Here is a 266,126-nt window from a genome sequence, read left to right on the forward strand (position 1 = left end):
TGCTTCTCTCACTTCGCATTTCACAGTCCGCTCCCGTCCCCAGGGGCTCTCCCTCGCGATGTGTTGGTTTTGAGGCCTGGATGCCTGCCTTTCCCGGGAACAGATAGCGTGCGTGGGCTCCCTTTTTTGGTGCCGCATGCTGTCCATGCCATGCTGTCGGCTGCGTTGGTAGTCAGATGCAATGCCACTCAACCTGGCTTGTCTGGATTGTTTGACATTGAGCTAGCCAGGCCAATGGCGGCGTAGAATTCCCATTTCAGACGGGCGTCTCACACGAGACAACCACGACTCGTGGTTGCCCGTATCTCTAGCTTCACCGAGACCAACGAGAACACAGATGCAACAGCCAATGAAACCTCACATTTCTCGAGAATCGTGATCTTGAATCCTCCGGGGTTAGGGCTCTGAGAAGGCCATGGACACACTCCTCGGCCCTCGTCGTCGCCGGCTCATCTGCTCCCGTCTGCGAAAGTTTGATAACACTATCAAGTGGGGTTTGGCAAAAGTCAAAGTGGACAACATCAGCTTTTTTTTTCACGCCAAATACGCATCTGGGCTCTTGTCCCGGGTCGTGTCCTTTGTTGACCGTCAAGGTTCCTCCTCCTCTACCTCCACCGGAGTTTTTTTGTCCCCGCCCTGCCCGCCACCGACGACCGGCAAAGCCCGTTGGAGACCTTTCAACAGCTGCAACGGTTTCGTCCTTCCTCCCGCCTCTTTTTCCCACTCGTCTGATTGGATGACTTTCCGGTGGGTCATGCGGCGAGACCCCTGCAATGGTTTGCCGCTCGGCCCCGGACCCCCGTTTGTGGCCTCTGGTGGCACGGCAACCACAGATGGATGCCCGTTGAGGTTCACCTCGACCTCACCATGAAGACATCACCATGGTTGATGAGACACCGTGATTGGCGTCAGACGGGGCGATGTGTGGTCAGCTATGAGGTCAGGAAATCTAGATGCTACGATATGGTACACTAGAAGACATTTTTCGGCGTTTGTTCTTCGCGGCAACTGGATCGCTGAGCCCAATGAAAAAAAAAAAATACTTCCCAATTCGGACTCATTTACGGAAGCTTCTCGCCGAGCACTTTCTTGCCTTGTTGCCTTCGTGCCTTTCGTCTGGGTATAGCTTCAGATGACTCGAGCTGCTTTGGCCCAGAATCTCGGTGGCAAATTGCAAACCGCGGTAGTTTCATCTTGGAATCTTGGGATGAACTGTGAGATGTGTGGATGTGTTCTAGAGAGTTCTCGATCGTCCGAGGCATCGTGTCGTCCACAAACTTGGAAATCGCCAGTTACGACTGAAGCTCGAGTAAGGTTCGATCCAGGACCAAGCCCACAAACGCCGACCCTGACGAGGACAAGTATCTTCAACGGGATAGCACAGCAACTAGTACCGTGACTAGAGATGTTGTGCGAACCTTTATTCAGTTGAGTAGTTTCATGTTAACAGAATATGGTCTTGATCCTTTTCTGCCAAAGGCCTATGGTTAGACTTTTGTTCGTATTATGAGCCCAAGACGTTGAGAAAAAGTGTCAGTCAAGCGATATTCGATAAGTATATCTTGGTTTCAGTACCGGAAACCAGCACCCAAGCTCTTGGACAGTCTTCTTATAATAGTCTAAGAAAAGCAACATGTTTGGGCTTTCTAGACCTCAGTAACGCCAATGAATATATTTCCAATGCCTCGTATCAATCTCTCCAACTTCAAGAAGACGGAGTGTTTTGTCCCAACGGATTTATCATCGCTATGACCCACTATCTTCGCCGAGATATATCTGCTCGCATTTTGATCATCACAAGCTTTTGCGACGTTGTGGTACATGATCATTTGGTCTTGGAATTGGGAACCAGTCTGCTTGGTCTCTTGGGTAGAAAGCCGGCAACCACCAGTTCGTTAACTCGTGTAAACCGTGCTCAACGAGGACGAAAGTAGTTGCAAAGGGGTCTGGAGACACCCACATTCCAGAAAATGCGTCCACTGCAGCTTGCCCACTCCTGCGGTAACCATACGTCATACCCACTTGGGGTGCGTTTCCGTGATCCGATCGATGATCGATCGACCTGTCCTGGGAAGTTGCTTGGGGGACCGGCACTGATATCATGTTGACTGGCCGACAAAAACTGGCGGAAAGATGGTCATTCAATACTTTCATATTCATTCTATCCTGTCGCCTGGCTAAGTGATAATCATCATCATTCCGTTCCGTGTGTCCAACCATTGATCTTTTCTTTTCTCGACCGCGTACTTGGAGGTATCTCGTCGTATACCAAAGACCCATATCCATCCCAGACACCCATCCGCATACCGTGTACGGGGCAGTCATGATAGACTAATGACCCCTCTAAGGACTGCTATCCCATCCCAAATCGTATGCTATTACTCCCCATCTGACTCACACCAGCCCTAACACTAGCTCCTTTACTGGATGAGCTGCGAAATCTCCTCGTCGTTGAACCCAAACAGGTAAAGCAAATCAAGCAAGCTATCACCATTCAGCCTCGCGCTCGCCTCCATCTGTACCCTCGGCTTTGCGTTCCACGCGACACCCAGACCGGCCGCATCCATCATGAGCAGATCGTTCGCGCCGTCTCCCACCGCCACCACCTGATCCAGCGGGATGCCCTCCTTGCCCGCAATCTCGATCAGCAGCTCACGCTTGCGCTCCGCGCCGACAATGCGGCCCTTAACCTCACCAGTCAGGCGACCAGTCGCCTCGTCAATGACCACCTCGTTCGCATGCGCATAGTCAAGGCCGAGTTCGCCAGCCAACCAGCTCGTCAGGGGCAGGAAGCCGCCAGAGAGGACGGCGGTCTTGACACCCAGGCGCTTGAGGGCGCGCAGCAGGGGGCGCACGCCGTTGGTGACGTCCAGAACAGGACGGAGGTCGTTGAAGAGGGTGCCAGGGAGGCCGGTGAGCAGCTTCACGCGCTCGCGGAAGGCGGAATCAAACTCAAGCTCGCCCAACATGGCGCGGTGGGTGATATCGGCAACGCGGGCGGCGAGGTCGGGCGGGTCCTTGATGGTAGCAGCGAGGAGGTCGATGACCTCCTGTGTGATGAGAGTGCTGTCCATATCGAAGACGACCAGGCGAGGATACCTGCGGAAAAGAGTGTCGGCGCGCAGGGCGACATCGACGTTCCACTCACGCTCGAACCGGTAAATGAGCTCGTGCTTGCGCAAATCCGCAAGAGGGAGGTAGTCGGGCGAAGGGCCGGGAGAGAGGGTCAGCTCGACGACAAGCGGGTGGTGGTCGGGCGTCTGATCGAGCTTCAAGCAGCGATGGGCCGAGTTCAGGTCGGAGGCGCCGGGAGGTAGCGGGAAGCTAGACATAAGGTGGAGGAAAGAGGTGATGCACATGGGCGAGATGTAGGAGCCGTAGAGGTGGTCGAGCGGGTCTGGTTCGGCGGTGGGCGGCTCGAGGGGGAAGGTGTCGAGGCTGCTGCTCGGGGCCATGTTGGCGGGGATCTCAGAGTCGGTGGCGCGACCCTTGGGAGACTGGCTCCCGGCCGGAGAGGACGCCTGCTGGGGCGAAGGAATGGCATTGGAGATGCGCGGCGCCGTGGACTTGTAGTAGAGAGTTGCGACGAGTTTGTCGTTTCTGGTACCGGGAGCCGGGGTACAGTTGGGGTGGGAGAGTTCGTGGCTCAGCCCACTCTCGACAATGGTCGGCGGGTGTTCAGGAGAAGGAATGCCGTTGAAGCGGGCGACGCCCTTGGGAGGGACAATGGGTGATGGCGAGGTCGCGATCGATGTCGCGTTCATGTCCTCGACAACCGTGTCGATGCCATAGTGCCCCTCAGGCTTATTGGGGGCACGGTACTGCTGGTGCTCCTGGAGGTACGAGCTGCTCCTCATGTTAGAGGACAGCGACGGCCGTTGGACCCGGGCGGTGTTGCTTTTGTCGGACATGGTTGCGATCTGGATGCGACTCGAGCGGACTGTGACTAACACTTGCGCAGGTGTTTTCGAGGTTCCTAGTAGAACGCGACAAGCGGTTAACTGCCTGATCGTGACCGTGAATAGTGACACCCAAGGGGACCGCGTTGTAATATGGACGCTTGAGGTTGTCGGGAAAAGAGATAGAGAGACACGAGGGCTGGCCGTTGTTGATGCGACCGAGCGGTAGGCTGAAAGTGTGACTGGACGGATGCTATCAGCGATCAGTCAATAGTTTCGCTCTCCGGCGTCAGGACGGGCACACGGGGACTCCAACCGAAGTGGAAGCGGCATGCACGACCCCACCAAAAGCCTGGTTTGGCACCCGTGCTGCCCCGCCCGGGACCTTAACAATGGAGCGGCTTACCGGGATCGGGGCACGAGACACGGCACGCCATGCCTTCCCCCGTTCTGGTGGCATATGATTTGCGCCTGGGCGGAAGGGATCAACAGGAGAGCGCCGTTGGCGACGAGGTTGTGCCCAAGGCAAAGTTGGCACAGGGTTTCAGAATCGCATGACAGGCCACCTATTTGCGCCCATTTGGGAACAAACGGCTCTCGGCATGTCCATGTCTATCACCATTTTAGGATTTATCTTGGCTTGTTGGAAAATGGGCTTTTGGAGATGGGTGGATAGTAAAATGAATTTCAGCATCTCCGGACGCCGATGAGAAAAACCTCACAATCCTCATATAAGAAGTGGAAGGAGCGCTTGCTGTTGGGGTTTTGTAGCGGATATGGGCCTCGCGGCACTCGGTAAGGGAACTCGACTCTCAATATCGGCAAGCGATTGAATCCTGATACTTGCAGCACAGAGACAGTTGCATTGCGTCTGTCCTTGAGAAGCCTTTTCAGGTTTACATTGCTTCCTGCTGTTAAGGTTGTTCCATGGCAGTGGCACAAAAGACAAGGGAAAAAGGCAGGTTCGCCTTGAGGGAAACGGCCTTTCACAGACTCTGCTATATTCAAGCCCTCAAATTTCATGATGCGCAGAGGGCCCAAGAGAAGCGCGATACCTGCGGTCGGTGGAAGCAAAAAAGTAATCGCAAACGTTCCATTCCGATGGCGTGGATTGATATCGCGCCTTGTGGGGGCCAAGCAAAAGGAAAAGTGACATCACTCGCGACTTTTGGCTGCTTCGACGTCGAAGACTCGGCTGCAAACGTCCGAGGGTTATGATTGGATGGCACCTGTTTCTAAGCAGAAGCAGCTTACAAACAAGTTCCTGGAAAAGAAAACTCAATATCAAAACCGCATGCTGTACACTGCATGAGGTGAGATGGCAGCGGCTTACAGATCGCGCTAGAACTTTGCCATGTTCTAAGCTTGGAAACACGATCACAAGCCGCACGAAGCAGAATGCGATTTTTGATACGTGATGACGACAATGATCTCGACTTGGGGTCTCTGACGACAGCGTGCCTTTCGGGACGCCAGGGGCACGGGGGGTTTTGAGCGACCAAAAGCCTTCCTCTGGTTGGAGCCTCGCTGTGCTCGCCACAGAGAAATAGAGAAATCGACACCCCCGGGGTCGCAAGTCAACTCACCTGCAACGGGCGTGCGGCACTGCGGGCGGACGTCTTTCCAATGTCAGAGGCCAGGGGATCCACAGGGCGTGCACGTGCCCAGCTGGACTGGGATATGCGGGATTTTTACCCAGATGCCAGAGCTTCAAGTCTGCAGAGCCAGTCTTATACACATACACATAATCAAGCCACGTTGAACCCTATATTGATTATTACTTATAATATCATAATTAAGAGTCTTATTAATTCAACTGTTGAAGTTATTGCTAGTAACGATAACCGATTAAACGATTACTAATAATATCTATGACTAAAATTAATAGCGTTACTTTTAATGGCCCTAAGGATTGGCCGGCCTAGGAAGATGCCTTTATTTTTATAGCTTAGGACCTTGGTCTTTAGAAGTATATCGATTCTGATAATTGTATACACTGGCAAATTAAGCCTATTGAGCCTAATATTGCTAGTTATTAAGGGGAGGTTCCCGCTAGAAAAATTAGGAAAGTTAAGAAGGATAAGGAGGTTGCCTTATTTATTGCCGCTAAGTTTTACGGCTTTTATTATAAATGTAATTAATATAATTATATAATTGAGAAATCGGATTAGCGTATAGAGGTTAAGACCTTCTTTAATTTAGGTATTAAGAAGACTACGCTAAATTGTTGGATGTTTGAAACCATTAGAGATAATTACTGGGAGATTAATTTTACTAAACGTATTAGTTTATATGAATAATATAATAATTTCAATGAATCTACCGCTTTTAACGACTGTAAAGTAAAGAAGTTCGTCCGGGTTAGATTTATTAATATTCTTAAACCCCTTAGTAGAGTTAATTGTAATTAGTATAGTTAGACCTTTTATTAGGAAGCGGCTATAGCCCTCTATATTATGAAAAGAATTATTAGAGTAAATAAATTAAACCTATAGTTCCTAGAATTCTATATAGTTATAAAGTCGAGTCTTTATATTGCTTGGGTAGATAATTTCTAGTTTTAATATAATAAGGTGTGAGATGCAGAAAGGTTACGTAAGTCTGACTCGTAGATGTGAAAGATGATTATGATTCTGATGATCGAGGAAGAAAAACTAGTTACATAGGAGCGGACTCTCCGAGTCCGACTTATAGGTTTAAATCTACCTAATTTAAGCTTACCTTAAATTAGGGTCGAAGATTAAGTAAATTAAATTTAACCAGCAAATCTACTCGTAAATAATAAATCTTCTCCCAAATCGGTTGCCCAATTAAGTTAAACTTATCCTCTTATAATACCCCTTCGATACTTAAGTCCGTCGTTTCGACGGAACATTACTATACAAACTAATTTATATATACCCGACTAATTATCGTCGGAAAAAACTCCCACGAAATTATTACGTAAAACATCCTTATAATCTTAACTAAGCAACGCCCAATCCCTAATATAAACCTCGCATCCTTTAAATATACTTCCTCTAGCGGTAATGAAAATCCTTCCGCTTTTTAAATTTACATTTATAATCGTAGTAAACTTACTCTATCCGTTATCAATTTAGATTAGTCTATTTTAATACGCGAAGGTAAAGGTTACCTAATTCGCTATAAATTCTTCAATAAGAAGGAATTCGGCGTCGCTTCTAACCTATTTAACTATTGCGCTTTAAAATACCTTCTCTTAAATATAGTCGTAAAAACCGGGAAAATCGGTATAAACTACCTTTAGTAACTATTAGAATCTAGCGTCTAAAATCTTCTACTTCGCTATTTTTATTTTATATATTTCTAATTCGGTCTTTACATTTATATATCTATTTTCTAAAATATTAATATAGTTTTTAAGCGAATTATCTACTGTTATAAATTCTTAAAAGCTAACCTAACGTTAGTTAAAGTAAAATTTAGGATTTTATTCGAAGAAGATTCGAAAATCGAAAGCGTTTTAATAGGTTAATTGAATTTAGCCTTAATCGGGCTATTAAAGGCCGAGGTAAATAGCCTATTAAGGATAGCGAAAATAAATTAGAAAATAATTATACGTAAAATATTATTCGGGACTAAGGAAATATACCCCGATATTTCTTTTTCGCTAGAAGAATGTATATTAGGGGTAATTAAATCTATATAGAGGGTAAGAATTTAAATAATATTGTTAGACTTCTTATTAGAATTAATATTCGTACGGTCCGTCCTAAAAAGAAGACTGGTAAAAGTAAGCCGGGTAGCCGGAATCTAAATAATATTATCTAATTTCCTACCGGAATTAGTATTCGTAAGGTTTATTTTAAAAAGAAAACCAGTAGAAGCAGGCCGGTTGGTTAGAATCTAAATAATTTTAAATTTCTTTCAAAACCTAATAATTACAACGGCCTTTATATCCGAAGAATCCTCGCGGATTTAAATCGAAATATACGAATTTAATTTATTATTAAAAGTAATAGGCTTCTTACTTATAATAGGGATATTAAAGATTTTCGCGCGCTTAGACTAAATATCGGCCTTATTAAAAGCTTTACGCTTAGCTGCGGATACGGACTTAATTTCGAATTCGTCAGCCTTTACGTCTTTAATTTTAAATAGGATGTAGGGAGGCGGGTTATCCTCAAAGTACTACTATCTACTCTTAATTAACGCTTCGATAGTAGCGTTATATTTATTAATAATAGATTAAAAATTATTATTGTTCTCTAATATATATTTATAAATTAAAGCGAAAATTTTATTATTAACGTTTTTATTAATAATAGTAGTTTAAGTAACCTTATTATAGGTTTTAGCGGCGATGTCAAGGATATAAGCGTTAATAATCTTAACCTTTATTTTTTAGATGGGTTAGATTCTAATATCCTATTTAACAAAGCTAGTTTTTAAAGACAGGTTATAAATTTATTTAATATAATAGTCCAATATCAGAGTAAAGTTTTTATCTTTTATATTAACTATCTATTTCTTATAACTTCCTCTATCTTTTACGATCTAATACGTAATTTAAGCAATTTATATGTAGTAGGTATCTAATTTTTTCAGGAATATATTGAATTTAATTATTAAAATATGTATTTTAATAATAGTTTAGCCTTTTTATAAATTAAAATTTACTTTATATATTTATTTTACGAAACGTTCTGCCTTTTTAAAGTAATTACTTTAAATAGAATAGCCGCCATTATATTTTTCTCGGTTAGGTTTAAATAACGGAAATACGTATTCTTAATCTTAAATTCAGCGTAATTAAAAGTACGCGAATCTTCGTAAATATCGCTAGGAATTTACTTACTATAGTTTATAAAAGGCTAAGTACTGGCATTATTATTTTAGGCCCTAACGACGTTTTTCTCGAAGTCGGTAAAGGTTATAACTATATTACGAAATTACCTTCTAGTATTTTTTCCGCTTCCTATAGTTATAGTCGAAAAATAGGTAGTTAGTCTTAAATAGTAAATTGGTCTTAATACGAATATAACTATTTTAGGTATTTTAAGAAGTATAAATAGAAATTTTATAATGGGAATAAGTTTATATACAAACAAATTCTTAATTATTAGTATAATTACTTAAGGTTGCCTAGTAACAGTCGTCTTTTTAAAGTAAACCGTTATAGTATTAGTTAATATAGACTACTTTAATTTCGCGGCCGGTAAAGTAATAATAATATTTAACTTAAGGATATAAATAACTAGCGTACCTTCCGGTTTTTCATAACCTTCTAACTCATTAAATCATTATAATTCTTTATTTTTAATTAAGAATTTTACTTTATATTCCCTAATTAAACTTTAGGTATAATCTATTAATCCTAATTTACTTCCGCATTTTAGAGCCTATATATTCTATTCATAATCATAGCCTTTCTATTTAACTTTATAAAATAAAATCGGTTTACTTTAAATCTAAATTATTTTATATTTTAATAATCTTTCGATTTTATATAATTTATATTATTTATTGTCCCCTTTAATAAAACTCCGACCCGGCTTATTATTTATTTACTTTTTAAAAGGGTTATCCTTTGGAATATCCCCTTAAATAAGTTACGGAAATAATTTTATAAATTTTCTAATTAGTTAATATATTTAATTCGTATATTAAACTTCCGATTTTGTAAACTACTATAAATAAACCAATTCGCTATTACTTAAATTTCCGTAATAATTCCCCAAGCGGATTATAGCCTTTATATAAGTTAATTATAATTTTATTACCTATTCGAAAATTTAAAGGCTGGTACTTTTAATTGTAATAGAATTTATATTTTATTACTACCTAATCTATTGCTTCTGTAGCTTTTTTATAATAAAGTTTTCGAAGGGAATTTAAATTTATATTTAAATAGTTTATAAATTTAATGAGGTCGAGAGCGGTATTTAATTTAAATCCTAAAACCAATTCGTTAAGTACTATACCTAACGGTATAAATAATAAATTATTTATATTATATTATACTACCGGGAATATATCCGGCTATAGGATATTAAAGTTTTCTACTGTATAGTAACGAATCGCGAACTCGACCTCCTTATTTCATCGTTCGTTTTTTCTATTAATTTAGGAATACTATATGATAGTATAAGCTAATTTAGCGTTCAATTTAATAAAAATTACCTTCTAGAGAATTAAAAGAAACTTATAATCTCTATTATTAATAATAATATAGAACAAACCCAATCGTAAAGTAGTAGTATAATTATAAACCTTTCGGCCCAATTGACCATAATATAAATAATCTTTCTTAATATAAGAATAACCTTCTTATTAAAAACATATATAATTATTATTAAGGCGTTATAGTCTATTCCTCTTTATAAGGTAGACCAATAGGGTTACTTAAATAGACCCGTAATAAAATCTATTTAAATAGTATAGTAAAGGATAGGTTTTAAGATAATTGGCTATATTTAATTAGGCGTAGTTTTGCGGTCGGTCTTAAGAAGGTTATACTTAGGGCAATAAAAGACGTAACTTCGTAACCGTCGAATTAATTTTAAAAAGGTTAAGCCCTCTAATTCTTTAACTATTCTCGCTAGCCCGAAATAATACCTTTTATTTTACGTTATATATAATATAGTTTTTATATAGTTCTCGGAGATATATAAGCGAATTATTCCGTTTCGGGCGTAATAATATAGAAAATTCGTCGTATAATTAATAAAAGAACTACTTATTTTAAAGAAGGTCGAACTTTTTATTTTATTTAATATACTTCTTTAATTTCTTTAAAACCTTAATATAATACTAATTTTTCTTGTAGCCGTCGATAAACTTCTATTTAATAATTAAATCTATACGGATTTGGACTAAATATACTATATCCTTCTAAATATTATTAAATTCGTTAGTTTAAGGGTCCGGCTTAGCAGCTAGTAATAGTAATTGTAAGAGGGCGTTTAGGATAATATTAATCCTGCCGAAAATATATTTAATATTTAGATCGAATTGGGATACGTAAATAAAAGCGGTAATTAATTTTAAATTAAATTTAGTTAAATCTACCGTACGTAGTATAGTTTAGCGACTTATACTCGTAATCGCTTTATAATTTATAAGGATAATAATAAGCTTTTTATAAGATTAAATAATATATTTAATTATCCAGTATACTTATACGAAATACGTTACTTTTAATTCGGTTAGCTAATAAGCTTTTTTGATATTCAATATATATTTACTATAGAATATTATTAATTAGATTTTATTTATAAGGAAAGACTTCCTATTTTAATTATCTCCTTCTATATAAATGATAATTAAATTGAAACCGAATTCCTTTAATACGTCGATTTTATAAAAGGTTAACCAGTTTAAATAATGATAGAAAAGAACCGATTTTTTATAAAACTAGTCTTAGAGGATTTTAAAAGCCTACTTTTCCAATTCGGTAGGGATAAAGATTATAGTATGTATAAATCTTTAACGAATTAATTAATTTTTGCTTTCTAATATCCTCTTTTCTTTTTTTATTTGGGTAAATAAAACCGTTTTCTTATCTTCTAGGGGTCTAACTTTTTATATAAATTATAGAACGAATTTCTTTAAAAGGTTTCCGATATTAATATATTTTTTAAAACTAGCGAGTCTTTTAATATCTTTAAGTTCCTCAAATCTTCTATACGTTCTTGGGTTATTGTGAAATTAAACCCGGTTATTTAATAATTAAGAAATCGGATAGATAGGTAAGCGACGAAGGATTTCTTAGCTGCTATATTGAAATTAATATCTTTAAAAAACTCTAAAATTAAACGGAAGTATTTAAAGTATTCCTCTTTTATATTACTAAAAACGATTATATTTCCAATATAAACAATAGTAAAATATTTTTATAGATAGAATCGCCTATCTATAAAACGTTATATATAAGGCAATAATTTTTTATAACCTATTAGGGCAATATTCGATCGCTCTAATCCTTTTGGACTTATAAATATTATTTTATCCTAATAATACGGGTCAACGGGTACTTAATAGAAAAAAGTTAATCTATCGAAATACTTTATATATTTCTTACTCCGTATTTTCGTAATAATCGAATCTTAGGTTAGGAGAGGGTAAGAATCGCCTATAATAACTTTATTAATTGGACGTTAGTCTATGACTACTTAGATTTTCTGATTTCTGTTTATAGTCCGCTAAATTATAAAATAAAAATAGCCGAAGGGAATTAAACGTTTCATCTATTCTAATTTTCTATTTTTATATATTTTATTGAACGTTTTATTTAAGACTTCTATATTTTTAAAGCTAAATTAATATATTCTTAAGGTAATCTTTTCTTTTTATTACCCTTCTATAAAATTAATTTAGAATATTTCGTCTTCGTTAATTTTTATTATACTCGTTCCGTTATAAATATTATATTTATTTAATAATATTTTAATTTCCTATACGAAGTCTAGTTCTAAGTTATAAATTTCAATTCTATATATAAATTCGATCTCTGGGACCTCATCGGGCTTATTAATACCTAGTAAAGATCCCTTCTTTATTATATTTTTAAAAATCTTTAAAATTTCCTCTTTAGTAAGTGGACCTTCTAGTACTACTTCCTTTACCACTTCCCTAACAACTATATCGATCTTTAGGTTAGGGGTGAATATGATTCTCTCGAATTTATTTATATAATCGAACTCCTCGCTTACATTTTTATTAGCAATAATTAATATAATTTAGGCTTGTAAGAAAGAGACTAACTTATAATTATTGATTTTAATATCTTTAATTATCCCATGTCGCTAATTTTAATAAATATATATAAGCTTCGAATTTAGGTTTATAATTACTACTATCTAGGCCGTGCCTTAATTTAGGAAATAACTTTTAATAAATTTATATTCGGATTCGAAAATAAAGTTTTTCGGCACCCTAGTATCCGAAATTAAATTTATATATTAATAAATTACCGGCACTCGGACTTCGCTATAGGCGGGGAAAATTAAATTATACGAAGCGGTAATTTTATATTTGACCAGTCTTATTTTATTAATGATTTTAATTGAAAAATCCCTATATAAAATAATCTATATTATATCCGTTTCGGAGTCGATTTTGATACCGTACGGTACTATCTATAATGTACCAAGTAATAAATTCGTAGCGATTTTAGGAAAAACCTATATAATAATTCTAAACTTAACTATCTTTAATTTACCTTTCTTAATAAATAAATATCGAAAGTAATTCACCTAATTAAATTAACCGTTTCTCTAACGATTTTAAAAATCTTCTTTCTAAAAATATTATAAATTATTAACTCGCTTTAAATAATTTATTTCTCATTAATTAAAATATTCAAATAGCCGGTATTAATATAAATCGATTATTCAACGCTAGTTTTTAATAATCGGATATTTATTATTAAATATATATATTAATAACCTTCCGGTAAATTTATTACTAGTTTGGCCTTTATTATAGGATCGGCCTTATTTTTAGAAGACGTAACTATATAGGCTAATATTATTAGTATTTTAGAAACGTTCGTAATTAAAATAATTTTAAACCCGTCTCCTAACTTTATAAGGGGAATTCCTAATTTCTAACTTTTAAGTTTGAATAAAGTATATGACTTGTCGGGGAGGAGGTAAATGAAAAATTTATTACGCAAGGGGAAAATTACTTTATACTTCTAATATTTAAATCGGTTACAATTGCTAGGAAATACGTAATAAATAGACTTAGTAATATGCTTTTCGGTACTTCCTATATATATAGTACTATTAGTAATATTAATAATTAAATAAATTTCTTTTTCTCCCTTACTCGAATAATAATCAACCTCTTCGTATCTTTCCGTACAAAGTCTAATTATATTATTATTTAATTAATCATTATAAATAATTATCTCTTTCTTATCCGTAGTAGTATAAAAACTGCTACGTTTATTAGGGTTCTATTTTACCTATTTTCTATAATAGTATTTAAAAGGTACTATCCTTTTAATAAATAATTTAAAAAACGAGTAATAATTACAACCTTTACCCTTTATAGCCTATTTATCATTAAAGTCTATTTTCTTTCCTTTATAATTAAAACGACGGGAATTTAAGGCAAACGAAATATTCCTACGAAATAAGTAATTAGGCTTTCTTCCTTAGAAAATTATTTTAGAAGCAGATAAAATAGGAGGCGTTTTAGAAATAATAAATACCTCTTTAACTATTTTCAATTGGGGAAGGGCTAATAAAATTTTGAAAATAAGATACGGCTTAAGAGTAAGGAATGCTTTATTATTAAATTCTACCCTCAAATACTTAGCAGTCTACTCTTAATTATAGTTTCCGAATTTATCGATAATATAATTATAGTAAATAAACGCTTTTTATTCTATATATTTAAAAAGTTTATTAATAATTAACTTTATAATTAATTTAAAAATAACTTAGCAAAATTTTAAGTAAAGAATATTCCAAATACGGGTGTTAATAGTATACGGATCTCTTTTACTAAATTCGCAAATATAATAGACGATTTAAAAGGTTGTATCTTAAAGATTATTTCCTTTACAGCAATCCTTATATAAGTAATAGATTGAATTTAGTTTAGCAAAAATTTAAAATTTACTAGGGCGGAATTTATTTTAAATAAACCTTTCCTACATATCTAAATTTAATCTAATATTAGCGTGCTAAATTATAGTAAATTAAATAATCTACCAAATTTTTACTATATTATAAAAGAATTTGTACAGGTTTAATCTAAAATATTCTTGTTTCGCAATTATAGTAATATTACATCGTACAAACTCAAAGAATAAAGGGATTAATTTAAAATAAGTATCTCCTTTAAATGAGTAGTAATCTCTTTCTTAGTATTTAGATTCCGGGGTATCTAAGTAAAAATAGCCAATATTCGTAGCTTTTTAACTACGTAAACTACTATTAGGGCCGTCCAAATTAAAAATCTTATAGAAATTAATTGCTAAATCTATAGCGAACTTATTAAATATATCTTTATTACCACTTTAAGTAACTTTAACTATAGTTTAAAAAACCTTTAAAACTACCTATACGTTATCTCTTCTAAATAAATTGCTTAGTAGAGATACCGGCGGGTTTATTAAGGGAAGCGGGTTTAATTACTCTTTTTGTTCGTTAATTATAATTATAATAGGCTTATTAGTAAATACCTTTATAAAGTATAATAAAATTTTCAAGGCCCTTATTAAAACGTTTATAATTAGGTTCGGTATTATAAATAGTATTTATATTAATATTAGGGTTATCTCTATGGTTTCGATTTTTTCTTCGATTCTTTCGTTAAAAGGAGGTAAGTTTAATATATTTATTTTAATTTCAGAAACTTAAGGTTCTAATATTATCGGTATAGGAGTAACCAGCAATTTAAAAAACGGCTATTTTTAATTTAAGGTTAAACCGGGGTAAAATTAGGGAAATTTACGAAATTTAGGAATTAACTTCTTCCTAGGCAACAATTTAATACCTAATTAAAATTTAAGTAGGGAGCTAACGAATTTAATTCAACGCTTTATCGGAGTCGGTTCTACTTTAATAATTCTTATAAATAGGGTTAAATTTAACGTTCTTATCCTATTTACGAAATTAGAAGATTAGAAAAATTAGATTTTCGTATTTCCAAAAATCGGAAAGAAAGTACATTTATAATTTTAGAATCTACTATTAATTAACGAATCTAATACCTAATATCGCCAATTTACACTTTTATTACGAGAATTTAGTATAAATTCCACTATCGGTAATTAATAATATAAAAATTCGGCTATTAATACTAAAATATTATTACAATTACTCTAATTCGAAAAGCCTATACCCTAAATACTTTTATCCGCGAAGCTTTCTTTCCTAAATAATTTTTATTAATTTTAGCTAGAATCTTAAAAACTTCACCTCGGAATATTTCCTTCTTTTAACAAAATCGGATTTATAATATTCCCTTTTCACTAAAGCCCGGGGAAATTTAGAAATTACTTTATTTCGGGGATTTCGGTCTAAGTTTAAAAAAGTTCAATTTTAAATTATATTAATAATTATAAATTAATAAGCTAAGTTTTAAAACCGACCTAATCTCTATAAAATAATTGTAAATTATCGCTAATACCCCATATTTCTTTAAATAGTAAAATTATAAGTATATCGTTTCTTTTACGTAAATTAAATTTATTAAAAGGAGGTATATTTAATATATTCGTATTATTAGCTCGAGTTTAAAATGTTATATTTAAATTAAACTTTTACCTTTCCCGTTCCTTATCCGAAAATATTTAGAAAAGAATAAAAATCGGTTCTAACTCGGTTAAAAATAGCCTTAACGTAAATAACATTCTAATAAATAATTAAAGGAGTAATTAAATAGAATTCTTAAAACTTTATTATTAATATTAAGTATATAATTTCGAAAGACTAGGCAACAGCGGATTTAAAATACCTTCTAACCCGCGAAAGCCAGGTTTAGGGCTGAACTTAGCGGCGGTATAACTATAATTATACCTCTCCTATCCGGATAGAGCTTTAAACTTAAATTTAATAGCAATAATAAACGAATTACGCCTCTTCAATTTAGGTCGGACTTTAAACACTAAAGGTTTAGTGATAATACTATCGAACTATTATTCGAACCTCTTTTCCTTTTAAACGGTTTTAGTTAAGGAGTTAGAATTGGCTTTATAAATCCTCGAATCCGAATAAGGAGCAGCCTTATTAAATTTGCATTTAGAAAATTCGGTTTAAGAGATAGCTTTATTACTTATTAATAAGTAATCGGAAATATTAATTTCGAAATCTATATTGATCGGTTCGGGCAATAAAGAAACGGGGTTATCTATATTAATATTATGTAATTTATTATTAAAATTATTTTATATATATTAGATTTAGTATCTTTATTCGGTAGATTTAGAATTGGGTAAATCGAGAAGGGTTTAGCTGGGGTAGAAACCGGACTTTTATTCGCCTAATTCATTATTATCGATTTATCCTTATCCGCCGGACTTATAACCGGAATATTCGGACTCGGGTTAGTTTAAAATAAACTCGCTTTTATCTTTATTATTATTAAATAAATCGTTTTAATTTTCTGTTTAATCGAAAGCTTTGTTAAATAGAAGGTTTAATTCGACCGAATTAACGCCATACTTAAGGATATATTTAATAGCTAATTTAAAAATATCTTTAGGAATATATTTATCTAAAAGCTAATTAGGAGGGTAAATAGAAAGGGGGGTATTCTTAAACCGCCTAATCGTACGAATATTCATTAATACTTTTAATTATCTATTAAAGATAGGAGGGAGGGATTCGATTAGAAAATTAAAATACTACTTATTTTAATCCGATATAGTTTAATACTATTTAATATTCGGATTTACATTAATAAAGTCGAAGATATAGCGGAAGTCCTTCTAGACAACGTAATTAATCAAATCTAATATATTAAAAGTAGGGTTAATTAACAATACGAAGGTAATAATTAGGTAAAGTAAATACGGGGCCGGGCCGTTAAAAACGGGTCGGTGGTCCGTAAGTTTAAACAAAGAATAAAATTAGTAATAGGTTCAGAATTATTATTAATATACTATATATAAAATATAGAAATGTTACGTAAGTTTAATTCGCAGATGTGAAAGATAATTATAATTCTAATAATCGAGGAAGAAAAATTAGCTATATAGGAGCGGACTCTCCAAATCCGACTTATAGGTCTAAATCTGCCTAACTTAAGCTTACCTCAAGTCAGGGTCGAAGACTAAGCAAATCAAACTTAGCCACAAGTCTACTCGTAAGTGACAAGTCTTCCCCCAAGTTGGTTGCCCGACTGGGTTGGACTTATCCTCTTATATAAGAAGATCGAAAGAAACTTTAATTTGAAAATCTCTTTCCGCGCTATGGATAATGACTTTTATAAAGTAATAATAGTAAGTACTACTTAGGGAAAGGGTTGCGCCCCCCTATTTAAGGATATTACGTTTATAATTATATTAAGCAGTAAATTTGCTAAGAAGGATGCTTTTAACGACGAATAAAATCCTAGCCCGGAGGTAAAGGGACGGGGAGAGGTTATAAGTAAAAATAGTAAGTTTAGGAAAAATATTAATAAGAATAAGTGTACCTCCTCTTTGTTTTTGCTAATGAATAAACAATTACGACGATCCTTATATAAATTCTATAAGTAGCTAGGTTATAATTTAGATAAGTATTATTATATTAGGTTATAGTTAATTTATAAAGGTTAAGTTAAAAGTTCTATTATTAAAAAGCGTACGTTCGCTAATTTAAAGAAGGATAAAATATTTAAAGAAGCCGTTAACCATTTGTAAATATAGTGGGACGATAAAGATTAAAATAATTAATTCTATAGACGCTAGGTAGGTAAAAGTAGTTTTTTAGTGCTTGTAATAAAACGCGGCGCTGTATATCTATTAAGAGACTGTATAATTTTCGATTTAAGCACGATAATATATATTTTTAATAAAGTTAATTAGTTTAAAGACCTTACCTTATTAAATATTAGTAATTATGTATAGGTTAGAAATAAGTGGATTCTTATCGAGGGGTATAATACTATTATAATTATAATTTAGGACGATATTAAAAATAGAGAATTCTAATTCCCTAACGTCGCCCTACTATTAAGTATAATTTATAACCTCGTTTCCTTAAAATAATTCGAAGATAAATAAATCTATTAGAACTATAAAAATAATTGCCTACGCTCCCGCTTTATAAATTCCCTCATTTATTATATTTATTTTAAATATAAATATTTTATTTTAGAATATATCCCTCTATAGAATAGTATTAACAAATCCTTTTTCTATTATATAATATATAAACTATATTAAGCGGAAGTCTTAAAAGGGTAAACCCTTTCGTTGGCATTTTCGATTTGGCTACCCGGGACCCGAGATTTTAATTAAGCTAACGGAATAAGAATATAGCGTACAATTTAAGGGATTAGATATAGTATATTGCAAATTATATATTAAGGTTAAGTTGAACCACTAGGTGCGTAGAGAAGTTCGTAATTATTTGGAGGGCCCTAGGTTATAATTAGCCCTCGATTTCTTCTTTTATAAGGAAGTGAAGGTAGGAGGCTAAAAATATTCGAATTTAATAGTAGTTGTAAATTAGTACTTTAAATTCGTTTAGGTATATTATTTAAGTAATAGAAAATTCGAATTTATTATTACATATTTACAATCCTTTTATATAGGGCTATAAATTTAATATTAAATTATATTTCGGGTAATGAAATATAGTAACAAGATAATTAGTAATAAAAAAATTACTATTTAGTTTATTACTAAGGGAATTAAGATTAAGCCCTTAGCATTTTATATATAAATTTAAAACGGCGGCATAGAGCGTTTAAGGAGTATAATTAAAATTAAGGATATAGTAATATAATTAGGTATTAACTTTTCTTACGAATTGTAGATAGAGATTATTAAAATAATTGTATACTTGTATAACCTAATCCCTAAAGCGGATTATTAGAAATCTCTTTAAAACCGATTCGAAATGTATTATTAATTTAGAAATAGTATTATTCCTCTATTAGACCCCTTCCTTACTATTATATACTTTAAAATATATAGTTATAAAACTTTTATTCTTATAATAAAAATTATACAAGAATAGAATAAATTAATAAAATTTAAAGACTATACTTGGGTTAGCTATTTAATTGGATATTAATTAACGAATATTTATGGGATTTAGAATCTTTATATTAATTTTATTATTATTATATAAAGTATTATATTTAATAAAGATGAGTTCTTCTTTAATAGTAATATTAAAAAAATCTATAATGTCCTTAATATTTCCTTTAAAGAATTGGCTATATAATTAGGATATTTTTATTAAATAGATATTATATAAGTAAACGTCCTATAGGTCGAGGTTATATTTATTATAAATGATGGAGTTCCTGGCCCCGTTGTCTAAGGTTTTCTTACCGAGACCGAGAATATATTAGGGGGAAGAGGAAGAATTAGGGTTTTTAGAAATATAAATATAATTTGGATCTTTAGAGGTCTTATAGGTATTGGGGATACTATTAAGTTTAGAAATACTATAAGGGTCTTTAGAGCCTTTATTATTACTACTTTATATAATTGCCGTCGGATTTTTAAAATATAATCTTAAATTCGAAGGATAAAGAAGAGGGCTATTTCCTTACGCCTCCTAATAATTTAACCGTATTTTTGGTAACTCACTTCTTTCGTTCTAATAATGAATTATAGCTAATTATAGATTAATACTTTTATTAGGCCGCGTCGTTTTTATTTATAAAGGGCAATCGATTTGTAGGCCTTTAGGGAGATAAGGTCGTAAATTAAGCCTTCCTAGAATAAATAAAAAAGAAGGGTATTAATATTAATCCCAACTATAATTCTAAATTAAAAATAATAAGGGATATTATTAACCGCTATAGAATAAAGGGTACGTTAAGACCTTTCATCGAATTAACTTTCTAGCTCTTCTAGAATATTATAGTAATTTTAATTTTTATCCCTTTAGAGAGTTTTTTAAAGCTATAGAAGAGGAATATTTAGATAAGTATAAGGATAAGAAGTTTTAGAAGTAGGTTAATATTAAGGAAGTAGGAAATAATGAGATATTCGGTTCGATGTGGGTATATATTTATAAGTTCGATTAAGACAGCCGGTTCCTTAAGTATAAGGTACTTTTAATTATATATAAAGACTAGTAATCTAAAGATGGCGTACGTAAAACGTACGTAGCGATTTGGGTAATTAGGTCGTTCTATATTCTAATAGCTATAGCCGCTTACTTTAACCTCAATTTAATTTAGTATAATATAAAGAATACTTTTATTAATACTATATTTAATAAAGTAGTATTTATAAAGGCCCTCCCTAAATATATTAGGAAAGGTTAAGTGTTCTAATTATTGCGTACGCTATATAGTTTATAGAGATTTCCCCTCCTCTAGTAATAGGAATTTACTAAGATCCTCGTAGCTATAAGTATAAATCCTCTCCCTATAGAGCTTAATATTTTAATTAAAGATAATATATTCCTCTTCTTCTACGTTAATAATATTATTATTATTTATAAATATAGGAATAAGGAGATCGCTATAGTTAATAAAGTAGGAGCTGCTATAGAGAGAAAGTATTAATTAATAGGTAGAGAACTATTGAAATAGTTCTTGGGTATTAAAATTATTCGAGACTAAGAAAAGAGATTAATTTGGCTATTATAGCGTAATTATATTTAGAAGATTGCGGAGAAGGTTAAATATATTAAGAAATTATAATCTATATTTATAATTAAAAAGGAATTCTTATTTTATTAAGATAGTATAGCCCTATACGAAATTTATATGTTTTACGTTAAAATTGGTTCGATTTTCCATATCGCTATTATATTATAATTTAATATAGTTTTCCCAGTCTCTAAATTTATTCGATTTAATTCAAATCCTAATTTAGTATATTATACGGCTATAGATTAAATATTACTCCACTTTCTTACAACTTAAAATTACGTCCTTTAATTAAGTAGTAAAGACCGTTAGGACTTTTATATTATAATTAATTTCTTATTTATAGATAACTCTTTTAATTAAAAGAATTTATAAGCGTTTATACTTAAATTCCTAGGCGTTATAATCAATTAGTAAGTTAATAAGTAAAATATAGTTACAATTTTATTTATAGAGGCCGAATTATTATCCTTTAATTAGGGAGCTAAGGAGGCTATTTACATTCGCTATTTCTTTAATAAGTTTACTTTGGGGTTCGAAGATTAAGAGGCTACGCTTATAGATTATAATAATAAATAAATAATACAATTTACTATAAAGAAGGGAATTTGGCTTGTAATTAAATTTAAGTACGTTAATATATATAAATATTGGTTAAAGTAGGCGTAGGAGAGGAAATTCGTAAACGTAATCTACGTATTTACTAAGGAATAGATTATAAATAGTTTTATTAAGAGCTTCCTTCCCGTAGTATATTTAAGGTCTATAGAATAGTTGGAATTCGTAGAATTATAACGGTTATAAATTTAATTACGAGAATTTAATAGCGGAGATATCATTGCAAGCCGCCCGAAGGGTATAGAGGATTTTATAAAGGAGGATTCAGGTAACGAATCGGTAAGTATGATAATAAGTGTAATAGGGTAGGACTTTTACGAGTAACGGTTTGAAAGCTACTGTGACGAGGAAGTAATTTAGGAATAATATTATTTCTAGCTAGTTTTGGAAGGATTTTAGGGCATTTTAAGGCATATCTGAGTAGATCTGGCGTGGTTTATGTATTAGATCTAAGGGGTTATGTTAGAGGCTAGGGAATCTATAGGGCGTGCACGTGCCCAGCTGGACTGGGATATGCGGGATTTTTACCCAGATGCTAGAGTTTTAAGTCTGCAGAGCCAGTCTTACACACATACACACAATCAAGCCACGTTGAAACCCATATCGATTATTATCCATAATATCACATCCAACGGGTTCGATGTGAGGAAGACGCTACGGCATATAGACCCCCACAAAAACCAGGCCCATTGACCAATGGCAAGTCGTCCAGATGTCGTGATCAGCCTCCTTTTCAACACCACCATCCCAAAGAAACCGACGCACTGCGAACGACGCTGCGATTGCGTCTTCGGCCCCGGTCTGACACCGTTCTTCGGCCATCATGGGTCCAGTCAATGTACCCTAGAGAGGGTGTACGGCCAATGCTGGCCCGTTCTCTGCAGTCGTAGGTGTGGATGGTGTGCTCAATGCCCAGCGTCAGAGTCTAACAAATGGGTTGACTTGCGGAATTACTAATGATTCTAGCTTCGTCCTGCTTCCCTCTGTGCCCCGGACTCGCAAGAGTTGTAATCGGAACCGCGGAGAGCCCCAGATCCTCTTCTTTTATAAGCGGCCGTTTATAAGAAACCACAAATCCCAGCCCCGGTCCCACGCTTGTCTGCCTAGCCCAGTTTATCCCGGATTCTCTTATAAGCCACTCTGCTCCCATTCTTCGAAGCGTAGTTTGCCTGGTCTTGTTTCCATATCCAGTGAATCTTAGCTCCGTGGTCCATCATCCATCAAGGTTGTCGCCGGTCGTTATCCAAAAGTGGTCGTCTTACATATACATCACCACCACTCACTCACCCCAACAGACACATCACCAAGCCTCATCCATCCATCCACCTTCAACATGGCTTCCGAGAACAAGTCCCAGACTTCCACCAGGGCCTCGTCCCCCAAGCTTGACGGCAAGTTTGACGACAACGCCTCCGTCGACTCCGGCTTCGCTTCGGCCAACTCTTCCACCGCCAACCTTCCCTTGATTTCTCTCACCAAGCCTCATCTCGACCACTTGAACAAGCAACTCGAGAACATGGAGGCCCTCGACATCCTCCGCTTCTGCAAGACTCTCTTCCCCAACCTCTTCCAGACCACCGCCTTTGGTCTGACCGGCCTCGTCACGCTCGACATGCTCTCCAAGCTAGCCAAGGAGTCGCCCGACGCGGCCCCCGTCGACCTGATCTTCCTCGACACGCTCTACCACTTCAAGGAGACGTACGCGCTCGTCGACCGCGTGCAGGAGCGCTACCCCAACATCCGGCTGCACGTCTTCAAGCCGGCCGACGTCTCCTCCGTCGACGAGTTCGAGGCCCTCTACGGCGAGAAGCTGTACGAGACCTCCGAAGAACTATACGACTGGATCGCGAAAGTCGAGCCTCAAAACCGGGCCTACCAGGACCTCAAGGTGGCCGCCGTCTTCACGGGCCGCCGCCGCTCTCAGGGAGGCGCACGCGGCTCCATCCCCGTCATCGAGCTGGACGAGGAGCGCGGCATCGTCAAGATCAACCCGCTGGTCAACTGGAGCTTCCAGCAGGTCAAGGCCTACGTTGATGAGCGCCAGGTTCCCTACAACGAGCTGCTCGATAAGGGGTACAAGTCCATTGGCGACTGGCACTCGACTAGCCCCGTCGCTGCAGGCGAGGACGAGCGTGCCGGACGTTGGAAGGGCAAGAACAAGACTGAGTGCGGAATCCATAACAAGCAGAGCAGGTACGCACAGTTTTTGGCGGAGAACGCGAGGAAGCAGGCACAGGCTGCTGCTGCTGCTCCGGCTGAGACGGTTCAGGCTTGAGAGAGAGAGGTAGAAAGAAAAGAGGGGTAGCTGAACGGGAGGACGGGTTTCGTACCCTCTCTGCTTGGCATGGGAGACATTTGGGCCGCGATTGGCATCTTTCTTTTCGGGGCACTGTTTTCGTGGATGCGTTGATGGATGATCACTCCATTGTGGATGGGAATCATCGAAAGTATATCTGTTAGCATCGTGGCGTTTCAAAATGGGCATTCGGGCAGGCGTTTGGGTAGGGGGACAACATATATATCAGCGACTCCTGAGGAGTCCGTCGCATTGAGTTGCATTAGATACGATCTGGGTCTTGGAATTTAAAAGATAAATACCAGCATCGTTATGAACACATCTTTGTCCATGTTTGTGAAGTTGATCAATGTCTGAAGGTGTCCCTGTGTCATGTTTGATGCCTTGAACAATCGGCCATTTGATGTTGTGTCGGTCAGGTGCGCGAGAGCGCCACTGCGTTTTCTGATTCGCAGGTTGAACCCGTTCGCGAATGTTTGAGAAGCCGGTCGGATCATCACAGCGACGACCGCCGGTGACACTGCTAGCCTTGGCGGTGAACAACCACTTTAGCAGGCTTTCAACGTGATTTTGAATTGACAAAGTAAAAGGAAGATGAAAATCGGTTACTTACGGAATGCAAGTCTGATAGCTATGAGCATATGTGCCAAAGACGCCCAAGAGAGCGACATCCTCAACCTCAAGTCAAGGGCACATGCACATTCTCTCAATGTAGTCTAAAGTTATTCCATAGCCAAGTCGAGCCAACGGCCACCTTGATTTGCTTTGAAGCTCCCGATGCTCCTATTCCCATTCCTCCTCAAGATAAGTTTCATCAATAATAACAAATCTTTTACACAATTCCCGGGAGGGTGACTCCTTTAAAACAACCTATAACCCCCTTTAGGTCACCCCCGCCCGGAGCTCAGCTCGTCAGCTAATTCCGCCCAAAACCGGTCAACGTCAAAATCCTCGTCTACTCCAAGGCCCCCCTACTCCTGGTTCGACGGTTCAACGACCTGCTGTGCTGATTCCGATTCCGATTCCTTTGTACCACTGTCACCATCAGCACCGAGTGCAGTGGAAACAAAACCTTCTTCCTTCTGTCCCTCTTCTTGCTGTTTCGCCCCTTCCTGGCTTTCCGCTGGGATGCCCACGGCGGCCTCTTTCGGCTTTTCTTCGTCTCCGGCAGTAGTAGCAGGAGGAGGAGGAGCAGCAGCATCGGCAGTGGCATCGACAGTAGCCTCAGCAACGACGTCGCCTGACTTGGCCGTGTTACCTCCCTTTTCTACCGCAGCTCCCTGTGTCTCCGGCTCTGACAATGGCTTCTCTTCGCTAGCGTTGGTGTCTTTCTTGTTATCCACCCCGCCGTTGCTCTCCCGTTCGGTAGCGGCACCGCCACCGGCACCGCTTGCGGCGCTATCAGCGCGACTCACTTCCTCCTGACGGTCTAGTTCCCTCTCGAGACTACCGAGCAAGTTAAGCCCGTCGTCTTCATCCTCTGTTGTAGCGGTGGGGAGCAGCGCCGGGGAGTCTGGCGGTTGGAGCAAGGGCTCTGCTATCGTGGGTGGAGCATTGTCTGAAAGTTGCTCCTGGAGTACATCTACCTCTTCCACCGTGGTGTCTGCGGGAAGGGACGAGGATTCTATCAGCGCTGATGCTGTTTCTGTGGCCGTGATCGTCGTTTCTGACGTTATTTCTGCCGTGGTAGATGTGGTGGACGTGAAAACTGACGGTTGGGCATCTGGTCGCAACCCTGGCAAGCCTAGTGCAGCCCCAAGATCCTCAACTTTAGCCTCGACAGATGGAGTATATTCTGCAGGCTGTTGTTGCTGCTCGGAGTTGGTGTCGATATCCATTGCGGTGATTCCATTTGCAGCATCCCCTGCATCAGCCACGGACTGCTCAGTCGTTACCACCGTTTCGGAGAGCAAGGCAGCACTGGCAGAGTTGCCTTGTACATCAACCTCCTCCGCTGCAGAGGTAACTTCGGTCTTGACGATGTCTACACCTGTAGACGGGAAGAAAGATCCATCAACCCATGGCACATCTGACCTAGACTCTGGCGGTTCGGTGGGCGATCGGATCATTACGTTCTTCAGCGGACTCCCTTCAAGTCTCGTTGAAGCGAGTGACCCGAGTGTTGGCGGGGCGAGGCTGCTACCAAGGCGCGACCTGGCAGCAGTATCTTCCTCATTAGAGGCACCTCTTTCTTCTGGCTCTTCGATTGAGCTGGGCCGAATAACTTCCGACGCTCCTGTGTCAGTCATCTCCTGATCTTGATCCTGACTGATGCTGGTATCAACACCAGGAGTCTCGCCTTCGGCCATGCTTTCGTCGGCATCACCTTCAGCTTCCTCTTCCCCTTCATCGCCGTCATCGCCGTCGTCATCATCGGAAGGAATCTGTGATGAATCGGCCATCTCGCTGTCCTGGTTCGCACTGTCACCGGTTTCTTCTTGTTTGATACCCTATACCGCATTGTTAGCTTTGCTAGCGCGAGTGTGGTATTCATCAGACAAAGACTTACGTTCACTGGAGTACCCTCGATCTTGACCTCTGCATTACCCGCCTCTGCAGTGGTCGGCTCTGGCCGCGTTGTTGTTGGGAGTGGCAACTTGCCCTTCTTGCGACCTCGGCCGGGGCCCTTCGCCTTCCGCTTTGGTGGAGGAGGCCTTCTCCTGACAGGTGGGGGCGGTGCAGCCTGCGCCGCAACTTCGGCCGCGGCGGCTGGTGCCGGCACCACCGTTGTTGATATGATCTCGCCATCAACGTGTTGTCCCTCGGCCAAGGTGATAGTCTGCTCGTAGGGGTTGCCGGCCGCGTCAATACGACGGACAGTTGCTCTGGTAACCGTCGGTCCCTGAGCTATCTGCACCAGCGTTGACTTTGGCGGTAATGTGATCGTGTTCTTATGGCGCTTGGCTAGATGTGATTCGGCAGGTCCTTCGATGTTGCGTGGTGTTTGCTTCCACGTCCTCACTGTGAACCCTTCAGCAGCCGCGTCGCTCTCCTTCTTGTCGCCCTTGATGTTATCAATATCGGCGTTTTCATCGTCGTCATCGGTCGGGGCAGGTCGCTTATAAAGTCGGCCAGAGCGAGCGGCGCGCAGGAGCTCCTGGCTGTGGGTTGGGAGCAGCTTGGTTTCCTTGGGCATGCCAAAGGGCAGCTCGACGTCCCAAATGTCGTTCTTCTGCGTCGCCTCTGCAGGCTGGGGAGGTGTGACATTAACCCATTCCTGTCTCCATTGGCGTACAGGTAGACCCTCGAAGTCGTCGTGTTCCGGGAAACCGCTGCGAGCACCGCGCCGAGTCTGGGCTGCTGATCGATGGTACTAGTGTTGCGCAAACACGACCGCATAGTTAGAAGTAGTTCGATTGTGACAGCAAGCAGGAACTTGGGACGGGACGAAGGCGAGCAAACTCACGGTGGGCGCCATTGCAGATGCGAGAAGGTCTGTCTACTCAGATACTGAACTCCAGCTGTTTTTTTCTCATGCCCAAGCAAATAAGGACAAAACGCCAAACAAGTCTAACTCCGTTGTGCCGATATCCAAAACCCCAGTAACTCTATCCAAGAGGGAGGTACGTAGATGTATAATAGTAATCGCAAAACACAACGGTCGAGTATGTCGAAAGCAAACACTGAATAGAGGTGGAGGCCGCGTCGGTGGGTGATTGGAAGTCGGTGGTGCAGGGACTAAGTGCTGCTTGTTCTGCCTCTATGCTGTGTCGGAACCTGAATAGAAGGCTGGATGACGATGAACAATTAAGATGGATCGGATGAAAGCGCCTAGATGCTGGACTACGTATCGGTCTGGCGCAACTATAGTTATGTAATTGAGGAAGAGGGGAATGATGGGAAGCCCCAATGTAGCTTCCAAAAGAAATCCTATGCTGCCAGCTAAGAATGTTGTTGATGGGAAGAGGGGAGAAGTCGACAGGTGATGTTGCGCGTCGCATTCAAGTCGCGGCTGGCGGCCAAACTGACACTCTGCGACAGCCTTCAATTGACTCCGGCACTGCGACCTACGGCTTGTGGTCACTGGTCGCGCGCACTGGGCAGCAGCACTGACCATGCCAAGATGGCAATGCTCGATAAAGCAATTCACCTTCTTAAGGAGCCCTCACTGCCAAGCAGATCTCGGATATGCAAGGAACGAGTCGATCCAGTTGCGACAAGGATTCGCAGGTTCTGATGGTGATCCGTAAAGCCGGTTATCATGGCACGACATAACCAAGACAAAATCTACACCCAAGGAAAACCGCCCATAATTGTCCCGAACCGCTGGAAGTTGATCTTGTACCGATTGTATTATCATCCGCCCAACGAGGGGGCCCCGTGGCCACCACCTTTGGGCTCATGTGCCTGCTAAATCAAGCCTCTATCCCGTCATCTTTCCTGCGGGCTCGAACAGGTGTCCTGTTCCCCAATCCTTCACTCATAGTATACACATGGCCTTTTCTTCTTCTCGTGAAATTTGTACAATGCTACAACTAAACAGGGCTTTTCGTTTACAGCCATTTAGTCCCAGCTGAGGTTCAGCTCGTTAGCAAGACAGCTCTTCTCGAATCTGCTTCTCAGGATTATAACTTACCCGGTATCCTTCTGCCTGAGCTTGCCTCCTTCTTTGTCCTTGCCCTGCGAGCTGTCAGATTACCTCTGATATCCTCCACGAATCCGTTCAGGAAGACTTACCGAGAGCCCACCCTCGACGACCAAGCGATCTTGCTGGTAAAACTGGCTAATAACTGTTTGGCGCTAGTCCAATGTCAACTTTTCTGTATACTCCATGCCGCGTCTTGGGTCAAGGGCCTAGCATACCTTGAGCATCTGGAGGTTCTGCAACCCCTTCTGCACAAGCTCCTGCACTTGCCTAGGATCCTCCACGTTCTTGTTTTCCCTGAAAGCGTCTCTTGTGCGGCGCTTGGCGTACTCTCTGAAATTGTAAGAAGAGAACTGGTTTCCCTGGCGCAAAAGCTGACGGTACTGTTGGTTCAAGGAAAGCATGTTAGCGTTCATGTTCTTCTAGCCCAAGTACCGCTTGCGATCCAGGAAAGGGGTGCGTAGAAAGGCACGCTGCGTACCAGCGACAGAACTTTGCCGGCCGACTCGCCGGTCCTTGCGACGGTAGACATATTGATTGACTTCCTTTGCCGTTCCCTGTCTTTGCCTATGTGCTGTTTGCTTCGTATGATTTGGCGCACTCGTTCCTCGTGGAGAAAATCGTGAGTGCGGTAGGAATGGTGCTGCAGAAGTCAAGGCGCCGGCGAATATGGCTCGTCGATCGGTCGTGATGATGGTTTGCCCGTTGCCGTCGGCCGTCAGCTGCGATGGATATGACGGAATCAGATATGTCGGCGAAAGCTCGGACGTCCGCATTTCACAGGTGGTTTGCGACCTTAGCGCGGAGGCGCGGGTGCTGAGTGGCTCGGATATAAAAATAAATTATGCGTGGCATGACCGAGATCTACGGTTACTCAGCATCTCGATAACTGCATTGTCCGTGGCATATGATGGCTTACAACTTCCTCTTTCTTCTCCCAAGTCCATCAACTTCTCGTCCACCACTCCTTCCGCTTCCGGACCTTTGTCTATTTACTGCCACTTCCGATTCCTGGATCTGAATCCCGCCACAGCTCTCATAATGACTGTTCGGCGCCGAGTCTTGCGCCACTGCATATTCATATTGTCTTTTCCAGGCTCAAATGTCTCGCACTCGATCAAATAGCCACACAAAAGCATACTGAACACGCCGAGTACAATGCTCCTTTTTAGGAGGCATTTCCTGGATCAAAGCATCCCGACTAGACTCAGATCCAAGTGTTTCCGGCGTATCACGAAAAATCTTACAGCTTCGTCACGGGCTCTCATAACCGAGCAGCCCGGCAACCAGTATCGGACTGGCCATCTTCGGTTATCCTTACGACAGGATCGGAAAGGATATGGACGTTTCGTTCTCCCATTGAGACGAAATTCTGAGGATTTGGCCAATGATCGGAGGCTCTATATGAGGAGAGCCGTATGGTACACTGACATCCGAAAGCATATCCGGGTCGCTTGCCCGAGCCTATTACCTTCTGGAGGTGCCCTGCCCCCCGCGAGGAATGACCGGTCAGATTCACCATGATACGAAACTTGAGGAGACACCGGAAGGATCCCAAGATCTTGGTTGAAGGGTGTTCGGGTCAGTTTCCGAACGTCATCACGTCACGTCTTGACTCTTGAGAGCTTCACTGCTTTTGACACCCAATCCAACTTGGCAGTTCAAGCAAAATCGACCATCAAACAGCTGGCAAGGAGGCACGACTTTCCCGGCTTATCGCGCGTCAAATCTGATGCCTTCATGAGGCTGGAGTCCTTGGGAATCACAAGGCCAACCAAATGTCGGACACGTTGGGCTCTGCTTCACCCAGATGGGACGCCTGATGGCAGACAACTGCCAAGAAAAGGCCTGCATAGGACCTCGCGATGGCCGGGGCGACAACAAGTTTCCAACTCTGGAGGTTCATGATCTTCATGGTTTCCTGGAGAAGTGGCTTGATAAGGCTGGGCCGCTGCGCCGAAGGAATATCGAGATCCGGAAATGGAAGGGTTGACATGACTGATGGTGCAACCCCGGATTCCATCTTAGATCTCGCTTTGGCTGAGCCTGCCACCGAGATCCAAAGGTCATGTTCTGGTCTCCGCGTTAGCCAGAATATTTCCAACCAGGATGTCTCAAACAGTCGGAGTGAGCCCACACACATACTCAACAGCTTGTCGCGGTTGTACTCGTACACCCTCTCGCAGCATGACAGCTCTGAATACCACCCATGTTACCTGGTTACGAGCCAGAAACAGCGGGAGCGACTGTGTACTGTGAGCAAGTAGGGGTTGCAGCCGGACAAAAATACCTCGCTTTGACAGCGATAACGGCCCTTTCCGATCTGACTGAAGTCACCGAACCCAAGCCGTTGAGAGTTGGCTCCGAGAAATGGCTGAGCAAAAAGAGTTATGATGTGCTCAGTCATGCAAGGAGTGAGCTGCTCACAGCCTTTCGGCCCTTATTTCGCTCGCTTCATAATTCGACGGACACAAAAGGGAATTTGTCATCTTCATGTCAAGCCCGGGGCTGTATATATGATCGTGATCCTTGGCAGGAGTATGCCAGGTGGATGACATCGGAACTTCTACCTCCGTGACCCTAACAGGCAGCGTGGGAGGCTCAGAGTGTCGTTCTAGAACCGGTCTGTTCCGAGATTGTTTATCTTGCGGTCAAGTTCCAAATAGCTTGGCTTTGTTCCGCCGTTCCATTTTGACGGCAGAGCTCCTTCCCCCCTCCCCCCACGTTTTTATGATGACAAGGAGCATAGGTATTTGATTTGGAGGGGCCATGTTCCCCACAATGGGCCGTTATTGACTTCGTCTGTGCTAGAGAGGCTTCAAGCGAGCGGGATATACGACTTTATGGGCAGATATCACCAACTCGAGCACGGAAGTGTCAAGGCCTTGGCTATTGGTTCCTACCCGCAAGGCCGGGAGACTCTTGGGGGAGACTCTTGGCTACCGTTCACTGGCATTCTTCTTCATATGCAAGGACATGACGTCGAGCATCGCACATGGTCCCTTCTCGGGGATGTCGTCCCAATACATTCTCTCCCTAGCCGCCCGAGCCCGCCTAAGGATCTTTCAAGGGCGTGGACGACTGCCGGCCCTTTGCATAGGAGCATAGCTAATCGGCGTCTCTTCTGACGTCGTGAGACCACGCACCTCGGGTTCCTACACTAGTTCGGGAGGACGCCGTCCACTCTGTGTGTAGTTGCGGTGTTTCCGTACGCCTGTGAATCATCGTAATGCATATGCATGGAGATGAAGACGTGGTACGTACAGGATCGAACAGCCAAGCTCCCAGGCCGTGCGCTGATGGGCCCAAGAACTTGATAGATGGGAATGGCACGATCTCCGAAACGTGGACCCCCAAGGGCAAATGGGGAAGGGAATATCAAGCGAAGAGATGGGACATAAGAGAAAGTAGAGGAAGCGGAAATACGGCCCGTTTAGCAAGTGGCCTATCATCAAGCAGCAATGTTTGTTGTTTCAGAAGCTGAGCCCTGGGTTCAGGCGGTTGGGCGGCTGTCGTGAAGCCAAGACCAAAAACGTGCTACCAAACAAAGACGCCGATCCAATCAGAGGGGCGGCGGTTCTGAGGGAACCTCAATTGCCCATGGAGCTTCCCTTTTGAGTTGTCCAACTAACACCACCCCGCAGCATCTTGCGTTTGTTGTATACCAATCCTTTTGGCCTCTTTCCCCCGTCATCGTTTTTACCCCTGAGATTAGGGAGAGCATGGCAGCCAGACGTACGGTCTCTCCAATTGTCCCTTGGGACTGGTCTAACTGGCTAGGCCCGTGGGCTGAGCACCGCTGGACCCTACATCCTTGCCTTGCTGATCCACGATAGGATCTCCCTCATTCCAAGTGCTCCGATTTATCCGATAGTTCTCCTTGGAATGGGGCGAAGCGAACCGAATGTCACAATCTGTTGCAAGGGCCCCGTGCTTTCGGAGGGTTGGAATCCACATCCCGCCACAAGTCCGGTTGGATTTCCGGACGAGAGAAATTGGGAGAAGTGAAGTGTCAAGGTGTGTGAGATCAGACTCCCACGTTGCCCAGGCTGGGGCTCTCTTGTCGGCCCAGGACAGTCCGATTCTGGTTGCTCGTCGTACGGGATTCTTTCCGTACATGCGTGTTCGGCCGCCGAGTTGTGCTCATTGCATCCGCCACTGCTCCAGGGGGGGGGGGAGAGACTTTGTTCGGGTCTTGCTCCGCTTGGGCTTAGGCAGAGGGAGCCGAGTGCCGTTGAGTAAAATTTGTTGGATGGAACAGCGTCATGCCCTTTTGCTTTCTGCAGACACCAAGCCGGCGTTGCTCTTTTAATCTTTTTTTCTGTGGTCTGGTCGCTACTATTTGACCTGTCGCGAAGGTCCATCTCTAATTTCTTTTATTTTTATTTTGGGTACGCGTCATCCCTCGCCTGGTTGTGGAGTTTTTGTGGTTCGTCACTTAAACCGTCGTTCATCCAATTCCCGAAAGGGCTAGAAAGGGCAATCTCAAGGGACGAGAGAATCAGCGACCGACAAACCACCACGCCAGCGGCTCTATTGATCACAGACCTGAATAACGATCGCTTGGTAACAATCAGTGAGTAAGTCAACACTGCCTGTCAATTCGCCATTACGCTCTTTACTTACTCCTCTCTTGCGCAAAGCCGACTACCTTACGTACCTGAATAACGCCCCTACACACAGCAGGGCGGCTGTCATTTTAACATCCTTTCGCTCTTACCCCTTACTCTCATTCACTTTGACGTGGGTCATTTCGAATTCCAAATCGTTTGTCAGATTTGGAATCTACGCAACGGCAGTAAACAGACTGTGCAGTTCACTTCGCCTTTTGTTCTTTCGTTACCGCCGTCACGGGCGCGCGGGGAACTGTTCCCCGGAAACAAGGTCTTTGGTGGACGGAGAGTTGAACAGTATCGAACGATAAACGATTCAACGGTTACCCTTCCCGTCGCTTTCTACTCACCCCAGCGACAACACCAGCCGACACCAAATCAGACGTTGCCAGTTGCGCAAAAGAGACGGCAAGGCACCTTTTTCGAACAGGATCTTCCCAGATTAAATAAGAGGGCCCCTCTGTCGAGCATTTGCCAGCAAGTTTGCAGTGTTTGCCCTGATCGCTCATTCAACTAAGGCTCGCCGGCGCAGCCCATCATCAATCAACAGATGAAAATCGACAATTGCCGACCTACAATACAAAGTTGTTTATCTAGGCGGCACGGGACCTGATCATAGGTCGCACGGGTATTATCAGGCAAAGAAGATCCAAGGTCATTCATTATCCTCATTATCCTTCAGAGGCCCAGCGCATCGGTGCACAAACGACAAACTGCACCTCTACCCCGACGAATCGCGCCCACGATATCGTCGTCAGAGTCGACATTACCTGCCTGTCCATCCTCCCTCGACCACACTTTCTGCTACTCAGCACAACATCCGCCGGCCCGGAGCCACAAGTGGCAAGTTGGTGTTGAGCAAGAGAGGCTCGCCTTGTTTGGAAAAATCCAGCGTTGGTCCAACCAACAAAAGTTTCGCCGAAAGAAAGAGTGTGGTGTTCAAGGTGCGTGCGGCTATTCAGGGCGCCTCCAATTATCAGTCTGACACCTGCAAGCCTAAGAAGAGTGACGTCCTGGCTTTGTTTCACGGCACCGGCATTTACAATCGAATAGTCAGGGACCAAGACACACAAAGGGTTTGTTTGCTTCATCCCCCTGAACCCAGCCCAACGGGCGGCTTGGGCGCTTCACCTGGCCATCCTCGAGGTTCCTGTCTCGTGAGATCGTCCCATCTCGGTTCTGCCCGAGCATGATACGATTATACACTGGTTGGCAACTCATTCGATAATATTCACGACTCTGGGTCACCGCACACTCTTTTTTGAGCGAACCGACACATTTAGAAGGAAGACTACGAGCACAGGCTCCTCCTAGCTTCCTACCCGCATTCTTTACCCTCGTTTGAGGACCTCACCTACCACCGGACCACGTCGAAATTTCAAGTATTACAGCAACGAAAATGGATATCCTCCAGCGGCGCAGGCACGCTGCCCTCTTCAACAACCCGGGCGATCACTTAACACCAGCAATGCAAATACGAAACGAAGATATGTCAGCAACATCTACATTACCCGCAGGGGCGAATCCTACCATCGCCCCCTTCAGCACTGGACTCAACGGGGTCAATCAACATATGAACCTCTTGTTTAGGGACACGCTCTGGTATAGTATGGGGGCGGTCGCCATCGTGGTACTGGGAGTCAGGATAATAGAGCTATCATGGGCGAAGCTACGGTTACTCTCAGCCATGTCTATACCAGGCGATAGGCAACACTTTTGGAAAGTGAAGCAATGGAGCTGGATGCCGGGTGTCAAGAGGAATCTCATCTACGCCCCATTATGGAATAAACGCCACAACCGAGAAATCCGACTCTCGAGCGCCATGAACATGGGTACTCTACCCTCGAGGCTTCACAGCGTCCTTCTCCTCCTTTATCTTGTCAGCAACTTAGCGTACATGTTCGCCCTCAACTGGGGCAACGAGAACAAGTACTCCTTCTTGGCCGAACTTCGCGGACGGTCGGGCACCCTTGCTATGGTCAACATGGTCCCGCTCATCATCCTCGCCGGCCGCAACAACCCGCTTATCGGCCTCCTACAAGTCAGCTTCGACACTTACAACCTCCTTCACCGATGGATGGGCCGTGTCGTGGTCCTTGAGGTGCTCCTTCACATGATCGCGTGGGCCGTCGTCCAAGTAGCCGACAATGGCTGGGCGGGCGTCAAAGAGAAGACGTTCAATGACCGCTTCATCGGCTCCGGAATGGCCGGTACAGCCACATTGGTCGCCATTCTGATCCTGTCTCTGTCTCCTATACGTCACGCCTTTTACGAGACCTTCCTCAACACGCACATCATCCTCGCCTTTGTCTCCTTCGCCGCGACGTGGGTCCACTGCGTCACCGCGACCGTCCCGGGCGGACTCCCCCAGCTCCCCTGGATCATCGGCATCTTCTGCGTCTGGATCGCCGAGCGGCTGGCGCGCATGTTCCGCCTCGCCTACTGCAACTGGTCACGCGCGCGCGGAACCACCACCGCCTTCGTCGAGCCCATGCCCGGCGAGACCTGCCGCGTGACCCTCAGCCTCCCGCGCTACGTCGACGTCCAACCGGGCACCCACGCCTACCTCCGCTTCAGCGGCGTCCGCTCGTGGGAGAACCACCCGTTCTCCATCGCCTGGGTCGAGCACACCACCGAGGACGAGCTGCTGCCCATCACCGAAAAGGACATCGGCGCGGCCTCAAGTTCCTCCTCCCGCCTCAGCGTCAAGAAACCCGTCGCCACCTCCATTTCCTTCGTCATCGGCGCCCAGTCGGGCTTCACCCGCCAGCTGTACAACCGCGCTGTAGCCGGCACCGCCGACCGACGACGACCCGGTATCACGATCCGCGCCGCGTTCGAGGGCCCTTATGCGGGCCACCACTCGCTCGACAGCTACGGCACGGCCGTCCTCTTCTGCGGCGCCACGGGCATCACGCACCAGCTCTCGTACCTGCGCCACCTGGTCGAGGGCTACGCCGACGGCACCGTGGCCACGCGGCGCGTGGTGCTGATCTGGGTCGTGCGCGACTTCGAGTCGCTCGAGTGGATCAGGCCGTGGATGGACGCCGTGTTGAAGCTGCCGAGGAGAAAAGAGATCTTGCACATCAAGCTTTTCGTGACGAGGCCCAAGAACCCGAGGGAGATGGCGAGCGCGTCAAGATCAGTGCAGATGTTCCCCGGACGGCCGAACATACCGATGTTGTTGGCTAAGGAGGTGCATGAGCAGGAGGGGGCCATGTGCGTGACGGTGTGCGGACCGGGAGGGTTGGCGGATGATGTGAGGCATGCGGTGAGGAGTTGTCAGAGAGAGAGGGGGACGGTGATTGATTTTGTGGAGGAGAGTTTTACTTGGTAATTTCCTTTTCCGTTTGTCACTTTTGGATCTAGGGAGAGGGTTTTTTCTATTTTGTTTAGGGGGCATTTCTCTTTCTCTCATCTCATTTCCTTAGCTAGCTGCTTGCAAGCTACCTGACCACGTACTGACCTAGCATGGCGATATACATCATCTCCGCAGAAAGAAGCGAATTTTTTTGGCTTTTTACAACTGGTGTAAAATAAGGCAAAAAGGAATAGCTTCTTTGTAAATATCGATCTGCGCCTGCTGTACATACCTACATAGCATCTCTCATGATAACCACTACTGCCTACTCATCTCTGTAGTGAAACTATATGTCATCCTCCGTGTCTTTGTATCATCCGTTGAGGATGCTGATATGACATGCTACTTACTTCCGCCCAGAAGGTAACTTGATGTTGGTGGAATGTACTCGCCGATATTGAGTCTTCAGACAGCAAAACCAGGCACACGAAGTCCCGTATCTGTGCTTCTAAACTTTACAAAATCAGACCTTAGCATCAAGTACAAGCACTTGGTGTAGTCACATTCCAGAAGAACGTAGCAGGCGTGAAGATTCATGCGGATGAGGCAACACTACTCTGGTGAGGAACTCCCGTGTGATCAACAACCGATCCCCAGGTACTGGACATCAGTTCGTACATTCATAGCTGCTGGCAATGAATATGCCATGGCGTAGTACATACTCGTCAGGGCTTAAATCCCCGGTCCTCCTTCCCTTTGGTGCAAAGGGAGGGGAAGGATGAATTTCTAGCCCTGACGGTTTCATCTTCTTTTTGGTCAGTTGAGTCAGCGATCCAAGAGATGAGGAAGACTTGGTGAGAATTTGGGAATAGGGTATTCTTAACATGGCTTGTTGTGCATGAAAGGGCGCGAGACACCTTGCTGGCGCCGCATAACACTGGATTGGCATGACGCATGGCTTCTGGCGGCGTCACAGCGGATGTGCACTAACTTCCACGCTAGGGAGTAACCCCGCGGGGACAGTTCGATGTTTCTTTCCATGATCTTTTCTTCGCTGCTGAATCCGTGTTTTAGGAAGAAAAAGGACGACTGTGAAGGCCTGTCGAAGATCGGCCGGCTTCCAACGGGTTTGGAATAAACATTCCAGACAATCGCATGATTCCCCTGGCAACGAGCAGTCCGATGATCGGTGATGATACATTTGGCGGAGAAGGGAGTGGGGCTCCTGGAATGTTTCCCCTGTTATTATTGCGGCCTGTCCCTTGTCTGGCCATTGCGCAAGCCGTCCAGCCCGGGATCCCCGTCGTTGATTCGGGTCGGGATGTCGTATGCAGTGGTATGCCAGCGCCGGACCCCCGAATCGGAGGACTGGTCGTCCACTTGAAACATCTCGAAGTAAACACAGCTTCCTCGGGCCCGGGAGGCCGGACGAGCAACTGGCGTGTACAGTGGAGAGACGGCTTTAGAGCGGCTTTGGCTGTCCAATTGATGTGTTGTCCCTGGAAAAGTTTGCTAGAGATTCGTAGCCAACGAGCCAATCCAGGATGGCCAATTCGTGTAAGACGGGACTTGGCGGCAGAGGGAAGAGGCTCACAGAGAGGATCGACGACGAGTCGAGGACTCACTCTGTTAGGACTCAGAGGAGGGGTGATTATTAACATCAGCTAGGTCTAGGCCGTCTTTATGTCGAACGTCTGTGCCCAGCTTGACGACAGCAGACATGAAGACACCGACCCAACCGAAGACGTTGTGTGAAACCAGAATCAGTGGCGATGAACATACACTACATAGCATACCCGGCGGAATACTGTACTGCAAGGAAGAGTCAGCTTGGACATTTGCCTGACATTCAAGAAGTCCGTCCGGGAGAGTGGGGCAACCGTCTCGTGGTTGTGGGAGTTGAAGCTTGGCCCCGGGAAGATCTCCCCAGCAAGGCCCATCACGCCCCGTTACCGGAAACGCGCCGGTTGCTCTTCCAAGACGGGAACCAGGTGGAATGACTCAGAAAACTTTCACAAGTGCTGGCGCCGAGTTAGGTTGTTTGTTATAATACTGGACCACGTATCATCTTTCGTCAGCCAGATTCTGGGGGAGTATCTTCGTTCTTGAACTTTGCAATTGGGGACTTGCCATTGGGATCTTACATACCTTCACCCCACTTTCCGTCCTTCTTTCTACCGAAGCACGTCAGTCACGACATCATTCTTTGATCTTTCCCATCTTCTGTCCAAACCGCATTGCCTAGCCACCCACCTCGCACCGTATTCAAGATGCCCATGTAAGCACAACATACAACGTCGAGTCCAGCTCGGTGACCCAAGTGTCACGGCGCACACAGATTCTAACAGACATCGTGTCTCAGGCTCAAGGACCCCTCGACCAAATACAAGCCGTTCCCTCCCCTGAACCTTCCGGACCGGCAATGGCCCAACAAGACTATCGTCAAGGCCCCGCGCTGGCTGGCCACTGACCTTCGCGATGGTAACCAGAGTTTGGTTGACCCCATGGTACGCCTGCCGCCTCTCCTGCCTACTTGCGACCTGTCTCTTGTCACCAAGATTGGCTAACCCTCCCCTCAGAACGGCGACCAGAAGTGGAGGTACTTCCAGATGCTCACCGAGCTGGGCTACAAGGAGATCGAGGTTTCCTTCCCTTCCGCCTCGCAAACCGATTACGACTTTACCAGACGCCTCATCGAAACTCCCGGTGCCGTTCCCGACGATGTTTGGCTGCAAGTTCTGTCGCCCTGCAGAGAAGATCTCATCCGGCGCACAGTACAGTCCCTCAAGGGCGCCAAGAAGGCCATCATCCACATCTACTTGGCTACCAGCGAATGCTTCAGGCGAATTGTTTTCGGTTTTACAGAGGACGAGAGCGTCGAGCTGGCCAGCAAGTGCGCAGCCCTGGTCAAGTCCCTGACCAAGGACGACCCCGAGATGGCCGGTACAGAGTGGGCATTCGAGTTCAGCCCCGAGACCTTCTCCGATACCAGCCCCGAGTTCGCAGTACGCATTTGCGAAGCGGTAAAGGCCGCCTGGGAACCCACGGTGGAGAACCCCATCATCTTCAACCTCCCCGCAACAGTGGAGATGGCCACTCCCAACATCTATGCCGACCAGGTGGAGTACTTCTGCCGCAACATTACCGAGCGCGAAAAGGTGTGCATCTCGCTCCACCCCCACAACGACCGCGGATGTGCGGTTGCCGCTGCCGAGCTGGCCCAGATGGCCGGAGCCGACAGAGTGGAAGGTTGTTTGTTTGGAAACGGAGAGCGTACCGGCAATGTCGACTTGGTTACCCTGGCTCTCAACCTCTACACCCAGGGTGTCTCGCCCAACATTGACTTCTCCGACCTTGGCAAGGTGATCAAGACTGTGGAGGAGTGCAACAAGATTGAGGTGCACCCTCGTGCGCCTTACGGCGGTTCTCTCGTCGTGTGCGCTTTCAGCGGTTCCCACCAGGACGCCATCAAGAAGGGCTTCTCCCTGCGCGAAAAGGAGGGCAAGGAGTACACCGACTACTGGCAGGTACCCTACCTTCCCCTGGATCCCAAGGATATTGGACGTGATTACCAGGCTGTTATCCGCGTCAACTCCCAGAGTGGTAAGGGCGGCACTGCCTGGATTATCCAGCAGAACCTCTACCTTGACTTGCCCCGTGGCCTGCAGGTTGCCTTTAGCAAGGTCGTTCAGAGAATTGCCGACGAGAAGGGCCGTGAGCTCCTCCCCACTGAAATCACCGATCTGTTCAAGAAGACCTACTACCTAGATGAGAACCCGCGCTTCAACATTGTCGACTATTCGATCAACCCCGACCGATCCAGCTCGCCGGCGCCGCCCGCTCTGGGCAAGACCCAGGACACCAAGAACCTTGGACGCGTGTTCGAGGGCGTCATTTCTATCGAGGGCCACGAATACAACCTCAGAGGACGCGGCAACGGACCTATTTCATCCTTGGCCAACGCCCTCAAGAGTGTTGGCGTGGATTTGGATGTCCAGGACTACAAGGAGCACGCCGTCGGCCGTGGTCGTGATGTCAAGGCTGCTACCTACATAGAGTGTACGGCAGCCGGACAAACCGAGAAGGTCTGGGGCGTCGGCATCCACGCCGATGTTGTACAGAGCTCTCTGATTGCTCTTCTCAGCGCGGCTAGCAACGTAAGTTCACCTATCATCAACTCCTTGATGCTTGGTTTCGAGAACAATTACTGACTCCCCTTTTGATACAGTTCGTTGGAAGCCGCGTTGGTAGCCCGATCATTCCCAAGCCTGTTGCTGACAAGGAGGTCAGCGGTGACGTGAACCTCAACGTTCCCAACGGTGTCAATGGCAAGAGCATCATTCAGGCGCTCGAGTCCCAAGCGGACGAGATGTGAGTTTGTTGGCTTTACAAGTAATGAAATGTAATGAAGCATTTGCATAAGGGTTGGTGAACGGTGGTTCTGGATGGGCTGGGAAAAAGTTACTCTTTCTTGGCGGTAACCAAGATCCTCAACAAGGGGGTTTTGTTTACTGCTACCATCGACATTTGAAAAAGGGGTTTGTTTTCGCATTTGTTTACAGATACCTAGTTGGAACGCGTTGATTTTCTTTGGGACGATCTCACGGGTTCACGTTTTAATAAGCCTAAAAAAGGGGCTAGGGGTATTGCTTACACCCAAAAAGAAAACATCTGAGTGGTTACCGTAACCGGGACTACAAGAGATGTCAAATCAACAGATTGCGAACATACACCCGGGAATACAGGACAACTGCTACAGTAACTGAGAGTGCAGCAGGGCAGCATGCCATGTTGACCTGATCTGTCTGGCCCCAAGAATGAAAGATATCAAAATCACATGCTTTGTGCTGTTCTGTTAAGTACTCACCTCATGCATTCTTTGCTTGCTGCGGCCATGTTCCCAAATTTCCCGACAATGTTGCCTCTTCTCACTTTGTTGCACGGCCTTCAGTTTCAAGTGAAACACCGGGGAAGTAGGGGGTGTGCTACTGAGTAAGGATAGCCTACCTATTGAAAAGAAAGCATCCAGAACAACATTATGGCAGGGAGGCAAAGTAAACGGTGTCATGGCTTGCTTGTCATGTCTGCTTTGTACTCTGCAATATGGTATCGGCTCTGAAGCGGTCAAACAACGTTATATCTCAAGGTAAGCATTGAGAGACTCTCTCGTGAGTCTAGAGTAGGTATTCAGAGGGCCGCTGGCTAGGCCTTATAAGTGCCGGCATCGATCTTGGCAGGATGACGCAGTCAAGAACACGTACAGGACTTACACGAGACGACACATCAATCTAGAGTAAGAGGGATGCTAAAATAGAGTTCAACCCGGACTCTATGGTACCTTTACCTGATGAATATGAACCATTAGAGTCTTGACCGCTATCGACTGCTAAGGCAACGAGCGTTCTTTGTCTAACAACTAGTTGACAGCATTCATACTCCGTCTTTGAGAATTTGAGAAGGGATGGGGGACTTGTGGAATTCAGGGACCCCCTCAAGGTTATCGCAGGAGGGGAGTCACTGCCAGCCCCAGGCACCCATTGGAAGCCCCACCCCTTGTTGCAGGCAGGGCAGGGCAGGCAGGGACGGGACCTAGGCGCTAGGGAAGCAAGAAGAAAGACCAATCTGGCTGGGCGGGGAGGGGGTGTGCGCCATAGGTTCTCTTTGAGACTAGTACTGTGTCTGTTGTTATTGGTACTGTAATTATTTGGTGTAAAGGCCCTAGAAAATGTACGGTGCACACTTGGAAGCGGATAGAAACGTCACTCCTCTTACCCCCTCCCCACCTTCCGCGACCCCTTCAGCCCTCCACTTGCACCTACCCCCGTTAACGTCCAGCAGCCCTGCGGTTGCCGGGCAGTGCTAGTGAACCACTGAGCCTTGCCCTGGGAGCCTGGCCACCTCATTGTGTTTTTGGTAGACATGGATACATGGCCGCATGTGCCATCTTTTGCTTCACATGAAAGAACAGATGTCCTTTATCTTGACTCTTTGTAAACCGTCTTCTTGAAGCGTTTGTGAAGTTCTGGCATTTCATTATCCAGTCTTTCACAAGTTAGGTGTTTTCCGAGACGTCTAATTCGTCCTTCTTTGCCGAGAAACACGGAGCGAGCCGTTGGTGCAGGTGTTCGACTTGAGGGCCCGGCCAGCAAGAGTTAGCGAAAAATCGCAGGAGCAGGAGACGAAGGTACCTACAGGTAACACCAAACACAGCACTACCGGGCACGCTACAGGTTCCCGTCCCTCCCCTAACAACAGCCCGAGTGGCGCCCCCAGCCGGACAGGCCCGGGCAACAGCGGGCATCGAAAAGCACAGTGGCAACCCACCTTCACCAGGCGAAGCACCAGCACTTGCGATTGTTGACAAAATTTTCGAGCAAAACAAGACCCGCAGTTTGGCGTCAAGCACTGCACAGTGTCTGGATTCTCCTCTCTCCTTCCATTTGCAGGTGAAGGCTCGGAACAGCAACAAACCCCTCGCATCCATCCATCCATCCCTCTCTGTCCATCGCAGACGGACCGCATCGATACATCCATCCACCAACCGCCATCACCTGGCATCCAGATCCCACCCACGGCTCTGCACCTGCGCCTCGCCTCCGCGGTTCGATCTGATCTCACCGAAAGCAAATCGAGTCTTGCCCCGATTAAGATTCAAGGTTGCCGTGGACCGTGAACCTTGGACTCCCGCTCCCCGCTTGTTCCACGCAGCAAAACTTTAGTTGCATCAAGCCCAGGCCGACTTTCTCTCCCTGTCGGAAACCCCCCCTCTTCTCCCACTACCACCGCCAACCCGCCTCGTTTGCTGGAGAGACCCGTTCTTCCTCCGAACAAGGCATCCAAACCGCAACCATGGAGGGCTCTTCAGATATCAACACCGTCCTCACCAATTCGCTGAGTCCTGGTCAGTATATATTCGAAATCCTCACCCATGCCCCGACCCTCCTGCCTTTTGGCAGCCGCTCTCGCCATAATTCGCGTCAGCCCGTCCAAACCGTGACGCACATGCTGATTCCTTGTGTCTAGACGCGACCCTGCGACATGCTGCCGAACAGCAACTCAGCCAAGCCGCTGAGACAAACTTCGTATGGCCTCCCCCCCCTCGTTGCTCCAGTGTCGCGTTCCCATAGCAGGGTCCTCATAACGCTAACTCGTCCGTTTCTCAGTCTCAATACCTTGTGACACTTGTTCAAGAGTTGGCAAATGAGAGTGCCCAGAGCCACATCCGAGCGGCGGCCGGTATCGCCCTCAAGAACGCCTTCAGTGCTCGCGAGTTCGCTAGGCAAGCGCAGCTCCAAGCAAAATGGCTTCAGCAGACCGACCAAGACACAAAGACACGGGTGAAGCAGCTCACCCTCGAGACCCTCGCTTCCAGCAGTACCCAGGCAAGCCAGGCCTCGGCGCAGGTTATCGCGGCTATCGCTACCATCGAGTTACCACGAAACGAGTGGCCAGATCTTATGCACGCCCTGGTCAAGAATGTTAGCGAGGGAAGCGAACACCAGAAGCAGGCCTCTCTGACCACCATCGGCTTCATCTGCGAGAGTCAAGATGTCGATCTACGAAACAGCCTGGTTCAACATTCCAACGCCATCCTCACAGCTGTCGTGCAGGGCGCTCGCAAGGAGGAGCCCAACCGCGAAGTCCGTCTTGCCGCCATTACCGCCCTCGGCGACTCTCTCGAGTTTGTCGGTAACAACTTCAAGCATGAGGGCGAGCGCAACTACATTATGCAGGTTATTTGCGAGGCGACACAGGCCGAGGACTCTCGGATACAGCAGGGTGCTTATGGCTGCCTCAACCGCATCATGGCCCTCTACTACGAGAACATGCGCTTCTACATGGAGAAGGCTTTGTTCGGTCTTACTATTCTGGGCATGAAGAGCGATGACGAGGATGTGGCCAAGCTCGCAGTCGAATTCTGGAGTACCGTTTGCGAGGAGGAGATTGCTATCGAAGATGACAATGCTCAGGTACGTTTCGTTGCCCCCTTGGTTGAGCAAGAAACCCCACTAACGACAGCTGCAGGTCGAGAGCTCGGAGCAGATGCGCCCCTTCTACAACTTCGCCCGCGTTGCTACACTCGAAGTAGTCCCTGTGCTCTTACAGCTTCTCACCAAGCAAGATGAGGATGCGGCCGACGACGAGTACAACATTTCGCGTGCCGCTTACCAGTGTCTCCAACTTTATTCTCAGGCTGTCGGTGCGGCCATCATCCAGCCAGTCATCCAGTTCGTTGAAGCCAACCTTCGCGCTGACGACTGGCACCTTCGTGATGCCGCCGTTTCCGCTTTCGGTGCCATGATGGATGGCCCCGAGGAGAAGTTGCTTGAGCCTATCGTCAAGTCTGGCATGCAGCCCCTGATCAGCATGATGGAGGATCCCTCTCTACACGTTCGTGACTCCACCGCGTACGCTCTTGGCAGAATCACAGAAACTTGCTCGGAGGTGATCGATCCCGCTGTTCACCTTGACCCCTTGATCACCTCCCTGTTCAACGGGCTCATGAGCAGCCCCAGAATGGCCGCGTCCTGCTGCTGGGCCTTGATGAACCTCGCGGAGCGTTTTGGCGGCGATTACGGTGCCGCGCAAAACCCCATCACTCCTCACTTCAACCAGTGCGTGACCAACTTGCTCGCCGTGACGGCGAAGCTTGACGGCGACGCCACAGTTCGCACGGCTGCCTACGAGGTCCTCAACGTGTTCGTGCAGAATGCTGCTAACGACAGTCTCCCTGCTGTTGCGTCCCTCTCGGATGTTATCCTTCAACGTTTGGAGGAGACCCTCCCCATGCAATCCCAGGTTGTCAGCGTCGAAGACAAGATTACTCTGGAGGACATGCAGACCAGTCTCTGCACTGTGCTCCAGGCCATCATCCAGCGCTTGGACAAGGAGATTACTCCCCAAGGCGACCGCATCATGCAGGTTCTGCTTCAGCTCTTGAACACTATTAATGGCAAGTCTGGCGTTCCTGAAGGTGTCTTCGCGGCGATCAGCGGTCTTGCGAACGCCATGGAGGAGGACTTTGCCAAGTACATGGACGCTTTTGCTCCCTTCCTCTACAATGCCCTGGCAAACCAGGAGGAGCCGAGTCTCTGCTCCATGGCTATCGGCCTGGTCAGCGATATCACTCGCTCCATGGGCGAGCGCAGCCAGCCCTACTGCGATCAGTTCATGAACTATCTCCTCAACAACCTCAGGGTATGTCGAACCGTCTGCCGTTTCTGCTAATCTCCCCCAATTTGTGATTTGATCTAACCATTTTTGTTCACAGAGCACTGCCCTTGCCAACCAGTTCAAGCCTGCTATCCTGCAGTGCTTCGGCGACATTGCTGGCGCTATTGGCGGTCACTTTGAGGCTTACCTCTCGGTTGTTGCGGTTGTTCTTCAGCAAGCTGCTACCGTCACCGCTTCTGCTGAGGGCTCTTATGAGATGTTCGACTACGTGATCTCGCTCCGTGAGGGTATCATGGATGCTTGGGGTGGCATTATTGGTGCCATGAAGAGCAGCGATAAGAGTAAGCTTCGTTCGTCTCCATTGCAATTTTCAGAAGCTGACAGGTGCTGTACAGCCAACGTTCTCGAACCCTACGTTCAGTCGATCTTCGAGCTTCTTAACACTATTGCTCAGGATCCTAACCGCAGCGAAGCCCTTATGCGGGCCGCAATGGGTGTCATCGGGTAAGTCGACATGAACGTTGAGACAGCACATTGTAACAAACATTAACGCTTGTCTAGTGATCTTGCGGACGCATACCCCAACGGCCAGTTGGCCGAAGTCTTCCGCCAGGACTGGATTACCGCCATGATCAAGGAGACTCGGTCGAACCGCGAGTTCCAGCAGCGTACCATTGAGACTGCTCGGTGGGCGCGTGAGCAGGTCAAGCGCCAGATTAGCGGCACTCAAGGCATGATCCAGACATGAGGTTGAATCACGCCTGAGGACGGTCACAAAGGTGCTCTCTCAGCTCGCCGGCCCTTTGGGCCACTGGCGTCACCTCAAGCACTTCACTCCCGTAGTCGCTTTGGAAGATGCATTACCCCATCACTACCCCCAAGCCCCTTAGCAGCAATTCATCCTTGACGAACGCGACACGATCCCACGACACTACACCCACTCCCCCAGTAACGCGATGCACAAATGATGTGATACAAGCCCCTTGATGGTTTTGCACTAATTTATACATCATGCTCGTTTAAATGACACTTCACACAGCACCAACACACCTTTATATCCCTCGTCCCCCCCTGCGCGCGGCTGCTAGCACTGGTTTGTTATTTGGTAACACGAGTCTTGGGCGTTATTCGGGTCAGCGATAGAGAAGAAGGAGGAAGAAGAGAGAAGAGATTTATCATGTACTGCGCGTCACCCTGTAGCACACGTTTCCCTTTGATACCCAAGGCAAAAGGAGAAGGAAGTGCATCATAGGGCGATCCGACGCAGAACGCACAATCATGTAGAGACACACGAAGAAAGAAACAATTCCCCCAAACAAACAACCCTTGTTATGCATCCTCCCACTCCCACTTATACTGTACCTCACTTACCCTTTGTCCATACTACATGTCCGAACTATTTTGAACAATATGTAACTCGAACAGGAGAAGGACGCAAGGTTTGAGGCAGAGGAGGAGAGATTGGGCCTTCTCAGGGTATCATCTACATCACCCCTAAACCCGTATGCGGGTTGGCTACGGCAATAACACAGCCCTTGCTCGGTAGAGCTAACACGATCTGATACCCGAAGTTGTACTGTCTAGTAGAAACAGCGTAAAGCGAACAGTCGAAAGCCTCAACGTGAGCTATATTTTCCTCCTTAAAGTTGTTGAGTGATGTGATATGATACTTCTACACTGGTCCTGTGTATACCTTATACATCAATCATACGGCACGCGACCAAATCACGTGTAGCTCTTCTATCCCGGAAGTGCTACTTGTAGACGCCTGGGTACTGAAATGTCCCACCTCATTCGTTAGTAGTGATTCGTAGGGCTCAAGCGCAAGCCTTCAGCCTCTACGATAGCGAGTAAATGGAATTTCCTGTCGGTACTTAACAAAGTAGTGTTCTGGATTCGAACTTTCACTGTCGCTCCCGTCGTCCTCCAAGTGTGGGTCCCGAAAGTTTTGCCCCGAGGGTTCAAATTCAGGCGCGCGGCATTCCATTTGCACCCATCTGCGCCTGCCCTGTGCAGCACACCTCCAGGCAATTGGCGGTTGAGATTGGGCCATATCTTGCCCTGCCGGCAATCATATCATCCGCCCCGCAACCAGCAAGAAGCCGCTCCGGCAAATCTACAGCTTCAACAGCTACGTTTTCTGGTCTATCATCTGCAACTAAACATCGCTGCCGTGCCGCACCGGCGTCCCATTATCGCTTTTTCTTGTTCTTTTTGCCCTAGGCATCCTCCTCATCTTCCTACGGGTCCCGAAGCGACGCCCGCGTCGTTGCCGGCAAGATGGACCAGGAGATGAAGCAGGCAGAGCCGTCGCCGTCGCCAGCTCCCATGGCGATGGCTTCGATGCCGGCCGCGTCGCCTCAACCACAACAAGAAGTCGTCGAGATGAACCAGGACCAGGACTCCCCTCAGACTCCGATGCAGCTCGACTTGTCAAGCCCCGTGCCGAATAACAATAGTCAGCAACAGCAACAGCAGCAACAGCAACAGCAACAGCAGCAACAGCAACAGCAACAGCAGCAACAACTGCACCCCCAGGTCAATCAGATCAACGGTCAACAGCTCTCTGGTCAGATTCCTGGCCAACTTCCTCTTCCCGGTCAACTTCCTAGCCAGGTCAATAGTCCAGTCTCTGTCGGAACTCCTGGACAAGTTCCTGGCTTAGCCCTCCCAGCACCTGTCATCAAGCGAAGAGCTCCAATCGCTTGCCGAAGGTAAGTGAACAGTTGCCGGATTGACTTGCCATCATCCAAACGTCGCGATTACCCAAGTGGACGCGAAAGACTAACGTGTCGCCCTTTACAGATGCCGCCGTATGAGAAGCAAATGTCTCCATGACAAGGCCCAGCCTCCCTGCCAGGCCTGCCGCGATGCTGGACTTGGTCCGGCTGACTGGTAAGAGTTCCCACGATACATACACTATTTGTCGCAATGGTGTCTCTGCTCTCCTCAGTTGCTAAAGTCAGATCTTTTCCTCAGCACGTTCCCCGTCCGTGGCCAGCCCGATCAAGACCGCGAATACCGACACCCTCGAATCAGAGCCGACAAGTCGACCAAGCGAGACCCCGCCAAGGTCCGGCGCGAAATCCTCGATGCCCCCGTACGCTCACCAGTACCGGCGATGCCCAGACCGATTAAGGGCTACGACGAATGGGATCTTCTGCCGCCGCTGCCTGAAATAGTCGAAGCCGTCCACAAGTTCACAGCTCACTACTTCCAGTTGGGCTTCATCCATAAGCAACACTTCCCCGAACGGCTACGGACGAACCACCGATCTATCAGCGTGTTTTTCCTGCTGAGTATCTTGAGCATTTCGGCCCGGCTGACACCAACACTGGTGGATCGTTTCGGCGGTGCTGTTAAGGCCGCTGAAGTATTCATGGAACGCGCCTCTGAGGTTGCTTGCCGCGAACTGTATAGAGATCCGGACCTGGAGAGATGTCAGGCGTTCTATTTGTTGAGTATTGCCCAGCAGGGAAGCAGCTTGAAACAGCAGAGCTCGATCAACATGGCGATTGCTATGCGTATGGCCACGTTGATGGGACTGCACAGGGAGGAGACGTACAGGCTGCCAGAGAACCCTTCGGAGGAATTGATCATGAGGGCAGAGTCCGCCCGCCGCACTCTGGTAAGTGACATAAAATCACATCGGATGGAATGATAGGACTGGGAAGTGCTGTGTTACTAACTGTGAATGACAGTGGATGCTCCATAGCCAGGACAACCTCCATTCGGGTCCGCGGTGCCCCGTGTCTCTATCAGCTAGCGATATCACAGCATTGCTGCCTTGCAACGAGAAGGACTTTGCCACTGGTCAAATACCCAAGTCGAGAGCAGCTCTCCAGGACACTCCCCCAGCTCTGGAGAACCCTAGCCTTGTCACCGACGAGGGTCGGTCCCTATTTGCAACTCTCATCCAGGCCCATTACTTCTGGGGAGCGATCTCCCGCCGGGTGCTCAGCAACGACAAAGTCACGGATCCATGGGAGCCAGAAAGCGAGTATGCAATTATGGTCAACCGCCTTGCGGAATGGGAGAGAGGTCTGCCTAATGACCATAGGTGGAGTAGCTTTCTCCTTAAGGGATACAAGCAAGAGGGCCAAGACTTGGTAGGTTACAAGGAGAGAAAGATGGAAAAAAGGACCTCACCCAGTGCTAACATCCCATGTAGGCATACCTCGGCGTGACGATGATAACTCGCCTCTGCAATATTGTTCTTAGGAAGGCATACTTGACCGAGTAGGTTACCCCGGAGAAGAGCTAAAGAGCTTGAGCTGACAGCGTTGCAGTATCTTGTCCGACGATAAGTCCCAACCGGAGCGCACAGCTTTCTGGACTGAAATGTCTCGTCAGCTGTTCAGCAACGTCAGGGATCTGTACGAACAAATCGACACTCAATACAATGAGCGGTCACCCGAGGAAGGTCCTGGGGCACAGATGGCGGTAAGTACTGATGGGACTTGACATAATAAATGAATGCCGACTGACCTTCTATTCAGGCGTTCTGCGTTTACAGCTGTGGCTTCCTCGCATGCTACTTGTGCAAATACCCAAATCGTAAGTTATCTGCCCTGAAGAGATTTCTTTCTATGACAGTAAGCTAACGCGGCATCAAAATCAGTCTGCCCTGAGCCAGCCATTACTCGCGAAGGACCTTTGATGGTTGCTCGTGTTCTCAGCATATTGGCAGAAAGTAGGAACATATGGCCTTTGGCAACTAGGTGGTATGAGCATCTGGAACGGTTTTACACAGCCCAAAGCGGCGTGATAGTTGGTAACGAGGGTACCATGGCGGACAGCGTAAGTTATCATCATTCTCTCCAAAAGGCGCCTCGTTCACGGACTCAACAGGCTGATTTTAACCTCCTGCTCTCCCAGAGAGATGAAATTCCTCACGTCCTTCAGATGCCGACCGTCCAGCAACAGCAAGCCCAGGCTCAAGCTCATATGGCTTTGGCTCAAGCGCAAGCCCAAGCTCAGGCTCAAGCACAGGCGCAACAGGCACAACAGGCACAAGTGCAGGCACAGCAGCCATCACAGCAGCACCTAGCCTTTACTGCTCAGATGCAGGCGCAACAGGCCCAGCAGGTACAGCAAGCTCTAAGCGAAAAGCAGGAGTCTGTACCTCAGGGTAGTCCTGAACAGGCGATCATTAGCCCGGCACAACCCAGTGTCCCAACTCCCGCGATGTTCATCGACCCCAGTCTGCGTGTGCCTACATCGTCACAACCGCAGGAGCAGACTCCTGCCCCAACCGCCCCCCAGCAGCAAGATTTGGCATCCCCTTCGCAACAGGGGCAGCAACCGCAACCTGTCGTCGCTGGTGTAGCTGGTCGGCAGTCAACAGATGGGTTGGGCCTGCTTATCGAAGCGTTTGACACTCAACAAGCCGGTGGCGTCCCTCCAACGACTACGGCTGGTCAGGGACAAGTTCCGTATGACCCCCAGGCACCCCCGCAGCAGTATTACCCGCAACCCGGAACTCTGGGCGTCAATGACGGGTATGAGAACGAGTTGGGTTATTACATGTCGGATCAGGGACAACCCGGTGCTATGCAGAGCTGGGTTGGTGGAACGAATATGTATGGGTATTAGGAGCAACCCAGACAGAAAGACATGGCGGAAGTGGAGTTTATAAAGAGGGACTTTGGGAATTAAAAGAGCAAGGAGTTGATATAGGCTCGATGTCTAGGTTAGGTGGGGCGTCATCTGGTTGACGGTTGGAGTAGGGATTAAGGCGTACCTTGTAAAAAAAAGGAGTTGGGCTATGGATGGTCTGGATCTCTGTAAAATAACGAATACGTAGGATCTCGGTGTTCAACTTTGCTACTTCGGTGGGGGAGAGGTTTTGGGCTTTGGCCATGGCTTTATATAGCTTTGTTGAGGTCAAATGACCATGATTGTAGTAGCGCATGTATGGCTGGCGCTGTTGGACTAGTCCTTTCCTTCCTTGCTATAGTACTTGGAAAACGATAGACCAACGATTCTACGGGAGACGCTATGATGCTGAGAGTGCAAGATGCTTGCTTCTGTCGGACTGGTCGTACCAGTATCAACCGTTGTTGGAAGTTCAGGCCATCTTCACACCAGGTGTAAACGGAGTAAAGATCGAGCCTCAAGATGCACAGTTCGCCAAGGCTTTTTCCTACACCGTGCACTCCGTCATCCCGCCCGGAAATTCCCTTTCCAACCCAGAGCTTCTCAGGGTTAACGGGCACCTGTATTAGGGGCCCTCCAGAGGTCCGTGCATACTCCACTTTTCTTAAGCCGAAAGTACCGACTGTACAGATCTGATGCGCACGTTCATAAACGTAAATTACAATTATACGCTCGTTACACACATATATAAATGGAAAGACGTAGTTCACAGTATCATAGCACTTATATATTATAATACTTGTGTATTATATATACAATATATAATGATAGTTCAATCCTAATAGTACCGAGAACCGAATTTATTACTAAGTACTATTAAAACTAACGCAATATGAAGTATAAGATACTACTAATATAATCCCTTCTTTTATAATATTAATTTTTATTATGCTTAATAACTTACTATATCCTTTTAGCCTATATTAATTTCCGTCTTCTATTTTCTACTTCTAAGTTATTATATATAGGATATATAAGTCTTACTTCTTAGTAGGCAACGGATTAATATTATTGTTAAGGGTAACCTATTTAGTAGCAAATTTAGTAGTCCGCGGCGTATAAGTATTTGGGTCGACTTAAATACTATTAGTATATGTTCTATATATTATTTACCGTTAACGGAATTTAAAAAAATTAAATATTTATTCGGTATTTAGTGCGCGGAATATTTTTAGGACGTATATTTAAAGCGCTCGGGGCTTTCTAAAGCGTTTGCTAGGGGGTATTAGTATGTAGAGTATTTATAGGACGCGTATTTGAAGCGCTCGGGGCTTTCTAAAGCGTTTGAGGCGTCTATTATTCCTTTTCCTTGCGCTTTTCTGGAAGGATAAATTTAATATTTACCGGGGTTTTGGGTGAGACGGCCTACTTTTCCTCCTCCTTTTAATTTTCCTCCTCCTCCTCCTCCTCCTCCTCCTCCTCCTCTTCCTCTTCTTCCTCCTCCTCTTTTTCCTCCTTATCTTCTTTTTAAGCTTAAGGGCGGTTCTATTATAAGTTAATATATATATTTATTGTATATTAAGCTAAGAGGACTTTATAATAGTATTTGGCAGCTTAATCGGCTTGTATTCCCCGGAATTGAGCTATTGTGGAATAGAATTAATATTTGTCCTATATATATTTATATATTAATAAAGTATTACTTTTAGTATATTGTACCAATTATATAATGAATGGTTCTTAGGTAGCGGCAAGCTGCGTATAATGGGAGGGAGTTCCTTGCGGGGGTTTAAAGCCTTTTTAAGCTCTATTTAAAAAGTAGAACCGTTAATATAATATATATAAATAATAGGTACGGAAGGGAATTTACTATATATATTTTTAAACCTTTAAACCCTTTTAATAAAATTTTCAAATTTAATAATAATACCTCTAAAGATCTAAGTATTGTGAGGGGGCTTCTTAAATTTATCGGTCCGGTATTGTTAGGTTAAAACGTATTGTAATAAAGTATTAAGAACCCTAATTATTAGCGAAAATAATATATATTAAATATAAGGAGAAAATATATATATTCCCAGCTAGTTTATTTCTCTTGGAGGGTATAACGGGATATATTAGTTTTAATTATAGTATTGGGGTATCAGATACGAAGATAATGGCGGAATTATAAGAAAATTAATAAAATTATTTAATATATATTATAGGTTGAATATTAGTAGTCCTAAAACTTATTCCGCATTATATAGTACTACCGCCGATAATAATAGGGTAAATAGTACTATTAATTTTAGCGATTACTTATATCCCCTACGGTACGGCCCTATTAATATCCTTTTATTTCTATTCGATTTTCTTACCTAAAATAATATTAATATATATTAAATATAAATAAAGTAATAAAATTTACTTTAAATATTTAATTTTGTAAGAGGAGTCTATTCTACATTAAGGTTTCGTATTAGGCCGTAGGAATATTTAAATTCCGGATAGGGGTTAATAGCATTAAATATACCTTCGTATACTATTATAATATTAATATATATTCTATATATAAAAGTAAAAATATAAATAAATAAAAATAAACTTTTATAAATATTTTCGATTTATAAATTCCTAAACTAGTCGTTAATAATTACATCGATACTATCCTTCGTTATTTTATTCTACGTTCAAACTTAAGTTAATTTCGGGTTAACGGGTAAAAAAATAGAAGTACGGAACTCTAAGGAAAGAATTTTACAATAACTAATATATTCGTTCTTATATTAATTATTAATTATTTACTTTTGAATTCGAAATATACGCTTACATTATCGTTATAATAGTTGTATTAAAGGTAGGAGAGGTTTTTTAAGGCGGGGAGGTTAAAGAAGGATAGAGGTAAAAAATAATTAAAAGGGGAGGAGGTAAAGGAAATAAATTTACAATAAGTCGGTATATTATAAAAAAAAACAATATACTACAATTTTATCCTAACTATTTTAAATATACGTATTTGTATTATATAGCGGATTTATATTTCGTAAATATATTTGTATAAATGTATACAAATGATGTAATAGGATTTTATCCTAATTAAACAAGAAAATAAGTGCTTTTATTCCGTTTTATTTTGAAATTACTTTCGGTTTAAAGTTTGACTTTAAAATTACTTTTTATTTAAAATATAATAAGTACCATGTAATATAAAAATAAAGAATGTTTTTTGTATTTATTCTATTTATATTATTCTTATTAATATTAATTTATATAAATATAAACCTTATTATATATATATTATTTAAATATATATTTAGTATATATTTGAAAGACTATGAGGTATCTTCGTTATTTATATTCTTTGCCGTAAGTAGAAGCTTCTTTTTTAGTATTTATAATAAAACGGTTTTTAGCTGGAAACTTTCCTTCTTTTCTAACGGCGAGCGCTCGGTTAAATATATAGTTAATATATATTTAAATATTAACCTCTAATTCCAGTAGATCCTTTGTTTTATTAGTAGCTGTTGTAATTATAGCGGTAGTAATATTAAGGCGTATAATGCGTTTATAAAGGCGCTTGTTCTTTGCCTCTAAGCGGTGAAAAATAAGAGTGGCGTCGGGGGCTATATTAATTTTTATAAAAGTCGAAATATGAGTACTATATATAGTTAGAATTTTATTTATTTTCGTTATTAATGAAAAAAAAATTATTTATACGGAAGGGCGTATATAACCCTCCTAGGCTATAACGGAGAAGTTTTTTTACAACCGCTTTAGTAGTACGCTATTTCTTTTCTTCATTTTTATTAATAATACGGTGTAATATATTTTAAGTATTACGTATTTTAATGAAGAAATTGGGCGCGGGTAGATAGTAGCAGCGATAATTTATATTATTATAAACGTTATAAGCGGTATTAAGGGTTGCGCGAATATAATTAATACTACGTTCAATATAAGGTTAGTATTTGGTATTTGCGGCCGGAGCCGGAATTTTATCTATATTATTCTATATATTAAACATATAGTTAGTATACCGAAAAAGGATAAATATGATATATAATATAGACGGTAAAAAATTTATAGTAATAGTAAATAAATAGTCTTTTGCTTTAATTAAAATTACCTTTTTAATTATATACTTTTAGCGGCGACGGATATAGCGGACGCGGCGTTTTTCTTTACGTTCGTAATATATTAGGGTTTTTTATAATAGCGGGCGGCCGCGGCTACGAAGAATCAGCGGGTAATAATAGCGAGCCGGAATAAGTATAATAATTATACGTTTTTCGGTAAACGTAACTATCCGGGTAGTAGCCGGCCCATTTATAGTCTAAAGTACCCTATACGGCGTTTTATTAGTAGGAATATTATATAAATATTATATAAATAATAAAAATAATTTTAATAAGTTTATAAAATTAAAAACGATTGCGGAATAATTTATAATTATTTAAAGGGGCTAGTAAAGGTTGAAATTAGAAAAAAGGAAAGTAGGTATAATAGCGACGACGGCGAGGTCTTGTAGTGGCTAGAGGAAGGAAAGAAAAAAAAAAGGAAAGGAGGAAGGGTAAGATTAATTTAATTATTTTAGTAAGAAGGAGGGAGACGTAATGGTAGAGTAGTTATATAAATTTAGGTAGAATTATAATATAAGAGTTATACTTTAATTAATTTAGCGCTCTGCTAATTTTATACTATATTAATTAGAATTAATAAGAATTAATAAAATCTAGTTTCCCCCTTTTAATATATTCAATTTCTATATACGTATATATATATTTAATTTAGATATATTTATATATATTTTTAACTCTTATATATTTTTATATACGTATATATATAAGTTATAACGTTTTTAACCTCTTTGACTCTTCTTTTATTAAGTTTATTAGTAAATTAGAACATTTCTTACTACTAATTAAATTTAGTAATTAGGTAGGACGATTATTAGAATTTACTAATAGAGCATCCTAATATATAAAAGCTAATATTTTTTATAACTGAAGGTTTACGGTACTATTATCTTTTTATATAAGATGAATGTTAGTATATATATTAAATATATAAGAGATTAAAAAATATAACTTACTTACTCTCTAGTCCTTTTTAGTTATATTAGTATTTATACTACATTTTCCTTAGTTTACTTTTTTTTTCGTACTAATATTTATATTATATTTCCTTAAATTTACTATTTTTCTCGTTCTATAAAACGACGGCGCTTTAAATTCTTATTGTATATCTTGTATAAGTTATAAGGTTTACTTCGGAAAATAGTATTAAACTCTTCTAGTAATTTGGTTTATTCATAAAAATTATAATACTTAGTATTAATATTGCTAATTATTTAACGCTTATATTCCTTACGCCCGTTAAATTATAAGAAAGCTTCTTTTATATTAATCGGTCTTTTATATTTGATAGAAACCTATATTAATAATATATATGGTTAGTATATTATATACTTTGAATAATTAAAATTTAAGTAGTTTTAAAATTTATTTTGCTGTATATAATCCCTATATTATTTAAATCTAAGCTTATATAAGTTAGAATCGGCTTTAATTATATACTTAAAAATAGAAGTAGACTTGAAGGAAGTAGACGGGTAGGAATTATAAGTAGGTTAGGTTATTATTCTTTACTATTTCCTTCTTCCAATTCTTATTAGTAAAAAAGTTAGTATATATATTTACTATATATTAGTAGTAGATTAAAGAACTTACTTTATCGCTTTTATTACTTATATTAAAAAAAATTCAATAATTACTTTCCCTTTCTCCTTTATAAATAATTAGCCCTAGGGAATTTAAATATTAATCTTTTATTTTTAATATTTAGACTATCCCTCTTTATTCTCTTAATTAATTTCTAGCGAGGGTTCTTAAAATAAGTTAGTATGTGTATTTTAAATATATTTTTATTATATATTTTAATATAGATAATAGAATATACTTTTTTATTTTAGATTATTTAATACTATTACTATTCTTCTTCTATACGTAATTCTTTTATATCGCCTCTTCTAGTAATTTTTGGTTGGTACGTACGGCCTAATTTCGTTGCTACTAAAGTCGACGGAATTGCAGTTAATATAATAAATACCTTCTTATTCTTTAATTTTAAAGACCTTCTATTACCTTTTCCCTTCTCTATTTTACTCCTATATTCCATATTAACCTCGTTATTAACCTTATTTTAGTTAAATCTTCGAGGCAGTTTCTATAATAAATTAATTATTTACTATATAATATTATATCTATTAAATATATATTATAATAATATAAAGTTTTTACTTTTGGGCGTTAATTTATAAGACGTACTATATTAAAAGATAGTACTTTTTTATTCCTATCCTTTTTTATTCCTATCATTTTTATTTTCCTTTTCTTTATTCTTCTCTATATTACTCTTTTATTCGGACTCTTAAAGGGATTCCTATAGATTGTTAATATATATATATTTCGTATATAATTCCGAAGGGAATATATTAAAATTTCTTCCTTCTCCCCTTTATTTCTCTCTTAATCGGACTCTTAATTAGAATCCTATAAATTATTAATACATATATATTCTATATATAATTCCGAAGGGAATATACTGAAACTTCTTACTTTTCCCCTTCGTCGTTCTTTTAGTCGGGTTCTTAATTAGAATCTTATAAATCGTTAGTACATATATATTATATATTATTTTGAAAGTAATATACCGGAACGATAATTATCTTAATTTAAAGTTTATTATTTTCTATCTCCTCGCTTTCTATTTCTCTAACCTTGAAGCGTCCGGATTTATTACTATATTTTTTAGTAAATTCGGGGTCAGAGGAATCATACTATATTAATATAAAGATTATAATAGTATAAAGTAATTTACGTATAGTTATTATAAATTTTAATATATGTATTAGTAATCGGTAGTATAACTTTTAAATAAATTAGTTTTATATTTTATATACAGTTTATATATATAGAAGTAGTATCATATCTAATAGGGTAATGATACGTTACTCTACGCTAATTTTTATTAATAATAAAATATTTTAATATTTTAAATCTATACTCGCGTTTATAGTTTATTAATTGAGTTTTACTTAGTAATTTAACTCTTAGTACTCGAATTATTAACTTTCCCTTGTAGGAAATTACTAATAAATAATGTTAAATATAATTTATATACTAAAATTATAAAGTAAAAACTAACTAAAAGACTTATAAGCTTTTTGTATATAGCAGTATAATTAAATAATATTAAAATAAGTTTTTACATTTATATAAAGGAATAATAGGACAAAAAAAGATATATATTAAATAACGCTTTGTAATATATCCTATATGTAGTCCCGTCGTTAATTTTAATTTCGTACCTATATATTATATATTAATATAAAATAATTATAAGTTTAATATATATAAGGATATAGACCACGTATAAGCTTATTAAGATTTGTATAATTTAGAATTGTTCGATTTCTTACTCAGTTGGAGCTAGAATCGGTCTTAAATTTAAATAAATTTTATAGTTATACGTATCCTATTTCTAAATACGTATTAAAATACTATTTATAATTCGACGGGTTTAGAATATAATTAATATATTATTCTACTATTATTAATTATTTTTAAAGAATATTTAGATAAAATTATTATAACGTACTAAATACCTTTTTAGAAAGGCTTTCCGGATTGTAATATTATATATTAAGAAGGATATAATGGTAGTTTAAAGAAATGAACTAAGGTTATCAGTCTTTGAATCGAGAGAATTAGGTATATAATAATTATATAAGAATTGGAAAAACTTTAATAATAGAAGGGAGGGATATTAGTGTTGTAGAAAATCGATATATAATAATTATATAACGGATAACGGTAGAGGAAATTCAAAGTAAATACGAAATAATTTAAATAATTAAACGAAATAATATTAGTATTTGAATTATTAGAAATCGAAACTAATTTTAAGGATAACGATATTGGCTTACTAGTAATCTAATAGTCGTTACTAGAGAACTTTCCTACTATTATCGAACGAAGATAGCAATAGGAAGGTTTTTTAGTAATAATTACTAGATTACTAGTAAACTAATATCATTATCCCTAGAATCGGTTTTAATAAAAGGAATAATATTAAAATAGAAATTACTATAACCGTACCTATATTAAATATATAACAGTTATATAGTAATAGTAATAAGAAATAGAACCGAAAAGAAAAATAATTTAGAAAATTAAAGGAGGAAGGTAAGATTAGTATCGTACGTACTTTTAATTATAAAAATTATATATATAATTTAGAAATTGGAAGGAAGAAATAAATTTAAATATATAAAGTATATATAAGGATTATATAATAGTATATAAAGAAGACTATACCTTTTTATATTTTTTCCCAATATAGTAATTTAGGAAGGATTAGCGGTAAAGGCGAGGGTAGGGTAATATCAAAATCTAGGCTAATAATTATATCAAATAATAGATCGAACTTATCAATCACCGCGCGTAAAACGTATAATATGCAGAATATATATCGGCTTTTTGTATCCGATTTAATTAAGAGTATAAATATTAAATTTATTAAATACTATTTTACTTACTTTTTATTTTCGTTTATTATTTTAATTCCTATAATAATTTAATTGTATTAGGGCGTATTATATTCATTACTTTTACTTTAGATTTAAAATGGCCGTATATTATAGAAAATAAATGATAATATTTATACGCTAAGCGTAAGGCTATATATAGAGAGCTAATAATATAACTAATTATTTATATATATATATAAGGATGTAGTATTTTAGAATAAAACTTTAATTGGATTCTTTTCACTAATTTTCTCGCTTATATATTTAATATATAGAATTTTAGTTATTGAAAGTGGCTTGCTAAAGTATTTAGGCCGGTTGTATTACTACTTCGAATATTCGAATTTAATATATATTTTATATATATTTATATTTATACTATTCGTTTACTATTTGTATAATATATTTAATAATAAATAGTTAATTATTTCGTTTAAATAGGGTTATTATTAATTTGAATTTAAATATAGCATTAAAATTAATTGCTTAATATAATCTACTACGTTCGGATTAGCTATTTATATAGGCGCTAGACGACGTACAGTAGATTTTAATAGAATCGGCGTTTAATATACAATTAAAATAGATACGAATATTCTAATTTGTAGGATAAGGAGCCGTATATAAGTCCGTTGCAATATAATAAGTGGTATAATTCGTTTAAATAGTTTAGGACGCTTCTTAGATTTTTTTATCCTTCGTTCAACTATATAAAGATCCCTTTCCTTTACTTTTTATTTAGAATACTCTCTAACTCTTAGATTAACATATATTCTATTTATTTTTATATTTACTATATATAATATAAATTATTAAGCTATAGTATCCGTTTCTTATTTACTTTGGCGAATTACCTTTTTAATCAGTAAGAGTACAGGAACGGTTCTAACGGATTTATAATTTTACTTAGGTATTATTATATTAATTCGTTCGCTTAAATAAATTTGGAAGTTATCTATAAGTCCGGATTATTATTAATTCGGCCTCGCTTTTCTAATAATATTAATATACTTCCAATTTAATATATATATTAGGTATATAATTATAATAATTAGTAGCTAGCGGATTAGTAAATTTATAGAATGTAGGTAAATATTTTGCCCGGTTATATTATATAGAATATTATAATTATATTTATATACAGTTTGTTTAAATATAAAAATTATAATAGATGAATTGTACCTTTATTTATAAATTCGCGTAAAAACGCTACTAAATTTAGGCTCTTTTTATTATTATATTTGTATTTAAAACTATTATATCTAATTTAATATACATAGAATATATTATACATATAGTATAGGAGGGTATATTAGAGGGTATTAAATATAATTAACTTTATTTGGTTATTTATTTACCAATTAGAGAATCCGAATACGCAATGCTGAAAATTTATAATTTTAACCTATATAATTTAATTTATATTATTAAGTAATATAGGCTACAATAATATATAACGTTATTCCTCCCTTTTATTATTTATTTCTTACTCTTCTTCTTTCGTTCGGATATAGAACTAATTTATATATAGTTTATATATTACTACTTCCTCCTATATAAAGTAAGTTTATTATAATTAGCTATCTATTACTTAAAGCTAAATAGCGCTATCATCTTACTAATAGATACTTTTAGAAATTTTAAAAAATGAAGGAAATTAAGGAATTATATATATATATTATATAAAAGTATTTCGAAATTTTGGGAAGTTTAAAGCCTAATTTATATAATTATCTTATTAATATATATATATACTATATAATAATAAATTACTATTACTATTCGCTATTAGCTTCCGTATTTACTTTCTTCCAAATACTCTTACGAATATCGTCCAGGACTTTAATTTATGTTATTATATTTCTATTAAACTATTTAAAAATATAGCGAAAATCTATAGTTTTCTAGAAGTAACCTCTATCGACTATAATCCTTCTTTCTATATTTTCCATACATTCTGCTACTTTATCAGAAATCCAAATATTCGGGTCTCCTTTATCGACAAACTTCCGCTTCTTTAGACCCCTTTCTTACTTATTCGTTTCTTACTTCTTTTCTATCGCTTCTAAAATATTCTAAATAATAATATTAAGGTTATAAAAAGACTATTTCCCTAAATTCTTATTTATAACTTCCTTTATTATATTTTCGAATTTAATTTTAATAATTTTCTTTATTTTAACTTTAATTTCGTATATAACCTTTATTTTTATATCCGTAACCGTACTATAAATAAAATCTTTTAATACTATAATATACATAATAAAGTAATTTAGTTTGACTTTTAAAGTCCCGCAAATTACTTAATTATTAGAGTTACCGGAAATATTGGAATTAACATTTGTATTTAAATTAAAATTTATATTTAAATTTCTAATAACGATCTCCTCCTTAGTTTTGACGGTTATAGGTTCATCTATTTCTATTTTAATATTAATTAGCGGGTAGATACTATTAATAAGAATCGATACGGGGATAAGTGGTTTTAATTATTTTATTTTACTGATAGTAGTATTTATATATATTTATTATATAATAAAGGATAAAATTTCTCGAAGAATAATAACATATAGAAATATTACAAATATAGTAATAAATTAGATTAATAAATATAATAATAATACAAGGAAGGATAAAGAAAAGAAGAGAATTTAATAAAGTTTAGGGCTTCTCTTATATTTTTATTATAAGGTAAAATATTATTAAACGTAGGGGGGTAAATTAAAACTTCTATATAAGTATAACTATATATAAGTACTATATAAGAATAAAATATTATATTTTATTGTTAAGGTTAATTATATATATGTATTATATAAAATTTAATAGAAAACTTCTAAAAGTAAATCTAAAGCCCGAATTATAGTCCACCTTATATAAGCTGAACGTTCTAAAATAAACTACCCGTTATTCTATTCGGGTTTAATTATTTAGAATATCGTCTCCGGTTTCTAAACTATATATATATAAATAGCGCACAAAAATATAACGTCCTATTAATAAAGCTATAATATATATTCAATACTTAATTACAAATTCATACTATTTAAACAATTAATTATACGTAACATATTTTATAAACGAATAAATTTATATTTCTTTCGGTTTTTTTTCCTTTTTTTTTTTTTAATATTCAATTCTTTAAATACTATTAAACTTTATTATATATTAAACTAGAAATAAATAGGTACTATTTAAGTATTTAAATAGTATATTTAAATGAGAAGAATTTTTAACCTTTATTAAGTTTTATTTTTATACTTTCGAATTCCCCTTCTATTAAAATACTAATCGTCTACGAAAATTAATTCGTTTATAAAAATCAATTTAAATTACGAAATCTTTTATTTTATATTAATATCCTACGTCTTCCCTCTTTATTTTCCATTTTATATTATATAACGTTTTTAATACCTTTTACTTTTTAATAACTTCACATTTATTCTTGAATAGTTAATTTCCGAATTTATATTTCATATATAATGGATTAATAATAATTTCCTAATTGTAGTATTTCGTATAAATAAGAGTTACTTTTTGCATAAGTAGCTCCTTCGTCCTCGTTTTCTCCTACTTCTTTATAATATATAATTCCCAACTCTAGCGCTCGCAAAACCTATATCGATTTTACTTCTATTAATAATTTAGATAATAATATCAATAATAAACTATTTTACATAGGGGAATATTTAATAAATATAGCGTTATTAGTACGTTATATATTTGCTAACTAATATATTTATATATATTATATATTAATTATATATTTATTGTATAGTAAGTATAAATATCTAATAGGGAATTCGTTATTAATAATTCTAATTCTTATAAAATTAAAGTAATAGAAGTTAAGGACTATTAAGCATTCTTATTATACCTATGGATATCCGAAGACGGTATTTTAAACTTCGTATATTATATCGGTTAGTATGTCGAATAAGACCGGTATGGAAACTATAATAGTAAAATTAGTAAAAAGGGCGCCGAGGAAGCAATAAAGAGGATCCGAAGTATAATTACTTTTAGCCTTAGAAAAGGGGGCAAAAGTAAATTTACGAACTATTAAGTTAAAGAAACTATGTTAAAGTTTCTAAGGTAAACTACCGAATTTTTTTATATTATTATATATTAATTATATACTTATATTATTCGTAGCTATAACGGGTAGTATAATAAAGTTTAGAAAGTAAACAATATTTATAGTAGTATAAATATCTACGTATATTACGACCTTAAATTAATAATTTGGAATTTATTATTTGATTACTTAAGGATAGCCGATATTAGACCGTTTTTTTTCGCGATCATAATTTATATTAATTTAAGTCGATATAAATAATTTATAGGAGCGCTTACGTAAGATAACGAAGGTATAATACGTTATATCTTTTATAAAATAGAATAATTACCCTAACTACCACTATAATAAGTATAAAAATTCAGATTAATAAAAAATGTACTATAGAAAAAAATTATAAATTTTTATCTATAACGGGTATTTAGTAAATAAAAAGGATAGTTTATATATATATATTATTTATATTAATTCCAGTGGTATATATAGTTTATAAATTCCTTAAAAAAGTCTACGAATAAGGAATGGCATTATATAATTAACGTTAATCCTAATTTTTAAGGATTGGATATCCTTTATTTACGATCCCTATACGAAAGAGTTATTGAACCCACGCAATTAATATATTAGTAGACTAATTATACTAAATAGAATAGAAAGTAATATAGTAAATTTATATTAATTAACGAATATGTATATATTATAGAGTAATTAAAGGAGTAGGAGGCTTATATAATACTATAGTAACGCTTTAATGTAAACGTATTTTATATTAAGTAAAATATACTATTTTTATTCCGTAGAATATTAATTAGTATTTATTCTTTTTTATCATTAGTAGAGGGTAGTATTTATATTACTTTCCTCTTCCGTTTAGGATTATAATGGATATAGCGAATAATATTTAAAGTGTTATCCGGGAATTCTAATTAGACGACGTAAAGATTTTAACCTTTAATATAATAACCCTCTATTAATTTTTATTTATTTTTATATATTAATTATATATTTACTTTTTCATTATATTTAGAGCGTTTTATTATATACTTAGGCTTTCGAAAGTTCGCTATTAAGTAGAAGTCGATTGATCCGTAGGTAGGGTTGCAATTGTAGTTCTAAATCCAAAATAAAATTAAGATATTTATTCGACGGGAACGTATATTGTAATATCCTTTTGGTTGCTATTTTATTAGTAAATATATATATAATTTATTAATATAGTTTATTTAAGAATTAATAATTTTATAGGTATCGAACGGGAATATTAAATAGATTTCTATTTTAAACCGATATAGGAGAAGTTTATCCGTAAGGTTATTCGAATACTATTAATAACTATTAATAACCCTAATAATTTTATAATCGTTTATTATTTAGAGGAGTAAGTTAAACGTTTCTTTGAATAACTATTCGTAGAAATTTATTTATCTTTTAAGATAGTTAAGGGATTAATTAACCTTTTTCTATTATTAAGTAGACGGAGGATAAGGAATATAAGTAAATTATAATATTTATATATACTTTATATATATTTTTAAACACTAAATTTAATATAAGGATCGAATTATATATTTACGTCTTTATTGCTTTAAATTTAATCGAAGGGTATAAACTATTATTAAAAATAATATTTAATACCCTTACGGAAGTTTTTTATTATATAGTCGAATAGTATTATATTTATTATATTCTGTACGCAATTTAATATATCTTTATTAAATATAGATTCTAAGTAAACTACTAGCATATACTCTATTTAATTTTATTAAATTATTAATCTTAATTCCGTTAAGTTTCGGTTAATTTTTTAAAGAGAGATATTAGTCGCCTATTTACTACTTTAATTAGTAAGAGTATTTATAATATATTTTTATTTTTTTATAAAGTATATATTGATTAGAACTTCCGTAAGAAGTATATTAAATAATTTAATATAATATTTAAAATCTATATTATATAGGATATATCAAATAAATTGGAATATTAAATTCGGATTAATTATATATATAAAATATATTCGGATTTAGTTTCGTAGTTTAAGAATAAACAAAATTACCTATAAATAATTTTAAATTTTTATAAAGCGGAATTTAAAGTAAAGAAGCTTTATTAGTAATGGGTATTAGTTAATATTAATATAGTAGAATTTTTATACTTTGAAGAAAATAACGCTATTAGTAGAAATTTACTTTTACTTTACGTAATATTAGGGTATATACTCTTTTATTAAATATTAAATAATATATATTAATACTATTATTCTAAATTCATTAATATATATTTTTGAAATTCCGAAGGCTTAGAGTCGGGCAAATGTATATAGGTAGTATATTCGTAACGTTTTTTTCTTAGAAAAAAAGGGCGAAGGAATCTTATTAGAATGAAGATTGTTATTATTAAAAGCAATTTTAAAGCGAAATTTAACGGAACTTAAATAGAACCTAGTTTAATACTAGAAATTTATATTTTAATTCTTTAATGACCGTAAACGTTTATAATATATTTAGTAATAAATTGCTACCCCTCGATATAAATAGATTATTAGTTTTTAATACGAATATATTACCTATTATTGATTTAGGTTCGGTAGTTATATATGTTCTATATATATTCTATAGTACGTTATTTTAATTTAAGTGTTTTAGAAATAATCATATCCTTACTTTATTACTTCCTTCTTCTCTAATTCTAAGTGTCCGTAAGGTTTAAATGGATAAGATATTACTATTTATTTTAAATATAAGTAGGCTGTCGACTATAATATTAATATATAGTAGATATATATTAGGGGTTTAACAGGAAAATTTTGAGCTTCTTGATATAAATAACAAAGGCTAATTGCCTTAGAATTAACTATTTAAGAAAGGAAAGGAAAAGGAGATTTTTCAGCTTCCCTATATAGACGACGAAGGTTAACCTCCTTAAAGTTAACTTTTTATTTAAAAAAAGGAAAATTATTATAGCCCTACTAATATTATATTGGGGAAGTAGACTAGCGAGTAGGCTAATTATAAGTAGTAGCCAACGTTTTAATTATTGTAAATTAATAAAGAAAAGGTATTTAGTATATAGTCAATTATTATTTTAATATATAAGGGATATATATTAAAGGTTTTGTAATTATTGGAAAAAGGAAACAAGGAGGAAATTGTTACGATCCTTTTGGATATAATTAATAACGGGGGTTAAAGTTCCTAATATTAAATATATACTAAAGGCTATAATTTATTTAGTAAATTTAAACGAATTTTTGAAATAAAAAGAATTAAATATAGTAGTATTTATTTATTTGAACTATTTAAATTAGGAAAGAAAAAGGCGCCGAATATACCGTCGATTACTATAATATATAAAGGATATATATCGATGGCCTTGCAGCCGTTTACGGAAGAGAAAAATATTATAATCGATTTTATTATAATTACCGACGGCTAAAATAGCGAATATAATAATACTATTAATAACGAGGAAATTCCTCCTAGTATATAATTTAATTAGTATATAATAAAAATTAAAAAAATTAAATTTATACCTTTTATATCGGCCCTAAGTAAGAGAAAAGTTATTCTTTTTCCGAATTTAAAATATAGTACTAAATATTTATTTACGCCCGTAATCGAATTTAATATATCAGGGATATATAATAACCTAATTATTATTTCGGATTCGGAAAATTTAAATAAAAACGTTAAAAGTTATTCCGATTTTAATATTAAGGCTAGCTATAATTATTTTATAGAGTACTTTAATATTAGATTTAATCATGATTTATCGGGAGACTTTTACGAAATTCGTTTTGAAATTATAATTAATTAAATACTACGCAATTTTATAATTGCTAGCGACAAGTATTTATTTAAAGGAGACTTTTATTTTAATAAGCCATACAATAATTAATAGAATTTATATTATAAAAGTTAAAAATTTATTTTAGAATAATATTAAGATTGTTAAGTTAATATATAGCACAATTATTAGGATTGGAAGCGTTAGAAACGGGAGTGTGCTATAGCGGGCTTAAATTTATAAATTGGGTAGATATATATAAATTATATATATAATAGTAGTAAAATTACGGCGGGCTTAAGTTTATAAGTTAGGTAAATATATATAAATTATATATATAACGATAATAGAACTACGGCGGGCTTAAATTTATAGGGTAATTTTTCGCGACGTTCTAATATAGATTCGTTCTTATTATTATTTAATAAAGCGCCGGTTCTTATAAATAAGTTTAATTTCTATAGGGAAAAGGAATTTAAAGCGTTATAAAAAGGGAAAGAATAATAGAATTTTAATTTACATTTATACCTTTTGGGCGATATTAATCAACGAATTAATAGGTTATAAATATTTATTTAATAGAGAGAGGGAAATTATCGCATATATTTCTTAATATAGAATTATTATCTTTTAATTAATTTAATACTATATATTATATTTTAACTGGTATATAAAAATTATAGTCCTTTATACCGTACGACCCGTTTACATTGTAATCTTAGTTATTATCCTATCCGTAGTAAAGAAACCTATTTATTTTTTATATAATATATATATATTTCTTATATATATAAATTCTAAGAAATTAAACGTTTATATACTTACACTTTAAAGAGAGACGAAATACTATAGTTATTAATATTAATTATAAGGAGAAGGAGATTCAAAATTTATTTTAGCTGAAGCTAATTTATAGAATTTAGCCAAGTCCGCTTCCTAATACTAATATTAGTCTTATTATCAAAATAATTAAAATATAAGGGTCTCTTACTATAGGGGGTTGGGTCTTAGGTCTATCCTAAGCCTACTACTCTTTCTTAATAATAGGGAATAGCGGGACTGTATTATCGCTTAGCAATATTTTAAGTAAAGCCTAATATTATTAATATATATTTAGGATATAGTAGAGAGGAATATTATATATTCGGTAGAATTTAGTTCCCTAAGTGCTTATAAACTTTAGAGACGTACGATTAAAGTTAGAGTATATTAATTCTACTTTTATAGAAAATATTAAATATAATTCTACTTACATAATTTCTTTTAATTACTCTATAGAATTAGAGCTTAGAATCGGTATTAATGTAATTATATAATATTAATAATGTTTTTATTATATATAAGTTATATATATAAGAATTATAGTACTTATTTAAGTTCGTTTAAGAATTAGGTATATTTCTAGCTACGGAATAAAACTTAGCGCTTAAATGCCCTAGAGAGCTTTTAGTATTTAAATTTTATAGATAGAGTTAAGAAATTACTTCTTTTTAGCAATACGTTCGAAAAAAACGGAAAGGGGTTTAGTACGAGTACGGTTAAGGACTATTATATTTAAATATATATTAATTAATTAGAAAGGGCGAATAAGTTTACTTATATTAAGATAATTATTGCGAAAATATTCATAAAGTTAAATAATCTTTATTATTATATATTTAATAAATAATTAATTAAGTAATAATACATTTTGTACTAAGAGGAAGTAGTAAAGTTATATATATAGGATATATCCTTGCTAATATAATAATTAAGATACTTAAATTAGTAAAAGTATATAATTATATATATAGTAAAAATATTTATATAAGGTCGTTCACTATAGAGATTTGGACGGCCGGGTTAGGCGGATGTATGTTATTTGTTATAGGAACTATAGAAACTATAATTTAATATTAGTTTTGTAATTTAAATTTATTAAGTATATATTATACGTAATATATATTAGGGTATTTACTGGTTTAGGTAGGGATACCGGTATTCCTTTCTATTTATTATTTTTGAATTTTGTTAGTTATGTATTAGTTAACGAATCCGAGATATAATGGAATTTATTTGAAGGTAGCTATTTAATGTTATTATAGGGGATTGAGCCTATATATAAGTAAATATATATAAGGATATATTATTAAATTGTATATTAAATATATATATTATAGTAGTATTTTTATTCGCCCGGGTTTTCTTTGTAGAGGATTTAATTGCCTAGGCTAATAAAGGCTTCGAAGTTGCGTAGATCTAAGTCTAACTAAGGGAAATTTATATTGTATAATTACTTATTATTATTAAGTAATGTTAATTAGGAGGAATAAACGAAATATTAATTTAAAATAAAGTTTCTATTTATAAAGTGAAATAGTATTGAATGAGGAATAAGGAAGAATTTCTAAATAGAATATAGGTAGGGATATTAATATTTTAAAATATTAAATAGTTAAATTACTAAAAGTTTAGATAAAATATATAGTTTATTATAAATAAGACGATATATAATTATTTGGCGAGGGTTAATAAGTAAATAATTCAAAAGTTTAGACGAAATTAATATTGTAAGCGGTCTAGAACGTATATTCCTTATTGTAAAGAATTTCCTTTTTCCCTCTTTTTTCTTCCTTTAAATAATTAAAGTACTAAAGCTCGGTAAATTTACTATATATATTAAATATATTAGATTTACTTCTTTTATCGCAATTAATATTTATAAGAAGTTTCTACGTCATTTCTCCTTTTCTTCTTTTTTTATTTTATATTTCCTAAATTTTAATATGAAATTAAGTTAAACCAGATTTAATACGATATTAAGAAATATTTTATTCCCCTTCGTATACTCCGTTTATCCTTTTTCGTATTTTCTATATTTATAATATAATATTAGTATAGGTTTGAATCTAATTGTTCGGCCATAAACTTTTTATATACGGAATATAAACTAATTTAAGTAAGGATAATTAATATAAATTTAAAATTAAAGTGGGTAATTTCGTTAAATAAAATTAAAATCCTTACTAAAATAATATTCGATATAGTAAACCAGTATCTACAATATAGATATTTCTACGGCCCGATCCCGTCTAGACGCGTTATTAATGCGTTTAAATATAATATTAAGATATAAATTCTATTTTTATTTTATAAATATATACGTATATTAAATTAAACCGTTAATTATAAAGTCGAAATTATAAGAGGTTAAAGATGCGGTTATATTTTTATAAATTAAGTATTACGTAATAAACATTATACTATTAAATATCCCGGTATAATCGATCTTGATTTTTTTACGAGTATACTAACTTAAGCGGAGATAAAGGTTATAAAGAAGTGAGTATTTAACTTTATATTTAATATATATGTACGGTATTAACATAATTGTTTCTAATTCGCTTATTTACTATATTCTGTCCCGGCAGTAGTAATATACCCGCTTTATATTGCTATTAAGAAATAAGGCTAAATTGATAAATACTATTACCAATACCTATAAATAAATAGCGTAAGTAAAATTAAATCGCTATTAATTAAATTTATTTAATTTAATAATTTAGGATTACCGATAAGAAGTTTACGGATATATATAGTAACGATTTCTATATTTTAGTATATTTATTATTTCGATTCCATTTATATATACTATATATATTAATAATAAGTAGTCTTACTTAGGATATTCTATATTCGTAAGTGAACTGGAATATATTGTAGTAAGAGGACGTTTACTTATATATCCCGATTTTAATTAGAATTTATAAGCGATAATACTAAATAATATACCTTAATAACGTAATATAAATAATAATATTATCCAATATAGAATATAGAATAATTATATTTCTATATATATTAATTATATATTTCACCCGATATTCCTAAGGCTATTTCTAACCTTATCGAAAGTTTTTACAATTTCGAGCCGCTAATTCGCGGAGGTAATTTATATTAAACGTCTAAGCTAGAAACGGATAAACTTAGACGTAAGTTTAAAGTATTTTATATTAAAAAGGAGGATAGTATTATTATTAATACTAATTAGATCCGTGTAAATCCTTTCAAAGATATTCTAGAATAGTTAAAATATTTATTCGGCGATTTATAATTCGAATCCCTATCGCCTCCGTATACCCCGGCCTCTCTTCCGTATTAAAGGGTAAATTAAATATTTTCTATTATATATATACTAAATTTATATTAATTTAATATAGGATAATAGTTCTAAACTATTGGATTTTAATAAGGATAAGAATAAATTATTGGACCGAAATTTCAGTAGGTCCCGTATAGGTTCTCTTATCGGCTCTCTTACTATATTAAAGAGTTTATTAAATTGTATTTAGTAATTGGTTACTATAATTCCTTCCCCTATTTAGTTTAAACTATTGATTTTTGGTAAAGAACCGGTATTAGAGGAAAAGATCGGTATAAATAAATCGGTCTCTACTCTCCGTTAGAAAGTAAATTAAATATATTCTGTTATATATATATTAAATTTATATTAACTTAATATAGGATAATAGTTTTAAGCTATCGGATTTCGACGAAAATAAAATAAAGTTATTAAAACGAGAATTCAGTACAAACAAATCGGTCCCTATTCCCCGTTAGAGAATAAATTAAATATATTTTTAGATATATATTAAATTTATATTAATTTAATATAAGACAGTAGCTCCTTTATCGCCGGCTTTACTGCTAAATCGAAGCGTAATAAGGCTCGGGTAGATTACTCTTCTCAATTCGGAAAGAATAGAAAGCGGAAGTAAATTAATTGAAAAAAATTCTTACTATTATAGATTACTATATTTAATTTTTCTAGTATATATAAGGAATATATATTTATTCTATAATATATAAAATACATTGGAAGCAAATATAATGGGATAGATAGAAGTAAATTAGCTGGGAAGAATTCTTGCTATTATAGGTTACTATATTTAATTTTTCTAACATATATAAGGAACATATATTTATCCTACAATATATAAAATATATTGGAGGTAGGCATAATGGGATGGGTTAGTGCGCATATGTAATTTATTGAAATGACGGCTATCAGCGGCCGTTCGCGGGCTTTATGAGGGGTCTATACGGAGAAGGTACCAAAGGCGACTTGTCACGTGAAAAGACCCACATTCTGGAGGGCCCCTAATCAGCGGGCCCGGGTTAACTACGGCAGTTCGATAGGCACCTTCTAGAGGGTTAAGCTAGCAAATCACAAGCAAGTCAGCGCACCTGCTTGTACTAGCGGGACAAGAGCAGTCGCCGATTGCGAACCGGAATTCGCGACGACGACCGAGCCGGCAGCGCAAGCCAGACAAATCGCAAAACCCACCCTAATCCTCCTCCGGTGACATCAGGGTAGATAGAAGCTCCCGGTCTCGAACTCCTACCTCACCTCTCTACCTGCACCAATTCTCTATCCTTCAACCAAAACCCCGCGACAAATTCACAATGGGTTCCAGCGCCTCGAAGCCCTCTGCTGCGCATGTGTGGAAGGCGTATGTCATTCTTGTTTCTGGGCGATTGATGAATTCTGGAGACTATGACGGGAAGTTCAAGATTAAGAGAGTCTGGGAAAGCTGACATGTCAAACCCAATCAACTAGGCCCGCCCCGGCTGGCGTGTCGCACGATCTTGTCGAGAAGTTGGAGTCTAGCCCCGAGGTATGCCGTCTCCGTCCGGTCGTGTTGCTCTACCTACCTACCTAGCTAGCTGTCGAGCTCTCCTGCCTGTCCTGCCTCTATCTACGATGCGAACCGATCACTCTTCTACGCCTACACTACTTGCTCCTCCGTTTGCAAACCAACTTGAGATAAATTCTACACCTACCAGCCAGCCAGCCAATTCAATGCTTCAATGATACTACTCAAAACATAAACTGACATACACAAACAACAAAAACAGACCGACATTTCCCGCCAACAGGCCATCGAGCTCCAAGTCCAAGCCCGCGTCGCCGAAGAACTGAAGCGTCTCCGCGCCGCCGAAGCTGCCAAGCTGCAAGAAACCCTTACTGCCTCCTCCCAATCCACCGAGCAACAGCAACAACAAGAGAACGACATCAGCAGACAAAAGGTCCAGAAGGAAGTCGAGGCTCTGCGTGCCAAGCTGGAGGAGCGCCGCAAGGTGCGCGAGCTGCCCGAGAGCACGGAGACGGCGCGCAGCGAGGTGGTGCGGTGCCTGCGCGAGAACGACCGCCGGCCGCTGGACTGCTGGAAGGAGGTTGAGGCTTTTAAGGAGGAGGTGCGGAGGCTGGAGAGGGGGTGGGTTGATAAGGTTGTTGCTTAAATCTGCTTCCCCTGATTTGGTCACACACGAAATACCGACATACGGTCAGACAAACAGACAGACGGGGCGAGATATTTCCTGGACTGGGTACGGATGTTCGTGGGGGGCCTAGGTGTGAGGAAGGGAAGGAACACCTTGTGACACGCTCATATTAACAAAGCCCAAGCAAGTGTGGAAAAGGTTGGCGAGATGGATGGAAGGGGGATAACGATGCCAGATGGGTCTTCTCCGAAAGGGGGAACCGAGTCTGGATGAACAATGAGGGGAAAATGGGAAGCTGCTAGTTGAAATCCGTCTGCAGTCAATCAACATGATACGCAGAGTTAGCAGCTGGTTGGTTTGGTTTGCTGTGGTAGTGCAGCCAGTGTGTTGTGTATGTGAGCGTGTATCATAGACGGCATAAAAGTCAAGAAGCTGAAGGCTTGGAGCTTGGAGCAATGGTAAATAAAGGCTAGGCTTTCGGTTCAGTCAGTCATTCAGGTCAGGACAAACGATATAAAGAAGAGAGACAGAGAAGAGTGGGATGGTCAAGGGCATAGATTAACATGAGCTTATATTCCCCTAAAACGACCGTATTAAGAGAGAGAACAGCACACGTCAACGAAGAGCCTGGTCAAGTCCTTTCTGCTGATTGATATTGTGTGTCAAAACGGGACCGCCGAAGAATCTCTACAGAACATCAGGCACCTGCAAAACCACCTCCGCCAAATCCACCTTGCCCTCTTTTCCCTCCTTAATTTCCTGCTTCCCCTCATCCTCCTGCTTCTGCTGCTTCCCCTCCTCCTCCCTCCTCTTCCTCTCCCTCTCCTCCTCCTTCCTCCTCCTAACCTCCTCCCGTCTCGCCAACCCTTCCTCCCTCTTCCTCTGCTTCCTAGCCTCAGCATCCTCCCAGTCCCCTGCATCGCCACCCTTCTTCTTCTTTTCCTCAACACCAGCACCAGCTTCATCACCAAAAGCCAGCCTCAAAGCCTCCCTTAACCTCGCTATCCTCTTCTTATTCTCCTCAAACCTCTCATTGGCAATTTTGACCAGCAGAGATAAATATTCCGGGGAGACGAGGGCTTGTCTTTGAGAAGAACCGCGTTGGGCGCCGATTAGGGACTCGAAGGAGAGGCCCATGGAGCGGATGGCTACTATGGGGTTTGGTGTGTTGGTGGCGGTGGTCTCTGCTGCTGCTGAGGAAGAGTTTGGTGCTGCTGGTGGTGGTGTTGATGATGATGATAATGATGGTTGTTGTGGTTGCTGGTGGTGCTGGTGAGTATGACACTGGTGGCAGGAGGAGAAAAAGGGAGCAGTTAAACGGGGTAAGATGGAGACGGCGCCGGTCTCGCGGAAGCCCGAGGTCATGCCGGATTGGATTGCTAGGTGGGCGTGGGATGGGGAGGTGGTTAGGATGTGGAGGATCTAATGCGTTTTTTGTGTTAGTTTGAGTTCAATAGGACGGAGATTGTATGGAGGATGGGGGAATGATAAAAACGTACCATGGGTTCAAACTTGAAGTGAATCAACCGCTGCTGCTGCTCTTGCTGCTCTTCGCCATCCCCATCCCCAGACTCAGTCCCAGACCCATTCCCACCAGTCAACCCAAAAACCTCCATCCAATGCTTCCCATCATGCTCCCTCCCCGTGCTCGGATCAACCGTCTCCAACGGATCATGAGAAACAAACAACCACTCCCCTCCGCCTTTACCTCCAGAGGAACTAGCCGTCACCGTAGCTGCCCTTGCCGCATCTTCCAATTCACCCCCCTCTTCTTCCTCTCCGTCTTTCCCACCCTCTCCCTGACCACCATCACCACCACTGGAACTCTTATCCTCCTGCTTCTTCCTCTTCACACCCTCCAAATAAACACTCACCCTCCCCGCGCAACTGCTCGTCGTCACCAGCCCTTCGTACCCATGGTTGATCTCGTCAATCAGCTCGCGAATGGCCACGTCGACCGAGCCCTTGGGGGAGGCGTCGGTGTACTCGGCGTCGGGGACGGAGAGCTGGGAGAGGATTCTGGATTTGCGGGTTTGGAAGGAGGGGGTTGGTGGGGGGAGCATGGTTTTGTTTTTGGTTTTGGTTCTGAAGGACTGTTTGTGACGCGCGTGGTGGGAGTTGTTGGGGTTGGAATGGGGTGAGGGGAAAAGAATTGTATTGTCTCGGATAGACGATATGCGAGGGTAGAAAAGGTGCAAGAACTGAAAAGCTGGAGACTGGCACTTGGTGGATGGTGACTCTGTTGAGTGCTGGTCGACTTGTTTTGGCAAGGTGAGATTGGTGTCAGTGAAGCTCTCAAACAATTCTTTTGTGAATTGTGGGTCCCTTTCAGTTATGCAAGTTGAGCCCCCTTTACAACCTTCTCAACCTACGATTTCCAGTGGCCGTGAACTTTCGCTGGAATCATTGCAACATCTTCTGAAACTGATGTCAGAAATCGGCTGTTTGTATTCTTGAAACCGAGGATTGATCATAACCGCGCCGGCCGTTACGGTGTATCTGTCTATATAGCCTCGACTAAGCGAAGCCGAGCATGACAACCGTGATAACAACGGAACATATATCATCACAAACCGAGCCACGTGAGGTTGATACATATAGTATTATAGAGTTCTGGTTAAAAAGGCAAAAGAAGTTTGGAAACAAGCTACTCTCATCAGGGTATAAAAAAGAACTCGTACAGTAATGAGGCCTGTCCGTCCAACTCCTTCGTTACTGCTCCCTATGCGTTGCCGTTGAGGTACGGGCCACTAGGGCGCTGTTCCCCCATTTTCTTCATCCTGACTTTAATCTTCTTCTCCTTCTTCTTCTTCTTCTTCCTCCTGTATACAAGTTTATGATCGCTGTCATTTTCAACTACAAAAAAAAACTCTTCTTTGGGCCCGGTGCGCAGGTTTAAAAAAAAACGTAACGCCATGCCGTTAGGTATCTGACAAACAAGAGAGAGAAAAGAGGACAACATAAAAACATGAAAAAATATGATGCGTTGATGCGTACTAATGGTATATGTAAAGATGGCTTTGCAGGTGTGCTGTGCTGTGCGTGCGTATAAAGGTCAGACAGGAACGCCGATAAATGGGCAAAAATGATAAACTACTATGCGGAAGCAACCATTAATATCATGCCCTGACCTCCGGCGCAGATCCATTATTCGAGTTTCGCAACGCTGTAGGCCCCATGAATCCCGTATGAGGTAACTGCGGCGAAACGTTTTGCATTTCCATGCCCTCTTTCGAGTCAGAAACCACAGGCTGTTGCCAGCGCCGATGTGATCCGAATCGCTGGTCACCCTGGTTATACTTGACCTTGAATCCGTAGTAAGTCGGCGGCCTTGGCCGGCAGAGCACGACAAACCAGTTCTTGAGCCAGTTAGCCTGGGTAAAAGCGCGGTATCGATCCGACTTTGGAAATTTGTGAGAGTTGAGGTATTCGCGAGTGGTCTCGCCCCGGGCCATCAAAAAGACGTGGTATCCTGTAAGCGCAGCCGGGTACAGGAACGCCAGGAGCCCATAAAAGACCATGGCAAATGGTACGCGGAAGTGATTGACCGCGTGGCCAAAGCTGATATGGTGCTGCTTCCTGTACACCAGAATTTGTGCCAGGGAGGCGCCGATAAGGTACAGAGCAAGAACGGTTGCCGAGCTGACGAAGGTGAAAAAATAACGGTAGTTGCGACGACCAACGCAGTTGTTGAGCCATACACAGTGATGGTCTTGGGTCTCAACACAGTTGTCGCACAAGCGGCAGTGATGAGCGCGTGGAGGACGCCACAGCTGGCATGTCTTGCAGTACTTGATCGGGACCTCCATTGCTGCTGTGGAAGCTTCTGCCGAGTGAACTAAAACCCAGTCGGTAGTTGGGGGCCCCGTCGGGCTATCGTCCATTTCAGGAGGAGGAAACTTGTGCAAATTTCTCGGCAGAATCTAGGATATGTCAGCGCAACACTCACTCACAAAGATCAACAAGCCGTAACATACCCCTGGATCCGACGCCGACGCGTGTAGGAACGAAGATACACAGATATAAGCAAGGTAAGCAAATGTAACGGGTACCGCGGGCGAGATGTTGTGCCAAATCCAAGGCGCCGAGAAGATAAAAAAGAGGATACAAGGAAGAACAATTAGTGACCCGGTTGCTATATTTATCGGGCGTTGCTTTGTGTTCTGGAACCGTCCTCCAAGGCAGAAAACAGTGTTTCCCTCGAAGTATTCGTAGTTTTTTCCAAGACTCGGGTGGTTCTGCCTTTTCGCACGTCTTTTGTGTCTGGCCCTTTGCCTTTCGTAATTTTGGGGTGGGATGTTGGGAGACGAGGCAGCCGATTGTAGCTTCTCTCCGCCCTCAATCTCTCTGTTGGACCCCGTTATCCCAGACTCGTTCATCCTCGGCATCAAGAAGCTGGACCTGAAAGATCGAGATGTCCTCGTTGGTGACCTCGGTGGTGTTGTCGGGGTTCCTTCTCTGCAGTCTTTGTTCATTTCCACGGTAATGTTTCGAGCATCGACGGGTCTCTGCAACGGCCGGACGCTATCCGTAACGCTCGAGGTAGGAAAAAATCCGTTGGTGGGGCTCGTGTTGGCTGTCATGCGGTCCATGGTTTCCTGCTCCGTCATTTCGGTCCCCCTGGAGGGCATACGCAGCTCTGCGTCCTCGGCAATCTGTGCCCCTATGCGACCGCTTCCAGTTGAGATGACACTAGTACGGGCTCCTGCTTCTCCGGTGATCACATATGGGCGGTTCATTGTTGACGGCCGCGCAGCACCCCTTTGCGCCTGGAGTTTCTGCGAGCTCATCGGGCGGAAGAAGCCATGTGACGTTAGAGACGGGACATGACTCCTGCTCGCAGCGCTGATGGGACGGCCTCCTGCACTGCCGATGCTCCCGGCTATACTTCCTCGCTTCCCTGACATGTGTTGGCGAAGAGATACCGATTGCGCCCACGGGCCCCTTGATGATAGCCCGGTCCCAGACGTCTCGGGACGAGACTGTGTGTCCGAATAGAAGCCACTCCTCCTGTTGGGGTTGGCGCTCGAAGGGGGGTTGGCGCTCGAAGGGCCTCCTCCTCGTGGTGTTGTATCTGATCCTTGGCCATCCTCCGTACCTATATCCGTCATTCGGGAAGATATTACGCTGGGAGGGCCAGCAACGGTAAGCTCGGCTCGAGGAGGGTACTGTGGGAACGTGTTGTCGACATTTGTCGGGGAGGCTGACCTCGAGGGTCCCTCTTCGGATGCCATCGTGTCGGCTAGGGAATCCCCCAAGTCCCGCAGTCGATCGCGTCTGAACTGTGTGTGTGTGTGATGTCTAGCTAGTGTCGGAGATCCAACGCTATAACATGGCTATAACTCGAGAATGAAGGTGATGGAGTTTCCCAGCGGCGGGAAAGGAGGTCGGCGACGGATGCGACAAGCTGCGGCGGACAATAAACCGGGGCGCAGTGGTGTCGGCAGTGTCAAGTATACGTAAACGACGTCGCTTGGGGGTTTCGAGGTCCGGGCGCGCTACACGGGGTGTCGGGATATTGAGATCAGACGGAGGGAGGAGTGCTTGACGCAATGACGCTCGGATCGATGGGATGGCGGCACAATACAACGGTTTCGGTAGGGTACGGTATCTCGTAGGTCGAGGTTGGGGGGTTGTTGGCTGGTCGCTGATGTGTCAGGATCAGGTCGGTTGCCGTTTTGCTGTTGCAGTTGGCGGTGCTTATTTGCAGCAGCAATGGGATTGCGGTGTGTGTGCGTGTTTCGGGTCGTTGGTGAAGGAGTGTTGTCGTTATGCGGCGAAGTCAACCCTTGTATCGGAAAATAATGAGCGTATCCGTAATCCGAATTTGTTGGTTTCCAGCTGTGTTAAGGAGTGGACGGCTGAGCGAGATGTCAGCCTTTGGAAGAGAGAGTGGTGTTTGGCTTTGGCCTCGGGTCGAGTCAAAAAGTCGAAAAGTGTTGTGCAACGGGATGGGTTGCAGTTGGTTTGCAAGGAGTGGTTGGCCAAGAGCCTCGCATTGACAGGAGCGTTCTCAGCGTACCCGTCCCTTTTTTGGGTGACCTTTGGCTCCAACATTCCAATGGAACCTTGGAAATCCCCCCAGTCGATTTCAAATGCACTTTGTTCGAGATATTGAAATGGGCCGTGTCATCCATGCACCGTCGTCATTTCTTTTTTGCCCATCAGCCCCAGGTGAGAAGGCAACCCCGAGGCACCCTTTGGGCTAGTGATCGCGGTGACCCCACTCCACGGACACACCTCTTCACTGCTGAAGCGTGCCTGTTCCTCTGTGTGCCTGAAGTGCCAAGCTGCCCCTGAGCCAACCTAGCGTTCGTTATCAACCTTCTCCCAAGATTCGATTCTTATGCCTGGGGCTCCTTTTCTGATAGTAATGGCTCGACGCGGTGCCATAAGGTTGTGAAGCTGACAACGGACATGCCTAAACTTGGAGGTACGGAGGGCGGAATGCAGGTAGCCCGGAGGTAATTCAAACTCGGATCACCACAAACAAAGTGGCTGCATACGCACGCAGCATGTATGTACTCCAGATTTCCGTCACACATGGGCAAACAGCTGGAGCTCAGCTGGCTGGCTGTTTGGTTCTGCCGGGCCCACTGTTCCGTCCGATATCAGCCATTCCGACACACTGTTACCAGCTGAGCACATAGTTGACCCTAACCCTGACATCTCTGTTGCTCTTGCCATGGACCTGACCAATGATGAAGCTTGCTAGCGAGTGCTCACCAGCACCATCACTTGACTTGGCAACCAGCTCGTTACGTAAGACACGCCAAGCCTTTTCTCAAGCCTCGAAATCATACCACGACCCGTAACCCACCCGTCCAGGCCGTCAAGGGGTCCGTGCACCGGAAACCTCAAAGCTTGTGCTGTTGCTGCATCATCGAAAGCCGAAAGCTCTCAATTCCCCGAAACACCTTCGCACCTGACGCCATAGCTACCTCCCGTTCGCCGGAACCCCACCACCGACCTCGACAACAAACCCCCCCGTTGACCCGTTCGTCGAAACCCGCGTCCAGCCCGACTTAATCACAATCACAATGGCCTCCTTCATTGCCCGCCGTGCTTTCTCCACCACCGTCCGTCGCATGACGACTGGCGAGGAGGCTCTCAAGACCGAGTCCAAGAAGAACCCCGAGATTCTGGTGCGTGAAATTTGAAAAATAGGGGGGACATCCTACCTCGCTTCTCCCCTCAACACATCGACGTACCAAACAGCCGGAATTGGGAGGCGTAGAAGAGCTTTGGGCGAGCTGGATCCTTGCGCCGGGCCGGGGGAATGGATGGAGAGAAAAAGCTTCGAAAATGCGCGCGCGGCGGGTTGGGTGTGTTGCGGAGAGGAGCGGGATTTGATGCATTGGTCGCGCAGAACAAGAGGAGACGAAAGAAAAGCAAAGAAGCTTGGAAGCTAACGTGGGAATTGGTGTTGCTCTGAGTATAGGTCCTCGGTGGTGTCATGGTTGCCGCCTTCCTTGGTGCCGGTTACTACTTCGGTATGTTTCTTATCTCTCCCCAAGCTATAGCTAGCTTACCTATCGGGGAGCTATGTCCAAGCTTCCACCAAAGGGTGCAAAACAAACGAACAAAGCTCTAACATCTTGTTTCCACCACACCCAAAGGCCGCAACCCTACCACCTCTACCGCCGAGACTGCCGTTCCCCAGACCAAGGACTCCATGCCCTGGGAGTCCGGCTCGGGCGCTGGCAAGTACCAGTACTACCCCGGCGGCGACCCCTCCGCTGCCCCCAAGGACGCCCCCAGCGCCGTCAACGTTGTCGTTATCCCCGCCGTCACCCTCCCCAAGGTACGAATCACAAACGACCCCGTACAGCTCTCCGTGTTCCTGATATCACATGTTCCCAAAACCGAGGGGTGGGCATGCACCACGGAAGATGGGGAGAAAGAAAGAACAAGATGACTAACAGCGATTTCTACTACAGTCTCTCCACGAGAAGTACAACAAGTGGGGCAAGGAGGGCTACTAAATTATCATCTCTCTGTTATCGTCATCATGGGAGAGAGATTGCTGCGGAAGCGGCATGAGTGGAACGGCTTGTCTCTGAAAATGAGCCCAAGTCATATATCACGACACTTGTAGATACACCTAGATTCCAATGAACAGTTCTCTTGGGCGGTTTTGGTTGATCATGAGAGAAAGACTAGTCTATAATATCACCCTCGACCCCATACAATGTGAAAGGTCTTTGTTCTTGCCTCTCAACAGCATCTTCATACTTTTGACGGTAATTCAGAGTCGGAAAGACTTGGTAAGCTGGTGATGGACACCCTCTTGGGATGAGAATGTATAGTCATCGTCCAAGTTCAAATCTGGTGGCTTCATATATGCTTGAGCAAGATCACCACATATGTCCCGCTTGGCCTTTAACGAACCATAACCCTCGCTTGATATTCCTACAAAGATAAAAAAAAAGTGATGCCGACAACTTGACGCCGGAAACACCCAAGGTATGTCCGCCTATCCATAAGGTGCACATCCCAGTCAAGAATAATCCCCTGATGGTTCATCCTCCCAAGCCATCCAACCAAACAAATCCCACGCACCCCAAATATCAGAACCCGACCCCAAACAAACACAAACTCAACGCCACGTAAATGCAAAGCTCTCTCAACTTTATGTCCTCTTCCGATTGCCCAGTGCAAACTTGCTTTCGTCCTTCATCTATCGCTGCTCCCACGCCTCAGCTTAGTAGTGGCCTTCTGACACCGACTGTCCAGGAAGAGCTCACCCAGGCCCGGGGTTGCTCTTCCCGATTGATGGTCCACCTCTTTCTTGTCGATACGCAGCAGTCCACCGATCGTACTACCTAAGCACTGTAGCCAGCCAGTCGCTCTTTCCCTTTTCTTTATCCTCCTTCCTCTCGCTCAGCTCTTGGTGGTTCAGGTTCTCATTCCCAACTGGCTCCGCTTTCTCAACCGTTTGTAGCTGGGCCCCTCCTTCCTGGTTCCGCTGTAAGATAAGTTGCTCGGTATCAACTGGAGGCTGCTGCTGCGGCTGCTGCTTCCGAGGCCGCCCCATCCCCTCTTTTCGACTGTTGCTCGGTATCAACTAGAGGCTGCTTCCGAGGCCGCCCCCTCCCCCTTTTCGGCTGTTGCTCGGTATCGGCTTGAGGCTTCTCCTCCTTCTTCTTCTTCTTCTGCTTCTGCTGCTTCCGAGGCGACCCCTTCCGCTTTTTCGGTTGTTGCTCGGGCACTTCCTGTGAAGACACAGGCGTCGGCAACGACGCGGATTGCCCCCCCCTAAGTATGTCGCGCCGCGGCGTCGGCAAACTGCTCCCGTTGGATCCGCTCGAGTTCTTCGAGTGTTAGGCCGGACTGCTCGAACTTGTTTGCTTTCTTCTCTCGTCCCTATTTTGGTGTGAGTTAGCTTCACAAGAGAACGTAAAGACACAGACGAACGGAGAGTAAATGTCTCACTACCTTCTGAACCTCCTTGTGTTCCGCAGCTGCCTCTAGTACGGCAGGGACGTAGTCGGCAAAACCGAGCCGCTCGAGCGCCTGCGTGATGTGATCACAGGCAATTGTCTTTTTCGACTCCTTCTCGGAAATCTCGTTCGCCTCGGACGATACGAGTGAAATGAACTCGACGCAGAGGTCGATGAGAAGATCCCTTGCTTCCTTGGCGAATGACAAGCCAGTCGATGATGGCAGAATCTCGCTCACAATCTTCTGGACCGTCGCTGTAGAGAAAGTTAGCTCATACCTCTGGAGTTTGCGCAGCCCGAGACCTGAAGGCTCCTGTGTGGTGAGCGTGGTTAATCCGATATTTCGTTTGCTTGAGGATAGGCACCCTCTTGGCAGCAAGATACCATCTCAACCAGCTCACCAAGCTGCAGCCTATCCTTTCGGCCTCGGGCTGCTCGGAATCACCCTCCACCACCACATCTCGAAATGATATGACATCCCAATATCATTACTGAAAAGTTAACGTACCCTTGGGAAGGGAGAGGTCATCATTGCCTACAGTAATCTAGTTAGTCAAAAAAGATCTTTGATATGTACCACTGAAAAAAAAAGGAAGCTACTCGGAAGCGGTCGGACCCCAGACCCAGAGACAATAAACGGTTCCGAGGCGTATGCATAACGGTAGCCGGAATATTTGTCCATCTTGAGTAGGTGATCGCCATATTGCTCGGTTGAGGAAGGGGGTGAAGAAGACGTCGTGTAAAACCTTGTTGTTTATGTACAACACAGCTTTGCGTGTATATAAACTCGCCAGGCAGCAAGCCCATCGTGACGTGCTTTTTCTTATTCACTCAAAGTTCAACAATAGGTAGTGAAGAAGGAGTGGATGAAAGGGAGTGTTGTTGGTTTGGACTCATGAGTGAGGCTCACTCCACTCAACTTGAGTGTAAGGCTGAGTGGCTTCATCATTGGGCCAACTCGACCGTGTCTGTGTACGCAAATGGGCAATGGACTTGGAGGAAAACTCTAAAAAATAAAACAGCGGCAAATTGTACAGAGTGACAACGGACCTCCAAATTCATGATCGGACATTTTGGCTGATGGATAATGGGGAGACGTGAGAGTCTCCTACGTGCGTCGTCGTGGGGTGGTGTGTGTTGATGCCTCGAGGGGTCGGATATCGACGAGCTAGGTATAGTGGCTGAAGATGCAAAATCCCCAACTGAGGTGCCTGGGCGAGTGATATCTCTCAAGATATGCGGCCGGTGTAATCAAAGTGTTTTGAAGTCTTTATGAGGTCGAGTTGCATGATGGTTAGGGGAGCCGAAGCTCCCTTTGAGCTCGGAGGTGCCCCGGTGAGGATGGTTGCCTTTATACACAACACATTGGCACCGCTCCCTTCACTCCAAACCACAAGTGCGGCTGGCCTGGAAGCTGCCGCCAACGGCAACTGGGCGATTGGTCCTGGCTCATTGCGCGCACCAGGGGCAACCACTTTGTCCGAGCTTCTGAGGTCAATGGTTTGATCACCTGGTCGCAACTGGTGAAGGAATGCCAAGTGCCACTGTCCCAATCAGGCTCTGGCCCACTCGCAGCAGTGAAAGTGGACCTTCCCTGGGACCCCACCACAAATTTCTGACGCCGAAATCGTTGTTCCGTTGTTCAAAAGAAAACTTGGGATCCATCCGTCGCGTCGTTAACTTCCGATTTTCTTCAGCGCCTCCTTCCTTCACCTTTCTACTTTCTTTCAGTCGCGACACCATGCGCTTCCATTGGGACACGCAGGCAACTGCAATGTTTCCATGCTGGATCACTTGACTGGACTGCTTATTGTTACTCCCAGCAATGTTCATGATAGGTAAGAACATCTTCCCCTTCCCCCCGCCAGCACAAGAACGCAATGGTTTTGGGTTTCTATGAGGAGAATATTCGTGTCGCCCCTATCATACACAATTATGGTGATAGACACCGACAAGCCAAACGTCACTACTGATCGAAACCGAACCATTGTGTTCTTGTGTTCTGGAGTTTCAACCTCGTCAGCAGATTTGCTAACAGTTGCTCCCAGTGTCCAGCAATGGTTACCATGATCAGGTATGCCGTTTTCCTGTGGTCTTGTACCACATGGATTACTTTCGAGCCGACACCATGATGCTTTGTACTTTTCATTCCAATTCCGACACTTCATGACGGACACAACTTTCCTGAACCATCTCGACTCAACCAAATCTCGTCGACGCGCCGACTTCAACGTGTCATTTACAACTAACGTCCAGGTGCAGACCCGGACCAATACAGATGCTCGATTGCTTTTGCGCAATGGCTTCCTATCAAAGAAGTGGCTCAACCTGTCCCATCTTCCACTTCAATGGTTGCAGACAGTTTGGTCATGGAGGTAGGAATGCCGCTTGCGCTCTAGTGATGACTTGACACAGTAGGTACATTTTTTTTTTTACTTTCTCGAACACAAGCACAAACAAACATGGCAATGTGATGAATCAACTTACTTCCATGCTAGTACTGAATTTCTATGTTGATACAAGTACAGCCTTTTCATCTTTCGACTGACTTCTTGCCCCATTACTATCTTCTCCTGTCTTCGTTACTTTTTCCAGATATGGTTGCTAACTAGACAAAAGTTTCCTAGTACCACACTGCTGCTCACGATACTCCGCAACCTCCGGTCCGTTCCACTCGACGTATTTACCGGACAGGTCAGACTTGGCGTCAAGTGACAGCTTCGCGATGACCTGGGCAGGCCACTCAGGCTTGTTGAGCTTACCTTCCTCGAAGACCGAGACGAAGTCAGCGTACTCTTTATCTGACATGGCGCCTTGGCCCTTCTCGCGTATTTCCTTCTGCATGTCGGTATCAACCCGTCCTGGGCTGACTGCCACTGCTGTGACGTCTGGCTCCTCCACGGCAACGTGGCGGCAAATTGAGTTGAACGCGGCCTTGGAAGAGCCGTATGCTCCCCAAGAGGCATATGCCTTGAAAGCGGCGCCCGAGGATACGAAGATGATCTTGCCCTTGGTGGCTCGTAGATGGGGGATGGCTTCTTTGACCTGACAATTGTGTTAGCCCTGTTATTCGATCGCATTGGTCTAGGGGTGTAAAGCTCACAATGGAAAGGGCACTGAAGACGTTCACATCGTAGCACTTCTTCCAATCCTCGATGGAAGCATCGGCCAGACGTGCGATGGGATCAATTACTCCATGGTTGACAACAACACCATCAAGCTTTCCGTAAGAAAGGAGAGCAAGCTCCACAGCTCTGTGTGCAGTCTTTTAGATACGTTAATAAACACATGGTCCTCAATCAACTTTCAAGTGATCGCCACTTACATCGGGCACTGTCATGTCGGCGGACAGGAATTTGACCTGGTCTGGATAAACCTTCACGAGCTCGCTAACGCCAAAGGACGTCCTGGCAACAAGGACAACCTTGTGCTTGGCTTTCAGTAGGTCCTGCACGACAGCAAGGCCAATGCCCTTGCTTCCGCCGGTGACAATGATGACTTTGGGTCCAGACATTGTGCTCGATAGTGTGTGGCTTGCTGGATATACGCTTCGATGTTTGTTTTGCTGGTGATAGTTGTGGCCGTTGTCGTTGTTCTCCTTCGGAACCCGGGGAGCTTGTGAAGTCAGAGATTTTATATGGTGACGCCTTGCACTTGGACCAACTGCAACAAAAGGTGAAGCCTGTGAACCCCACCACAATCCCCGGCAACCCGATTGCGGGGCAGATGGAGACCCGGCCGAATTCCGGATTACGAATCGACAACACAATGATTTACCGGGGATGTTCATCATGGCATTTCTAGAGCCGGGAAAAGTGATGGTGATGTACGGGAGGGGATAGTCTTTAGGATTGTCACGGTTTATCTATCTTGTGTTTTCCCTAAAGCGCGAATGCATAGTTGGAGAGATGCAGTGGGTGATTCATTGTGGACTGTTGCGTGACTTCTTTTTCGGACGAACTCTATCCATGTTGGCAGCTGAGTGCTTGCTTTGCGCATGCGTGCAATGAGAGCATCCAACTTGCGCTTGCAACTGTTTGTGAGGCTGCAAACCTTTCAACTTGTCTCTGTGGTCCGGTATCCTGATGAGGTTCTTTGCTTCTAGTCTACCCTGCAGGCTCGTAGGTAATCGCGGTCTGTTCCTCTCGAAGGGGGAAATAATTACTGGATGGCACACGTTTTCCAGTTTCCGTGCTAATCGAAAGGCCAATCCCCCATATTTTTGAGTCTTTTCCAACAGATTTCTCACATCAAGATATCAAGATGCATCCTCCCAGTGATAGTCCCGGAGCTAGTCTCGCCAAGCCTGGGGGCTCTGGGGTCGAGAATGACACGAAGGGCGCGGTCCCGTCTCCCCCTCGTTTTGATGTCCAATTGCGGGACATGATAAGGGTTTGACTAAATAGCCTAAGAGAAGGGAGGTGTATATATCTAGGGAATGCTGACCAGACCAGTTGTTTCTCAAGTCTCAACTCTCGAGTAGGTTGACGGATCTACGTAGAGACTCACCAAGAGGTTGAATTTCCTCAGAAGCTGTCCCCATCTGCCCACTTCTACTACCAGCAAAGTCACAACCCATCGGCAACTCACACTCAGGAAGAGCCTTATACATCTCATCTCGCAAACCTTACAATGTCATCCACAACTACAACCACCACAAACAACACCGGCACCGTAATCCTCGGCGCCGGCATCATCGGCGTTTCAACCGCCTACTACCTCTCCCTCTCCTCGCCCCAATCCTCCTCCTCCTCAGAAATCCACCTAATCGACCCATCCCCTACCCTCTTCTGGTCCGCCTCCGGCTTCGCCGGCGGTTTTCTCGCCCGCAACTGGTTCGCGCCCGAAGTCTCCTCTCTCGGCGCGCTCTCCTTCGCCGAGCACGCGCGTCTGGCCTCCGCCCACGACGGTCGGCGCAACTGGTCCTATGCCCCCTCTACCTCGCTGGGGTACTCGGCTGTTGCCGCCGACAAGGGCGTCAAGAAGCGCGGAGACGATTGGTTGCGTAGCGGGACGAGTCGGGCGGAGGCGGCACCCGGGGACCAAAAGCAAAAGGTGCCGGTGTTGAGTGTGGAGGATTTAAACCAAAAAACGCCGGCGTGGTTGAGGAGGAGGGAGGGCGATGATGTGGAGGTTATTGGAGGGGAGGGAGACGCGGCGCAGTTGGAACCTGAGAGGCTTTGTCGGTTCTTGTTGGAAGAGGCGGAGGGGAGGGGGGTGAAGGTTTCGAAGGGGACGGAGGCGGTGGAGGTGTTGAGGGATGGGGAAGGGGTGGTTAGTGGTGTGGTGGTGAGGGATGTTAAGACGGGGGAGGAGAGGGAGGTTCAATGTTCGAGGATCATCATCACGGCGGGGTGCTGGAGCGGACAGGTGTGGGAGAAGCTGTTTGGGGCTACTTCGGAGACGGTCAAGAGGTTGCCGGTGACGAGCCTGGCGGGTTACTCGCTGGTTGTGAAGAGCCCGAGGTGGGCAGGTGCTGTTGATGGGGAGGGGTGTCATGCGGTTTATACGAGCCATGCCTTTTGCCCGGAGATCTTCTCAAGGGTGGGCGGCCAGATTTACTTTGCCGGGTTGAACTCGGCGGCGATGCCGCTGCCGAACGTAGCGGAGGGCTCAAAGGTGCCGACTGAGCCTATGCAGTTGGTCAAACAGGCGGCTAGGGAGCTACTGGGGTCAGGGAAGGATGGGGAGGATGATTTGGAGGTGGTTAGAGAGGGTTTGTGCTTCCGGCCGGTGACGCCGTGGGGACTGCCTATTGTTGCGAGGGTGCCAGATGAGCACCTCGGAGGCGGGATCCGGACGAGCCCCGGCGCGGAGGGAGGCGTGTTCTTGGCTACCGGCCACGGGCCATGGGGAATTAGCATGAGCTTGGGCACAGGCATTGTGATGAGCGAGTTGGTCCAGGGACGGCAGCTGAGCGCAGATATCAGTGCCTTGGGATTTGACGAGAAGGTTGTTGGGAAGGCGGTCCAGGTCTAGACGAGCTGAAATGGATGTTCATGCCTGGGTCACTGGGTGGGAGGTTGCAAGTTGGGCCGGCCGGCCGGCCCACCAAGCGGCCCAGATTCGGTGGTGGTGGCATGGAAACGGAAAACGAAGAAATGTCTTGCATAATGGTACGGGTACCGGCCGGTAGCACAGACAGCAGGGTCTTGTAACTTCAAGGAATCCCGCAGTTGTCGTTGTTGCAGTACCGTGCTACAAGCTGTGATGAACAGCTTCGAAGATAGTCGGCGTGCTGCCGGTTTCTCTAGGCGGCTCCTTTCAGGCAGGTAGTATCTATTCAAAGCATGATTCAGGTAAATGAAAGCAACATCAACATGTAACAGTCAATGGTCACAATGGCGTGTGACGACCGCTACGAGTTGTTGCCCCATGAGAGGACAGACGGCCGATCCAAGATGTTGGGACTTGCTGTGGCGACATCAAAGGTAGCATGAAATGCTGTCTTCACAGAAGTAATTCGGCTGCAACGGTGACGGTTCACAGAATTTTAGCCGAGCCATTGTTGGGTTTCGCTTTGTGCTGCGTACACTACACATGTCAGGGACAAACACAAGCTGGAGCATATCGAGCATAGAGAGCTGGAGAGCCGGGCCGTAAGCGAACCGAGAGATCGGCATGACGCTTTCCGCTTGTCGTTGAACATTCCTGATCGGAGGAACAATCATCTCTTTTCACTGCCGTATAGCGAGCATCGTCTACCGTGCTGCCGTGGGTGTTTGCCTTTGATGAGTACTGTACATATGTATGGGACGAGCGAGGTTGTTGATGGAGATGTGGATGGAGGACAATACGCGAGGGTGAGGGTTGTTGGTGGTGTTTGACAACTTGACCAGTAGACTATTTCCAGCCAATCAGCGACGTCGTGTTGCCGCCCAGAGATGCTGTTGGCCCATGCTTCCTCCCGCGAAGTGATGTTGCTCGGGGATGAGTTGTGGACCTCGATATCTCTCCAATCGCATTGCCAGGTTCCAGCTTCCACAGCTGCTGTGACACTGTGAGAGGCCAGACTCCCAAGGACGCCCAGCAATTGGAGGAACCAATACCCGGCAAAAGTCAAAGGAAGCGACCCAACTGCGGCCGTGGCATGGCAACGCAACGGGGCCGCTGTGCCTGCCTTAGTGTACTGTGCTGTTCTGCCCTGGCAGGCCTGGGACTACGGCGTACAGTGTCCCGTTGAGGTGCTGCGTGGGGGCTGGAGCCATTCCCAGTTGGTGTTGACTTGCTGTTGATGCCAATTCGCTTCGAGCAGAACTATCGAGACTTCCATGCCCTTGGCTATGCAGGCAATGGATGGCAGTCACAGTCACAGTCGGGTGCTTCACTTCCAGCAAACATCACTTCCAGCAAACATTGGCGGCCCGTCTCTTCCACAAAGAGGACGACGACGACATGATGGAAGAAGAGCCCTTTCCACGGCAGGCTTGGGTGTTATATCAACCGTCTCTTATAGATCAAGCTGACGGCCTTCTGGCCTGGTATTGGCGAGGAACCGACTTTGGATACAACCAAGAGGAGGTTGATAAGCTTTCTTGCTGAGCTTCCATTGGGTCTGTGGTTGTTCACCCGACAGTGCCTCTACCCGGAAAGCCTCCCCGCGTCTCATGCTGACTCTCACAGTCATACACTCTCACCATTCATGCTACACAAGCAGTCAACAACAAGTGCCGTATGTTGTCATCGTGGGCTTGAGGAAGCAGATAGACGGCTGTGGCCACCGCATCGGAGACCGCATACCGTGCGCTGTCATCTGCTTGTCTTGGAGCCAGTTTCTTGCCAGCCAGTTTGAGCAAGGAACGATCCCATACGTGTGGATTTGCAGGCGTCATGTCAGCTCGCTAGGAAGCTGTCGAGCGGGATGTACCGCCGCCATCTATGCTCTGTTCGTAAATGGGTGTGCAGTTGCTTGCGAGACATGCATCTCAGAAACGTCCGGAAGCTCGAATCAATGACTTCCTTATGTCCTTTTTCCCTTTTATACCCAGTTCTGGTCGACTTGCTCTTTTACCATGACCATCGAGAACTTCTTTGGCCTTGGTTATCTTCATCAATATGTCTTCGGCCTCGGTTCTTGGATTCGCAAAAGCCCTAGAGATACCCCGTAGCGCTCACCTGCCGTGTGGGTGCCGTTGATGGTCGACGCTACTGTGTGACGGGCAAGCATGAGCGGCGGGGGGGTTCGACGGGGACTAAGAGGCGCAGGGGGGGATCCCACACCAGGACCCTGGCTAGCCAATATTAAAGGCCGATCAACCGCTGCCTATCAAGCCTTTTCCGCATCGATGACCATCCGACTTTTTGCCCGCCCACTGACAGTCATCAGTAGCATCTTGACGTTATTGTGCGCCTTTGGCTCTTGACTGGCTTGTCTTCGAGGCGTTGGCGTTCCTGTTGACTGCTACCTTCGATCACCATCTCCACACGAGAAAAAGGGGGAACTGTCGAGGTCTTCCAATCACGCCTATACCTTGAGCCCGCCATCACGGTTCAAAGAAGTCACGGGTGGATTCTGCCGAACAATAGCGGCTGGCGACTTGCTGTGAGCTAGGCGGACGAATTCTGCGGCTTGCCATTCAACTTGTCTTACTGCATGGATTAAACGTTCATCACATTTACCTGAACCCTCTCCGCATCCTCGCTTTCAGGGCCTCGATACGACTCTCTCGGACACCTTTCGGAGTTCCGAATACCTTATCACTTCTGGTACCGGTCCAGATCCATCATATATCCCCGAGCTTCCCCTCCCGAGCGCTGAATCGTTTCTCGATTTTGTTTTCTGGTTTTTGCCGTTATCATTCTCTGGTCCTCCCTCGATTCTTCACCCATGGCCACCTCATCATCACCTAACGCTTCTTAATCTTTAATTTGGGGGATCTGGTATGCCCTTGTTGAATCAGGCCGAGTAAGCTGCTTCGTCATTCGACCAACGCTTTCTGTTACCGCGACTATAAGCCGCCTTATAAGTCCAGACACTCTCCTTCATCACTCGCCAACATGGATTCATCAATACCATCGGCGCTCAGACGCGCTGCCGAAAGCAGTACACAAGCAATCGGCGGTCTAGTAAAACGAATCGCCATCCCACTCAAGCCAAACAGTCCGCCTGGTCTAGTCCAAGCATTGACAGTAGACCCGTGGTCCAAAGCCGGCAAATACGGACTGGGTTGGACGTACTTTTCGCTTGTCATCGTCGGTCTCGTGTTGTTCATGAGGATATGGCACTTTTGGCAGGACAAGATTCGACAAGCGATATACAAGCAGGAGATGGAGGAACACTTTCGACAGCTTTACAGCCTGGAACCAGAGTGGGATAGGTCGGCAGCATTGGTCACGGGAATGACAGCAGCAGAATCGAGACGACATTTCTTTCCCGATGAGCCGCCCCTCGAAGAGAAAGACTTCAAGCCGAAAGCTCACTTCTCGTCCATCGGCTTTGTTAACGACACGTTGGCCCTGTTCCGATGGGTATTTTACCGACCGATCCCCGATATTGTATGGAAGAAACATCGGTTTACCTGCTCATCTCTCGCCGTCTTGTTCTGCGTCTTCGTTTCCATTGCCTTCGTGACGATCTACTGCTTTCTCCAGCAGCCGCTTTACTGGCAGAGCATTCAATTCGGTTCTCCCCCGGTCGCTATCCGTGCCGGCATGATTGCGGTTGCCATGACCCCCTGGATCGTCGCCACGAGCACAAAGGCCAACCTTCTCACCCTCATCACCGGCATCGGCCCCGAGCGCCTCAATGTCTTCCACCGATGGCTTGGATACTTGTGCCTGTTTCTCTCGTTAGTTCACATGGTCCCGTTCTATGTGCAGCCGGTGTGGGAAGATGGAGGTATGCAGGTCTTCGGAAAGCTGTTTCCCCCAGGCAGCGGAATCATCTATGGCTCCGGAATTGCTTGCCTGGTGCCTTTATGCTGGCTCTGTGTTGGCTCACTGCCTTTCATCCGACGAATGGCCTATGAGGTGTTTGTTATACTTCACATCCCGGTTGGCGTGATCTATGTCGGCTTGCTCTTCTGGCACACCAAGAACTTCTTGCTGTCATGGGGTTATCTGTTCGCTTCCGTTGGCATCTTCGTTGTCTGCAACATTATCCGACTTTTCAACTTGAACTGGGCGAAACCTTGGCGAATGGCCTGGTTGATTGGCGACGAGGCGGCCATCAATATCATGACCGAGAATGCCATCAAAGTGACCATTCCAACTCAGATGCGTTGGAAACCAGGGCAATACGTTTATCTACGTATGCCAGGCATCTCTCTCTTTGAGAACCACCCCTTCACTATTTCTTCATTGTGCAGCGAAGACTTTCCCTCTGAATACGGCGAGAACTACAGAGATTGCGTGTTGGTCTTCCGGCCGTACGGCGGCTTCACAAAGAAAGTCCTCGATACTGCCATAGAAAAGGGACCATTCCACACCTACCGCGCTTTTCTTGATGGGCCATATGGAGGCATGCGTCGGGATCTGGCCGCTTTCGATACATGCATTTTGATTGCGGGCGGTAGTGGCATCACTTCTCTGATGTCACAGCTATTAAACCTCATCAAGAGGATGCGTGATGGAAAAGCCATTACCAAGAAGATTGTGGTTGTGTGGTCACTGAAGCGTCTCGAGGCCATGGATTGGTTCCGCGAAGAACTTCGTATCTGCAGAGAGGCAGCACCTCCTGAGAGCGTGACCTGCAAGTTCTTTGTCACATCTACACAACGTCAGCAGCTTCATGCTGGAATACCGCACGGCCGCGCGCCGAGACCATTGAGCAACCTTTTCCACGATAAGCTGGATGGGTTTGTTTCAAACATCGCTAACAAGCGGAACAGCGCGCTGATCATGGCGGAGGCGCAGGGCGATCCAGAAAGAGAGCGTGAGCTCCGCGCTGAAGATGAGGACCGGATCACCGCCTTGCCGCAACAAAAATATTTACAACCTCATCATTTTCCTCCTCCGCCTCCGGGGCCGCCACCTAACCAAAGATATTCCGTTGCTGAGGATACACTCCGCAAGCTCGAAGGGCGCGATGTTAAGGACCCATCGCTGATGAACCCAGTCGACAGCAAGGACGGCGTCAAGAAGGATGGCGAATTCCATTTCCCAGCAATTGCCCCACGGCCTGACAAGGCTCCGCACTTCAACTACGCACCACCAGCAGCAAAACAGCGATACAGTCAGTGGCTTGCCCAAACAGGTGGTGATCCCGAATCCCAAGGTCGACCCAGCTACGTAACCATGAGAGAGTCTGAGGACCAGGACCACCAACAACAAGCGGACCGACAACAAGAGCAACACGAAGAAGGAGTCGAGTACAACAACAACCCTTATTCTGGCCAAGATGCCTCACAATTACCTTACCCAATACCACCACCTCCTCCTGGACCTCCACCTGGACACAACCCCGCTGGTGCCGCCGCCGAATCCGCTCCTGCTCCCCAGGCAACCCAACCGGTCCGTCCCCCTGAACTAGCCCACCTCCGCACCGATAACCTCCCAGCAGCCCAGCGGCCCGCTACCCGTCCAATCTCCACCTTCGGCCCCCCCTCGGGCTTCGACTTTGGCTTTCCTAACACGCCGACCGAGTTTCAGAAATCGCTCATGCGCTTCGCCTTTCCCGTGCCGCACCAGATCGACGGCGGCTGGAGCGTCGAGTACGGCCGCCCGGACCTGGGGTACATGCTCAAGGAGTGGGCGACCGGCGGGCCCGACGGCAGAGGCGTGCTCGGACGCAGGACGGCCGTGTTTGTGTGTGGACCGGCGAGCATGCGGGTTGGTGTGGCGAACACGGTGGCGAGGCTGCAGGCGGAGATTTGGGGGGATGATATGTTGGAGGAGATCTTTTTGCATACGGAGAATTATGCTCTGTGAGAGGGTGGCGTGGAGAAGAAAAGCGGCGTTCCCTTTTGTTTTGTGTTGTTCTGTTTTCAGAGATACCTATATGTTTTTACTTGTTTGGGTGTGTACGATTGTGCCAGTTACCCTTTGTGTTTCCTTGTCACTTCTAAATTTTTCGCCAGGAAAAGAAGGCGATTGTATTGGAAAACAGATGCGGCGGTCATCAACTGGGAGGAGAGTCTGTGTGGGAGTGCGGAACTAAATGAGAGATGATCTTTGCGGGTATCGATGATCATGCTATACTTTGATAGTCAGAAGGACGAGGGACGACGAGATACCTGTCACTAGTACGATAGTCATCTTTCTGTACATATACCAATCAATTCTTCTGAAGCAGTGAGTATTCTCGACGGTTATGTGTTGTCAGTGGTCAACCAACCAACCCATGTACGCATCCGTCTCTCGACAAACGGCAAAAAGTAAGGTACCCTAGAGGTAGAAACCACAGGTTTCCCATGGTGTACATCTGAAGAAGAGAAGCTAACAAACAACATGAACAGTAAGTACCAATAGTCTAACCATTCCTACATCTCCCTTCCCAGGAAACCATCATCACACCACCTCAACACCACTTCACCACACCCTCCAAGCAAGCCCTCACTCAGCTACGATATGCCCCCATACTACATTCTCCCTCCTCCCTACGTATGCCAAACCCCCCACTTAATAGCAAAATCCCGATGCGGCAACGTCAAAGTACTACACTCCATAGTCCCCTTACTCCCCACCTTCTCGCCATTATAAAACGGCAACTTGAGCGTCTCCTCAATCATCCAAACCACATCCTCATTCCCGGTCCTAAGCCAATTTCCCCAAAGCACGCCCTCCCCTCCCTCCACGCCCACCAGGCACGTGCCGTACTTGGCGATGATCTTTTGCTTGGGCCCCGTCATCCACTTCCATGAACCGCCCGCGCCGACGTTGATGGAGATTTGCTTGCAGTCGACCGAGTAAGGGGAGTGCTCCGAGGTTTGGTCGACCACGGGACCGTAGTTTTTGCAGAAGGTTTGGGGACCTTCTTCTTGGCGGGGGCCGATGAAGGCGGTGGGGTAGGAGATTTGGCGGGGGAGGGAGAAGCCTGAGGAGGGGGAGGTGGTGGTGGTGTTGGTGTTGGTGGTGGTGGTGGTGGTAGATGTTGGGAGGGCGAGGACGGTGGAGGAGAGGAAGAGGAGGATGGAGATGATGAGTTTGTAAGTGATCATGGTTGTTGTTTTTCTTTTCTTCCTGTGAGAGAGTTGCAACGAGTGTGTCTTCAATGAATGTGAGTGTTTTGTCGTTGATCCAGTCAAGACAAAGAGCGACAACGTGGAGGACAGACGTTCGATGGAGGATCATGGACAGGCCATCCAAATGAACGGAAGTGTTTTGACATCTAGCATTTATACAACTTGCCCACTGGCGCCTGTTCTACAGCGTTCCTGACTTGACTGATTGAAACAAAGGATGGCGGCACATTGTGTAAAACGTGGTGATATCGAGTCTTTGACGATGCACAATCGTGAGAACCTCCACCGTTGGTTAGTATTGTATTTGGTATCATGCGATCCACGACATGAGAATGCCATGGCGAAGAAAAATATAAAAATAAAGCAGTAAGGGATAAAAAGAAAGGCAAAAGCGGGAGGAAAAACACAAAAAAAAACATACAACACCAGGGATTCGCTGGTCGTCACCGACCCAACTACTAGTCTGGCCCTCACTGGCTTATCTATGGGAGAGCGGACGGGATCCCGAGTTTTCCAGTGGGTATGGTCGTATGTGATGATATGGAGTAGAATAGGATCTTACAAAGGAGAGATAGAAGAATGAGGTAATGTTGTCATTGTGCAGGAGGTGACGTTTCTGAGAACCTTCAAACTTCAACCTCCCAACTCACCCGCGCCACCATCGTAACGAAACATCAAAAGTCCAACCAACCCCGCGTGCCCCATATTGCAAAGCACTGCGAATTTAAATGCTTGTCCAAGCGACTTGAACCGATGGCTAATGAAAAGTGCGTCGATATTCCCATCGTCGCATTACGACGCAGCCCCAGAGCCTCCTTTCAGAAAGTGTCCTGCAGCGATACAGGCCACCGCTCGCCTTCGAACCTCGGCCGGTACTCAAATTCCAGCCCGCAGATTCTCGATTAGCAGCGAGACATCCACCACTTCCGTGATGACTGCATTTAGATCGACTTCGAAATGATCTCCAGCTCTACCCAAGCTTCCAATGCACAAGTCCCGCGATAGTTTGGTGGTTGTCGATGAACAATACCATGCAAGACATGCTTAGGATCCTCAACTTCATGACCTTTGCTTACGAGTGTTTTTGGTTTTCGACCAAGTTGAAACCATGCGTAGGGACTTGGCCATACGGACAGTCCTCCCCTCTCGCTACGTTAACACTGCAATATCGAACCTGATACCGGAGACCGAAGCGCCTAGCCGATACACCCATTCATTCATACCTGGAACTGTCAAAAGCGGAATACTTTGAAGTTAGCACGGAAGGTACCACCGTGGAGATCCTTTTGATCTGCTCTGGATCTAACCCTTCCGGGGAGGTTAATGTTTCCAATATGGACCTGGGCAGGTTGGAAGACCACGCAGCATTTCGAAACCCTTTACGGATTACTGCTATGACAGACATCTGCCGTGGTATGGGAAGCCAGCCAAAACACCTTGAACCTCTCGGAGGATGGTCAATTGCCAGGTTTTCCCCTCATCGAAGGTAAAGCGTTCGACACAACACTACTAACGCTAACGAGTTCACGTCGCCCCTGGCTCACTTGAACACTTCACACAAGACATTTGAATGTGGATAGCCACTTCCTTTGAAGGAATCATCACAGGCCCTATTCCCTTGCTGCTGGAGAGGCCTGCAGGCAAAGAAGATGCCCCCCGTCGGACTTCTCCCAATAGCAAACATGCCGAAAGTTCCACGCTACGTTTTCCTGATGTTGACACAAGTTCAAGATGCACTTTGGGGAGCGGTCTACGGAGTACGGACGACTCATCGATCAGATGGAAGACGCATATCTTGCCCCCTCTCGTCCCAACTTTCATTACGGTATATAAGTCCCGTTTCCTGCCCACCTTCCCGTGGTCCGTTGGTGTAATGGCTAACATCACCTAACCTGGCGTATTGTCGTGCTGGACGCGGCCTTACGTCAGCGTGGAAGCTACCGGTTCGACTCCGGTACGGGCCATGCTATTTTTTTTCTCTCTTCAACCTTTACTCAGATGATGATGCGAAAATGGGGCTTCTGAGAAGAGAAAACTTGAAAGCCTAATTTGAGATAGACGAAAGTCCGTAACCGCTGTTATCTCTTCATGGGCGGGCCGCACTCATCAGTGGTTCGAAAGTCAAAACATCATGATAGTACTCTTTTTCCTTATGCTGGAATGGACTATTATACACGAGGCCCGTACGCGAAAGATGACCTTACTGACTACGGTGAAGCCAGATACGTGGATGAAGGTCGCTTCTGGCGTTTCATACAATCATTTCATCGCTGTGATTTGTACCTTCGAGGCGCCACTCCTGAATCATTATTCGTGGCACCAAAGTCTCAAGCTCTTCACTCACCGCCAATAACCACGAGCCGCCAGCGTATCGCTTCAACTACGATTAAAGTTAAGGTTCGCTGGACTTGTAACAGATGATGCAAGAGCCTCGAAGCGGAAGGTATGACAGTGGAACGTGTTCGTGGTAACTTTCGTTGCTGATGGTTTCCGGTACTTTTAGGTTTAAAGTGATCCCTCAGGGGTAAGTGTAGCTGCGGCTAACTGGGAAGGACAACGAACGGTTAGGGAAAGGGGACCACGCACATTGGGTTTCCGTTCGAATGGCCAGGTTCAAATCCCATTCTTTGTCAGTTCACCTCCCTTGGTCACATGTATGTATGTACGGTACTCGACGGTAACACAGACAACAAACATGCCGGCCTACCCACAACATATCCGCCCGTCCGACGACGTTGGGAAACAAGATCCAGCGCGGCTCCTGCCGCCTTGAAATCGAGGTGACGGAGACAGCCGGCGGATAATTCCACTTTGGTTATCATTGGTTGTTCCGGAATTCCGAGAACGTGAAGCCATCTTTATCTCATCAACGACATCAATTTCGGTTGTCCCATTTATGAACACGACAACAGCCATCACAGATCCGTCCCTTTGTGTGCCGGCACGACGAACACCTTGTTGCTGACAACATTGGGCCATCCGCTGTGACTGGATTAGCTTTCTCACGAACATGTCCAACTCCGGTCTTGAATCCTCTCCCCCACAGCACAAGAGAATAGGAGCCTCAACCGAGTTCAGCTCCGATCGCGGTTCGTTCTTACTTCCCGCACATATTCAATGCCACGGAGCAATGGGTACAGAGTGAGCCAGCTGACCATGGCGGCCCCAGATTGACTGGACATGGTATTACGCTGTCACTCATTCATCGGCCACACCAGTCTCATCCTCGTGCGGGTGGTACGAGGCGAGGCCTAACTACGGCACACAACGGTTGTCCTGACCGAACCGACCCAGGGCAGGTACAGCGTCGGAACTCACCTGTCAACGGTTGCTCCTTGGCACACGGTCCTACCGCTAAGCAATATTGTGGTAGCTTTGTGTTTCTCACAAATTCGCCATGGTCCATATCAACTCGGGAATCGGAGCCAGTGAGGTAGCACGGCTCCAACACCAAGCTATACCTTGTTCATCTCCCAGAATCCTGACTTGTGACCACCGGTATGCACTCTATATTGCGTGCATGCCCATGTCCGGAAGCTGAAGCGCCACGCAGGCTTGGAGCAGCAGGCTTTGGTCTACCTTTTGCCCCGTGGACCCAGGTGTCGCAGGACAAGAACGGATGGCAACTGCTTCAACGCATGGCAGGATAACCTCAAGGCAGCGGATACGGGGTGTGCGAGTGCAACACCCCTGCTTTTCATTGGGACTTGCAGCCAATTTTATACATCTCATCCCCTATCGGTCACACAGAGTATTCTTGTGTCACGGAACTCTCCAGGCGGTCTATGATTTACCCAGTCGGTTGATAGCAGCCAGCAAGTCTCTGAAGGACAACGGCCGTTGAAACAATGGTGGACGATCTCTTTGGGCTGCCTGCTTTTCGTGTCCTTAACGCCCAATCTTGCAAGTGTTCGGTGTACGGCTACGGGGACGCGCCGCCAAGGTCAGCCAGGCTCACCTTTGCCCGTGCAGTCGTCCCCAACCACCACGAGAGTTGCACCTTCCAGTCAAGATGATACTTTTACCCAACGTCATCGGAAAGAGAACCTGGGAATTTTACCATACTTACTAGTGTACTGGGACAAACAGTGGGCCGAAGCCGAGATTTTTGTCGGCTGACCTAACCTCCCTTGCAGCTGGTGCCGCAACGAGACAAACCTGCCGGCATCTGCTGATAACCGGAACACCATTCACTAGACTTTATACTGTTGCCTGGGTGGGGGACCAGGAATTCTTATCTTTCAAGTCTTGAAAACTATTTCTTCGGACAAAGTAGCCCGTGGGCATTCTCAATCACCCGACACCGCACGGATCGTCACTGTCGTCAAGGTTGTCCAGTTGCGGCCGGAGGTGTCTGGACTCAAATATCCGGACTCGACAGACTCGGCAAACAGCCGTCGATGCGACAAGCAAACAAGATGGCCTCGAACGAGAAGGACAAAGCCTCGACCGGAAGCACGGCCGAGAAGGCCCTGGCTCACAACCCACCTTCCGGTTCGGAAAAGACAGAAGGCCCTCAAGCCAGCGCTACGAAGGCCCTCGACGGAACCCACCAAGCCTCAAGCACCTCGACAGACTTTGAGCAGCACAATGAAGATTCTACTGTGAGAGATATCTTCATCGAACCTTCCGTGCCAGATTTACTGACATTATCCTTCTCAGCGTCTGAGTGTCCGCAAAGCATTGGCTCTAGCAGCCTTAGCTTGCTGCTGGACCAATGCGCAAGCTCCTCTGTATCTGTTCGGTAAGAAGACATCAATCGTACTGCTTCAACTCAAGTCATCATTCAGCTAACCTATTTACCAGCTGCCGTACCTGTCTTCGTCTACCGAGAGCTTGGAGGAGTTGATCACTGGGTCTGGTTCATCACTGCTCATCTACTCGCCACTGCCGCCATTTCGCCTTTCGTTGGTCGTTTCTCCGATGTATTTGGACGCCGCTGGGTTGCTCTGGCTGGCAGCAGCTTGATCGTTGTTGGCCAGATCATGTGTGGTGTTGCCGAGAACATGGATATCTTCATCGGTAAGTCCATTCGGGCAATTCCCCTGTTAACACTGATTCAATACTCCATACTGACACCCCAACCAGGCGGAATGGCTCTAACCGGAATTGGCACCGGCATCAACGAGCTCACAGCCCTCGCGGGAACAGCTGAACTCGCCCCCATTGCGCATCGTGGCTACTACATTGCCGGTATGATTCTCACCATCATCCCTCTTTTGCCATCGGTCATGTACTCCCAGATCATCTCGGCCTTCTCGACCTGGAGGTACATCTCGATTCTCACAGGCGGCTGGGCACTGGTCGGGCTTGTAATGACTGCCCTCTTCTACCATCCTCCTGCGCCGACAGAGGACCTCAACTGGAAACAAAAGCTTTCGCTCATGAAGGATATGGATGTGGTCGGTGGTGTCCTCTCTATCGCTGGGTTGGCTCTGCTGGAAGTTGGTCTTCTGGGCGGAGGATATCAGGTTCGTGACAGACAGACTTCGCTACGACCATGTTGTACGTCTCTTGACTGAATAACTAACAAACACTTTCTAGTATGCGTGGACAAGTGCGAGAGTCTTAGCTCCCCTGATTTTGGGACTCTTCGCACTCATTGTCTTTGGCCTTTGGGAATTCAAGGGAGCCAAAACCCCCATGATCCCAAGAGACTTGGGTCCGGCCCCCCGTACACTCATCATGACCATGATCATCACCTTCATTTCCGGCGCCAACTTCTTTTCTGTTTTGATGTTATGGCCGAGCGAAGCGTATAATGTCTACGGTAACAAGTAAGGGTTGCCCATTTGTTCCTCCTCCTCACACCTTCTTCGCCCTATTTCCACACTCGATCTCGACCACTAACGTAGAACCTCGTCTAACTAGTCCCTACGGTGTCGGCTTCCGCGGCATGCCCTTCCCCTTCGGCATCCTCGCCGGCTGCGTCATCTCGCTCTACCTCCTCTCACGCTTTCCGCGACACATCAAATGGATCGTCCTCCTCACCTGCTGCATCATGACAGCCGGGTGCGGCGCCCTCGCCTCCGCCCGTCTCGACAACATCCACACCATGTACGCCGTCCTCTTCATCGCCGGCCTGGGCGTAGGGGGCATCGTGGTGCCGGCTTCAACAATCGCCACCATCATCGCGCCGAGGGACTTTATCGCCACCATTACGGCCTTGACCATCTCGATCCGCATCGTCGGCGGGGTGATCGGATACACGGTTTACTACAACGTGTTCATCCAGAAGCTGGTACCCCAGCTTACGAAATCCGTAGTGGGAGCATGCATAAAGAGCGGGATCACCAACAAGGAAACCATCGGCGCGGTGATCGAGCTGACGGGCGCCTCGCTGGTGGACGAGATTCGCATGCTTCCTGGAGTCACGGACGACAGCTGGGCGGTGATCGTGGCGGCCGGTCAGGAGGCGTACGTGAGGGCGTATCCGTGGGTGTACTACTGCAGCATTGCGTTTGGCGGAGTGTCAATTTTGGCGAGCCTGGGCGTGGAGGATATCTCGGGCTTGATCGATAGGACGGTTATGGTTCATATGTGAGGGGACCATGGCTGGCGCCTTGGGGTGGCGTGGTGTGGTGTCTGTCTGGCGGTTTTCTCGGGTTTTCTTACCCCATCAGCGCGGAGCGATTTGACTTCTTATCAGAGCGGCAAGCGATGCGGTCTTTGTGAGTTTCGTATGGGGGTCGTTGGGCTTGGCTGGGAGGATTTGCTGTAGGTTTGATCTTGGGACATCTGGGGAGGGATATCTCGAGCACCTACTTCGCTGTAATATCGGGAGATTCATGCATACACTGGGAGGACTTGATCTGTAAGGACTCAGGGACGACTTGTTTGATGTAGATAGTATAGGGCTATAGCCAGTGTTGTCGAATCTCTGGGGGAGGATGATCGTGAACGAGGACTGTTTCGAACTATATACCATAGCGCTAGTTTAATGTAGATAGAGAATTCTCTGGCTTTCACGGCATGAAACTGTCCAGACGGACTGGAAGCAATACGATAATGTCATATGCTAGATTCGTATTTAGCTGTCATTAGTACTATTAATACCTACATATCCCGAAACCCCGTGCTTGACTCATCACTAACAAACAAAACCTGTCCCAGCTCCTGTACCGAGAAACTCCCTCCGTTTATGACAAGATAGAGCATAAAAGCAACCCGCTTTCCCACTCTACCGTATTTCCTCTCCTCCTATTACAGTAAGTACATCCCCATAAATGAAGAGTTATTCGTGGGTTCCCAAACACCTAATGAAAGACTGTCTCCTCGCCGTTCGGTCTCCATCCACCATCTAAGGCCGATTCCCCTTGCTAGGCAAGTATTTGCTCCTGATGGTGTGACCGATCATGCTCATCCGACTACCAATCGTGCCATCCTGCATCCTACTAGCCAGAGCTTCTTCGAGTGCTGATTGGGTTACCGAGGCATCTGCATTGGACGGGTTTGGTCAACATGCCGGTCATTTATTCGCATATCTTTGAGGAGATGAGAGCAAACGAGATGATGGGAAAGACTTCCGGGACAAGGGACAACTGGGAACCAAACTCACCATCAAGATCACTAAAACTACTCCCCATACTCGGCGCCCCTTCGCTTCCTTCTCTCGACAACATATCCATCCGCCTCGGCGACAGAGGCCCGGGAGGGGGCATTCTTGTTCCTGTTCCTGGTCCAGTTCCAGTTCCAGTTCCAGTTCCACCTACACGCAGTTCACCACCGCTGGCAAGTCGGTGACGACGGGGATTGGGATTGGGAATGATGGCCGCCGAGCTGGTAGATGAGTCGGACGTTTGCGATTGGATGGTGGATAGTTGGGGATGATTGTTTTTGGTGCTGCTTAGACTGTGGCCGTGGCTAACAAGTTGTTGCTGCTGATTTTGGGATCCAGCAGAACCGGAGCCTATCCTGTTCCGAGGCGTTGCTGGACGATGGTCGCGGTAGTTTAGGGGGAGTTTGGTTACGGTTGCGTGAAGATCTAGAGCACCGCTGCCGTCTGAGGTGGAGGTGGAGCCGGTTGGGTTGTTGTCGTTGTTGTTGTTGTTGTTGTTGTTGTTGTTGTTGTTGTTGTGACGTTGTTGGAATTTTGAAGGTTGGTGCTGTTGCTGTTGCTGCTGCTGTTGTTGGTGTTGATGTTGTCTGGTCCTAGTAGGAGGGAGAAAAGCGAGTTCGTCGTCGTCGTCCTCGTCGGAAGCTTTGTCTTGGGCCGCCGACTGGAACCGTGGAGGACGGCGAATGTAGCGACTTTGCATTTGCTCGGCATAGTCTGAGTCAGAGGAGGAAGATGGTGACGTGGAGGCGACTGGCGATGGCGATTCTGGGGGCCGGTAAGATCGGTTATCTTCTGGTTCGTGGGTGGCATCACCAGAGTGGACATCTTTGGTGTTGATGGATAGTAGTGATAGTCTCCGGCGCTGCGGATCACTTAACCTGCTAGCTATCTTGTTACTTGTCGTCGTGGGGGCAGCGAGGCTCGGGTTCTGCCCCGGTACCAAGGTGGTCTGGGAAGAGTTGCGCGAGATGGCGGGTCGTAGAGGGTTAGAGGACGTCTTAGCGGTGGGTGTCCCAGGAGTGTTGACATCGTCTTTAGGGGCGAGAGCCTCCTTGCGCATGGAGAGAGCTGAAGTACGGCCGCCGATAGAACCTGCTCGTCTCATGCCTTCGGCATATCCAACTGGCTCGCCGCCGGGAATCGGTGACGGAGCGGCGGAACCGCGACCGGTCGCGGCGGCTTTCCTCATCTGCGCCCGCAGCTGGGCAGTGTGCCGCTCGGTCAGATAGGATACCATCTGGAGGAGGAACTCGACTGTGACATCGAACTGGACTGCCCTATAGCAACGCACAGTGTCAATACTAAAGGCAGAAGCGGACCGCCAGTGACGAGGAAGACTCACAGCTCGTGCCCTACACATCAGAGTCATTAGCATGAGACCTGCATGGTTGGACGATATAGACTTACAGTCAATCTCTGTCTGCGATACCCCTGAGATAATGGTCCATAGCGCTTCTGATTTCCTGTCGTCCCAGCTCACCTTGCGAGGTCAAGTTAGCTGGCGTGGTTCACGGTGGACGACAAGGGACACAGTGCGGGGAAACATACCGGTGGAGGATCAACGAAGTCGCCCCGATTGAAGGGAAGACGGACATAAACATGGTATCTGGGTTCCCTCCTGTCCTGGTTGGAGGACGAGCCTGGCCTTTCTCTGAGCGACATGGTAGAATCTGAAAGGGGTGATCAACAACTAAGAACCTGGAAACTTGCAGAAATGGAAATGGAAAGGGTGAGTGTCTCGCCAGTCTTATAACAAAACAAAGCTCCGGACGACGGAGGGGAGGTACACCGGTGAGTAAGTGCAGTGTGATTGAGTGCATCATAGCGTGCTGCGTTACAGCAGTCAGAACTACAGGGCTCCAGGCAGGCAGGCAGGGGCAGCTCTTTATCGATAAGTACTTGCTGATGCTGCTAACGGAACCCTACCCGTCTATCGAGGGGCTACCGTCCAATGCTGGGACAAGGGAGTGGGGGAACGAGGACGCTAGCCAAGGCTGTTGTTGGCTTGTTGCCGTAGCAAGATCCCAATTGGGCTGACGTTCAACAGTTCCAGCACTCCAGCATTGATAGCGCATCGAAAAATCGCGTCGCATCTTCATTCGCTGTTGCACCATTTGCACCCAATAGCACCACCACGGTCACCACCACTTCTTGTCTGTGTTTCCCTGGACCTGCAACACTCCGACAACTTCACATCCTCTCTCGGTACTGACAAGAGCTGTTGAAACAAAGCGGCAACACCCAGCGCTCCTACCGTCTTCCAGGATCATCACAGTTGTTCGACCGCGAGCAAACACCGTGCACATAGCACATAGCAATTGCCATTTTCCACCTTAACCACGAGACACCTTACCCAATATCGTGCCTGACATGGCGCCCTTAATCCTCCACAACGTCCCAGACGACGAGCTTTACGTCGGTGACGACGGCATCCAAAGACCTTACGCCATGGTGTTCCCACAGTTCGTTCGCTCGCCGTCGTTTTGGGCTTGACAAACCAGCTCCGATACTGACTTTGAAAAACAACAGCCAAGATGGTCCCCGCTCGAGAAGGGCAGTCCACGAGACAGGCTCCTTCGGCAAGTCAACACGTCGGTCGCGATCCAAGACAGCCACACCAGCCAGGAGGGAAGATGCCACGATAGCCGCCGCCGACCGTGTATTCTCGAACTACCTCGCGAACCTGAACCCAGATCAGAACATCACAGCCGCCCAAAGGAAACAGTCTCTCATACCATCGTCCCTCGGCGACGAGAATGCCGCGCCCACCCAACTGTCTAAGAAACACCACCCAACCGAAGTGATACTACGCGGCTACCGCTCTGTCTCGCACCAGTATGCCGCCATCAACCACTACGAGCAGCTCGCCGGGAGGATATGCGAGGACTACCCGCGCGACCCGCCGCCCGAGAACAGGCGGTACAAGTCCGAACTGCGCGACCCTCTCCTCGCGCGAAGACGGCCTCTAACCGCCGAAGAGCGCGCGCTAGTCAACAAGGCCGACGGTGGCGAGCACTGGGTGAAGGTGACGTTTGAGTCCGCCGAGGCCGCCGAAGCAGCCATGATCGCCTCTCCCCAAGCCATCCTCGGCCACCTCGTATTCGCCGAGCCCTACGATGGCCACCCGCCCGCCCGCGACGAGGCCGTACCCGACAACGCCTCCTTCATCAACAACGGCGTCACTCCCGCCGCCACAAACAACCGCCGCGGTTCGTCAGGTCAACAACCACGCTCCCGCGTGACCATGACAAACCCCTACACCTCCTACCTCGACAACAACAACAACAACAACAACGCGCAAAACCAATCCCCTTCCTCCTCCCGCACCGCTGACACCGGCACTATCTCCGACACCTCCAGCGCGACCATCACCTCAGCCGCCATGGGCGCCGTAGCCGGCGCCTTTACGCACGGCCTGGACTCGCTCGCGCACTCGACTGCGGGCGGGGCCCACCACCTTTCGTCGGTTGTCGACGCCCAGGATCCGGACAGCGAGTTCTGCCGGGCGATCCCGACGGTGCGCAAGGCTAAGCTCCTGCCCGTCGACCAGGCGCTGCTTCCCGCTCCTTCGTACACGCAGCGGGTGCTGAACCACGTGCCGCTGTTCAAGTGGTTTAGCGGGAACATGATCGGGAACGAGGTGCCGAGGAAGGAGAACGGCGAGTTTGATTGGGATCGGGCGAGCTTGTACTGGAAGTTGATGTGGTGGTTGGATGCGAGGTTGTATTTGTTTAGGGGGGAGGTGTTGAGTGCTGATAAGGATGAGTAAGTGATTAGGTACGGGGGTTGGTGTTAAAAGGAGTGGACGGATGGATGTTGAAGGATAGGTTGGGTCATCCCGTCGTAGGGACCATGGAAGGGAAGGTTGCCGTTGATGGTAAAGCATCGGTGGCGGTGGTGGTGGTGGTGGGAATGATACCAAAGTCGAAAGTTGCTATGGACTAAGAGTACGATATTATGCATCAAGCTTGTTTAGCTTGTCATTATAAGACGTTGTTCAAGTCTGTCCTTCTGCCTACCTAAACCCAATGAACGAAGCACGGCAGAGATCTCTGTAGTGATTCGGTATTGCGTGAAAAATAACCTTTTAACTTCTTCACTATCTCTTAAGTCTCAGGAGGGGAAGAAAACCAAACATGACTTGAAATCTATTTGCCTGCCTGCCTGCTTTGTGCTCGGGACTTGGAAAAACACATAAAAAAAAACTCTTATGCAAACATAACAAAACCAGAAACTAATCAAACTAACAAATACTCCTGGAAGCTATGTAATCGTAACAGTCATAAACCAGAAAGGCAAAACTCGGTCGGCCAGCCCATCAAAAAAACCCGCCCGGTACGTTCATACTCGTACTCCTACCAACAGCAGCACCACTAGAACTACTCCTCCTTCTTGTACTGCTCCAACCAGCACTCGCGGTACGTATAGTACTCGGCCTCCTGCTGCTGTTTGTACTGCTCGTACCAGTCATACTTTTCATGCTCATGCTCCTCATACCCATGTTCATGCTTCTTGTTCTGCCCACAATCTTATCGAGGTCGAGAAGGTTCAGATTCAGAGTCGGACCACGGCTGCTGGCGGCCGTTGCCGTCGCACCTATGTTATCGTCGTGACTACTAGTATCTGTCCCCAAACTCCACCTCCTGGTCCTTTCACCAGTAGAAGATGGTGTAGAAGGTAGGCGAGCTAGCCGGACCTCGTCGTCATTGTGACCTGACGGTAGCAGCCAATTTCCTTAACTGGCTGTTGCCGTAGCCGTTTGTCTAGGCGGGGTCATGGGGGTTATCGTCGGCGTTATATCATTCTCTTCCTCCCTTTCGCCATTGTCCCCGTTCTTTTCGTAATTGTTGTGGATAGTATACTCGTCCTGGCTCTGGTACTGGTCATCATTACTGCTGCCGGTGGCGACGTCCATTCTAGAGGCAGACACAAAGCTCATCAACCCGCCCGCCGATCCCGGTCGCCCGCTGTAGCTCCAGCTCCCGTCTCGCAGCTCGTGCTCCTCTGAGGGAAGGGCGGAGGTGGATGCGGCAGACGAGTGCTGTAGCCTCTGCAGCGAGCTGCTGGTCAGACTCCGGTTGATGCCTAGCGAGATGCTGAGGCGGCCGGAGTAGCTGCTTCGCTTGCTGCTGCTTTGGTTGCTTCGCGGCCGAATCTCATGCTGCTGTTGCTGGTGCTGCTGCTGTTCCTCGTCGGGCTCGGTGGGCGGGTGGAAGCGGTAGGGAATTTGGTCGCGCCAGGGAGAGATGAGAGCTTCGTCGTCTTCGTCGTCGCCGCCGTTGGCGGTGGCGTGGCTACCGGGGAGAGGGAGGGTCAGGGATTGGTTGCCGAGTGGGGAGAAGAGAGGGTCCTGTTCTCCTTCGTCGTTCTGTCGGGGCCCGCCGGTGGGAGATGGAGAGTCGGATGTGCCGAAGAGGGACTTGGGATTGAGGGCGAGAGGTTGTGGTTGAGGGGAGAAGGGGCGTGGTCCCCGCGGACGGTTGAAAACTTCGGAAGAGAAGACACTTTCCGTGTCCTTGTCTCGTGGGGGTGTGCGAGGAGAGTAGACGATTGTTGATTGGTTGTCGGGGGAGTGAATAGCGCCCGCGAGGCTCTGTTGGGAGTATTGATTAGTCTCGTACCCCAAGTCTTCAGTGCCTCTTCTCGCTTGGTGATGGTTGCCTACCAGTCTTAGGGTGTCTTCTCTTCCCCCGCCTGTTGTATCGGCGAGAATACTCCTTGGCGGCAGGATGCTGAACAGCTTACTTCCCTCACCGGCGCCGCCGCTCGCTATGCCGCCATCGCCGGCACCGCCTGCGACGATGTTGCCTCCTGTCCCACCAAACCTGCCGTCAGAATGTCCAACGGTCCTGTCTGGGATCACATCCTCGCTGGCGAAGAGATCCTGACCCTGTTCCAGCACATCCTCAAGTCCACCACCTGTCCACCCCTTCCGCGCCATACTCTCGAAAATGTCAATTTCGGCTCGGACGAGTGAACAGCTCGCTTCCACGATACGGGCGCTGGTGTCTTGACTCTCCCTCAAGAGTGTCCTGGAATGCTCGCCATGCAGCGTTGTGAGACCGTCCAACTTAGTGGTCAACTCGACGAGATGGCTCCGGAACTTGGCCACGTCCCTCCTGCGCTGCTTATGCAGCTTCATCCCTTCCTTCTCCAACCGTCTGATCTCCTTGGACTGCACGGACACGGCGCTCGCATAACTTTCCTCTTCATCCTCAACCGCGCCACGCCACTTGTCTAACTCGTGGAGAAGAGGTACCTCGAATGAGCGGTAGACCGTCTCGGACAGAATGTGCTGGTGGTTGGCAACGAGATGCTGCAAACCAGCGACGGTGAGCAGGGTGTCGGCCGTGCAGGTGGACTTTGTGGTGCCCTGGGCTGCAGAGGTGAAGCCATTGGCCATTAACAGCGGGGGTGGACCGCCGCCTTGGCCCTGGGCACCTTGTACCGGACTCCCGCCTCGATCGGAGGGAGCGGACACGATCTGTTCGGCGCGGGCTTCTTTTAGACGAGCGCAAGATTCGAGAGCAGAGCCGAAGGCGGAGGCGGCAGTGGAGAGAGAAGTAAGGGCCAGGCGAAAGGCCTTGGCGGAGGAGACGAGGTCCGCATATGCGGCCTGCGATGCTTCAAGATCGTGCTTGGTAAGGACAGCATGCGCCTGCTTGGGCGGAGGCGGCAGTGGCAGGTTGAACTGCGATAGGTTCGGATTTGCGGTAGAAGCGTATGAATAGGTTGGGCTCGATGGCACCGGAGGTAGTTGTGAGAGCGTTGGCGAGGGAGGTGACTTGGGCGCCATGATTACACCAGCAGAGGTAGATATTCCGGTGGCTGGAGCGCTGGACGTCTGGACTCCCGTCTGGAGGTGGTGCGGATCTCGAGGGCGTCGGTCGAGATAGGAAAGGGAGAATTTGTTTACTCGACGTCGCAAAACTCGGGATCGTGCGACATGGGAAGAAGAAGGCCAACAAACAGGTCGTAGGTATAAAAAAAAAAGTAATGGGCCGGATCGTAGGAGGTTGGCACTCGGCTCGGATGGTACGATGATCGCAACAGGCTAGCGGATAGGTGGTATCTGGAATCTGGGATTCTGGGTACGAGATGCCCCCGCTGTGAGGGGACGGTGGAACCCTTTTGGTGTTTAGGTCGGTTTTAGACTTGTGCGTGGTGATCCCCCGGTCCAAGGGCGCCTCTAAATTGTGGGTGACACGCGCTGTATCCGTAGGTTGTAGTTGGTAGAGGTTGTAGGGAGTCCGTGCTCGCGATGAGGTGCCCGGGCGCAAGCGGAAGGGCCAGTGTTTTTTCTGGGTGCCGTCAAGGTCCCTACTGACAACTTTTGAGGCTATTTTATAACTCGTTTCACCAAGAACAAACGATCATGATCTCTGCTCAAGACGATCTGGAAGCAAGAACACGAGTGGCAAGTGGCTGCTGTCAGTCGTGTCCGATTGTTGCCCCTGGGCAATGCAATGGGATGCTGGGATGAGGTGACGGGGACGACGGGATGTCCACCTAAATGGCCCGTCGATTTTTCGGGGATTTTGGCAGTGGAGTTTCCAGCGTCGGATGGAGCCACGATTCCTCGAACCCAGCGAACCTTCACAAGGCTTGTGACACTGACGACGGCCAGCATCAGCGGGCCACTGTCACTGGACTCGCAAGCCCACCCCCACTGATAACATTGACTAACCGTATTTGGGGAAGATCGGCGTTCCAGCAACTGCTGTGAAACGGGAGCCATCATGTTTCATCATCGCCAACGTCCAGACGAAAAACGCAAGCCTGTGTTTACGCGATAATGAATGTGAGGTGCATGGACGAATGATACCTGATGGGAGTCGTGAGTTCATGATATGTAAACACTCCCAATAACCCCTGAACCTCCTGATGCCCAAACCATGCATCGAGACAACATGTCCAACAACACACACAAGCAGGCAAAGGTTTGAATCCAAATTATCTCCATGTACCCAGGCTGTGTCAGGGTATACCTATATGAACATATCCGGCAAAACAACAGACAAGGCTCTATGTCAAGCAAGTATCGCTAGCATATTCACCAAAAAAACACTATAGCTCAGACTTCTCCGACTTATCAGCCACCTTGGGCAGTCTCTCGGTCAAGAAATCTTCGACCGCATCCAATTCCTCCAGGCAAGCAGAGTGACCCATGCCCCTAGCATTCCCAGGCAGTCAGCATTGAAAACAGATAAAGATCGATCAGGACGAAAACATCAAGGGTGGTACTTACGGATAGGTCTCGAACTTGACATTGTACCCCATCTCCTTGAGCAAGTCGCGGCTCATCGTACCCAGCTTATAGTTGACAACCGGATCAGCAGTGCCATGGGCCATGAAGATGGGCGTCTCCTTGTTGAACTCGGGCTTGGGCACGAGCTCGGCAAACTTGAGGCTGAGGAGGAGATACGTGGACAAGGCGACAATGCCGGCCAGCTTGGACTTGGCAGTGAGGCCGCTGAACAGGCCCATGGCGCCGCCCTGGCTGAAGCCACCGATGACGATGCGGTCGGCCGGGATGCCCGAGTCGATCTCCTTCTGGATCAGATCGTGGAAGTAGGCTTGGCTGGTCAGGATGCCGGCCTCGTCCTCGTTGCGGCGGAGGGACTCGGCGCTGCCATCGATGGCGACCTGTTATAACTGTGGTATTAGACTTGAAACTTTGCGGGGAGGGAGGCAGGCAGGCAGTGTAAGCTTACAATGTCGTACCAACCAGGCATCTTCATGCCCATGTTGGCAGTGATGGGAATCGAAGGCGCATGAGGCAAGATGAACTTGACCTCATCAAGGCGTTGGCGGCGGCGCCATTGCTCGACGGCCGAGGCCCAGCCATGGCCGGTGTCGCCAAGGCCGTGGATGAAGATGACGGTGGCCGTGTGCCGGGCCACAGCCGGGAAGAGGAGAGGAGGACGACGAGCAAGGGAAGCCATTTTTGTGTGATGGTATCAAAGTATTGATCTGTATGTGTTGAAAGTCCAAGAAGGTGATTCCCGGAGTACCGATGGCGTTGTAGTTGACTAGCGCCGTCCGAAGTTCATACGTGGGGCCGATGCGCAACCGGGATCTTTGCAGTTGGAGGCGAGCTTCGAGGAACGGGACTCGGGGCCGTTGGTGGATGGTGGAAACCCGGCGAAGCGGGGCCTCCGCACACGGAGGGTGGGGTAGTCCGGGAAGAAGTCTGGTCTCACGTATAACCCTAACCCATGTCAATACACCACCAAAGTCGGACTTGTCGGCGTTTGCAGTGGGATGTACAGCGGAGCAGGGGCCTGCCTTACCAACCGTTACCAACCGCTGACGAAAGCATTCTTCAGCAAACATTCACCACCTTTTCGGCGCACTGTTTCGGATCACGACCGACAAGCCAACAAGGTCACATCATGTCATGGGCTCCTTTGTGTCAATCACCCGAGTGGAGTCTCTTGCCCCGGAATCCCACCATGAATGGTCCGCGACGATGATGGGGACTGGGGAATGCTTAGACATGCTTTTAAATCGAGAATGAATTCTTATCACTTCTTATAGGACAGAGTCCCTTCCCTTGGTCATCAAGGTGCACACACCCTCTTTTTTCAGCTGTGTTGAGCCTCACTTCACTCTCACTCCAGACAACCTAAATGCCTAATCCGCGGCCACGCAGCCGACCTCTTATGATCGTTCCTGTCCTCGTTGCCGCCCTGGCGATCCTCCTGGCTTCCTCTTCAACTGCTCGCGGCCTGTTCTCCCGGGTCCGAAGCGAAACCTTCAACAAGTTTACTACAGCTTTTAACAACGCCCCCAAGGCCAACCTCACAACCACCACTACTTCACCGCTTCAGGCTGCCGCCACAGCAAACTTGACCTCTTCCAAGATGGGCAGGCCCCCTGTATACTTTTTCTCCCACGGAGGAGTAAGTTCACTCACTCATTTAATAACCACATCACATAAAAACCCGTCAACTAACACCCCCTCCTCCCCAGCCCGACGTCCAATACAACACCAAACACCCCGTCTACCCGATCCTCCAAGCCATCGGCAAAGAAATCGTCCAAAAAGTCAAGCCCAAAGCCGTCGTCGTCTTCTCCGCCCACTGGCAAGCCACCCCCTCCGAGATCCACCTCAACAACGGCGGTGGCCCAACAGACCTGATCTACGACTTCTACGGCTTCCCCGACCACTTCTACAAGGCGACTTTCCCTGCAACCGGATCCCCCCAGCTAGCCGCCAAAATCCAGCAGCTCCTGATCAAAAACAACATCCAGTCCAAGGGTCTCAAGCGGGGACTCGACCACGGCGTTTTCTCGGGTTTCAACGTCGCTTTTCCACCAAACACGGACCGAGCCATCACCGTCCCGCTTGTGCAAGTCTCGCTTTTCAAGTCCGAAGATCCGGACGCGCACTATCGTCTGGGACAGGCCGTCGAGGAGCTCCGCGATGAGGGCGTGGTGATTATTTGTACCGGCATGACGGTGCATAACCTGCGGGATATGCAGTTCTCGTGGGGCGATCCCAACCCGCTTCCCTATGCGGTCAGCTTCGATAACGCGCTGAAGGAGGCGGTGGAGGGCGATGCGGAGGGCAGGCTGGACCGCATGAGGGCGGCGGCGAAGAGGCCGGACGCCAGACAGGCGCACCCGTGGATGGATCACTTGATGCCTATCTATGTGGCGGCGGGCGCGGCGGGGAAGGATAAGGGCGTGCAGACGTGGACGTTGCATGAGGGGAGCTTTGCTTGGGCGCAGTATCGGTTTGGGGATGTACCTGAGGAGTGAGGGGGGTTGAGTGAACTGAGAGGTTACCTGGGATGATCGACAAGGTGCACGCGTGCGATGGTTTTGGATAGTAGCAACAGTGATATACATTGCACAGTCCCAAACAAAACCTCCTCGGATGGCCTTGGTGACAAATCGTACAGATGAGACAAGCACTGGGCTGCACACAGGTTGGTTAAAAGAGCGTTGACATACGAATCTTGTCACAACTTAACTAGGTATCCAACATCGAGCCCTTCCATGTCCCATCCCACCACCCACATCCGCATCAAGCACCACTCCTCGGAACCACACCACCACCGCCGCCACCAGCGCAATTAATCTTCGCCAAACTCTCCTTCATCCGCTCAACAAGCCACTCATGCCGCTCACGCGCAGCTTTGCCATCGCCATGACCACCATGGCCACCGTCGCGGATCAGACTACCTCTACCATCAGGCATAATTATCGTCGCCGCCGCCGTAAAATGAACACAGCCCAGCCCAGCAATGAAACAGTCCTCACAAGACTGGAAATACCCACCCAGATTATAACTCAACGTTTCGGGACTCTGCGGTGATTGTGAGGGCGTAGGGCTTCTTGAAGAGACCCCTTGAAGCATCAGTTCGGCGCTGTTACTGTTGTTGCGATGGGCTTTCGAGAAACTCCGGTTTGGCGTGATGCCGCTGTGGGAGGAGGATTCCCCTCCGTTTTCCCTTGGAGAGTTCCCAGCGGATGCGTGATCTGATGCTGCGGTCTCGTTGTCGTTGCCACTGTAGTGGTTACTTGCAAGAGTTCTTGTCAGTTAACTCGCCTACAACTGAAAGAAAGATACTCGTTCGATCGAACAACTAAGTAAGTGGTGGAAGAGCTGTATGTAGGTACTCACTTCTGGTCACGCATTTTCCCTTCCTCATCTTTGATCGGTGATTGAGGGCGGTCTTGGTCTTCCACAGATTCTTCAACATTCCCATTCGCATGTAGATATCCTTCACCCGCCGTACCATCATCTTCGTCATCGAATTGATGGCCATTGCCCTCCTCTCCTATGCTGATATGATTCTGCGCGATCTCCTCATGATAAGCATGGCTGCGGATGCCAGTGCTCGGCTGGGTTCCGGATGGCCTGACTGTCTCATGCAGTATTGTGAGTATTTGTCATGTGAGAGAACCGGGAGAAAGATGAAGAGCCAGCGTCGGTGTCAAGTTGATAGAGCTTACCGTGGTCAATAGCATTGTTGAAGCCCTAGTCATGCCTCAGTTAGCAGATGATGGAGAATACAAGGAAGATATGGGATGTATTCGTTGAATGGAGTTGTATTAGACATTGATCGGACTCTTCACATGTCTTCAGCAACGCGGACTTACATCATTGCCCGCTTCGAGCGAGATCGTTGAGGCATCATGAATCCACGAGGTTTGGCGCGGATAGGTAGCCATTTCGGTAGCTATTTCTGACCAGCTACTTTGGCCCGATACGGGACAGATCCAGTTGTACAATCAGCTCAGGCGGCTTTGGGCTTTGTTTAAAAAAACGTATCTGAAGAAAATGGAAGTGTCAAACGAACGGCTAAAATAACCGCTAGTGTGGCAGAACCCTTTGGGTGGCCATGGACATGTTGAGCTACAGGAGATGAAGACGGACAGAAGAGGAGGAATAAGGGTTGGTGAGCCTCATATTGGAATTTGAACAGTGACCATTGCTCTGCCTATGCGATGAGAGTTCCCTGTCTTACAGAGAGAGAGGGGAGCAACAAGCAATGGAACAGAACACAGGCAAGCTCGGCGGCCAGCCGCATAACGATTCGGTATTCAAAGCAAACGACGCAACTAAAAGGCCCGAGCTGATGAACACAAACAGAATCAGACATTAAGCAAGACTACATAGAGTTACTATCATGACAGGTAGAAGGTGAGAGAGATAGAGTATGAAAACTTGATAAGAGAGATATCCACCTCCTCCTTTGTGTGATGGATGCATGCATGGGAACACATGGCCACCGGCATCTTTTTATCGAACCAAACTGACAGTCCCCCCAATCAAATTCCCTTCTGCTTATATGGGAAATGAAACTTGACAACCATTAAAAGCGTGGTTTGCGTCGCAAAAGGGCGGCCAAGATTGCAAACGACGTCGACAGCTGCGGAGTGAATTCCACCTCCTCGCACCCACGTAGACCTGGTATCAATACGATCCTTGACTATGCACCGCAACGGGATTGAAACGAACTAGGAAGAAAGAAAGAAGAAAAGTAAATGTGATAACGCCCTTTGAAAAATGCTATCGGAAGGGGATGTCCCTGAAGAAGCCATGCAGCTGCCCGCGGGATCAATATTAGAAAGAGTTAATAGCTTCTGGAACGAAAGGTGGTGAAACCGATAACCCACCGGTGAACAGAAGTTGCAGGTCAAAGGACCTACTTGTCCCGGTTGTGAAGTGGAATAACGAGAGTGACCGAGCCGTTACGCGGGTGTTTCGAGTTGATGTAACGCCAAAGGGGAGGCTTCGGCACCTGCTTCTCAGACTCGTTGTTGATCTTCGACTGGATGGTGATGTTGCCTTTGAGTATTGGTGCCTCAGCAGAGCCGGTATCTGATACCATGCTGGTCACTCGTTGTTTGCAGTCTTCTTCGTACAAGGCCTCCAGGTCTCTTTGCCGGGCCTGGAACTCCATGTCCAGCTGTCGACGGCGCTGTAACCTGCGGATGTAGAATCGACCGACGAAGAAGGATACCAGGATGGCACAGGAGGCTACAATGATACCGATTTCAACCGCTCCGAACTTGTATTGCTGCTTTTCGTCGGAAACATTTTGAGACTGGTTGACGGAATTGTCGTCTTGAGCCATCTCGAGAGGTTAGTCCCTTTGATGCACGGAGATATGTGTGTGTGGTTTCTGGCAAGCAATCATGGTTAGCGCCAATGTATCTTGCCGTATGCGGAACCATATCAAGGGATGCGTGATGGATAGCTACCTCTGCAGACCCTGAGGGCGGGTGATGGCTTTTCGTCCAAGGCGGTCGTTGGCGAAGAGAAGGGATGCGTAGCTCTTATTTGCAGGGCAAAAGTGGAGTGAGACTGAAGCAAACTGTTGAGAACTTGGGAAAGAGTGTCAAAAGTGTGTCGGTATGTTGGTGTTTATGTATTGCGGCGGTCGAGCTTGTGATGACAGGGAACGGGTAATTGACATCAGTTTTCCAGGCCCGAACGAGTTCTAGGTCAGTCTGAGAATATGACCGAAGGGCTGGACACGTCATGACGAGTATGGGACGGAGAGTTCGAACTGGCGAGTTAGGTCGACATCTCTTCCTTCCAGATTGAGCCCATCTTGCCACCCCCAGATGATGCAAGATTAATGAATTGCATTTGCTGGTTGAGTACGGCAGCATTGACCGAGATGCGCCTGGCGATGGACGGGGCAGACGACGAAGTGGCTTGACATTGAAAAAACAGGAAAGTTAACGTATGGAAAGGTAGACGCTAGGGCGATGTCATGTCTGTGATTCGAACTTGAGAATGGGATCTGCACAAGGGAGGGGAGAAAGCAACAACGGTGCTGCTGCCCAGAGAGTGAGGTGGAAGGACGGAGGAAGAAAAGTCAAAAAGGAAAGATTTGCCGACAAAGACAAGATCTTCCCGAGAAGATGGATGGAAAGCACGACCACCGCCATCACTCGGTCCACACTCCAAGATCGGAAAGAATGCCCCGGCACTCCACACTTTGGTGAGGACTCGACGAAAAGCTCTTACCTGACGGACTCAATGACGAATCTGTGGTTCCCTCCTTTGGACAGTGTCCAATGATAAGTATATCGGCGTCCTATGACCATCACGTCTCTTGAAAACCTCAACTCATCATCCCTTTCACCTTCCACCCTCCCATCTCGTCATCGCGCAGCTTTTCGTCATGGTTGAAGAGAAATCACCACGCTAAAAAACCTGAGAAACCCCAGTTTTAGTGCAATTTTTTTGTTCCATTGGCAACCAACAGTCAGTGTTATCTCGGCCAACCCGCCATGTCGATGCTGATTCTCTGCGTCTTGCGCAAAACCACTACTAGGTTTCCAGTGACGACGGAGGCTATCACTGGAGAGAAACAGACCGGAACACCAATCTACGCAGTCAGGGTCATGGCGACTTCTTACTACCAGTCAAAGACATGGCACAGGCCTATGCGCAAGGTCGCTCCTGGTTAGCCATCCCGTCATCCTGTTGGTCGCGCCCAGACGAGATACCATCACGTAAGGCCGTGCAACAGCCAAGGAGAATATTGGGCACGACAGGCACAGCACTTAAACAAAAAGACGACCCAACATGTTCGACAAAATCCAGACAAGTTGATACCAAAACTCAAACTCGGATCTGCTCGGTTGCTTGGGGCCGCATCCATGGCTAAAGGTGCAGCAGGTGTCAAGCCGACAGACAGCTAGGACGCTTGTCAAGCACAGCCGCCGTTATTGTTATTGCAAGATCACTCGGACAATCTTGTGTTGTCGTACAAGGTGATACACTCCTCATATTCCGCATGGCATGTTGTGCGACTTACCACAACAGACCTAACAGCAAAAACAAGCAAACGCAAACGCTTCCTGTGCGTCCAGCACTGACCGAAATACAGACTGTTCCTCCTATCCCGAGACGCAGATTCAGAACACCGGAAGCAACAACTAAATCGCATGCTACTTGACGACATCGCTTGATTTCTTCCGCCTCTCAGTCCCTTCTCCAGAGGTGCTACCACCTACTTCGAGTCGGGTGTCGCACTAACCAAGCAGCCATTCGCAAAGGTGACAGTGAGATTTGTGCGAAGTAGTAGAGGACCGTCGGCATCCCGGGGTTCGATGCTCTTGAAGGCACGGAAGAACTTGAAGAGGGCATATTCGATCTGGGTGAGCGCAAATTGCTGGCCAAGGCATATGCGCGGGCCTCCGGAAAAGGGGATGTACTCCCATCTGTACAACGAGGAGCAAGCTGCGTTAACCACAAGAAGCCCTGGAAAGGATGAACAGAGGGGGAAAACAAAAGGCACATACCCGACCCGAAGGTTCTCATCCCACCGCTCTGGGCGGAACTCATCGGCATCCTCTCCAAAGATATCCTTACGTCTATGGAGACTGTATAGCGACCACCTGACGACTTGGCCCTTGGGCACCAGGATAGGTTGTTTGCCATCCGGGCCACCACCTCGGGGTAGAACCGTGTCCTTGACTGGCGCTCTGGAGTTTGTAGATGCGGGAGGGAACAGCCGCAAACCTTGAAGCCGTTGTTAGCAATCAGGTAACCCCTTCGTAAGTGCTATCCTCCGGGTACGGTACTCACCTTCCTTGATTACCATGTTCAGATACTTCATATTCTTCAGCTGCTCCCAGGTCGGCATCTCGTCCTCCACATCAAGGATCTCTTTCCTCAGTTTCTGTACCGCTGCCGGGTTTCGAGCCAGGTAGTAGAAACATGCCGTCATTGCCGCAGCAGTGGTATCTCTTCCGGCAATAATGACGGACAAGACTTGGTCGATGGCATGTTCCTCATCGGCGCCGGACTTTAGAATCTCATGGAGGAAAACGTAGTTCCTTTCCTTCTTGTCGGTCTTCTCCGCCTGGGACTTCCTTATATAGGTTCGCACATACTCGCGCACTCTTGTCACAGCCGCCTGGAACTCCCCGTTCGGCAACCAAAGGAGAAGCGTTCCAAGTCTAGACTTCTTGGCGGCCTCACGGCTGGTGTACTCGAAATCCTCGAGGAACTGCTTAGCTTCGGGCGAGGGTTCGAGCAACGAGTTGGTGGAGTAGCCTAGCAAGAAATCGGTAGACGAGTCCATGGCCATGGAAAGCAGGAGTTCCTGCATGTCAAAGGTCGATCCATCTTTGGGAATGGCGTTGAGAAAGTTGCCAACGTGTTTGGCGAAGCAGTGAAGGTCGGCGACTTGATCTCTGACGAACGAAGGTCTGATCATTCCTCGAGCCTCGCGCCTGCAGTAGTACGCAGTTAGTAACTCGTAGCCTCTCACTAAACAACTGAACGAACCCAAAACAAAGAGAGAGAAAACATACCACTGAGCCCCATTAGTAGTAAAAACACTCTTCCTCCCCAACACCGGCACGGCCGCATGCAATCTCGGTCCATCAAGCGGCCACTCGTCCATCTTGGTCCCCAAAATCAGCTTCACGTTCTCCGGCTCGTTCGTCATCAGCACCCATCTCCCCAGCGTCAAAATGTAGTGCGTGTTGCCATATCGCCGGAACCGCGAGTCCCACAGCTGCAAAAGTGTGTGCGTGTTGATGGCTCGCAAAGTGTCGCGGAATAGATCCAGACCTAGGATAGGGTCCTTGTGGGGGTAGACTGCCACCCGGCCGCATCCTAGGGAGCGGGCGCGCACGCGGTGGAGAGTGGTGCGGAGGAGGAGGGAGAGGAGGTAGAGGAAGGGAGTTAGGAGGAGAAGGGTGGTTGGGGTTAGCATTTTGGCTGGTTGGTTGGTTCTTGGTGTCGTAGTTTGTATTTGGTAAGTAAAATGCCCGTGGTGGTTTGATGTCGTTTTGGAAGGGGAGTGAGTTGAAGTGATGAGCCCAAGTTTGACTTGCCGCTGTGGTCGATTTCAGTTTAACTCTTCTTCTTCGACGAGCTTTTGATATGGGCGAGCATATAGGTAGGTAGGTAGGCCTCCAACGGTTTCAGAACAGAGGTCTGTCTCCCAATACGATAACTAACCACTCGTCTTCTCACTCTCTGGAGGTGCTCCGTCTGCTTTCTGAGACCAGCCAGTTGTACTATGAAGCAAAGACAAGCTATTCTGGAGAGTACTATAAAAGGAGTCAGCCCTAGTCTGCTCGCGTAAGGTTGTTGGTAAGCGTTACACAGAAATAGGGAAATTCTTCTTGTTCACCTACCAGCCAGCCAGCCAGTCGAGCATACAAGTCCGGGTGAGTGTAGGTCTGTCTCCCAAGCGAACTTTGATCACTGACACCTCCCCAGTGTACTCAATCCCAACCACTTTTCTCCTTTCCCCGCTCTTGTCGTCTCTGGGTGTTCGTGCGCGGGTCACGGTGTAGAGAGGTGGTACAACCTCAAAACACTGACATGTCACTGGCTTGAGCTATCGAGCGAGTGAGGGCGCACACGGGGCTCGTGAGTGACGAGGAGGTTGACGAGAAGGAACTGTTTCGTCGAAAGTCGGAACTGCGTAGTGAAATGTATGTCGGTCGATAGGTATCGGGGATAAGCATGTGACATGTGCACGACGAACGCACAACTCGAATGATTGAATGATCTTGCTGGATGCGAATGTGTTCGTGTACTGCCCTGGCAGGCGGGGGCTTTTGGATTTTTATGTGAACCCAACTTGTTCGTTTCGGTTCGTGAATCGCTACAATCTGCATAGCTCGGTTGTTCACTAATCTCCTTCCTGAATGATCATCATCCCCCACACTGCGATAACCGACTCACCGTTCGGGTCGGTTCGATCCCCTTGTGCTAGTTCAACTTTGGGGAGGATCATCGTCACGACCCCGCGCGGGCTTGCTGGCCCCGACCCGACCCCGACCTCCGACCCGGTCGCATTCATTGTAACTTGAGCCTCGGAAAAATCACCTTCCGTTTGTTTTTGTTTTTTCTTTCCCTTTTCGTTTCACTCATTCTTGTGCGCTCGTATCTGCAATGTAGCAGTAGCATCTTGCGGTGTCATTTTCGGTGTCAATATCGGTGTCCATGTCGAGCGGTGTCATGGGAGAGTGGTCGACCGTGGCATAAATCGATGACGATCACCCACCGCATTCGCACATCGAGGTGGGCTAAGAAGCGTTCTTATTTCCAATCTGATTGGCTATAAAGCGTGCTAGGACGGTAGCATCATTGATGGGGAAGCGGCGGTAGATCGGCTAAAAGGCACATGCGAGATGCATCGCGGGCTGCGGAGAGCAAATCCGGGTTTGGCGAGCGATGGAAAGTAAACAAACTTCTGGAATAGGAAAGGCTTCGTAAGGGGGAGCTTGACCGTCGTCGAAGTGTCAGAATAAGCACACAGCAATATGGCTGTAACGTATGTGGCCGATTTTACCAATGAACACTTCCTGCAACATGGTAAACGCAGAGTGAAGATGCAGGGAATACATTAACAGATAACAACCATAAGGTAGGTACAATGCAATGGAAAGGAAATAGGTACCTGATTGTTTATCCATCCTCCTAAAAACAACTCTCCAAACAAAGCCCAAAATGAATGGAGATACCAGACCTTAGCAATGCCATGACATACCAAATAGCTCTTGCCCATCATAACATCACTAGAACCATAACAAAACCTCCGATCCACAAGCAAGATGAAATAAAAGGTGTTCTGACTCCTCAATCAACTTCCCCAATAAACACTCTCACTACTCTCCCAAGCAAACCGATTTCCACCACCCCTATTATTCCTCTTCTCTCTCCTCTCCTTATCCGCCTCCCTCCAGTTATTGATCCTGTCACCGATAGCGACATCTCCATTTCCATTTCCATTTCCAGTCCCGGCGGTCACTCCATCTTCCCGTTCTCCATCATGACAACAATCACGATGATCCCGAGTTCTAGAGTGAGCCGGTACCTTGATGCCTGATGTTTCCTCCGACCTGTTTTGGTCAAGTTGACGCTTAGGATTCGGAGTAAACCCAGTTGCGCCATCAGGTACCAAGCCCGACACACCTCCAGGAAGTGCAGACATCCCCGAGAGTTGCGACACGTGCCGAGCGGGATCGATGCCGTTGGTGTTGTCTAGGTCCCAGTAGTAAGAAGGTTGGGTGCTGGGATGGTTATGGCGACGGCTGGCGGCGCTGTAAGGGGTTTGGTCGATGTGGCTGTGACTGTGGAAGCGGTGATTGTGGTAATTGTGGTGGTGATGATGGTGGAGAGGGGTATGCGGAACTTGGTGCACATGCGTCTGGTTGCTGTTCTGCTGCTGCTGCTGCTGCTGCTGGTTATGCAGTTTTTGAAGCACGCTGCGGCGGTGGTTCAGATGATTCAGACGGTTGGAGATAATGTTCTTGTTGGCCGGGGGCATCCTATCACCTCCAATGCCATTTCCGCTGCTTCCACTTTTGCTTCCAACGTAGGTGGTAGAAGATGAATGACGAGCCGAATATTGAGACGGTGGTGGCGGTGGAGGAATCCCGTGCCAGCTGTGTCTGTTGTCGGCATATTCGTGGTGAAGTTCAATCACCGTGTCTTTCTCCTTGACATCAGCAATATGACCATAGCCGCCATCGTAGCAATCGCTCTGGAAAGCGCACGTGTCATCGATGTCGAAGCGCGGTCGGTTGCAGTCGTAATGCCCGTCAACTCCATGCCCGCCGCCGCGGCCGTTCTTCCTATGTCCAGGCCGCCAGTGTTTGCCACAGGCGTAGAGAACGTCCGGACGGAGAGTCGAAAGCCGTTTCCAGGTAGTCAGGTTACTCTTCTCGTCCAGAACCATCATGACGCATCCACAGACCAGCCCCAAGATCATAACAGCGGTAATGATCCATGCACCGACTCGGTCGGCAGTGCTAATCGGCGGATAGGGAACCGCAATGCTAAACGGATCCGTCCTACCCACATCCCCGCTGCCGGCCCCGGGGTCTCCCGCGCTGGTGCCGCCCGTATGGTTAGTAACGGGAGCGGTAACGTGCTGGATCATGTTGGCCAGAACAAGCTCCATCGCAGCCATCTGCTGGCCAACCCCCGTTGTACCGTCCCACTTGCCATGTTCCGTCCATTTCAGCCCGCACATGCGGCCGTTGCTGCCGCCGATACATGTAGATGTGGCAGCGATGGCGGTGGACTCAAGAAGAGGCTTGATGCGGTAATATGTCCATGGAGCCCACTTTGTTGTGGCGGCCATGGCGCGTGAGAGGTAGGCTTTGAAGCTCTGCTGGTCGAGATCGCACAGGTTGACGGGCTCACATGCGACTTCTGTCATGATATTACGTCGCGGACCGGTAAAGAAGATACCAAGGCCCTTGATCAGGCCATCAACTCGGCTTCGCCAGACCTCCTGGGTGCTCCCGGTGGTGTAGTTGTACATAGCTGCGGCGCCTAGGAGGAAGGCACCGCTGTTGTACGTCCATTGATAAGGAGTGACTTCGGAGCAGTTTCTTGTGTGTGCTCCATCGTAAATGTAGTAAGTCTGCGTATCCATGAACTTGGACGAGACCATCCAATCCCACGTTTTGTCCGCCCAATCTGCATATGACTGATTACCCGTGTACCGAGCGAGGCGAGCGGCAATGTTGAAGAAGCATGCTTGGGAAATGGAGTTCTTGTAGTCGTAGCCTTGGTTCCAGGTGAAGATCTGCCAGCGGAGCCCTCCACCACACTCCTGGGTGTCCCACCGAGCAGCTTGCGTGTTGAAGACGGCCTGTGCCAGAGCCAGCCACTGCGGCTTGTCGCTCGGTGGATCTTGAAACTTGTACTCGGCTGCTGACATGACCGTCATTCCCCAAAACCCTTGGTCATCGTTACCTTCTGTCATGGTCTGGTCGGGCGGCATGTAGTCGCTATTTGGGCCAGCCTGGAAAAGCAGTCCCTGCTGGATGAGGTCATTCCATTGTGTATCGCCGGTGTAGTACCAGTAGTCAATCAGCGAGCCCATTAGAGCGCCCGCCTCCCACCCTATAGACGGTAACATAAAGTTAGTGGATTGCTTTAGGGGGATTGGCTTGTTTCACGCTTTACTGACAGTAATATGGCTGAGGCAACAGGCCGGGAATGCCTCCCGGCTGGTCGCCAGAGTAGAATGACATCATGTCCTGGGCCATGAAGCTGGCGGCATGCTTGAGCGAGTCTTGCACAAGGAATGTTAGCAGCAGTAATGTCGACGGGGTAGACAGCGGGAAATCACCTATTGAGCTCAAATCCAGATCATAGCCTGCAACGACACTGACTGTCATTAACAGGGCGGTTATCAACCTGGCAGACAGGGAGCTGGCCTCGGTCCCATGGGATCTCATGGTGGGACAGCTGTATCCAATTCGATAGGTAATGGTGAAGAACAAGATCCTAGTTTTCAGACTCCAAAAAGTTCCAAAAAAAACAACACCAAGAGCTGGAATGAACTCTCCAGTAGCAAGACGTGGAGAGACCAAGAGATGTGAAGAGACTGGACAACCGAGGAGATGAGGTGTGCCCGGATGGGCTTGTGGTAAACCGCAGCCAGCTGGGAACTCCAGCATGGTTCCTTCTCCATCATGTCATCTTCGAGTAATTTCAGAAGGCAGGGTCCAGCTGTTCGTTCAAGGGAGTAGCTTCCATTCTGAGCGGGTCAGTATCGAGTCCCTATGAGATCAAGAAAGAGCAACTGCCCCAAGTAAGCTGGCATCCGTAACTTCCATTTCTGGAAACGGCAGAAAGAAACTTCCGCCAGACGGGAAAGCAAGATGCCGAATATTTGAGAGGCCAGCGGGCAGGCAAGCAAAGACCGGCTGGCGACTGACCTTGAGCTCTCTTGCCCTTTACCTATGGAAAGGAGAGCAAGATTGTCCCAAGGATGATTGACGTCTGCATTCGTCAGCCCTGTGTACAGCTGTCTGTGCTCTCTTGATGTCCTGAACTTGGGTACTCCATGTTGACCTTGAAGCGAAGTGTACCGTGTGCCCGCGTAGACGGGAAGAAACGCGCGGATACTAAGGATGGGAAACAGAGTGCATCTGTAAAAGCAGGAATCAAGTATGGCATGGCGGACATCCATTTCATGCAGCAAGTTCGGGATAAAAATGCAGTGTCCGAGGTCTGTTAAGACCTTGCGGGGCAAAAGCTGGAAACGCTAACAACTCCGGACAACACCAGATGACCCAAGATTCACAGCCACTGACGGGCCGCATATCACATTCACTCCGTCGAAGCGGGATTTGAAAAGACGCGCAAGCTACTGATTTCCGCCAGACAGTATGCCCTTAAAAAATCCATCCAAGTGTTTCTGTAGCTCTTTCCTCCTTTCCTGGAACCCCAAGCAACCTATAGTCGGAAAAAAACCCAACTCTCTCTTCAACCTTCCGATACCACCAAGCATCCATCATCTTGATTATATCCAATCCATGGATATTAACACTTGGTCATCATTTCCTATCCCAGACAAAATGGGGATCGCCGACATCCTCGACGACATCAACAAAGCGCCGAGGTTTCGTCCTCTTGTCGACAAGGTCGTAGAGCCTCCTCCCCCTCAAGTCCCAGAAAACAGACCCCGTCTGAACCGTGTTCCCATGCCCGGCTCAGCTGCTCGTGCTACCCACGATATGGCAACAAGTCGTCTCCAAAGTCGTGGTGCTCCAGGGGCAGAGTCTAGCCTTAACTCTGACAAGCACGCCGTTGCTTCATCCAGGAACAACAGCGGATCCCCCACACAGCCCAGGGCGGGCAACGGCCCCACTCGCACCCCACGCACCACCGGTGCCCGTGCGGATCCTCTCGCCAAGCCGAACCAAAACCCGGGGTAAGTTCGTTCAATTGTCACTTGCTGAGCCGCTGAACCCTATGCACTTTCCAGGCCTCCAGCCGCTGTGATAGGCTGTGATAAGCTGCGGACAGGGCAGGGGGCCACTGTCCGATGACGGGATCGCCGCTTGGGCAAGCCCCATCCACTCTCAACCCTGATCCATTCCACTCCCGCGGGCTCTTGCGCCAGCCTTCCGTCACCTCCCTCCTTTCACATCATCCGACTCCATCCATTCACTCCATTGTTCCCCCCGCCTTGTATCGTGCCATTCACGCCTCGCTTCTTTGCCGACTTCTTCGTTTGCCTCGTTGCTTGTTCCTTCCTTCATTGTGTCTGCTAGCCTTTCACGCTTCCCAGTCTAACTGACCAACCCGCGACCAGTCCCTCCGACCGCCGTTCGCCTGCCACTTCTCAACCACCTGTTCGCAAGCCCGAGCAACAACAGACCAAGAAGCCTGCGCAGCCCAAGAAACCCACTGGAAGCACTGCTAAAAAGTCCACAACTCCATCGTCCTCTCGTGCCGCTGCTCCGTCTACCAAGGCCCAATCCAAGCAGCCGCCCAAGCCCGTCAACGGACCCGTCAACGGACCCGTCAAAACTTCGAACGACCCCGACGGTACAGATTGCGAATCTCTGTTTGGCGATTCTGTGCTTGAAAGCATTGAACAGCCCCCAAAGCCCGCTCGCGTCCGTCGGCAGAAAGGCTCGCAGCTGGGGAAAATCATTAGCCAGGAGAAACGCTCGGCCACAGCCAGGAGACAAGCACAAACAAAACTTCAAGCAGAAGCTAAAGAAGCCGCCAAACGAGCCGCTGAAGAAGCCAAGGAAGCGGAGACTGAGGCCCAGAGACGGGCAGAAACCGCCAAAAGAGCCGAAGCCGCTAGAGAAGCCAAAGAACTCGCCGCGAGATCTTTGATCAGCCCTTCGCTCACCCCTACGGTCATCCCGGCCGGTCCCCAACAAAAGCTCATCGGAGAGGTGAAGCTCAACCACGACAACCCATTGTCGACACTCTTGGCCACCTCGGGCGCCAATATGGACCCACCAAAGCATGGCAACTACCCCATCATTCTTAGTGATGATTTACTGGGCAAGGCGTCCAAAGAAACAGTCAGCGGCATTCGCTGTAAGTTTTCATTTCCTTTTTTGCCAGCTGCTACCAACCCATCGCTGACCCTGAAATATACAGACAACCACAAACCGGCGCTCTCGTCCGACATCGCCCCGAGCCAAGCAAGGCTTAAGCGGTCCGCGAAGGATGGCTCGTACAACCTCGGCTTCGATGATAACGGAGACAAGTATCAATACAATGGCGTCCGCACTGCAGCAGACAGTCAATATGTGCTCGTCTTCGACCCAGACCGCAAGGCTTTCGTCCTCCACCAGGTCGATTCAATGTTCAACATGAACATCACCAAAACACCGACCGACACCAATGCCGCGAAGCAGTTCCCTCCTTTAGATGTCAAGGGTACTGTTCTCGACAAACCGGCCCCCAAGCAAAAGGCATCCACAGCCGCATCCAAGAACAAGGAAGCACCTGCCAAGAACGCACCTGCTGGCAGGGGAAGAGGAGGAAAGGCAGCCCAGAACAAGCAGAACCCTGCAACGATACCTCACTCCAAGCCTGCCTCGCCGCCGCGTGCAGAGGCAGAAGGACACACATCCAAGCGCCGCAAGCCATCACCCGCTGATTCCGAAGACGAGGATGAGGATGACGATGATGGTGGCTTGACGATAGAATACCCCGATGGTCCCCCACCAGAACGGTTCAAGCCAGCAGTCAACAAGTATGCTTCTCCGGCTCTCGCCCTGACCCGGCGCTTTTCCGAGTTTGCGGCCGCCTATAACCCTGACGAGGAAGAGGACGTCAATATGGACGCCGAGTTCGAGTCTCGGTTCAACGAAGACGCCGATGGAGAAGGCGGTGGATACGAGGACGACGATGAGGAGGAGGAAGACGAGGACATGGTGGATGCTTTGGCCTTACCCAGCCCGATCAACAAACCCGCGGCATTGGCAAGGACCAATAGCTACCACGAGAACCCATTGCCTCCTCCTGACCGCTTCAGTTTTGACGATGGCTCCGACATGGAGGCAGAGTTCGAAAACGTTCAAGAATCGGCGCCGGCCAACAACCAGGTTAATGCCGCTGATGGCATTGATGATGCCGAAATTGCTGCCATGGAGGCGGAACTTGCGAAGGACCTGGAGAGTGACGTTAGCGAGGAGGAGTAATCCCGTGCCCGCACATCGGTATTTTGATCATGGGGTATGATCGGTTCAGTATCTTGGACATCGTCGGATGCATGCGATTAGTTATGATTTCTGCTTTTTCTTCGGTTCAGGCATGGGAAACGGTTCATACGATACCTACCCTCATGGAGTTGTCAGCATTTTGCAAGGGATGGGCATTTGGGCAATCACGGAAGCTGGCGTTAGGTTTACAAGCGTTTTAAGCTCGATTTGCGGAGGAATTTGAAACAGGCAGCGAAAGGTCGAACAGAGGAGGTAAACTTGGCGATGAAGTGGCTGTTTTCGTCTTTTTGGCAGCCACGAGTCAAGCAGATCTACTATATGGAGGGCGATCGGTGGAATACAGGACGGGCTACAGCTCAGATGGGATATCCTTTGATGATATCCTTAGATAATATCCTTTAAGAATCAATACAATCGATTTTTCACATTTCGTCGTGCTCGACTTGTGCGTATCTGGTCTATTACATTTGGTGAATGGTTGACCCTCTGACTTGCAACCGAAGGTTATAAAGATGAAGCCCTTCAAGTTTACACTGCAGAGGCCGGTGATCCATCACATTCTACCCACCTCTATAAACATTGCCGCTGTACATAGTTCGGCAGCAAGTCAAGTTATCCTTCGTAGTCGTAAACATATCAAGAACCAGGCCAGTAGAGTCAAAGCCCACCTCGCGACTCCCACCTTCATGACAACCAACTCCCAGCCAATTCTGACAAGTTCCTCCCATTGTCGATCAAGAACGACAGAAAATCTCTACAAGCAAAATATTTCCAGCACTAATCCGTCGTCCCTTTCCACCACAGAACCGATACCAGCAACTTCGGCTAATTGTTGGGGTGTCATAGTTCCAAACCTGGAACTCTCGGTCCAAGGTCTGGTACATATAGGTGTATGTGTGTGTTACAAATCTATCCCCATCCCCATCCGTGGATCCAGTCCAATGTAGGGTGGGGGGATGCCAGGTATTGTACACGCCATTGACCATCTAACTGTGCCCGGTGCTCTCCTCCACCTCCGGTCAATTCAAAAACGAACTGGCGGGAATTAATTGGGTTGTTAAGGTAAGTTGCCAAGTTGACCCCTTCGGAACCGGTAGGTTACCTAATGGACCAAAACCAACATAGAAAAGGGGCAAAAAAGAAATGAAATGAAAAGAAACGAGAGGGTAAACTTGGTCGTGCCCCCCAAGTGCTTGCTGGTGGTTGCGTCTCCCGCCTAGTACCCAAGACGCTCTTTCATCAGGTTATGTATGTGTGATAGGCCATCTCGTTCGTGTGTCGTGACATGGTCGCAAATATTCATCTCCGCCCCTGCCCGTATCGAGAGGCTCACCTAGTACACTGCTCTGCTCCTCATGTACAAGGCAAAAAAGAGACAAGAAGGGGATCGAAACACCAATAAATCAATCCGAAAGCTCCATAGGCTCTTCCTTCGTCCCTTTTTGATTCTCCTTCTTCACCTCGGCGCCCGAGGAACTCGAGCCACTGGATGATGCTGGTGCTGATGAACTTGAACTTGTAGCACTGGAACTCGTGGAGCTCGTAGAACTAGGCGAGCTGAAGGGTTCGGTCCTTGGTGGCGGGACTGTCAAAAACAGCTTTCTGCGCACACTTTGCGTGTTCGAGGATGAAGAATTTGGCAGGGTCTGAGTTCTCTGGGTTGTGGAGGAAGTGGCTTTTGAGGGTGGATCTAGGCCTAGACCTAGCGGTGAAGGTGCCGGTGGCTTTGGGGAGACAAACAATCCTGGTGTGTGGTGTGAAGAGCCCGGTGGTCCTACAGGTAGATAGGGTGATGCTGATGTTGAAAAGGGGGTGGAGGGTGATGAGCCCCGTGGTGAGTCCACAGAGGATTCACGGATGGTAGCACTGTCGGACCTGGCGTCGTCGTTGTCTTGGTCCAATTCTAGGTTGGAAATGTCCTCATCGAGGTCGATTACGGTCTTTTGCTTCGGCTGACTTGGGGTTATGTCTAGCCGTGCCCTTTTCCGGTTGTAGATGTTGTCGTCCTCATCGATTAAATCAACGGCATCCAACTGGCGACGTTTTCGGCTACTCAAAAATGTGACCTCGTCTTCCTCTCTTCGCTCAATGTTTACATGCCTCCGAACCGTTGGCGTTCGAAAGGGTTCGACACCTTCGATACGTGCCTGACGAACCACATTATCTTGTGTATCTAACCAGTTAACAAGGTGTTTGTATAACAACTTCACGAAGATTGGAGGGAATGCATTGCCGATCTGCTTCTTTATGTAGTTGCCTGCGAACTTGTGATGCATCGGAAAGCCTTGCAATAGAGCATACTCCAACGGGGTGAACTGCCGTTCCCCAGACCAATGATAGTTCTCGGCAGCTCCGCAAGTAACCGTATAGGGTAGGGGTTTGTCCCCATCCCAAGGGGCTCTTGGGATTGGGAATTGCTGGAGGTAGGGTTGGTGTAGGGGGTAGCGCCTTCTTCCATCAATAGCTGCTAATGCCTGACGTGCTGTTGTAAGAGACTTGAGCCCCCCGTGCCTCCGATTACGGCTAACGTCCGGGCTGTGGGTTGGGGCTGGGAATGGCGGGAGTTTTTCCCCTGGGCCGGCACCGATCATGATGAGCCTCCTCCGAGGCTGAGGAAGGCCGTAGTGAGAGAAGTTCACCACCTTCCATCGGACGGAGTAGCCATGGTCAGTGAATCCTCTGACCAAGCTTTGAAAGAAGTTTTCAAATCTTGGGTGAAGAATCCCAAAGGTCTGCTCAACCGTGAAGAGCCGTGGGCGGATTTTTTCTATCAGGTGCGTACACGAGAAGAGAATCGCCAGGTTCTTCTCGTCATTCTGTCCTGGCCGGGTATGTGCTGGTGACCATACTTGGCATGGTGGTGACAGATGGAGGATATCAACACGATGTTTAATATCTTTATCGACAATGAAATCGTGCATGTCGGTGTCGTAGATGGTCGTCCCGTTAAAGTTGGCTTTGAGAGAGGCGATTGCGTGTTCCCAATTGTCCACACAAAATTCCAAATGCACGCCGGAATCTGTAATACCGCGGGAGGCCCCGCCAGCACCGGCAAAAGTATCACCGGCAGTGTACTTCTGGTTGAACGGCACATTTATCGGCCCAGGTGCTGTCGAGGTGGTGGGATCGTCAAGATTGTGGATATGCATTGGGCGCCGTCCATGTGTTCGTTCAGCAGGTACGAGCGACCCTCCTGGAACCTTTCCACCCCGCCAGCCATTGACCAATACGTTGCCGGATACTCGGAAGTTCTCATCTGCGTCCTCCTCTTCAACCCTCATGAACGCCCATTCGCGAGGCTTGTTCTGGTCGATTTGATGGTGCTCGACGTAAGTGTAGCGGGAGACCAGAACTCCCATGTCCTTTATTTGCTGTCTCTTGCCCGCAATTTCTACTGCATTGTCTCGATGTTGAGGAAATGCTGCGTTCGTCACACGGAGTTCTCTGGTCGTTAGAATGTTTTCAGGCTTGATATCGATCATCGCCTTCTCTCTGCAAGGCCGAGGGTCGTGAGTATCTACCAATGCTATCAAGCAGCATTCGTTTAATTGCTTCGGTAGCATTCCGTTCATTTCCTTTGCTCTCGTGAACCCGTGGCCTCGTATGGTGACGTTATTTGCGAAAGCCTGTCGTGCTATAGAAGTGACACGGACAAAGCTTATGAAAAATTTGCCGATGGGTTCCGGTTCCTTGAGTTCGACGGTCATCCCTGGTCGTATGATAAAGCCCTGGTCGCGTAAAAGGAAAGAAGGCAGAATCTCCTCTCCAGGTCTTGATCGAGGGCCTCTGTTGAACTCAAAGGGTTCGATACCGTCTTCTGTGATATCTATAACTTCAGCGACCTGCTCCTCGAGCTCTTCTTCGTCATGGATCTGGATGACGTCGTCTTCGTCGTCCACGACAAAGGGGTTCTGCTCTCCTCCCGGAAGGGAGTTTGGCTCGCAGATCTCGGCCATTTTGGCGGGGCTTCGATTTCGATGGAAGAGTGAATGGGGTGACAAGAACCTGAGATGGACTGAGTGATTGTAGCTTCGTGAGTTCGTACTTCTTAGGAACTTGGAGGTTCGAGGTAAGGCGTGAGATGAAAGTGGCTGGCTGGTAAGTAACAAATTTCGAGTTGACTGGGAAGAAGAGGAGAAAGTTAGATGGTTGTTCACGGAGAGTGGTGGCAGACGGCAACAGCTGTCCTGGCAATACGAGTCACCGTGAAGTGATGCTGGAAGTGAGTATGTTGTGAGGATGAGAGAAGAAAGGAGGACGATAAATTTCGGGCAAACTCACGAAGTTGAGAGGGGCTCAGGCCACCCAAACGTTGAAATGTTGCCAGAACCCACAGTCCGTCTCGATAGTACAATCTGATACTCTCAAGATGGCGAAAGAAATGTCCGTTTCACCGTACGGTCTCCTCCACGGGAACTGGCAGGAAAGAAAGGTACAGAGTGATCAAGAACTGAGTCTAGAGACGTTGGAGGGAGGGGAAATCTGATACAACAAAAATGATACGTCCGCGGGAGAGGAGTGCGAGCGACAGCTGCTCTCTCCGAGACCTGGGATGAGGTAGGAGGACAATACAAGAAGAAGGGGTCACATATATGGGTAGACAACTTGGTGGAAGAGTGACCTGCTTGGGCAGTATGTTGTTGGAAGGAAGAGATCCAGATAGAATCCGAAGATGGCCGAGATTTTATAGAGGTCGAGATGGATGATCCATCAGGCAAAAAATTCGAGATCAGCACGCAACTCGCTCCAGAGGCAGGCAATAGACCTTGGAGAAGGGATGAATCAAAAGGCGAGGCTCATTTCCCGTTGCCAGAGCAACCATGATCTGACCCGGTGGTTTTACGACTGGGCTGCTTGCAAACAGACCATATCGGATGGAAGGCGCTCGTGCCGAAGAAGTGATGCGATCTATGCTGGCGAGTAAGAGACTAAGCGCTCCGAATAAAATCTGAGGTTATCAGAATATCAAAGATGTTTGCCCATTGAAGGAACACTAGGCATCATTGGGATGAGCTCGTTCTTGGTTCATGTCCTGGTGACGGTATCAATCGGGTTGTGATACCGCAGAGCATGATGCCTTCGCGGCCGCATCTCTAGAATCGAATTTTTGATGAGCCATCATAATCATAGCTGAGACTGAAGCCGTGATGCCACGACTCAAAGGATATCTCTGGTGAAGCATGGACTTCCATGTGTTGAGTGAGTTGTGGAGGTGAATCATCGGTGCTTTCGCTTGGTCCTTTCCTTTCCGTCATGCTGTTGACCCACGATTTGGTGACTGAGAATTCCTTCTGCGCGCTTCTCAGCATAGTTCAGGATCATCGTAATAATCGATCAAGGCGCATTTCTTTGGGACCGACAGCGACTGGTTTCCTTCACGGGCTTGGAGTCGAGACTGACAAGAACCCGATGTCATGATGCTTCAGAGAGACGTGTCAATGCGGGTTAGGGTTATAGCAGATCCTAACCATGTTCGTAATTCCGTCTCGGAACATCCCGGTGCCGGCCCCACGATGTCGTTCCCCACCCTTCCACCCTCACGTTCAATTTTCGCAAACTCCCCTCGTTCGCCGCACCGTCCCCAACTCTTTTTCCTCTTCGCACATGCGCAACTCTGGACTCCGAATATGCAAACAGGAATGTGTATCGCGCTGCGAGAGACATGCATACAGCCGAGAACAGCCTTTCTAGAACCTGGGCATTTATAGGGTAAGCTACCAATTCCTTTTTTCACCATCACCGTCGTCCCTTTCCATGATGTTTTGACAAATATCAAAACCTTGACTGCCTAGCATTCTGCTGCGGAGAAAAATGTTATCTGAATCTTTGAATATTTCATACCTCGATGTATCAGGCCTCCCTCGCGTTGTTGGACTTCTGCTAATAACATCGTGCGGTATTTAGTTTGTTGAGTAGGACCAGAAGATTGGTGACTGCCCATGGCCATTGCAATTGCCAGTTGGTGCTCTCTTCTGTTATCATTCCCTTAGCTAGTGGTACCTTGATCAATCATGAATAAACATGGAATTAGAGATGAACTGAACTGTTACGATCACAGTGCCGTTCCCAATCCTGCTCACGAGGCATTGTTCATGCACGTTCATCGGAACCTTCGGTTTTGCCACTTTGGGGTAGTTGTCCGCTACTTAAAGGTGCATCTCTCCGAACGTCTGGCTCTTCACCTCCAAAGCCCATTCTTCTAGCCTGATTTGCGTGCGCGTCCTAGAGCCTGCTCGTTTCTTTTCAAGGGGTCGGTCTTGTTATATCCGCATACAATCATTGTTCAGGCTCCTAATTAGCAACCGGAGCACTATTCACAAAGCAACCTTGCCCCGATCGCTGCAATGGGGATGCGAACCCGTTCAGCCGCCAAGAGGCTCAAGGTAGACACCGATGAACACATCGTGGTTGTGAGCCCCCTCCAAAAATCGGTCATCGCTCCAAATCATGCATCCGTGACTATTGTAGCTTCGATTGAGGTTGATTCTCGGACGAGAGGGAAACGGAAACGGGGACATGCCACGCAGGCGCAGCCTCTCGAAGTTAAAGGTTCGGCTATCCTTTTGCTCTCAATTTCAGCCTGCTAACCAGTTGACTACTTAGGTGGTTGGGATGTCTTGTCCCATGGCATTGATGCTTTGCCAACTCCTGGAATAACTCCAGAGGTACCATATTCGCTGAGCGGTTCTTCCGACACGCCGATGTATGCCACGCGAAGTGTGACCAAACGCCAGACACAGAGTCCGTTCGAGGTTACGAAGACTCGGACAGAGAACGTAGAGACGCAGAACACACCGATCGGTACGGGCCTCCTGCAAGGGAACACTCCTGTCGATAGCCCTGTGCATCATACACGGAGTGTGACCAAACGCCAGACCAAGATTCACCTCGGAACCATCAAGGCTCGGACGGAAAATTCAAATACGACGGAGGCTGTAGAGACGACAGGGGACGCTGCTCCGGGGAAGATTATTGAGGTGATTACTCCCAAGAACGACAGAGACGAGGAACGTACTACACGGGATCGACGTGTAACCAGGTCGTCTTCCAAGAAGCCAGACACCGCAACCGACGAAACCTTCCAAAGCGGCAATGGACAGATCATTGTCAAGTCAACCGAGAAGACAACCAAGGTTACCGCCACAAAAACACCCACCGTTGACCGTGACAGTCCTGACTACAGAATGCCAGTGAAAAGAGGACCAGACAATCCCATGGGGCTCACGCCAGGATTTTCGCCCTATCCCAATCGTGAGGTTCCCGCCTCTGAGGCATGCGGAGATGTTTACCGCATTTTGGCAGCCATCCATGGGAAGGTAGAGCAACCCAAGAAAATGCCCAAGGCTTCTCTGGAGAAGGCCGGCTGTGGCGAGGTACCTTGCGTCCTGGACGCCCTCCTCCGGACGCTGATTAGCGGCAACACTCTGATGGCCATGGCGGACCAAGCGATCAGGAACATGGTTCAAGAGTACGGATTACGAGAACACGGCTCAGGTGCCGGAAGTATCAACTGGGAAAACGTTGCCAGTGAACCAGAGGAAAAGCTGGCCCAGGTTATCAAGGTTTCGGGGAACGGGAACCAGAAAGCCAAGAACATCAAGCTAATCCTCGACATGGTTGCGTTGGAGATGGCGCAGATGGCAAGAGAGAATAATGGAATGGGCGGCAAACGAGAAGTCGCCTTCCCAGAAACGCTGAACCTTGACCACATGCACACCCTCACCAAAGACGAAGCCATGGCCAAGCTTGTGCGGTACCCCGGTATTGGCATCAAGTCTGCCGCCTGCGTCGCCCTCTTCTGTCTCCGCAAGCCCTGCTTTGCGGTTGACACGCACGTCCACCGGTTCTGTCGCTGGCTCGGCTGGGTGCCGGAGAAAGCAAATGCGGAGGACTGTTTCAAACACTGCGATGTGAAAGTGCCGGATCACCTCAAGTACGGGTTACACCAGCTGTTCATACGCCATGGGCAACAGTGCTTCAAATGCCGGAAGGCGACGAAGCCGGGAACGAAGGAGTGGAGGGAGGCACCTGAGTGTCCGTTGGAACATCTGCTGGACCGGGGGAAGGGAGACGCCCGGGGATATGATTGAGACGGCAATGGAACGCCGAAATGAGTTGCGGCGGAATTGGTTTACTGCTCCCTAAGGAAGATGCTGTGTATGTATACAAGCCCGAGTTGTGGCCAACCAGTAAACGTATGTCAAACGAAGAGAGCGTATGGTTCTCATACTCGCCACCATGACGGATGAAAGCTTCCCAGGCCTGCGAGTCGTAGATACTTCTCCATAGTTTCATCCTATGTCCACTTCCCCGCTACCACACAGTAGACATGGGATTAACGAGAGAACGTATCTTGATAATCCCAAAATATTTTCGTCCTTTACAACCTTACTAGTAAGTACTCGACTGCGAACCAAGGTTTGAAGATCCGATGATTCAAGAGACGAGAGTTGAGCACATCCGTACCACAGGGCCTCTCTACCTGCTGGCAACAGCTGCTCGACAGCTGTTTCGGAGCTTTGCTCTTGCCTGCCGCGCGCCCCCCTGCAACGTTTAGCGGCCCCACTCACTTTGGGTCTGACGCGGTTCGTTCCTTCCACTTGGATTGACGCGCAACGAGGTTTCGTTACAGCGTCCCTCCTTCTTTCTCAGGCACTGGACACTGGCCCTGGCATGTCAGAAGCTCTGACAGCCGCAACCTCAACTCCAACCTACCTCAGGAGAGCCTTCACCGATTGCCTGGTGAAGGGAAAGAAGAACGGGATTAGGCTCCTTCACTGGCTTGAGATTCTCACAATTTTTTGACCATAAAACCGCACGAGCGCGGATTTCCCTTCTATCCTATTGTCATATTTCCACCAACTCCCGCTCTGTGGGCGCAGATACCCGCAACCATCGCCATCGCGGCATTTGCTCTCCAACAAAGCATCACTGCTCGTCTTGCCCGGAGCACTTTGCGTCAACTATTCTTGTCATTCAGTCACCACAGAAGTTGTTGCTCTAGAACCTCTGTCTCTCCCCTCGACAACAGCTTCTCGCCGATGCGAAAGCTTCCCTGAACCATCCCGCTTGCTTCGCGCTGAAGGATGCTTCTTGCGACTATCTAAAGCGCCGACCTACTTCGCCCTCCCAGCTCCGCCAGCTCTGTCTGCCTCGAAAATACAACCACCAGAACCCGTTACGCTCTCTGATCGACCGTCGAGATGACAGACAAAATGGAATATCCAGAGCTGGGGGCCACGGACGTTCAAACGGCCATGATGGAGATGCACCAAGCCTTTGAGGAGTTCCCTCCCAACGCACATCCAATCTGCCCTTTGATTAGCGACGACGACGATACAGACTACGCGTTCCCAGACCTCCCCGACGGGAACGGAACAACGGTGGCAGAAAAGCAAAAGCGAATTGCTGACGGGTGCGAAAGACGTCGAATCACCTACGGCCTTTCGCTCCTGTTAGTAATGCCAGAGGCGGGAAAATGGATCAATGAGTGGAAAGAGCGTGTCAACTTCTTCCTCTCAAAATGTGACCAATGTGCCAGGACATGGCATAGGACACGCCAGCAGTTCATCAGAGCTATTGATCAGTGCGTATCCGTGAAACCCAACTTTATCACCAAGCTAATCCGTTCCTACAGATTTACTTCCCGTGACAACGCCGAGCTCTTGAGGAATCTGCAGCGAAACCTCGAATCTTTCGACGAAGAACGCATAACGCGCGGCCTCAAGAGAGCTAAATTCATTCTCGAGAGGGACGGTCCCATGCCGACTACGAAGCTCGTTAAAATCGAACTTTGGCCGTGTCTCGCCTTGTTCGAATCGCTCTGCTGCATGGCATACTTGAACAACAAAGTAAACCTCGAGATATTCAACTACGTGTTCGAAAATGTCCAGCCTAAGAAGCCGCTTAAGATGGTGGGAGGCGCCATTCCGACCATGACATACTTCCTTTTCGAAGAATATCCGGTTCACAGGGCGTTTGCACAGGCGCAATGGCAACGGATGCCACCGGAAAGCCTCACCGATGAGGAGTGGGAATGGGCTGTCAGAAGCGGCCTCAAGTCCCATATACTCGGCCATAGGGGGGGAACGCAGCTCCCGGCGAGGCTGGTTCGCTTTTGGAGTGGGTTCCTCCTCATTTTGCGAGCCATGAGCGAAAAGAGCATCCTGGAAAACCTCCGTGGTATGGAAGTACAACCGAATGTCTACTTCCTTGCTCTCGAAAACCTGGGCACCAATAACGTCCCTGCTTTGAGCATGATACTGAAAGCGCTTCGTACGCTAATGGAGCGTTCGTCAAAGGCCTTTTGGGATGCTTATGACCAAGTTACCCCCAGTATGATTGTGGAGGAAATTTTCAAAAGCCCGGCTTTTCGGCCCTTCCTAAACCAGTCCCTTGAGCCGGACATGATGGTCGAGGACCAGGATAACAACGGTCAACAAATACCAGCGTTGGCGGAATGGGTCAGGGCCTTTATCCGTTCCCTTCCATTAGCGCGGCGGTCAGACGTTTGCGAATCTCTTCTTCGGCATCTTTTCGAGACTCTCCGGGTCGACGCTGGCGCAGCTCCGGAAGCGAAGGCTACTTGTGTCCTTGCTGGTCTGGTGACCTTGAGAGAATGCTTGGACGGCTACCTCAACCTTCCATCCTTTGATACAGGAACGTCTCTTATTATGGTCAACCAGTTACTCAACAGAGTGATTCAGTACAAGGACGTCATCATTGGCGCGACCAAACTCAAGGCCGCGGACAAGTACAACGTTGGCCTCTCACAGGCTGCTATAGCCATCATTCAGTCTGCTCTGGCATTGGACGCGAAGGCGACGTTTATGGAGTGGGACGCTTTCGTTAAGGAGAAGCCTGTTCAAGATGCCGTAAACAGGGACTCTGGCGCATTATGGGAGTCATTCCTGGAGCTCATCTGGAACGGACAAACAGATCTTGCCAAGGCCATGTTGAGAGCAACGATGCCTCTCAGGAGTATCGAACGGTTTATCCCTAAGCGGAAAGACCAACTCAAGAACGAGCACGCAAAGTTCAACAGACGCTTTCAACAGCAAACGGCGGCAATTGGCAAAATGCTAGGCCGTCTGTCTGACTTTAACCCGGCTGATCTTGACAGTTTCTGCTCGGATCCGCAGAGTAACACCATCCAGCCCATCGTGGCGACTCTGATACACGGTGAGGAAGCCATTCGCGAAGCCGGCTTCGAGTTGATCAAAGCCATCACAGGTGAGATTACGCCATCTGAGGCCGTGAATAAGATGCTTGAGGAGTACTTCAGCCAATTCCTGGAGGCCTTCACTGGCGCCGTAAACCATATCACCAACGCCAAAGACTCCAATAATCCGTGGAGTCACATGCAATACTTGTTGAAATGCTGTGAATTCGTGCTCAATGGCTTAAGTGATCCGTCCGTAGGCCAACTCAGACGCAAAACCCTGACCCCTGCGGAACATGCTGTCGTTAAGGGATGGTGGGAGTGCGAATGGAGAGCCGTCGGCCACTCGTTCGGATCCATGAGACTCTGGCACGTGAAGGTGGACAAGAAGGTCATGGAGGACTTTTGTCGTGATGTGATGGAGCTTGCAGAGAAGCTCCTCGCCCAAGACGGTCTCATGGCTTCGGCACTTAGCACACCACAAAGCATCTCAGCAACAAACGGGGACGACGGTTCAGAGGGCATGAAGATGGTTCTGGAGCCGCCGAGGATACACTCGTTTCCCTTGGTGGACATGTTGCAACTCCGCGATAAATATCTTATCGCCGGTATCATCGAGATCACCAAAAAGCTGATCAAGCGTCTGCAAGACAACGGCATGATGCTTCCGCCAAAAACGGTCGCCTATCTCAACAACATGCTGAAGAAGAGGAAGCTGGCTGATGGGCGGATGGACTACACAACAAAGACGAATCTTACCAATGAGCAACGGATCGAGCTGCTCAAGGCGCTCGGGGACGATGCTGCCATCGAAGAGCAGTTCGTTGGTGGAAAGCCTGTCAAGCAAGAGGTCAAGCCCCTTATGAAACAGGCAAAGATCGATTTCTCAAAGGCCACACTCAAAGACCACATGGCTTCGCTTACGCCTGCCTTTGATAAGGCCACTGAGAGGCGGAAGAATGCTCTGTTGGAGACAATGAAGGCCGAAGCTCCAGTCAAGGCTCCTCCCAAAGTCGACTCAAAGGCTGCCGACAAGATCAAGGAGGCTAGACGGCTGGAGAGAGAAGCAAAGGCTAAGCGAGATGCTGAGGCCATTGCGAGGGCAAAGGCTCTGCGTGCGCCACCGAAGCTGGTCCAAGGAGAAGGCTCGGGTCTGGCTGGCGTTGCTGGAGTTCGTGGCAAAGACCACGCCCCAGTGCTCAAGGACGAGATCATGGTTGGATCATCTTCAGAAGACGAAGATGAGTCTGACGATGACGAGCTGATCACACTCCATGCCGCTGGAAAGAAGAACATGACCGAGGCCGAGCGTCGCGCCCATCGGTTGTTGGCCGAGAAGATGCGCGGACCGGTGAAGAAGGTCAAGATCGAGCGGTCCGCCAAGGATATGCGCGCTCGTCTTATTCCTCCTATGGATGTCTTGCACCAGGCTATCTTGGAGTGGGACATCTTCCACGAGGGTAACGATCCGCCAAACGGGTATCGTTGTGATCACGTATCGGATACCTACCAGGACCCGGTCAGCTACAAGCAGACCTTCTTCCCGCTGCTCATCAATGAAGCCTGGCGCTCGTTTGTCACGGCCAAAGACGAAACCACTTCCAAGCCTTTCGGCATCAAGGTCCTTAGTCGTATGACAGTTGACAAGTTCATGGAAGTCACGGCATCGGTTCCAGTTGCGATCAACAAGGACCGTCAACTGTCTGAAGGAGACATTGTTATCATCTCCAAGGGCCAAAACCCGCTTCAAGAGCCAGAAGAACTGCATTGTCTTTCACGTATCTGGAAGACAACTTACAAGAAAGACAATGTGGAGGTCGTCTACCGCCTGAACGCTAAGGGCAACCAGATCTTGCCTGCCCTACTACCTGGCTCGGAGTTTACCGTCGTCAAGATTACCAACATGACGACCATTGAACGCGAGTACGCTGCCTTGGAAAGTTTACAATACTACGATCTCATGGACGAGGTTTTGAGAGCCGAACCGTCTCCCATGCTGTCTTTTGGCGACGAGAACATCAAGAACACCATGAAAAACTGGGAACTTAACCCAGGTCAGGCGAAGGCGATCCTGAACGCCAAGGAGAACGATGGGTTCACCCTTATCCAGGGTCCCCCAGGTACCGGTAAAACAAAGACCATTGTGGCAATGGTTGGTTGTCTTTTGACCGGAGTACTCAAAAATCCTACTGCTGGGGTGGCCATTGGCCGTCCAGGACTCGGCGCTGCAAAGAACAATGCCCCATCGAAGAAGCTGCTTGTTTGCGCGCCCAGTAACGCCGCTGTGGACGAATTGGTGTTGCGTCTGAAGAACGGCGTCAAGACACAGAACGGAACAACTCACAAGATTGAGGTGGTCCGTCTCGGTCGCAGTGATGCCATCAACACCGCAGTCAAGGATGTCACGCTTGATGAGCTGGTCAAGGCGAAAATGGAGGCTCAGTTGAACAAGGATGAAGGCCCGACTGACAGGGAGAAGCTGCACCAGGAAGCTGGCGAGATCAAGCAGAAGATTGCCGAGCTCAGACCTCAACTGGAAGCGGCGCGCACGATTGAAGATCGGCAGCTTGTCAACAAGTATCAGCGGGAGTTTGACGAACTCAAGCGCCGCCAGGCGCACATCGGAGCGCGCATTGATGCGGATAAAGCTAGTGGAAACACATTCGCTAGAGAGACCGAGATCAAACGCCGACAGGTCCAGCAGGAGATTCTCGACAAGGCTCAGGTGCTGTGCGCCACTCTCAGCGGTAGCGGTCACGAGATGTTCAAGAACTTGAACGTGGAGTTTGAGACGGTCATCATCGATGAGGCGGCGCAGTGCGTGGAGCTTAGTGCGCTCATTCCCTTGAAGTACGGATGTTCAAAGTGCATTCTTGTCGGTGATCCCAAGCAGTTGCCACCTACCGTTCTCTCGCAGTCTGCTGCACGGTACGGCTACGACCAGAGTTTGTTCGTCCGCATGCAGAAGAACCACGAGAAGGACGTGCATCTCCTCGATACCCAGTATCGTATGCATCCTGAAATCAGCTCCTTCCCCAGAGCCGCTTTCTACGAAGGTCTCCTACAAGACGGTGATAACATGGCGAAGCTGCGTCTCCAGCCCTGGCACCGTAGTACCCTGCTTGGGCCGTACCGCTTCTTTGACGTCCGCGGTTCGCAGGAGCGGGGACCAAAGAACCAATCTCTGGTCAACGAGGAAGAACTCAAGGTCGCCATGCAACTTTATCGTCGGTTCAAGACCGATCACAGCGATGTCGACCTGAAGGGCAAGATTGGTATCATTACTCCTTACAAAGCCCAGCTGTACCGACTGCGGTCTCAGTTTGCCCAGCGCTTCGGCGACGCCATCACGGACGAAATCGAGTTCAACACCACCGATGCCTTCCAGGGCCGAGAGTGCGAGATCATCATCTTCTCGTGCGTTCGTGCCAGTCCCACGGGCGGTATCGGTTTCATGACGGATATCCGTCGTATGAACGTCGGTCTCACGCGTGCACGGTCTTCGCTCTGGATCCTCGGTGACTCCCGCGCCCTCATGCAGGGCGAGTTCTGGGCGAAGCTCATTGACGATTCGAAGCGGCGCGATCGGTATACCACTGGAAACATCATGGGCATGCTGAGCCAGCCGGGCCCACAGCTGTCTGCTGCGGCTTTCCAGGCTCTGGCGATTACTAGCTCTGATAATACCAGGGAAAGTACGCCAAGCGGTATCAAGCGGGAGGTGGTCGAGGTGAAGGATGAGGATGGCGATGTGCAGATGGGGGATCGATCGTCATTTAGGGGGTCTTCTCCCCCGGCTGCTGCTATCGGTGGCAGGAGTGCGATGGGTTCGTCCAGACCTCCTTCCGGACGCAATACTCCAAATCATACCGGGAACGGGTTCGGAAGTTCGCCTGCCCCGCAGCAGCCGCAGCCACCGCCGTACAGGGAAGGCTTGCCAGTCATTCAGGAGACGACTTTCACGCCGAGGGTGAAGAAGAGGCCGCATGAGGGAGGAGGGGGTGATCAACCTGGCAAGAAGGTACGTAACATCCCATACAAAGATAAGCAGCAGCAACGTATGATGGGCCCAGATTGACTGACATTTTCTCCGTATCACAGCAACACATCGACCCCATCATCAGCAGAGCCCCCAGGGGACCCAGGGGCTACAACCCCAATACCAACAACCTCCCTCCAAGACCACCGCCGCCGGCGCCGAGTGACCCCTCAGCGATGGAAGTCCTGGGATTGGCACCCCCTACCAGAGCACCGGCTGCTCAGCAGCAGCAGCAGTTCAACTATCAACCTCAGCAGCCTCCTCAGTACCAACGTCGTCCTCAACAAGGACCTCCGCCTCCGTACCCGGGCCGTCAGCAACAACAACAACCACCTGCTGGTCCTTCTCGACCCAATGTCCCAACTGGTCCAAGCAGACCGGGTGGTGGTCCAGGTTACCAGCAGCAGCAGCAGCAGCAACAGCAGCAACAGAGACCGCCGCCGATAGTGAAGAAGAAGGCGCCTGTTGATCCGTTTATTAAGCGGAAGAAGAGGTGATTTGGTTCACACTCACTAGGGGGGGTGGTCACTTTTATGGCCGGAGGACACAACCTCCTTGTCTGCTGGATTCTTGCGTTTCACATTTGCCGCCTTTTACGGCAGATTTTGCTTTGTCTTATCCCCTCTTACGTAGACACACATGCTCTGTCACGTTGCCTACCTACCTCTACATAGACTAGTTAGGCGTTGTTCGCTTACTACCAAGGTACATATGGTACATATAATCTGGCTGGATGGCTTACTGGTGTTCCGATACAGGGGCTAAAGGGCGTCGTCACTGGGACGGCAGGAAAAGTGTTAGACTAGAAAAGATTGTAGAGTAGATTTGATGATTGCTTGTGCCTGGTGTTTGTTGACTTTGTTCACCGGGCTGTATGGGTTTGGTCTGATACGGTCCCGTTCCTTCGTCTTTCTCCCCGCGGCCCTGACGTCTAACCTCACGGTTGTGGGTCCCCCGAGCTAGATCCATCTAGTATTGGTGTAAAGGGCTTAAGTCTGGAGACCGCTCAAGAAACAGATTCGAGAACCGAAAACAGGCAACGGGGTATAAGATGGAGGAAGCAGAAGGGTTCCCATCGAGATACATCCTGCCTCAGAGTTCGACAACCATTGGGCAACAGACACCCAATAATGCTCTAGTTTCCGGTGCATCAGCCCCGGGCCGAACTCCGTTACCATCTCCCGTACCTACACCCATCCCGGTTTTATTCGCCAGCATGATCATCCTCATGTATGGAGAACAGAGCCAGAAGCACCCCCTAAAGTCCAAACAGCCATACCGGAAATGAACATCCATCCGTCGCACGTCTACCGGTACACGATGAAATCAATCCAGTACCTAGGTACCTCTAGCTTTGTGCCTATCAAACTGCAAACCCTACAAACTGCTCTGCTACCACTGCCTTTCCATCTACATCCATCCATCTCCTTCCCTTCCATGTGCTTTCCATCTGTTTTCCTATCACGGTGCTTTCCATGTGCTTCTTATTTCAGTGTGCTACTGCAGTCTTCCAAGTGCAGGCTCGTGCATATACTGATTTGTGCTGTATGTAGCCTGTGCCCGGTATTACTCTCAGTCATCTATCTCGGTCGGAGTTTACCGCACATGTTGGTTGTTCATAAGCACCTGTTATGCTTAAAATCTTTCATCAACACCACAAAGCGCCAGTGGTTTAGTGGTAAAATCCATCGTTGCCATCGATGGGCCCCGCGTTCGATTCGCGGCTGGCGCAAGTGACTTCTTCTTTTTGGGTTTTTTTTCATCTTTTTTTTTTCTCTTATCGTTGAGAACTTATCGGGATGCAGGTGGGGAGGAGGGAGGATTTGAGTGGGGAGGTGTTCGTGGGGGTTAATTTGGTGGGGAGGTGGGGAGGTTGCGTATAAGTAGACATTATTAGAGGCCAGGGGATCCACTAGGCGTGCACGTGCCCAATTGGGCTAGGATATACGGGATTTATCCAGATGCCAGAGCTTCGAGTCTATAGAGCCAATTTTACATATATATATACAATCAAGCTACGTTGAACTCCATATTGATTATTACCTATAATATTACAATTAAGAGTCTTATTAATTCAACCGTTGAAGCGATCGCCAGCAACGATAACCGACTAAACGATTACCAATAATATCTACGACTAAAATTAATAACGTTATTCTTAATGGCCCTAAGGATTAGCCAGCTTGGGAAGATGCCTTTATTTCTATAGTTTAAGACCTTAGTCTTTAGAAATATATCAATCCCAACAGCCGTATACCCTAGCTAATTAAGTTTGTAGAGCCTAATATCACTAGCTATTAAAGGGGGGTTCCCGCTAGAAAAATTAAGGAAGCTAAGAAGGATAGGGAGGCTACCCTATTTACTACCGCTAAACTTTACGGTTTCTATTATAAGTGCGACTATTGTAATTATATAATTGAAAAATCGGATTGGTGTATAAAGGTTAAGACCTTTTCTAATTTGGTTTTCAAGAAGATTATATTAAATCGTTGGATATTTAAAACTATTGGAAATAATTATTAGGAGATTAATTTTACTCAACGTATTAGTTTAAATAAATAGTATAATAATTTTAGTAAATTTATTATTTTTAACGATTATAAAGTAAAGAAGCTCGCCCGGGTTGGATTTATTAATATTTTTAAGCCCCTTAGTAGAGCTAACCATAATTAGTATAGTTGGACCTTTTATTAGGAAGCGGCTATAGCCCTCTATATTACTAGAGGAATTATTAGAGTAAATGAGCCAAACCTATAGTTATTAGAATTCTATATAGTTATAAGGTCGAATCCTTATACCGTTAAGGTAAATAATTACTAACTCTAGTATAATAAAGAGATTGAGAGAAATTTTAATTTTAGAATTTTTTTTTATACTATAACTAAGGACTTTCGTAAAGTAGTAATAGCGAGTATTATTTAGGGAAAGGGTTGCGCCTCCTTATTTAAGGGTACTATGTTCGTAATTATATTAAGCGGTAAGCCCGTTGAGGAGGACGTTCTTAGCGACGAATAAAACCCTAGCCTGGAAGTAGAGGGATGAGGAGAGGCTATAGGTAAGAATAGTAAATTTAGGAAGAATATTAATAAGAATAAGCGTACCTCCTCTTTATTCTTATTAGCGAATAAATAATTATAATAATCCTTAATAAATTCTATAAATGGCCGGGCTATAATTTAGATAAGTATTACTACGTTAAGTTATAGTTAGCTTATAAAGGTTAAATCGAAAGTCTTATTATTAAGAAGCGTGCGCTCGTTAATTTAAAGAAGGATAAAATATTTAAAGAAGTTATTAACTATTTATAAACGTAGTAGGACGATAAGAATTAAAATAATTAATTTTATAGACGTTGGGTAAGTAAGAATAGTTTTTTAGTGCTTATAGCGAAACGCGGCGCTGTATACCTATTAAGAGATTTTATAATCTTTGATTTAAGTATAATAATATATATTTTTAATAAAGTTAATCGGTTTAAAGACTTTACCCTATGAAATATTAGTAATTATATATAGGCTAGAAATAAGTGGATTTCTATTAAGGGGTATAATATTATTATAATTATAGTTTAGGACGACGTTGGAAATAGAGAGTTTTAATTCCTTAACGTCGCCTTAATACCAGGTGTAATTTGTAACCTCGTCTCCTTAAAATAATTTAAAAATAAACAAATTTACTTGGATTATAAAAATAGTTATTTATATTCCCGCTTTATAGATTCTTTTATTTATTATATTCATTTTAAATACAAGTAATTCATTTTAGAATATATTGTTTTATAAAATAGCGTTGACGAATCTTTTTTTACTATATAGTATATAAGCTATATTAAGTGGAAGCCCTAAAAAGTAAACTCCTTTATTAATATTTTTAATTTGGCTACCCGGGACCCGAAATTTTAATTAAATTAACGGAGTAAGAATATAGCGTACGATTTAAGGGACCGGATATAGTATATTGCGAACTATATATTAAAATTAAGTTGAAGCGCTAGGTATGTAGAGAAGTTCGTAATTATTTAGAGGGCCCTAAACTACGATTAGCCGTCGATTTCTTTTTTTATAAGGAGGTAAAGGTAGGAGGCTAGAAGTATTTAAATTTAATAATAATTATAAATTAGTAATTTAAATTTATTTAAGTATATTATTTAAGTAATAGAGAAGCTAAATCTATTATTACGTATTTGGAATCCTTTTATATAGGGTTATAGATTTAATATTAAATCGTACTTCGGATAATTAAATATAATAACAAAATAACTAGTAGTAAGAATATTATTATTTAGTTTACTACTAAAGGAATTAGTATTAAACCTTTAGCGCTTTATATATAAATTTAAAACGGCAGCGTAGAGCGTTTAGGGGGTATAATCAAGATTAAAGGTATAGTAATATAATTAAATATAAATCTTCCTTATAAACTATAAATAGAAATTATTAGAGCAATTATATACTTATATAACCTAACTCCTAAGGCGGAATATTATTAGAAATCTCCCTAAGACTAATTCGAAACGTATTACTAATTTAAAGACGGTATCGTTCCTTTATTAAACCCCCCCTTACTATCGTATACCTCAAAGTATATAATTACAAAACTTTTATTCTTATAATAGAAATTATAAAAGAATAGAATAAATTAATCAAGTTTAAGGATTATACTTAGGTCGGCTTTTTAGTTAGATACTAATTAACGAATATTTATAGGATTTAGAATCTTTATATTAATTCTATTATTATTATACGAGACGTCGTATTTAATAAAAACGAGGTTTTTCTTAGTAATAATATTAAAGAAATTTATAATACCTTTAATATTTCTTTTAAAGAATTGGTTATATAATTAAAAGATTTTTATTAAATAAATATTACGTAAGTAAACGTCTTGCAAATCGAAACTATACCTATTGTAAATAACGGAATTCTTAGCCCCGTTATTTAAATTTTTTTTACTAAAACCGAAAATATATTAGGAGAAGAGGAGAAATTAGGGTCTTTAGAGATATAGACGCAGTTTAGAGTTTTAGAAGTCCTATAGGTATTAAAAACACCGTTGGGTTTAAAGATATTATAAGGGTCTTTAAAGCCTTTACTATTACTACCCGTATAATTACCGTTAGATTTCTAAAATACGGTCTTAAATTCGAAGGATAAAGAAAAGGGCTATCTCCCTACGCCTCCTAATAGTCTAACTATATTTCTAGTAACTAATTTCTCTTATTCTAATAAAGAATTATAGCCAATTATAAATTTATACCTTTATTAGGCCGCATTGTTTTCATTTACAAAGAGCAATCAATTTATAAGCCTTTAGGGAAATAAGGTCGTAGACTAAGCTTTCTTAGAATAAATAAGAGAGAAGGGTATCAATATTAATCCCGGCTATAATTCTAAATTAAAAATAATAAGGGATATTATTAACCACTATAGAATAAAGGGTATATTAAAGACCCTCTATTAAATTAACTTTCTACTTCTTCTAAAATACTATAGTAATTTTAATTCTTACTCCTTTAAAGAATTTTTTAAAATTATGGAGAAGGAATACCTAAATAAATATAAGGATAAGAAGTCCTAAAAGTAGGTTAATATTAAGGAAGCGGGAAATAATAAGATATTCGGTTTAATATAGGTATATACCTATAAATTTAACTAAAACGGCTAGTTCCTTAAATATAAAGCGCGCTTAATTATACGTGGGGATTAATAGGTTAAGGATGGCGTATATAAAATATACGTAGCGATTCTAATAATTAAATCGTTTTATATCCTAATAGTTATAATTGCCTATTTTAATTTCGATTTAATTTTTAATATTATATTTAATAAAGTAATATTTATAAAGGTTCCCCCTAAGTATACTAGGAAAAGCTAAATATTTTAATTATTATATACGCTATATAATCTACAGAAGTTTCCCCTCCTCTAATAGTAAAAATTTATTAAGACCCTTATAGCTATAAATATAAACCCTCTCCCTATAGAATTTAATATCCTAATTAAAGATAACGTATTCTTCTTCTTCTACGTCAACAATATTATTATTACTTATAAATATAGGAATAAGGAAATTACTATAACTAAGGAAGTAGTAGCTACTATAGAAAGGAAGTATTAATTAATGGGTAGAGAGCTACTAAAATAATTTTTGAGCATTAAAATTATTCAAAACCGAAAGAAGAAACTAATTTAATTATTATAGTATAATTATATTTAGAAGATTACAGAGAGGGTTAAACGTATTAAGAAACTATATTTTACGCTTATAATTAAACAGGAATTCCTACCTTATTAAAATAGTATAGCCCCATATAAAATTTACGCGTATTAAATCAAAATTAGTTCGATTCTCTATATCGTTATTACGTCGCAACTAGACGTAACTTTCCTAATCTCTAAGCTTACTCGATTTAATTTAAATCCTAATTTAATATATTATACAGTTATAAATCGAATATTATTCTACCTTCTTACAATTCAAAAATACGCCCTTTAATTAAATAATAAAGACCGTTAGAATTTTTATATTATAATTAATTCTTTATTTATCAATAATTCTCTTAATTAAAAGAATTTATAAGCGTTTATATTTAAATTTCTAAGCGCTACAATCGATTAGCGAACTAATAAATAAAATACAATTATAACCTTATTTATAGAGGCCAAATTACTATCCTTTAATTAAAGAGCTAAAGAGGCTATTTATATTCGCCGTCTTTTTAATAAACTTAACCTAAGGTTCGAAAATTAAGAGGCTACGCCTATAGACTATAATAATAAATAAATAATACAATTTATTATAAAGGAGGGAGTTCGGCTCGTAATTAAGCTTAAATACGTCGATATATATAAATATTAGTTAAAATAAGCGTAGGAAAGGAAATTAGTAAATATAATCTACGTACTAATTAAAGAATAGATTGTAAATAGCTTTACTAAAAGCCTCCTTCCCGTAATATATCTAAAGTCTATAGAGTAATTAGGGCTCGTAGAATTATAACGGCTATAAACTCAATTGCGAAAATTTAGTAGCGGAAATATTACTATAAACCGCCCAAAGGGTATAGAGGACTCTATAGAGGAGGATTCGGGCAATAAATCGGCAAGTATAATAGTAAATATAATAAAGCAAGACTCTTACGAATAAAAGCTTAAAAGCTATTGTAACAAGGAAGTAATTTAGGAATAATATTATTTCTAGTTAGTTTTAGGAGGATTTTAGGGTATTTTAGGGTATATCTAGGTAGATCTAGCGTAGTTTGTACACCAGATCTAAGGGGGTGTGTCAGAGGCTAGGGGATCTATTAGGCGTGTACGTGCCCAATTAGGCTGGAATATGCGGGATTTATCCAGATGCCAGAGCTTCGAGTCTGCAGAGCCAGTCTTACACACATACACACAATCAAGCCACGTTGAACCCCATATCGATTATTACCCATAATATCACAGACATATGTATCCGTTTTGGAAAGTTGTGACTGCTTGCCTGGGGATTGAGGGGGGGAGGGACACTCGTTGATTAAATGACCATATTTTGAGATGAATGGAAAGAGAGAACATGAGGAGGTAGAACCCTGGCTGGATCTGCTGTATTTAGACAATTTTCTTAATTTATTACCGTTGTTCACTCTCAGAGTTGTGGGGTTCTACGGTTCAGTTTGCTCGTTGATGTCAACCCAACTTTATTTGGGATGTGGTACGATAAAGCCTCACGATTCAAGTTGGAGTGGGGGAAAGGTTGTTGAGGACGAGCAAGTTTGTAAAAGGCATACCAGAAATTTATCTCAATCGACTCGTTTTGTGTATCTAATGCAGCTACTTGTCAAGGAAGGAGCAAGGCAGTCTGAGCATTGCATCAACACCCGATTGACCTAATCACATGACGATCAAATGCGCACAAGATGTTTTGGTTGTGAAAAAAGGAAATGATTTTTCCTGTCCCTGTCAAATTGACCCAAGCGCTATGGTTTTGGTAGTCTTGTCCAAGCCGATATGCAGTACTGGGTTCAGAAAGAAAAACTTTAAGCATCATGACCCTCGTAATCCGCGGTTCGGCTCGCGCCTTCCCATGTCTGTCTGCGCCAATCTATTGCATATCCGTCAAAAAAAAAATCAATCATTCCCCGTCCATAATCCTCCCTCAATATCCAGCCATTCTGTCATGATACCAACTCTCGAAGGGGCCCATATGGCGAACCAGTAGGAGAGATAACCAAATTCACAGATAATAATCCCAAACATTTCCTTTCTTCTCGATATTCCTTCAAACTTCTCAGAGGGCCCATTAGGCGAAACCAGTAAGAGAGATAACCAAATTCGCAGATAATCCCAAACATTTCCTTTCTTCTCGAAAAATTCCTTCAAACTCTCAGAGGGCCCATTAGGCGAACCAGTAAGAGAGATAACCAAATCCACCCGTGATCCAAAACACTTCCTTCTTGCCCAAAACATCCTCGTTCAAAACACTAACCCGTTCGGTTCCATCTAGTACCTCGCACGAGGATACATTTACTTCTCCGTCTTCTGCACCCCGCGGTGCCTAAACCAATCAGGCATTTCCTCAAGCACAGGGAACATTGCAGAGGCAAATCTGAGCAGTCTCTCGCGATCGCATTTCGGGCACACAGGCGTAATCGCCTGATTCCATAAAATGATGGGGTAGATTTTGCCGTTCAAATCAGCATCGTTGGAAATGGTAATGCCGACGGGGCGAGTGTTAAGTTCCCCGGACGTTTTTTGATGTTCTGTGATGGTTTCGTGTTGTTCAAGCTCATCGTCGTCGTCGTCGTCGTCGTCATTGTTCTCGGAGGTAGCAGCAGCCCAGCCTACCTCTACAGCAGCCTCCCACTCCGGCATGGTAGTCGGCACGGCGTTCACCAACTCCACGAGCTTCAGGCGAGTCTCAAAATCCATAACGGCAGGGTCATGATCGACCCACTCCAAGACCTCGATCTCCTCCTGGTTTCTCTCTCCGGGGTGCAGCATTTTGGGCACCCACTGTCCGCCGGACTCGGCAACTCCGCCGTCGAGAAGGTCATACGAAGGAAGGTTGCAAGCCCCGACCTCGCACCAGCACTTCCTGTGGTGCATGTCGGCACGGCACGCCGGGCACTTGTACTCGCGGGTGAGCTTGCGGCGGCCGCAGACGGGGTTGTAGACGGCGTCGTAGGGGTTGGGGTCCGGGAGGTTGTCCTCGTATTCGTTGAGGCACGGGATGCAGAACATGTGGCTGCAGGGCAGCACGGCACCATCGAAGCGGACTGAGGTGATGTCGGTGGCCAGGACGCCGGCGATGTCGAGCTCGTTTTCGTCGCAGAGGGCGCACATGGGGCGCGGGGTGACGGTGTGGGGGTCCGTTTCCAATTCGGCGCGGGAGAGCAGGTATTCCTTCACTTTGGGCCAGAGATTGGTTTCCTTGCGGATGGGTCGGTCGTTGTGGTTGGTCTTGGGAGGGGTGGTGATCGTCAGCAAAGGTTGGTTTGCATGTGAGAGAACAGAATGGGAATGGGAAAGTACCTCTGAAGATGATGAAGCCGTGATGACAGTGTCCGACTGGCTAGTAAGAGACTCAGTGGTGTCCGACTGGCTAGTAAGAGACTCAGTGTCCGACTGGCTAGTAAGAGACTCAGTGGTGTCCGACTGGCTAGTAAGAGACTCAGTGTTCGACTGGCTAGTAAGAGACCCAGTGTTCGACTGGCTAGTAAGAGACTCAGTCGTCTTGATATTAGTTTGGTTAGACATTTTTGTCGTTGTTTTTGTTGTTTGAGGGTGTCAGGTCTGCTAGAGAGCAAAAATCTGAGAGCGAGATTTGAGTGATGGTAGACAGTAAGGTCTGTTTGGAGTTGAGAGAGAAGTTGATGTGAGAGAAGATGGAGAAAAAGAAAACTGGGTTAGACGGGGAGAAAGTTCAGTATTTATATTAACACGACCGAAGAAATTCGAATAAACGATCACGGGGACCGCCACTACGCAAGGCGCGCTGGATGAACCTTTGCAGAAAGGCATCATTTACCAAGTCCGACAGTTGCGCAATCTGGCGGCGTCACGGTACTGCATCCGACGAGAGCATCTATGGGCATCGGAGATCATGGAAGTGATGCTGCATCTCAACACAGAATTCTTTGACCATGGGGGCGACATGTATCTCATCAAGCCCGTGTGGTCCGTTTTGGCGTGCGAATTTACAACGTGTCGAGATGCAGTGAAAATTGTTGTTGTTTCCGATATTTATTCTGCTACCGTACAATCACAGGAACCAGGCATCCAAAGATCGAAGTATGCACAGGTATGTAGAATGAGAAGCACATACTGCAGAATATATGCCCGAACAAAATTTATGCAACATATTTATTTTATCTCTGCCTCAGCCCCCTCCAAGATTCATCTACCTACACAGAGAAATATTTTTGCTACAGTGAAAAAAAAATTACAGATCGCCATAAAGGGGACATATTATGCCTAGGTACCCTCACGGCATAAAAATGTCGCCCATAACTGACCCTCCAGATCCCAGTATCCCGAGTTTACACGGTAGCCGGCTCCGTGGCTCCGGTCTTAAAAGTGGGGCATAAATCCGACGCCGCCGACCGGATGCAGTTCGGATGCAGTTGGTGATGCACGGCTTAGAGCGGGGGCGATGCGGGATGAGCAAAACGCGGGAGCCGCAAGGGGGCCCGGGGACCCCGATGGCCAGCTCGCCAAGCACAGAGGCGCATCGAAGGGTGCCCTGCAGCTTCATCCGCTTATCTCCTTGGGATTTCGCTATTCACACGCCCTGTCCCTAAGACTCATCGACTTGCACCGCAGAAAATGCATGTAGGAAGGAATTTTTCTCTCCGAAGAGACAAATGTTACTCTCGCATTTAGTTCTTGGAGCGAAAGAAAGGAGGCAAAGAGGCTGCTGACTTGACTTTGGCTTGTGGCGTGTGGCTTGCCCTACGTCTGCACCCCGTGCTACTTTTGTGAAGTTCCTGAGAAGCTGGAGTTGGGTACCGATCCTCCCTGATACTATGGGTTTGGCTGGCAAGTGTCTGGGAAAAGAAAACAGGCTCTCTCAAGTCTGATGTAGGTTTGCCAACTGCTCATAGCACCTATTTAATTTTCCTAGTTTCCGTGCCTACAACGCCCAGTTGTTTGTATTCCGGGTACTGCAGATCCCGTGACAGCGCAGACGTCCGACACCGACATAGTCCGACTCCGATGAGCCCACCGCTTTGAACGGCCTCGCCATGTTTTACCAGATCGATGACCGGATGCCGACAATGAAGTTTTAAACTCGCTGTCCATAACGTGGAAGAGGTATCGGCTGTCATCCGCAATAGCAGTTAGGAATTCTCAACGCTTAAGAATGCGCCATCCCAGACGTTTAGGAAAAGTTCCCTGTCGAGAACCCAATAACTTCCCCCTACACTGTTGTCCCAGGTGCAAGAATCCATGAGGTGGCCCACGGCTTGGGCAACAATGAGGCTGTTCAGATAGAATGATGAATGTTAGTTTTAAAGTTGTCAAACCTGCCTTTTCTTTAAAGTTCAGGTGATCAGTGGGCGTGTAGGTGGTTTGAGCAAGTAAGACGGAGCACGGAGGTATAGGAAGACGGAAACAAAACAGATGGTGAAAGAAGAAGAAGAAGAAGAAAAAGAAGAGGCATTCGACACTCACCAAGTTACAGTACGCTCAGGGCACATCCACTGATTACGACCACCTCTATAACAGTAAGCGTCTACTGTGAGCTGCCCATGCACACCGATCACATTTCTGAACCCGGATGGGTCCTGTCGGAGAGTTACTTTTTCCTGACCCTTCTCTACGAATAGAGCAATGATTGCAACTGCATCGTCAGCCGGAGCGTGCATGTCTGAAGGAAAGCACATGCCTAACCCTTCGGGCCACCGTTTGGAAACGCCCCCGGCCCCCTCCCGTTTGGAAACGGCGCTGTGTCGAGAAGCGTTATAGGCCTCGAGAGCCTGTTCAGGCGTTAGAGCAACGATGTCAGGGCGGGAAAGATCGTCAACCCATGAGGCGAAGGAGAAAGGCTTTTTGGTTGATTCTTTGGTTGGGGCGGCCGTAGTACCGCAAGCCGTCAGGATAAGCAGGAGAAGGGCCGTAAAGGCAGCAGAGAAAGTGTGCTTCATCTCTCAAATCAGAGTATATGGATAGGACTGGCGGTTGGATGATATGAAGTAGAGATAAGTAAGGAAGAAGTACTGGAAGAAGGGAGCTGGCGGACTTGCCAGGGAAGTCCAGCTCTATGAAAGGAGAACATAAACATTTAGAACTGGATGCAATCTGAAAGAACTCCATGATTCTTTGAAACCTTGACAACGGTATCACCATCATCATTCTTGGTTTTGTAGGGATAGAAGCATTTCTTTATCCGAATACCGTGCTACCAAACAAGCCGTGGCATGTGCCTGCGGTACTTGTACAGGGCACACATACATCCGTGTTTGATGAGCAAGGGATGTTGTGGTAAATTAAGAAGAGTTGTCGCCATATACGCAAAACAGATGGTTCAAATGGTGTTTGTAAAGCTGAACTATACGTTTGATTGATAGTTGACCAAGGTGTTACGTCCGGGCGATGTTCAGCGGCTGAGATCATACATGAAGCTGCTTCCGTCATTCGGCAGGGAGCAGGTAGCACAAGGCTGTCAAACAACCTGAATCCGTCGGGTCACGCCTTCTACAAGTGAAAATCTTTGACACTTCATCACGGGTACTAGGGAAGGCACAATCCTTCCGACAACCTGCTTTCCTTCCTTGGAAAATCCACAAGTCCACCCTCCCCTCAGCACCTACCAAACAAATCGTCCGTCGGGAGATACAGTTCCACTTCTCAACGGCGGATTCCAGATTTACCAAGGCCGCTTGCGGGCAAGTGGAACATCTACGAGTGCCATTTCTACGACCAAATGCGTTGAAACATAAGACGGTATGTCGCGACGCGTCGTCGCCTCGAGAAAATCCCTTGCAGCGGTTCCTACCGTCGGCATCTCTCACCAAATAAATTCGTCAAACCATCATCAAGTTTGACAGCCTTTTTGCGCAAGACGATGGATGTGATGCAATGCTGCGGCTTTCTCTCTTTCCGGCCCACCACTGACACGGAAAGGGCCGCCAGGCTATGAACGAAACGCAGCGAGAACTCACCTTCGACACTCCTCTATTTGCCCCTTTAACCCACTCTAGAAATGCTCAAAATTGCAACTGAAAAGAACAGAATAGCGCGGTTATAATGATAGAGGAGTGTTATTTTGATTTTTGTTTTCTCTCCACGTGGTAGAAACCTCTCAATCCTTCCTACCTCTACCAGGACACTTCCCACTCGGAGCGTTCGTGAGCGTGATATCCACCAGTGTCCTTTCCGCAGCAAAGCCCTTCAACGACCAGATAAATTTTTTTTTTTTTTTTTTTCAAGATTTGATTCACACATTCGGGAGAAGCCCCATCATCATAAGAACGCGCGTTAAGACCCAAAGCCAAGAACCGCAACTCCCTCAAACCTCGTCAACAGCCGACACATATCCACCACGAGGAGAGAAAAAAAAAAGGAAGAAAGGACACGGACCAGACAGGACACATCTGAGACCATGAAATGAAGATGGTAAAAAGATATGAAGCAAAAGATTAGGAAAAAAAAGAAGAAGAAAAAAACATACAACACCAGGGATTCGCTGGTCGTCACCGACCCAACTACTAGTCTGGCCCTCACTGGCTTATCTATGGGAGAGCGGACGGGATCCCGAGTTTTCCAGTGGGTATGGTTGTATGTGATTATTTGGCTCTGCTCATATGCCTATAAAGGAGGATGTGGAATCATAGGTGTTTGATCGTGGTGGGGGGTTTGGAGTTTTGGGTCGAGAAAGTTACCTATTGCGTGACCACATCTTGAACCCCGGGGTATATTCGAGGTTCCGCTTTTGCCATGGCGTGAAGTGCACACATCAACCGGAAAACAGGGGTTTATGTACGTTCACGTATATAGCGGATGGACACGTTGCGTGTGAGTGATTGCGGTCATCATGTCCATTCGGCTTAGTCAAGGTGAAGGCGATGGTTAGGTTTCGGATTGCGATGAATATTACACATATCTAACTGGACGACGATATAAGTTATGGCTAAGTTATGTACTGAAGCATAGGACGTCTCTTGGTCGATCGCCCAGATCTTGCACTCCAAGTAGTGCTCAGTATGTGCCACCAAAGGTTATTATACATCCCAGGAGCATATGACACAGTATCCCCAGTGTGCTCCAACCCGGGAGAATAAAACATATTTACAAGACCCCCCACATTGATATTCTTTGGCACCAAGATACAAGTTCCCATCCTTCAAATGGTTGTGGACAAGGACAAGGACTCCGTTCGGTCAAAGCCTTACTTGATGTCCATCATTCGCTACCTGACCTAAAGGGGTAAAGCTCAAGTAATAACACTCGCAAACAGTTACAAGTTTGACATGCCGTTGTTGCGATGCCATATAGGCTATGCTGGTTACGATCGTAATTCCCATCTTGATGGACGCCTCAATCCACACACAAGGCTGCTTAGCTTCGCTTCTCAACGCATGTCTCAAGCTCGAGGTACGTCTAGTGCAGCAGTCATTTCCTGACGAATATCAAAGTTAATAAACTGCAGCAGCGTCCTGTTGCGCCTGATCAGAACCTCCACAGCATCATCGACCCACAGCCCTAGCTCATCTTGCCCGATAATGTGCTCGGGAATATGGGTCACGGGCTCCAATCTCCACGGCGCTTCGTGAAACCAGGGTCGAAGGAGGGTGAGCGCAGTTTGCCAGCCTGGAGGAGGAAGCGGGGGTTCTGACTCGACCAAATTCACCACATCACGGATCGTCGCTCGAGGAGGGGGAGGGAAGTCAGGAGCCCATGGGGGGCGATCCAATAAGAGGTTGTCCAGAGGATCAATAACTCGGTTTTCAGCTGTGCCCTCTTCTAGCATTTGCAAGGAGAGTTCGTCTTCATCGCGTGTCCGATGTTCTCTGGGGAGGAAATGATGTTGACGGGGGGTCACTGAGGGAGGAGCCCAGAAAGGACCGCTTGAATCATCGACATCGCGTGGCTCAGGGACGGGACCCTGAGGGAGAATCAGGAATGCGCCGTCCCAAAGAAGGTCATCCACCTGGAATTCGCTACCAATAGGTAGAAGACCAGCTGGGAAGACTGGCGGCTCGCCGTGGCCAGCCACCCAATGAAACCAAGCCGGAGGTCGAGGTGGGCCAAAGAACACCGGTTCATCATCATCTTCCATCAATTCACTCTCTTCAACAATGTCGAACCATAAGTCCCACATTATTTCAGAAAACTCTTCGTCGAAATCATTGTCGCGAGCTCCTTCGGGTCCAGGAGGGGGCGGATGAGGATGACCAGTCCTGCGCGTCCATTCATAGGCAACGAACGCCGCCCACATATCTGGAGAGGCAAGGATCATGGCACTGAAGCTATGGAGATTGATGTTGTATGCGTTTAAGTCCAGGTTCGTCGAGAAGGAGTACCTAAGCCCGCTCTCTCCGTGCTACCCTCATATCTTGCGCCAACAACCTCAGATCATGCATGGGGTCGCGACCATTACCGTTACCGTTCGCAACATGATCCGCGATACCGGCAACACCCGCAAACATCCCTTGGTCTACTTCCTGGATCCAAGGGGGGAGAAACATGTCGGGGTGAAGGCGGATAGGTTCACGCCCCATTTGCCCCGGGCCTGGTTCGTTGGCTCCGGCCCCAAGATGGTGTCGGGCAGCTCTGCCACGAACAACTCGGAGGCGGTTTCTGAGAAATTGTGGCGGGAATAACCCGTGGTTGGCGGCTTCGAAAAACGTCCGGGGGTCGGCGTTCGCATTCTGGGGGTCTATCAGGTCGACGAATGGATCCCGCTCCGTACACTCGGGTTTGTGACGACAATAGAGAAAGCCGTGTTCGTTTCGCTGGAACGGGGCGAGGCATATGTAGCACCATTCGTGAGAACAGATACCTGTTTAAAAAAAAATACAGTCAGTAACCGGTTACCCAGAAAGATGAGCAGAGTGAGCATAATAAATTGAACTTACAGGTGATATGATTGCAACCAGAAAACTTGTGGACGGCCTTGTTGCACGATGGGCACTTTTTGCTAGATTTGGTGATCTCTGCCTCGGATGCCCTTTCGTCTTTCTTCTTTTGGATGTTGCGCTTGTCATACTCCTCGCATGTTTCGCCAGAGTGCCAGGGTACGTCGTGCTTAATGCAATGTGATGTCTTACAGGCCTTGCACTTGAAGCGCACGCATCTGACATCGTCTATCTGGCCGGAGCTACACTTGGCTGATTTGCACCATCGGAAATTGGGAATGTTTCCGAGGGCTGCGCGGGTAGCCAGCTCATCATACCGTTTGAAAACGCTTTTTGATGCGTTTCTCTTGACATCTGCGAACTGAAGAGGTTTGGGACACTCTGGACACTTAATCCGATTCCACATCTTGGTCTCCAGCTCCGAGGCGATCCACTGACCCAAACAAGCATTGCAAATAGTTGGTTTGTGCTCGCATCCAGATGTAATCTTGTATGCCATGAGGCTCAAATTCTTGCTGTCAAGGCAGACGCTGCAGGTCTCGTCGGGTAGGAGCCAAGCCTCCTCGGTCGAAAAGATTTTGGCTGTCTGGCCGGGAAGTTCGACCTCATACGTTTTCCCCCAACAAACGCGTGTAGTCTTACTGACACGCGTATCGTCGAGCGTCAAAATGAGCTCTGACCAGTGGGCATTGAAACCAGTCTTCCCCCGTGAGCGGACATTCCGAAACAGGCGAGTATCAAGGTGATGCTGCCAGCGCCTAACACTCATGCCGTCGTAGAAGTAATGCGACTCGGGATGATAGAGGTAGCGCCTTCCCAGGCCATTGATCACAGCATATGCGTTCGTCCGCGCAATGTGATAACTAATCCAACAACAAAGCCAGTGTCGCTTGACTTCAGAGACCACCCAGCTGTCTCCCTGCAATTGACCAGGTCGTGTTCCGCCTCGGGCCACCAGCAAGACCCTGTCCGGATCGGAGATGGACATAAAAGTCGCAATTTTGCGTCTCAACTCGCCTACCGTGGCGCCTGTATCGATTGCCTGAACGAGTTGAGTTGCAAGCTCTGGAGGAATTGGCTGGTTGTTCGCATCCTTGTACTGACTAAACTTCCACTGGTCAACCTCGGCAGAAGACCTGGACATGCGGTACCAGATCTTGGAAGGCGTGGGAGGGAGCACATGCTCAGGATTGAGTAATTTGCCGTCCAGATAAAAAGCGAAGTGAGCAGCTGAGGCGATAGGATGGCCCTTGTCTTGATAACGGCGCCGGATGAGCTGTTCGAGCTTAGCGACTGCAGAACCGGGCCGCAGAGCGAACTTCATGTTCGGTTGTCGATCATCCAAAGGCTTCAGCTCGACGTCCACAGAAGATGCTGGGGGCGACGTCCGCCCACGGCGTAGGTGTGAGTGTCGATCAAGGTCCGACAGTATGCGATCCCGCTCGGTCGCGATATGGCGCTTATGGCGGGGAGAAAGGCGCAAGCCGAAGAGAGGCAAGAAAAGGCCGGGATGGCGAAAGTCTCTGCTGGCATTGCCGCCTCCTCCGTTGGCATTCGACGTATTACTATTGTTGATGTTGCTTTCTGGGGTTCTCAAGCCCCGCTTTGAGTCCTTGCTAGGCGCCATAACGAACCACAACTCCTTGCGACGGCTGTAGGCAACTTTTTTCCATCACAACTGCTGTGTGTCGCTTGATTACCGGGATTTTATTGAGATGCGTGACGTCCCTAGAGGTGAGGTTGAGGTGAGGTTATGGTGAGGAATGTAAGCGGCGGCTTGTCTTTGTCAGCCGGCGAAGTATGGTTTCACGAGGAGGACCGGGGCGTGAAGGAAGAAGAGTGAGAGAGCCTGTGTGTCGTAAAGCAAACCCGAGCACTGTCTGGGGCAAGGAGTGAATGAAGGTGAAGGCAAAGTTCAGACGAGGGGTCAGAGGGGCGTATGGTACGCATTTTGGACCTCGACCCAACCTGGCACCGTGGACTCGGGATGGAAGACGGCGAAGGTTTTGGAAGTCGGAGGGACGTCGATAGCCGATAGATGCCCGGCACCGCTGCCAGCCTGAGTGAGTAAAATGCAGGCTTGACTCGTCGCAAGTGGAAGGCACGTAAAGCAAGGCAGGCACCTCTCTCTCCAAGTGGTCCAAATGACCCAAAGTGCGACTGCAGTGATTTCTCACGAGTGGTTGCCACCAAGGCAGGAGCGACTGGCGACGCACCTTCAGCAACTGCCAACCCACACCACCGCAAATGGAAAGACACCCATATGATCGGCTGGCCAATGAGCATTGCAGGATGCAGATTCCTTGACGGCGTTGGCCAGTGGCATCACCACAGCCAATCGGTCCACGCCAAACGGCCCTGACCTAGGTCATGGACGAGAAAGGTCGCCCTGGTTATCGCGTCGATGTTCGATGCACCATTTTCCATTTCGACGACCACCACCGACCCGACCCGATTCTCTTATTCATCTTGGGCATCCACACTCAGGCTTTGAGAATGGACCGGACGACCTAGTCAGGCACTCACTCGAAAACTGACCATGCGGAACTCGAACCCGAAGCGAGGGTTGGGTATCTTGTCTGACCTCAAGATATTTAAACACTGGGGTTGAACAAAGCTGTTCCCCGCATTGCATGGCACCTGTCACATATTGATAGTTGAACCTCCAGAAGTCATACGGCATCCATGTTCGAGATCAATTCTGGTATATGGACCATTGAGAATTCAAAAGTTGATGGTCATTGGTCGCCCTGGCTCCCGAAAGTATCTGCACATGGTGTGCCTGTTATGTATGGTGCCTATCATTTCGGGATCGGGATGTCAAACTCAGGAACAGGAACCCGAAAAGCTGTGGTTGACGAACCACGAACCTATGTCCATGGGCTTGTAAATTGCACTGCGCGGTTACCTGCGCAAAACGCTCGACCTGAACTGTTACGGCAACTCTGTAGTTGTCTGCCTTCTTATTAGAGACAGAGAGCTTCCCTGTCTCAAGAAAACACTATGGTTGACGTTGACTGATCACCACCAGGATTACCATCCATTCAACGATACATGGAGCAGACACACGACGATCACCAAGTACATCAGTCAGGGTGACAGTCCACGTTTATGTCAGCCTTTGTTCAGTCACTTTGTCTACGTACGGAATTTTTGCTTCTCTCTCATTTTACAAGCAATATCCTCATCTAACATCCTGATGTTGTCATTGATTGTATATACCGCTAACTAGACTGCTGCTTGACCTTTCCAACCTTCTATGTAATATATGCTACGCATTATGACGATTGTTGTCGTCGTTGTTGTTGCCTTTGTTGTATCTTAAGCCAGACTCTCTTTCTTGGGTGCTTCGGGTAGGGGGTGACATGCTACCAATCCTCCGATGATGCTTCCTCCGATGTTGCTTCCTCCGATGCTGTCATTTCCTCCGAAAATTCCTCCATTGGGTCGTTACCTTCGTCGTCGTCGACTTCGTCGTCGTTGACTTCGTTGTTGTTGGCTTCGTTGTCAATGAAATTGTTAAGAAAAGCTGGGAACCCACCCATACCTATAAGACCGTTAACGGCATGTGGCGTGGCCCCAGGATCGTTCCGCGGATTTATCCATGGCCGATATCGATTGCGAGGAAAATGATGAGAATGCGCGTCAACCAGAATCAGCTTTCCCCCGGGCCTCAACGCCCTCCTAAATTCCACAAGCCAGTTGACATCATCCCAGTCCCCGGGATTCTGCTCCTCCATTCCCTCGATTTCCTCGATGTCCAGCTCTCTCTCCCCCCACCAAGCCGCCCCATGAGTTCGCAGGCCTGCAATGACGAGCAATCGCAGGTTCTTTCCTTCGAGCCTTCGAGCCAGCTGTAATACCTCTCTCATCTGGAACAGCGTGGTGCCGCTGCTGCGTTTTCTAATGTTCCTCAAGTCGAGGTAGAGTGTCTCGAGATTTGTCAAGGCCTGGTAGTCAACGTACAATGGCACCATGTGCTCGAAAAACACACGGCCTTGGACCGCTGTCATATTAGCCAGCACCGTGCCTACCGGTGGGTCTGTGGGAGGAATGGTACCGAAACGCTCGTAGTCAATACCTGTAGTAAAATTGAGACAGGGATTGCTGGTGATCATGAGATGGCGGATATGTCTGTATAGAAACCACGGCTCCTGGTTAGGGGGTTCTGGGGAGAGATGCTTCTTTACCTGGTCAAAGGGTCTGGCTTTGATGGCAGCGGCAGCAGCCGTGGACGCCGGCGCACCGGTGGCCACCCTCAAATAACCGTTGTCGTCAAACCTCTCCGTGAACCCTTCGATGAAAGGCAAGAATCCGACCATTTCATTTCCCCAAGTGATCGTCCCCTCGAGCCCGCTACGCACCCGTCTTCCCAACCCTCTTTCCGTGAATCTTCCGAGCCACTTCCACGGCCTTTGTTGCAAAACGATCAACCTGTCGGGCCTAAGCGCTCTCTCCCTCTTCACCTCCCTCGTCAAAAACCTCCCGTACCTCGTATTCCTTATACTGTTCAAGTAGGCATGGATACCCGTCTCCTCCGCCGGCTTAACCAATCGGTTCCATGGCTCATTTGGACGATAAGCCATGCCCTCCCTAAGCCTCCCAGTCCAAACCCCTCCCCGCCCCCTTGCGTATGGATCGAACCTCCCCTCCCATTCCATATCCCACGCCGCACCGCCCTCCAACAGCACCTCCTTTTCAAACGGAACGCATCCGCACTGTTCACAGTGTCTGTTATCAAATCCATGTGCACCCTCCTGAAAGAGTGGACACTGCACTTTTCTCCTCGAGTGTCCCGCAAACCAACTCTCCAACTCTCCAAAATACTGTTCTTCTCCCTCCCCTAACTGCACTCCCAGTGTTTCTGGCGCTGGCTTGTACACGTCCACTCTTAGCTTCCTCAAGATTTCGTCGAGTTGGGGTTCTCCTCGCGACCAATTGCAGATCCTCCAGCCTGAGCAGAACAGCCGGAAAGCGCATATATTGTCGAAGATGCTCAGGGAGTGGATCACAATCTGCGTTTTGATCTCATCCGGAAGTTCAGCGAATGACCTGGAGCCTGGGGCAGGAGGAGGAGGAGGAGGAGGAGGAGGAGGGGGGCCGGGAGCGGGAGCGGGAGCTGCTGGTGCTAATCGTTGTCTCTGGGCGGCTGGTTGGCCGGGGGCCGCTCCGTTTGCTCTTCTTTTAGGTGGCATTTTTTCGTTGTGAGTATATATTAGCCGTTATGGCACTTGTCAAGGTATGTGACTTTTTTCAAAGATCGAAACAAGATGATCAAACAACAAGCAGGTATGAACAGAGATGCTATGTTGACAATCGGATTGTTTAAAAGCAATCAGCCTCTCTGCTAAGTACGGTCCTGTCCAAAGAGTCCTATCAGCAACAACCCAAGGCAGACAAAGGGCTGTATCAACAATCAGTTACTGACAAAGCGGGCCAGAAAATAGAAATTCTATTTTCACAATCGCATTGTTTTAAAACAACCCCCATCTCTGCTAAGTATGGTCCTGTCCAAAGAGTTCTATCAGCAAAAACTCAAAGCAGACAAAGGGCTGTATAAACAACCAGTTGCCGACAAAGCGAGCCAAAGAGGACTGACTTACTTATTTATATCCCATTTCCTCAGCTTTCAAGACACGGCACTCACAATGAGGTTCAAACAAAGGATAGAGGGTCACAACTATGAATTAAGATAAAGGGTATTTGACTGTCTCTCATCCTCAAACCAAACGGGCACCAAACCACGCGCGTACAAGACCCCTCATGTACTTTCCTGCCACCGAAATTATGCGTTAAATTGCCCATTTCTGCTCTGTCAACCACACCTGACCTCCTCTCATCAAGCGGTCTGCGTACGTATTAATGCTTCCCTTCAACTTGTTGCCTTGTGTCCAAGGTGGATGCTGCCGCCGCGATGTATGCCTGATCATCTGGTCGGTCCCCGGCCGGACCAGATAAGCCTTCCTAGAGGGTCCCTTTGGGTGGATACAAAGAACTGAAAATAACCGTCAACGCCGTCGCATCTAAAGCAAACCTAAAAGTAAACTTTTGGAAAGCAACGAGGTACTAAACGTCCGTCATTCCTTCATACGCTGCACCGCTTTAGAGAAGGGCAGCGGCGAAGACACCGGCAGCGACAGCAGCAACGCCGTTGCCGAGGAAGGCAGCAGCGTTGGTGGGAGCAGCAAAGCTGCTGGCAGAGGTCGAGGAAGCGGCGGCAGCGGAAGTCTCGGCGGCGGACGAGGTGGGCTTGGCAGCGGAAGTGGAGGCAGGGGCGGCGGACGAGCTGGTCTTGATCACGGCCTTGTTGGGGTCCTGGGTACCGCACTTGTCAAAGATGTCCGCCTTGCACTTGTCCTGGCCCATGGCATCGTTTGCGTGGTTGGTGATGCAGGTAGAGTAGGCGGTCTGGCACATGAACTATAGGACGCCGCGTTAGAAACCTTGCTTCAAGAACAAAAATCGGGGGACACCTACGGTAGGAACAGTCTGAGTGTAGTCCTCAAGAGCCGGGGAATCGCCAGAGCTGCAAGTGCAGTCGTACTTCAGCGTCGTCTGTAAAGAGGGAACCTGTGGTCAGTAATGCTTCCTTAAGCGGTACTCCAGGTGGTGAAAACATACGATGTCGCAGTCGTTGCTCGACACAGACATGCCGCAAAGAATCTTGCAGGTGTTGTACTGGGCAACACACCACTGGTCTAATGACAGGACGGCGTTAGTATCTCAAGGTGACACGACTTTTGGGAACTGTTACATACTCCTCGTGTTCGGGTCAACAGAGTCGACGGGGACGGTGAGGTTGCTGTTGGACGACTGGGCGGCGACGGCAGCGGTGAGCGCGGAGAGCGCGACGAAGATGATGTTCTGACGCATGGTGACTGGCGGTGGGAGGTGAATGTGTGATGATTTGAGGTTGTTGTGGTGGTGGTGGTGTGAGGTAGATACTATTATGTATCGATGTCGGAAAACCCGGACGGGATATTGCTTGGATTAGTTATTAAAAATCTGGGAGATGGGTGAAGGCGGGGAATATGTGGCGTTCGCAGAACAAGCAGACGGAAGAACTAAGAAGAGACGAGAGGGAGGAGAGATAAGAAGGGAGAGGCGAGTATTAATTGCAGAGGAAGGCCGCGGCGGTCGGTGTCGACAAGAACTTGAAATGAAACGATTCTGGGACGGGAAGGCACCCCCGGTTTTTTGAAAGAAGCCCAAAACGGGAAGGCACGCAGGACGAGTGTCGGGTTTAATTGCTCCTGCTGCTGCGAGTTTTTTGGAGCTCGGCCTTTCCACCTGCTGCGTCCGGGTCACGGTTGCACACCGTCAACGTTGTAGCCTGGGTACCTCGCTGTACATACAAATCGGGGACAGACACACAGAGTCATAGATCCCGGCTCCCGGCACGCGCGTTCACGGCCTGGCCAGAGGTGTAAATTCAGAGGCGGGAAGAGGGCGACACGAACTCACGATGGGCTAGTACTGACACCGACTGCGCTCCGCTGCAAAACGGGACAAAACGCCTGGCTGCAAATCCGCTGCAACGCTGGCTTGGCAATTCTTGGACAGTGGGCAGAATTGTGGCTGGTGTGACTGCCGGACTGGACGAGAGCGCTGAATCCAAGACCGCTCAAGACCGCCCAAGACCTGAGCCCGTTCTCGGCGGTGGGGCAAGTCACTTTTCACGATCCACCGGCGACTCCCCAAAGACTGGATGCGATGGAGAGGCGGCCGTTCAGGAACCCGATTTGCACCGACGCTAGCATGCAGCTGGTTAAATGAGCCCATGCAAAACAACATTGTTCCTGAATCCTCGGTCCTGTCTCCTTGGCCCCGTCTTTCACGGTCACGCGGCTGCTCGATTCGTCATGGCTCCGATGGGTGAAACCGACGGCTTCTGGTTGCGATGGCGGCATCATCGTCACATTTCATTCTCAAAGAAAAATCTGGGAGAACTTGTATCACGCCCATGCTCCTTGGCCTCCTTGGCCTTCATTTTCAAGCCACACAGGCCCCCTCCACGCTCCACTCCCGACATCAGACGCGGGCCAGGGCGTTCGACTGGGCGGTCACATCACAGTGTATTTGAGGCCAATCAATGCGGATCAGGAAAGGGAAATCCCGAAGAGACATGGGTTCGGTTCGCGGGCCAACCAGAAAGATAACAGATGCGGCACCAATGGCACCAATGGCCCTTCGCTTGGGAGTTGCTCGGATGGCATGGGAATGTTGGCCAACAACCCGCCCGCATTCCTCTTTTTTCTCGCGCGGGTTGGCATGGTCATGGCATCTTTGTAGTCATGCCCAAGCGCGGGCGGTCAAAGCAATTCCATTGTCCATCGAACGAACTTGGGACGAACTGTTGCATTCCGTACCTACTTGAGTCTCATATTTCTGATATGTAGTGTTTTCGCAGACGCGAAGGCGAGGTGTCTCTACATGGCAGTAGTGTCGTCTCGTAAAAGTCACCGCTACAAGTCACAATCGCTGCGTAGATCGAGTTGTGGAGCCTCGTCTTTAGCCCAGCTTGCCTGCCCAGCTGAGATCGATGTGACGATGTCAAAACACCAACAAAGCCACAACATCAGCCACATTATTTTGTTGCGTTAATCCTTCAATGACCGACAGTGAAACCGTCCGAGTCGCTTGGAGTTCCTTCCGTCGTCGCTTGCAGTTCAATGTCAGCACCAACTTCAGTTCAGACTCGACTTCCACACGTGATGCACGTGGCGGAAGGCACGTCCATCATATACGGTCCCACCCGGCGGTAGGTGATCGGGCAAGTTCCGACGCTGCAGCTGTGCAGACGGGCAGGCACGCAGCGCACAGCGGTGTTAAAGCACTGGTGACGGGTGGACCAATCAAAGGGCGTAATTGGCTCGTAGAGAGAAAAGGTGAGGTCAGCGGCAGTGAGCGGTTCCCGTCACCAGGAGCTCCCCGTCGACCATCATTTTCCACTGCATGGTTGGTAAGGTACAACCTCTCTCTCCCGCGGCTCTCCCGCTCTCCCTGGCAGACCTGGATCATCCGGATGGGTTGCGATTCCACAACGTCGGGTCGGCATTTCCAATACAAATTTTTCTCGCCAAATTTCCGTGCGGACTGCTGTGGGACATGAGAAATTGACCAAACGAATCATGTGCCCATGGTTAGGTGATCGACTCTGTGTGAGAGTGGGACGCCCTGCGATTTTCGTAACGGCGAGAGTTTGATGCGACGGTTCACCTCGCTATCGCAAGCCGAGATGCGCTAAAGATCCGACGAACCGGACTGGTCTCGACGCATTCCAGCGTTTTGCAACCTCATCTCGGGGGGCAACAGACGACAGACCACGCCTTGCCCAACGTCAATGTCCAAACGCCGAGCAGTCGAGCACAAGTTTGAGCGAGCGACAGCGACAAGCACAAGCGCGACGAAGGGCAAATGTTTTTCATGATCTCGGTCCCTGGAGAGTGTTTGTGCACACCCTGCAACCCCTTGTGCGCACACTCCTACCGCCATGGTAAAAATCTTGATGGTAGTCATCACCAACAGCCGCGCTGCCTCGTCTGATATTCAAACATTTTGCACCGGTGTCCCTGACGACCTTCTATCAGTCCACACAAGGTGAGAAAACGCTTTGAACTGCGCTATATCGGCAATCGGCGCGCTGTGTTCGGACAAAAGTCCACTTCACATACTGACATACTCTGATGGTCGTTTGCTATACGCGCCCCCGTCCCTTTGTGTGGCCTCCATGTCAAGTCAGTTCGTTGGGAGAGCAATGCTGCCTCCAAGTTAACACATGTAAGTGAAATCCGGGGTCCTTGGCAAGCAATGTGTATACGCTACTCTCCACATGACTTCTTTTTCGTTGTGTTTGCACTCATATCACATTTTCTTTATGACAGAAAACGCCACGGACCTCAAACGCGATGTGGTGATAATGAAGTCCGATGTTTGCCTCCAATGGATTAGACCTTCACGGCGCCTTCGGCCCGTAGGCAGCAGAACTTGCAGCGCATCAATGTCCGGATGGGCCGCGGCTTCAGAAGGGTATCAGGGATTTTCCATCTGGTAGCGACCCCTAGATCTACGCGGCCGATCCTTGTTCAGGCCCAGACTACCTACAGGGCAGGTAACTGTGCTTACTGAGGGGACAGATAGTCTGGGCTAGGAACGCCGCGGATACGCGGATATTGATGAATGAAAGGAGGAGGCAACCGCAACGACCAGCGTGAATCCTCATCTCTGGTTAAACAACATCGGCAACGGCTTCATTTTCGTGCGCAGCAAGCAGTAGAGCGTCTGCGTTTGCTTGCCACGGCTGCTATTCAAGACGCACAACGTCTTGAGAATCCCGACCTTCGAGACAGGCAGCGGGATCTCACATCTCCAAGTTACTCCAACGACAAGGCCATCACGAGCCACGAGAAATCATGGCGGAAGGGCTCAGTCTTTGGCCATTGGGCCTTGCAGTCGTTGTCGTCGGTGCGCTCTGGGTCTATGGAGTCAACAGGACCATGAGAACGGTCCCACCCGAGGCCCTGAAACTGTCGCCCAATTCCAACCGCTGGACTAAGGAGTATATGCGGGAGACATATGAACGGGTCAAGAAGAACCCCGTCGATATCAAGAAACACCTCCCACCCAAGTTGGACAGACGATACGTCGTTGTGGGCGGTTCCGGTCAGTTTGTGTTTTCACAAGCCATGCCAGCTCGAAATTCCCCGTGCCCGAGAAGCATGAAAAGGGGTAACCGTAACTAACACGCCACGATAGGTCTTGTGGGAGGTGACATCGTCGCACACTTGCTCGCTCGTGGACAGTCCCCGGAGAGCATCCGGATCGTTGACTTTGCTCCTCTTCGTCGTCCCGAAATTCTTGGTGTGGCCAGGAAGATCGACATCATCAAGACAGACATCACCTCGCCCGACTCTGTGAAGGCGGCCTTCTCCAAGCCGTGGCCTGCGTCTGTTGCCAGTCTTCCCCTGACCGTCTATCACACTGCCGCCGCGATCCGTCCCGGTGAACGGAGCATCAAGACCTATGACCGTGTCGCTCGCGTAAACGTCGGCGGTACCGCCAACGTCCTGGCTGCTGCCAAGGAGGCCGGCGCTGACATCTTCATTGCCACCTCGTCGGCCTCCGTTGCCGTCAAGCCTATGAAGTTTTGGAAATGGCCTCTTCCCAGCTTGGCGAGCAACTATGTCCAAGTGTTCAACGAGGATGACTTTGATCAGCCGTTGAAGCCTCATGATGAGTTCTTTGGCAGCTGTAAGTCTCATCCCACGCCTGACTGGAAACACTGGTAAACAACTCTTGCTGACAATGGTGAAATGAAACAGACGGTCGCGCCAAGGCTGAAGCCGAACGTCTGGTCTGCGCTGCCAACCAAGAAGGCTTCCGTACCGGCGTTGTCCGTCCCGGCAACGGCATCTTTGGAGACGTCGAGAACGACGTAACGTTTGGTCCAACTCTCAAAGCCGGTGGCATTGTCTCTTGGACGCCGCACGTCATCCAGTCAGTACCCTATCTTCCACCTCTCCAAACTCACTGAATTCTCAACTGACACCCTAAACAGGAACTGGATCTCCTCCCGCAACGTCTCCATCGCCCACCTCCTCTTCGAAGCCGCTCTCAACCCCTCCGTCCGCCCCGTCCCCCCACCCTGCGCCGGCCGCCCTCTCCTCGTTACCGATCCCGGCCCGCCCATCGCCTTCCGCGACTTCTACACCATTATCAGCACGCTCTCCCTCACCCCTATCACCGAGACCTACCCGCCTCCCGTGCTCATGCTCATCCTGGCCTACGCGATCGAAGGCTGGGCGAACCTGATCATCAACTTCCCTGTGCTGACCAAGCTGTTCGGGTGGAAGGAGCCCACCGGCGATCTGGCCATGTTGCAGCCGGCTGTGTTCACTGTGTCGGCGTACACGATTTGCGATGACAGCAGGGCGAGGAAGAGTGTGGAGGAGGGTGGAATTGGGTATCGGGGTGTGACGGATACGTTGCATGGGTTTTGCGAGCAGATGGTTGTGTGGAATGAGAGGGTTGCGAGGGGAGAGGCGGGGCCGTTGAAGGGGAAGGGTGCTGCTGCGCCGGTTGTTGCTTAGGTGACTCTTTTTTGATTGCCCTGAGAATTGCAACAGAGGGAGAACGGGATGGATGAATGGGAAGAAAGGGGATGGTCTAGAAGTGGTATTTATGCAGATGGAGAAAGGAATGGTGCTTGTTGGATATTTTGAAGCTTGGTTACACCATGTGTCCATATCTAGGATAATCGACCTAATCCCATTGGATTCCCAGTGATGATATAGGAAATTTCCGATGTCTCGCTGGCAATATCATTCGTAGCTTGACTCTAGGTCTTCCTCGCTGTCTTGTGCCCCTTCCTCAGTTATGTCATTGTCGAAGATGCTGTGTAGTGAACTGAAAACCCCTCGAGCGCCCGAAAAGAGGAGCCTGGCATATGTCGGCAATGCTTGTTTCTCCAACCGACAAACAATGCAAGTTACAACCCATCCAGAGCTTACATATATGTATGCGCAAGATACTTACCTCAAGTATGTAAATCGCATTACCCTGTCTTCAACATAAAGTGACAATCTTTAACTATCTGATCCTCCTAATGCATATCCAAGATCGGGTATAATCAACTTGGGTCAGATGTACTTTTTTCTCGCGTCAAGGGATGTTGAAATAATTCGCAAACCCTCCCCCCCTCGCAAAGGGAATCTAGATCAGACTGCGACAATGTCGAACATGTTTCTGCGTCTCTCATGCTTGATGCATCGCGGCCACCCGCCTCGAATGTTCGTGAGAATACCCACGGTCCAATACATCACACCTTCGGAATATTCTTATGCACGCATCAATGCGTCTTTATTACCCCCTCTGAACCCAATTCCTAAGCAGTTCCTGGCATAGGAAAATCCCTGATAGACTCTGGCCGATCGATGTGCTTCTCAATTAATGTGATCCCTATCACAGTTCTGCGACGGCCTTTCCCACAAGCCACTACGAGCGATATTGGACTATCCGTGTTCGGTTTATTCCCGTCTTTCGGCCGCTCAATATGATAACGCGAGTATGCATATGCGCGTGTTGATGCATCCCGCCCATCCTCAAGCTGCTGTCGCCCTCATGCCATGCATGTACTTACCCTAGTTACCGTCCTGTGCCTACCTTCCACTTCTTTGCATCCACGTTTCGTGCATCAATTCTTTTCTTTCTCGTCAACTTGTACAAGTTTCCATGTCGACACCTACCTAGCAGTCTCTCTTTACATTCATTCTTCTCTGGTTGTAATCTCCCGTCGAGAGTTATGCATTCTTCATTGTTTAGTTGTGTGGTGGTACGCTGACCTTCCAAAGACTGACTCCATATAAACTCGTGGATCTGACCAAAACTTCAACAATCTTCCAATGGCTGGATGGCCGAGCGGTCTAAGGCGCTAGACTCAAGAACTCCAAATTCTTCTTCACTCATAAGGTGAGGTGCATTCTAGTATCGCAAGATGCGTGGGTTCGAATCCCACTCCAGTCACTTTCTTTTTTGCTTTATTTTTCTCCTTATTTTGCCCTCTTGTTCGTACTCTCAACTTCGGGATGTTTCAACCTTTTTTTCTTTTTTTGGACTGGTTGTTGGAAACATTGTTGCGATGAATGGATGATGGGCTGGATGGCGAGGTTGAGATGATGGCATCCGTTGGCCGCTTTGCATACCGAAGAAACTCGCGAATTGAGACCTGGGAAGGTAGGCATGAGGGAAGGTTAAAGGTGTCAAAAAGCAGATAGGTCTTGTGCCTACCTACCCAGATCCCAATTTGGAAAAAATATACGGTACTCCCGCGAGAGATCACAAAAGGCTGCGGAAAGACTTGCGATACGTGTTGTGGTTGGGTGTTAATACCTGACCAAGACCCTATGTAGGATTTGACTTTTCGTAAACATCATATTATGTAGCTCGAAATGCAGGTAGTCAGCCGCCGACTTTGTAGGCCTGACGTGTATGTCGAGGACGGGGTGATGCATCAAGAAGCATATCGAAGGTGCATCATACTGGATCTGTTCGGTATGTCCTTACGACCACTCGTCCAGGGGCTGAAGTAGAGAACAAGTACTATGGCATTCATTACCCAGGCAAAGTGCAACTCAACGCGTAGAATAAAGAAAACAGCTCGAACTGGAAGACAGACCCGCAAATGCTGGCTCTCCTTGTCCAGCGGATTCACTGGGCCAAGATGGAATGCAACGATGCGCCATTGGTATCATAGGAAAAGAGAAGCTGATGAAGCGCGTAGCTAGCCCCCCAAAGACAACCAAACCCGAACAGAAACACCGATCCAAAAACTCCAAGCGATGCATGAAAAATGAGAAAAGAAACCTGGCCCCAAATAAGAATGAAGTGATCCCATCCCAGCACCTCGATCTCAAGAAAAAGTCGGTGCTCTCTCCGCAGGCGGTAGCGTTCTGCCAGCGGAATCTCTCCTAGCCACCGCCACCGCCGCCGCCTTCCCCTTCCCTTTCCCACTTTCGGCCTCCCCCTCATCATCCCGATACTGCCCCTCACCCCCCCTCTCATTGTCATTACCGATATTATATGTTGTCGTTGCCCGTTCGCGGTCCCTTTCCCTTCCCAGATCCACAAGCGTAGGCGACTCCCCCGAGCTGCTCAACATCCTTGATCGCTCGTCCGCCAACAGCTCCTCTTCATCTTCCTCCCTCGCAGCTCTCTTTTTTTCATCTTTCGCCGCCCTCCTCTCCTCTCTCTTGTCCCGCCCACCATGCCCCTGTTGCCCACTGTTTCCACGCCCACTATCGCCATGATCAACGTCATCAACCAGCTCGCCGTCCGTCGTATCATATTCGGGCGGCTCGATCCAGTCCTTGGGCACCACGCACGGTAAAGCCACGCCGATGCTGGCGGCGCGATTCAGCCATGCCGGCCCTGGAAGCCCCGTCAGCTTCTGGCACAGGTGCGACGTGAAGTGGTTGCAGTTTTTTGTCAACAGGTTGTAGGCGGTCCCGAGAAACTCTTCGGACACTTCGCGGATGATGGCGTCGATCTCGGCTGGTGTCGCGAGCGTGAAGCCGTGCAGGAGCTCACACCGGAAGGTGCCGCCGGGGGGCTCGGTACGGGGCGCCGTCCAGTAGACGCCCGTCTTGCCTCGGTGTGCGTGACCGCCGTAGGCGTATTCGCGGCCGTTGATGACGACGCCGGAGTGGAGGAGGGAGGTTCCGATGAACCAGAGGGTATTGGAGATGCGGCCGGGCTAGAAGAGCGAAGGAAGAGAGCTGGTTAGTACCGGTCATAGCAATGGGGGAGACGGAGAGAATGATAACGTACTGGTAGGAGATCGTAGACATTGATGAGGATCTCAGTCTTTTGGATTGACTGGGTCGATGGGCGAGGCCTTGCAGTCTTGTGCGACTTCTTGCTTGACATGGTGACGATTCGTAGCAGCACTCCCCCGCTCAGATCGACAGATGGAGGACCAGGGACCGGAGTGTTGAAACTCCTCGAACGGGCGAAAACAAGTAGATAAAGTCGTTTTGCTGAAGAATCGATCACTGCTTCATACGGCGCATGCGGCTCCTGAAGTTGGCGATTCAAGACAGGTCTCGGACCCTTGGTGACAAAGAGCTACGTATTCAGCTCCCAACCGCTCGATAAGCGCTTATCGCGAAGGTCGATGGAAACGATGCAGTTGCGAACACGGACGCTTTCAGCAGGCGAAAATGAAGGATGGAAAATGGACACGTAGATAATGTTGGATGTATTGTCTGAAAAGGCATGTAGCTGTAGGATGTAAATGCGTAAATGACAGGCTAAATGACGACCCGAAATGCTTCCAATTTGCTCCATCTGGGGTGTTTCCTGTACGACGACGGGACGAGATGGCAGCAGTCAATGAATGACATTGTAGGTGCAGATCTCGCACCTTTGCGGCTGGCAGCTGCGTCGAAGGGCTGCGCGGACAGGTGCCGGGGTGGTCGTCGTAGAGCGTCATCACAGCAGGGAAGCCGCCTGTGAGAACACCCCGCTCAGGGCGAGGGCCTGAATCGGTGAATCGATCTTCCAGGACAAAAAAAGACCCCCCACTCCCGTCGAGCTGGAAACGGGACTGACACGATCCATGTTTTTGGCTTCGGGCCGGAGTTGTTTTCAAACAAGGGCCGATAAAAAAAAATTTGCATTTGCCCTTTTCCCTCTGTGATCTTTTTGGATCAGCCAATTCTCGCAAACGAGAAAAACCCCCAAAACAAAATACCACTTGTCCTTGCAAATTGACAACGTTGGTTCTTGTTCCCTTTTTTTGTTCTTTTTCTTTCAAACAACCTTGGACCATCAAGCGATCGACCATTACCAAACAATTCCTAGGGAAGCCGGCTTTGAGACATTGACTTGTCCTTCTTAGCGGCTGCTGCAGATCTGCCTTGTTCCCTCTTTCACCTTCCTCTTTCTTTTTTTCACACTTTTACCGAAACGTTGTGTATTTTTTGGGCGGGGGTAGTAAGCCTTTCAGCCCACTGGCAACCGTCAAAACGTCTCCTCACCTAGGGCTCAGATCCCTATTTTTCGCTTCTCAACCCTCCTCTTTACCCCTCCTCCGAACCAAAGTCGCAGCAGCTGTTGCTAGCTCCAGCTCTCGCAGCTTCCGCTCTGCCTCTTTCCCCCTCTCGCTTCAACCAAACAGAAAAGGGCTTGACTGCACCTTCGTCTACATCTCCACCCGTTCTTATAGCAAACGGAACAAGATGCCTCCCAAGAAGCAGGTCGTGGAGGAGAAGATCCTCCTGGGCCGTCCCGGCAACAACCTGAAGAGCGGCATTGTGGGTTGCGCCTAGGTTAGGCTCCATCTCCCCCAACCCCGCTGACACTGTTCTCGATGCCGATTCTAGGTTGGACTGGCAAACGTCGGCAAGTCCACGCTCTTCCAGGCCATCACCAAGTGCAACCTTGGTAACCCTGCCGTAAGCGACCCCCCTCCCGCTCCCGCTCCCGACCCCGACCGCGACGACGACGACGACGACGATCAAGATAACCCGAAACTAACACACCCACCCGCGCGCAGAACTTCCCCTATGCCACCATCGACCCCGAGGAGGCCCGCGTCATCGTCCCCGATGAGCGCTTCGACTGGCTGTGCGAGAAGTATCAGCCCAAGTCGCGCGTCCCTGCCAACTTGACTGTCTACGATATCGCCGGTCTCACCCGCGGTGCCTCCACCGGTGCTGGTCTCGGCAACGCTTTCTTGTCCCACATTCGCGCCGTCGATGCCATCTTCCAGGTCGTCCGTGCTTTCGATGATGCCGAGATTATCCACGTCGAGGGTGATGTCAACCCTACCCGTGATCTTGACATCATCAGCGAGGAGCTTCGTCTCAAGGATATCGAGTTCGTCGAGAAGGCCCTTGAGAACCAGAAGAAGAAGACCCGCCAGGGCGGTCAGTCTCTTCAGATGAAGCAGTGGAAGGAGGAAGAGGCCACTATCGAGAAGATCTTGGCCCACCTCAAGGACGGCAAGGAGGTCCGCAAGGGCACCTGGGGTCCCAAGGAGGTAAGCAACCATTTCCCCATTTGCACAACACCCCAATCCTTGAATGATGATAAAAGGCCCAAGGCCTGAATTATAAACCCAGCTCTTCGATTCCTCAATGAGGATACATGAGACAAAAACTTTATCCTGACACCCCTTCCATCAATCACTATGCATCATGTTTCGCTATTGGTTATCGAAACATCTGCTAACTTTGTGTGATTTCAGATCGAGGTCATCAACCCTCTCTTCCTTCTGACTGCCAAGCCCGTCGTCTACCTCGTCAACCTTTCCGAGCGCGACTACATCCGCAAGAAGAACAAGCATCTTCCCGCGATTGCCGCCTGGATCAACGAGCACGCTAAGGGTGATCCCATCATTCCCCTCTCCGTCTCCTTCGAGGAGCGCCTCACCCGCTTCGAGACCGAGGCCGAGGCTGCCGAGGAGTGCAAGAAGGTTGGCGCCGACTCCGCTCTGCCCAAGATCATTGTCCAGATGCGCAAGGCCCTCAACCTCGGCTCCTTCTTCACCACCGGTCCTGATGAGGTCCGCCAGTGGACCATCCGTAACGGCACCAAGGCCCCCCAGGCCGCCGGTGTCATTCACACTGATTTCGAGAAGACCTTCATCCAGGCTGTCGTCTACAACTACAACGTCCTCAGGGAGCTCGGTGGTGACGAAGCCGAGGTCAAGGCCAAGGGCAAGGTCATGACCAAGGGCAAGGATTACGTCGTTGAGGATGGTGATATCGTCCTCTTCAAGGCTGGTGCCGCCAAGAGCTAAGCTATAGACGTAAACTGTCAATACATATGAATGATGATTCCCAAGAGACTCCCCTTCACTTCGTTAGTTGTTAATATTTGGATATGTGTTGGCTCTGTGTGTCTTCTAACCATGTGTTTCCTTGCCACTATCGCAGTCGTTCGTCGATGTGTTGCACAGTCTGAGATGAATTTCCCACACCTTCATCTCACGGGGCTGACAGGTTCGTGCCTTCTCTCTCTTCATCGGATCGTGCCTTCTGACTCCGAACCATACTGCCCTTGCGCAAACTGTTGTGGCAAGACGTTACGTTAGAAAGGTGCATGTACCCCATCCAAAGTTTTTATTATCCGAGTATTCAATTTCGTTGTGGTCAGGCACACCGTTTCCTTTCCTCCACTAACCAAGCCGCCAACCAAGCATTTCTTCCCCTGTCTGCTTCTTTTCCTACAAGGTGCGCTGTTACGCGGCATGGAACGATGCCGGTCTTGTATCACAGAGATTTCGGCAGTCGATTTACTCGGATCCCCTCCGTCGAGGCATTTGCTAGCTCTCGTGCAATCTCCTATCCCACCGAGGCGAACAGGCTGGACGTCGGGCCATAGTCTAAATGACAGCACCTTTTTCGAGACGCGGGCTTCGCTGCACCAGAGATCGCTCTACCTCTTTCTCGTTTGCTCTTCTCTCCATCTTCCGCCTTCTACATAACCCCCTCCCCCCCCTCCCTTCCCAACCCACAAGTTCTCAAGATCCGTTCGCATCTTCAACACCTGTCTGGAATGTCGAACTTCCTCACAGCATCTCACAGGCGTTACGCTTGCCTCGTGAACAGTATTGCTTGACAGGGCTCGGAGACGAGTAAGCCCTAGCTGGAAATGAAAGTCTGGTCTTTAAGGTTCGATTCCTGGTTTCTTTCTTTCTCTTAGCATTCTCATTCGATGCCGGCTATAGAATTTGACTGATAAGCCGTTATTTGTAGGCGCCACTGCAGCTTCCATATATCTGAAGAGCAACATGGCTTCGCTGCGTCGCTTTCCTTACGTACCAAGACTTTTGGAGGGCCGGGAAATATTCATTATTGAGGAAGAGATCGACACACTGGGCATGCAATGCCGCATATGTCGTAGGGTTCTGCGGATGGCCTTGGAAGTTACCGACTACCAGCTGGTTGGGCCAGTCAGTTGGACCATTGGAACCAAAGAAGAAATATCGGATACGTCTACATGCGGGAATCACCAACAATTCCTGGAATATGCTATCAACGACTGTTTGGGCAAGGGAGCCCACCCGTCAAAGTTTACCCTGTCTTTCAAACGCAAACCCGGAGGATTCATCGAAGCGACAATACATGATTCCTGGAAGAACTACGCGCCTGGCAATAACCACAGCCAACGTGCCATATTGATTTCTAGAAGGGACCTACCAGACGATTCGACAGGTTCTTCGGATTACTATTATCCGAATTACTTAGTCCAGTGCCGTGTGCGCCACAGTGATTTTATCGATCCCGACTTGCTCAAGTCCTGGAAAGCTGCCCGTGACGAGAGCCATGAACACATTTGCCCAAGGACTTCTCCATGCTGGTTAGTAGATGTTGAGAAAATGTGCCTTGTTCCCGGTGGCGGAATTACGAAGAGTTATGTGGCACTGAGTTATGTCTGGGGGCAAGTTGCGGTGCTGAAGGCGACCAAGGAAAATATTGCTCTCTTACAACAGGAGGGAGCCTTGAAGAGGCTCTCGGACAGCATACCCGCGACAATACAACATGCCATGAAAATCGTCAGCATTATCGAGGAGCGATATCTTTGGGTAGACGCCCTTTGCATAGTGCAGGATGATGAAGCCCATTTGCACCACCAGCTCCGTTGCATGGCGTTAATATACCAAAACGCATCCCTAACGATTATTGCTGCTGATGGAGACGACGCAAATCATGGGATACGTGGCATACAAGGGGTATCGGAGCCAAGGATACTTCCACCCACTCTCAAGCTGACGGAAGAGACCAGCGTCACGCTATCAAACGACACAGCGGCATTGCGCAAGTCCACATGGGCTCAAAGAGGTTGGACCTTACAGGAACATCTTTTTTTCAACCTGGAAGCTCATCTTCGTTGATGGTACGGTATTGTGGGGTGGTCTGAATTACGAAGATGCGGAGGAGAACATCTGTCGCTTACACGATATTACCGTGCCGGCGGCTAACAAATACTTCGACTGGAGCTTGCGTGACATATTCCATCCTCGGGAGCCTCTGAGAACTGAGATCCTGGAAACGTACATTACTATTTTCAATGTGCGGGAACTTTCGTTCGAGACGGATGTCGTACCTGCTTCCCTCAGTATCATCTGTATGCTACAACCGAAGCTTCCCCGTGGCTTTCTATATGGGCTTCCCATATCTTTCCTAGATGGTACCTTAATATGGCGATCGAACCCTAAAGAACCATTCCGCCGGAGAAGTTCAGCGGCAGACAACCTTGCTCCACCGAGTTGGTCGTGGGCAGGGTGGTGGGGACAGTTGACGCCAACCTGGAGAACATGCCCGCTCGACCAAGAAAGCTATCCTCCATATGGGCTGCCTATACCAGAGTTTCCAAACGCGAGGACCATTCCATTTTTGCAGTGGTTCTTACAGGCATCTATAGGAGCGAGACGAGAGTCAGTGCTATTTCAGAACGACTGGTATGACTACAAGATCCGCTACTTTGGGAAAGGAGAGGATTCCCTCCCAGAGGGTTGGAGTACAGAAAACTACGATGACAGTCAGGAGTGGAGAAGTGTTGAACACAGAGATTTATGGCGCCTAGAGTGCGAAAAGTTCGGCCTGGACATATCAATCCATGATTTTTCATACATCATACCGTTGCCGCTCCGATGCATATGATTGGGGCTATTTCTTCCATCCGATTCCTGTGGGAGAAAAGCTGGAGCCATCGCCGGGCGGTTTTGACGTAGAGCCTCCTTTCGGACGATATCTCTGCGCGGAGACGACTCAGTTGAGGCTCAGAGCTTTCAAAGCTCCTGGGAGTTATGTGAGGGACACGTTGGGTGAAGACGTGGAAGACAAAGAACCAGGCAAAGACCTCAATGACCAGATGGGAGTAGAAGAAGCGGATGAAGAAGCGGCAAATCCCGAATGGCAGGACTGTCGTTGCGAAGTCAAGGTTCTCGGATACAGTGGATACAGTGTCCGGGACTATAAAGTTATCCTCTGTGATAACTCGGGAGAAGCCGTTGGCGTCTTATTCCCCAACCTAGCCGACGACATACAAAAGAGATGGGATGCTGGGAGCCAGGGGATTGAAGTAGACCTTGTTGCTATCTCGCGCGGGCATACCATCTGCTGGCCACAAGTTCAATACCCGGAAAAATGGAACTTCTACCATGTCCTTTGGGTTGAGTGGATAGATGGCATTGCTTACAGAAAGGGAGTCGGGCAGGTATTCAGGTCGGCATGGGAAAGGTCGAAAGCTGAAGATGTGCATCTCATTCTTGGATGAACTGCTTTGGAGACACTCCATTGGATGATGGTTTGATGATGATATGAAATAAAATTTCCTGGAATAATCTCGGGTTTTGGTCATTTATTTTAACTTCTCCGTCAGCTCACCCTTTGTTTCCCTCATTCTCATTTTTCTCTTTGCTCAATCATTGCCCGTTGAAGATAAGAAAAATTGAAATGGATCCAGGCACTTTTGAAATGTAGAGGTATTTTCCCGCTACTATCTATGCTGCTTTCTCTTTTTGAACACAACCAACAACGAGATCAACATGTGATGCCTCGCAACTTTCCGCCGATGAATGTCCAAAGCAATTTCCGTTTTAAAAATACAATAAAAAGGAACCAGCGAAGTCCCTTATAACCCTAGCACTGTATACCAACCCGCAATTCTGGTGAGAACCATACCTCAGAAAGGTAAAGACCTCCTAAGAAAGTTACCTGGTTGTTCCTCTACGGTCTTAGAGCACAACCCTCACACCTCATTGCACATATACAAGACCGTCCGGGTGTCAACCTGGCCATCTCAAAATTATATGATGAAACAAGCGCGAGCAAGCAACCAAAAAAAAAAAAAAAAGGATGAGTGAACGTTGTCCAGCTGAAGAGACGGGTTGTTGGTGAGTGTATGCGAAACGTGATTGGTCCAACGGAAAATGAAACGAAACAAATAGCCGCCATCTGGGAGATGAAGCACCACCTAATAAGATTCTTGGATGCACAACAAGGCTTCAACGTTCGGTCGATCGCACTGGCCAGGAGAATGGGCCTGAATGAGGCTGTGCTTCGTTATGACTATTACCCAGGTCAAACGTTCCTGAGGATGGAGGTGTAAAGTAGGTAGGTAGATGTAGAGGGAAGCGGGGAGGAGGGGAGCTGGAAGGTGTTGTGTTTCATGTTTTCTTGGTGCGCACGTGGTCAAGAATGGGGGAAGCGAGGGGCGGCATTGTTCTTTACCTTTGTTCCTCTTCTGGCGCGGAAAATTATTAGACTGACAAGAAATGATGCTATCACAAGAGTTTCCGCTCCGGGAAGACGGGTATGCGGCCCTTCTTCCAACCTTAGGTTCCTCTGGGGAAAAAAAACGGTTTCAAAAGTTCGAGTTGTAGATGAGAACTGCAAGTTCAACTCGTCAGTCAGTCGTCTGATATGACCTGCGTTTACCTACTCATCCATTCACTGCTTGGATGGAACTTTGAAGATCACAACCATACAGCTCTAGAGGTAAATAAAAAGCCTCAATATCAGACCTTTCTAGACATGGACAACACAAAGACCAAGCATATCATGCATGCCATGTCGACAGATAACGGAGTTTCTTTTTTTCTTTTTTCTTTTTCACATGAGTCACGTTCACACATATTTCACATGTATGTGCGTGACTTGACGTGCTTCTTTCACACAAAGTTTTTTTTTTATCCCTTCCCCGCACCACGACACTGGATACAAGAGAGATCGTGAAGAGGTGAATGGTCAGACCCTCAAAGGGAATGGAGTATGCCTCGCAGAAAAGATTTGTTTCATGTTTCTCCCGCTGCCACATGAAACAATGAAACATCTGTCAACCCAAAAAGTGAAAAAAAAAAAAAAGTGGGAAAAGAACGGAAAACAGAAAGAAACTGCCGAAGGTCTGGTACCCGGGACGGACGATGGCACCACATGTTAATGGGTACAGTTTTGACACTTCACCTAGCATTAGTCGGGACGCCTAGCTCGGTCTGTTAGTGCTAGTGTCCATATAGTGTTCTGCATGTTTTAGTATGTAAGGATGTGTGGATGACTCCTCTTTTTTTGTTTCTCCCTCTTCGCTGTTTCTTTTCTTCCAGTCTTCCTTCCCCTCTTTTTCCTCTTCTCTTCCAGACCCAGACTGGCAAAGGGAACGAAAGTCGGTAGAAACCTAGACAACTTCCAGTCTTTGGTTGTCTGCCGTTCTATACAGCATACATACTACCCACATATATAGCGACAGATTCAACGTCTTCCAATCGACGGGAAAACTTCCCAATGTCCTCCATGTCCAAAAAGGCAATAGTATGAGTGGTGTAAGTCGGGTTAAGCGGTCTGATTGGTCAAGACAATTGAGTGGTAGAATCGGACCCTTGTGGGGAATGGGAATTGGTCGGGCTTCCATGCGGCACGCAAAGACAGGGGGGTAGAAGACCCGAAAGTAAAAAGAAAAAGACAGAAAAAAGAAAAGCGCGTTTTGCTTGACTGACAGCACAACAGAGATTGCAGATCGGGGATCTGGTGTTGCGTGAAAATTGGAGAACAAACTGCAAGAGTTGTCGATGTTGAAGCTCCCGTTCGGAGAAAAGGCCGCGGGCCGCCGGCGACGTTAAGCGGACGGGACGACTCCGACTCCGAAAATCTCGGTGGTTCTTGCGCAGTTCTCGGTGCCATTCAGGCGACGTCCAGGAGTGTAACGTTACTCAGGCGCGACTTCGGGTTTCCTTTTCTTGGACATGGTGACCTTGCTGCCATCTGGCTTGCTGTATTTTTCGAAGGTAGGTTTTCCTCTCGAACTGATGATGTTGCTCGGTGAGTTCAAGGGAGCAGGAGGTTGGGAGTTGTTGTTGTACGACACCTTGTGTGTACGAACGGAATGAATATCGTCCTCGATCTTGGACGGGCGCTTAATTGTGGGTTTCCGATCCGAAGATCCTCGTCCCTGATATGCCTCTTTCCGTGAGTGAGACTGGAGATATTAAGCGCCTACAAACCTCGTAATGAGGCTGTGCAACTGTCAACCTGTTCCGTCATCATCAAGCCCTTTTGAAAAGTGAGGAATGAAGCAATTTTGGATGAATTGTCAGATGATGAACAGGAGAGCTTCGGATATCGGATTGGGTTGGCAAAACCGGCCTCTAACAATTTCCGTAACCGCCCAGCCGCCGCCGATGTTAGTGCACGATTAACCCCGACCCGCTGTGTTCAGTGTCTACCGCAATAACTCCACACAATTCCTTAACAGTCGAGCGCAAGCGCCATTACGCAAGCGCCATTACGCAAGCGCCTGCGCTTCTTACGGTCGTCAGCTTCCATCTTCCCTCTTCTCTGTTTCGCGGCGCTTAGTTTCGGTGAGAAACCGAAGGCCGCTGAGGATTCATGCTGTAATCTTCTTTTGAAAGACACCGGACCTGCTCGATCCCGACCTTGGTTACCTCCGGCGGTCGGTCGTAAGACAATGCAATTTCAGTAACCGCTCACATCTTGAACCTTCATCAGACTCGACCGAAACCCGGCCTCTCTTGCCGCGTCCGAAGAAGATGATAATCACAGTGGAAGGGTAAAGCAGTCGATGAATCCACCCAAAATAGGGCCGCCATAGGATCGGAGGTTGCTCCTAGCACTGCTGTTTCTCTCAGAGGAGAAATGCGACTGGTAGCGGGGAACCATCGTGGAGCTGCTTTGGAGTCTCGAGCAGAAACATGATGCGAGCAAGCCATCAATGAGCAAGCCCAAACTCCGGATAGCCGAAATGTCGAACGAAAGGATGGAGAGGATGGGTGCCCAACCCGCCTTACTTTTTTGTTAGTGTCGGCCTGGTATGCAATGCAATATGTATGGATATTGCGAGCTATCACTATCACCGAGATAGCGGGAGGCGAATGTCTTTCTAGCTGTCGTATCAGAACGATTTCCTCGGACGTTTCTGGATTCAGTGCAAGAGCTGGCCTTGCATCTGTGCCTGACCTTCTATAGTCGAGCCGTGGCAGCCTTCCGTATGGCTTCTCTCGTCTGCGGATGGGTCCGTTCAGCAGTCCGGCTCAACGGCCTAGCATGCCTTGGTCGCCGCGGGGTAGGTGGTATAGCTGCCGCGTTGACAACTGCTAGTGGTGGTGATGGTGGTGCGGTGGTGTCCGGGTGGTGTTGCGAGAAAAGGACGCGATGGGTTCGAAGCCTTGCTCCATCAGACGTGTCGTGGCTCGACTCGATGCCCTGGGCTGCGATGTGATGGTGCTGCGGGAAGCACCGTCGTGATGACCCCGCGCCGAAGTGGCATCTGGCAGCATGATCGACCCCCATTCTGTTCCGCCCTATCCCGATATTGTCCCCAAACACACGCTCCAACAAAAGAAGTTCTGTCCCTGGCCCGCTCTTGCTGCCATCTGAGAATTAAATATTAGGGCTATATGAAAGGGACGTACCTTTTTGCAGGTCTACTACGGAACTTGGAGCACCTACAACGGAATTCGAAACGCTGACGCCGCCGACGTGGCGTAGTACCGCCGTATTAGAGAAATAAAAAAGGAAAAGAGAAAAATTGGTCCAGATTTTTTTAGGTTCTTCAATAATATTGAAATACTATAACGTACTATATTAGGGGAAGACATCGGACAAAACTATTATAATACAAATTGAATAGTAAATAAAGAAGCCTTTTCTAAAGTAATTATTATTTTCCGTTTAAAATTTGGTATTACTTTACTTTAATTATTAATATTATAAATATTATAGACTATTAAATACGATAAAGCTAGTGTAGTAGTAGTAGTGAAGTGTTTTAATTAAAAAAAATCAAATATATAAATATTAGATAAATTAACTTACTAGAAATTTGAATATATAAACTATTTTTTTATAAAATAATATTAAACTAAATTAATAATCAATACTAGTAATACTATTACTACTACTATCATTACTATAATAAATTTTAATATTAATTACGACCAAACCTTCCCCCTATAGCTAATAAACGTTAATACTTTTCCTAAAGATTTTTTTAATAAAGTTCTATTTACCAAGGTATTACTTCAATTTATAATAGATATAAAGCAAATACTAACTAACGAAAATAATTTTATTAGAGGGAATAGTACCGAATTTACAAAAATAATAGATATTTACAGTAAATATAATTTTAAAAATAATAATTAGAATATTAAAAATTAACATTTAAATAATTAGATACTATACCCAAAAATACTGCCCCCTAGGAGTAAGAAAATACCGCTTATTAGGAATAAGAAATTCTATTTAGAAATGGTTAAAACCCGCGTAATATATAAAGAAAAGAAATATTAATTTAATTATTATTCTAAAAGCTTTTATGCCTACTATACTTATTATATTCGTTACGTCCGCTACGTTCGCCGAACTTATTATATCCGCCGAATTTACCGCTCCCGCTAAACTTACTATAACCGCCAAATTTACTATAGCCGCCGAATTTACTATAGCTGCCGAACCTATTATAACCGCCGAATTTACTATAGTTACCAAACTTACTATATCCGCTAAATTTACTATATCCGCCGAACCTATTATATTCGCCGAATTTATTATACCCGCTAAGCTTATTATACCCGCCGAACCTATTATACCCGCCGAATTTACTATACCCGCTGCTCCTACGTTTATTAAACTTATTATAACCGTTAAATTTATTATAGCTATTAAACCTACTATAGCCGTTAAATTTATTATAGTCGCTAAACCTATTATAACCGCTAAATTTATAGAAATTAATAGAAATAAAAACCTTACTTATTTAAATATACATAAAAAAGCTTGAATTAATATATTCTATTAAAGTCCGCTATTCTACCTATTTTACCTTCTAAAATTTAAAACCCTTTTTGTATCCCCGTAAACCTTTTAGAACGGCGAATACAATTCTTTTTATACTAAGAGGATATCTTTTTTATAAAGGAATAATAAGTATAATATAAGAACTTTTTAAATATAATCTATACGCCCTTTATAAAGTAATACGTACCTAAAAAGGCTAAAAAAAGTAACTATTCCTTTACTAATAACCTAATCTTTATATTATCGGTTATACAAAAAAAAAAAAAAAAAGGGAAGAATCGAAGTATTAGCTAACGTACGAAACTATCGTATATATTTATCAGCTCTAATAAAGCCGTTAAAAAAATTATTTTCCCAGACAGATTAATATTATTTTAACTGGCTATTTAATTAAAGAATAATTTTAATAATATTAATAATTTACGCTACTATTACGATTTAGAATTTTTAGATTAAAATAAAATTTTAAATAGTATTCGGAAGTTTTTGCTCTATAAGGCCGTTCGTAGCCTCCCTCCCTCTATTATTTATAATTAGCTACGCGGTAATAATAGCCGAAATTCCAATTTCGAAAAGTAATTGTATAAGGTAGGTAAACGTTAATTTATAAGGTAAAATATTATTAACGTAAGCTCTTTATAACAATTTAAATACTCCGATCCGTAGCGAATAAGTAAAAACTTTATTAAAAATATTTAAATAAATTAAGTACTAGATTTCTTAAATTCTTAATTCTCCGACCCGACCGACGGAAGTATTTAGTGTATTAAATTTATTACTACTATCCGAAAATTAAATAATAAGCAATTACCGGGTATATTATAAATTTTATTTAAATAATTCGAAACTTTAAAACGGCGCGGCTACTTAACGTTTACAAATATTACTTATAAAATTAATTAGTTTAATTAATACCTCTATATATTATTTATTTAGGATAAATAATATTATTAAATATTGTATAATTACTTTCTTACCTAAAAAACTAATAGTAATAATATTATTAAAATATTATTAATAATCTGTAGATAGGTTAAAGAATAATACGCTAAAAAGTAGCCGCTTTAATATATATTTACCGATAATTCGGCTATAGAGTAAAAAGTAATATAAAATGCCTTTGAAGGTTAGGAAGTTAAATATTTATTTTATTACGTTTATATAAAACGAATTTTATAAAAGAAATTCTTAATTAATATATAATAGGCTTATTTAAATTATATAATTCGAATGTTTAAATATTGTAAGATAGAAGCAAACTATTTAAAATCTATTCCTTTAATTAAAGTAGGTGTATTAAGTAAAAATCAAATGTATATTAAAAATAACTAGGAATCAACGATATAATTTTAGGTAAATTAGGTTAAGGAATATTCTTCCCTCTTCTTATAAGTAAATTACGTTCTGTTCCTATTTTAATAGATACTTTCTAATAATTAATATTATAAAATTTCTTATAATTAACTCCCTCGAAAGCTATTACAACGCCTTAAAATACTAAAATAAAACGGTTATATAACAATTTTCCCTTATTAGTATTTTTAAATATATTATCTGCATTAATAAAAATATTTTAATTACGTTATTAAAATATAAAATATTTTTCGTATTCGAATAATCGTTAAAGTAAATAACTTCTTCGGCTTCGTTCGATTTTTAATGCTAATATAAAAATTAATCCTATGCGAAGCGAAAGAAAGTAGAAATTTTTACCGGTTTAGTAAAAATATTAATATAGTACGTATATATTTTATAAGGTTAACCGGTAGTAAAAAATAATTTAATTAAGAATCCGTTAAATATTCGTATTATTTTTATAAAAAGTAATAATTACCGTACAAGTATTTTTAAAACTATTACTTCGTTAATTATTATTAAATTTTAATAGAAGTTCGTTTAGCCTATTAATTAAAAAAAATAGTAATAAAAGGCTTCGAATTATACGAATTTTAGGAAGTATAAAGGTAAGGAAGAGAGGAAGATAAACGAAGAACCTTCGCCTAGCGATAAAAAATATAGGAAATTATAAAATTATAAATAATTCAATTCTATAATTAACAAATTGCTATAAATCTCTAATACGGGCCAAGTATAATAGAAGCTAAAAATATTTATATATAAACAATTGCAAGGGGCTGTAAATTGTATAAAGAATTTAATGTATAGTAAATAAATAGAAGAAGGGCGCTTTAAGAGTAATATAGAAAATAAGAATTACCTATATAATAATATTCGTTATAATATTCGAAATAAGTAATATAACATAAAAAATTAATTGTAAATAATAGAAAAAACTAAAAATTTAAATATATATAAAAAAAAGGGAAAAAAGTAATCCGTATTGGGTTCGAATTGGTAACCTATTAATTTATTAAGGTAATACTCAAATATTTATTTATGTACCTAATTATAAATTAGTATTAGAATAAAATTAATTGTATTACTATTTACGCTAACGGACTATAGAAAAACGTACTAAAAACCTACTTTATATACCCGTTCTACCCGTAGATTCCAATTTGTCCAAACTTTAAAAAGTAAAAAAGAAAGTATAAAGTAATAATAGAAGATTTATTTAAATACAAAACGTAGGCGTAGAATAATAATAAAAGAAAAGTTATATATTTACGTTTTTTATTTAAATAAATCCTTTATTATTTTACGTTTATCTTTTTCGTTTAAATAAATCTAATATTAACGCTCTATGCTTACGTTTTTTATTTAAAAAAATCTTCTATTATCGATTTATATACGGCAATTTTATCTTTTATATAAACTTATTTTTATAAAGTTAAATTAAACCTTTAAGCCCTAAATTAACCTGATTTTTATTTCCCATGCCTTCAGGTAGTACTTTATAAATTATTAGCCTAATAGTGTAGGAAAGGTTAAATAAAGTTACCAACCCTAAATTAACCTAATTCTTTTCCTATACCTTTAAGTAATAACTTATCAATTACTAACCTAATAGCGTAGGGAAAAAAACTTCCTATACGGTTCGAAATGCTTTAAATAGGGTAGAACGTAATAGATAAAATATATCTTCCGTTTAAAAAACTACTATTTAATCCTAATAAAAATTTCTAACGAACTAAAACCTAAAATAAATTTAGAAAGATAATACATACAAAATTCAAATTTATTTTAAAAGATATAAGTATTAACTAAAGTAAAGAAATAAATTCAAATTTAATTAAGGGTTAAATATATTTTAAAAAATATAAATATTAATTAAAATAATAAAGTGAATTTATAAAATTAATTAAAGGTTTAATTCTATATTCGGATCCTAAACGGCTCCAATCCCTACCTAGTTTGTCAATTAGGCCGGATCCGGAATTATTAAAATTCCGAAGTCAAATTAGCTATTCCAATCCCTACTTAACCCGTTAGCTAGACCGGGTCCGAAATGGTTAAAATATTTTAGTTAAATTAGCTATTTTAACCCTAGCCTAGCCTATTAGCCGGGCTAGGTCCGAAACGATTAAAATTACTAAGAATAATTTAATTATTCGTTTAATAGGCTGGTTCAAACTATTAATTTATAGGGTACTCCCTAATACTAAAACTATTCTTTTTAAATACTAACTAAACGAATTTAGAATAAGGTTAAAGAGGGGCGTAATATATATAGCGTTACTACCCCGGTAGATTATAAGGAATTATTCGCTATACTACTACAAAAATTAAAATTAAAGCTTCTTTTATAAATTACCTTCCTACGTTAGATGATCGATAGGTTAAAGGGTTTAATTATTACTTCCAAATTCAATTTATTTTCCCTACCTTTTTTAAAATAGGATTTGAACCTTTTAAGAAACCTAAATCTTCGCTCTTTATTAATAGAAACAATTTTAATAAAAACTTTTATAATAATTAATCTTTAATAAATCTAAGAATTTCACTTCTTATTATTAAATATAAATATTCTTAAATATCCCTATTATATAATTTAATTATAAATAATGTTAGGGTTATAACAGCTATTAGTACCAAATTTATTCTACTAGCGGCGCGAATGTATAACCCAAAGGTAGTCTAATTCCGCTTTCCCTACCTCCCCTAATACCTATATAATTCATTAATAAATCTAATTAATAATATTAATACTAAAAATATAGCCTATCCGTTGGCGTTTAATTTAAAATTCTCCTAAATACCGTCCGTAGAGTAATACCTTTCCGAAACATATTTATAAACTAATATTAAGGTAATAACCTATTAATAAATCTAAATAATATTATTAACTTTAAAAATAAAGCCTATTATAAAATCATCCTAAATACCGCTCGAAGAATGGTATTGAAATAATTTGTAATAGAATTATAAATCCTCGGTTTAAATTAATTTTCTGATAAAAAGAAAACCCCTAAAAACGTCCTTTCTACGCTTAATATAAAAGTAAAAATATCAATCCGAACGCAATTTGTATTTTAATCTCTAATATAATTATATATATTTTTATACCTAACGAAAGTTATAGAAAAATTATAGAACCGTAGAAAGGTATTAAAATCACGCCCTAATAGTTCTCTTACAAAAAAAGGTATAAAGTAGGAATTTAAATCTATTAAAAAGGTTAAAAATAAATTATAAACTTTTAACTATTATTATCGATTAGAACCGAAAGCTAACTATTACAAATTTAAATTTATTATTATATAAATTCTATAATTTACCCTACGGAAAAATGCCTAAAAATACTTAAGCAGCTCTCTTATAACAGCTTTACAAAATTTAACCCTCTAATAAGACCCTTAGGTAGCTTTATAGTATTTAACCTTCTAGGAATACCTCCTATAGCGTATAACCTTCTAATTAAACTTTCTAAACACCTTTATATATAGTCGTATAAAATCTTATAGTGTATAATATTTTAATTAAATCTTTTAAACGCCTCTATATATAATCGTATAGGATCTTATAACGTATAACCCTCTAATTGAACTGTTTAAGCGCCTCTATATATAATTATATATAATATCCTATAGTATATAACCTTCTAACTGAACTTTCTAAACGCCTTTATATATAGTCGCATATACTACCCATAGCGTATAACCCTCTAATTAAACTTTCTAAATACCTCTATATATAATCGTATATATTACCTATAGCGTATAACCCTTTGGTTGAACTTTTTAAACGCCTCTATATATAATTGTATATATTATCCTATAGCGTATAACCTTTTAATTAAACCTTCTAAGCGCCCCTATATATAATTATATATAATACCCTATAATACATAACCCTTTAATTAAATCCTATAAACGACTTTATGAACGACCTTATATATAACCAACCCCTCTTACCTACTTTAACTAATCGTTCCTACTTTAACCGGTCGCTCTTACCCTCCCTTGTTATATACCCTACGACTGCTAATTTAGGAAAAGTATAATCCGATAATCTAAATTACAATTTTCGAATTTCTACGAAATTCATTTATATAAGAAATTTTAAAAATCGATTTACGGCTACCAAATTTAATTCCTCCGTCGTACCTTTATATTAACTTCTTCTAACCAAATTAACCGCGGCGGCTAATATATAAATAAAGTAATAAAATAATCGATTCAAATACCAGATAAATAAACTACCTTCCCCTAACCAAATTAGCCGCCGCAGCTAATATATAAATAAAATAATAAAATAATCGATTTAAATACCGATTAAATAAATCACCTTTCTCCAACTAAATTAGCTGCTATAGCTAATAATAAAATAATCAATTTAAATACCAAGTAAGTAAACTACCTTCCCCCAACTAAATTGGCCGCTGCAGCCAATAATAAAGTAATCGATTTAAATACTGGGTAAGTAAACTACTTTCCCCCAACCAAATTAGCTGCCGCAGCTAATAATAAAGTAATTGATTTAAATGCTGGATAAGTAAATTACCTTCCTCTAACTAAATTAGCCGCCGCGGCTAATATATAAATAATATAATAAAATAATCGATTTAAATATTAAGCAAATAAATTACTTTCCCTTAACTAAATTAGCCGCCGCGGCTAATATATAAATAAAGTAATAAAATAATTAATTAAATAAAGAAATTAATAAAGTAGTAAAATAATATAATAATAAAATAATAAATAAATAAAGTATAAAAATATTAAATTCGAATATAAAGAGACATTAATAGTTTATAAGTTATTTTCATAATTATACGTATTATATTAAGTAAAATGATAGTAAAATAAAAATATAAAATCGAAAATTTTATTTACTTTATTATAATATATAAAAAAAGAAATAGTTATTAATCTTTATCTATTGTTTTGAGAACCTTATAATTTTTTTCTTTTTCAGTTTCCAATATTCTTTTTCATTTTTAACTTTCTTATTTTAAAACCGTTATTTTAAGTTTTAAACCCAATAAAGTATATAATTAAATTACCCTATATACTTGTAATAATATTATAACTATAGAGAATCTAAAATTTTTTTTTATAAAATTTTATTTTCACTACCGGAAGAGGAAAATAATTATTTATCTTATTTTAACTTGGAAAAAAAATTCCTAAAGTAAAACTTTACCTACGTAAAAAAAAATAGTAATAATCAGAATCGAACCTACAACCTCAATAGTACAATACTAACGTATTCACTACTAAGTTATAAAACCGTTAATAAAAATAGTTATTTCTTTTATTTATCTACTCCTTTCCCCTCTCTTCTTTTTAAAATTTTTAATACCGTTATTTATAACGCATATACAATACGAAAATTTTTAAAAACGCGAACTTAGAATAAATTATACGTAATATTTACGTATAATATACTAATAAAAAAGGAAAATAATAGTGTTTTAAATCTTAACTATTTTAAGCAATATATATGCAACACGAACCTCACACGCCACAGCGCGCGCCACGGTGCGCGCTACATTAAGCCACGCGCGCGTAGGTCGCGTATAGGTCTCGCCCGCGCAAGCGCGGGCGGGCCCAGGTGGGCCCAGGAGGTACGTCCCTTTCATATAGCCCTAATAATCAATACCGCCATCTGCCATCTGCCCGTCGTCCCGCGGCTGGCGCCTGGGCCCCAGATCTCGAGAGAGCTTCACAAAGTACCGTTGCTACTGGCGAGTGCTGGAATGAGTACAAATGACCCTTGACGGGTAACAGTGCTACGCTGTAGGCGGGACCATGTGTCTAAATATGACTCATAGACGCCTGCATGGCGGCTTGTATCGACATGGGATTCCGAGCCAATGGTGTTGCTGAGATGCGCATCTACTTTCAACTTCTCAGAACTAGGGCTTCCCAGATGCTTTTGGTCTCATGAAGGGAGCTTGGGCCATCCAGCGTTTTGAGGAAGCTTCCACATGGAATGAATGGAGCGAGAGAACGTGTAACTGCCGGTACGTCTTCTTTGTTCTCTTTGTCCATTGTGTTCTCTCCCCGATCTGACATATTGCTGCAGATAATTGAGATTCAAGATTATCGGTATCTTATCAGTCTGCCCTATCACCATCTCTTGAATGGTGTTTTCGACCTGTGTTTACATCTTTGACGTCAACTTCAAAGCATCAAGACTCCATAAACCGACAACGACAATGGCGGCTATTCTATCCGTCGAATCTAAACCCATTTCTCAATTATCCAAATAAAACGTCGAGTGACATGACCCTGGGTCTCGACGGGCGCCATGGATCTCCACGTTTCAGGTTTATTTTGATATCTGGGCAATCAGAATCGTCCATGGGCTCCAGCCTTTAACACCGACTGCCAAGATGCTAACCACCAAAGACTAGGGTCGTGACAAGGGCAAAGGGTAGCAACGTAGCCAAGGTAGCACTGAAGGCTACAAGTTGCTCTTCTCTTTCCGGCAATCCCTCTTGGGCTTCTCCACCACAGGGTAGGTATTCGCGCCTTACACTAAAAAGTATTCACAAGAGATACGTACCTTTCTGAGCACAGCTTACACGCCTGTGTCTCCGAACATGTCTCTCATGTCGTTTTCGCGACCGCGGTCCACGCTTAACGCTAGTATTCCTATGCCCATGTTTCTCGCGCCGGCAATGGGCGTCCATCGTCCAGTCCTCTGCTGGTGCATCATGGGTCCATACTTTCCGGCCATCCATGGCCTATGATCTCGGGTTTGCTATCTGAGCATGAGGATAAGTATAACCTTGTTTCCCTCCTCTCATTGCCCCTTCTTGCTCCATATCCAAACATCAACTTCTCTCCAAGCATCTAGAGTCTCAGGAGTGTTCGGGTCAAGACCGAACCTTCAACCCTTCCTTCCTTTTCACCTCCACTCTCATACAACTTAGAATCACTACCGGAGCGGGTCTCCTTCCTATCCTTGTTTTCCAAACTAATCTTGTAATCCGTTCCTTAACTACACAATTTTCAACATGTCTACGTAAGTTGTTTACACTACCCCTGACTGCCATCAGATTCACATGCTAACAGTTGTTTGGAAATAGTCTGGCAACAGGTGTCCCTTACGAATTCACATTCCCATCGTGTGAACTTCCGGTCACTCCGCCAAGCTTTTCTTTTGGCCCATCTCTCCTTGAGCTCAACTTCAACCCTAGCCATGTTCGCTCCGTCTCCCATAGCTCATCGGTCTACTCCTTTGAGTCTTCCCCCTCAGAGTCGGTGAGCGCAACAAGCACACGAAGGACAACACCGGTCCGGAGCCGGTCACCCATCCGTACCCATGGACCCCTTCTCCTCCCCAAGATCCGCAGCCAGGACCAGGCCATCGATCCATCCGCCGTTGCTGCTCCGGCTCCCAAGCGTGCTAGGACCATGCCGGGCCCAAGAATCCCCCGGGCCCGGGCCAACACCGACAGTTTCCTCCGACCTGTACACCAGCGCAGCTACACCAACCCAGAAGCCATCTCCTTCGCGGCTCCTCTCCCCTTCACCGAGGACAACAGCGGAATTGTCTTCGCTCCAGTCAACTACGTTGCCGAGCCTTCGTCGGTGCCTCACTCTCGCAGCCGGGCTTCCTCATGCAGCCTAGACAACGTCAGCCTTGAGAGATATGGCTATCCTACCTACCGCCAGATGCCGACCTACGTGCCCTCCCAGTCTCGGACCAGTCTCAGCCCGTCGCCCACGCCGCAGCCCCAGGCCCAGTTCCCCCAGCCGGAGTCCTTCATGTACCAGTCATATGCGCCGCGCGCACCTTCGCCTCTCGCCGCCGCCGCTCCCATCACCCCTGACATGACGCCCTCGACGACACTCCTGTCTTACCTCACCTCATCGAACCCAGCTCCGTCGCTTGTCCGCACCATCTCCTTCCCCCTCCGGGATCCTCACACCAAGCACTTCTGGTGGGACGTCCGACAAATCCGGCCGTGGACCAACTTCACCGCGGCCTCCATCCTCTCCATCCCCGGCGCCTCCGCCTGCCTCTCAGTGCCCATCTCCCAAACCCTCCTCCCCACCGCCGCCGCCTCGACCCATCATCGCCACCCCGAGACCGAAGCCGCTCTGCACTCCATCTACTCGGCTCACTACCTCCCCAAGCTCAACGCCGCTCTGGCCCTCTGCTCGCAGCGCCCGCTCCAGCTCTCCGTTCCCTCCAAGAGCCCCATGGCCGCCGTCGCCACCGGTGCTTCTTCGGCATCAACAGCAACCGACAACATGTTCATCGCCAACGTAGCCGGCGAATCCGCCACCAACAGCGTAGCCGCCATCTTCGGCGGCAAGCCCACGGCGCGCGTCGTCGGGCTCGTCAAGTCCTTCGACCGCTTCAACACGGGCATGCGCGTCGAGGGCAACATCAAGCGGGTCGAGTACCTCCGCGGCCTGGCGCACCTGCACCACGTCATGCGCGAGCACGGATGTCGGTACGGCTTCATCCTGACCGAGATCGAGCTGGTGTTTGTCCGCAACGGGACCGAGAGCACGCCCCACTTTGGCTACCTCGAGGTGGGAGGTGTGCAGCTTGCTGCGACTGGTAATGACACGGCGGTGCCGGCGGATGTGAACGAGGTCCAGATGACTGCTTGCTTGGCGCTTTGGGGTCTGTGCATGCTTGCTGGTGACGAGCCCGTTCCGGGCCAGGTCCATTGGAAGAGCGAGATTGGGGCTCCTGCGGAGGGAACGAGACGGAAGGCGCTGGCGAGGGATGAGTGGATGCCGCAGCCGCAGTTGGCGGAGAAGAGAGAGGCGAAGAGGAGTCGTGGGTGGATCTGGCCTGAGGATGCGGTGGGCAGGAAGGAGTTGGGGAAGAGAGGTGTGAGGTATGGTGCTTGCTAAAGTTCAGTTGAACTTGCGGCGGCACGCGATGGTGTGGTGTGGTGTTGTGTCGAAGCTGGCATGGAATGGGAAGAGGAGCCTGGTATAAGGGGGCAGTATCGACGATCCGGCATCATCTTGATTTGATGAACAGTGAAGAAACAGGTTTTCTTCAGTTCAGTCCAACAAGTCAAGAGGGATACTCTCCCCTTTTGCTCCTTTCCGTTCGCTAATGGAGGAAAAGAAAGAACAGTACAATGGGATCAATGGAAGTCTGGCACTCCACTCCCTTCATCATCATCATCATCATCATTCTTCAACCTGGTTGTTGTCGAAGATTTTTCATTTGGCTTTTTTTTTTTTTTTCTTCTTTTTTTTTCATTCTTTTTTTCCACACGGAGTTAAAGACATTACAGGGCAGCATGGGTTTAAAATGGGTGGTTAGCATTTGCATTTTTCACCAGCATACCAATTTTCCCTTTGTTTACAATCAAAAGAACAAGAAAGAAAGAAGGGCATCTATCTACAATCCTCATACAGAGGGATGACTGGTTCATGATGATAGCTTGAGAGAGGGGCGGAGGAAATTTTTGCATATACCATATACCGTACATAGTACCATATTCATCAGATACCATACACTACTAGGCAATTATACAACAGTATAATGATGATGCCCATTCAGTGGAATCCAACATCTCGATGTCTCTTGTGTGTACTGATCTGAATACCCGGACAAGAAAAGATGTTCCCCATCAATAATAGAGGAGACGGGAAGTATGAGAGCCGAACACCCCGCTGTTCTTCCAACTACCTTGTCCCTCACACCCTCCCTTACCACCCGATTATCAAGCCCACCCGCCGGACGGACCACCACTTTTGCCAACCGAGACGCGAACTTTTTTTCCAGTTCCTCCATATGAACCGTGGGATTCCTCCGATCATCTCTATCGTCACCAACCGCTTCAACTCATAGAGGTAGACATCAGCTGCTTCAGCCTCTGGAGAACTGAAGAATCAAATCAATGCACCCCAAACGACGACCCAAACTGTCACGTTTGTCAGTTCAGTTTGTAAAGCAATCATGGCTTGTTTGTACCTAACTAACCTGCCTTTATGCTTCTTTCTATAACACTGCAACACAAAAACTATACCAACTACCTCTAACCCACCCTATCACTCCCACTTTGCTCTTTCGCTTTAGGCAAACAAAGAGCACTCACTCAACCACAAATTGGTAACAAACGCCTAGTTCTTTTTAAAATCCGCTATGGTCCCCTCAGTGTTTTAGGTAAATATACAGAGACTGCCGTGAGATCCTTTGAACCTGCAAGCAAAAAACCACCCTTCCTTATCTCGTTTAACCACTTCACCTCACCTCAACCTCAACCAACTCTGCAGACCCTGAGCAAACATCATTTAAATGCCCTTCGATCAACGTCCTCTCGTAAGCGAATACTTCGCCCATGCCTTTGCCTTCCAGGCATGCTTCCCAACTACTACTATACGCGGTAGTCGTCTCTGCTTTCCCTGTCCACCCTGTTCTTCCTCTTCACCATGAAGTTCCCCTCTATCCCGCGTCTAACGAGATCCACCACCGGCACCAGGCGTCGCCGAAGACGAACCACCACCGAGTCCACTACCGCTACTCTTCAACTTGAGCTTGATAATCTTCTTCTTTGGCTCTGCCCCATTTGTAGCAGCAGGAGTCGGATGAATCGGGGAATGGGACTCCTTGAGGGGATGCGGAGCCTTTTCGCGTTCTTGGCCGGGTGCTCCAGAGGGTAATGGTCTCCTCTCTTTTTCTCCTGATCCTGGCAGCGGTTTTCTGTCCTTTTTGATGAGGAGGCTTGAGCCGGAGGATGATACCCTGTCGCGATCTCCTCGGTCACGGTCTCGATCTCGGTCCCGATCACCACGGTCGCGATCCCTGTCTCTATCACGGTCGCGGTCACGGTCACGGTCGCGCTCCCGATCACGATCCTTGTAGCTGCTGCCGCTTTCCCGATCGCTATCGCGGTCTGCTCGATCACGGTACTTGTCGCGGATCCGCTCCCTCTCGCGGTCAGTCCTCTCGCGATCACGGTCACTCCTCTCGCGTTCCCGTTCCCGATCCCGATCGCCGCGGTTCCGTTCCCGGTCACTGTCGGTGGTGCGGCCGCCCCTGTCGCTATCGCCGCGATCGGCCTTCTCCCTGTACTTGTCACGGGGTCGGTCGCGCTCACGATCGCTATCCCGATCTCGTTCCCGATACTTGTCTTTGTCGCGCTCCTTCTCGCGGGGACGCTCACGCTCGCGATCACTATCGCGGTCCCGCTCCCTCTCCCTGTACTTCTCCTTTTCTCTCTCGGCACCACCACGGTATCGCTCCCTGTCACTGTCGCGATCCTTCTCCCGGAACTTGCTGCTGTCTTTCTCCCTGTCCCTGTCTCGTTCCCTCTCCCTCTCCCGGTCCTTACTCCGCTGCTCCTTCTCAGCATATGATCCAGACGAGCCGTATCCATTACCGGCAGGCGACTGCATCCGGCTCTTAGGGGATGAAGGCGCCGACCCGCTGCTGAATCCCACCGCGGCGCTCGACCGCTTGTGGACGGGCGTGGCAAGACTGCCGGAGATGCCGCTGGCGCTGGCGGCAAGCATTTGCTTTTCGCGCTGACTTTGTTCGTAGTCGATGCTGCGCTGGGCGCGGGCAGACAGCTTGGTCCATTTCCTAAATGGTACCGTGACGACTTTGGAGGGCCGGCCGTTGGCGTTGGGACGGACGGAGAATGAGGATGTGCGGGAAGGCGGAATCTGGGGCGCGGATTCGCGAGAAAAATGGCCCTTGATAGTTTCGATCCGAGGAGCCTCTTTCTTAAAGGACTCGCTGCGGGGAGAGTCTGTCTTGAACGAGTTATTGCGAGAAGGATCGCTCCGGAAGGAGTCGTTGTTGGTCTTGATGATCTTCTTCGGGCTGGCTCCTTCAAGTGACTCGTCACTCTTGCGCTTGATGACCGGCTTGACGATCTTTGGCTTGCCCAAGATGACAGTGCTAGGCTTTGGCGCAGCAACGTCGTTGGACTGCTGGGGTTTGGGTGCAGGCACGGGGGGGGGTGAAGCCGCTTTTGGCACAGATGTCTTGATGACAGGCTGAGCGACGGGTGGATTGGGTGCGGGAGCACTTGGAACTGATGTGGGCAAGGGAGTGCGCGGACCGGCAGTCGTAGAAGGCCGAGGAGGCACGGTCACTGCGATAGAGTCCTTCCGTACTGGTGGGGGAGCCTCTGGGGCTGGTGACTCCCTAGGTTTAGCAATGTACGATGGTCGTGATTGTAGCTTCACGATTGTCTTCTTCTCAGGCGGCTTGATCTCTACCCTGGCAGCCGACAAGTTGGTCGACGGTACCGGGGCCGATAATGGCGCCGGAGGCAGTGGAGCTTCGATCGCAACCACATCCTTACTCCTAGGAACCGTCCGGTACTCCGATTTGAATTTGATGATACATCTCTTCTTGGGCGGAGTTCCAAGGACTGGTGGTGCAGCGGCGACAATAGTCGGGTCGCGAGTGGCTTTCCATACTATGGGATACTTGATAGTAACAAGTAAAGAATCTTCCGGTTCAAACATGGCCGAGCAGAGCTCCAATAGTTGGCGCTTCTCCTGTAGGCCAATGACAGGAGAATTGAAAGCCTTCCACATAGATATTTGCATCTCCATGTTCCCCTTCAGCTCTTCTTTGAGCGCATTAAGAGCGTGGGTGATGTCCTCCCTACGCACTGCATCGAGCTTCCGTTGCTGGATCTCTGCGTCGCCTTGGTCAATGACAAGGCCTCCATCATCAAGAGCTTCAAGTTCCTGTGTCGAAGCTTTGTTCTCGCCAAACGCAATGGCAGCAATTCCCCGGCAAAAGACCTTGAACAACCGATCGCGGACGAAGGGCGAGCTATCGGTGCTCATGTATGAAAGCAGAAGCTTGAGAATAGGAGGCTTGGAGATCATTCCAAGCTCAACCAGGCACTCAAACGCCTTGATCCGGACAAGATCAATGTTGTCGTCCTGGAGGTACTGAACGAAGTCGAGGGCCGATTCAGGGATGACACGAGCCTTCATGAGCCTCATCTTGCAGTGAAGAGCCGTTGTCGTCCAGATGTTCTGATATGTTAGGGTCCATTCATCCATCCTGCGAAACTTGTCGATCTCTTCGATGGTCTTCTCAATGAAGCTTTTGAATTCCGCATCGTCGTCGTCGAAAGGGTCGAGATTTTTGATAAGATACCCCTCGGTAATCTCTTTCTGTGGGATCAAAGACGTGGTGAGAGCATCGAGGAGCTTGGCGATGTAGAACTGGTCCGAAAACTCATTCTCCGAATTGTCATTGAACAGGAGCATCTCCATGATGAACTGCCGAGCCCTCTTGGAGCATCTTCCCTTCTCCTGCAGGTCCGTCGTCCGTGCAAGCACCGCAGGAATCGCACACTGGATGGCATACTGGCCTTTGTCGGTAAAATCGTTGGGGGCGATGGGGTAGTTGTAGGCATCCTTCTTGCCGGGAATTGGTACCTTCTTGCAGAAAAACTTCCGGAAACAGAGGATGAGATGGACCATACCGATGTAGTTCAAGTCAGGATGGGCCTGCTTGGCAAGGTCCTCCAGAGCCATAACTCGGACACCATGGTAATATCTACGGTCCATCACAGTCCGCGTCTCGATCGTCGAGTGAACCGCATGCCTCTTTTCCCTCTTGAAAGCGAGCATCGCATCCTGGTGGGCCACGACGTCTCGGTCCTGCTGCAATTGTGCCAGATACATGTACTCCTGCATATCGGTCTTCATGAAGCAAAGCCACTCCATGTTGGCGTCTAGCCTGATCCATTCATATGACTCTTGATCCATCTTGGTTTGTACCTCCGGAGCCCAGTCTTGCAACCCCCAATCCTCCATGTCCTTTTGGCTGGTCAAGACATCGCCCAACATGTTAAAGTAGACAACATCGTCCTCCTGGATCTCGTGTTTGTCACTATTGCTGTTGGCAGCCGCGGCCATAGCCTTTTTGGTTCTTTTGAGACGCTTGTACTTCGTATTGTACGCGATCTGCAAATTTGTCCCACCTTTATCTTTCTCGGTAATCAGCTGGTAGTGCTCATAAGGTGTACCGTCTGCTTCGTGAATTCGGACGGTGAATGGACCAGTGAAAAGCTTAGGAACGTCGCCGGCATAGACCTGGTGAATCTCCTCTTGCAACTCCCTCCAGAATTCGTCCTTCGAGATACTTTTCTTGGTCGGTCCTTGGAATTGTAGAATTTGGATGTCGACGTTGAGATTCTTCTTGTTGAATTTTTGGTGAATATCCAGTCTCGGGCAACCCCCACCAAACACGTATTGATCCCAAAGCTCATCGGGAACGTATTGACTGCGTTTCTCGCACCATCGACGGAAGTCCTGAAAAGAGAGGGTAGTAGCCTTGGGGTCCGTGTTGGAGATATTGGCGGCCGAAACCATCTGGGACAAAACGCGGACGACACCTGTCGAGCCAGGAATCTTGGACATACGCTGATCCAAGATGTAAAGGACAAGTGGGGCCTTGAGCGCCATAAACTCGAGCTCAAAGTCGCCGAGGTGAAGGTAATCGCCCAGAGCATGCAATGAGGGTCTCCTCACATCCGCCTCGACAAGCTTGTCGGAAAGCGACTTGATATGGAAACGATACCAGTTGTTTCCGCAGATGGTCCTCATGAAAAGATCTGTCATGAACCACTGGAGACCAATGATAAGCCAAGTGTCGGACCGCTCATTTGGCACGATGTGCACCCCCACGTACTGACTGGCGAGGGCATGGACGAGCTTCCTGGTAACCTCAATATCCGTATCTATGATTGTTTCGGGGTACAGCAAACGCGTACTGCACAAGGATAAGGAGTTTGCAACCGCCGTGTCGTGAACCAAGTCTTCGACAAAGCACATCTTGTAGGCTTCATAAGGATAACGGCCGAACTCGGGGGCGAAAAAGTCGGCAGCAGCCACGACGGCTTGGCATGTCCACCGAACTTCCTCGACACGGCCGGGGAGGCAATAGCCGTGGATTCTGGCTGCATTAGCCCCGAGCTTCTCATCCGCCTCCTCAGTTCTAAACTCTGCCCCGAGATCGACGTGCTCAAAGGGGCCAACGGCGAAACCGATGTGCCTAGCAGCGGTGTTAACGCACTCAAAAATCATGGTCTTCTTGTGCTCATCCGTGGGGTGCATCTGCTCGCCAGTAAGATTGCCAGAGCAGACCACGGTAATCTCCCTTAGCTTGTCCTCTTCGGTGAAAGATGAGCCTGGCTGGTGTGTGGAAATTTCCGAGGCTTTGCGTTTTCGACTGGCATCCAGAGAAGTTGACAGTGCTGATTGGGTAGCCAAAGGCTGTGCGAAGGCATCCCCCAGCGTCCTGGGGCATGTGATTTTGATTGTCCATGAATGCCTAGAGCCGGGATCATCGAGGCAAGGGAAGATGCAAGACGCCGTACCAGGCTCAAGCGAATGCCGAGTGTAAACGTGTGGGTATCTCAGGTCACCTTCCTCAACGCCGACAAAGTGCAGGCCATCTCTAATCGTCTTGGACCTGAAGGGCACAACCACCGTGATTTCCTCATTCGGGTCTGACAGGCCTGTCGCGTTGTCCGATACCGACTTGGCGGTTTTGAGCTTGAGAATGCGTTTCGGCTCAGCGTCCTGGATAAGAGCGTCCGGGCGGAGACGAATCCTGAGGGACCCATCAGCCGGCACACTGATGTTAAGCTGTTCTGCCCTTTCCACGATGGGAGCCTGGCGGCGTGTCTCTGGCAGTAGTGGCGCCATCCATTTCTTCATTATGTGATGCTGAGTGGCACCGATTTGAGCATTCGTGGGAGGCTCCATTCGATCGTATGGATCATGAGCCTGCGCCCGTGTCTTGTAGCCGTCCACCGTGATGTTTGCGACGTCGATTTCGCATTGCCGCGTGTCCAGGACGAGTTCCTCAAGGTCGGGAACCAAGGGATAGATCTTGAATGTGCAAATGCCGCTGACGCTCTTCTCCCTGAAGTTGATGTCTAGCTCCACCTCTTGCCTCAGTATGGCGTACGGCTCGGCAGCGGCAACAGGGTCGGGGGCGTTCGTCATATTGGCGAGAGCCAGATCTCCGTTCTCGAGTCCTAACATTTTGGAGGTTGCTGTGTGGCCACTGAGGCCGACAAGATGATGGACGCAGTGGCTTGGTAAAAGTAGAGCGTCGCTCGTGTGATCGGGGGGACGTCGTGGAAAGTCGAGGAGAGCGGAGAGCCGAAGGAGAGGGCGATGTGGAGGTCGGTTTCAAGGGAAAGTGAACTTGCAAGAGCTCGACCTGGCAAAGCTTAGACAGGCCGACAACGCTCACTCGGTCATGGCAAGAGGTGGCGCATGGAAGCGACCCCGCGGAATCGAAGTTAACTCGGCTGCAATGGACTTTGCGGACTGACGTATAGAGGTAGCTTGTTAGAGCCAAGGCCGGTCGGTGGTCACAGGCGCAACGGGTTGGACGCTACCTTTGATGATCGGGATTGTATTATTTTGTTAAACTATGACTGCGCGATACGGCGGGGCTGAGTTGCGCGAGGGCAGGAGTTGAGGTTCGCCGGTGCAGCACAGAGGATGCTATTCTGCGAGGAGGAAGTTGAACGACCGTTGGAGAGCTGCGTGGCGGGCGAATTTGACCGGGCAAATGAAGGGCGTATAGGACTGGACAGACTGCGGGATGCGGCGCGGGGCAAATCGTCGTAAATCGTGGACATACGTCGCAAGGCCGATGGGTGGTTCTGGTGGGAGTTCTGGTGCTGACAGAGAAAGAGCAAAGCAAAAGGCGACCGGACCTGTCGTTCAAAGCTTCCTTCCAGAGTCCCGTCGCGGGTTGGAGTTTCCAGAGTCGCAATCAGTCAGGCACCTACAGGTACGGGTGGAGGTACCTTTCAATTCAGTACAATAGCAGCAGTCGCGACTACACCAACACGACCACTGGACATTCACGCCCATTCACCAGACGTGCGTGCGTCTAGAGGATGACTGGTGGACTGGATTGTCCGTATTACAAAAATCCACTGCACTGCAGCAAACCTGAAATAAAAGAAATCGGAATCCGGACCAGAGTTGGAGGTCCTGGAGATGGTAGACGTGTGGTTGCGGACACGGGTCAGAGGTACCTTTTTACCGCGTTGCGACAAATGTTACGGACCTGGTCACTGCTTGCCTGCCCTCGACGACCGTTGCTGCTTTGGTGCAGGAGCACCTGAAACGTCGTCGAGCCAGTGCCGGAGTTTTGCCGCGCCGAACTGCGATGTTTTGTCTTTTGAGGTTCGGTCTTGGCATGCGCTCGGCGTCCGTGTGGGTCACCAGTGGGTCTGGGCGCCCTCGACCAGATTCGACTCTTTGATTGGTCAGTGTTCAATGCGCTCGTGGCCCCCCGCAATGTTCCATCCTCCAAGCTGCCGATGATGTCGTCACATGGCGGTGAGCTCGGTGTTGAAACCGACCGATATCAACAAGGTTTCAAGGTCAAGATAACAAAATTGGCGGTTTTTTGTGTTACAAATAGGGAAGACTACGCTTAGAAAATAAACAAAACAAACTATTATCCTTGCAATTCTCCTGCCGAGTCTCCAACTCAAGGTCATCTCATCAAACTCTCAAAGTGGTTATGCCGTGCTATCGTTTCTTTGAAAGAAGTAATGATGTGTATCATGATGATATGAAGAGTGTAGAGACCAAACTAAAGCATGCCGGGCTAATTCCTACATTGGGAATACCCAGAACCCAAACACCAAATTAACACGAACACCAGACTGCCCGGCTATCAAGTAAATAAACACCATGGCTTGTTATCCCTGAATGACCACCAAACGCCAGCCGAGAACACTCTCGATGCCCAGAGAAGAAAAAAAGAAAAGTGTGACATGTTCAATGTTTCCCCCTCTTGTCCCTACGCTTTCTTCTTGCGTGGGATTTCAGCGTCTCCTCATCCAGGATATCCTGTGGGAGCGCAAATTCTCCTTCATCACCATCGGGTACCGGCTGACCCCAGGCCAACACGTTTCTGCCCCTTCGCCTGTTCTTGTTGAGCGCAGCGTCTCGCTGATATGGCTTCTTGAAGAACGAGGTAAACTCTTTGTATGGTTCGGGCTCTGGTTCGGGCGGTGGCGGAGGAGGGGCTGGACGTTTGCCCTTTTTGGACGGCTTCTTCTTCGCCGCGGCGATTGCCTCTTCACGGAGCTGCTTTGCAATGGACGCTTCGACATCGCTCTCGTCTGGTGGGTCGCCGTCAGATTCGCCCGTGTCTTGTTCTCGATCCTCCATTTCCTCATCACTGTCAGCAATAACCCTTTGCTTGGCCGCATCTTCATCTTTTCGATGATCCTTAAGTTCAACTTTATGCTTTGCATCCTCGTGCTTACGCTTTCCGTTCTTCGCTCCGCCCTGCGGCTTGTTGGCCTTTCCGCCTTTACCGCCCTTTCCGCCGCTGTCGGCATTGGTTGTCCGGTCCTTTTTCCGTTTTCTGCGCTTCTCTTCGGCCGCCCATCTTTTGAACTTTTCCAGGATGGCTTGGCAGCCTTTGATAAAGTGCTCTCGGGCCGGCTCGAACTGCTTCTTACGACCTTCTGTGATCCCACTAACGCCCATTACCCGCAGCCAGTCATGGCCCTGCAAGGCATCCAGCAGTCGGATGATCTGGTCCTTCTCATGTTGAGCTCGTCCCTTTTCCGAGTTCCGTATTGAGCGTTCCAAACGTTCCGCCTTTTTGTGGGCTGTTTCGTAGAGTGAATCCGGCAACGGGTCATCCTTCAGTGCTGCTTTCCCCTTGTGTTGGGTTTCCAGAAAGCTGAAATTGATGGTCTGGGAATCGTAGAGATCCGTAAACAAGGCATCACCGTAGCCTCGGATGGGATAGGATTCGATCGGACGAGGCTGGAAGCCGCCCGGCTGTGTAGGAGTAGCGACTGAGGTGGACTCAGTCGTCACAGGGAGACTGGTGCTGCAAATAACGATTGGGGTGTCGAGGTTCAGGAGATCTATTAGAGAACCAATTGGCGTTAGTGATTGCTCGGCGAGCTATGCTGATGACCGGTGTGTCCAAGACCAAGTCGCCCAGGGTTGGAAAAAAAGGGGGTGGGTGGTGTTGTGACTTACGCTGTTCCTTGGGGTCATTGCCGATTACCTCATCATAGTCGGGAAAGTAGGCGGCCAATTCGCTCTTGAAGCGAGTGCCTTCTTGCGATCGTAATTTGCGACCGCCCTCCTTGATGGTATCGGCAGCATTTGGGTTCAGCCTGCTCAATTCGTGCTTCAAGCCATTGACGACTTTTTCTTGGTGTCGTGTAAGGCCTGATGGTTGTTTTGTGCTAGTTGTGCTGGGTTTTGCAGCAGTGGTGGGAGGGGCACGCGAGGGATTTGGGGGCTTTGGTGCCGCAGTGACAGTGACGACAGGCTTCGGGTTAGGGGCTGGCGTCGGGGGCTTCGCGTCGCGCGATTCAATCGAGGTCGATTGACGAAATGACGGCCGAGCAGGTATCTCGACGGCAAACTCGTATCTCGCCTTTTTGGGAGCAACGGGATCACATTCTCGGGCAGCGGCGGGCTCAAGCGATCGCTTGTTGCGTTGATGGGTGGTTGTGGTGGCGGCGTTCTGCTTGATTGGGGATGGGGATTGTTCGGACTTTGCGTTCGCGAGCGGGTGTTGGTTGTGGTTCTGCGGTGACGAGTGCGACCGGTAGGTGACAGTGTTGCTCGAATGCGGATGACGCAGACCTTCAGCTCGTCTCGAGCGGGTCACGGATGTGCTCGTAGCCATTTGAGAGCAAGCCCTTCATGGTGCGAACAACATGTGCCGCGATACTGGTCGAGGTTGAGAAGTGCACAATTGATCGAGTTCAGTTCGTTGTGGTTGAATTTGCTGTGGCCAGCTGCACCTCTGCTCTTGCCCGGGCTTTGCTTCTTTTTTTTTTCGGGTCGGGTCGAGTGAACCATGGGCGGGCAGCACAGCCTGGATGGGAAGAGTGGAAGATGCACTGTCCGCTGTGCCTTCCTTGCCCGGTGCGATGCGTTTGGCTGCGAGAGGGTGCTTGTAGCCCTGAAAAATAGGGCAGGTTTTACGGGTGCGGTGGAAATCACAGGCGGTCCCGACACAGAGCAGCCTTTTCCCCCTTTCACTCTCCAACCCGACCTGGAAGTGGCGGGTGTGCAGCTCGTTCATCCCGTCTTCAGGCTGTCTCGGTCATTTGCTCAATTGGCATTCGCACACTTGCTTCTGCTCATCTCCTCGGTCATGAGGCTTCCAGTCGAAGCGGTGTCGAGTCTTTGTGAGTTATTGGCTTTTACCGCAATTCAGCTTAGACCGACTTGGCTTCTTGGACGGCTCAATGACTGGAAGGGATGGAGTTCACTGCGCGATCTTGTCTCCTTTTCAGCTCCAGTCCCCTTGTAGGTGGCAGTCAAGGGCATGTAACTATACGGCTTTCAATGATTTGAGAAGAATTGAGGTTGGATACAAAATGATCCCCTCCTCGACGACGTCAGTAACGGCCCGGCCCCGGTCTTCGAAATGATGCGCAACCGGGGTTTTAAAGTGCACACAGCACACTGATCCACTGGAGACGACAGTGGCCCACCATCACCACGAGGAAACATGCAAGCCAACACGATTAGAGTTAGTGATCTACCTCCTGTACCTGGGCTGACCCAGCTCATTAGCAGGTACCATGCTATCGGTAACAGGAGCGGACAACATCGTCCCTTCAGAAGTGGTGAAAAGGCATCGAGACTCGTTTCCTCGAATCCACCACGACCAAACTACTGATCTTCACTCCACGATGATATGGAGGATACACTGGTAACAACACACATTCCACACACATCGACTTTCATCTTATCATATGCTGCTCGCACATATGAACATAGGCAGCAAAGGCCACATTGTCGGGTCCCTTCCAAATGTGGAAGGCGATGACACCGTCGGGAATACCACGGTAAGCACCTCAGAACACATGTCCGTCGTGTCTATCACTTTTCAACATTGAGATATGAAAAGTCTACAACTGCTTGAACTGAGCTTCGTCTTCTCTCTCGTATGTACTCTTGGCCCAATACTCGGCCATCAGAATGTCCAACGTCACTCTCACTGATGCCAAAGAACTAGAGACTTGGCTTTGGTCAGTTCGCTATGCCATCTCTGCCTTGTTCATCGTCCTGCTCCCAGGACGGCTGTATCAACTTCAACAACGACCAGTCAATGTCAGGTCCAACTCGCGCCAGTATCTCAAATTGGTATTTTCCCTTTTCAGTGGCTTGCCTAGATTTGGAGAAAGTGGCAGAGTACTCACACTTTCGTTAGGTCATAACGACTTTGTTCTTCGTCCAACAACTTTTTACGGCGTATGTCCTGATATCGAAATCCGCGGTCACTAGTCCGGTTCTAGTAGCACTGCTTTCGGTATGGCCAGCCGGTGCTAATTCGCTACGCCATCGAATATGTACAATCCCCGGAAACCAACGAGGACAAAGGTTATCTATTAGTGTTCATTGCCGCCATCGTCTACATTGGTCTTGCAGTAGGTCAAGTATTTGTCTATTGACCTGTGTAACTGACACTAACATTTCCGTAGCTGTCAACTAGGGCTTACCAACAGGGCTTAAACCGACTACAGGTCATGATTAGAGGTGCCCTGCTTGGGTTGGTCCATGAACACTCGTTGCTCGCTCGTCATGAGCCATACAGAAAAGGGAAGACAGTGGCCATTGCATCAACAGACGTGAGCGCCCTTGAAGGTGCCCCAAGAATGCTACATGAGTCTTGGGCCTTGTTAGTCGAGGTGGTTATTGGAAGCGTCCTGCTGGCCAAGCAAGTTGGATGGCTATGGCCGGTGCCTCATGTTATCATCATCGGTGAGTCTGCTTATCTAAAGTTAGATGTGAAGTAGTGGTGCTGGTCACTTACCTCTCTGTGGCAGTGTGCTCTCGAGTTAGCAGGTATGTCGCTCGCAATCTCAAAAGTAGCCAGGCTACGTGGAATACTGCAGCACAAGGACGGATCTCCGCGACTTCTACGATGCTGAGCTCCGTCAAAACCATCAAAATGTTAGGCCTTCAAAGCGTCGTTGGGAAACACATACTTGGGTTGAGAGAAGAAGAGCTCAACAAAGCGACGCGTGTTCGCTGGATCATGGCGATATACAATGCTAGTGGTATGTCCTCAGTAACCATACTATCCCTCCAGTCCGCCATCAAAATTTCTCCCGTTTCTAACAATTCATCAGCCAACGCCCTGGGCATGTTCGCCCCAGTCGTCACCATCGTCCTCTTCGCCATCATTGCCACAGCAAACGGGACCACTCTCGACACCAAAACAGCCTGCCCGACGATTGCCGTCCTCGCCTTAGTGACGCACTCAGCAAACATGGTCATGACCATCATTCCCCAAGCGATAGCGGCCTATGCGAGCTTTGACCGGATTGAGGATTACATCAAGTCCCAAAAGGCACCTGCAATCAGCCGCTCCCCTCGCCCTGGGCAGCTAGCCGAAGGGACCGAGGTGTCCATCCACGGCTTGACCGTACAGTGGACTCCAGAAGGCAACCCGACTTTGGAGGACGTCAACATCGAGCTCTCACGGGGTAAAGTAGTTGCTTGTGGTATTATGGCGTGCTTCATTCTTCTTATTTTGCCTCCCGGCCGTTCTACAACGTCCGTTTTGGGAAGGAGCTAACCATGATCCCACAGAGACGAAGTGTTCCTTCCTCAGGAAGGACCAAACACAAGTGAGATGCTGTCGAGCGTTCCTTCCTTTGGGAAGGATGGAAAAATCTGCTGCTGTTGCTGCTGCTGGCGCTGCTGGATCTTTTACCCTCCTTCTTGGTTGCTCTCAGCTTTGCATCTATTCTCTCAGCAGCGCCAACAGCAGCAACAGCAGCAACCATGGTAGCGACAACGAGAGCAAAGGCGGCTGTAGCTATGAGCAGCTACGACGACGACCCCTCAGAGGCCACCTCCCATGACGATGTATCAGACACTAGCGACGAGGACGACTTGTCGGACATGGACATCAGCGACGAGGACGACTTGTCGGACATGGACTTCAGCGATGACAACGACGAAGATACCAGCCCTGAGTCACATACCAGCCCTGAGTCACTGTATACTTTTAAAGCATACGGCGCCTATTCTACCATGGCTGCTGGCCGCAAATTGCAAATTTCTTAAGCGTTGCCTTCGGTACAGAAACTGGTTGAAACTATGTTGAGCTTAGAGTTACAATGGGCACCCGGGTTTTGTTCATTACTCAACGCTCCCAATCCTCCCAAGTTGAATACACAGCCCCCTCCAACTCCCACCACGCCTGACTCCCACGCCGACCCTACTCCTGCCGCTGGCTCTGCCCCTCCTACCGCCGGCCCTGGCCCCTCCGATGTTGTCTCTGTCGCGGACGATAACGAGCCCGAGCCCAGCCCCTCTGATCGCAAGGGCAAGAGCAAGAGCACGAAGAAGGAGGAGGAGAACAAGCATCGCGGTGTCCTTCCTTCGATTCGCGTCAATGCCCTTACATCCTTACCTGAGTTCTCATCCCACGACAACTATGCTTGGGCAGTTTACCTTTTGATCCTCCAATGCGACGGACAATTACCCTTAGTTTATGTTGGTTCGGGCACACACAGGGCAATAGGCGTACACCACAGGTTCAACAACTATAGCCAAGGGGAGGGTTTTTCGAGGTATACCGTCGCAGCCATCGCAAAAGGCTACACCCTCACCCATAAAAAAATATTGGTAAAAACACCATGTCCATTACCAGCTCGTCTCTTCAACCCAGCTCGCGCCCTATTCCATATCCTGGAGGCTGCTATATCATTCAGCCTATATGCCTACAAAAACAGAGGCATCGTCGACCCTACGCTTACAACTACCCAATGGGCTTCGTTAATCCCATACGGAGGATTATGTTCCCATCCGGCTTGGAGCGAAGGTTTGAAATTACCCTCAGTATATTCGTCTGGCCTCGTAGGAGCCGAACTCGAAGCCGCCATACGTCTCACAGAGGAACGTGCTAGGGAAGCCAAAGCCCAATACAAGAAAGAGAAGTGGGCGGCATATACCGATGAACAGAAAGCGGAAATATACGCCAACCGAAGAGTACATCGCCAATACCTGAAGGAATTCGACCCAGCAGGGTATACAGAGCTTCTCGCGCAAGACAGAGCATTTCAGCGTGATGCTCAAGGTTCTAGGGAGAGAAGGGCTAGGATTAAACAAGACCCAATCAGACACAAAGCATATAAGGAGAAAGAGAAGGCCAGGTATCGGAGGCGGCGGCTTCAAATGCTTGCAAAAGATAAGGCGATCAGGGCGGATTCCGTTACACATGCTCAACACAAGGCGAAGAAAAGGGCTGAACACGAGGCGAAGATGGACAGACTCAAGGAGGACCCCGCGGCACACGCTGCATACAGAGCGAGGAAGGCTGAGGCGGCCAAGAGATATAAAGACAAGAAGAAGATGGAGAAGGAGAAGATACAGGAATGATGGTTTGGTTGATTATGGAATGGAGAAGTGTGGATCGTATTGTTGATATGAGTGGTTGTGTGTTACGTCTTCCTTTTCTTTCTTATTCTTTTGTTTTTTTCTTTTTCCTTTTTCCTTTGTGTCCTCTTTTGGGATTTGAGCCCGTCGAGTCTTTTGCCAGTCATGGCCAACAACACCACAACAACATCAATATCAACTCCATCGGCATCAGCTACCTCCTAGTATTCTCCAACGCCGGGCCCTGAACATCCTGCTAATGGTAGTTTGTACGGCATCGTATTCCTTCTTCATCACTTTCCCCCAGTACTGGGTCAAGTGGTGGACTCAGAATGACGAGCTCGATTCGTCCAGCAAGAGAGGCACTCTCTTCTACGCGCTAGGCTATGCCCTCCTATACCTGATGGCTTGGATATCTACGAATGGCACGATGCTGTCGACTGTCTTTCGAATTGCGCCGACGTCCGGGTTGGCTCATCATCGGAGTCTTTTGCACACCATCATGCACGCACCTCTCCTCTACTTCTCCGCGGCAGACACAAGCGTTCTCCTGAACTATTTCAGCCAAGACATACAGCTTGTGGACAAAACGCTTGCGCCAGCTGTCATGGCCTTCGCCACTCAAGTGTTCAAGATGATCGTGCAAGCGTCTCTGCTATTGGCTGCTCAACCCATCATGGCCGTCACCCTTCCCATCTGTGCCGCCGTCGTGTACGCAATCTACAAGGTTTACCTGCGCACTTCGCGCCAGCTCCGGCTCCTTGAGCTCGAGAGTCGGGCGGCTGTGAACTCGTCTCTCCTGGAAACCGTCCAGGGTATCGAGACAATCCGGGCATTTGGCTGGCAAACCGAAGTCGCGGTGGAAAACATCCATGTCGTCGACCTAAGCCAGCGTCCTTTTTACCTGTTGCTCTGTCTTAACAGGTGGCTCAACGTCGTTCTCGATCTTCTCGTTGCGGGTGTAGCCGTCGGCACGATTCTTCTCGCGGTCAGCTTGAAGGGCACGGTGACAGGAGGCCAGGTTGGCGTGGCCCTTTCGGTCATTATCGTTGCCAATGCCACTCTCCTGAGCTTGGTGCATTCGTGGACGAACCTGGAGGTCTCCCTCGGGGCTATCTCGCGGTTGAAGAGCGTAGAGGAAGATACACCACAAGAGCCGGTCTCCATCCCCTGGCCTGGCCACATTAGTCCAAACCCCAGACCCTTTACCGGATGGCCCTCACCTTATCTTTATGGTAGCCGGCCCGGACTAATTCGGTTTGAAGGAGTCTCTGCATCATATACGAGCAATGGCCCCTTGGAATTCCAGGATTTCAACCTCGAAATTGCCTCTGGCCAAGTGGTTGTCATATGCGGACGGACAGGAAGCGGGAAAAGTTCCATACTCCTTGCGATGCTTCGCCTCATTAATATCCGCGACGGGACACTCTGCATAGAGAACCAGGACATTCGTCAAGCCCCTCTGCATATCGTCCGGGAAACGGCCTTTATCACAGTTACCCAGGACCCGTTCCACTTGCCTGACGCACCCCTCCGCTTCAACCTTGACCCAACATGCCTACCCCCCGACGACTCGCTGATATCAGTCCTTCAAATGCTCGATTATGGTCCCATCTTCCGTCATCGTCGTCATCGTCCTTCTCCTCCTTCTCCTCCTCCAACAGTCACCCAGAACCAGAACTCCCACCGCCGTCAAAAAACCACCACCACCACCACCACCACCACTCATCAACGAAACCACTCCCCTCCTCCTCGACAACAACAACACCAACACCATGACCAGCCCCAACACCACGAATCCCTCTCCAAACTCTCACCACCCAATCCTCGACCTCCCCCTCTCCCACCTCCCCACCCTCTCGACCGGCCACCTCCAACTCCTCTCCCTCTGCCGCGCCATCATCAAAGCCCGACACATGCGCATCACAGCCCAAGCCGCCGCAGACGAAGAATACAGACGCGATATGGCCGGTGATCCAGATTTCTGCTCATCTGCTTCTTCCGCACCAGGTTTCCGTAACCCAGATCTCGTGCAGCCGATTCTTTTGCTAGATGAAATCACAGCTTCGTTAGATGAGAAAACAGAACAAAAAGTGCTAGAGGTGCTAAAAAGGGAGTTTGTAGAGAATAAATATACGGTTTTGATGGTCACGCATAGGTTGGAGGCGGTCAGGGGGGCTTTGTTAAGGGGGAGGGTGGGGGATTTGGTGGTGAGTATGGAGGGGGGGAGGGTAGTGGGGGTTGAGAAGGTGGGCGACGGCGTTAGGGAGGAAGGTTAAGGGTAGGAAGTAGCGATGTTCACTCTCGTCAGACTCTCAGAGGGCTGAGAGGGAGAGATTCGGGTGGAAGAGATCGCATGGAGGGGGCAATGGCTGTGTAGGGTGGGCGGTCCTGCTTGCTTGAGCTCGGTTTATTCTTGTCAGCACAAAATGTGGAAAGAACGATCGATGGGTGATGTTGCTTTGGATTTTGGACGTTTTGGGTTCATCTCCATCCGAGGAAGGTACATCCAAGATATTTTCACAGAGCGTTTCGATTATTAGAATGGGATTGCTATTCTGCACCTTCCTGTTGTTGCCCAGTCACAACGGCAGGGGGAAGAAGGCAGTCGCAAGCCGAGCTGTCATGGTCAGGCAATGGTCAGAATTGGACCATACTGGGTCTTTCCCACCATATTCTTCCCGTTCTTCTCCTCGCCACTGCATCGTCATCGATCCCTTCGACAAGTTTACCTCTTTCCCGACCCCCTCACCATTTTCCTTTCCCCGTCAAACGCAATTCGAACCAAAGTCGAATACACTCATTCAGATTAGACGTTGTACTTCCCAAATCCGTGCGACTTTTCACATTTTACTTATACCTAACTTTCATCCATCACGCAGCTCAACATCGATCGATCCATCACGCGCCCAAGTCGAAACCATCAAAGTAGCGTAACGTAGCAGCCCGTCAACCTATTGCGGCGCGTCTAGAAAAGCTCCGGAGAATGCCAAATGACAAAAACCTTAACCGAACGGCAAGCATGTTATGTAACCAAACCAGGGTCTCATAACGCGAGGGAGAGAAGAAGCAAACACGGCCCGGGACAACAACATACGGTATGGGTTCAAAGTACAAGCGCATGTTCGGTATGTATAATAACTTCCCTGTCCCGCCCTGTCCCGCCCTGTCCCGACCGACTGTTTGGGACCTACCGCTTCTTTCTTTTTTCTCGAAAGATTCTTTGAGTGTCAGAAGTGCTATGTAGGGAGGCCTGTTGCATTCCCTATGTTTAATACCTACCGACCGATTGCTCTTTGGTAATACCTAGTTCTTTTCTGCGTTCGAACGAGGTCTTTGTCTGTCTGCCGACACAGTCTTTTTGATTAGGAAGAGGGCAAGTTCCGCTTCTTATGTCACATCATGCAGGCTGCATTTGGTGGTTGCCTGTATCCCTTTCGTTTAAGGATGATTTTTCTTGTCGGGCTGGCCCGGGGTTTGGGTTCAGTTGTTTGTTGGTTGAACACTGATGTTCCAAAAAAGATATCACTGCCATCGATCTAGTGATTGATCCCCTCCGGTTTTTGTTCTTACGGACTTAACCCGAAAGTTGACTGATCGACTTGACCGACCGACCGACCGTCGAGTCTTTTGCCAGTCATGGCCAACAACACCACATCAACATCAACATCAACTCGATCGGCATCAGCTACCTCATCCGCCGCCGCACACTCAGTTACATCTACCTCTCCCCCAAGCAGCAATGGCACAAACACCCTCTACCACGACGGCGACATCGCCTTCCTCATCCTCTGCACCGCCCTGGTTCTGCTCATGATCCCCGGCGTCGGCTTCTTCTACTCCGGTCTCTCACGACGCAAATCCGCCCTCTCCCTAATCTTCACCTCCATCCTCGCCTGCGCCGTCACCTCGATCCAGTGGTTCATCTGGGGTTTCTCCCTCTCCTTTTCTCGCAACGTCGCATCCTCGGGTTTCATCGGCACCTTATCCAACGCTTTTTTTATTGGTATTCTCGACCAACCCCTTGTCGAGAATCCGCACAAGATCCCCGATTTGCTTTTTGCTCTCTACCAGAGCTTGTTCAGCGCCATCGCCGTGGTCCTGGCCGCCGGCGCCGCGGCCGAGAGGGGCCGCCTCTTGCCCTGCGCAGTGTTCATGTTCGTCTGGGTCACTCTTGTTTATGATCCCGTCGCGTGCTGGACGTGGAACCCCCATGGGCAGGGCGGCTGGGCTTATGCCATGGGCGTCCTGGATTTCGCCGGCGGCACCCCTGTCCACGTGGTGGGCGGGTGCGCAAGCCTGGCGTATTCGATGGTGCTGGGCAAGAGAAGGGGGCATGGCACGCACGAGCTGAATTATAGACCGCATAATGTGGCCAGTGTCGTCATTGGGACCGTTTTCATGTGGGTCGGGTGGTTCGGGTTCAACGCCGGGAGCGCGCTGGCGGCGAATCTGAGGGCCGTGGTAGCGGCGGCGACGACGAACCTGGCAGCGTGTGTTGGGGGAATAACGTGGTGCGTGCTGGATTGGAGGTTAGAGAGGAAATGGTCGGCTGTTGGGTTTTGTTCAGGGGTGGTGGCTGGGTTGATTGCTATTACGCCGGGGAGTGGTGAGTTTTTCCCCCCTTCTTTCTTTTTTCTTTCTCTTGAGAGAAGGACTATGTTTTACTGACGAGTGACGATTTAGGATACGTCCCCGTCTGGGCAGCCGTCCCGTTCGGTATCCTCGGAGCCGGGCTGGCCAACTACGGCACCAAGATCAAGTTCCTCTGCAACATTGACGACGCCCTCGACACCTTTGCCGTCCACGCTGTTGCCGGCCTGGTCGGCAACATCCTCACCGGCATCTTTGCGTCCAAAGACATCACCCACCTAGACGGCGTCACGAACATTGACGGCGGCTGGCTCGACCACAACTGGAAGCAGATTATCTTCCAGCTAGCAGGCTCGTTCGCTGGCGGAGTATACTCCTTTGTCATGACGGCTCTGATTGTGTTCGCACTGGACCACATCCCGGGCCTCAGCCTGAGGGTGTCGGAGGCGGCAGAGGTGATGGGCATAGATGATTCCGAGATTGGCGAGTTTGCGTACGACTACGTGGAACTGATGAGGGAAGTGGGCATTGATGGGGGAGGAGCAGGAAGCATCATGGATGGCGTCGGCGAGACGGGGAGTATGTTCTCGAATACGCAGCTGAGACAGCAGCCGCAGCAGGTTGCGAGGAGTGCGAGTCCTACGGCGGCGGCTGGTGCAACAAGGGTATTCACAAGAGAGGATACGAAGGATTCGGGGGTTGTGTTTGGTGGTGGACAGACTTCGTTTTATCAGTAACCGTTCTGGAGTTTTGGAACTGAAAATGAGAGTGGATCTGTGACTTGGTGTTTTGAAATGGGCAGCTTTTTGGTTGTGGGAAGGGAGTCATAATCTTTGTCATCTCCAACTGGACATATTTCATTTGTATCTACCTAAACACTGATAATGTTAATCATGACGATAAGACCCCCTTCTGCTTCAATGACCGATGGAAGTCCTCGCTGTCACCGTGATGAACACCTGCAGCTTTCCTGTCCGGTCGTTGTCCGCATCGTTCCTTCCTCACCTTTCCACCACCCACGTGCGGATGTCCCTTCCTCCTTCCTCTTTGACCTCCCCCCGCCCCCTCCCCCAATCTCCCAAGACCGATAACCTAACACGTCCCACTACTTCCCAATCTAGCAAGTACTCCCATTGCCCGCAAATAAGTACCACTTGCCTTCTCCATTCCCAACAGTAGCAGTCCCGGTTAAGAATTGAAGTCGCTCATGGTGCAGCGGTATGAAGCGTCGGCATGTGCAAGTTATCTCCCTCCCCAGCTCCACGTTCAATTCCCAATGGAACCTCACTCGTTCTATATACGGTTGAGCATTCGACGGACAACCTCAACGTTCGCATGATGAATACGTATCGTTTCACAGAAGGAACCTGTGTATACCATATATATGGGAACCGATGACTGGAAAATCTTTCGATCTGACTTCCGAGAGCGTTTGGAAGTTGTCTGTCTGTCTGTTTGACTTTGTTCGGCGAGAAAGATGCAAATGAGGACGGGAGTGCTGATGATCAATGGTGTTTTCCAGATCTTCCAACTCCGGTTTTTTTTTTTTTTTTTTTTTTTTTTTTTTTTTTTTTTTGTGGCCTGGACTTGTTGATCTGCCTATGCACCTATCCATCGGATAATATGTTTTGGTTCTTTTGTGTGTGTCTGAGGCATGGAAGAATATAATGGGTGCGTGGAGGACTCCCGTCGGTGATAGTGCGAGGTGCATTAATGTTTCTGAATGTTGTGTTTGTTGGTCATCAGCCACACAACAACTGGGCGAACTTCACTCGCCCTTTTTAGGTGAATCAAAACGGTGATTCGCACCACCAAACTAAATGGGTGATATTTGGAAGCTGATAAAGAAGTAAGTTAAAGAATTATTGGGTGATGTTAGGAAAATAATTAGTCTAGAGGATGAATACAGTGAGTGGGAGGTGGGAGGACAATGGAAGTGGGAGAAGGGGGATGGATGATGGCGAAGGTATCGGAAAAAGAGAAAGCTGAATGGAAATATAGGCACTACATTGCAATCAGATCTTGAACAATCACAGGGATTGTAGTATAGTGGTCAGTACTTCTCGTTGTGGTCGATTCGACATACAACGAATCCGAGAGGACCCCGGTTCGATTCCGGGCAATCCCATCTTTTTTTCGCTTTTTTCTTTTCGTGTTTGTTGTCCCCGTGCCTTCTTCTGTTTATCTTTTCTCTTTTCTGGCGTTTTTTTTTTTTTTCTTTTTTTTTTTTTGGTCATGAGATCGTTCTAAGATGAGAAAAACTGATGTTCGGAAGTCTGGAGAAGAGAACGGCGGTGATGGTGGTCGTAGTAAGTGCTATCCGTTGTGATCCAAATGAATGCAACGGAATGACAGCGATGACTAGGTATGGACGCACAAGAGGCTGAAGGAAAAAAAAAAAGTCAACATCAGGATCATATCGGCAGTGGACTCTCGTAAACACCACTCACAAAGTCACAAAGAATACTGTAGGTACATAAGACGGATCGATCATAGACAGCATACATGTTCTCGTTGTCAAACGGTACCATAACATTACACCACCGCCAACCTATCTATCCACAAGACCATTCTATCTCTTATGCTTGTAACTAAGAGTTAGGTATAATATATACATACGATAGTACATTTGGCAGGAGTTTGTCCAAACCTGCTTTGGTATGTTATACAATGCTTTTGCGCACTTCTCTCTTCTCCCATCCTTTTGAAGCGCGCGCCTCCCTCCCAAGGTAACCCCTATGTAGTATATAGTCGAAGAATAAGATAAAAATGGTATAAAGTCCTCTTGGACAAGAAGGGAAATAGCAGCCCCAAAATGCTATGCAATCAGAATCCAAAAATAATGCTTGCTTCTTCCCTTCCCCCCCAAAAACCGCGATATCTCAAAACACCACCCTACCCAACCCCATCTGTATCCCCCTCTCCCATCCTTCCCTCAGCTTTCTATAGTCATAGCCATGGTCACCTTTATACCTTATCTTCTGCCTTACTGCTGCTGCTGTTCCTTTCTTATCACAAACAAGTTCAGTCTCCTAAGCCCTGACCTCCGTAGCGCCCGCAAAGCTCTTGAACCGCTCTTCAAAAACCTTGACCCTCTCCTCCTCCATCATCTTCTGCAGCTTCCTGGTCTGGCGAACCGCCTCCTCGCGCTCCTCCTGGAGAGTCATGACCTCGATCTGGGCCATGTTCATACGGCTGACGACTTCCTGCATTTCCGAGTCGGCAGCCATCAGGGCGCCTTCGAGCTGGGCAACGCGGGCCTTGAGGATGGTCACATCCTCGGCCATGTTACCCTCGGCTGCAGCCGACGAAAGGACTCCAGAAGCCCGCGGCCGGAGGTAGGTCGAGGCATGCGAACTAGAATAGAAGGAAGAAGATGATGAAAGTAAAAAAGGGCTCGACATGCGAGTGGTACGGGGTGTGGCATCGCTCTTGCTCGCCAGGCTCATACTAAACATGGGGCTGAGGGGGGACTTGGGCGGGAACGAACGCGGGGGAAGACCACGCATGGCGGCCGCCGAGCCCGCGGGCTCGCGGAGACGCAGGAGGTGGATGTTATGACTTTCCTTAAGCGTCTGCAGCTCTTCCTCGTGACGGTTCACGCGCTCTTCAGCGTTGGTTTGCGCGGCAATCACCTGTTCCTCGAGCTCCCTTAGGCGCTTTTGGAGACTGGCAATGCGCTCCGTGCTTACGCGCTGGTTAGCCTCACCGCGAGCGACGGTATCGGCCAGCCGGGCGCGGAGTGTAGCGTTGATGGCGAGCTGAACGCGCACCTGCTGTGCGAGTTCCTCGACGCGGCGGGCTGAGTCAGACAATTGCTCAGCTAGAGTGAGCTCGGCGTCAATGTGTTGCTTTTCCGACTCCCGGAGGGATTCGAGCTCAGCAAGCTGGGCAACGTTGTCCTCGCGAGCCATATCACGCTCCGTCACAACAGTTGAGAGAGAGTGCTCAAGACGAGCAATGGCAAGCTGCATTGCCTCGTTAGAGGCAGTGCTGTCCTCGAGGTCCTTGATACGGACGAGAGCTTCACTGTAGGTGGCTTGCAAGTCTGCATAAGCCCTCTCCAAGGACGCCGAGGACACGGGAACGAGAGCGTCTTCGTTGCTGTAATTGGACATGTAGCTGCTGCGAGCAAAGCCCTCAGGAATGAGAATGTCCTTCTCCCTGAGAAGGCTACGCAAGGAGGTGATTTCCTGCTCGGCACGGTCAAGATTCATCTTGAGGCCACCAAGACCCTTCTCGACCTCCCACTTCTGGTCAATGGCTTCCTCAGCCCGGCGGCGCAGAACGGCAATTTCGTCGCGAAGGGTGGCCACCTCCTTTTCGTATCCACCCCGAGGCGAAGACGAGAGAAGACGGTCACGCTCCTGCTCGAGAAGCTTGATTTTCTTGGCGTTCTCGCGATTCTGGAACTCCTGTCTCTCAAGAAGACTGCGAAGAGCACTGTGCAGTGCGTCGCGCTGTGCCTCAACGTCCTTCAGTCTGTCGGCCAGGACCTCCGTACGGGGCTCAGCCGCCGCAAGATGCTTTGTAGTGTTTGACCGGGCAAGGGACATGGGGCGGCCACCTCTCTTAATAGAGCTGCTATTTGTGCCCGCAACGGAGGTCGAGCGTGAAAGGACCATTGACATGCGGGTTCCTGTTTGTTTGAGTTCATTGTTCTCCGACTTCAAAGTGCGAAGTTCCTGCTCCAACTTGCGCAGCTCGGTGTTCTCAAAACGGAGTGCCTCGAGCTCTTGTTGAAGGTCGTCGATCTCCGCGCTCTCGGTCCTCAGTGACTGAAGTTCGTTCTGCTGGCTGCTGAGCTGAGCATTTGCTGACTTGAGCAGTTGAACCTCCTCGTGCAACTTGCTGCACTCGCTGTGTTCGAGCTTGATGGCGTGAAGCTCTTCCTGTAGCCTTTCGACATCCGAGTTTCCAGACCTCAGTGCTTGGAGCTCTTCTTGCAGCCTATCGCACCCTGTGTGTTCAGCTCGGAACTGCTCAAACTCATCTTGCAGTTTGGCGAAGTCCGTGTTTCCGGACTTCAGGTGTTCGTACTCCTCGCGGTACTTGCCAAGCTCGGCGTTTTCAGCCTTCAAGAGATCGACCTCCTCCTGGATCTTACCAAGCTCCTCGTTTTCCGTCTTGAGAGATTGGACCTCTTGCTGCAGCCTGGTCGCATCATAAGCGAGCTTCTCGTTTTCTGCAACTTCCGTCTCTAAGCCTTCGACACGTGCGCGGAGTTGAGGGACAATTTCGTCGCGTAGGTTGTCTCGCTCGTTCGACGCGTTTTCCAGCTCGCCCTTGACGGCACTGAGGAGATCTTCTAGGTTCTCCCTCGTCTGGCTCTCTTCGGAAAGCCTTCGTCGCAAATCGTCGCATGTGGCTTCGAGCTCCTTGAGCCTGTCACTGGTTTCCTCGTTTTGAACTTTGGCAACATCAATCATCGATGCCCGCTTTGAAAGTTCCTGGATCTGCTCGTCGAGGGCACGGCGCCTAATCCGCTCATCTTGCAGCTTGGTGGTAAGCTCAAGTCTGATTTGCGCTCGTTCCTGCTCCGCTTTGCGCTTGACCAGCGTGATCTCCTCCTTGGCTTGATCATCGTCACTAAATTTTGATGAACTGTGTCCCGAGTCGGAAAAGTAATCGCTTGTTCTTTTCCCAGATGCGTTGGGGTTGCCGTTGTTAACCTGTTCCTGTAGCTTGTCCACCAGGTCCTCCAAGTCCATCTCACGCCGAATGGATGCAGCCAACTCGGCGCCGATGGCTCTCAGTTCGTCCTCCATTTCGTCGATCTGATACTGCGATGTCTCACTGGGCGGTGGTGTTTGTAGGTAGTCTTCGAGCCTCTCGGTTTTCGCATTGGTATGACTAGGTGTCCTGAGCAGGCGTGGGGATTCATCTGCGTGAATTGATCGTCTCAAAGAATAAGGAGACGGGGACGGGATGGGCGAGATGTCTTCTTTGTCCTCCGAGAACTCGGTTGTGGAAGATTGTGGCGTGGTGGCCCAGTTGCCATAGAAGTTGGCGTCCAATTGGGACGAAGCTGGTGATTTTGGCAAAGGTTGCCTAAGATTATTGCTCTCTCCAGGGGTTGCAACGAGCGGAAAGGCCCGTTGTCGATGTTCACTATCTTCTGCTGGCGCAAGATTTAGATGTGGAGGGGGAGACTTTCGAGAAGACAGCGACATGGTACTGGGCTTAACAATGGGATTGCGCCCGTCATGTGTCTCTTGCGAGAAAGTATTAGTCGTCGCGGTGGCGTTGGTATAGGGAGCCGCAACCTCGTCGTTGTGGTCCAATGGCCGAGTGGTCACACCAAGACTGCCGGCGCTTAGATGCCGGTCTGGTGACACTGACAATGGACGCCCTGTCTCAGCCGACGCGATTATCGGGCTCTCCTCCAAAGTCTTTGTGGACTGCAGGTCGCCGGTATTATAGAAATCGGGACCTTGATGTTGTACAGAATGATCGGACACGGTGCTTGTTCTACATGGAAGAGTTGCAGGTCAGTTTATGGATCACCCGCATTTAGCCTGCCTAGACGAGATGACCTGAACCAGACTCTCGGGTATATAAGGACTTACGACCGTTGGTTGTTGCTGTTATACTCGGGATTCGCCGGCAAATCGGAAGCGTGGGCAGCAGAAGGACGAGGAGGATTAAGCGGAGGACCAAACTTGGCGGGGAATTCGTACAGAGTAGGGCTATCCAAAGAACACGATCTCGAGAACCGGGACTCGGGACGGGGCAGATCGCGGATGATGTCAAGATAGTTCCTTCCCGGAGACGAGAAGCGGGTAGCCAAGGGCGAAGCCGAAGATGATAACGGCTTGCGCTTGATGGGGGCCGGGGTGTAAGCGAGGCTTTGGGACCGGCCTTTGCTGGGACTCGGGGTCGGACGTTGGTGGTCGATGGTAGGCAGTGGAGGGAACTGATGGTCCGTCTCCAGTTGGTCCAGTGTTTCCTCTGTTTCGTCTGATGTCGAAGGTCCGAGCCCGTGTGGCGGGAGAAGGGACGGCAGCTGTGGGTATTTGTTTGAGAAACGTGGTGGTGTTCTATCGGACGGCACAGCAGGGGCAGCACCAACAGGCTCGACGACGGCTGAACGTGCAGGAGGCGGGGAGGAATTAAGGAGAGTGGTAGCCTCGTTCGTGTCGAGCTGTGGATGGTGATGTTGTTGTTCCTGGTGTTGTTGTTCTTGGTATTGTTGTTCTTGGTATTGTTGTTGTTGTTGTTGTTGTTGTTGTTGTTGTTGTTGTTGTTGTTGTTGTTGTTGTTCAAGAGCAGGGCCAGAATCGAACCCTCTCTCGTCAGGGGAAGAAGGGACGAAAGTAGCCATAATGGTGGCTGAGGCTAGGGCAGCGGTAGTATATGAAGAAACGAAATGACCTCAAGTCAACTAAGGTAAGGGTGCGATGCTAAGTGTGGTATCTGCTGCAACGTGAACGACGGTAGTGGCGTTTGGTGGTCTAGAGAGGTCGCTAGAGATGGTCTCCTCGGCTGGTCTGGGTAACGGGCCTTGAGGTCGAAATTCGAAACCGAATCTACAACGGGGACCTGATCATCCTCATCATGGGCTTCGATTGGATGTGGTTGATTGGGGACTGGACAATTAATTGCCGGACAGTCAATCACTTCCCTTCTCAACTATAAAAAGGGCTGAAAGGGAAAGGTCGCAGAAAGGGAGAGAGCGAGACGCGGAAGTGAGTGAGACCTTTGACCTGGAAGTGACAACAAGAGAATGACAAGGCTCCGGGGTCTATGGGGTCTGGTGTGTAATCTTTGACGGAAGGAGTGGAGGGAAACAATTTAACAGCAAGCGAGTAAACGAATTGAAAATTGGTTATTGGGACTGGAGGATTTGGCCGATTCAAAAGGGGGCAACTTCCCTCGCTCTTGTTTTCTGAAAACTGAAAACAGTTGACGCCGGCTCTTCCTTCTCTCTTCATTTGGGTCAAGAGGAAGTGGAATTGGAAAGTGGGATGGCGCAACAAACGCCCCAAATGCAACCTCCACTGTGTTGTTTCCCACCTGGCAGTGCCGGCTCCCAGTGGTCCTCCAGCGCTCCTCGGTGGAATCGCCCCCAAAACCGCTTCTTTCCATTGGGCAAGGCCGTTTCGTACCTTGCAGATTGGCCCTGGCAAGAACGCACGACCCTCTCCCTCATCAGTTCTCCAATCACCACGTCTTGTCAGGGGTTTCCATTGTCCATTCAGCCCATTGTCCTTTTATTAATGACCTTGAATGCATCCATTCTTGCAAAGGGGCTGTTTCTTGTTTGTCAGCTCGACTTGTCTTCTGGTTTGTGAGCATTGACAAACCACAAGTTGCGCATTTGCGAATCATATGAGCCATGAACCTCTGAAGAAAACAAAAAAGACCTCGAGAATGAGTTGATGCTGAAGGCAACCAGGGTGACCAAGACAATTTCCCGTAGTGCAAAACGGAATGGCGTCAAAGGCGGGAACTTGTCAAGTCCCGGAAGCGCCCATGCTTTTGTCATGATTAAGATGGGGTAAACCAATAAAAGCATTGGCAGGGGTTTGAAGTTCTAGCCTGAAGATAGGGTCGTCCTTCGTTTTCGGTCTCGTTTTTCTCACTTGTCTCCAATCTTGATGAAAGCCGGCGTGAGCTCATGTTGAACTAGTGTAGTGTACCCAATGGAATTGGACCGTTGACAACTTCCAACCACCGCTGTGCGGCGCTTCTCAAGACATGACGAGAACGGAAAGAAGACATGGCATGCGGTGTTACAACGGGAGCACGGAAGGCACGAGTTCTCCAGCCTTTCATGAGGTAATGAGGACACGAAAGAGTTCCACAAGGCCGTTCCATCCGGCGGCCACCGCGATCTCGGTCACAGCGGCGCGAAGTCGATCTCGCACCATCTGATCGTGATGGTGTGCGTGGAAGCGCCGGCCTCTTTTCCACATGGCCGGCCGGTCATCCGAAAAAGAAAAACCCAACGGGAGTTGTGCGACTTTTTGCGCATCAGGGAAGCGCCCACTTGCGACTATGTAACCCACTACGTATGCATGCAACCGTCCGAAAAGTCATTGTTGACAACAACAAGGAGACAGAGTTTTCTTGCTTCATTGTGTCTTTTGATGATTGTTGTTGACATGGTCTTTAAATGAATTCGGGAGAAGTGACTGCTCAAACCATGAGAGACTACTCCATCAGTTCGTCACTGGATCGGTCTCCGAAACATGTTTCTTTCTCCAGTGAAGGTTCACCAAGCTATATCCTTGTTAACTCATATAGACACCTGATCAGTTCCGAGATATTCGTAACGTTTCGCAATAGTCTTGTCGATTATCAGAGCCAAGAATTGCTCTTTGTTCCCAAGATTCCTGGCCAACCTATCACTTTCGACTTACCCTCAACCGCATAGCTTGAGGGGTTGGACCCCATGTGTTCAACGCTTAACAAGAATCTTCCCCTCAACGTCTCCCCTAGACTTCCTCTTCAACCCCTTCCCACTCTTTTTCATGCTCGTATTTTGGTCCCGTCTTCGTGGATGTAGCCTAGAGTGACTGGAACGTTACTCCCGGGCCGGAGAGTCCGCAATGGTGAATACGCTATGTCGTGATGATTGAAAGAGGTCCCTTCAGAACCCAGTCGGGCGGAGAGATGATCGGTCTTGTCACTTGCGGGTGAAGCCCGTACAGTCAGGTTCAGCAGACCCGACGGCGTGAATATCTTGGATGATCTGACAGGGCGGGTCAAAAACGTCGGTTGAATAGGCATCCGGGAGAAATCATTAGAGGGAAGACTCTTTGCGAGGTACACTTGGATGTGTGTGTTGCTGCCGGCATCTTGACTGTTGAGGGCGTTGAAAATTTGGACATGCTTGCTTATAAGTTGGTCCGCGGCCCAGCTTCGGATAGTCGGGAGGTCGGGGTATGTGGCCTGGGGTGCTAAGAGGTAAATAAATAAGTATCACCGGGGTAATCACCACTTGGAGAATCATCACCATTCACCCCAAACGTGGTAGCGCGAGTAATCAGGCGTCGACTATACCGCTGCGGGAAGAAGCTCTTGAGATTCGTCTTGATTGGCACCAAGTTTCCAGAACTAGGTAGAGGTTACATACTGCCTGGCAGCATTTCCGTGCTTGCTAGCAAGCTTCACCATAGCATATAGCCTCATCGGCTGTACTTGGTAGAATTCGTATGAAGATGAGTTAATGTCTCACGAACCGGCACCGCAACACTTGGTGACGTTTTCGAATCTCGATGCTTGCCCCTGGCCGCAGATAAGGCCCCCCACTTCTCCACTTTGAGGATCACCGTGTAAGATGCTGTGATTGGCCAGCGAACCCCTGAACGCGGGAAGGCTCTCACCTGAAGCTGTCGTTTCTGCCATGGCGTGTTAAGCATTTGCCCCTAAACCCAGGCAAAACACTATCATGGTCAGCGGCGCAACCGCAAGGCAACCCAAACCAGGAAGCACATGAACCAGCTCCCCGTTCTCAACCCTGAATGACAACACTCGATCATATCTCGTTACAAAACGATACTAGCTTCGACATAGCACTTTGATCTACACGCATATCCCGCAACACCTTCTTCTGAGCTTCTCGTCGCTTGACTTTAGTTCCTCCGCTTCCCGGTTCCAGCGGTATCGTCCGATTGTTCGTCACTGTTCCCGTCGGCTATCGTGCAATCCTCGAATCCGATCCAGGATAACATCAAAACAGCTACTCGTCAGGCTCGACCCTTCTCTCTACAGCACACGCACATCTACAAGCACATTACGTTCGACGGGAGACAGCAACCAAGCCCGCCTCTCGCCGATTGCATGCTTCGCGGCTCTAGCTAGCCTCGCTCAATGGTGGCTAGGTCACCGCCCACGCCATACACACCAACCTAGGCCCCGACGAGTTGCGAAGCGCATCGAATGAATGCAACCTCTAAACCCATTCCTCAGCGCTTTCGCCAAGAGCCCTTATCTCGCCCAGTGCTCGCCCCCTCAGCAGCACATTCTCCTTGTCCCGACCACCGATGTCATCCTTGACTCCCGCGACACCGAGACGGGCGCGCCCTTGTCAGCTTCCGTAGCCTCCGACGAGTTCATCGGGAGCCATGTTCTGCGCATCCTTCCGCCCAAGGGGGGGCCTGGCGCCGGAGCCAAGGAACCTGCCCAGAATCTTCGTGAAATGAAGGGCAAACCCAAGCTGTACAGCACCATCAATGGCAGGACCATTGTCATCAAGGACAACTATGTCTACAGCAACAAGGGTACCGAGCGCCTCCCACAAGATTTTAGAAAAGCTGTGAATATGTCGCTAACTATTCTCGGTAATAACAGGATTCAGAGCCTTGGCCCAAGCCAACCTTCTTCACGACGCCCTTTGGTACCCTGATACTCTCGAGCTCAAGCAGTTTCTGGTCTACTTCATATCGCGCCCGCTGGTCGGATCATGGGAAGAAGTCAACATCACCCCGGCTCTATTGCCGCCCGATCCGAGCACCCGACCCAAACCTATAGCAGCTGTGTCGGACGCACCCAAAAAGAAGGACATCAGGAGCTTCCACGAACTCCTCAATCACTTCCCCGCCATTGCAAGGCAGATGCAAAACGGTCTCGAGAAGCTGTTCCGCGAATTCACCCTTGTAGTCGAACGACCGCTACCGCCACCTCCTTCCGCCACCGTCATCCCTGACCCAGAACCCATCAATGGCCCCATTACACACGCGGTTCGAAACGTACGATCGAACAGTACGGGAAGTATCAGCTTCACGAGGAATCCAGACTTGACCGAGAGCATATACAGCCAGGATGATGAGGACATCATGAGGGTGGCATTGGAGACCGCTGTAACATCAGCCATTGACCTTTTCCAAAATGTCGATAAGCAACAATTGTCTCTGCTGGGCGCAACTACCGACTTGACTGGGCCGGTTGTCGAACGTATGATTGAACGTTATGTGACGGAAAACGTACACTACATGTTGTTCCCCCGCTTGACGACGCTTCGACGGCCGGATGATCTCGAGCTGGAGGCCAAGATTCGACAGATGGACAACATTGATATCTCCCAGCTGGGAATTGTTATGGACGGTGGGTCGCGAGCAAAGCGCCATCTCATCTCGAGACTGGGGCGTGCGGTGGATGAGTTCCGAAAAATGACAAACGCTAGCTGTCCTCAGGAGATGATGGAAATTCTTCTTTCGACTGCCAAGGCAGCAACGCAGCTCGCCCTACCCGAGCCTCCACAAACGTCGGGACCGGCTTCGGAGAAGCCCATTCTGACCATCAACGCCGATACTCTAGTGTCTCTGCTGTTGTACGTTGTCATCAAAGCTCAGATCAAGCATCTCCAGGCGCGTCTGAGCTATATTCGACACTTCATCTTCATTGATGATGTTGATAGTGGCGAGATCGGCTATGCGCTCAGCACCTTCGAGGCTGTTTTGGCCTATCTTGACCGTGAGTCCGGCGGGCTACGGAGAGCTAGTCGTCGGAACAGAGCCCTTTGGGACGCGGTATCAAAAGGCGACATGGTCGAGCTAAAGAAGATTATGGAACCAGAAACATATGCCAGCGATGACGCTCATTATGCAGTTGAATCTCGGCCCTCTTCACGCAGGGCATCGGGAAACGACTGGAATTTTGCAAATGGGGGTTCAAGTCTGTCTTCAACGACCTTCTCTGTATCCGAGCGTTTCTCTGAAGGTTCTGGTCTCAGTCATGTATTTCCATTCCAGGACGGAGCAACTGACGATATCGATATCGATCCTTTCGAGGCCGAACCATTGCCTCTGCCAAAGAAAGTCAAAAGGGTATCAATGGACACTCGAAGTTTGTCAATGTCGAGTAGCTCGGAAATCTCGTTCAGATCTAGGTCAGCAAGCATCGCCACGGCATGGACGGGTGGAGTTGAAGGCGACACTAGTATTGAACGCCTCGCCCAGACCACAGATGCACTTGGGGAGTCAGTACCAATGATGGCCATCCAAAACGGTCGTGTTGAGGTCTTGGAGTACCTCTTGTCACTGAGCCAGTACTTTCCTGCCCATGTCCTGCTGGAAGATCAAAACAACGCCGGCACAACCTTGATGAGCGCTGCTGTCCAGTTAGGTGAAGCCAAAGTCATCAACATGCTGCTGAACTTGTTCCTCGAGTCAACGCCGCGCGATCAACTTGCAGAATATCTCGCCATACAAGATACATGGGGTCGTAGTGCTGCGCATTACCTCTTTCACGCACCCTTTCTAATAAAGCTCATAGGCGAAATGCTACCCTGGCGGCAGAAGGACAAAAACGGACAAACGCCGTTATTCGCATTATGTCGGTCGTATGATCATGCCAACTACTCTATCATGGTGGAGGAAGGCCTTGATTTTGCTACGAGAACTCAGGGTGATGGTCAACCTCTGCATCTGGATGATCATGTTGATGCCAAGGGCAACACCCTTCTCCATATCATCAACGACCCGAAGCTGGCTTTACGAATCCTGCAACATTGCGATGTTGACGTCAATGCAACAAACGAAAAGAGGTTTACCCCCTTGATGTTGGCCAGCAAGTATGGACGTTTTGATATGGTGCGGGTACTCTTCGGAGATCCTCGCGTCGATGTTGCGGCCAGGGAGCTTCGAGGCTTGACAGCCGTAGAACTGGCCAAAGATGACGAAGTCCGCAACAAGATCGACGACCTCACCTTGTTCTCGCTCATACCAGGCTCCGACTCGCGCACAACGGGTGTGGTACGATCCTACTTCGTGGAGGATACGTCCATCCGCTTTGTCTTGAAGTCGGGGGCACCGGTCGATCGGTATAGCTATGCCGTGACGACGTGCCGTCGATCTTTGACAGATTTTGAGCACCTTGTTAAGTTGCTAGAGATAGAGAACCCTTCATCATGGATACCGTCTCTGTCGGATGTGCGGTCGCCGACACAGATTCTCTCCAGACCAAGCCGAGCGGTGCTCAAGGATCTCCAGATTCGGATGGATTGGTTCTTGCGGGTGCTCCTGGCGCATCCTACGTTTGCTACTCACGAGATGCTTTGGGAGTTCTTCCTGGTGCCTGACTTGCAGCTTGACATGATGGCCGAACGGAGTAGGCTCAAAGCGGAAGCGCTAACGGAGAAAATCCACGACGAGATGGAGCCTGTCATAGACCTAAGGGAGGTTGAGCAGTTTGTCGACCACGCTCGTGATATCGTCAGGAGCGTGCACTTTTCTACGAGGAGCGTGGCCCGGAGGGCGAACGTGGTTGGGAATGTTGCCATGGGTAAGTTATATATTATATCACCATTTCATAGTCCTCTCCACCCGAAGGAAGCCCTTACTAATAATGCCACCCCAACCAGATCTCTACGACGCCTCCCAACTCCTCCACCGCGCTCTCACCACCTTCCCCTTCCTCCCGCCCTCCCACCTAACCGCCATGGAACTCTACGTCCGCGCCCTCGCCCCGCCCCAAAACTCGCCAACAAACCTCTTCTTCAACGCCTTCCTGACCCTCTACTCCAACGTCGAAGCCATCCTCCGCGCCCTCGCCAAACCGCCGCGAACCATCGCTAAGATCGTCTCCATTCGCCGCGAGGCCGAGCGCAACTACAACTCGCTCAACCGGTCGTCGCGTTGGCCGCTCGGTCTCCTGGACGAGACAAGACAGCGGATGAACGAGGAGAGAGAGGAAAAGGCCAAGAACGCGGAGCGCGAGGCCGAGATGCTCGGAAGAGAGCTAAGGTACGCGCAGCAGACGGTGGCGGGCGAGCTGGCGGGGTGGAGGGATATGCATGAGAAGATGGGACGAAGGGCGATTAGGGAGTTGGCGAGGGGGATGCTGACATTGGAGAGGGGGAGGATGGAGGGGCTGAAGAGGGCGTTGAGGAAGGTGAAGGGGGTTGACGCGGGGGATTTGTCGGGTTTAAGGGAGAGTGTTGTTGTTGTTGATGGGAATGGTGTTGCTGGGGGGAGTAGTAGTGGTGGTCACGGTGGGAACAATGGATACGGAAATGGGAATGGAAATGGAAACGGGAGAGGTGTACCCGGTAAAGGAGTTCCTGTCGGTGTTGGAAAAGCCCCGGCGACGATAGCTGCCAGTACGGTGGTTGCGACGGGGAGACCGGTCGATGGGGACGAGAGCTTGATTCTTTCTGGTGTAAACGGCGGGACTGGGACACAATCAGACGCTGCCGGAGGTCCTTCTACTTCTACCTTAGCACCTTAGATAAAGTGGTGTAGAGACTTCAGCACCGCGGTAGTGGAAAATGGCGTTGAGGGGCATTTCCAATCTCATCATGTTGGCTATGAAACATGTTTTCTTTCTTTCCATGATTCAAGGTGTGTTTTTCAAATGTCTTCCAGCCAAAAAGAAGAAAGGTATATCATATCCGCCGACAAGCAAGAAGCAACCAAAACCAAATATTGCGCTTTTACCTAGGAACTAAAGGGTATCTATCACCTCTATCAACAAATGTGGAAACGCCCCAAGTAACCAACTCCAAACCCCCGAAAAGTAGGTGTACCAATCCTTGCCCACACCGCAGTCCTCACTGAGGCATTGGAACTATGGTACTCAAGAGAAAACCATCTCTCCCAAGCCCCTCTCTTTCATGGCTTCTTGCACAGAAGCCTTGATTACCTCTACCGCCTCTGGCCAGGTATATTTCACTTTGGCTGTCATCTTGCCTTTCTTCTTCTCACTTATCGTTTCTCCTGTCTCATCGTCACCGTCAACACCACCTCGATTATTCCCCTCTTCCACTCCGTCCACTCCATCTACTCCGTCCACCCCATCCCTATTCCCATCTCCCTCTCCCTCCCCCTCTCCCCCACCCTCAACGCACCACTCCAACCACTTAACCAACCCCCTAACCTTCTCCATATCCCTCTCCAACGTAACCACCTTGAATAGATACTCCTCCAACACCTCCATGTCAACCTTACTCGGCCCCCCCTGCTCCCCTTCCGTCGACACGTACCACGACCGAATCATCCTCCTCACCGCCGCCGTGTCCGTGACCTTCATCTGCCCCCCACCCGCAGGCAAGTCCGCGGATTTGAAGGTCGCTTTGGAAGGGGGACCGGGCCAGTGGATCCGCCGTGGGTCGCGGTTCGTGCGGCCCCAGTTTGGTGGGGGGCCGAAGAGAGGGTGGTGGTGACGGCCGGCGGGGGGTGGTGGTGGGAATTGCCGGTCATCGTGGATTATTGAATTTGGGTTCTGGTTGTTGGGGAACTGGAGCTGAGGGTTGTTGTTGTTGTTGTTGTTATTGTTGTTGTTGTTGTTGTTGTTGTTGTTGTTGTTGTTGTTGTTGTTGTTGTTGTTGTTGTTGTTGTTGTTGTTGTTGTTGTTGTTGTTGTTGTTGTTGTTGTTGTTGTTGTTGTTGTTGTTGTTGTTTCCGGCCTGTCCTCGTCGGAGGAGGAGGTAATGCTTGGCTGATTCAACGTCTACCGCGATCAGATTGACATGTCGACTATGATGCTCTTGCTGCTCCCGAGCATGAGCAGCAGCTGCCTCTTGAGCCTGCCGCTCAAGCTGCCGGCGTTGGCGGGCGTGGTCTTCGATTACCTCGCGCCGGACGTCTTCAGGGAGTTCGGACAGGAAGTCGGGGTCTAGTGGAGGAAGGTCGATTTCAACCGAAGGTTGTCGGGAATAATCGCCGGGACCCTGACCCTGACCCTGACCCTGACCCTGACCCTGACCCTGGTTTGGTGGGCGGGCTGCAGTGATTAGGGACGCTTGGCGGAGACCGGCTTTGAGGTCACGCTCCTTCTCCTTGAGATAAGCTGGAGGACGACCGCGGCTGCGCTTGGTGGGCGTGCGGAGACGGTCGACGGGGCGGTTGATGATTCGGTCTTTGCGGGGAGATTGCGGGAGAAGGGTTTGCCCACCACCGCCGCCACCTCCCCCTTGAGGCTGTGGCTGGCGGCTTGGACCTGCTTGTGCTGCTGTGTTGCGGCGGTAGGAAGCGAGGACTTCGGCTTGCATTTCTGGCGGGAGAGCGTTGAACACTTCAAGGTCAATGTCGGGTGGGATTTCTGCATGGTTTGGAAGGGCTTTCCTGCTGACCGGTTGAGGAGGCTTGGAATCTGTGCGTCTGTTGGGTTGTGCCTTCATTTGGTCTAGTATCTTGGACCGAATTTCCTCTGGCAACTCAGCCAACACAGATGGGTCGAGCTGAGAAGGCATGATAAACTGAGTTCCTCTGACGTTGAGCGGCGTCTTGGCCTTCTCATCTGCCTCGCCAGCCCTTGCGAGATGCAATGCTGGGTGGCCCTTCGGTTTTCGAGGTGTGAGGGGGTCAGCGGTGATAGGATCCTTCTCGTCATGTGCCGAAGACCTATGTTTTCCCGGACTCTGAGGCTCATCATCATCAATGGCCTCAGCCTTCCGCTTCTTCGCCGAGGATATCGCTGCTGCACCAAAACTCAATTTCTTTTGGCTTCCCTGTGGTGCAGCAGACGGCTTTAGGGGTTCCAGCTTGGTCATCTGGACCCCCAACCCACGAAGGTCACCCGGGCTGAACTTGTACGAGCGCAGAATTGCAACGGCTTCCTTTCCGATCACCTCTCCACTGTTGGTCGCAACGCCAAAGGACACGCTCTTGTTGAAGGTATCACATTTGCCGTGACCGAGATGTTTTGGTGGGTCAAGAGGAGCATCAGCCGCTCGTCTCATGATCTTCATGGTCAGATGCTTCCCCTTGACGCCCTCATTCAATAACCGACGCTCCAGTTCCTGTGACAGGTTCCTCACGAACTCCTCTGCCTCCTCTTGGTTGATGAAGCGGATGCCCCAGTTTACATCGGCCGACACTGACTTTCGGATCGGTTGCTCCCCAACTTCAGCCCTGTCAATACCCCGCGAGTACTCCCACAGCTTTTCTCCTGTTTTCGGGCCTAATGCCGAGACGAGTTTCTCCTTGCTGATCTGCCGTATGTCTTTGACGAACTTGATGCCAAGCTCTTCGAGTTTTGCACCAATACTGTACGCAACGCCTGGTAGGTCCTCCATCTTGAGCTCGCCGAGGAAATCCAACACTTCTTCCGGCTTGATTTGGTATTGTCCAGCAGGCTTGGCTTTGCGAAGGGCAACCTTGGCCAGCAAGATGTTAGCACCGATGCCAACAGAAACATGACAATCCGTCTTCTCCTTGATGCGTTCCCGAAGCTTCAAAGCCATCTGATCTACTTTCTTCTGTTCCCTCCAGACGCTTCCTTCGCTGATGCCAACGCCCTTGGACCCAGCTTCGGCCATGACGATGTCAGTGACATCGATGAGTGCCTCGTCGATACTGACACTCTGAACGACCCCGCCAATTTCGAGGATAGCATCGTAAAACTGCCGACTGGCTTCCTCGTATCCAGGAAAATCATAAGGTAAGATCTTCAGATCTGGACAGAGCTCCAGGGCGCGCTTCATCCACATGCCGTTCTTGACTCCAAACTTTCGGGCTGGGTAGTTACAAGAGGCGATTTCAGAACCGCTTCCATTACCATGAGCTACCACAGCTGGCTTGTCATGGTACTCTGGCGCCTTCTTCAGGGAGACAGCACAGAAGAAACTGTCAAAATCGACATGCATGATGTACCGGCGAGAACCAGCAGGCCGCTTGGCCGACTTCTTGGCTGGACCCTTTTCGGCGGCTAGGCTCTGCATCCGGGACTTTAGCTGTGCCTTCCATGTGGACAGGTGGTGCAGACGACTTTCGGAGTAGTACTGCTTGAGAAAGTCGGGATTTGCGGTCGAAGCCTTTCTCATCTTGGGATCTGCAAGTAGTCTGGCGTTGTGCTCTTCCGAGGTCATCGGTTTTGCTGGCTGCATTTCCTCATGCTTTTCTGTCTCTGCACTTGCTGGCTCTGCATTTTCTGGTTCGGCAATATCTGGAGTAGCAGGTCGGGCTTCTGGAGAAGCTTCATAAGGAGCTCGGTACGGAGGAGTGTCGGGTCGCTGGTTTGAAGGTGCATCAGGCTCAGCGGGAGCAAGAGGCTCTGACTTGGATGAAGCTGGCGCTTGCAAAAGATCGACGCTCATATCATCCTCGAAGTCCTCGATATTATCGTTTACTGTTGCTGAGGGAGATTTGAAGGGAGTCTTTGGCTGTGCCGGACTGCTGAACTTCTTCAACTGGCTGGTGTAAAAGCTGTTATCCGTCTGTTCACGATACCGCTGAGGAGTCTGCTGCCGCGGTTGACTACTCAGCATCTTTCCAGCATCAAACTTGATGGTTCGCTGTCTTGGCCCCTCTTCAATAACCCGGTAATCGGTCCATGGCAACATCCTTCCTGCCGCAACAGAATCCACCACCCAAGCCGGCTTGACCACTCGGTAGTTGGCCAAATCTACAACCTTCTTTGGCGGCATAGACGAGGCAATGATGTGCGTCGCCATCGTCTTTCCACTGAGATACTGGAGCCAGCCAGCGCCATGTTGGACCAGCATATCGTGTAGGTCGTTGGTTGAAGGCTGGACGTACCCAACAACGTGGACGACAACTCCTTTGAAGAACTGAGGTTTGTCTTTGGCAGAAGAGCGCAACTGGGCGTCGCGGTTCTGGAGCTTGATCTGTTTGTTCTGGAAGTAGTCGGCGAACCCTCCAAAGCGGCTGCCCCCGTACTCGTCGCCGCCTTCATCGGTGAAGGCATGGTTGTCGATGTTCTTCCGTACAGAAGCCGAGTTCTTGTCGAGAAGATTATTTCCAACCATGGTGGTGATTGAGATCCTTTACACTGATATCCAAATATCCAATTCATGGGATGGAGATAATGCCCAAAATGGCCATGACATCATTCATGAATCGTCGTCGGGCATCCCGCCTGTTTCGTGTGCTGTTCAGCGAAAGTCGTGAGAAGTCATCTCGATATTGAGAGAAGAGAGAAAGTAATTTTGAAAGATGGTATATAACACACAGCTAGGAATTGAGTGAGAGTGGCAACTCAACGTTGGGTGCCTTCCATATTCGGTGGACGTGACTGGAACGCGACGAGCCGCGGCCGGCTTTGATGCGAGGTCCCGTGACTGAGGTCCACTTTAACGCTCCGTCAAGGGCTCCATCAAGGGCCCCCCCCACTTCCCGCTTCCGTTGCAGATCTCAGCCTCAACCAGACGCCACCTTTCCCTCCAGCCTCGCGCCTCAACTCCCGAGGCTGGACCGTCCATCATCATTCGCATCATCCCATCATCATCTTTCGCGATTCTTCTTTCCTCCATGACCATTCTCCCGCGGTAACCAACTACCCAAACGCGGTAATCATCACACCGCAAATATGAACAACGAACAATTCCGTCGCCTCCTCCTCGCCAATTCCCAGAAAAACAACAACAACCAAAATGGCAGCACATCACCACCCTCCTCGAGCACCTCCAAATCTCCCGTGCCAGCAGCGCCAGCGGGCAACAGCACCCCGCGCAGCACGCTCGCCCTAGGTTCCAAAGCACGCTCCTCCATCCCCATGACCCCTCGCTCCGTCGCCGGCTTCAATCCCCGCAACGAATTCGCCCGCCAACTCGCCGAGCGTAATCAGCAGAGCCTCTCTTCATCATCACAACAACAACATCCCAACAAAAAGATCCGAACCTCTGCTCCCAAGGGTAGCAGGCTCGCCGAAGGATATGTCGATCGCGCCAAGCAGAGACAGGCGCAAGAAGAGGCGGACGAGAGGGAGCGCAAGCTGAAGGAGCTGGAAGAGCGGTACAAGAAGGAGGAGATTGACAAGGAGGAGTATGAGCGTTTGCGAGTGGAGATCATTGGCGGGGGAGGTGATTTGGAGACGGCGCATTTGGTGAAGGGACTGGATTTCAAGCTTTTGGAGAGGGTGAGGAGGGGGGAGGTGGATGTTTTTGGGGAGAAGATGAAGGATGCGTCGGAGTCGCCTGAGGTGGAAGAGAATCAACAACAACAACAGGATGCCGAAGAGAACGAGGAACGAGCGGATGGTGGCGGGGAGGACGGCGACGCGGATGATGTGCTCGAACAACTTGAATCAGCCGAGGTCAAGGTTAAGAAAAAGGAGAAGGTGCAAAAGAAGGGCGAGTTCGCAACCACGACACTACTACCCGCGGGTGCAAAGAAGACGAGAAATCAGATCTTGGCCGAATTAAAAGCCGCGCGCGCTGCGGCCAAGGCCAAAGAGGAATCCAGTCTGGGGTCCAGGTTCAAGAAGATCGGACCCAAGAAGAAGCAGGCGGAAACGAGGATAGAGCGCGACGACAGAGGGAATGAGATCATGATCATTGTCGACGAGGATGGTAACGAACGACGCAAAGTTCGAAGAGTCGACCTGAGCAAAACCCGGGAAGAGCAAGAGAAGGAGCGAGAGGTGCTCGCGCAGGGTAAGATTCTGGGCATGGATGTGCCCGAGTACTACAAGAAACTGGAGGAGGAGAAGAAAGCGGCCGAGGCGGCGGAGGAGGATAAGGAGCCGAACATTTTCGACGATGTCGAGTCTGATTATGATCCGCTGGCCGGGTTGGAAAGCGGCTCTGATGACGAGTCGGATAAGGAGGACGGAGAAGAGGTGGAGGATACTCAGAAGAAAGAGAAGAAGAGTTCATCAGATATGCCTCCTCCTCCACCGAAACCAGAACCAGCAGCACTCGCCGGACCGAGGAATTACTTTCAAGATTCCAAGACTGGTCTCACTTCGCAAGAAGAGTACAAGAAGCCCTCGCTTGACGACCCCTCCTTCCGCGCCGCGCTGGCCAAAGCAAAGGCCATCAGCGCCGCCGAGAAATCCGAAGAGGAGAGACTGGCAGCCGAGAGGGAGGCACGACTACGGAAGAAGTTGCTGGAGAGCAGCAGAGACGACGAGGATTTGGATATGGGTTTCGGGTCGAGTCGTATGGAAGACGATGCCGATCTGGACGAGTCGTCCAAGGTCAAGTTGTCTGAGTGGGGTGAGGATGAAGACGATGATGGATATGAAGGAGGTGGAAAGGCGGGCCTTGGGAGTAGTAAGGGGAAGCGCAAGCGGGGCGGCGGAAAGAAGGGGGGTGATAAGAACAACTTTGTGGATGTGATGAAGGTTATTGAGAGGAATAAGGCGAAGGAGTGAGGGCACCGCCGATGATTAGGGGGGGGAACGAAGATATGATAATATATACCCAGTGATATGAAGTAGTTCTATAATCTATGTCTACAAGCTGTCATGATGTCTCCAAGCAGCGTCCTCTAGATGTGGGTATTCTGCAGTGCAAATCTCCTTTGTGCCATCTACGTCCTGTAAAAACCGTTCAGTCAAAATCTCATCACATCCAAGCCCTTTATAACCCGGCAACCCACAACCCCTTTCAGTTAGGAAGCACATCCTCCCCCCTCGCATTCGCCTCATCCGCTCTGCTCACACACTCCTCCAACACCTTCCAAAACAGCGGAATATCCAATCCCCTCGGTATCCTCACACCCTCCTCACCCTCGGGCAGGAGCTTGGCAACCGTCATGCCCGTCTTCGCCCCACCCACCCTCGCATCCTCATAACTTCCCTCCGTCACCACCGTAACCTCAAACCTTTCCCTGTGCTTTTCCACACTCCCAGGAGTAAAATCCCAGAAAGGAATCTGATACTTCTCAAGCGGCGTACCCACAAGCCCCGTCAACACAGCCGCCACAGCCAACGGATCATGCAGCGGCGGGCCCTCCGTAATCCCAAACACGTCCGCGTACGTCTTGGCGAAGAACATGAGCAACTCCACCAGCATGGTGCGCAGCGTCGTCTTCCCTTTATGGCTCCCATCTTGCGGCAGTTCCGGGTGCGCCTCCTTCCCCTCGGGCCCGTAAAGGATCAAATCGCGGACTTGTTCAGTGGTCAGAACCATGTGTGTGAGGTCCAGAGGAATCAGCGTCGTCTTCCCCGCCAGTTCTCGGTTCGAAAAAATCGCGTGCGCCGCCTCGGGGTCGGCAAGGACGTTGAACTCTGCGAACTGCGTCCAGTTCCCCACGCGCGGGACGCCGTCGACGGTACCCAGGATGGCCGGGGTGAAACCGTTGCCGAAGGCGCCGCCCATTAGGGACAGGCCTTTGACGTGGGTGACTAGGTCCGGATGCTGAATAAAAAGGGCGGCGGCGTTGGTGAAGGAACCGGTGGCTACCACCCAGGCGGTTCCGGGGGCGCAGGAGCGTAAAGCCGTAGACATGGCGGTTACGGCGTCTACGGAAGTGTTGGGGCCCACGAGAGGCGTGGGGAGCAGGTCGGTCCCGTCGAGACCGGATTCGCCGTGGATGTCGGTCGGCGCGTGCATGGTGGGCCGGTGGAGAGCGTGAGAGGCGCCGATGTAGATGGGGATAGAGTGCGAGCGGGAGATGGAGGTTAGGATGGAGCAGGCGTTGCGGGTTGTTTTTCTGTGATGTGACGGTTAACACATGGTACTGCGGACAGACGGTACCTATGGACTGGCTTGACTTACTCCAACGACGCATTGCCAAAGACTGTAGAGATACCCAAGATGCGGATGGCTGGGTGGTAGGCGGCTAGGAGAATGGCGAAGGTGTCCTGTTCATGAGAGACTCAATCGTTAACGTCTGAAACTGAATCTTGCAATATCGATCAAACAACTTCATTCTCATTCCCGTCCATTTTCGTCGGTAGGCAGGTAGAACCGATGCGATGCGATGCGATGCCATCACTGCTGTGGCCACAACTTGTCCGATCCGATCCACTCCGTCTCCGTCTGGTTCATCTCTTCAACTCGGATGTTTTCTTTCCATCATCTCATCTCATCATCGCACCGCGCCCGCCACGTTTTTGCGAGACGAACAGGTGGAGAGAGAGTGTGAGTGTGAAGGAAAGAACAGTGACGTCCACAGGTTGAACCCGAACCAAACGGAACTTGAACAGAACCGGATATGGACCTGAGATGAGGTGGAACGAGAAGCGCCTGCACTCGCTTCGCAGCGGCAGTGACGGACCGAACGCGAGATGCACCTTCCACTTTCCCGTCTCTCTCTCTTGTGCATCCCGTCGCGACCGACTCATGTGTGACTCCCGTCCCGTCCTGTACCACCCGAGCTGAACTTACATCGTGACCCGGATCGCAATCTAGCCAAACGGGAATTCTGTTATCGACGGACGCCATCTTCGCTTTTTTTCTATGATATGACAGGTATTGATCCAAAATGATTTGTTTTCTCGGAAACTCTCCAAGATTTTTTTGAGAGTTTCTAGGAAGATGTTAACTGATAAGCTCCGAAACGCGGGAGTGGCGGGGTAAGCAGGCAACTGGACTCACTGATAATTTATCGTCTCTCGTCTAATCTCCACGGTTCGTTTGATCACGGACGTTCGAAATGACAAGGAACCTAAAAGTAAACGAGTCGTGTATACACTACTATGAATAATGAAGAAATAGAAAAGTGGTTGGAGTCTAGTGTACCTATATAAAGGACAAACAACAACCAACAGGATGCTCAAAGCCGCGGATATCCCTTCAACCGCCTTTCGCCTGATGATCCCCCGAGACCCCAAACATGTGAGTTGCTCGGCTTGTTGTTAGTGGCTTGTTCCCTACAAGTTTTCTCCACCAGGCGGCCACCAAACAGGAAGGCGGGCGGCTGATGGCTGAGGACGCCGAGTCCCGATATTTTTTACATTACTAAACAATTTTCCCAGAGGATCTACACTAGAGGTATAGTCCTGATATTGCAAGGCGAGAGATCTGCTTGTGAACTTCAAGTCTTGGCATTCACTGGAACTGACCCCATGATCAAAACATACAGAGACTGCGGAGCTTTGCTCGGCGTGGGCAAAAAAAGGGGGGAGGAAAGAAGAGGGATGATCGTTACAGCAACGGTGATCCTTTCGTACAGGAGCAACAGGAAATCACACCCAGCCCAGATCGTACACCCACCTTACAATACCTTACCCTTCGACCCTTCCCATCCAAGTCCCAACTTAATACTTAAAAGTAACAGTCTTACTCCTCACCCACTCCGCCAACCCCTTATTAGTATTGAACCTCCCATACCCGCTCTCCTTCGCGCCACCATGGGGCAGCGTCGCCTCATCATGCACCGTCATGCTATTAATATGCACCGCGCCCGTCTCGATCTCCTTGGCCATGCGCAATCCCCTTCTCAAATCCTCAGTAAACACGGCGCTGGTTAATCCGTACTCGGTATCGTTCGCGATCCTTAGCGCCTCCTCCTCGGTCTCGATCTCGTACACGGCCACCGTGGGACCGAAGCTCTCGGTCTTGTAGATGTCCATGTCGGTGGTGATGCCCGAGATAATAACGGGCCGCATGCACGTGGTGGTTTCTTCTTGGGCGTCAGGGTTGCCGTAGAGCAGCTTGGCGCCCTTGGAGAGCGCGTCGGCAAGGAGCTTCTTGTTCTTGTTGACGGCGGTGGAATTGATGAGGATGGGGGCGGGCGTCTGGGGGCCGAAGATGTTCTCAACGGCGCTGACGAGCTTCTTCTCGAATTCGGCGCGGACGGACTTGTGCACGAGGATGCGCTCGGTCGACATGCAGATCTGGCCAGAGTTGAGGAAGGCGCCGAGGGCGCACTGGGTCGCGGCGTTCTCGAGCTCGGCGTCCTCCCAGACGATGGCGGAGGCCTTGCCGCCGAGCTCGAGCAGCACGGGCTTGAGGTTCTCGCCGGCCAGGCGCCCGATGATGCGGCCGACGGCGGTGCTGCCGGTGAAGTTGACCTTCTTGACCTGGGGGTTGGAAATGAGCGAGCTGGTGATGGCGGGGGCGTTGACGTGCTCGTGGACGAGCATGTTGAGAACGCCCTTGGGCAGGCCGGCTTCGTGGAAGACGGAGCAGAGACCCCACATGGTGCGTGGGCAGAGCTCGGTGGCCTTGAGGATGGCGGTGTTGCCGGCGGCGATGGGGTAGAGGATGGAGCGGATACCGAGGATGTAGGGGGCGTTCCTTGCAACAAGTGTTAGTGAATCACTATCGCTTAGTTGCCTGGGCTGGACTCACCAAGGGGCAACGGCGAGAACAACGCCAAAGGGCTCCTGCAAGACGAGAGCAGCAGATTCGGGATCATTGACTACTGGGAACGATCCTTCCAACGTGTTGCATCTCCCGGCCACATCCAACACCAACTCCTTCGCAATCTGAATGTTGGAGTCGGCCCATTGGCGTGGAGCACCTGTCTCATTCATCATGTACTGGCCCAACTCCTCCTTCCTCTTCTCCAAGATGTCGGCCACCTTGTGGAAGAGGTCCCGGCGTTGGTTGGGGTGCGATTTCCTCCATGTCTTGAAAGCTTCTGCCGCCGCGTTTACGGCCGCCTGAACTTCGGTATCGGTAGCGCTGCTGCACTTGTGAACAACCTTTTGGGTTGCTGGAGATGTGACATCGAAGGTCTTGGACGTGACAACCTCCTCGCCATTGATGAAGAACGGCACGGTATATGTTTCGGCCATGGTTTCGGTTGTTGGATGAAAGAGCAAGGGGATCGCCAGCACAATCCGGGGTATCTATAAACTGGGGAATGGTTAAAATCCAGGCAAGGAACAAAACCAAGTAATGCTGAGAAACAGAATAATGGTCAAGGGAAATGCGTAGCAAGGGTTCTATAACATCATATACGTCGTAGCGGATCCCAAGGACGGAGTGAGTGGGACTGATGAAAGATCTTGGTTGCCCACATCCCCGCAGCACCAAGCCCGGGAGTGGGTAGCATTGATCAGCGTTTGAAAGAACTCAACTCGCCAAGCCAAATATAACTAACTAACCAACCCAACTCAACCAACTCGAGGTTCCGAGTTGAGTTGCACTCGGGGTTCTAGGTTGAGTTGCCGAGTTGGCCGCCTTCGGCAGATTTTTTTTTGGTGGTGGTTTTGGCCGGGACCGTATTCTAAGGAGCAATACCCGAGTGGGGGTTAGGGTTATAGGAGGCCCTATTGTCTTGGCATAAGTTGCCCCACTCAATCCAACTCGAACCCCCGAGTTGAGTTGAGTTGAGTTCTTTCAAATGCTGCCAATGATGGGCCGATGAACCATCCAGGACATCCCTTGGTGGTGACATGACAATGACCCGGGTCTTTATCCTGATGAACTCCTTGCGCAAGTTGTTAGGCTGTTACTGTGACTGTGTCTCCAGATATTCCATGTGGTGGTTACACAATCTCGGCTCCAGATTTGATATGCAAGGGTCAATGACACGGCGACACTGACAGCGCCGACAAATGAATAATGAAGCTATCGAGGAATCTGATGGTTGATCAGCTCCACCAATCAGAGCTTATACATCAGGTACCTGTAGCGAACACCAGGAACGGGGCACAACACCCACAACCACACCCTTGGGCCTTGGCAACTGCGGGGTCTCCAGTGGGATCTAGGCGAAGCGGAGGTGACCTTCGGCATCTGTCTGACAAATTCCCCTACTCTGAGGCTCAACCTTGATACGATGGCTAGGTTGATTTGGGGATAGCTTCGGGAGTTGAACATCCCCGTCTGGAAGAACAGGGGGGTCCCGGGACAAGAAGAGAGCAGTGATACGGAGTGGGGTGTATGGGGCCTCCGAAATCTTGGTGTCTCTTCCCCCGACGCTCGGACACCTCCCGAGTCAAGTCCGAGGCCGGGTTCACATATTCGGACGGGTCCGCTGGGGATGACCATCGGAGCCGGTAGATCCACATTCGGACACGGAACGGATGTGTTGAAATGTTGATCACCGGCCGTGGCGCTATTCTCTAGAGCCTGCATCCTTTCTTCTTTCTGGCTACCGGCGAGCGCATCGGCCGGGTTGACAAAGGGTTGAGGTATAAATATCATGTCAACTTCAGACACCTGAAACGAGATGAGATGGAAGACGAAGGAAGACACGATTTTGTCCCATCTTTCAATCGGATCACAGAGATGAAGCTCAAGCAAAAGTTGAAGAAATGAAAAGGTGGGGTAACTGCCAGCATCTGACAGCTGTGACCAGTTGGCATGTTGATTTGCTCTGCCTGCCTGCCTGCCCGCATCCATTTGACAGGCTTCAGGCACGCATGCCCCTCCTCTCTGTTGTGCCCTGAACCGCCTTGGACCCTGAGGTCTAGACCGGGCCATTGCGGCTTCCGATCCTCATCCCAACAGGGTCCTCCCCCGGAATGTCAGACGACGACAAGCGAAACACTTCCAAAGTGCTCTCGCAGACTGAGTGAGGCGTAAATAGAGACCATGAAAGAACTGAAGTGCCCTGTTGTGGTCTGTCCGTTGCCCCGTCAAGCTCCCATCCCAATAAGTCTCCATCATCATGCGCATGTGTGATGATGGTGTCCTTGTCTTGACATGCCGAATTCATAATGACGACACGGCTACTCTTACATCAATCACCAGGATGAACCAACCACGAAGTAAATGGGAGTTGTAGAATATCCATGTACCCGGTTGATAACGGCCAGGCAGGCAGCAATGGATGGTGGATGCTTGTCGACGATGGAACGATGGGACTACTCAATGGAAGCGAAACGGATGCGCTATTACCTTACGAGGTTTATCTGATCAATTTTTAGAAATTTCTTTCTTCGATCGGATCGGGCATTGACGCGGTTAGCCATAAGTCCCCTTTTCCACCCACTCAAATCCTCTCAACCCCAGCAGGACTGCACCTGCCTCCATTCCCCGTGTGGTGCCAGCTGCAGTTCGCAGTTTTTTCCTTCCTTCCACTTCGGAGATCCGGGACCTGCTGGCCCAGACCTACCGGTAGGCCTCCGTTAGGTTGCCTTACCCTAGGGCCACTGCAATCCATGGTGCAGAGTGCTTTCCTTCCTCGCTGCGGCTGCATCTGCCGTGATTTTAGTTTCTTCCATCTTTTCTTTCTTCCACCGCTTCTTTGTCGATCGATTTCAACCACCAGCATCCGCTATCTTCAACACTGCGCATACACAACCAGTTGGCAATTCACTTGCAGTTTACTACCACGGCGTACGACCACGGAACAGCTTGCTTCACCCAAAAAAGCCTCGCGATTTATATCGACAGCCAACGACACAAGCCCACCTAAGCTCACTTCCCTCTACCAAGAAATATCACTTTCTGCATTGATACTACTTACGGAAAGGCCTCGCCGGCTTCGTTTCTCCCTCGTTGAAACATCCAGTCAAAGAATCCGCTACGCCTGACGCTTCCTCTCCGCATTCCAGCTCCCTCCCCCCAGTGGTTACCACCCGCCCGGTTGACCAACCACCACGGCCACATCTCCAACAGCCACGTTCCGACCGTGTAGGCGCCCGACACCCTGACTCCTGGCTAAGCCATCTTACCAGAGCCACGGACGCCATGCTCAAGGTTCGACTACTTCAGTCATAGCATCAGGCGTCTTTGCAGTCTTTTAGCCTTTAGCCTTTCTTTCATCTTTTCCGAGCTTCCCGGGTCGAGAAACATCTGATACGCTCTTACGATCGAACACGCCCTGCCGATTTACGAGTTCCGCGGACCAATAGGATCTCGTACGACCCTATTACGGGACGACGACATGGGCCCCGGTCTACCATCCTCCCCAGACGACAATGACAACCCTGTCTTGCAGGACGAGCCCCGGTCCGCCCACCAAGAGACGCAACTCCCACAAGACCCCAACATGCCATCGGCACTACCGGACGGGAACCCCGTGTCCATGACTCCTCAAGTACGCAAGAGTCAGTCGTCGAGCCCTTTGCGCCTCACAATGCCGTTCATAACCCCGGGTCAGCTTGCCTTTTCAGCAATGCAATTTCTACCCGTTCCAATCCTGGTCTTGGATAGCCTCAAAACAGTGGTACTGGCTAATGAGTCTGTGGGAAGACTACTGGGCATGCCATTGGATGCGACCGGAGAAGGGGATGGTCTTTCTTCGACAATGGACCAGCTCCGTGGCCAGACTCTTTCCCAAGTTGGTATCGACCTTATCCAGGATGGCATGCCGGTTTGGATTGCGTGGGAACAGTTTTTGGAACAGGTTGCCCTCGAGATGGGAGTTGGAAATATGGGAGAGGAAGAGACCTTAAAGCCAGTTCTGCAAACAGATCCGGACGGAGACGCTACGCCACGTCCTGCACAGGTCCCCCAGTCAGCTTCCGCTTCTTCGCCGCGTTCTAGATCGACATCGGCTCCAACAATGGATGGCGTGTGCGACGGGGAAACAGGCAACACCACCTGCCGCCCATCACCAAACGCTGTTGTCGACGTGGTCATTGCCAGGAGAGATATCGCCCGGACAACATATGACACCCGCGCCCGGTCAGAGAGCTCTACGTTCCACGCACAAGCCAAGATGATCATTTCCGTTTGGCAGTTGAGCCCGCAGCAAACCTACTTTACCCTCACTTTCACCAACACCGAATCCAACTATGTCCCTCCGGTTGGTGCTAAGAAGCTGGCTGGAGGGCGTGACGTCTTGGATGCTGCTGAGAAAAAGTACCCTTACAGCGTAAACGACCCTCCCTCTATGACATCAAGTCGTGATTCGCGTCCTCGCTCTCCATCCTTTCCCCTAAGTCCTTCTGCGGTCGCCATGTCATCCAGTCCTTTCCCTCCGCTTGGACCTCCATCTCACTCTTCCATCACCAGTGCTCCTTCCATGCTCCAAAAGATCACTGTTATGAAAGATGCTCTTCTCGATAAGACACAGACGCCAATTATTGCCATGTGGAGGGACGGGAGCGTAATTCTTCCCAACAAACATGCCCGGCGCCTCTTCAATCAAGATCCTGTACATGGCGCTCCCCTCGAAGGTTCCAACCTCCTGACACAGTGGAAAATGTGGACAGACGATTTCAGCAGGCAGTTGGAGACCGATGAATACCCAATATCTGTTCTGATCAAAACTGAAACGTCTTTTGAAAGCTACAGAATTGGCATGCTAGGTCAAAACGGCGAGCGGTTAATATTCGACATTGATGGAGCAGTGATCCGAGATGAGATTACAGGCGAATTTCTGGCGGGCGTGATAACATGCAGGGACATCACGCGCATCGAGCATGAAATCAGTCAAATCAGCGAAGAAAGGTTCAGATTGATATGCGATACCATGCCTCAGCTTGTGTGGACTACGGGACCAGATGGCGCGCATGACTTCTACAACAGCAGGTGGTACAGCTACACAGGTCTCACCGTAGAAGATTCGCTAGGGAAAGGCTGGAGAAAGGCGTTTCATCCGGATGACTTGGTCGAGACTGAGAGGCGATGGCAAAACTCAATTCGAACTGGCGAGCCGTATATGATAGAGTACCGATGTCGCAGCAAAGATGGCGAGTGGAGATGGTTCCTTGGTCGGGCGCTGCCTCTGAAGAACAAACAAACGGGGAAAATCGAAAAGTGGTTCGGTAAGTGGCTCTTCTTTTATTGTTGTTTAAAGAGCATCGTATCTAACCACTGTTACAGGAACCTGCACCGACGTGCACGAAACCATGGAAGCAAAGCTCGAAGCCAAGCGGACAAGACAACAGCTACGTAGCGTCATCGCCCACTCGCGAATGACCATGTTCGCTGTTGACCCCAATCGGAAGGTTACCTTGCTGGAGGGATCGTTGATATGGGACGCTCTCTCACCGGAACGTAGTGGCCCATCCTGGTTTATCGGAAAGGATGTCTATGAAGTTTTCAACAATCTCAACCAACAATTACCGGATGGCCAGACACCTGCTTTTCTGCAGCCCCTCGAGTCCATCCTTGGCGGGAAATCACCGGTAGAACTGCAGGACCACAAGTTCGGTAAGTACCATCACAGACGTAAGGATTCGGATGTCCTGAAGAGCCTAACGACAGACTCAGCAGGTAGATGGTACCGCACTGGTTTTCAGCCCATTCCCAGGAGAGATCCTCTTACCGGAAACTCAACAGAGGATTTGATCGAAGGCGTCATGGGCTTCATAATGGACGTAACCGAATTAAAGGATCGCGAAAGGGACATCGAGGCTCAGGTACTGGAGAAGAGACAGCTTCTAGCCAATGAAGCAGCCGCAAAGGAAGCAAGTCGGCTCAAGAGCCAGTTTTTAGCCAACGTGAGCCTACCAATTCACTTCCCACATCGCTTTTGTACTAACGTTGTGTAGATGTCTCACGAGATTCGGACACCAATTACCGGTGTAATCGGAATGGCGGAATTGTTGCTTGATGTTAAGCTTGATGACGAGCAACGAGAGCTGACGGAGAACATTTTCCGTTCGGCGAACGCACTCCTGACTGTAATCAACGATATTCTTGACTTCTCGAAGATTGAGTCCGGGCGACTGGACATCGAAGAAGTACAGTTCTCATTAGCTGTTGTCATTCAGGAGGTCAGCAAGATGCTCAGCTTCACAGCCGAGCGGAAAAGCTTAGCCTTCAGCTACGAGATATGTTCGGATATTGCGATTGATCTCGTGGTCATGGGAGATCCTGGACGTGTGCGGCAAATCATCACAAACCTGGCCACAAACAGCATCAAGTTCACACATGAGGGCCATGTTAAGCTAAACGTCTTTGTCGAACAGGAAACGGACGATACTATTGAGGTCAAGTTCGTGATTCAGGATACGGGCATCGGTATCGAGGAGGAAGTGCTAAAACGACTCTTCCAGCCTTTCAGTCAGGGAGATCCCTCGACAGCGCGGAAATTTGGGGGTACCGGTCTGGGGCTGACCATTTCCAAGAACTTGCTGGAACTGATGAAAGGGCGTATGGCGCTCGCTTCCAACAAGGGCAAAGGAACTACAGCCACATTCTGGATCCCATTCAAGAAGCCACATAAAGCACAATCGGTTACCGGTCCGCTGTCTGACAGATTGCAGGGCGAGACAAGCGTGTCTTGCAACAGCCCGGCTCCGGCTGACCAGGAGCCGAGTGCGCTGAGCGGCGAGCAGAGGTCGGCATGGAGACAATCCTCGCTAAGCCTCTCCACTACCACCTCACAAGAGGAGCTTAGCATGCCGGATCGCAGCAAGGTTTTCATCCTGGTAGTCGAAGACAACGAGATCAACCAGCAAATCGCTATCAGAACGATTAAGAAACTAGGCTTTCAAGTCGCGGCCGCCTGGAACGGCAAGGAAGCTCTCGAATACCTGTCCGAAGCCAGCGCAGGCAAAAAAAGGAAGCCGGACATCATCCTGATGGACGTACAAATGCCTTTGATTGATGGGTACCTGTGCACACACCTCCTCCGACACCACGTCCCCTACAGAACTTATGTGAGGGATGTGCCCATCGTGGCCATGACCGCCTCGGCAATCCAAGGCGACAAGGAAAAATGCAAGAGGGCGGGCATGGATGACTACCTCTCCAAACCGGTCAAGAGCAAGACGCTCGAGAAGATGTTGGTCAGGTGGTGCACGACTAAAAGGGAGGACGTCTCGCCGACGACATCACAGTGCTCAGAGTCGGGTGAGCATTGTCACAGTGCGGATATACCTGCTGTTGGGCTGAATGAGGGGGAGCCATCAGATTTGGACTTGAACGCGTATGACAATAATGTTGAGGATGAGGGGTCAAGTCTTGCTACGCCTATGGGCCCTGTTCGCGTGGAAGAGGGAGCGCCTCAACGTGGTGGTGGTGAGGTTGAGCCATCACCGACGGCGGGATACTTTTCGTCGGGGTCAGGTTCTGGACATGGCGTGTCTGAGACAGTAAAACAAACAGCAGATCCTGGTGAGCAGACAATGCTTGGCCGAGCTGAGCAGCTTCTTGATCCAATACGACCGAGCGTGGAAGAAACGGCAACAAGTCCGACTTTGATAGAGCAGAGTACACATGGAGAGGCGTTGACGGAGGAAAATCTGGGCAGGTTGCAGGAAGAACAACATAAAGAGCTGCAAAGCAAATAAGTAAAGGGAAGGGGGGGTGGGAATGACATAGTTATCTTCAACAGAAAGCGGAATCACTTCCTTATAAAAGTAGGGGGGGTTAGATTAGACCTGGGGCACAAATCCCTTGTATGGGCAGGCTTTGTTTAAAAGCGTTAACGGCATGATACCAACGGGTTTCTGGTTTTGGAAGACGCATGAACGAGCATTTTTTCTCGCCTCTGTTTCTCGCCTCTGTTACATATGTCCAAGTCACCATGCAGAACTTCGACGAGCGTAAAAGTGAATATTCAGCAGAAGGGGTATCGGCGTAAGCGCAATGATATAGCAGGCGTGATAGACATGCTATAAAAATATGACGAAATGACGCCGGCATAACCATGACCACATTTATCAACTGTTGTGATCGTGTTTTGCTGACTACGGTGCAGGTATGTTTTGTTCCTGATCAGATCAATCGACTCTCTAGACTGACTTGACTACCTGAACTAACCATCCATCCATCCATCCCTCCCCAACCTGAACTACTATTTGTAACTAACCCCTCCGTCTCCCATGAGCTGCTGTAGTCCTCCCTCCACCACCAGCACCTCCACCAGCACCTGCTCCTCCTGCTGCTCCTCCTCCCCCTCCTCCCCCTCCTCCTGCTCCTGCTCCTGCTCCTGCTCCGGCAGTACCAACCTGTCCCTCAGGCGTAACAGCACTCACACTACCCACCCTCGAAGCCGGCACAGCAGCAGTAGATGTAGATGCCACCGACAAAGAAGCATGTCCCCTCGTCAACCGAGCGTACAACCCCTCTTGCTCGTCCGCTTCCATGGCCATTCTCCTTCTTTGGGCACGGAGGGCGGAGGCTTGTTGTTGAGCGGCGGCACGCTGTTGGGCTTGTTGGGCGGCGACGCGCTGGGCGGGTGTTTGTGCTGCTGGTTGTTGTGGTTGGGGGGTTGTTGTTGTTGTTGTTGTTGTTGTTGTTGTGGTTGTGGTTGTGCGGGGGACTGGAGTTGGGGGAATCGGAGGGGGAATGTTTTGGGATTGGGAGAGGCGGCGGTTTGTGTTGTTTGTGTTTGTGTTGGTGCGGGTATGGTGAGGGGGTTGCGGTTGTTGTGGTTGTTGGTTATGGTGGGTTGTTTGGTGACTGTGTTGAGAATGAGTAGTCGCCTGAGAAGCTTGTGACTGTTGTTGATGTGCATGCGGAGGTTGATTCGTCGGCGTAGCAATCACCTGGTTCCCAGACTGAGCAGCAACGGGAGGAGTATGGAATTGGATCTCGTGGCTTTCGACGTGCAGCCCGTAGCCGTGGAGGTGGTAGGGTGGGAGCATTTCCATTCCTCTTATGTTGTCTCCATTGCTGCCGTTGTTGTCATCGGAGGGGGAAATAAGGGGGATGTGGGTGTTGATGTCGAGGTCCATTTCCCACGAGTAGCCGTATCCTTGGTCGATTCGCTGTGTTGCTTCTTCTTCGGAGTCTGCTTCTTGGGCGCCATCGTATTGTCCTGTGGCAGCTGGGGTTTGTTGTTGCAGCTGTCCTGCACGTGTTGTTGTTGTGCCCCCGCGTAGCCCTCTTCTTCCTCCTGCTCCGCCTGGCAACATGGCAGATGGAGTTTCCACCGCCGTTGCTGTCGTCGTAGGTCCGGTAGGTGTGACTGCCGCGCGTGATTGATGGTGTGGTTGTCTCCCTCCTCCAGCAGCTGTCGTAGCTTGTTGTGGTGCTCTAGTCCCGGTACCACCACCCCTTCGACCGGCTGTTGTGGTCGTCCTCTCTTCCGCCTGACCCTGGCCCTGCTGCTGCTGCTGCTGCTGCTGCTGTTGCTGCGCATGTCTCTGCGCCGCATGTCTCTGCGCCGCCGATTGCTGCTGCTCCATCATCCTCGCCTGTCTCTGCGCATGGCGCTGCGCATAGTAACTTTCGTCACCGGCATCTTCTTCTTCTTCTTCTTCACTCTCTTCTTCTTCTTCGTCCTCATCGCCAGTACCCATATACTGTTCACTTATCCTTGCACCACCACCACCACCGCCGCCGCCGCCGCCGCCGCTGGTACCAAACCCTAACCCACTTCCTTGGCCGTGACCGTGACCGAATCCACCACTTGGCCCAACATTTCCAACACCAGGATGTTCCCTCCCAAAAATCCTCGCTCCTGCGCTGGGTTGTTGTGGTTGTTGAAGTGGTTGCGAGTGGTGGCCGTGATGACCCCGTCTCATGGCATCCTGACGGGCTTGTGTGCGAGCAGCCATCTCGCGGGCTTTTTGGCGCTCAAGGGCACGGTCGTCGTACGAGGCTATGTCTTCGGCCGTGATGGTTAGGACTGTTAATGGGCGGCGGAGCATTTTTGCTGGTTTTTCCTGATGGTTTTGGGTGGGTGAAGTAAGATTGAGGCTGTTTGTTTTCCTTTACGGGGGATGGTCGGAATAGCTAGGAGGTGTAGATGTCTTGTCGGGGGGTATAGTTGTTAAATTCGTTGATTTCGCTGGGTGATAATCAGAGTGAGTGAGAAGTGAGTGTGCGCTGTTCGTTGGCGCAATGACGCCCTTGCGAACGAACGGTTTGCGACGGCGATGTGATGTGATGTGATGCGGGGCACAAAGGCGATTGCGACAAGGTGTCGCACCAAAGGTCCACGGGAGTCAAGGATCGTATGAAATGATATTTCGGAATGCTGATCAAGATCACAAAATGGAATACAATGAACGTTTGGGTATCCTGTGGTTATTGCAAGTTTAATCATCGATTGAAGAAATGTTGATGGAAGCTCCCCGCGGGAAACGCGTGTGGAATGTTTCAGGGTTGAAGGCGCGTGCTTGTCTTCGGTTGGAAGGGTTGGAAGGGTTGCCGACCTGCACAACAGGGGTTAGGGTTGTGTGAGCAACTGCACTGGATACGGTACCCCTTAACTTTCCAACACTAGTTCGGCGACAGCCCTTCTCTCACATAAGCGGCTTTAGATATAATTGCATTGACGATGGTAAAATGACTATAAAACACATCAAGAGAAGATTAAACCGAATAGGTAACCCGCTATGCAAGGCAAAGACGCTGGCTAGATACCAATATCCATGTACATGGTACGCATTCTCTTCTCAATCTTTAGGTCTACTACGGATTGCTCCTCAAATATTATCAATGGCGAATTCGAAAAGAACATGCTGACCCAAGCATTACAACCAAGACTCTAACCAGAGTAACAGAGTTTACAACTTAGTCAGTGCGACGAGAAGAAGCACCACCAGTGCGTCTGCGGGAAAGGATGCTAGTGACGTTGTTGATGGGCAGAATGTCCTGCGCCACCTTCGTCTCCTTGGGGAGCTCGGTGCCAGGCTTGGCAGCAAAGCCCAACTTAGCGCCCTTGGACCAGTCATTCTTATCGAGCTCACCGCCCTGGAACACAACAAACTGGGACTTGAAGAAGATGTCTCCGTAAATGGCAAAGGGGAAGCCCTGGGAGCTCTGGAGGCCACCGTAGCACCACTTGGCCGTCGCAAAGTCATCGGTGTCGGCGGGAGCGTACTTGATGAGATCACCGGTGAGGCGAGCCTGGTAAGAGCCAATGTGGAGGATGAGATCCGGGAGGTCGGCGTTGCAGGGGAACACATAACCACCATAGTTGTTGTCGCTGCGGGCCTTGGCGATCTGGGTGTAGTAAGCATCGACGATGGGTTGGGGGAGCATGAGGAGGGTGGTGCCAGTGTCGGCAATGCCGGTGTGGGGCACGGACTGGAAAACACCGGTCTTGTTGTTGGACTCGGTGCAGTTGGAGGCGGGAAGGGTGAAGCCGGTGGCCTCGAACTGCCAGAAACCCTTTGAAGAATCGACGTCGACGAAGCTGATGGGGCCGACGAACTCGGTAGTGTCGAGGAAGCCAAAGTTGTAGTTGCCAGGCTCAGCCTTATTGAGATTGGCACTGAACAGCGGCATGGCTAGGTCCTCGATCGCGTTGCCGAAGAAGGTCTTTTGCTTGCGGGGGCTGACCTGGTTGATGGAGTCAAAGGCGAGACCGACGAGACCGGAGGAGGCAGCGTCATTGGTGAAAGAGTTGGACACATGGGTGGCAACCTCAACAGCCTGCTTTTCCACCTCGACGCCGCCAATGCTGACCTTGTCAGTGTAGACATTTCCGGACGAGCTGCTGCCGTCACCGTACGAGATCCTCCAAACATGACCGTCGACGCGCCCAGCAGTGGTACTCTCGGTCATGTTGTAGATCTTCTGGCCGTTGCGCTGCTTGGCAGGGGTGTCGGAGCTGAAAACCCAGAGATCGGAAGAGCCGGTGTCGAAGTTCATGTTGACCGTCTGAGGCGGGGTACCGATCTGGACGGGGGCGAGATACTGAACATCGAATTGGACAGGCGTAGAAACAACCTCACCTGCAAGGGAGGTCAGTGAATGTGGCGCAGGGAGACAGTGGAATACGTACCCTGGTTACCAACAGTCTCGCTGGGTCCGAAAAGGCCATTGTTCAAGGCGTTGATGTTGCCAGGGACCTTGAGGCCCAGGTCGCCAAAGACGCGGATGAGGGCCTGGCGAAGGTGGTCGGGGAACTCCATGTTGAACTTTTGGTAGACCTTGGCGACATCTCTGATGCCCTTGCCCTTGACCTTGTGCTGGTATTTGTGGTTGAAAATCTGGGAAATCTTGAAACTGTGACCGCCATGCTTGCGGACCTGGAGGTCCTCGGCGCGAACCTGAATGACGTTCGGGTCACCAGCAACCAGACCAGCTGTTGAGAGAACGGAAGCCGCATAGGCGGCGACGATGGGGAACTTCATCGTGACAGGAAAGACAGGATAGTCGATGAAAGTGAGAAAAACGTAAAAAAGAGTGTGGCCTTCTCGGGCTTTGTTGGTTAAAAGAGCGAAAGGTTCGACGACTAGTCGAAAGTGAAAAGAGAGTGAGGGAGGACGAGCAGGCCGGTGTTTTCGTCAAGAGGGCTGGCTGGTAGAAGAAAAGGAAGAGGGAAGAAGAGAAGGTGATAAGCAATCGTTGGAACAGCGGGGCAGTATAGTCGAAAGAAAAGGAGGACCAGAAAAAAGATGATCCGACTTGGCAAACACTCGTGTCGTCCCATGTTCATCTGTTTGGTCGTCCTCCGTTGTTCCTCTCGGTCCTCCCAGGGGCAACCAACCTAATCTTCTGGTGACGATCCCCAACCGCTTGACATGGAATCGTCGTTTACCAGCTGTGGATTGTTTTGATTCCATGTCAACCAGTATCACTTTGGCACCCTCAGAAAACCCTATACGTGAAGCTGCAATCCGACGGCATCCAGATACATTACATAGCAAAGTGACGGGTGGGCCTACCCATGGGCCCCATGGGCAGCGCGTTTCGGAAGCCAACATGCGGTTGAACATCGCAATTTTGAATCAGTGGGATGGCACCATTGGGGGTATTGATCGGTATTGGGGGCTCCATAGCCAGCGGACCGCTCGCTTGACGTTCCTCTGCTCCCGACTGGGCCAAAAGGCAATGATCGACGGGGTCTGAAAAGGGACGGGAAGAAAACAAAAATCGAGGGAGGGATCGATGCCCCTGAAACAAGGGCTGCTGGGTACCGCGGTAACGATTGATCACCACCAACCAAAAGAGGCAAACACATCACCCGGCACCGATGACAGCCTGCCGCAGCGGCCGTTGATCGGGTCCGGTAGTGCTGGCTGGGGTGCCACTATTCCCATCTCGGGAAGTTCACTGAAGTTCTGAAGCGAGGCCTTGTCAACCTGAAACGGCGCTTCTGAGAGCTTAACGCAGACAAGCTCGGGGTCGCCGTCTCTCATTCGCTGCGGCAATTGGCCCCAAAGTCCCCCTTGACCCCGCCCAAAGTTGTGTTTTGTAAGATTTGTTTTCCATGTTTCTAGCTCTCGTTGGTTGAGGCCTCCGACTTATAGGAAGCACAGGTTTGCTCTTTTTCCTCTTCGGTCGTATTCCCATCCAACAATCCATCCAGACAATGAAAGCAAATGCGCGCAGTAGGCAGCTTCCCGACCACTGCCGGCAGTTTCTGGTAACACGAGGGCAATATCGGAGAGACCGAATCATCTTGTCCAGTACCTCGGCATGAGCTCAGGGGCGTCGCCTTTGGTCATTTGTCGACCGAGATTGTGCACTTGGCAGATGGAAGGAATCATTTCCAATGGAATAACGACTACAAACAAGACCGGTGAGTACTCTCGGTATTTGTCATCAGCACTTGCTTCCCACAGAAAATGCTACCTCAGAGTGCGCCCTAATGCAGGCACACGCTTTATTTCTTGTAACCACTAACAGCGGCATGCATTCACCAACGCCACTGCCTTTTCAAATCGAAGAAGGCAGCCAGCTGACGCACCCTTCACTTGTGCTTTTCAAAGTTGCTTACCAAACTGAATGTTTCCCCGGGCACTGAACTGCCACTTCCTCTCCGCAAACTATCGTCAACTTGAAATCACCCAACCCACCCCGCGATGCTGAAAGAAGAACTCAACGTGAACTCACCACAAACCATACACCATCACTCAGACAGAGCAAGGCTCACACCACGTCCTTCACAGTCCTCCAAAATGTCCGAAATAGACCCCCTAGTCCTGTCCTACTCCCACCTCCACCACCTCCCCCAGCCCTCCTCAGCCCTCCACCTCCTCAAAAAGATCGCCTCCCTCGTAAAACCGCTCATGCGCGCCCGTGGCTGGCGCGTCCGCGAGCTAGGCGAGTTCTACCCCGAGCAAGAAAACCTTTTAGGACTCAACATCAACCGCGGCGCCAAGATTTTGCTTCGGTTGCGCTACCCCTCCGACAAGTCCCTTTTTCTTCCCGTCGAGCAGGTAACGGACACGATGCTGCACGAGCTAGCACATATCGTTCACGGCCCGCACGACGGCAAGTTTCATGCGCTGTGGAATCAGCTGAGGGATGAGCATGAGGGCTTGGTGATGAAGGGGTATACGGGGGAGGGGTTCTTGTCGGAGGGACGGCGGCTTGGTGGTTCTTCTAGAGGAAGGATTCCGATGCATGAAGCGAGGCGGTTGGCGAGGGAGCAGGCGGAGAAGAGAAAGGTGCAAACGACACTAAGTGCTGGGTCGGGACAGAGGCTGGGTGGAGCGAGGCCGAGGCCGGGCGAGGATATACGGAGGGTGATCGTTGAGGCGGTGGAAAGGAGGAATAAGACGTTGAAGGGCTGTGGAGTAAAGGACACGGGCGATGAAGGGCTGGGTGAGTACGAGATTCGCAGGATTGAGGAGCAGGCGACTAGGAATGGCTTTCGCTCTCAGGCGGAGGAGGATGAGGCGAACGAGGCGGCGATTGCGCAGGCGTTGTGGGAGCTGGTGCAGGAGGATGAGAAGAAGAAGTTTGGAAGCGGATATGTTGAGCCGAGTAGGGAGTTTCCGGCTGGGAGTCAGGGGGCTTTTCAACAAATCGAAGAGAAGGGCGGAGGGTCGGCAGCATCATCTTCGTCTGCACAACCACCACCAATTCCTCACCATACCAAACCAACCACCATCATCTCTTCTCGTCCACCACCATCAGTCTCATCAAAACCAGAACCATCCAACGAACCTTCAACCGGCTGGGCCTGCAACATTTGCACCCTCCACAACCCCGACACATTTCTCTGCTGCGACGCCTGCGGTACCGAACGCCCACTTCGAACTTCCACCACCACCACTGCCCCCATTCCCAAAAAGAACACCACGGGCACCAGTTCCAGTTCCAGTTCCCGTTCCGCCGGAAAACGCCCAAGCAGCTCAGTCGTCGACCTGACCAAATCCCCGCCCTCCATCCGTACCCGGCCATCACAACCAAGCTCTCACATCCGAACGGGATCGGGATCAGGATCAGGGCCAAATAAAGACAAAGAAAAAGCAAAAGCCATCCTCCAAGCTCAAGCCGAAGCAGAAGCCGCCCGCCGCAAAGTGCTCCACGAGATATGGCAGTGCTCGTTTTGTGGAACGAGGTTGGAGAAGCAGTGGTGGACTTGCTCTACGTGCGGGAAGATGAAGGATAGTTCCAAGTGATTGGTTATGGGCTAGGTAAGGTGATGAATGACGAATTGACGATCTGGAATGGGTCATTAGTGCTTACAAAGATTTGGGCATGGGTACAAAAGGAATTAACGGCATGGCATGGAATGGTGGATTATGGGCGGGGGTGGTTAGTTATTCATGATACCCCGGTTATTGAACTTTGTCTGAGATGATGGATGTATTGTTCAAGTACGATATGGTTTCGATCAACAAGCATGTAGTGAACTGCCATGCTTCCGTTCCTATTTTTTCCTGAAAACTCCTTGATTTTCAACCTCAATGGAGAACGTCAAACGGCGGATATCTGAAGCAGACACGAGCTACGCCAACCAAGCCCCCCTTCCAACACTATAATCTAATCTATCTGGTACAACCGAATGACTCAAAAATACCTTTGATCATCACAACAGCCCACCAACCACCCCTCCTCCAACCACCAACACCACCAGCATTAACGCAAGCCGAGGAGTTGACTGACCATCAGCAGCGACCGAGTTAACAACACCATGTAGATCGTAAACCTGTCTCACCCATAAGCATATATACTCCCAAAATTTTCGCAGTGCAAAAAAAAACCAAAAAAAACGCATACACTAATCCTCAAATCTCCTCCACAGATTTGGCTCTTGTTCCCGTCACAAGCCAAGTTGCACTCGGTATTGGCGACCTTGGAGGAGAGAGAGAAGAGCTGGGTGGCGCACCAACATTCTCTGTGTTTTACGTGAATGACGTTATCGTTTCGTCAGTTAGCTCTAGTACTTTTTCTTACTCTTCCGCCCTTGTGTTTTGTATCTTTCATTTGAAGTCCCACTCAATGTTCTTCTTGTTTCTTTGCAATAACAAACTAAGAAAAAAAGAAAAAGAAAACAAATTCAAAATCTCACCTCGAATACTCCAACCCAGCAAACCGATAACCCTTCTCCTCTTTCATCCCACTCTTACAAAACCCCAAACACTTTTCCACCGTCATCTCCCCCGGCAACACCTCATTGATGCCGCCGTACAGCGCCCTGGTTCCGCTGCCCGTTCCCGAGAGGGCGGTAGTCTCGTTGTAGCAACCAATGTATTTGTAGCCGTTTGTTCCTGGTGCTATTGTCGCTGTCGCGGGGGATGAGGTTGATGTTGTTTCAGGAGCAGCAGCAGCAGCTAGGTTGACTGCGATAAACCAGGAGAGAAAGATGTAAATGAAACATGTGCGGCGTACGCAGCTTGATGGCGACGAAACAAAACACGGCGGCTGCATGTTGACGCGCAGATGAAATGTAACACGAGACTGCGTGAGGCGTTGCGCAGGGCGAAACGGGTCGTGGATGAATGGTAAATGACAGTCGTGGACGTGAAGGTGAAAGAGGGAGGGCGTGTTCCCAAATCCAATGGAGCGACGCGATACGAGTTTCGACAAGTCAATAGCTACCTCTAACCGGAAATGAAGCAACTGTTATTAGAGAGAGAGGTACGAGAACTCAACGTTGTTTCTAGTTAATTATCACGTAAAGAAAGGAAAAGTCAACGGGAGGAAGAAAGACAAACACGAGGAAACCCAACACCCAAACTCCCGCAGCGGCCCCCTTTGCCAACGACCAAACCTCCAGGGTCCAGAATGCCAGCCGCAAAACTCCGAGATCCAACCAATCGCTCCCTCTACTGTACTGGTCAAAATGATGATACCCAGTAAGCCAGCCGTAGGGCTGGAATACCGCTTTTTCTCACTCGATACGGTTCATTCAACCCAATCTTATTACTGGATCGTTCCCAAGAAACTCTGCGACCCGCATCAACTCACCAGGAGATTGGTCGAAGCCAAATATACCCGGCGCTATACCTAGTTGAGTGAGTTTGAGTGAAACCGTATCGAGTGAGAAAAAGCGGTAATCGAACAGTCCTTCCACGTTGAAGATACGTTGAAGATAAAGATGTGAAAGCCGAGAGCTGAAAACAGGGGTCCAATCATCCCAACCGCGCCTTGAACATGCCTGATTGCAACGCTGACACATACTCGTCAGGCCTACAAAATCGGCGGCTGACTAGCGGGAAACCCCCTAGTCAGGGCCAGCGATTCGTACACGACCAGCGATTCGTACCTGAAACTGGGGGTACTTCCCCACACCGCCATTTTGCTAGCAAATTAATGTAGATCTATTCAACAGCATATTTTTTTAAATGCATACAGCCTAATTCCCCGCACTACCCAACACTCTAAATGTGTACTAGCTATTTGTACTCAACTGTTTACTTCTTAAATTGCTTGTTTGAATCGATAATTTTACGTGCAATCAGTCTTAGTTACATTCAACCCCCTTTATTTAGTCCCTCTATCTCCCTATTACATTACCTCCCTCTATCTCCCTATCGAACTATCCTTTCGTTATCATATCTCCTATTTACTACGTCATACCTCGCCCACCTCGTAAATCCGTTAGCGGCTCCTTACGCCCTAATCCAACGCTCGTTAACTTAACTTCTAATACTCAAAGTATCGTTAGCAATACTTAAGAGACGCTCCTAGTAGAGGAGAAAATCCAAACCGCCGTAAAGACATTTCAGAACAAAGGATTCAAAACTATAGCAAATACAACAAAGGCATTTCGAGCTCTATATAAACAAGTTATTAATCGCTATAAAGGTACGAACTCAAAAACATAAAATAAGGGTCTCAATAAGTTATTAACTAAAAAGGAGGACCTTACCGTATATACTTAGATTAATATACAAATATCTATCGGTTAGTACTATCTCTATTTCTTTGTCATGGGGCTAAGGCCCGGGCTGTAGCGCTCTGGTCACCGACTAGAGTTGTTATGAGGCGCCGTGGCTGTGTTTGTGCAGCCCCTATTAAAACTTCGTATTTCCGGTGGAGCCGCCTTTTAGATAGAATTTTCTTTTTTTTATAGAACCTTAATTAAACTATACGACTAGTACTTCTATTAATTTTATTGTCCCTATTATATTAGGTTCTATCGTAATGAATCTAATAGAATAGAATAAGTAGCCATTGTAGTAGTAGTAATAGGGCTTGCCTATTTAAATAGTTGTAATTGGAATTCCCGTAGAGTTTTCTACTATTGTAGCCGCTATAGTTGTAGAATAAAAAGAAGTTGCGAGAAGAGAAGTCGTATATTTCGTGCGAGAGAAAGAAGATTTTGCTAGGATGTTATCTACTAGCGACGTATTCGTTTAAGTAGTGAGAATAGTATTTAATATATAGCTTATTATTTAAAATTAATAGAACCCCTTTAATGTTAATATAATTATTATGATAATTACTATTGCCCCGAGCGTTATAGTTGGTATTATATAAAAAGCCGCTCCCTATTGCGGTTTTAAGCGTAAAAATATCCGTTGGCCGAAGTAGGATGGAACCCCTTCTACGTTTGGTCTTTATATTATCCGATTATATTTTATACATAAAGAAGAGAGGTCGGCGGGAATTATTATTAATAATAAATTAGGTTAGTTAATATTATTAAACGCTTTCCCGGCCGATAAGATAATTAAGGTAGAAGTTTTTTAGTGTTATAGTAATATTAGCGGTATTTGTAGACTCGAAGATTTTTTTAATTATTTTAAATTAATTTTTAGTAATGAGAATAAGAAAAAATTAGCCTTAACCCGCTTACATATTATACGATAGAGAGAAAATTACTTTTTATTAGATTAATTTTTTATATTTAAAGAGAATTTTACGAAAGTTAGAGGCTTTATTTGGGAAGATAATTCTAAATTAGTTTAGTTAAAATCTTTTATATTTAACGCTCTCTATAATTAATTAATTTTAGTTTATATATTTAAGATTTACGATTTTGATATTAAGTAATTGAAAGATATTGTATAGAAGTTTAAAGTTAATAAGGTTTTTATAATATTAGGGGTAGTAGTAAAGGATATAGTAATTATTATTAAAATTTCCTTTTTCGGCGCAATTTTATTTTTATTTTTGAATATTTTAAAGATATAGATTGTAACATTATAATAAGTTATATTAAAATAAAGGGTAATTTTAATAATAAAAATATTAAATATATTAAATTGTTACGAACTTTAAGCGAAGGACACGAGCCAACCAAGCTACCGGTACACAGCAGCCACGTGAAGGCTGGGCAGTGTAACCATGATAGGGAAGGAAGGCTCATAGGCAGACATAGGCTCATGAAGGTAAGCCAGGCTCATAAAGGCGAGCCAGGCCCACAAAGATGAGCCAGCCCATAGTCAATGAGCCAGACAACTGTAACTAGAGGCACGAGAGTATAAGAGAATGACTAGAGAACTCAGATTGTCAGATAGTTCGACAGTAGTCAATAGACCATCGTCACCAGAGACACGTATAACGATACTTGTTGTGAACCCTTTGGCTTCACCGAACTGCACTTGATAGTCTTTACCTTCAGCTATCCCACTTAGGCAGATCAAGTCTGCCGTTCGTCACATAAATAGATCTTTTAGAATAAAAGAGATAAGTGTTATATTTTAGGTTTTTATTTTTATTATAGAATTAGTAGGTATATAGTCGGTAATTATATATATTATTTGGTATAACGTCCCTTTATTAGTATTACATTTATTAAGATTAAATTTAAAGTAGAATTTGTATTGGGAAATAGTAGTAAATATTCTTTTTTTGAAGAGTTGGAAAAAGAGTAGTTCCTTTATAAAATCGAATGAAGGAGTATTTTAGAATATTGAGTAAAGAAATGGGAATTGAGAGTCTTTTTGGGATTTATAGAGATAAATATTATTAAAATACTTATTATTATTAATAATAAAGATTATTTTTATGCCTTTATTAATAAAGGTTATTAGTATTATATTATAATTAGTAAAAATATTATTGAAAAGTTAAAATATGTTATTATATTTATATTTAAGAGATAAATATGAGGGATTTTATTAGAAATGGAAGGGGTGGAGATTAAAGGGATTATTTATTTGAGGGTAGATGTTTATAGGTATAAATTTATTATTTAAATTTATATGGTCCTTAAGTAAGAATTCCCTATTATTTGGAGAAATTATAATTAATTGTTATGAAGGTTTATTTTATCCTTTATAAATATAGATTCTCGTATAAAATGGCCGGTTATTGGGTCCCGTATTTAGGATGTTCTTTAAAGAGTTTTTTTTTAAAAGCTAAGGAGTTTAAAGAAGTAGTATATTATTTAGTAATCACGTTTGTAGCTATAATAAATAGGATTAGGAAAAAGAGTGGCCGGTAAGTTGCGGAGTTAGTGATATTTATAGTAAATTTGCAAAATATTAAGAAGGCTTTTAAATTTAAAGTTGGTATAATAAATAAGGAGTTGCGAAAAATAATCTTTATAAAAATGTACAATTATTTATTTATTTGGAAGTAAGAAGAGGTTGATAAGATTAATTCCCACCGTTTAAATATTAATTATAAAATTGAATTTAAGAAAGATAAAAATAGTAAGGAGCCGCTTTTTTTTTTACAGTTATTTTTATAATATATTACGAAAGGAATTTTTAATATTAAAAAAAAACCTTTAGAGATTCTTTTCATAAAGGTTTTATTTATATTAATCATTTAATTATTATTACGCTGTTTCTTTTTATTAGGATATTAGGAGGAGGTCTTCGGTTTTATTACAATTATAGAATTCTTAATACTATTATTAAAGTAGATTAATATTTATTACTTTTAATTAAAAACATATTTAGAATTATTATTAAAGCGAAATAATTTATTAAAATAGATATTATATAAGCGTTCTATAAAATTTATATAGCCGAAGAAGAGGAAGGGAAAACGGTATTTCGAATTCGATATAGGTTATTTAAGTAGTTAATTATATTTTTCGGATTATTAGGAATACCAACTACATTTTAATAATATATTAATAGTATTTTGGTGAATTATTTCGATAATTTTACTTTAGTATATATAAACAATATATTAATTTTTTCGTTAAGTTCTAAAATAGATTGTTTAAATAAAATATACAAAATTATTAAATATATAATCAT

General features: G+C 47.2%; 61 protein-coding genes and 3 non-coding genes across 64 annotated transcripts; 30 read left to right on the forward strand and 34 right to left on the reverse strand.

Annotated features, from left to right (window-relative positions):
- Positions 1-2,420: 2,420 nt before the first annotated feature.
- On the reverse strand, positions 2,421-3,911 carry B0H65DRAFT_414907 (HAD-like domain-containing protein; the record flags this gene model as incomplete). The annotated part of the gene is made up of 1 exon (XM_062823953.1): positions 2,421-3,911. One exon carries the CDS (start codon positions 3,909-3,911, stop codon positions 2,421-2,423), a length of 1,491 nt encoding a protein of 496 aa, XP_062685956.1.
- Positions 3,912-22,909: 18,998 nt separating this feature from the next.
- On the forward strand, positions 22,910-24,193 carry B0H65DRAFT_18051 (putative PHOSPHOADENOSINE PHOSPHOSULFATE reductase). Its single transcript, XM_062821502.1, has one exon. The coding sequence runs from the start codon at positions 23,098-23,100 to the stop codon at positions 24,037-24,039; it is 942 nt and encodes a 313-aa protein (XP_062685957.1). The 5' UTR covers positions 22,910-23,097; the 3' UTR covers positions 24,040-24,193.
- Positions 24,194-25,031: 838 nt separating this feature from the next.
- Positions 25,032-27,478, reverse strand: B0H65DRAFT_543894 (uncharacterized protein; the record flags this gene model as incomplete). Its single annotated transcript, XM_062829256.1, has 3 exons — positions 25,032-26,510; positions 26,570-27,373; positions 27,467-27,478. The coding sequence occupies 3 exons, from the start codon at positions 27,476-27,478 to the stop codon at positions 25,032-25,034; spliced, it is 2,295 nt and encodes a 764-aa protein (XP_062685958.1).
- A 795-nt stretch (positions 27,479-28,273) lies between these two features.
- On the reverse strand, positions 28,274-29,602 carry B0H65DRAFT_448961 (uncharacterized protein). Its single transcript, XM_062825931.1, has 6 exons — positions 29,565-29,602; positions 29,127-29,509; positions 28,864-29,028; positions 28,738-28,800; positions 28,637-28,680; positions 28,274-28,573 (listed from the first exon to the last, which is right to left on the reverse strand). Exons 2-6 carry the CDS (start codon positions 29,175-29,177, stop codon positions 28,564-28,566), a joined length of 333 nt encoding a protein of 110 aa, XP_062685959.1. The 5' UTR covers positions 29,178-29,509; positions 29,565-29,602; the 3' UTR covers positions 28,274-28,563.
- A 5,343-nt stretch (positions 29,603-34,945) lies between these two features.
- On the forward strand, positions 34,946-36,595 carry B0H65DRAFT_417751 (ferric reductase like transmembrane component-domain-containing protein; the record flags this gene model as incomplete). Its single annotated transcript, XM_062824107.1, has 1 exon — positions 34,946-36,595. The coding sequence occupies one exon, from the start codon at positions 34,946-34,948 to the stop codon at positions 36,593-36,595; it is 1,650 nt and encodes a 549-aa protein (XP_062685960.1).
- A 1,930-nt stretch (positions 36,596-38,525) lies between these two features.
- B0H65DRAFT_18163 (uncharacterized protein) lies at positions 38,526-41,100 on the forward strand. The gene is made up of 4 exons (XM_062821514.1): positions 38,526-38,837; positions 38,922-39,066; positions 39,139-40,716; positions 40,788-41,100. Exons 1-4 carry the CDS (start codon positions 38,830-38,832, stop codon positions 40,932-40,934), a joined length of 1,878 nt encoding a protein of 625 aa, XP_062685961.1. The 5' UTR covers positions 38,526-38,829; the 3' UTR covers positions 40,935-41,100.
- Positions 41,101-43,263: 2,163 nt separating this feature from the next.
- On the forward strand, positions 43,264-46,695 carry B0H65DRAFT_18423 (armadillo-type protein). The gene is made up of 7 exons (XM_062821549.1): positions 43,264-43,460; positions 43,583-43,641; positions 43,723-44,529; positions 44,585-45,757; positions 45,831-46,074; positions 46,129-46,237; positions 46,295-46,695. The coding sequence occupies exons 1-7, from the start codon at positions 43,409-43,411 to the stop codon at positions 46,479-46,481; spliced, it is 2,631 nt and encodes an 876-aa protein (XP_062685962.1). The 5' UTR covers positions 43,264-43,408; the 3' UTR covers positions 46,482-46,695.
- An 861-nt stretch (positions 46,696-47,556) lies between these two features.
- B0H65DRAFT_562695 (uncharacterized protein) lies at positions 47,557-51,328 on the forward strand (the record flags this gene model as incomplete). The annotated part of the gene is made up of 8 exons (XM_062830209.1): positions 47,557-48,447; positions 48,539-48,628; positions 48,713-49,361; positions 49,435-49,842; positions 49,905-49,972; positions 50,023-50,176; positions 50,233-50,290; positions 50,355-51,328. The coding sequence occupies exons 1-8, from the start codon at positions 48,014-48,016 to the stop codon at positions 51,326-51,328; spliced, it is 2,835 nt and encodes a 944-aa protein (XP_062685963.1). The 5' UTR covers positions 47,557-48,013.
- A 21,634-nt stretch (positions 51,329-72,962) lies between these two features.
- On the forward strand, positions 72,963-74,100 carry B0H65DRAFT_18484 (uncharacterized protein). The gene is made up of 3 exons (XM_062821559.1): positions 72,963-73,256; positions 73,364-73,421; positions 73,663-74,100. The coding sequence occupies exons 1-3, from the start codon at positions 73,210-73,212 to the stop codon at positions 74,044-74,046; spliced, it is 489 nt and encodes a 162-aa protein (XP_062685964.1). The 5' UTR covers positions 72,963-73,209; the 3' UTR covers positions 74,047-74,100.
- A 549-nt stretch (positions 74,101-74,649) lies between these two features.
- B0H65DRAFT_18500 (methyltransferase TYW3-domain-containing protein) lies at positions 74,650-76,241 on the reverse strand. The gene is made up of 2 exons (XM_062821562.1): positions 75,528-76,241; positions 74,650-75,450 (listed from the first exon to the last, which is right to left on the reverse strand). The coding sequence occupies exons 1-2, from the start codon at positions 76,089-76,091 to the stop codon at positions 74,716-74,718; spliced, it is 1,299 nt and encodes a 432-aa protein (XP_062685965.1). The 5' UTR covers positions 76,092-76,241; the 3' UTR covers positions 74,650-74,715.
- Positions 76,242-76,781: 540 nt separating this feature from the next.
- On the reverse strand, positions 76,782-79,262 carry B0H65DRAFT_514450 (DHHC palmitoyltransferase-domain-containing protein; the record flags this gene model as incomplete). Its single annotated transcript, XM_062828642.1, has 2 exons — positions 76,782-77,951; positions 77,982-79,262. The coding sequence occupies 2 exons, from the start codon at positions 79,260-79,262 to the stop codon at positions 77,148-77,150; spliced, it is 2,085 nt and encodes a 694-aa protein (XP_062685966.1). The 3' UTR covers positions 76,782-77,147.
- Positions 79,263-80,673: 1,411 nt separating this feature from the next.
- Positions 80,674-82,216, forward strand: B0H65DRAFT_448988 (uncharacterized protein). Its single transcript, XM_062825932.1, has 4 exons — positions 80,674-81,173; positions 81,470-81,521; positions 81,648-81,832; positions 81,969-82,216. The coding sequence occupies exons 1-4, from the start codon at positions 81,069-81,071 to the stop codon at positions 82,011-82,013; spliced, it is 387 nt and encodes a 128-aa protein (XP_062685967.1). The 5' UTR covers positions 80,674-81,068; the 3' UTR covers positions 82,014-82,216.
- Positions 82,217-83,286: 1,070 nt separating this feature from the next.
- Positions 83,287-84,153, reverse strand: B0H65DRAFT_417212 (histone-fold-containing protein; the record flags this gene model as incomplete). The annotated part of the gene is made up of 4 exons (XM_062824076.1): positions 83,287-83,394; positions 83,467-83,726; positions 83,980-84,006; positions 84,072-84,153. The coding sequence occupies 4 exons, from the start codon at positions 84,151-84,153 to the stop codon at positions 83,287-83,289; spliced, it is 477 nt and encodes a 158-aa protein (XP_062685968.1).
- A 1,693-nt stretch (positions 84,154-85,846) lies between these two features.
- B0H65DRAFT_562703 (uncharacterized protein) lies at positions 85,847-87,132 on the reverse strand (the record flags this gene model as incomplete). Its single annotated transcript, XM_062830210.1, has 3 exons — positions 85,847-86,516; positions 86,575-86,715; positions 86,797-87,132. Coding segments are annotated over 3 exons (918 nt in total), but the record flags the coding sequence as incomplete, so codon positions are not given.
- Positions 87,133-88,103: 971 nt separating this feature from the next.
- Positions 88,104-89,747, forward strand: B0H65DRAFT_415640 (FAD dependent oxidoreductase; the record flags this gene model as incomplete). Its single annotated transcript, XM_062823997.1, has 2 exons — positions 88,104-89,369; positions 89,637-89,747. The coding sequence occupies 2 exons, from the start codon at positions 88,104-88,106 to the stop codon at positions 89,745-89,747; spliced, it is 1,377 nt and encodes a 458-aa protein (XP_062685970.1).
- Positions 89,748-92,212: 2,465 nt separating this feature from the next.
- Positions 92,213-95,471, forward strand: B0H65DRAFT_18734 (ferric reductase like transmembrane component-domain-containing protein). Its single transcript, XM_062821591.1, has one exon. It carries the CDS (start codon positions 92,469-92,471, stop codon positions 95,337-95,339), a length of 2,871 nt encoding a protein of 956 aa, XP_062685971.1. The 5' UTR covers positions 92,213-92,468; the 3' UTR covers positions 95,340-95,471.
- A 245-nt stretch (positions 95,472-95,716) lies between these two features.
- On the reverse strand, positions 95,717-97,029 carry B0H65DRAFT_449002 (putative necrosis-inducing factor-domain-containing protein). Its single transcript, XM_062825933.1, has one exon. The coding sequence runs from the start codon at positions 96,566-96,568 to the stop codon at positions 96,008-96,010; it is 561 nt and encodes a 186-aa protein (XP_062685972.1). The 5' UTR covers positions 96,569-97,029; the 3' UTR covers positions 95,717-96,007.
- A 3,685-nt stretch (positions 97,030-100,714) lies between these two features.
- Positions 100,715-103,275, forward strand: B0H65DRAFT_18766 (fungal trichothecene efflux pump). The gene is made up of 6 exons (XM_062821597.1): positions 100,715-101,196; positions 101,255-101,336; positions 101,399-101,614; positions 101,681-102,063; positions 102,137-102,369; positions 102,464-103,275. The coding sequence occupies exons 1-6, from the start codon at positions 100,993-100,995 to the stop codon at positions 103,134-103,136; spliced, it is 1,791 nt and encodes a 596-aa protein (XP_062685973.1). The 5' UTR covers positions 100,715-100,992; the 3' UTR covers positions 103,137-103,275.
- A 324-nt stretch (positions 103,276-103,599) lies between these two features.
- Positions 103,600-106,057, reverse strand: B0H65DRAFT_514473 (uncharacterized protein). The gene is made up of 3 exons (XM_062828643.1): positions 105,699-106,057; positions 104,151-105,630; positions 103,600-104,029 (listed from the first exon to the last, which is right to left on the reverse strand). Exons 1-3 carry the CDS (start codon positions 105,810-105,812, stop codon positions 103,893-103,895), a joined length of 1,731 nt encoding a protein of 576 aa, XP_062685974.1. The 5' UTR covers positions 105,813-106,057; the 3' UTR covers positions 103,600-103,892.
- Positions 106,058-106,152: 95 nt separating this feature from the next.
- B0H65DRAFT_18862 (uncharacterized protein) lies at positions 106,153-107,931 on the forward strand. Its single transcript, XM_062821608.1, has 3 exons — positions 106,153-106,303; positions 106,383-106,612; positions 106,680-107,931. Exons 2-3 carry the CDS (start codon positions 106,521-106,523, stop codon positions 107,917-107,919), a joined length of 1,332 nt encoding a protein of 443 aa, XP_062685975.1. The 5' UTR covers positions 106,153-106,303; positions 106,383-106,520; the 3' UTR covers positions 107,920-107,931.
- An 840-nt stretch (positions 107,932-108,771) lies between these two features.
- Positions 108,772-111,218, reverse strand: B0H65DRAFT_18845 (uncharacterized protein). Its single transcript, XM_062821605.1, has one exon. It carries the CDS (start codon positions 110,944-110,946, stop codon positions 108,886-108,888), a length of 2,061 nt encoding a protein of 686 aa, XP_062685976.1. The 5' UTR covers positions 110,947-111,218; the 3' UTR covers positions 108,772-108,885.
- Positions 111,219-112,217: 999 nt separating this feature from the next.
- Positions 112,218-113,095, reverse strand: B0H65DRAFT_504660 (Phospholipase/carboxylesterase/thioesterase; the record flags this gene model as incomplete). Its single annotated transcript, XM_062827932.1, has 3 exons — positions 112,218-112,323; positions 112,399-112,796; positions 112,865-113,095. 3 exons carry the CDS (start codon positions 113,093-113,095, stop codon positions 112,218-112,220), a joined length of 735 nt encoding a protein of 244 aa, XP_062685977.1.
- A 687-nt stretch (positions 113,096-113,782) lies between these two features.
- B0H65DRAFT_415122 (Extradiol ring-cleavage dioxygenase, class III enzyme, subunit B) lies at positions 113,783-114,917 on the forward strand (the record flags this gene model as incomplete). The annotated part of the gene is made up of 3 exons (XM_062823965.1): positions 113,783-114,055; positions 114,126-114,563; positions 114,639-114,917. The coding sequence occupies 3 exons, from the start codon at positions 113,783-113,785 to the stop codon at positions 114,915-114,917; spliced, it is 990 nt and encodes a 329-aa protein (XP_062685978.1).
- Positions 114,918-115,185: 268 nt separating this feature from the next.
- Positions 115,186-116,336, reverse strand: B0H65DRAFT_514487 (uncharacterized protein; the record flags this gene model as incomplete). Its single annotated transcript, XM_062828644.1, has 4 exons — positions 115,186-115,669; positions 115,786-116,026; positions 116,118-116,142; positions 116,265-116,336. 4 exons carry the CDS (start codon positions 116,334-116,336, stop codon positions 115,186-115,188), a joined length of 822 nt encoding a protein of 273 aa, XP_062685979.1.
- A 723-nt stretch (positions 116,337-117,059) lies between these two features.
- B0H65DRAFT_18995 (uncharacterized protein) lies at positions 117,060-118,118 on the reverse strand. Its single transcript, XM_062821627.1, has 3 exons — positions 117,873-118,118; positions 117,285-117,793; positions 117,060-117,213 (listed from the first exon to the last, which is right to left on the reverse strand). Exon 2 carries the CDS (start codon positions 117,743-117,745, stop codon positions 117,314-117,316), a length of 432 nt encoding a protein of 143 aa, XP_062685980.1. The 5' UTR covers positions 117,746-117,793; positions 117,873-118,118; the 3' UTR covers positions 117,060-117,213; positions 117,285-117,313.
- A 1,304-nt stretch (positions 118,119-119,422) lies between these two features.
- Positions 119,423-119,584, forward strand: B0H65DRAFT_415771 (uncharacterized protein; the record flags this gene model as incomplete). The annotated part of the gene is made up of 1 exon (XM_062824003.1): positions 119,423-119,584. One exon carries the CDS (start codon positions 119,423-119,425, stop codon positions 119,582-119,584), a length of 162 nt encoding a protein of 53 aa, XP_062685981.1.
- On the reverse strand, positions 119,466-121,629 carry B0H65DRAFT_19018 (cytochrome P450). The gene is made up of 4 exons (XM_062821630.1): positions 120,948-121,629; positions 120,217-120,866; positions 119,931-120,150; positions 119,466-119,849 (listed from the first exon to the last, which is right to left on the reverse strand). Exons 1-4 carry the CDS (start codon positions 121,352-121,354, stop codon positions 119,639-119,641), a joined length of 1,488 nt encoding a protein of 495 aa, XP_062685982.1. The 5' UTR covers positions 121,355-121,629; the 3' UTR covers positions 119,466-119,638.
- Positions 121,630-123,238: 1,609 nt separating this feature from the next.
- Positions 123,239-125,852, reverse strand: B0H65DRAFT_414265 (glycosyl hydrolase family 76-domain-containing protein; the record flags this gene model as incomplete). The annotated part of the gene is made up of 3 exons (XM_062823905.1): positions 123,239-125,514; positions 125,582-125,686; positions 125,744-125,852. The coding sequence occupies 3 exons, from the start codon at positions 125,850-125,852 to the stop codon at positions 123,239-123,241; spliced, it is 2,490 nt and encodes an 829-aa protein (XP_062685983.1).
- Positions 125,853-126,977: 1,125 nt separating this feature from the next.
- On the forward strand, positions 126,978-129,575 carry B0H65DRAFT_504666 (RNA polymerase II transcription elongation factor-domain-containing protein; the record flags this gene model as incomplete). Its single annotated transcript, XM_062827933.1, has 3 exons — positions 126,978-127,333; positions 127,694-128,463; positions 128,527-129,575. The coding sequence occupies 3 exons, from the start codon at positions 126,978-126,980 to the stop codon at positions 129,573-129,575; spliced, it is 2,175 nt and encodes a 724-aa protein (XP_062685984.1).
- A 1,196-nt stretch (positions 129,576-130,771) lies between these two features.
- On the reverse strand, positions 130,772-134,005 carry B0H65DRAFT_19078 (RIP defective). The gene is made up of 2 exons (XM_062821635.1): positions 133,878-134,005; positions 130,772-133,717 (listed from the first exon to the last, which is right to left on the reverse strand). The coding sequence occupies exon 2, from the start codon at positions 133,550-133,552 to the stop codon at positions 131,000-131,002; it is 2,553 nt and encodes an 850-aa protein (XP_062685985.1). The 5' UTR covers positions 133,553-133,717; positions 133,878-134,005; the 3' UTR covers positions 130,772-130,999.
- Positions 134,006-135,759: 1,754 nt separating this feature from the next.
- Positions 135,760-137,787, forward strand: B0H65DRAFT_19093 (DNA glycosylase). The gene is made up of 2 exons (XM_062821636.1): positions 135,760-136,145; positions 136,200-137,787. The coding sequence occupies exons 1-2, from the start codon at positions 135,941-135,943 to the stop codon at positions 137,684-137,686; spliced, it is 1,692 nt and encodes a 563-aa protein (XP_062685986.1). The 5' UTR covers positions 135,760-135,940; the 3' UTR covers positions 137,687-137,787.
- Positions 137,788-138,600: 813 nt separating this feature from the next.
- On the forward strand, positions 138,601-145,609 carry B0H65DRAFT_19103 (SEN1 N terminal-domain-containing protein). Its single transcript, XM_062821638.1, has 3 exons — positions 138,601-139,182; positions 139,234-144,778; positions 144,859-145,609. Exons 1-3 carry the CDS (start codon positions 138,800-138,802, stop codon positions 145,291-145,293), a joined length of 6,363 nt encoding a protein of 2,120 aa, XP_062685987.1. The 5' UTR covers positions 138,601-138,799; the 3' UTR covers positions 145,294-145,609.
- An 848-nt stretch (positions 145,610-146,457) lies between these two features.
- Positions 146,458-146,528, forward strand: B0H65DRAFT_t6. Its single transcript has one exon. It is a non-coding gene; the product is annotated as a tRNA-Gly (tRNA).
- Positions 146,529-152,966: 6,438 nt separating this feature from the next.
- B0H65DRAFT_562739 (uncharacterized protein) lies at positions 152,967-154,536 on the reverse strand (the record flags this gene model as incomplete). The annotated part of the gene is made up of 2 exons (XM_062830211.1): positions 152,967-154,239; positions 154,312-154,536. 2 exons carry the CDS (start codon positions 154,534-154,536, stop codon positions 153,304-153,306), a joined length of 1,161 nt encoding a protein of 386 aa, XP_062685988.1. The 3' UTR covers positions 152,967-153,303.
- A 1,583-nt stretch (positions 154,537-156,119) lies between these two features.
- On the reverse strand, positions 156,120-156,926 carry B0H65DRAFT_562743 (uncharacterized protein; the record flags this gene model as incomplete). Its single annotated transcript, XM_062830212.1, has 2 exons — positions 156,120-156,261; positions 156,454-156,926. The coding sequence occupies 2 exons, from the start codon at positions 156,924-156,926 to the stop codon at positions 156,120-156,122; spliced, it is 615 nt and encodes a 204-aa protein (XP_062685989.1).
- Positions 156,927-159,364: 2,438 nt separating this feature from the next.
- Positions 159,365-160,102, reverse strand: B0H65DRAFT_415586 (uncharacterized protein; the record flags this gene model as incomplete). Its single annotated transcript, XM_062823994.1, has 1 exon — positions 159,365-160,102. One exon carries the CDS (start codon positions 160,100-160,102, stop codon positions 159,365-159,367), a length of 738 nt encoding a protein of 245 aa, XP_062685990.1.
- Positions 160,103-160,178: 76 nt separating this feature from the next.
- On the reverse strand, positions 160,179-162,575 carry B0H65DRAFT_19128 (uncharacterized protein). Its single transcript, XM_062821648.1, has 2 exons — positions 160,860-162,575; positions 160,179-160,783 (listed from the first exon to the last, which is right to left on the reverse strand). The coding sequence occupies exons 1-2, from the start codon at positions 162,484-162,486 to the stop codon at positions 160,305-160,307; spliced, it is 2,106 nt and encodes a 701-aa protein (XP_062685991.1). The 5' UTR covers positions 162,487-162,575; the 3' UTR covers positions 160,179-160,304.
- Positions 162,576-163,240, reverse strand: B0H65DRAFT_19127 (uncharacterized protein). The gene has a single exon (XM_062821647.1). The coding sequence runs from the start codon at positions 163,143-163,145 to the stop codon at positions 162,666-162,668; it is 480 nt and encodes a 159-aa protein (XP_062685992.1). The 5' UTR covers positions 163,146-163,240; the 3' UTR covers positions 162,576-162,665.
- Positions 163,241-164,028: 788 nt separating this feature from the next.
- Positions 164,029-166,176, reverse strand: B0H65DRAFT_19135 (uncharacterized protein). The gene has a single exon (XM_062821650.1). The coding sequence runs from the start codon at positions 166,052-166,054 to the stop codon at positions 164,228-164,230; it is 1,827 nt and encodes a 608-aa protein (XP_062685993.1). The 5' UTR covers positions 166,055-166,176; the 3' UTR covers positions 164,029-164,227.
- A 582-nt stretch (positions 166,177-166,758) lies between these two features.
- On the reverse strand, positions 166,759-168,181 carry B0H65DRAFT_19133 (uncharacterized protein). Its single transcript, XM_062821649.1, has 4 exons — positions 167,618-168,181; positions 167,481-167,557; positions 167,337-167,414; positions 166,759-167,279 (listed from the first exon to the last, which is right to left on the reverse strand). Exons 1-4 carry the CDS (start codon positions 167,730-167,732, stop codon positions 166,962-166,964), a joined length of 588 nt encoding a protein of 195 aa, XP_062685994.1. The 5' UTR covers positions 167,733-168,181; the 3' UTR covers positions 166,759-166,961.
- Positions 168,182-170,036: 1,855 nt separating this feature from the next.
- On the reverse strand, positions 170,037-170,578 carry B0H65DRAFT_19172 (uncharacterized protein). The gene is made up of 2 exons (XM_062821656.1): positions 170,548-170,578; positions 170,037-170,459 (listed from the first exon to the last, which is right to left on the reverse strand). Exon 2 carries the CDS (start codon positions 170,376-170,378, stop codon positions 170,103-170,105), a length of 276 nt encoding a protein of 91 aa, XP_062685995.1. The 5' UTR covers positions 170,379-170,459; positions 170,548-170,578; the 3' UTR covers positions 170,037-170,102.
- A 279-nt stretch (positions 170,579-170,857) lies between these two features.
- Positions 170,858-173,253, forward strand: B0H65DRAFT_19167 (uncharacterized protein). The gene is made up of 4 exons (XM_062821655.1): positions 170,858-171,521; positions 171,615-172,109; positions 172,181-172,355; positions 172,417-173,253. Exons 1-4 carry the CDS (start codon positions 171,272-171,274, stop codon positions 172,946-172,948), a joined length of 1,452 nt encoding a protein of 483 aa, XP_062685996.1. The 5' UTR covers positions 170,858-171,271; the 3' UTR covers positions 172,949-173,253.
- Positions 173,254-174,261: 1,008 nt separating this feature from the next.
- Positions 174,262-174,380, forward strand: B0H65DRAFT_t7. The gene has a single exon. It is a non-coding gene; the product is annotated as a tRNA-Leu (tRNA).
- Positions 174,381-175,203: 823 nt separating this feature from the next.
- On the reverse strand, positions 175,204-176,422 carry B0H65DRAFT_19216 (PPPDE putative peptidase domain-containing protein). Its single transcript, XM_062821658.1, has 2 exons — positions 176,184-176,422; positions 175,204-176,109 (listed from the first exon to the last, which is right to left on the reverse strand). Exons 1-2 carry the CDS (start codon positions 176,280-176,282, stop codon positions 175,267-175,269), a joined length of 942 nt encoding a protein of 313 aa, XP_062685997.1. The 5' UTR covers positions 176,283-176,422; the 3' UTR covers positions 175,204-175,266.
- Positions 176,423-177,418: 996 nt separating this feature from the next.
- B0H65DRAFT_19230 (putative GTP-binding protein) lies at positions 177,419-179,323 on the forward strand. Its single transcript, XM_062821660.1, has 4 exons — positions 177,419-177,670; positions 177,740-177,811; positions 177,913-178,398; positions 178,606-179,323. Exons 1-4 carry the CDS (start codon positions 177,596-177,598, stop codon positions 179,158-179,160), a joined length of 1,188 nt encoding a protein of 395 aa, XP_062685998.1. The 5' UTR covers positions 177,419-177,595; the 3' UTR covers positions 179,161-179,323.
- Positions 179,324-181,760: 2,437 nt separating this feature from the next.
- On the forward strand, positions 181,761-183,116 carry B0H65DRAFT_19220 (uncharacterized protein). Its single transcript, XM_062821659.1, has one exon. It carries the CDS (start codon positions 181,983-181,985, stop codon positions 182,640-182,642), a length of 660 nt encoding a protein of 219 aa, XP_062685999.1. The 5' UTR covers positions 181,761-181,982; the 3' UTR covers positions 182,643-183,116.
- A 389-nt stretch (positions 183,117-183,505) lies between these two features.
- Positions 183,506-183,809, forward strand: B0H65DRAFT_449065 (uncharacterized protein). Its single transcript, XM_062825934.1, has one exon. It carries the CDS (start codon positions 183,537-183,539, stop codon positions 183,792-183,794), a length of 258 nt encoding a protein of 85 aa, XP_062686000.1. The 5' UTR covers positions 183,506-183,536; the 3' UTR covers positions 183,795-183,809.
- Positions 183,810-196,406: 12,597 nt separating this feature from the next.
- B0H65DRAFT_19307 (uncharacterized protein) lies at positions 196,407-198,523 on the forward strand. Its single transcript, XM_062821676.1, has 2 exons — positions 196,407-196,552; positions 196,617-198,523. Exons 1-2 carry the CDS (start codon positions 196,545-196,547, stop codon positions 198,403-198,405), a joined length of 1,797 nt encoding a protein of 598 aa, XP_062686001.1. The 5' UTR covers positions 196,407-196,544; the 3' UTR covers positions 198,406-198,523.
- A 1,190-nt stretch (positions 198,524-199,713) lies between these two features.
- On the reverse strand, positions 199,714-205,923 carry B0H65DRAFT_19316 (uncharacterized protein). The gene has a single exon (XM_062821678.1). It carries the CDS (start codon positions 205,540-205,542, stop codon positions 199,966-199,968), a length of 5,577 nt encoding a protein of 1,858 aa, XP_062686002.1. The 5' UTR covers positions 205,543-205,923; the 3' UTR covers positions 199,714-199,965.
- Positions 205,924-206,923: 1,000 nt separating this feature from the next.
- Positions 206,924-209,354, reverse strand: B0H65DRAFT_449074 (something about silencing, SAS, complex subunit 4-domain-containing protein). Its single transcript, XM_062825935.1, has 2 exons — positions 208,537-209,354; positions 206,924-208,418 (listed from the first exon to the last, which is right to left on the reverse strand). Exons 1-2 carry the CDS (start codon positions 209,195-209,197, stop codon positions 207,310-207,312), a joined length of 1,770 nt encoding a protein of 589 aa, XP_062686003.1. The 5' UTR covers positions 209,198-209,354; the 3' UTR covers positions 206,924-207,309.
- Positions 209,355-210,504: 1,150 nt separating this feature from the next.
- Positions 210,505-215,890, forward strand: B0H65DRAFT_437958 (uncharacterized protein; the record flags this gene model as incomplete). The annotated part of the gene is made up of 8 exons (XM_062825342.1): positions 210,505-210,669; positions 210,846-210,953; positions 211,008-211,287; positions 211,353-211,371; positions 211,585-212,015; positions 212,648-213,037; positions 213,191-213,616; positions 214,182-215,890. 8 exons carry the CDS (start codon positions 210,505-210,507, stop codon positions 215,888-215,890), a joined length of 3,528 nt encoding a protein of 1,175 aa, XP_062686004.1.
- Positions 215,891-217,201: 1,311 nt separating this feature from the next.
- Positions 217,202-219,375, forward strand: B0H65DRAFT_19409 (ammonium transporter AmtB-like domain-containing protein). The gene is made up of 2 exons (XM_062821684.1): positions 217,202-218,524; positions 218,602-219,375. The coding sequence occupies exons 1-2, from the start codon at positions 217,555-217,557 to the stop codon at positions 219,243-219,245; spliced, it is 1,614 nt and encodes a 537-aa protein (XP_062686005.1). The 5' UTR covers positions 217,202-217,554; the 3' UTR covers positions 219,246-219,375.
- A 1,168-nt stretch (positions 219,376-220,543) lies between these two features.
- On the forward strand, positions 220,544-220,636 carry B0H65DRAFT_t8. The gene has a single exon. It is a non-coding gene; the product is annotated as a tRNA-His (tRNA).
- Positions 220,637-221,540: 904 nt separating this feature from the next.
- On the reverse strand, positions 221,541-225,832 carry B0H65DRAFT_543940 (uncharacterized protein; the record flags this gene model as incomplete). The annotated part of the gene is made up of 2 exons (XM_062829257.1): positions 221,541-224,979; positions 225,078-225,832. The coding sequence occupies 2 exons, from the start codon at positions 225,830-225,832 to the stop codon at positions 221,541-221,543; spliced, it is 4,194 nt and encodes a 1,397-aa protein (XP_062686006.1).
- Positions 225,833-229,399: 3,567 nt separating this feature from the next.
- B0H65DRAFT_416506 (uncharacterized protein) lies at positions 229,400-233,682 on the forward strand (the record flags this gene model as incomplete). The annotated part of the gene is made up of 3 exons (XM_062824042.1): positions 229,400-229,736; positions 229,807-232,737; positions 232,817-233,682. 3 exons carry the CDS (start codon positions 229,400-229,402, stop codon positions 233,680-233,682), a joined length of 4,134 nt encoding a protein of 1,377 aa, XP_062686007.1.
- A 370-nt stretch (positions 233,683-234,052) lies between these two features.
- B0H65DRAFT_19448 (uncharacterized protein) lies at positions 234,053-238,442 on the reverse strand. Its single transcript, XM_062821692.1, has 2 exons — positions 234,323-238,442; positions 234,053-234,236 (listed from the first exon to the last, which is right to left on the reverse strand). The coding sequence occupies exons 1-2, from the start codon at positions 238,159-238,161 to the stop codon at positions 234,203-234,205; spliced, it is 3,873 nt and encodes a 1,290-aa protein (XP_062686008.1). The 5' UTR covers positions 238,162-238,442; the 3' UTR covers positions 234,053-234,202.
- Positions 238,443-238,567: 125 nt separating this feature from the next.
- B0H65DRAFT_449098 (uncharacterized protein) lies at positions 238,568-240,530 on the forward strand. Its single transcript, XM_062825936.1, has one exon. It carries the CDS (start codon positions 238,722-238,724, stop codon positions 240,507-240,509), a length of 1,788 nt encoding a protein of 595 aa, XP_062686009.1. The 5' UTR covers positions 238,568-238,721; the 3' UTR covers positions 240,510-240,530.
- On the reverse strand, positions 240,531-242,906 carry B0H65DRAFT_514559 (Inosine/uridine-preferring nucleoside hydrolase domain-containing protein). The gene is made up of 4 exons (XM_062828645.1): positions 242,680-242,906; positions 242,470-242,611; positions 241,858-241,943; positions 240,531-241,792 (listed from the first exon to the last, which is right to left on the reverse strand). The coding sequence occupies exons 2-4, from the start codon at positions 242,524-242,526 to the stop codon at positions 240,745-240,747; spliced, it is 1,191 nt and encodes a 396-aa protein (XP_062686010.1). The 5' UTR covers positions 242,527-242,611; positions 242,680-242,906; the 3' UTR covers positions 240,531-240,744.
- Positions 242,907-243,193: 287 nt separating this feature from the next.
- Positions 243,194-245,043, reverse strand: B0H65DRAFT_19485 (aldehyde dehydrogenase domain-containing protein). Its single transcript, XM_062821697.1, has 2 exons — positions 244,378-245,043; positions 243,194-244,323 (listed from the first exon to the last, which is right to left on the reverse strand). The coding sequence occupies exons 1-2, from the start codon at positions 244,824-244,826 to the stop codon at positions 243,342-243,344; spliced, it is 1,431 nt and encodes a 476-aa protein (XP_062686011.1). The 5' UTR covers positions 244,827-245,043; the 3' UTR covers positions 243,194-243,341.
- Positions 245,044-247,870: 2,827 nt separating this feature from the next.
- On the forward strand, positions 247,871-252,521 carry B0H65DRAFT_562780 (putative histidine kinase group protein; the record flags this gene model as incomplete). Its single annotated transcript, XM_062830213.1, has 3 exons — positions 247,871-249,698; positions 249,757-250,376; positions 250,428-252,521. The coding sequence occupies 3 exons, from the start codon at positions 247,871-247,873 to the stop codon at positions 252,171-252,173; spliced, it is 4,194 nt and encodes a 1,397-aa protein (XP_062686012.1). The 3' UTR covers positions 252,174-252,521.
- A 139-nt stretch (positions 252,522-252,660) lies between these two features.
- On the reverse strand, positions 252,661-254,941 carry B0H65DRAFT_19602 (uncharacterized protein). Its single transcript, XM_062821715.1, has one exon. It carries the CDS (start codon positions 254,478-254,480, stop codon positions 252,690-252,692), a length of 1,791 nt encoding a protein of 596 aa, XP_062686013.1. The 5' UTR covers positions 254,481-254,941; the 3' UTR covers positions 252,661-252,689.
- A 383-nt stretch (positions 254,942-255,324) lies between these two features.
- On the reverse strand, positions 255,325-257,181 carry B0H65DRAFT_19621 (aspartic peptidase domain-containing protein). The gene is made up of 2 exons (XM_062821720.1): positions 256,565-257,181; positions 255,325-256,514 (listed from the first exon to the last, which is right to left on the reverse strand). Exons 1-2 carry the CDS (start codon positions 256,914-256,916, stop codon positions 255,349-255,351), a joined length of 1,518 nt encoding a protein of 505 aa, XP_062686014.1. The 5' UTR covers positions 256,917-257,181; the 3' UTR covers positions 255,325-255,348.
- A 1,505-nt stretch (positions 257,182-258,686) lies between these two features.
- B0H65DRAFT_504690 (WLM domain-containing protein) lies at positions 258,687-260,138 on the forward strand (the record flags this gene model as incomplete). Its single annotated transcript, XM_062827934.1, has 1 exon — positions 258,687-260,138. The coding sequence occupies one exon, from the start codon at positions 258,687-258,689 to the stop codon at positions 260,136-260,138; it is 1,452 nt and encodes a 483-aa protein (XP_062686015.1).
- Positions 260,139-260,548: 410 nt separating this feature from the next.
- Positions 260,549-262,260, reverse strand: B0H65DRAFT_504691 (WSC domain-containing protein; the record flags this gene model as incomplete). The annotated part of the gene is made up of 4 exons (XM_062827935.1): positions 260,549-260,668; positions 260,740-260,857; positions 261,032-261,355; positions 262,229-262,260. 4 exons carry the CDS (start codon positions 262,258-262,260, stop codon positions 260,549-260,551), a joined length of 594 nt encoding a protein of 197 aa, XP_062686016.1.
- Between the last annotated feature and the right edge of the window lie 3,866 nt (positions 262,261-266,126).

This window comes from Neurospora tetraspora (assembly GCF_033439725.1).
Source record: "Neurospora tetraspora strain CBS 560.94 chromosome Unknown B0H65scaffold_1, whole genome shotgun sequence".
NCBI lineage: Eukaryota > Fungi > Ascomycota > Sordariomycetes > Sordariales > Sordariaceae > Neurospora > Neurospora tetraspora.

Bases quoted from the DNA above. Each gene is read 5' to 3' on its own strand.
- B0H65DRAFT_19093 (XM_062821636.1), top strand. From the start codon at position 135,941: ATGGGGATGCGAACCCGTTCAGCCGCCAAGAGGCTCAAGGTAGACACC. The intron at 136,146-136,199 runs GTTCGGCTATCC...TTGACTACTTAG, and splicing joins GCAGCCTCTCGAAGTTAAAG to GTGGTTGGGATGTCTTGTCC.
- B0H65DRAFT_19078 (XM_062821635.1), bottom strand. From the start codon at position 133,552: ATGGCCGAGATCTGCGAGCCAAACTCCCTTCCGGGAGGAGAGCAGAAC.
- B0H65DRAFT_19103 (XM_062821638.1), top strand. From the start codon at position 138,800: ATGACAGACAAAATGGAATATCCAGAGCTGGGGGCCACGGACGTTCAA. The intron at 139,183-139,233 runs GTGCGTATCCGT...CCGTTCCTACAG, and splicing joins TTCATCAGAGCTATTGATCA to ATTTACTTCCCGTGACAACG. The intron at 144,779-144,858 runs GTACGTAACATC...TCCGTATCACAG, and splicing joins GTGATCAACCTGGCAAGAAG to CAACACATCGACCCCATCAT.
- B0H65DRAFT_18163 (XM_062821514.1), top strand. The intron at 39,067-39,138 runs GTACGCCTGCCG...CCCTCCCCTCAG, and splicing joins AGAGTTTGGTTGACCCCATG to AACGGCGACCAGAAGTGGAG. The intron at 40,717-40,787 runs GTAAGTTCACCT...CTTTTGATACAG, and splicing joins TTCTCAGCGCGGCTAGCAAC to TTCGTTGGAAGCCGCGTTGG.
- B0H65DRAFT_19135 (XM_062821650.1), bottom strand. From the start codon at position 166,054: ATGCCACCTAAAAGAAGAGCAAACGGAGCGGCCCCCGGCCAACCAGCC.
- B0H65DRAFT_514559 (XM_062828645.1), bottom strand. From the start codon at position 242,526: ATGGCGTCCGTCGATAACAGAATTCCCGTTTGGCTAGATTGCGATCCG. The intron at 241,944-242,469 runs GTAAGTTCAGCT...TCTCATGAACAG, and splicing joins ATTGCGATCCGGGTCACGAT to GACACCTTCGCCATTCTCCT. The intron at 241,793-241,857 runs GTAAGTCAAGCC...GTCACATCACAG, and splicing joins TTTGGCAATGCGTCGTTGGA to AAAAACAACCCGCAACGCCT.
- B0H65DRAFT_448988 (XM_062825932.1), top strand. From the start codon at position 81,069: ATGGCCTCCTTCATTGCCCGCCGTGCTTTCTCCACCACCGTCCGTCGC. The intron at 81,174-81,469 runs GTGCGTGAAATT...CTCTGAGTATAG, and splicing joins AGAAGAACCCCGAGATTCTG to GTCCTCGGTGGTGTCATGGT. The intron at 81,833-81,968 runs GTACGAATCACA...TTTCTACTACAG, and splicing joins CCGCCGTCACCCTCCCCAAG to TCTCTCCACGAGAAGTACAA.
- B0H65DRAFT_19167 (XM_062821655.1), top strand. From the start codon at position 171,272: ATGGCGGAAGGGCTCAGTCTTTGGCCATTGGGCCTTGCAGTCGTTGTC. The intron at 172,110-172,180 runs GTAAGTCTCATC...GAAATGAAACAG, and splicing joins TGATGAGTTCTTTGGCAGCT to ACGGTCGCGCCAAGGCTGAA. The intron at 172,356-172,416 runs GTCAGTACCCTA...CACCCTAAACAG, and splicing joins TGGACGCCGCACGTCATCCA to GAACTGGATCTCCTCCCGCA.
- B0H65DRAFT_19448 (XM_062821692.1), bottom strand. From the start codon at position 238,161: ATGGTTGGAAATAATCTTCTCGACAAGAACTCGGCTTCTGTACGGAAG. The intron at 234,237-234,322 runs GTTGGTTAAGTG...GGGTGGACGGAG, and splicing joins GATATGGAGAAGGTTAGGGG to TAGATGGAGTGGACGGAGTG.
- B0H65DRAFT_19172 (XM_062821656.1), bottom strand. From the start codon at position 170,378: ATGACTACCATCAAGATTTTTACCATGGCGGTAGGAGTGTGCGCACAA.
- B0H65DRAFT_449074 (XM_062825935.1), bottom strand. From the start codon at position 209,197: ATGGCTACGAGCACATCCGTGACCCGCTCGAGACGAGCTGAAGGTCTG. The intron at 208,419-208,536 runs GTAAGTCACAAC...GTTCTCTAATAG, and splicing joins CAATGACCCCAAGGAACAGC to ATCTCCTGAACCTCGACACC.
- B0H65DRAFT_18500 (XM_062821562.1), bottom strand. From the start codon at position 76,091: ATGCTCCCCCCACCAACCCCCTCCTTCCAAACCCGCAAATCCAGAATC. The intron at 75,451-75,527 runs GTACGTTTTTAT...AAAACGCATTAG, and splicing joins ACTTCAAGTTTGAACCCATG to ATCCTCCACATCCTAACCAC.
- B0H65DRAFT_18995 (XM_062821627.1), bottom strand. From the start codon at position 117,745: ATGGCTCAAGACGACAATTCCGTCAACCAGTCTCAAAATGTTTCCGAC.
- B0H65DRAFT_19133 (XM_062821649.1), bottom strand. From the start codon at position 167,732: ATGCGTCAGAACATCATCTTCGTCGCGCTCTCCGCGCTCACCGCTGCC. The intron at 167,558-167,617 runs GTATGTAACAGT...TCCTGTCATTAG, and splicing joins TGTTGACCCGAACACGAGGA to ACCAGTGGTGTGTTGCCCAG. The intron at 167,415-167,480 runs GTATGTTTTCAC...CCCTCTTTACAG, and splicing joins CGAGCAACGACTGCGACATC to ACGACGCTGAAGTACGACTG.
- B0H65DRAFT_19220 (XM_062821659.1), top strand. From the start codon at position 181,983: ATGATTTTTCATACATCATACCGTTGCCGCTCCGATGCATATGATTGG.
- B0H65DRAFT_449002 (XM_062825933.1), bottom strand. From the start codon at position 96,568: ATGATCACTTACAAACTCATCATCTCCATCCTCCTCTTCCTCTCCTCC.
- B0H65DRAFT_514473 (XM_062828643.1), bottom strand. From the start codon at position 105,812: ATGTCGCTCAGAGAAAGGCCAGGCTCGTCCTCCAACCAGGACAGGAGG. The intron at 105,631-105,698 runs GTATGTTTCCCC...TGACCTCGCAAG, and splicing joins ACTTCGTTGATCCTCCACCG to GTGAGCTGGGACGACAGGAA. The intron at 104,030-104,150 runs GTGAGTTTGGTT...CGTCCAATGCAG, and splicing joins TAGTTTTAGTGATCTTGATG to ATGCCTCGGTAACCCAATCA.
- B0H65DRAFT_18051 (XM_062821502.1), top strand. From the start codon at position 23,098: ATGGCTTCCGAGAACAAGTCCCAGACTTCCACCAGGGCCTCGTCCCCC.
- B0H65DRAFT_19316 (XM_062821678.1), bottom strand. From the start codon at position 205,542: ATGTTAGGACTCGAGAACGGAGATCTGGCTCTCGCCAATATGACGAAC.
- B0H65DRAFT_18734 (XM_062821591.1), top strand. From the start codon at position 92,469: ATGGATTCATCAATACCATCGGCGCTCAGACGCGCTGCCGAAAGCAGT.
- B0H65DRAFT_449098 (XM_062825936.1), top strand. From the start codon at position 238,722: ATGAACAACGAACAATTCCGTCGCCTCCTCCTCGCCAATTCCCAGAAA.
- B0H65DRAFT_448961 (XM_062825931.1), bottom strand. From the start codon at position 29,177: ATGTCTACCGTCGCAAGGACCGGCGAGTCGGCCGGCAAAGTTCTGTCG. The intron at 29,029-29,126 runs GTACGCAGCGTG...TTGAACCAACAG, and splicing joins CCGGCAAAGTTCTGTCGCTG to TACCGTCAGCTTTTGCGCCA. The intron at 28,801-28,863 runs GTATGCTAGGCC...ACATTGGACTAG, and splicing joins AGAACCTCCAGATGCTCAAG to CGCCAAACAGTTATTAGCCA.
- B0H65DRAFT_18845 (XM_062821605.1), bottom strand. From the start codon at position 110,946: ATGGCGCCCAAGTCACCTCCCTCGCCAACGCTCTCACAACTACCTCCG.
- B0H65DRAFT_19602 (XM_062821715.1), bottom strand. From the start codon at position 254,480: ATGCTCCGCCGCCCATTAACAGTCCTAACCATCACGGCCGAAGACATA.
- B0H65DRAFT_18862 (XM_062821608.1), top strand. From the start codon at position 106,521: ATGGCGCCCTTAATCCTCCACAACGTCCCAGACGACGAGCTTTACGTC. The intron at 106,613-106,679 runs GTTCGTTCGCTC...GAAAAACAACAG, and splicing joins TACGCCATGGTGTTCCCACA to CCAAGATGGTCCCCGCTCGA.
- B0H65DRAFT_19621 (XM_062821720.1), bottom strand. From the start codon at position 256,916: ATGAAGTTCCCCATCGTCGCCGCCTATGCGGCTTCCGTTCTCTCAACA. The intron at 256,515-256,564 runs GTACGTATTCCA...CCTCCCTTGCAG, and splicing joins CGAGACTGTTGGTAACCAGG to GTGAGGTTGTTTCTACGCCT.
- B0H65DRAFT_18484 (XM_062821559.1), top strand. From the start codon at position 73,210: ATGGGTTCCAGCGCCTCGAAGCCCTCTGCTGCGCATGTGTGGAAGGC. The intron at 73,257-73,363 runs GTATGTCATTCT...CCAATCAACTAG, and splicing joins GCTGCGCATGTGTGGAAGGC to GCCCGCCCCGGCTGGCGTGT. The intron at 73,422-73,662 runs GTATGCCGTCTC...CAACAAAAACAG, and splicing joins AGTTGGAGTCTAGCCCCGAG to ACCGACATTTCCCGCCAACA.
- B0H65DRAFT_19409 (XM_062821684.1), top strand. From the start codon at position 217,555: ATGGCCAACAACACCACATCAACATCAACATCAACTCGATCGGCATCA. The intron at 218,525-218,601 runs GTGAGTTTTTCC...GTGACGATTTAG, and splicing joins TGCTATTACGCCGGGGAGTG to GATACGTCCCCGTCTGGGCA.
- B0H65DRAFT_19128 (XM_062821648.1), bottom strand. From the start codon at position 162,486: ATGGCGCCTAGCAAGGACTCAAAGCGGGGCTTGAGAACCCCAGAAAGC. The intron at 160,784-160,859 runs GTAAGTTCAATT...TTTTTTAAACAG, and splicing joins TGGTTGCAATCATATCACCT to GTATCTGTTCTCACGAATGG.
- B0H65DRAFT_19230 (XM_062821660.1), top strand. From the start codon at position 177,596: ATGCCTCCCAAGAAGCAGGTCGTGGAGGAGAAGATCCTCCTGGGCCGT. The intron at 177,671-177,739 runs GTGGGTTGCGCC...TGCCGATTCTAG, and splicing joins ACAACCTGAAGAGCGGCATT to GTTGGACTGGCAAACGTCGG. The intron at 178,399-178,605 runs GTAAGCAACCAT...GTGTGATTTCAG, and splicing joins GCACCTGGGGTCCCAAGGAG to ATCGAGGTCATCAACCCTCT.
- B0H65DRAFT_19216 (XM_062821658.1), bottom strand. From the start codon at position 176,282: ATGTCAAGCAAGAAGTCGCACAAGACTGCAAGGCCTCGCCCATCGACC. The intron at 176,110-176,183 runs GTACGTTATCAT...TCGCTCTTCTAG, and splicing joins ATGTCTACGATCTCCTACCA to CCCGGCCGCATCTCCAATAC.
- B0H65DRAFT_18423 (XM_062821549.1), top strand. From the start codon at position 43,409: ATGGAGGGCTCTTCAGATATCAACACCGTCCTCACCAATTCGCTGAGT. The intron at 44,530-44,584 runs GTACGTTTCGTT...CGACAGCTGCAG, and splicing joins TCGAAGATGACAATGCTCAG to GTCGAGAGCTCGGAGCAGAT. The intron at 46,238-46,294 runs GTAAGTCGACAT...ACGCTTGTCTAG, and splicing joins GCCGCAATGGGTGTCATCGG to TGATCTTGCGGACGCATACC.
- B0H65DRAFT_18766 (XM_062821597.1), top strand. From the start codon at position 100,993: ATGCGACAAGCAAACAAGATGGCCTCGAACGAGAAGGACAAAGCCTCG. The intron at 101,197-101,254 runs GTGAGAGATATC...TATCCTTCTCAG, and splicing joins AGCACAATGAAGATTCTACT to CGTCTGAGTGTCCGCAAAGC. The intron at 102,064-102,136 runs GTTCGTGACAGA...AACACTTTCTAG, and splicing joins TTCTGGGCGGAGGATATCAG to TATGCGTGGACAAGTGCGAG.
- B0H65DRAFT_449065 (XM_062825934.1), top strand. From the start codon at position 183,537: ATGTTTTCTTGGTGCGCACGTGGTCAAGAATGGGGGAAGCGAGGGGCG.
- B0H65DRAFT_19018 (XM_062821630.1), bottom strand. From the start codon at position 121,354: ATGCTAACCCCAACCACCCTTCTCCTCCTAACTCCCTTCCTCTACCTC. The intron at 120,151-120,216 runs GTGAGTACCGTA...AACGGCTTCAAG, and splicing joins GAACATGGTAATCAAGGAAG to GTTTGCGGCTGTTCCCTCCC. The intron at 119,850-119,930 runs GTATGTGCCTTT...CTCGTTGTACAG, and splicing joins GATGAGAACCTTCGGGTCGG to ATGGGAGTACATCCCCTTTT.
- B0H65DRAFT_19485 (XM_062821697.1), bottom strand. From the start codon at position 244,826: ATGGCCGAAACATATACCGTGCCGTTCTTCATCAATGGCGAGGAGGTT. The intron at 244,324-244,377 runs GTGAGTCCAGCC...ACTTGTTGCAAG, and splicing joins GTTCTCGCCGTTGCCCCTTG to GAACGCCCCCTACATCCTCG.
- B0H65DRAFT_19127 (XM_062821647.1), bottom strand. From the start codon at position 163,145: ATGCTCATTGGCCAGCCGATCATATGGGTGTCTTTCCATTTGCGGTGG.